We start from the raw sequence: 285,079 nt of genomic DNA on the forward strand, positions 1-285,079 counted from the left end.
AGCATGGGCCTCACACCCTAAGTGCCCCAGTACAAGCTTAGTGAGCCATGTCATCCCCCTCATTACTGGATGGCAACCGCATTCTTCCCCTCTGTGCTGGATACAGACTTCACCCAGGAACCCTTCTGTGGGAGGGAAGCCAGAGACTCCCTACAGAACTCAAGCTTGATGGTGGAATTAAATTTCTGCAAGGTCTTTGTTGTTGGTCTCCTTCAATCCTTCTCCTGGTGGGCTAATCCCTTTTGTAGCAGGTACGGTATGTGAGGTTGTCAGCCCTTTAATGTTGGCAAACCTTAACGAGTACATAAACAGCAGTGAGCACGTTATAAGGGCACGGAGTATTTAATCCATTGTTTCTATGCCTACAGGAGACTAAGATGACTAGTATTAGACATAAATTGTGCCTGTTACTTGCAACACTGAACTGTACCTTTGTGGATAGTTAGGATGGTAAACCAATAGTTTGTTGGTTTTCTAGCTGCAAAAGTAGAGCCTGAGTATGTGAACATACAGAATTTAACCACTTAAGCAGGTTTAATGTGTGGATACGAACAAATGTAGGTGAAGACCTACAAAGTGAATACAGAGTGAAAGAACGGGTGGAGGCAGGATGGAAAAACAGATATGACATTTTAAAAGATGTAGGAAGAAGACATATCCCTGTGTACATGATAGTCTGTGCCACAGGGCACATTCTGAATCAAGGGTTCTGTGTATTGTTTTCCTAGACCTGTGCTGTCCAGTTAACTACTAGCCACATGTAGCTAATTAAAATAAATTTGATTCCTCAGGTGCACTGATCATATTCCAAGAGCTGAGCCACATGTCGCTAGTGGCTTCCACTGCACAGCGTAGATACAGAACATACCCATCTCTGCACAAAGTTCCGTGGGACAATGTTACATTAAAAGAATAAATGCCAACTCAGAGTTAAGACATTTGTGGTATGGAAAGAAGCAGGGTCAGGGTTTCCTTATAGGAAATCTAAGTTTTGGTAACAGAATTGGTCACTGTTTTTGGTGAGTGCTGTGAATAGTTGACCTTTCTCATTAGAAAGCTAAGTTTAGGATATGTTTTCTTTTTACTCACTTGCCTAAAAGTCCTTAGTGTCTAAGGTCAATCCTGAAACTTCTGTCTCACTAACCCCCCTCCCCAAATTTTTGGTGGAGGGTGGGGATGGGAGAGAGTGTACAGTAGGAAAACATGTAAAGACAGATCTGGGGCACCTGGGTGGCACAGTCAGTTAAGTGTCTGCTTTCAGCTCAGGTCATGATACCAGGGTCCTGGGATCAAGCCCTTCATCAGGCTCCCTGCTTAGTGGAGAGCCTGCTTCTCCCTCTCCCTCTGCCTTTCCCTCCCCCATGCTCTCTCTCTCTCTCTCTCAAATAAATAAAATCTTAAAAAAAAAAACAACCAAATATTCAGATTTAAAAGGTTTTTAAGTAGGGGTGCCTGGGTGGCTCAGTTGGTTAGGTGGCCAACTCTAGATTTTGGCTCAGGTCATGGTTTCGGGGTCCTAGATTCCACCCCCCCCCAGTCAGGCTCTGCTTGGTGGCGGGGGAGTCTGTGTGAGGACTGATCTCTCCGTCTGCCTCTTCCTCTTGTTCACTCTCTGAAATAAATCTTAAAAGTTTTCAAGAAGTTTTCTTGCTCCCTTTAATTTTTACTAAACATACAATATCACATTCATACATCCTGTTCTCCCTGGCACCAGTGCCAAAGGAACACAGCAATCTTTACAACCATTATCAGAGCCAGGAAGCAGGGCAGTGGAGACAGCTATTAACTTAAAACCTCTCAGAGCTCAGGCAGATTCTACTTCCCTCTGTAATGGCCACCACTATCCCATTGGTGCTGCTATGAAGGACCCAGTGTAGCCCTTCTATGAAGGACCCAGTGTAGCCCTTCTAAGTTCCCTCTATCAAAAGAAACAGGCTTTTAGTGGAGGCACTGGCCTGGTGGTATGGAAAAGCTAAATCTTAGTGCTGAGGAAACAGGAGTTTCTCTTCCACTTAACTGGCTTTTAGCACAGGAAGAGAATGGGAAACCCCCCAGACCAGGAAGCTTCACTTTTATGGCACATTTTTCACCCCAGACTGTAGAGTCATTTTTGATTGAGGCAAAGGGGCCCTACTATTACTGAAAAAGACACACTCCTTTAGCACAAGTTTTCACTGGTAGGATGGTGCTGCTGGACATGCTTTTTCCTTTTGTGTTTAGCTAGAAAGCCCAGGGATGTTACCAGGGTGGCTGAAGCTGCAGTCAAAGCCCTCAGGGGACGTGACTGAACTTCACAGCTATCATAGGATCATCAGTCTGAATCCAGGTCATGGGGGCTGTCATAGCCAAACTCCTTCTGCACATCCAGAGGGTATTTGCTCCACATCTCTGGTCTGCTGTTGCCTCTTTCCTCTTCACTGAGGCTGTCGTATTCATCAGAGCCTAGAACGATAACAGGAATGGGCTATAACTGTTGGAGTTTCTAGGTGACCATGATAACCCTTTCCTATCTCAAAAAGGTTTGTTTTAAATTTTTTATTAATTTTTTTTTGTTCTTCCTTCTAAAATACTTGTTCAGTAAAGAGAACTGGGGGGGGAGCAATCCTGTTTCTACCACCTAAACCAAATCCTTCAACAACACTGGGAGTATTTTTTAATTTCTCTTGTAAGTACAGGATTTCTTTTTGTTATTATAGTTGTAGTCATACCGTAAACATAATTTCACGTCTGCCCCTATCCTTTAAACCATCACAGGTACTTCCCCAATAGAATATTCAGTTTAATTGTCCCTCCATTAACAGACTCCAAGAAATTCTTTTTGTTGGCACAAAGAACATAATCCCTGAAGAAACTGTGTCACCAGAATATCTTCTTCCTCCTTCCCCCAGGTACCATGTCTGTGCTGCATCTTTCTTAAAATGTTATAAACACAGCAACTTCTTGAGAACTTACACAACTGATTTGTCAAAATCCTAGCCCTGCCCTGACTGGCAAACCTCTCCAATACCTTCTGGACTGAAGCAGAAGAGACACTGAACTAAGATGTTTCCCTTAATCCCAACCACTGAAGTTAGTGCAATATTCTCTTACTTTCTGGGGAGAGGATGACGTTTGTTGAGGTGAAGTAACTTCCCCAAGACCTACAGATAGGCAATGACAAGAACTAAGGATTTGAACCTAGGTTTGACTAACATTAAAACCCCAGCAGGTCCCCTGGAAGCACTAGTTCTTGGGGCTCCTATAGCTCCAAAGGCTTGTGGTTGAGCTGCTGGGAGTTCAATGGCAGAGAAGGAAAACCAGTTAAGATGTACGTGTTACCGGTGCTCACGCCTCAGGCTTGGATCCCACTAGTCCCTTCCCATCCAAGGCTGCCACCCCTGTACCTCTGGACTCATCTCCATCAGTGTTCTCCTCCTCTGGATACTCATTGCGCCAGTTAGTCTCACTGTTCTCATCATCATCATCTTCATAAATATCTTCTGGTTGCTGGTCATCATTCACCTGCACATCTCAACACAAACATGAGTATAAGTCAAAACCTCTAAGGCTGTCCTGTGGGGGAAGCTATTAGACCAACTTGGAAAAATCACTTAAGAGCACTGTGTGGAAAAGAGGCAGCCTAGGTGGTCTGAGTCTGCTGCCCAAAAGGCTGTAGTAACCTCGGGCTACCAGAGTCTAGCTCAAGCCATCACATTCCTGGTGGGACAGGATGAACTCCAGAAGGGAACAGACCAGGGTGGGGAGAGACAGCTCAGAGCAGGTGTTGGCAGTGATCTTGAAACTTTTGAAGGACACCCAGGTAGGGGAGAGATCATATGGATTACAGGTGATGCAAAAAACCAGAACCAAAACCCAAGTGTGAGGGGCACAGGAAGAGGGGCTATGCAATGGTTAAAGGTGGGTGCCTGACTGTGAGACTATGGTTGTAATGCAGGTATGGCTAAGGTGCCTCTCCTCATTTTAGAATTTGTTTTAAGAATAATAATGTCAGGGGGTGCTTGGCTAGCTCACTCAATAGAGCTGCAACTCTTTTTTTTTTTTTAATATTTTTTTATTTATTTATGTGACAGACAGCCAGCAAGAGAGGGAACACAGCAGGGGGGTGGGAGAGGAAGAAGCAGGCTCATAGCGGAGGAGCCCGATGTGGGACTTGATCCCAGAACGCCGGGATCACGCCCTGAGCCGAAGGCAGGCGCTTAAGGACTGCGCTACCCAGGCGCCCCAGAGCTGCAACTCTTGATCTCAGGGTTGTGAGTTCAAGCCCCATACTGGGTTAGAGATTGCTTTAAAAAAAAAAAAAAAAAAAAGATGTCAGGATGTTAGCTTGCTTGCTTTTTCTCCTTCTTTTTTTTTATTTTATAATTTTTCCTTTTTTTCATTCTTCTTTCGTTCCTTCTCTCTCTCTCCCTCCCTTTCCTTTCCTTCCTTCCTTTCTCTTTCTATTTATTTATTTGACGAGAGAGAGAGAGCGCGAGTGCGCGTGCACGTGCGCACAGGCAGGGAGGCCGATGTGGGGCTCCATCCTAGGACCCTGGGATCATGACCTGAGCCGAAGGCAGAGGCTTACCCGACTGAGCCACCCAGGTCCCCCGAGGATGTCAGCTTTCTTAATCCAAGGTTTCCCCCCATTTAAGATCCAGTTTTTTTAAAAAAGCTTTTATTCCCATTCATGTTAGGAATTTCTGGTTCATTTTGTCTTTATTATAAGCCCCCATATGTTTTCCCCTGAAAGTGGGTGTTTAAAAAAATAATGTTGCAAACCCTGTAGGAGATACTATTAAGAGCAAAAATTATCAGTGTAGACTGTCATTCCCCAAATTCCTGCACTACACCCAGGTTCCTAGAAGGCATTTAGAACAAATTTTTCCATTTAAACAAGGACAAGAAGAGCTAAGAACAATCTTGAACCCACTGGAGACAATGTGAAACACAGGGAAGCAAAGCACCCAGATGAGAGAATTGCTTAGGCTACCTCATGCCCCTCATCCTCACTGGTCCCCTTACCAGCTCCCACTCCTGGCAATAGGGCTGCACAGAGAGGATGTTCTCAATCCATCCTGGAGTGGCCATCTCCAAGTAGTAAATGTCGTACACATAGTCATCCTTCTGTTCCTCCTGATGCCCGATTCTTGGCCCATCCTCAGATAGTGTCAACCGTTCACGGATCAACTCTACGGAATTGCAGAGGATCACATCTGAGTCAGATGTCTGTAAAGAAATCAAGAGATGATAGATACATGATTCAAAACATGGATGTTCCAAAAGGAGGAATCTAAGATGTGAGTGAAGGAAGTCTCTCTACAGTTGTCTATGTTAGATTCAAGATTCTTATCCCCATGTCCTACTAGTCTCTTAATTAGCTATGTAATTAAAAAATTAACTATTTCTAAAATAATTGTAGTTTTTCTTTTGATATAGACTTAAGATAGTTTTCTGCTCTTTTGTGCTTGACCAACATAAGACTAGCCTGAGAAGATCTCCCCTTAGGGATCTGCAGGCCCACAGCAGCACCTCTGTGGCTGATCCCCAAATGCGTCTCCATTGTGTGTGACCTCCCTATAGGGGTCTAAAGGCGAATCCTGGACTCTGATGACTACCACCACCTGGCTTGCCCACAATGATGTCCTTTTTTAAAAAAAATATTTATTTGAGGGGTGCCTGGGTGGCTCGGCCAGTTAGGAGGCTGCCTTTGGCTCAGATCATGAGCCCAGGGTCCTGGAATTGAGCCCCACAACTGGGCTTCTTGGTCAGAGGGGAGTCTGCTTCTCCCATTCCCTCTGCTGCTCCCCCTGCTTGTGTTTTCTCCCCCTCTCTCAAATAAATGAATAAGTTAAAAAAAATTTGAGTGCCAGCGAGTGCATGCCTGAGCAGGGGAGGGGTAGAGGGAGAGGAAGAGAATCTCAAGCAGACTCCCCTCCAAACATGGAGCCCAAGTTGTGGGGGGCGATCCCATGACCATGACCTGAACCAAAACCAAGAGTTGGACACTCAAACGACTGAGCCACCCAGGTGCTGGATGACGTCCTACTTTTAATGACACCAGGAGTGGACTCTCCTATAATCCTGCTAGGAAGAACAGGTCAAGACAGATTGCCCCAGAATAGAATTGGCCTAGGGAAGATGTACTCCAGTGCCACAGGCTGTGTCATCCGGAGAAGCACAGGTCAATTTGGAAACCCAGGGGACATACTGCAAATGACCCCTCTCCACAGGTTCATCAGAGTAGGCTGTGTGGCTCAAACCGGGATGGAGATGGGGTATTCCCATAGCCAAGGTATATAAAGGGAGACCAGATTTACAGGATGAAGGGAATTAATTTTTCTTGCTCCAAAGTCAAAAGGAACTAGAGATGTTAGTTTTTGTGCACTCTTGACTAACCTCAAAGCTGTTGACAAGCAAAGTTCTGACTCCAATTCACAAGTCTCCCATCCTTAGTCCAGCAAATTATGCAGCCATTAAAATACTTACAAAGACTAGCAAAGAGAAAAATGCCAGGCATAGAATTTGACTCTCAGAAGACAAGAAACCAATTTTATTCCAATTACCTTTGTGATAGGGGTGAAAGGGGTGATTTCCCCTTGTTACTTTCCTGTATTTTTTCAAATTTACTACAATGAACATATTTTTATAGAATAAAAAATTTTCTTTAGCCTATGTGTATGCCCACCTATACTTTCAAGTATACCACATACAGCATAGCATCAATATATATAATGTCTTGCCAGTCTTCATGATTATCACTTTAATGGTATAGGCAGTTGTATATGTAAATTTCTCAGACATAACTTTTAGCTTCCACATACAATGCTGCAATGAACGTGTTTATCTCCTGCATTTGAAAAATGGGGATAAAATACGTACCTCATAGGGTTTTTGTGAGCATTAAACGAGTTAAATTAAAAGAAAACATAACAAGTACCTAGCATAGTACTTAATGCATAGCAATTACTCAATAAACCAACAGTAGCTCTTAATACTATAACTGGTGCTGCTGCTTTTTTTTTTAGATTTTATTTATTTGAGAGAGTGAGTGCGTGTGCACAGCACAAGCAGGGGGAGCAGGAGGGAGAGGGAGAAGCAGGCTCCCCGCCAAGCAGGGAGTCTGATGTGGGGCTCGATCCCAGCATCCTGGGATCATAGCTTGACCAACTGAGCAACCCAGAAGCACCCACTGCTTTCTGCTTCTTCAGAATTATTTCCCTAGAATAAATCCAGGGGGTAAGATCACTAGATAAAATAAAACGAACTTTTTTCACTCAAGATTTCCTATAAAGTCTCCCTGCAGTTGTCTATGTTAGATGAAGGAGTCAAATTAATGAGAAATGTACTAGGTGATTGACACTGGGGAGGGTGTGTGTTGTAATGAGCACCGGGTATTATATAAGACTGATGAATCACAGACCTGTACCTCTGAAACAAATAATACATGTTAACTGAATTCAAATTAAAAAAAAAAAATAAAAAAATTAATGAGAAATGTAATGTGGCAAAAAATGCCGTCGCTATTTTAAAATTTCTTTAGCTGTTTGGATGGCTTTGGAATCCAAACAATAAAAATAAATGTAAGTAGTTTTAAAATAAGCCCCAAGCTATTTTTAAGATTGCTGATATGTAAAGCCATGCTGTTTTCCAATTGTGTACTATTTTAATCATGGCCTTGCCAGCAGCGCTATCAACAGCCTTTCCCCTGATAGTCTAGTAGGCATAAAACCCCAAATTTGCTTTCAGCTTAAATCCATTTTTTTAAAAAATAATTACTGAGGGCAAACATTTTTTAAAATCTGTGATTAATTTTACAGTTGTGTTTTTGAATAGCTGTTTAAAAGACAATCCTGAAAAAAAAAAAAAGGGCAGGAACTTTGTCTGGCTTAGTGAACAATTCACAAGCAAAGTTTGCAACTATATCCTGTCATGCTGAATTTTAAAAGCATCTGACCTTATAGATCATCTATAAAATGTGAGAAGTGTTAAGTATTCTTTATTTAACATTATACATAAACAACACTAAAATACCTTTCATTAGGCAAAAGGCAACATTTTAGATGCAGGGAATTTTAACTGAATTGGCATTGCTAAGACCAAAAAGATAAAATGGACACTGCTAGCTTATCTTCATCTCATGACTTTTTTTTTTTTTTTAAAGATTTTATTTATTTATTTGACAGAGATAGAGACAGCCAGCAAGAGAGGGAACACAAGCAGGGGGAGTAGGAGAGGAAGAAGCAGGCTCATAGCCGAGGAACCCGATGTGGGGCTCGATCCCGTAACGCCGGGATCACGCCCTGAGCCGAAGGCAGACGCTTAACCGCTGTGCCACCCAGGCACCCCTATCCCATGACTTTTAACAGGCTAACAAACACAACTTGAAACACAGCTGAATCTTGCTGTTCTATGAGACAGTGAAGGGATTTCCCTAGTATTTACATATATATTAACATAACCAGTTATATAAATCTAAATATAAAACCAATCTACAGGTTTAGAGATGGCATTTACCAACTCTGTGAAAAGCTGAATATTACTGGGGCACCTGGCTGGCTTAGTCAGTGGAGCATATGGCTCCTGACCTCTGCGTTGTGGGCGTGAGCCCCATATTCAGTGTAAAGATTACTTAAAAATAAAATCTTAAAAAAAAAAAAAAGCTGAATATTACTGATCAATTATAACCAAATGTCCGAAAGGGGAAAACGGTGACAGCACTTGCTGAACCAGAATTACTATCAAAGTTGAAAAAGCTGATCCCATTCATTTCACCACAAACCAATCTTATTTAAATCAGGGCTGTCCAAAGAAATATTCTTTTTTTTAAAAAAAAGATTTTATTTATTTATTTGACAGAGAGAGCGACAGCCAGCAAGAGAGGGAACACAAGCAGGGGGAGTGGGAGAGGAAGAAGCAGGCTCCCAGTGGAGGAGCCTGATGTGGGGCTCGATCCCAGAACGCCGAGATCATGCCCTGAGCCGAAGGCAGATGCTTAACGACTGAGCCACTCAGGCGCCCCTTAAATTTTATTTGAAAGAGAGAGAGAAAGCAGGGAGGAGGGCAGAGGGAGAGGAGAAGCAGGCTCCCCTCTGAGCAGGAAGCTCAATGCTTAGCTCCATCCCAGGACCCTGGGATCATGACCTGAGCTTAAGGCAGCAGCTTAACCCATTGAGCCACCCAGGCTCCCCAATAAGCAAACACTTTTTTATGTATTTACAGTTTGTATTGCATTGTTGGGAAAAATCGGTGTTCACATCCTTCATCAGTTTATATACTAGTATTTGTTACAAAACTGAATGATTAAATATGAGAAGACCTGGATTCTACACTTCAATATGCCTCAAACTTGATTCACTACCCAAAACTGGTCCTTTAACCTCCCTTTGATGAGTTTTTCCATCTGTTATATCTTTACCTTGATCAGAAACCTCCAGTAATTCCCCATCTCAGGGTGAAAGGCGGTATGTCCTTAAAAGTACTTTCAGGGTCTAGCAGGAATCCTCTCCCAAATTCCTTATTATTCTTCCTCAATTCACTGGGCTCCAGTTCCTCAGTTCACTGGGCTCCAGGAACAGCGCCCTTGAAAACACCAAACTGCCTTTTTTTCAGCTATCCACAGTGTCTTGCCATTCACCCCTCCAACTTCTCACTCTAATGTCATTTACTGAGACCTTCTCTGAAATGAACCACCCTTTCCCTGCCACCGCCCCCCCCACCCCCGTACAGCTCCTATCCCCGTCTGACATAATTTAACTTCTTAACTGTTTCTCTCCTCTACTTGAATATTAAGTCCTCAAAGCTATATCCGCAGAACCTAGGAACAATGCCTGGCACAGTGGCCACTCAGTAAACAGTTGTTGAAAGAATAACCTAACCTGTAAAACGAGGTTACCATGACTGACAGATCATTCACCAGTAAGGCGAAGCCTTGTGCCTCCTCTTAACTGTATGCTGACTTAACGCCCAAAATGCTTGCACTATCCGTCCGGGGAAGCCCAGCGCTCTCCTCCGGGTGGGTACTCACTTTGGGGGAGCCTGCGGTGGCAAGAGCCTCTGGGTCTCCTTCCTCGTGGACCAGGTCCAACAGCTGGAAGCCTGCGTCCTCGGCGGCTTCTGGGTTTCCTGGTGCGTCTTCGGACTCTAGGCCACTCGAGGGAATCCCCGAGGATCGGCGGCTAGAGATCACCCTGTAGCGGCCCTCCTGCCGGATCTCCCGAGCCGAAGCGCGGAGGTCGCGGCGGATACGCTGCTGGCTGCCCCGAGAAGGGCGCAGCGCGGCTCTAACAAGCGCCTGGACTGGCTCCTCCTGGAAGGTGGTAGAGGAGAGAAGCCAGCGTAAGCAGGAGGTTCGTCAAGGGGTCAGGGTTACAATTTCGTCCCGGGAGCGCCCTAAGATCCCCTTCAAACACCGGCTCCATCCCGCCCAATACCTGGGAGCGCACGGTGGCCACCAATTGGAAGACATTATTCTCCGGCCCTCTCTCCAGTTCCTCGGAGGGTGTCTTTTGGGCCGCCGATTCGACGGCGCCGCTTCGGAGGCGTTTACAAGAGAGGACAAGGGCTTCGGCAGGCTCTGCGCTGCGCTTCCGCTTCACGCGAAGCACTGCAGTCCCGCCGGCCTCCATAGCGGCTGTCGCGGAGCACCGTGGGAACGCGTGGGGTACGATGGGAGAGCCTTCAAGTTCCGCTTCCGGGCCTCCCTCCCGGCACGCTCGGCGGGCACTGGGAGGTCCCGCCCCCTTTCGCCCGCCGCGGGCAGGTGGAGGTGGCGGCGGAAGTGAACGGCACGGTGGTCGTGGCTGGTGAGGCCCTGGGCGGGTTGGAAAGGTGGGGTTGCAGTAGAGTTTCGGGTGCAGCCATCATCTGTTCTCAGCCCAAGGGCTGACGGACCTGGCGTGGGCGCTTTGGGCCGCCGGGGTACGCGTCTCTTCCGGACTCTCGAGGACCTTTCTAGAGTCCGTATGGGGCGACTCAGAGCCCCTGGGCTGGTAAGAGAACGGGGATGCGGTTCTGTCGGGTGACCTCCACGGGGACCTGGATTGTAGTACTTGGCGATTACACTCAGCGACAGACTCGAACCGCAGTCACACGGAGCTCCAACCATGGCACCCCTAGCTGGCCCACGTTTTTCTGATTGAGGGAACTGCTGATGGGCTCGCTTTTCCCAGTCACTGTGTTGAGTAGTTGGAAACCGGTCCGTTCACCACGCGCTAGCCAGAGCTGCCCAAAGCGTGCATCTGACGTGGACATTTTTGTGTTAAAACTCTTGAGTGGTTCCCAGTACATGTAGAAAAAAATCCAAACACCTTTCCGAAGCCAGTATGGCCCAGTGCCATTTGCAGAAGCCCACCGATACTCTATTATTACTTTTGCTCAAAGTGCTTCAGTCACTTAGGCTTTTGTCAGTTTTTGCTTATGCAGTTAGTTATTTTTTCCCCTTAGGGAAAATAGGGGTAGGGGAAAAGTAGGTGTAAGGTTTCCAGAAACATAAGCACTCCTCTGACTTTTAAGCAGGCTTATCTTGCATGTCTCAACTTAAATGCCTCCTCTCTCTTTTTCCATAGCCTTGTTATTCTCTTTAATAGCGTCCTGCATATTTCCTTTCTTGTACCCACAGTCTGTGATTGTTTATACTTAGTCTCTCCTTCAGTAAAATCTGATCTCTTGGAAGACAAAGATTCCTTTTTTTATTTATGGGAGTCCTCCAGCCCCTAATGTGGTGTTTGGCAGTGTCTGGCATTGTGTAAATTTTACTAAATTTTGAATGAATGAACCAAATACCTGCTCTGAAATCTGACTGGTAATCCACTTAGAGTTTGGCAGGGTGGTTTCCATTCCCTCCTTAAAAACCATCCTGTGAGTTCACGGATTTTGAAGAAGGGGGCGGGGCATCAAAATATCTCTTGAATCATTCAAAAAGGGAATTCCATAGATTAGAATACTACACTGTTAACCTTTAAATGACTTCAGAATTGATCCCGCATGGCCCACAGGATAAGGGTTTCAGGACTCTCCACAGTATGTACCCCACTGACATGATGTTTGACTCCTTGTTTAGTTTTACTTCAGCTAAACTGGTTTATTCACTGTGCATGTGCCTTTCTATTCTGCTGAAGTGCCCTCTCCCTCCGATGCCCGCCTAAATCCTAGCCATCTTTTGAATCTTCCCTGAACATTCAGCCAGATGGTACCGTTTCTATGGTAGCACTTTTGGGACATAGTTTTCTTTTTCTTTTTTTTTTTTAATTTATTTATTTGACAGAGAGACAGCCAGCGAGAGAGGGAACACAGGAGGAGTGGGAGAGGAAGAAGCAGGCTCATAGCAGAGGAGCCTGATGTGGGGCTCGATTCCGTAACGCCGGGATCACGCCCTGAGCCGAAGGCAGACGCTTAACCGCTGTGCCACCCAGGCGCCCCTGGGACATAGTTTTCTAAAGCACATTATGTATTCTGACAGTTGTACTCTTTTTTTTTTTTAATTGGCGTAGGAGATGATCACAGCTGATTCTAGCAAAGCTTTTTAACCTATAGGTTGCAACCCATGAACTATGAAATCAGTTCTAGTGGATCATGATTGATTGATTGATTAAAGGTTTTATTTATTTGAGAGAGCACAAGCAGGGCAGAGGGAGGGGAGAAGCAGGTTTTCCACTGAGCAGGGAGCCGGACACAGGGCTTGATGCATGACCTGAGCTGAAGGCAGATGCTTAATCAGCTGAGTCACCCAGGCTGCCCAGATCATGATCAATTTAAAAAGAAAAATGAAGTAGAGTAGAATATATCAGAGGGTCTTGCTGACAGGAAGGCTAAATACTGTTTAGTAAAAGTTTATGTGTGTATATTGTGTCTTCATGTAAAGTATATTTCTTAGACTGAGGTTGCCAGAAACTTGGAGAGCCACCAGATGAGAGGATGGATACACTGAGATTTTAGAAGTATAGTTTCACTTAAGGATAAATTGACTACTTTGAACCAGACTACTCACTGACTGCCTTAGTCTTTTCAGAAAAGATTTTTCCCCACCCTTGTTTGTAAGAGTTAAGTGTTTGGGGCGTCTGGGGGGTTCATTCGGTTTAAGTGTCAGACTCTTGATTTCAGCTCAGATCATGATCTCAGGGTTGTGAGATCTAGACGCCCTGTCAGACTCCGAGCTCAGCATCGGGTCTGCTTGAGATTCTCTCTCCTGCACCGCTCCCTCTTCCCCACACCTGCGCAGGGCTCTTTTTCTCTCTCTCTTAAGTAAATAAAATCTTAAAGAAAAAAAAAAAGAATTCAGTGTTTAGTTAGTCTAGATAACTTCAAAAGAAAGGCCACACACAATTCTGGCCTTTAATAAAGTGACTTAGGGACATTTTAGGGATCTACAGAGTAGACATTCTTTTAAGGTTTCCTGAAGATGGATCAGTGTTTAACAGGAAATGAAGGGAAGTGTGGAACACTTGATGTTTTCTGAAGGTAAAAGGCAGGGTGCTGGAAGAGCCCATACTTGCTGAGAGGTGCCTTCAGACGTTGAGCTGTGGTGTTTTTCTGTGAGAGATAGCTCTCTGTGGAAATAGGGCATACAAAACATGAATCTGGCAACATTCAGTTGAAGGATATTTTTTAGATGATTTTTTTTTTTTTTTTAATTTTCTTTAGGGGCGATGCCTTGGTGCCTCAGAGTCGGTTAAGCGGCTGCCTGCAGCTCAGGTCATGATCCCAGGGTGCTGGGATTAAGCCCTGCGTCCGGCTCCCTGCTGAGCAGGGAGTCTGTTTCTCCTTCTCCTTGAAAACAAAATTTTAAAATTTCTTTAATATCTATACCCATTGTGGGGCTCAAACTCATGATGCTGAGATCCAGAGTTGCACACTCTAAAGACTGAGCCAGGCAGGCACCCCTAGATGAAGAATTTTTTAAAATTACTTTTAAAATTAAATGTTGAGTAGGTAAGAAGTGATCATTAAAAAATGGTAAGGCATAAAGCATTACAGTATCATGAACATCTTTAATCCTACCACCCATTTCTAGAAGAAACTGCTATTTTGAAGTCCCCTGTGTGGCCCTCCTGATCTCAGCCTTTCCTCTTCCCTCTTAAGGATAACCAGTGTCCTCATTCCCTGCTATGCTTTTTAGTGTAATCCCTGAAGAATATATTGTTCTTGTTTAGCATAATTAGAAATTTATATAAATGTAATCATACTGTGTATATTCTGTGATTTGCTGATTTTTTGGCTGATTTTTTGATAACCAGTGTCCTCATTCCCTGCTATGCTTTTTAGTGTAATCCCTGAAGAATATATTGTTCTTGTTTAGCATAATTAGAAATTTATATAAATGTAATCATACTGTGTATATTCTGTGATTTGCTGATTTTTTGGCTGATTTTTTGATAACCAGTGTCCTCATTCCCTGCTATGCTTTTTAGTGTAATCCCTGAAGAATATATTGTTCTTGTTTAGCATAATTAGAAATTTATATAAATGTAATCATACTGTGTATATTCTGTGATTTGCTGATTTTTTGGCTGATTTTTTGATAACCAGTGTCCTCATTCCCTGCTATGCTTTTTAGTGTAATCCCTGAAGAATATATTGTTCTTGTTTAGCATAATTAGAAATTTATATAAATGTAATCATACTGTGTATATTCTGTGATTTGCTGATTTTTTGGCTGATTTTTTGATAACCAGTGTCCTCATTCCCTGCTATGCTTTTTAGTGTAATCCCTGAAGAATATATTGTTCTTGTTTAGCATAATTAGAAATTTATATAAATGTAATCATACTGTGTATATTCTGTGATTTGCTGATTTTTTGGCTTAATGTGTTTCTGGGATTATCTGTGTTTGCTTATAGCTCAGATTTATTTGTTTAGATGAAGGTTTTCCTAGTTTGTTTGAACTGCTCTTTGTATTTTTCCTTAAACTAAGTGTTTGCTATCCTGAGGCAGTATTGGCGGCACTCTTTTACCACCACCTCAGTCTCTTTGTTTCTTCTTTCCTGTTAGCCTCTTGTTCCCTTTGCTTTATTTCTCTTCTCACCTGCCTTTACTTTGAGGCTGCACTCAGATACACCTGTGAGGCTTATTTGACTCCTGTTGGAATCACTGAGGACTGCTGAAGTTTCCAGATAGCTTTATGAATTTATGTATTATAATTTTTGTTGTTATATGCTGAATGTAAAATCAGATAACTTGCTGGAAAGATTAAAATACTGATTAACAAATATTTTCAGTGGCTTTGACACTTTTGTCTGTTTCTTGATTTTTTTTCCTTTTTTTTTTTTTTCTCTGTCTTTAAAATTTTTTTCTCTACGTTTTGGACATTATGATGTGGATAGATCTCTGACGATTGGACCTGTCCAGTGAGCTGGCAAGGCTTCTTTTCTGTGCTAAAACTGAGGAGCTGACAGGCACCATGAAAGTCTTCTGCGGGCGGGCCAATCCGACTACGGGATCTGTGGAGTGGCTGGAGGAGGATGAGCACTATGATTACCACCAGGAGATTGCAAGGTAACAAGGGTGTGTTCACAGTTAGTTGCAGCTGGCTGGAGCACGTGATCTCAAAGCGGGAACCCTGGCATGCAGTCTGAATGTGGACTAGGCATTACCCAGTGCTTCTGAGCAGGGCAGATGTTGGTCACGAGCAGGTCTGCTTAGCCGGCTAGGTTTGGGAGTTAGACAAAGTCATTTCTGTGTGGAGAGTCAGGTATCCTGTAACAGCTTTGTCCGAGTCTTGGAGGATCTGTCTGTGGAGCAAAGAGGACCCAGGGTTCAGTAGTAGTAGTGGTGGTGGTGGCGGTGGCAGCAGTAATTGAAGAGTTTATGAAATTTGATCATTTACTTGTGCTACCGAAATGGTGACACATTTATCATATGGTTAAATTCTCTTGAATGGACAAAGTGAAAAAATGTGGGTATTTTTCATGGATGGAATCTTCAGAACTATGTAAGCGAGTTACTGTTTTTTAGCAGTCATTAAGCGCATACAGCATGCTGGCACTGTGCTAGGACTGTGAATACCAAAATGAAGAAGATAGGGTTCCCATCTTCAAGGGACATGCAGTTTTGTGTAAGAGACAGACATATGAAAAATGATGACAATGAGAGACCAGTGGATATGGGCACAAAAGTTCATGGAAGCACCAAGAAAGCTGGCTTGGGAAGTGATATTTGAGTGATTTCCCAAATCTAGAAGGAGGAAAATTGCTTTCTGCGCAGCAGGGATTACATGTAACCTTCCAGATGAGCTCTTCTGGGGGGGGGTTGCAGGCAGTTCGAAGGGGCTGGAATGGGGTACAAGAGCAGGGCTGTGGTGAGAAAGGATACTGAAAAGGTAGGCAAGGTTGTGTTGTGATGGGTGGTGGCAAAATGCAGAGTGGAGCATGAGAGTAAGTCTGGATTCTGCTACATCTCAAGTCTGACATCGGTCAAGCTGCTTAACTTCCTTGAGCCTCAGTATGGTAATATATGGGTCTATATATGTAACAATGTACATTTCCTCATATAATATCTTTAGGGTTGATAGGTGAGTGAAATGCAGTGTGTAGTGCAGAATAAGGGATCAAAAACATTACTTTCTTTCTAAAGATAATGGACATTATTTTCTGAGTGATTGAGGTGTTAAACAGGGAGCAAAAAGATTAGCTTGCATTTTGGAACATTTACTGAGGAAAGTATGGAAAGTGGGATGGAGGGAGTGGAAACCATTTGGGTGATATTGCAACCCCACAGGTGAGGCAGTAGAGGTGGGGAGAGGAGGGAGACAGTTTTGAGGGAGCTTGAGTTTGGTAACTCATCTGATGCAGTGAAGGGATGAGAGAGAATTCAAGAAGCACCCAAGATTTCTGGTTAGAATGACAAGGTGGATGGAGCTGTTATTCCTGAGGGAGAACACAGGAGGAATGGGTGTTGCTGGGAAGAGGAAAGGATGGAGATTAGGTATCTGGGTTTGGACGTCCAGGTAGAGATGCCAGTGGACACGTAAACATGGGTCTGGAACCAATTTGCAGTTGTTAGAATTGAAACTGGAAGAGATTGCCCGCTCTCAGAAAGGGTATGGTATGAGAAAGGTAGAGGGCTGAAGAAGGAATTCTGGAATAGAGGAGGCAGGAGAACCCTGAGGGAATGGCTGGAAAATGGAAAAGAGGAGGGTATGTCTGGAAGAGGGAGTGTCCAGCTGGGACAGAGAAATCCTGGGTGTTAGCAATGGAGTGGGCTGGTAGTGCTTTGGGAGAGTGATGGCTGTAGGTGGTGGGGAGAGTGCGTGATGAGGCTGGGAGGATGGGGACCAGAAATGCCTCTTGAAAGGCACAGAAAGGCAGAACTAGATTTCAACTGTGCATTCGTAGGTGGGTTCCCATGTAAAAGCCTTGGTGTGCCATTAAAAAAAACACTATTCTTTGAAAACAGTGCTCCTGAAAGTGCAGAGTATGAACTGCCTGTGTCACACTTGCCCGGAGCACCAGTTCAAGTGCATATTTCCAGATTCCAGCTCAGTTATCTGGATTAGGATCTATTTGCATGTATCATGAGAATCTGCATTTAAAATAAGCTCTCCAGGCTGTCTGGTTGGCTCAGTCAGTAGAGCATGTGACTCCTCATCTCAGGGTTGTGAGTTCAGGCTCCATGTTGGTTGGGGATGGCGCCTGCTTGGAAGAAAACAAAAACTCTTCAGTGATTCTGATGTTGACCTGAAGTGGGAGGTCCTCTGTTCAGTGAAAGAGCCTGTGCTCTTACCTGGAGCTCAGAAAGCATTTTTTGGGCTGGGACTGCTGAGTTCTGGAGGTGTATCCTGACCGTGCCAGAGATTTTGCAAGTTTGTGAATTATTGTGACAAAATACAGAAAAGCAACTCTCTTCCCTTAAACAGCCTGTAGTTTGGTGAACTCTTCGTTCTCTCTGATGACGTAAGGGAAAGTGTTGGGCATGACGCCCCTCACTTACATAGCAGGTGTATACTTTTCCTGATTCCTGTCTGCAGTGCTGCATCTGTGATTATCCCAACATGCAGATGTATGCAAGATTCTCTAAAGTATTAGACAAATTGAGTTTGAGTTCTGGAGGAAAACAAATGTGTGAGGTATAACGTGATCAGCGTGCTGGTGGCTGTGGAGTTACTGTGATGGGGTAACTACCAGAGCATTTTTAGGTCTGAGGTTCTTTGCTGAAAATAAACGTCTTTCTCTAAGATTTTTTTTTTCCTGCAGTACTGGAGAATGCCAGCTTATAACTCTATTAAAATAGTTTAAAACGGGGGGCACCTGGGTGGCACAGCGGTTAAGCGTCTGCCTTCGGCTCAGGGCGTGATCCCGGCGTTACGGGATCGAGCCCCACATCAGGCTTCTCCGCTATAAACCTGCTTCTTCCTCTCCCACTCCCCCTGCTTGTGTTCCCTCTCTCGCTGGCTGTCTCTATCTCTGTCCAATAAATAAATAAAATCTTTAAAAAAAAAAAAAAGTAAAACGGGCCTGGATTAGAGATGGAAAGTACAGCAGAGGAAATATAGTTAATAATATTGTAGTAATGTTACATGGTGACTACACTTAACTGTAGTGAGCATTGAGCGTAGGATTGTCAAATCACTGTGTTGTACACCTGAAACTGATGTAACATTGGGTGTCAGTTATTGTTCAGTAATAAATAAAAAATGAAAAGTAAAATGGGCTGGCCTGGATGTGTGTTCTGTCTGATTTAGGAATGCATTATATATGTGAATGCTGTCATAGGTTGATGGATATCATTATTAGTAGAGGTTTCTGACTCGTCTTTTTATTTTGATTGTATTTTAGATCATCCTATGCTGATATGCTCCACGACAAAGACAGAGTAAGTGTAAAAGGAAACCGTTATCTTGCTGTGGTGTTTGAAACCTGTAGTTACGATGTTAAAATTTCCCTCCAAAAAAAAATAAAATAAAATTCCCACCCTCCAGAGGCATGATGGTAGAATAATGTAGAAGGGCATTATGGCATCATGGTCAGGAAATCAGTCAGGAGGCTGGGTCCTCCTTCCATCTCCGCTGTTTACCTGAGTGTGACCTTGGAGAAGACGTGAGACCTCTGCAGATCTTGTCTATTAGGATTTAAAAGGAATGAGATATACTAGCTGATCCCCATGATCTCTTCTAGATAAAAATTCTCTAATTACACAGGTTTACCTTGTATAGTCTGTTTGTAATTTTAAAATCAGATCTCTAGAGGCCACTGCAGACTATTTTGTAGAGCTCATTTGGCTTCCATTGCAGTGACATTTCAGCTTTTTTTTTTTTTCTTTTTTCTTTTTTGTTTCATCTGAGTTTTCTTTTCCTGTTTGAATTATGTGATAGTTCTGGTCTTACGATGGCTAGCGACGCAGGCTTTTCTGGTCCACAAGAAAGCGTGCTTGACTAGTCATTTCCATCTGGATGGCTCAGAAATGGGGAGGCTTGAAGGCAAAGGATGCAGGGCCAGACTTAAGAACTGAGCTATGCAGGTGAGGAGAGGGATCAGGGCACATGGTAGGGTTGGTCGTGAGGCTGTGTTGGCGGTGGTGTCTACTTCATCCAGCCCTGGTTAACTGCTCAGCCTGCATAATTCTTGGCAACATCATGACCAAACCATCTCTTTAAGCATCATTAGTTTGTAAGCTACACCAAAGGGGGCTAGGTGCCTCCCTGATTTTCATCAACTGCCTTTGCTGGACTGTTGGGGAATTACAGAATGTGGAACAAACATTGTTCCTGGTTTTGACTAATTTTCTCTAGCTTAATGGTCTTGGCTTTTTTTTTTTTTTTTTTTTGAAGATTTTATTTATTTATTTGACAGAGAGACAGCCAGCAAGAGAGGGAACACAAGCAGGGGGAGTGGGAGAGGAAGAAGCAGGCTCCCAGCAGAGCAGGGAGCTCAATTTGGGGCTTGATCCCAGGACCCTGGGATCAGGTGCTGAGCTGAAGGCAGACACTTAACGAAGGCAGACACTTAACGACTAAGCAGGCACCCTGTGGTCTTGGCTTCTTAATGGATTCTTGGGTCTGTGAGCCTCTGATTTTACTGTCATCTGCAAAGTGGATCCTTTTTGCCTCAGCTTCCAGGGCATGTGGACAAAGGGCATTGCCATCCGTTCAGTCAGGCAGGCCTGAAAGATGGCACCCTTTTCCTCATCTGAACCGGCAGTCTATCATCAAATTCTATGGGTCTTTTAACCCCACTTGCGTAGACCTAGTGTTGGCCTCTCTTTTTCTTTCTCTACCTAGCAGCCCACAGGGTCTTTCTGAAATACCAGTCTATGTGATTCCTCTTCTTTAAACGCTGAGAAGCGTCTGTGTAGCATCATCCTTGGTGGCCTCTCACTGCTGTCAAGGTAAAATCCAAACTCCTTGGGGGAATGTTCCTGACTCTCTATTATTCACCCCTTGAATTTCTGCTCCCCCCACCCCAATTCTCCCTATCAGGAAATGGAGTCAGAATTTGCTGCTTAGGGGCGCCTGGGTGGCGCAGTTGTTAAGCGTCTGCCTTCGGCTCAGGGCGTGATCCCAGGGTCCTGGGATCGAGCCCCACAACAGGCTCCTCCGCTGGGAGCCTGCTTCTTCCTCTCCCACTCCCGATGCTTGTGTTCCCTCTCTCGCTGGCTGTCTCTCTCTGTCAAATAAATAAATAAAATCTTTAAAAAAAAAAAAAAAGAATTTGCTGCTTAGTACGGAGCCTAGGTAAACTAATTTCTCTGTACTTTTGCATGATGCCTTACATTTTGTTATTATTTTAGAACACTTCCATTATCCCATAAAATTATCTCATGCCTGTTTGCAGTCATTCCTGGTGCCCTCTCTCAGCCCTAGGCAACCACTGATCTGCTTTCTGTCACTGCCGTTTTGCCTTTGCCTTTTCTAGAAATTTCATATAAATGAAATTATATGAGAGATGGTCTTATGTGTCTATTTTCCTTCATCATGTTTTTGAGGTTCATTCATGTTGAATATGTATTAGTATTCATTTTTCCCTAAGTAAAACTCCATTATATAGATTTACCATGTTTTGTTTATCCATTTACCAGTTGATTGGCATTTGGATTGTTTTCAGTTTTGGCCGTCATAGTAATCCTATTTGTAAACATTCACATGCAAGTCTTTGTGTGGACACATTTTCATTTCTTTGGGGTATATATGTGTATGTGGAATTGCTGGGTCCATATGTTAAACATACATTTAACCCTTAAATCATGTGTTTAATTTTCATTTTTTCTAATAACTAATGGTGTCAAACATCTTTTCATGTGGTTACTTGTTGTCGGAATATCTTTTTTGGTGTAGTCTAGGGTTATGAACATAGGTGTGATTCCTTTTTCTTAAGATTTTGTTTGTGAGAGAGCATGCGTGCATACACCTGCACACAAGCAGGGGGAGGGGCAGAAGGAGAGGAAGAAGCAGACTCCCCACTGAGTGGGGAGCCCGATGCAGGGCTTGATCCCTGGACCCCAGGATCATGACCTGAGCTGAAGGCAGGTGCTTAACCAGTTGAGCCACCCAAGCACCCGCAAAGGTATGATTCTTGATAGACAGTGCCAAATTGCCTTTTAAGAGGGCTTCAGTTTCACTGTGGTAGTTTCAAAATTGGGTAATGAAAAAGTCATAGCTAGTTTAATGGGTGTCATTAATTGGAAGATATGCCGACCCGGGTTTACTGTTGAGGATGGTGCTAACCAGGGTTCTCAGGTGATCAGCTCATGACTGTACTGAAACTCCCAGGCCAGTTCCCAGTTCTACTGTCCTGTTACCCTACAGCCACACAGAGAAAACCACACCCCCCGCTTTGGGGGGATGTAATGTGTTTGGAAGGCAGCAGTGCTCCCCATTTTACCACCAACTTAATATATTTGTTCAGGGGGCGCCTGGGTGGCACAGCAGTTAAGCGTCTGCCTTCGGCTCAGGGCGTGATCCCGGCGTTCTGGGGATCGAGCCCCACATCAGGCTCCTCTGCTGTGAGCCTGCTTCTTCCTCTCCCACTCCCCCTGCTTGTGTTCCCTCTCTCGCTGGCTGTCTCTCTCTCTGTCGAATAAATAAAATCTTTAAAAAAAAAATATTTGTTCAGTTTCCTAGTTTGACAATTTCTAACAATTGCCATACTGATTTTCTTAAAATTTTTTTTATTGTGGTAAAAAGCACAGAACATAAAATACCATACTGATTTTATCCAAGACATAAATGCACTTTCTTTAAGAGTCAAATAGTTCTGTAAGGCTTATTGTGAAAAATAGCAGTCCCCTGGTGTGTATTTCCCTCAGACAAAACCTTTTTTTTTTTTTTAAGATTTTATTTATTTATTTGACAGAGATAGAAACAGCCAGCGAGAGAGGGAACACAAATAGGGGGAGTGGGAGAGCCTGATGTGGGGCGATCCCATAACGCCGGGATCACGCCCTGAGCTGAAGGCAGACGCTTAACCGCTGTGCCACCCAGGCGCCCCCTCAGACAAAACCTTTTAATGCTTAACCTCAGAGGCAGCCTCATTGTTTCTCTTTGAGCTGTTTGTTTTGTTTTTACTTCCATATATGAGTAGCTATTCTCTTGACTTCCCTGTGAGAGCTGAGAATTGGGTTTTCTTTCAGCCCCTCCGTCCAGCTCATTCCCCCTCCTCCCAGTGCAGTTTAATTTTTGCTGAATCAATATTCAGTGTTTCAGTAGGCAAGTCAAACTCTTTGTACCACTGTTTAGTATCTCCTTCAGAAAGGTGGTTATGAGGTAAGCACTTATGTAAATCTGTGTTAATTAAAATCATTTGTTTACTTTATTAGAACGGTGGAAACAGTATTCACAGGTGAGCTGTATGACATACTCGGATCACTTTGCCTTTCTTGCATAACTCTTTGCTAATAATGGTCTTCTTTTCGTTTGTTTGGTTTTTTTTTTTAAAGATTTTTATTTATCTGACAGAGAGACAGCCAGCGAGAGAGGAAACACAAGCAGGGGGAGTGGGAGAGGAAGAGGCAGGCTCCCAGCAGAGCAGGGAGCCTGATGCAGGGCTCGATCCCAGGACCCTGGGATCATGACCTGAGCTGAAGGCAGCTGCTTAACTGACTCAGCCGCCCAGGCCCCCCAACAATTGGCAGTTCTTTCATTTTTCTCTTCTTGAAGATTATCTCTGGGGTCGTTTTGACCTGCTTGAATCCAGACTGGGAGCTCTGCAGACTTGCTGTGTATCTGTCATCCTGGGATTCTTGTTTAATGTCCTGCAGATTTCCTTCACTTCTCTTTTTATATTGAGTCTTCTGTTTCCTGGCTCACCGGTGTTCCTCTGTGGTTCACTCTCTCTTTTTGGCGAAGCACATTCTTCATCTGTTTCTTGTGAGAAGGTGCATGGGAGGTGAGAGTTTTAAAACTTTGATAATCTGAAAACTGCTTTATTCTGTCCTTACACTTAAGACTTAGGCTGACCGTGGATTCTAGTTTGGATTCACTTCCCATCAGAATTTTGACATTATCCATTTTCTTTTATTTTTTACTTTTTATTTTTTTACAGATTTTATTTTTAAGTAATTTCTACACCTAACATGGGGCTTGAACTCACAACCCAGAGATCAAGAGTCGTATGCTCCACCGAATAAGCCAGCTAGGCATCCCTATCCGTTTTCTTTTAGAATTCAGTGCTGCTATTTTGAGATCTGGTACAATTCTTCCTCTTTAAAATAACTTTTTTATTGTGACAGACATACAGAAGAAAATAAAACATGTATGCACGGTTTAAAAAAGAATAATAAAATAAATGCTCATAGACTTACCACTCAGCTTAAGAAATAGAACATTACCATTACTTAGAATTCCCTTGTGTGCTCCTAGATTGTATTCCTTTCCTTCCCCCAGAAGTTTCCACCGTCTTGAATTTTCTGTCAATCACTCTCTTGCTTTTCTTTAGTTTTACCGCCTACTCTGTACTAAAAAGTAAATTCTTAGTTTTGCTTGTTTTTGAACTTTATGTAATGGAATCATACTGTGTTTATACTTGATTGACTTGCCTCTTTGCTCACCATTATTTTTGAGATTCATCCATTTTGCATGTAGCTGTAGTTGATTCATTTTCAGTGCTGTATAGATTCCGTTGTATAAATAAATCATTACTTACCTATTCTTCTGTTGGTAGACTCTGGGGTTGTTTCTAGCTTCTTGCTGTTTTAAGTAGTGCTGCTAGAACATTCCATGACCTGTACCTGGTGCATGTGCACAGTTTTCTCCACGTTGTGTATACCTAGGACTGGAGTTGCTGCCTGTTGAGTTTGTTCAGCTTTATAGGTAACATCAGATTCTTTCCCAAAGTGGTCGTGCCATTCTACGTTCTGATGCTTGTGAATGATAGTTCTTGTTCTTTCACATCCTTGCCAGTGTTTGGTATTAGCCAGTTTTTACATTCTTGTCAGTCTGGTAGGTATGAACCAGTCTGGCGGTGTGGTTGTAGTTGGCATTCGTCTGGCTACCACTGAGTTTGCGTTCTTTTTGTTAGTTCATTGGCTTTTCATGTTTCCTCTTTTATGACTTGGTAGTTTATAGGAGTTCATTATATATTTTGGGTGCTAATCATTTGTCAGTTAACATGTATTGTAGGTGTCTTTGTGGGTTGGTTTGTTTTTTAATTTTTTAATTAAGATTTTATTTATTTATTTGACAGAGAGGGAGACAGCCAGCGAGAGAGGGAACACAAGCAGGGGGAGCGGGAGAGGAAGAAGCAGGCTCCCAGGGGGAGCAGGGAGCCCGATGCAGGGCTGGATCCGGACCCTGGGATCACGCCCTGGGCAGAAGGCAGATGCTTAACCAGCTGAGCCACCCAGGCGCCCCTGTGGGTTGTTTTTTCATCTGATAAATGCAAATTCTTAAATTTAATGTCAGATTTATTTTATATGTCCTTTATTGGCTGGTACTTTTTGTCTCTTGTTTAAGAAATCCTTCCCTTTGCCAGGGTTTTAAAGGCTGTTGCTGATGCATAAAATTTCATTTGATTTTTATTTATTGATTTGAAATTATGTAATCTTCCTAAGTTTACTTAGACGTAGTAATTATTTGTAGGTATTTTGGGTTTTAACAGACATTCATGTGTGAATAGTAACAATTTTTTTCTAGATCTTATTTCGTTTTTTCTTGCTCTAGTGTGTTGGATAGAATTTCCAGTATGGAGTCCGCTTTGTCCAATTTTTAAAAAATTTATTTGCTTAAAGTTGTTCATAGTCTTTAATATCTCTAATATCTGCAGCATATTTACCAATATCATGCTCCACCTCCCCACTCCCCGCCTTATTCCCAGTTTTTGGTTCCTTCTTTTTCTCCCACCCCCCCCTTTTTTTTTTTTTAAACTTATCAGGGGTTCATCAATTTCAGTAGATTTTTGAAATAACTTTTATTTAAAAATCCTGTAAGATCTCTATATTCTCTAGTTCATTAATTTTTGTGTTTTATTTTTATTCATTTGCTGATTTGGCAGTTATGTTGCAGTCCTCTAATTTTTTGAGGTGGATGCTTACCTTTTCTAATATATTTCTCTCCAAACATTGCTTTTAGCTATTCCCTGAGTTTTGATATGTAATTTTTAAAAATTCAGTTCTAGATACTTTCTAACTTTCTGATTTAGTTTTTTACCTGTGTTTTTATAATTTCTCAGTGTTCAAAAATCTTTTTTTTTTTAATTATATTTTTGTCACTGAGTTTTCTAACTTGATTGCACTCAGGTCAGAGAGTATTGTCCTTTTGATACCAGTCTTCTGTCAGTTATGTGCTGTTGCATAACAAATTATCCCAACATTTAATGGCTGAAGGGAGTTATTATCTCACCATTTCCATGGGTTCAAAATCTGGGCTCAGCTTCGTTGCATCCCCTGGCTTTGGGTCGCTGGCAGGCTTGATCAAGGTGTCAGTCAGGCAGTCATCTTAAGGCTCGGTTGGGGGGAATCCACTTCCAGGTGTTTGGCCTCTTAATGTTTCTTACTAACTTGACCGCTCATTAGTGCATTTAAAAAGATTTGCAAGTATTTTCCCCATCATTATTAGTTACTTTCAACAGAAGGGTCAGGGTACCTATTGAGCCAAACTATTAGAGTTAGAACATGTATCTGTTTAAGCTACCAAATACCTGAACTAAAAACAAAGAAATGATTTCCGGAGGAGCGGATTATTTTGTAGACCAGGAACCTGTGTGAATTATAGTCCAGTGAGGAAACCCAAAGCGAGGTTACTCTTTCAATAGAGGGAATTGGTAACGCAGATAGGGGAGGCATGGGAAGCAAATGGGAGCACCAAGGTTACGTAGCGGTAGTAATTGCAGGAAGCAGCTCCCTTGCCTAGGGATGAGGAAACAGAAGAGTGGGATTCTTGAGCCCGGAAGCTGTGGAGAAGAGGTCCTGTGGAACTGGTGCCCAACTCTCTGAGAGGGACAGGTGCTGGAGTCCTGCTGCTGCCTGAGGGGCCTGAGGCGGCTGGTGAGGAGAGGGCGGAGAGGAGCTGGCGCTGCAGCCGGCTGCCCGTTCAGGGAGGACATTGATGAAAGGAGCAGTCATTTGGGAAGGAACAAGTTTTCTCCCCCCTGCCGGTTGCCCTCTAGTTTCCCTGTTGTCCATACCGAATAGCTGGCAAAGGAGAATGTGGTTGACAGACCCCCAGCCCCTCTAAGCAGAGTACAGAAGAGGAGTGGGTGTGGAGGGGAGGGACAGTCGCCAAATAAAGGACAAGAGGCTGACCCTGTGCTCTTGGAGTCTTGCAAGGCCTGCCCGACCCACCTAGCCTTTGCTTTTCCTTGAGAGGCCAGAAAGTCACGGGATCATGACTTACACTGTTGGTGCCAGCCATGAGTCCCAAACTTCACAAAATATCTTTCCATTTATTTATAGTAACTGGTATGAAATGACAGCTGTTTTCTCCCTTTCTCTTAGAATATAAAATATTACCAAGGTATCCGGGCTGCTGTGAGCAGGGTGAAGGACAGAGGACAGAAGGCCTTGGTTCTGGACATTGGCACTGGCACAGGACTCTTGTCAATGATGGCGGTCACGGCAGGAGCTGACTTCTGCTATGCCATTGAGGTGAGCTGCTCTCTTCAGGTGTGTGTCCTGTGTCTGGTGTGGGAAGTCCCTCATGCACCTTGCCTATCCGTTTGTTCACAGGCGTTCATGGAGTGTTCACTCTGTGCCAAGCACAGGGCCAGGTTCTAAGGATATGGAGATGAATCAGACATAATTCCTTCCTCTAGGGGCTCATCTTCTCCTCAGAAAACAGCGGTTCTCAGCCTTGGCTGCATGTCAGAATCACTAAATAGCTTCAAAAAATACTGATGCCTAACTGCCCCCTGCCCCCCAGTTTTAATTTAATTATTCTGGGATGGGGCCTGGGCGTTGGGAGTTTTGACTCTGCCCCAAGGTTGAGATCTGCTAGCTTAAATGTCCCTACAGAACCAACTATCTTATTATGTTTGTCAAAAATTGGGTGTTGGGGCGCCTGGGTGGCACAGCGGTTAAGCGTCTGCCTTCGGCTCAGGGCGTGATCCCGGCGTTGTGGGATCAAGCCCCACATCAGGCTCTTCCACTGTGAGCCTGCTTCTTCCTCTCCCACTCCCCCTGCTTGTGTTCCTTCTCTCTTGCTGTCTGTCTCTCTCTCTGTCGAATAAATAAAATCTTTAAAAAAAAAAAAATTGGGTGTTTAGGGGCACCTGGGTGGCTCAGTCAGTTAAGTGTCTGCCTTTGGCTTGAGTCATGGTCTCAGGGTCCTGGGATCAAGCCCCACATTGGGCTCCCTGCCCAGTGGGAAGTCTGCCTCTCCCTCTGCCCCTAACTCCACTTGTGCATACATGCTCTCTCTCTCTCAAATAAATGAATAAAGTCTTAAAAGAAAGAATTGGGTGTTTAATATAACATTAAACGTATATTGTTTTTCTGATGTCAATAATGCACCCCATTATAGGAAATATGATAAATATAAAATAAAAATAGTGTGTTAATTCAAAGTTAACTGTTGTTAAAATTTTGGTGTATGTTCTTCCCAGTTTTGGAGAAGGGGTGGCATGTATTTAAACACTTTTTCCTAATTTGGTTTGTGTGGTGATTGAGTTGCAAAGAACAAAGTCCCAAAATAACAATGGCTTAAACAAGAGAGAAGTTTTTTCTTTCTCACGTAAAGTCTGACGGTAGCACCTGGGGTATTCCACTGAGACTCTTTCCAGCTCCCCACCCACCATCCCTACAGTGTGGCTGTCGTGCCCACAGTCTAGAAAGGTGGGCATTATTTTAGGCTGAGGGAATACCACGTTTTGTCATTGTAGAAATCCAGAAAGGTAGATTGAAGCCAAACTATGAAGGACCTGAGTGCTACAGTAAAGACTTTAAACTACCATATCCTGAGTTAGTTCTTATTTGAAATAAGAATAGTGGGCTTCAGGTTTCCATGGAAGTCCTGAGAGCGGTGTGTGTGTATGACTCTGCATTTGTCTGAGGACTTCATAAAAAGATTAAGAGTCATTTCTTGGCCTTTTTGAGTGTCATCAAGATTTTTAAGCAAATGCAAAAAAAATCTATGTTCTAGGATGGTACCCTTAGTTGCCTTAAGTAGATTTTATTATCCTTACTTTACAAATGAAGAAACTAAGACCCAGAGAGGTTAAAGACTTAATCTCACAGTTAATAAATAGGAGAGCTTGACCTAGAGACTTGGTCTTTTGGTTCCTAATTATGATGCTCACTCTACAGTGGTAGCTTTGATGGGAGAGAGTGAGATTTCTAGCGTGGATATCTGGGGGGCAGTGAAGCCATTGACTGGTAAGAGGCGCTCAGAAGAAGATACTTGCTTTGTGGGAAAGATAATGCATTTCATATTGGATGTACAAAGTAGGAGAGAGGCAAATCCCAGGGCAGGAGCCAGTGTACATGTTAACTGCTAATTAAAGATATAGGGTGAGAAAATGTTTTTTTGACAGAATTGGTAGGACTGTGCTCTTGGGTTTTTCATATATTCCCATGTCAGTTACCTGGATTTCTAATTTCTCTCTTGCTGCTCTGATCTGTGACTCTCAGATCTTTTCTATTTGGCTCTTGACATTTTACGGTGGCCTCCCAGCTTTTACTTTAGTGACCACTTTTGAACCTGTGGTCATTCTGTCTGGACTGCCCTGTGGTTTTCAGCTCTGCCTGAGCTGCACACCAACAGGAAAGACAAGTCCAGAACAGTGGGTAAGAACCTGCTGGTCGCTAGAGCTGGACTTCTGACCTTTTAGAGAGTGGCATGTACAAGTGCATTTGCAACTCATTTGCTAAAGATGTGACAGGTGAAGCTGGCAGTGTAGGAAATTGTCCAGGGAGAGAGAGTAGAATGAGAAGAGCAAATCTGGGAACCCGTGCCTGTGAAGGAAAAGGAATGGCCAGTAAAGTCAAATTCAGACAGACACAGCGAGACCCTAGAGGGCAGAGGTGGAGGCCAAGAGGCAGCTGATTGCATGGGAATCATGGGAAAGAAGGAGTGGTCAGCAAGTATGGGTGTTCTAGAGCACCATTGTCCACTAGAACCTTCTGTGATGTGGAGTGTCTTCTACAGCTGTGCTGACCAATATAGTGATCCCTAGCCACATATGGCTGCTAAGCACTTGTGGGATGGGAAACTGTGAATTTTTAAATTTCATACAGTTTTAATCAACTTATATTTAAATGCATGTGGTCTCTGTATTAGACAGCGTGGGTATAGAAGTTGAGCAGGATGAGGACTGAGAGAAGGCTGTCGGGTTGGTAGCTAGGAGGTGACCTCCTTTAGGTGGTATTTTCAGGGGAGTAGGGTTGAGGAGTGGATGGAATACAAGAAATCATAGACAATGACTATAAACTTCTCTTTTAATACATTTGAAAAGTGAGGCATATTTTGGGAAGGTGTATTAGTTGCAGTGATTTCTGTGGCAAAGTCTTTGAAAATGAAGCATGGTCCTGCTTTCCTCACTTTTTTCTTTTTTTTTAAGAACAAGAACTTTCCCAGGAATCTCTGACAAATCTCTCGTTGGGTATTATTGGCCAGGTAATCAACTCTTTCAGGCCAGGTTAAGGAGCTAAGTTAAATAGGATTTAACCTTATTCTGCCACAGAAATCACTATATTGGTACAGGTTAAAGAGCTAAGTTAAATAGGATTTAACCTTATTCCACTTGGAAGAAGGTCAGTCCCCCAAACTGACTGGAGGGGCAGAGGAGTACACAGAATGATGTTGGGAAGTCAACTTCAGGGGCCATTCCAGAAAGAAGTGTTCTGGGTGAGGTCTTGAGTTCTTGGTGCCTGAGGAGGAGACTGTGAATGTCAGAGCCTGAAGGGTCCGCAGAGGAGATCAGTGATGACATTAAGAGGCAGGAGGGCTGAGGGGTGACATGAGCTTGTGATACTTTGGGGTGGAGGGAGGGTGATGGGTGAGAGCTGAGGGCATGAGTTCCTCAAACTACATCTAAAAACATCAAGCCAGATCTAGAAATAATTTGAAACAGATTGTGAAGATTTCTTTTTCTAGCTAAGCACATATGTATTCTTTACGGAAGAATATAGCATTTCCCCCTTGATTATAATAAAAGAACTATGTGTTCATGATAGGAAATACAGACGATGCAGAAAAGAACTTAGAAAAAGTGGAAATCTTGTCGTTGTGACCAGTTTATCACTTTTCTGTTTCCACTCTGTGGGTTGGTGTGGCTGCATGCACATCTGCATGTCTTATGCACTGTTGTGGCTGGAGCTTTGCAATTAAAATTGGGCAGGCTAGAAAGAGTTGGAGGGGCTTGTGTGTTCAGGGACATGTGAAAGGTTCAGGAAGACTCCCAGAGGAGAGGAGATATGTGATGCCCTGGGAAGTTGGGTTTGCTTTGGCAGGTGGGGGTAGGGCAGGGAAGGCTCAGGCTTGCTTAGCGCACAATGAAATCAGGGTGGCTGGGGCTTCAGTCTTGGGTGGGGGTAGGGTGGGAGGGGAGTAAGGCTGGGGAAGTAAGCTGGTTTGTATTATGGAGGGCCTAGAATACCATAAAATACAGGCTGTATTCTGCCAGCAGCGGGGATTTGGGGCAGTTTTGAACTGATGTCTGTACAGACTTAAGGACTAATACATTAACAGTCTCACTTTCCTCTGGAGAGGACAGCACTTGCCCTGCCCCAGGCCCCAGGTCATGGTTTTGTGAGGCAAGGCCCCCTACTGCCTTCCCATAGCTCGGCAGTGACACCTGCCATCCTTGCTGGGTAGTGCAACCTCCTTGGGAAGCGCTGCCTCCGCAGTGTGCCTGGCCCATAAGGTTTAGCTCTAAACCCAGCACAATGTTTTCCCTTTGTATTCATTTTCCTGGCACACATTTGGAGAACAAAATATTTAAATTCTAAAGATGAAGTCTCGTTTATTTAGATCAAATCAGCTCAAAGGAATATTTTGCCTGTATCATATGATAACAGAGGTACATTTTATATATTCCGGAGGAAATTCTGTCATGGAGACCTCTTTTACTTAAAATCTTAGAACCTGTGTCATGACATATCTTGCTGATCTTGGGTGTTAGGATGTTACTGCTCAATTTATTGCTCATTTTTCCTTGGGTTTTGGCTCTCTTTTCAAGGTTTTCAAGCCTATGGCTGATGCGGCTGTGAAGATTGTGGAGAAAAATGGCTTCGGTGATAAAATTAAGATTATCAACAAGCATTCCACTGAGGTGACCGTAGGGCCAGGTAAGATCAACACATACTGTTTTGAAAGTTTTACTTGTTCTTGAAGGAGAGAAGAAGAGGTTTATTCTGGTTACCTGGAATAAGTGTATTCAGGTATTCACAGAGAAATGGGGTCTCTCCATGTGGTCTGAAGATACGCACTTCGCTTCTCAGCTAGTTAAACAAATTAGTGAGTAAACCAGAGCTCATCTCGTGCGGCAGTGGTGATACAAATGAAACTTCCTTTTGCTTTAAGCAAGTTGGAATTCTTATGTGCTCAGCTCCCTGCGTTTCCTCAGACAGAAGTGAAACTAGGTAGATGGCAGAGAGAGGTTTGCTTCGTGCCGACATCCTGCTTCAGCGTCTGACATGAGCAATTTGCCTGTGTAGCACAGTCTCTCCAGGCTCTCAGAATAGTTTTTATAGTCCAGACATTTGAATCAGACTTCTCAAGTTTCACATGCCACCGATTCCTGGGAAGCACAGTGGAAAGATTTGCAAAAGAAGCTTCTGGAGTGAGGGTATGGATATCCTCACAGTTTTTTAAAATGCAGTAATTTAGAAAGATGCATCTGTATAAGGTCAACACATTTGTTCCATTTAATTAAAAAAATGTTCTTAATGGAGAACCTGAAACATGCGTAATAGAAGGGATTAGTGTCCCCTTTATTTTTGAAACATACATGTAAAAGAATATACAAATCGTGCCATTTTTTAACAGTGTTATTGAGGTAAATTTTTATAAAATGAGTGCATCTGTCTTAAGTACATAGTTTGAAGAATTTGGACAAATGCAAACACACTTGTAACCTCTTTTGCAATCAAAATAGTAGAGTGTCTTTATCACGCACAGAGATTCCTTGTGATGCTTTATAGCCGGTCACCTCCATATTACTGACCCTAGGCACCCACTGATCTGCTTTCTTCAATACAGGTTAGATCTCCTTTTTCTAGAATTTTGAGTAAGTGAAATTATCCATGTGTACTCTTTTGTGCCTGCTTTCTTTTCTGTAGCATGATGCTTTTGGGTTTTGTCCACATTCTGTGGATCAAAAGTTCATTCTTTTCTGTTGCTGAGTAGTACTTCGTGTGTGGACACCTTTGTTCATCCCTTCACCTACTGATGGACATGGCTAGTTTCCTGGTTAGGTCTTTAGATTTACTGATCTTCTTTTGTGGTGTCTAATGTAGGTGCATCTAGTGAACTTTTTATACTGTATTTCTAATCTCTAAATGTTTCCTAGAATCTTTTTTTTTTTTTTTTAAGATTTTATTTATTTATTTGACAGAGATAGAGACAGCCAGCGAGAGAGGGAACACAAGCAGGGGGAGTGGGAGAGGAAGAAGCAGGCTCCCAGCAGAGGAGCCTGACGTGGGGCTCAATCCCATAACGCTGGGATCACGCCCTGAGCCGAAGGCAGACGCCCAACCGCTGTGCCACCCAGGCGCCCCACTAGAATCTTTTTTATAATTTCCATTGTTCTTACATGTTTGTGTGTTCTTTTAAAATTTTTTTAAAGATTTTACTTACTTACTTACTTTATTTATTTATTTATTTATTTATTTATTTATTTATGGGAGTGCGAGAGTGAGAGAACACAAGAAAGGGGGGAAGCAGCAGAGAGAGAGAGGGAGAAGCAGGCTCCTTGTTGAGCAGGGAGCCCAACGCGGGGCTTGATCCCAGGACCCTGGGATCAGGACCTGAGCCGAAGGCAGACGCTTAAACAAGGGAGCCACCCAGGCGCCCCTGCATGTTCTTTTAACTAATTATCGTTATCTATATTAACTGTTTTTAACATATTTTTATATCTTCTGCTTCTACTGTTTCTGTCTTTTCTGGGTTTGTTCTGTTGACTAATCTTTATCCTGGCTCTGAATTAAATTTTTCTTCTTCACATCTCTAGTAATTTTTATTTGGATGCTGTGTATGTTGGGAGTTTTGTATTGCTGAGTACCAGAGTGGATTGTCTTCCTGTAAAAGCTGTGTCTGCCATGAAGTTGGGCTACTGGCAGATCAGTTTGATCCTTTCAGGGCTTGCTGGTTTTTTTGTTTGTTTTATGGGGGGAGGGTGTACAGAGGAAGAGAGAGAATCCCAAGCAGGCTCCACACCCAGCACAGAGCCTGATGGAAGGCTTGATCTCACAACCCTGAGATCATGACCTGAGCCCAAATCAGGAGTCAGATGTTTAACCAGCTGAGCCACCCAGGAGCTTCTTTCAGGACTTGTTTTTAAGCTTTGTTGGAGCAGGGTTAGAATAGCTTTACGTTGAGGCGTCAAGCTCTGTGGTACATGTGGACCCTGCTTGGGATTCTCTTGAGCTCTCTCTCTCCCACTGCCCCTCTGCCCCACTCTCAGAAAAGGAAGAGGTTTAAGTCAAGGTTTTGTTTCTTTTCTTTTTTTTCTTTTCTTTTCTCTTTTTTTAAAAAGATTTTATTTTTAAAGATTTTTATTTTATTCTCTACACCCATCCTGGGGCTTGAACTGACAACCCCAAGATCAAGAGTTGCAGGCTCTGCCGACTGAGCCAGCCAGGTGCCCCTAAGTCAGGGTTTCACAACAGTGACATTGTTGACATTTTAGGCCTAATAATTCCTTGTTGGGAGGAGCTGTCCTGTGTATTGCAGGATGTTTACCCCTGGCTTCTAACCAGTAGAAGCCTGGAGCACCTAGAAGACCCCCTTCACTCCTTCCCCTCCACCCGTCCTTTGTGCCAACCAAAAATGTCTCCAGAACTTGCCAAATGTCCTGGGGGTGGGGAAAAAATTGCCCCCTGTTGAAAACCATTGTTCCAAGACTACCTTGGTAACAGTACAGCATGGCTTTCCTGAGGTCTCTGGTGCTGGCTGATCAGAACTAGAATGTTTCCCAGTCGTCTGTGAGCTCTGGAAATTGTTCAGTTTCTAGCTCCATGGTATGGTCATCCTTCTCCTGGCTTTCTACAGTCTTGACTTCTCTGTGTGTGAGTATATTCAACAGGGGGCTTCAGGGGAGCCCTGTGCAGATTTCTGAAGCCCCTTTTCTATGTAACATCTCTCTGGTCCCCCCCCCCCCCCCCCCCCCCCCCCCCCCCCCCCCCCCCCCCCCCCCCCCCCCCCTCTCTCTCTCTGTCTCCTTACCTCAGCAAGACTGCCACATTTTGCCTGCCGTCTTGCTCCTTATAGCAGTCTGGAAGGTACCTGCCGGCAGAAAGCCAGAGCAGTTGTAGGGGTCATTTTGTTTCTCTTCTTGGCGAACAAATTGTGTTTCCTCTTGTTCAACATCTGAAAACACTTGTTTCATATATTTTGTCTGGTTTTCTGGTTGATTACAATGGGTGGGTAAGTCTGATCACAATTACTTCACAGCTGACTTGGGGAGAAGTATTTGTGTCCCATCTAGTCATGTGGCAGAGACCTAGGAGGCCCTGGGGTAGGAGGCACCCTCCTCAGGCTCCCACTGCACCCCCTGTGTTAGCACTCAACATGCTAGGTATCAGGCTCTCAAGAGTGTTTGTTGAGATTCAGTGGATCATAAAGCTTTGTTTATTTGAAGCAAACTGGACAATGAATCATTTTAAATTCCATAATTGGCTTAGAAAATTATTCAGGAGGTAGAATTGGCAGGGCTTGGGAACTGATTGGATGTAGGGTGACAGAGAGGGAAGAATCGAGAATTCAGCTAATACTTGCTGACTGTTCCTGGGTGCTGGACGTTGTTCTAGGCATTGGGGTAAAATGCCAAGCAGAGCAGGCAGGGCCCTTGGTCTCCGGGAGATGGTGCATAATGCCCAGGTTTCAGGACTGTGTGACTGGTGGTGCCATCCACTGAGGCAGCGGCGTCAGAGGGAGAAGCAGACGTGTAGGGGTAGGGCGCAGTTTGGGACAGCGTATTTCCGTTCAAGTTTGGCATGATATCAGAGAGGGTGGGCAGTGCCCCTTGGGAGCGTGGTCTCTGTGCCAGGAGACATTTGTTTCTTGTCAGCTTCCTTTCATGGCATTGAGCACAAGGGTGCTTTGTAGAAAGTGAACAGCTCTTACCTTTGCTGTCCTAACCACCACCACCTGGGGGAGATCTCATTACCCTTGTTTTACAGATGAGGCGACTGATGGTCAGCACTGAGGGTTCAGGGCTACAAAGCGGGATCTGGGTTCAGGTCTCCATGACTTAAGGTTCAGGCTATCTGTACTGCATCCTCCTGTGAGCCTCCTTAATGCTTCCCTTTCCTTGTGTTCTCCATGAGACTCGTCTTTGTGGGGAAGATGAGTGGGTTTTGTCAGATTGGAATCTGTGCACCATTAGGGATGTTTACAGTTAATTCTCTATGATGAATAGCCCCTTCCAAAGTTAATTTTGTCTCTTGCCTCATTAAAAATTGTAATTGTACAAGTAACATTACATTACAGAGGTTCAGGAATTGAGTCAGCCAAAAGACCTCCCCTACTCCTACTATCCTAAAAGAACTATTACTTGGGGGATCATTTGGTAGCAAGAAACTAACTTAATTAAGCGGAATTTAATGTAGGGAATTGTTGCTGAACCCTGGGTCTCATAGTATCACTGGAATTACGCATCCTCTCTAGCTTTGATTTTTTCCTCCCTCTGTGCAGTCTAGAAATATATGAAGTACTGATGTTCAGTTTTGCTTTTCAAATAAGTTTTGCTAATATGTTAATAGTTTAATTGTTACTTTGTATCCAGTTGCTAAGAAGAATGAAACATTTTCCATATGTTTGATTGATTAGTTTTGTTTTGAATTGTCTATTTGTGTTTTTGCCTGGTTTTCTTTTTGGGTGTTTATAGTTTTCTTATCAGTTCTGTGAGTCCTTTGCAATATTAATAAACATACAGAAAAATTGAAAAAGTGGTATACCAAATACTTACATTCTCTTAACCAAGGTTTACCAATTGCTAGTATTTTGATGTGTATATGTATATCAAAACAGGTTTTTGGTGAGCCATTAGAAAGTTTCATGACACTTCCAGTTACTTGAATATATGTGCTTTCAGTGTAATGATCTGTTAACTTTTTACCTTTCACGTATTTGCTGTAAATATTTTTTCTCATTGATCATTTGCTTCTGGCTCCATTTCCTTGTGTTTCTCAGATGGTGACATGCCATGCCGTGCCAATATCCTGATCACGGAGCTCTTTGACACAGAATTGATCGGAGAGGGAGCACTGCCCTCCTATGAGCATGCCCACAGACATCTTGTGCAGGTAGGGAACAGGGGCCTCCCTCAGGTACATTGCTGTGCTTTCAGCTGCTTCGCACAGGTCTCATTGATGCCCCATGGTCTACACAGCCCGAGCCCTCAGTACTTCTCTGTACCCCCTGGGATACCCTTGATTCCTGGGAGACTCTGGCTCTCCTTCATTATTAGGACTTCTGGGTCTCTTACCAAGTCTTCGTAGGCTAGAGCTGAAAGGCAAGAAACCGTCTTTGAATTCAGTTCAATTCAGCAAAGATTCTTTAAGTGTCATAATACATCCTTTCTGTTTCTAGGACCCACACTGGTCAGTGATGGTGCAGACTGGATGGGCCATTGGAGAGGCCAACAGAAGCACCAATAACATACTGTTTTAAGACTGGCAGATGAGGGCCGGGATCAGGAGATGAGGGCATATGTAGAGAGGCTGGAACTTGAAGAGGTCCTAAGGAGAGGGAGAGGTATCCCTTGTAGCGGGCCTGTTCGGTTGTCAGTGGGAATATCCCCCAGGCGGGCTTGTGAGCTGATGGTGGAAAGTGGGGGAAAGGGTAGAAGGCCTTGAATGCTAAGCCCTCTTGCCATTCTAGGCAAAAGAATTTGGGTAGTGATAATCTTTGGCAGTTTTTTTGGGAAGGGAGAGGCATTCTGACAGTCTCTGAGTTGTTGGTCCTGCTTTTTTATGAACATAAACGTCCCCAGAGGCAAAAGTCAGCTGGGGAGGCGTGAGTGTCTGCTTCTTTTGCTGCCACCTGTCCTGTGGGCACCATCTAGGCGAGCCTGCAGCTGTCCCAGTCTGGGGCCCTGTGTGGGGGTTTTTTGCGTGGCCAGAGTGAAGAGCTCATTGCGGGGCAGTTGGGGCCACAGGCCACAGGCCACATTACTCACACAATCAGCATGTGATGGTGACTGTTCTGTGGATCCTCACACTGTGTGAGATGTCTCCATGTCTCCGAAATGTAAGGTCTTTTTCTAGTAACTTTGGTAGTACTTATTTCTATTTCTCCACATTAAAACCATCAACTAGATGAATCCCTGAAACAGAGAACACAAGGATATTTAAAATTACATTGGTGTTGCTCAATTGGTCTTTCTCTAATTCATCTAATAATTAAGAAGGTGTGCAGGTCTCTGTCGACAGTTTCCTTTCTCAGCTGTCTGTGTAGCCAGGTGTCCGTTGTCTGTTCTAATCACTGTCCCCATCTGCCCACCTTGTGTCTGAGTGTGAAGGAGTTATGGCTTTACACAAAGGCTTCCATTGCCTGTCCCTTTTCCAGCCTTGTTGGAGGTCATGCGTCCAGGATGCTGGCATGTCTGACAGACAGTCCATGTGGTGGTGAGTGACCCAGTGATAGATCTGAGAAGGTAAATTTATTGAGCACCTTCATTTTGCCAGGCCCTTTTTTGACTGCCAGGAATATGAAGGTGTGTTCCCAGACAGGCAGGCAGGTGAGAAGTTTATCACAACACAGTTGGAGGGTATGCTCAGATGGTGGTCAGCAGGGTGAGATCCTGCCTGCTATGGTCAGGGAAGATGAGGATCATCAAGGAAAACAAAGCTTGAGCGGAGTCAGTCTTGAAGAGTAACCAAGTGTTAGCCTGGCAGATGGGGGTGTTCTCAGGAGAGGAGGTCAGCATGCACAAAGATGGGAAGGTGAGCTGGTGCGGTGTGAGTTGTTAGCATTATGGGTAGTGTGGGAGGTGGGGTTGGAGCCAAGGCTGGAGGGCTGGGCAGGACTAGACTGGGATGGACCACTGTGCTCCAGAAGGCAGTGTGGTGCCACGGGAGGGTTTTAAGCAGGGGATTGACATCAGATTCATGTAGGGGGGCATGTGGAGAGCATTTGGGGTGCAAGGTCAGGGGCAGGAAGACTGTTTAGAAGGTGGTTGGAGTCATCCAGGCTCGGGCTGAGGTGGGCTTCAGCTGAGACCAGAGGAATGGGCCTGGACAGGTAGCCTTGGGGAGGAGGAAGGTGGTCAAGGACTTCGTAATTACTTAGATGTGGAGGCATTGAGGCAGTGCCAAAGTTTGGGGCTTGGGAGGCTGGATTGGATGGTGGTGCTCCCTATTGAAAGGGAATATGGGAGGAGGACCAGGCTTAGGAAGGAGGGGGAGAGGTGAAGGTGATTTCTTTGGTTTAGACAGAGTTTGAGCTATCTGAGGGTCAGACAAATAGAGAGGACCAAGAGGCTTTTGGCTGTGTGGTATTTGGTAAATGAAGATGGACTGAATGACGTCCGTCAGGGGAGAGTGTATGGAGGGAGAGAAAGGTGGGCCAGACCAGGTCTCTGGGGAGTTCTCTCTGTGAAGGATGGGTAGGGGAAGCACAGCCTTGTGAAGCAGCCAGAGGGGGAGAACATGCCTGGAGACATTTTTGGTGTCACAGCTGAGCGGGGGATGCTATTGGCATCTTGTGTATAGAGGCCAGGGATGTTCGTGAACATCGTATGATGCACGAAACAGCCCCCACAGCAAAGGATCATCTGACCGAAGAGGTCTCTAGTACTGAAGCCCGGAAACCCCATGCCTGTTATTTCCCTGGAGTAGTAGCTGTGAGTGTCCTCTTCATGGTTGGGCCCCTCGTGCATGGTGCATAGAGGCTATTGGGTGAAAGAATGAGGTAGAAGGGAAACCAGATGAGGGACTACAGCCAAACCAAATGAGGGGAGTGGTTGGCAGTGCCTGGTGATGCCAGGAGGTCAGGTCATCTGACGATGGACACTTACCCATCGGGCTGTGCAATAAAAGGTTCTGGTGTCTGGGGCAAGCTGTGCCGAAGAGAAGCTCGGAGCCCAGTGCCAGTAGCGCTGTTAGCAAGATTTGGACTCTTTTTTCAAAGTTGGTGTGGGAGTTAATCAGCATGATGACAATTAAGGGTTATTTTTGAAGTATTTAAGAGTGTCATGTAGTTGGGAACTTCCCTGACATAAATTGTTTCAGGCATAATGTGTATTTTTGAAATCTGGTTCCTTTTTTCTCTTCCCCAAGGACATTAGGCCAAAAGGAGTTTACCGACCTCATAGTGGTAAGGCGTTAGACGCTACTCAACTGACCTGATATTAAGGAACAAGCCTCTTTTGATCAGTGAGAATTACTGTGGATTTATTTTATAGTATATATACCGGGTTTTTTTTTCTCTTCTTTTGTTTTTTTCATATAAACGTAGGAAAACTGTGAAGCGGTACCTCACAGAGCAACCGTCTATGCGCAGCTGGTGGAGTCCAGGAGGATGTGGTCGTGGACTAAACTCTTTCCTGTCCGCGTTCAGACTAGCCATGGCGAGCAGGTCATCGTCCCCCCCTTGGAACTGGAGAGGTGCCCTGGCGCCCCCTCTGTCTATGACATTCAGCTGAACCAGGTGTCTCCCACTGACTTCACTGCCCTCAGTGATGTGATGCCTATGTTCAGGTACCAAGGAGCCACCCAGCCAACGGTGCTTTGAGATATTTGGGGGAATTGGGATCTTTAGAAGTTTTTTATGAGTAAGAAGGAAATCTAGCTGATGTCACCTGCTTTTGAAGGCAGGAGTCCATTGCAAACAAGCCTCATTGCTGGTGATGTCACCATTAAAGCTTAAAAATGGAGTGTGTGAGCTTAAAATATGCTTAAGTTCCTGCATATTCTTCCACAGTGTGGACTTTAGCAAGCAAGTCAGTAGCTCAGCAGCCTGCCACAGCCGGCACTTTGAACCTCTGGCATCTGGCCGAGCTCAGGTGGTTCTCTCCTGGTGGGACATTGAAATGGACCCTGAGGGGAAGATCAAGTGCACCATGGCCCCCTTCTGGGCACACTCAGACCCAGAGGAGCTCCAGGTAAGAGGCAGGAGTTGAGCACGTTTTCATGTAAGTCAAGTCGGAAACTTGTTCACTTTTGGTTGTGGGAAAGTAGCATGTTGAATCTTAGATTCACAGGAATTTAGAGACAAAAGGACTATGTCAGGATTTTTTTTTATTAAAGATTTTGTTTATTTACATGACAGAGCGAGAGAGCGGGAGAGCGAGCATACCCAAGCATGGGGAGCGGCAGAGGGAGAGGGAGAAGCAGGCTTCCCGCTGAGCAGAGAGCTGGACACAGGGCTCGATCCCGGGACCCCAGGGATCATGACCTGAGTTGAAGGTAGATGCTTAACTGACTGAGCCACCCAGGAGCCCCAGGACTTTGTCAGGATTAATGTCAGAGAAGAGTTTTTTGTTTTTTTTTTAAGTTAATTATTTTGGAGAGAGATTGGGGAGAGGGTCAGAGGGAGGAGAGAAGCAGACTTCCTGAGTGTGGAGCCTGACACACGCAATCCCACAACCCTGAGATCATGACCTGAGCCGAAACCAAAAGCCTGCTGCTCAACTGACTGAGCTGCCTAGGTGCCCCTGTCAGAAGAGTTAAAAACAACAGCAACAACAACAAAGGCAAGGCTACCTATGGTAAGATAGAAAACAGACCTCTCCGCCGAATTCATGTGTGGCATCAGCAGACGCGGGGCCACGGGGAAGCTTTAGTGTGTTGGCTCCCCAGGTCCTAGCACAGCTGCTCCCAGAGCCCCCACCCCTTGCCCCCAAGTAATCCCAGGGGCCTCACCTCAGCTTGGAATGGAGAACTACAGTCTGTCTACAGCCTCATTTTCCATGGCCTCAAAATCTTCTCTAGCTTAATAGAAAGTGGGCAGAGGATGTGAACTACAGAAAAGGAAACGCAGATTACGGTTTTAACATGTGAAAAGCTGTTCAGCCTCACTCATAAGAGCAGTGCAGATATAAACTGCAGTGAGACATTATTTTCCACCTGTTAGTGATAAAGTTCAGAGTTTGGTGACGCGCTATGGGTGCAGCTGTGGGGAAAAGCAGGCCAATGAACGTCAGAGCTTCCATGGAGCGCGGGGAGACCCAGTCTGTCACCACAGGAAGGGATGCCACTTCTAGACATTTAGGCTCTGGGTAGAGTTGCATATATGTATAATGACATGTGCCAGGATACTCACTGCAGTCTAGAAGCTACCAGTCCTATATCCATTCAGAGGGTGAGGCAGGTCCCTTAGCACTGATGGAGAACAATCTCCAGGGTGATCATTAAGTAAAACAGAAATAGAGGTGTGGAACAGTGTGTGGCATGACAACATTCGTATTATTAAAGATGAGAATATATGTTTATGAGTTTATGTGTGTGGTGGGCGGGTGTAAGAATACCTTTGGAAGAATTGACAGAAATTGGTAAAAATGGTTGCTTCTGGGAAGGGAGCTAGAGGTTAGTGGTGAAGGAAACTTCATTCCATGATCCTTTTATGTTCTCTCATGTGCATGTGTTGTCTACACACACTCAAAAGGGAAAAAAGTGGGAAAGGTGCTTCAGGGCTGAGAAATCAAACCTTCCTTCTGATGAGAGAGCAGAAGGCAAACTCAAGACAAAGCACAAGCTGACACCCTGCAATCCCCATTCCCACCCCTAGCCGGCACTTCTGCTGCCCGAAAGCTAAGGGAAGGAAAAACAAATGGTTAACTAATAGAGACCACAGACAAGAGTCTCCTCAGTTTACAAAATGTCTTAGTGATTTACAAGAATAAACATTATCAATAAAAACACTCCTATCAATAACCTAAATTCCAGTGGGAAATGCCCAGCTGTCTTAATGTTAATGCTTTACTAGAGGGAACAACAACCTTACCTTCACAATGGCAGGCCTCCAGTATCTTGGAGGTCCTCTTTAGCATACGAAAATCCTTTTCAAACCTTTTGAAACCTCCCTTTTCCTTACCCACCCGCAGCTCCCAAGTATATAATCAGCCACCCCTCACAACCCTAGTGCAGCAGCTCTTTCTGCCCACGGGTCCTATTGCCGTGCTTTAATAAGCAGCATTTTTCACCAAAGACGTCCCAAGAATTCTTTCTTGGCCATTGGCTCCAGACCCCACCAACTTCACCAACATTTCTGAAAAAACCATCCCTTCTGTACCTGGGAGTCCCTGGGCACCATTCTCTCTCTATTCTCTTGTCCTGTTACCACTACATGGGCACTGGATTTATCTTGATTGCTGGCCTGCTGGTTCTAGGTGTACACAGGGTGATATCGGGGATGGCCTTAGCTGCTCCTCTGTTTCCTGAGTTACTCAGGCCAAAGGGTCATGACTGCTGCAGGATTGCAGTTGGTAACCCCTGACCCCTGGGCCTGTGAGGTCCCCATCTCCCTCCCCTCTACCCTCCAGTTGCCTGGGCTTGGGTGGGCGTGCCTCCAAGCAGTATGTGTGAACTCTTTGCACACCTGGTCTTCATGCTGAGCGAGTATTTGGGGGCGAGGGGGGTGGTCAGAATTTGCCTGCAGAATTGACGGGGACCCTGGGCTGCTTTCTTCCTCTCCAGGAGAGTGATGGATACAAAATTAGCGTAAGAATATATAATGCTAATACCTTCATTTGCATATCTTCACAGTGCTACTGATGTCGTTTTGGAATACGGTGAGGTTCAGTGGGGTGAGGTCTGGAGCTGACGACCAAGAATTCTTGAGACGTCTTTGGTGCACAAGGGTGCTTATTAAAGCACGGCGACAGGACCCGAGGGCAGAAAGAGCTGCTGCCCAGGGGTCTTGAGGAGTGGTGATTATATACTTGCGGGTTGGGGGAAGATACGGAAAAGGGAGGGTTTTAGAGACTTTGATATGATAAAGAGGACCCAAGGCTAAGATACCGGAGGCCTTGCCATTGTCAAGTTAAGGTTGACTTCCGCTCCAGCGAGGTATTAACATTAAGATAGTTGGGAGATTACTGGAAGAATGTCATAGGTCCCACCCAGAAGTGGGGGTTGGGGGAGATTGCAGGGTGTCCGCTTGTGCTTTGTCTTCAGCTAGCCTTCTGCTCCCTCATCACTGCTAGGTGTATTTTTCTCCTCAATCCTCATATGAGACACGCTGGGTAATCACATAATGCCCAAACTGAGACTGAGGACCGACCCAGTGATAGGAGCAGGGCCTTGGCTCTAGGCGGCAGTGGTGGGTGCTTGTCTCCTGACTGGAGTTTGTGTCCGTCCTTTACCAGCCGTGACATATGGACTGTTAGAAATTTGAAGAGCTGCTAATGGATCTCCCTCATGATTTCACTAAACTGCTCTTGTCTGAAATACATTCAGTCTGTCTCACCTTGGCCAGTGGGTTCAGTCAGCAGGCCTTTAGCGTTCGGACCGGGGAGGCTGGTGTGTGAGGGCGCGATGGTCCGGGAGCCCAGGAGGAGTTGGGGGAGGCTCTCTGTTCTTGGGTCAGTTTGCATAGTCAGGAATGAACAAAAGGTTTTAGAGAATCATTTTTTTCCTTCTTGTTACTGATGAGATTGTGGGATATCCGTGAGGTTCAGGGGGGTGGAATCCGGAGCCGACGACCAAGAAAGAATTCTTGAGACGTCTTTGGTGCAAAATGGTGGTTTATTAAAGCACGGGAACAGGACCCACGGGCAGAAAGAGCTGCTGCCCTGGGTTGTGAGGGGTGCCTGATTTATACTATGGGGTTGGGGGAGGTAAGGAAAAAGGGAGGTTTTCAAAAGGATTTTTGTATGTTAAAGAAGATTCACAGGATACCGGAGGCTTTGCCATTGTTGCGTTAAGTTGTTTTTTTTCCTCTTAGGTAGGCATTAACATGAGGATAGTTGGGAACTTCCTGGATTCCTGGAAGTATCTGTCTATGGCCTGCAGGTTATAAAGATGTTTTATTTATATTACCTCCTGGAAGCTACGTTACTGATAGCTTTGTTCTTGTAAACTGCTAAGACATTTGTAAACTGAGGGAGACTCAAGTCTTGCAGGATTGTGGTCTCTATAAGTTAACTATCTTTTTTTTCCCTTAAGGGCAGCCAGTAGTGCCTGAGGAATGTCGCCTACATCCTATGGGGGGGGAGAGGGGTTGCGGGGGTGTCAGTTTCTGCTTTGTCCTCAGCTTGCCTTCTGTTCCTTCACATTACTGTTTACTTATTCTATAGTGTGTCTAGTTACATTGTCATTTTCTAACACTTAGCTATTTTAGATACCTGGGAATGTCGTTCTCCTGCCTTTAGGTTAAATTCAAATCTGGTAGGGCAGAATGCATTCCTGAGAAGTGGGGCTGGTGTCAGCTTGGTTTGCATCTGCACTCAGTGGTGCCTGGGAGTCTCCCAGGGACCAAGTTTTTCTTAGTTCCTGCTGATGACAGAGAATGAGCACACACTTGTCTCATAAGAATTGAGCCAGGCATCCACTTTTTAGGACAGTTCTTTTTTAAAAAGAGGCTTAAAGATTACGAGAGTAATAAACCTTGTGTAAAACAAAAACGAGTCCAGTGTCACTTGGGGTCCTGTCACTGCAAAGAACTCCCCTTTTGATCTCTTGCCACATGCGTGAGTATTGTCGGTGCTGATTTCTGTGTTTTCATGCTGTACTAGTGTTCAGTCACCATCTTTAGTGTCTGCTGATACTGTCAATCTAGAAGGACTTGTAGATCCATTTCTGAGCTGCTGGACATTTGGGTCGGTGCCAGTTGTTGCTAGTCTAAATGTGAGGTAAGGGTGGTTATGTGAGTATAGCTTTTTCTCTTTGTTTTTTCTTAGCAAAGAATCCTGTATGCGGGGCTTGTAGTGTCAAAAAGGATGAACACAGCTTAATAAAAGTTGACTCTGGATCATCGTAAACCATGTTTCACAATTTAGAGTATTCGAGACCTGAGTTGAGATCAAGAGTTGGAGGCTTAACCAACTGAGCCACCCAGGCACCCCTAAAAACTATTTAATTCAGAAGAATAAACAGAACAAGACCTTTCTATACTATTTTCCCAACTTTTTATTTTGATAAATTCTAAATCCACAGAAAAAATGGAAATAAACTCTGATATGCCCTTTACTTAAATTTTCCCAAATTTCCCAGTTGTTAACATTTGCTATGTTTGCTTTCTCTCTCATCACCATCTTCCCTCTCTCCTTCCCTTCTTCATTGCCCGTACACACACACACACACACACACACACACACACACACACACACACACGAGGTGAGGTTGGAGGCAGGCACATGTACACATGCATGCACATGGTACAGAGGTCGGAGTCTCCTGTCCTGAACCCCTCTTGAAGACTGCTACCCTGGGCTGCATTGTACCCTCCGAAAGCCAGGAGCATTCCAGCAAGGTTTCCAGCCATTAGCCTCTCTGACTTGAGAATTTTCTTTATTTCTTTGGCAAGAGTAGGTAGGCATCTCTTAGATGTAGAGAGTAGTCCACAGCATGGTCTCCCTGCAGGTGGGTTTTGGGCTTGGATTTTGACTCCTGGATTAGAAACATTGCTCCTTTTGCAGCTTGGAGACAGCTGATTCTCTGTTCCCTGTTTCAGTGGCGGGACCACTGGATGCAGTGTGTGTACTTCCTGCCACAAGAAGAGCCTGTTGTCCAAGGCTTAAGCCTCTGCCTGGTAGCCCACCATGACGACTATTGTGTATGGTACAGCCTCCAGAGGACCAGGTATGCCCCGAGTCTTGGGGAGTGGGGGTGGGCCATGCCCTGGGCCAGTGACACTGCATTTATGTAAGTTCCCCTTATAAACCTTGTGGAGGCACAAGTGGGCAGGTTTGCGACAGAACAGAATAAAGTTAGAATAAAAGTTTTGTGACTGGATGTGCTAGCGCCCATTGTTGTACACTCAGAAGAGACTGCCCCAGTTGTGGGGCCCCCATTTGGAAGAGACCTAGATGAGAAGTCTTGAATTGGGCGGCCCTCTAACCTGTAATGCCTATTTACAAGCCTTTTCCTAGACTCATGCCCTCTAGTGGATGTGTGTGTGCCTAGCAGGTCATGCTCATCATGTGTGTGTCTCTGTTCATTTCCTGGCCTAGCCCTGAAAAGAATGGGAGAGTCTCCCCAGCACGCCCCGTGTGTGACTGCCAAGCTCACCTGCTCTGGAACCGGCCTCGGTTTGGAGAGATCAACGATCAGGGCAGAACTGATCAATACGTCCAGGCCCTGAGGACGGTCAGTGTCTAGCCCCTTCGGTGGTTGTAGGCAAGTTTGTCCCATGGGCCCCAGCTCATTGCTTGCTTATTGTTCGTTGGTTTTGATTTCTGTGCTCCGTGGTCTTCGAGTGGCTTCTGGGTGGGCCCTCAGGTGGTGAGTCAGGGAGCACGTTACTGGACTTTCTGAGGGCTGTTCTCTGCTCTCCTGTGAGAGCCTCTGTCTCTGCCTGGGAGCCTTACCCTGGCCCCTGCCTTAGTTCTTCTAAACATGTTGCCTTTGTGGTCACTAGCAGTCCCTGCGGGTGATCCCAGTGGATTCAGCCACCCCATCCTTCCTTTCATCTGCCTCCTTTCTAAAATTTTCTAAAATGTGAATCTGGTTATATAATTCTCCTGCCTAAAAACCTTTGCTCAGGGGTATCTCAGGCCAGGACCACACACAGGGGTGTCTCTTGGACCTCTTGGAGTTGTATGCAGAAATATGTGTGCACATATGCAAATGCATGCATTTTTGCAGAAGGGAAGATCCCAACTATCTTCAGTTTCTCTCACAGGGATCTGGGACCTGTAAAGTAATCCCTGCCTTTGGGGAGTCTCTGGACAGGCCCGCTGTCTGCGCTGTTACCCCAGAGGGAACAGTCTTGTCGTAGACTGGGAGGTGGGTTCCAGCAAGTGGGGCAGGTCTTCAGCTGGGCCTTCTAGGAGAGCTTGAGGAGTCTTTCCTGGCAGTGAGGTCTGGTGGGGGGAGGTGGGTGAGGCGGCTATGTTGGAGGGGGCGGGGACTGCGTGCTGCCTGGAAGGCCAGCGTGACTGTGGGGACACAAGAAGATCCAGCTGGGTGTTGAGGGTGTAGAATCAGATTGAAGGATCACAGAGTGAGTTGGTGGGGTCAGGAGAAGGGAGGTATTTCCATTAGTGTGCCAGCAAGAATTTCTTAATCTGCTGTAAGAAAGCCTGTGTTGAGGTGGCTCTTCTCCCGCAGGTGCTGAAGCCCGACAGTGTGTGCCTGTGCGTCAGTGACGGCAGTCTGCTCTCCTTGCTGGCCCATCACCTTGGGGCAGAGCAGGTACTGGACACGTGCCGTTCTGCCAGCTTCCTGAAGGCGGCTCTTGAGTTCGAATGTTACATGGTCTGGGAACACAATTATGTGACTCAAGCTCTTTGCAAGCACAGCTGCCATAGATGTGGGGGCTTTGGGGTTCGCCTCCGTGTGCAGGCAGGAGTCAGGCCGTAGCTATTCCCATAGAGCTGCAGCTCTGGTATCTGAGGCTGCACCTTGCTAGAGTCAGTGTAGAAAGAGGGGGTGCAGGGGCGCCTGGGTGGCTCAGTCAGGTAAATGTCTGTCTTTGGCTCCGGTCATGATCCCAGGGTTAGGAGATAGAGCCCTGTGTGGGGCTCCGTGCTCAGCATGGAGTCTGCTTCTCCCCCGCCCCACCCCAATAAATAAAGTCTTTGTGGGGGAGAAAAAAGAAAAGAGGTGCTGCTGTCCCTGTGGGTAATGAGCATGGGTAGACTTGGTTAGGTGGTACCTTCTGCCTTGGAATGATCTTGTTGGTGTTTAATCTTTAATTTCTTTTTCTGTCAAGTGAATCTCCTACAACTAAGGGCATGGTATTCTCTTTAGGTATTTACAGTAGAGAGCTCAGCAGCTTCGCACAGACTGATGAAAAAAGTAAGTGGTAATTGTTGTTACCGAAATAACGAGGGGACCGGCTGGGGGCCTGCCTTTCTGCGTCTGGGACTGATTGCTTTGATGCTGTGTTGGCACTAAGGGAGCTAGTGAGAGCCCCTCCATCTTGAGAGCTGGCTCAGAAATCTTCTTGGGCTGTCACTGGATAGCAGCAAACATTCAGACTCTGCTTTGTTTTTTATGGCTTTTCTCCTCACTTCACATAAAACTAACAAAACTAAAATTTTTGCAGTGATACAACTGAATTTATGATTTGTTTCTGCGACCCAGTGCCTAGGGAGTCACTGCTCATAAGCTGGCGTGACTGGTTGGTTCTGTGACAGTATTTCTCCCGCTGGCCAGTGATTGGTTTTGATTTCTTCCTCTCTGAAGGCAACTCCCAGAACTACAAGCCTATTGCTGAGTCCTGCTCATATACCTGCAAGAGAAATTTCTTTTGCTGTTATAGCATTTTGCTAGTGATCTCATCCTTGGTGCACAGGATGCCCCTGGAGGAGAGATTTTCACAAAGCAGATAAAAGTCGTCCTCCAGAATTATTTGGCCAGAAAACTGCAAACGGACAAGGCAACTTTAAGATGTCTTCTTTCCTGTACAGAAACAATACTTTCATTTTTTTCTCTTGTTTAGATTTTCAAGGCTAATCACTTGGAAGATAAAATTAATATAATAGAGAAACGGCCTGAATCGTTAACATCTGCAGACTTGGAGGGTAAAAAGGTGAGTGGTGAGGGCTCTGTGTGTCTGCATGGGCAGCATTGTGCCGGCCTGAGCGCCTGCTTCTCTCCTCGGGCTGCATGGTGGCTCCCACACCTGACGCAGCTGCCCTTTGGGCGAAGCGAGGCGGGGCAGAGAGGCCTGGCGTGCAGGTTCTTGCGCGGCTCTGAACTCTAGCTCATCTCGGCTCCTTCTGAGGGAGGTCCAAGTGGCTCTGTTGGGGATGTGTCCTCTCTGCATTCCCCTTCACAGCACTCCAGCTCTGTTTGCTCCTGTGCTTTGGTTCGCTTTTCTGCTTACTTCCTGCCACTGCTGCAGTTGATCTTCTAATCTTCTGTCCCCTATAGTTGGTCTTCTGACCACCCCCAGCCTGCCCCGTGGGCCTCTGAAATTACTCCCACCCTTTAGTGACCTGAGAAACTAAACACAGTCTTCCCACACATTTCCTCTCACCAGCCTCCTGGACCCTTATGACACAGAGGCCTTCTTTTTTTTTTTTTTTTTTTTAAAGTTTTTTTTTNGACAGAGATAGAGACAGCCAGCGAGAGAGGGAGCACAAGCAGGGGGAGTGGGAGAGGAAGAAGCAGGCTCATAGCAGAGGAGTGATGTGGGGCTCGATCCCATAACGCGGGATCACGCCCTGAGCCGAAGGCAGACGCTTAACCGCTGTGCCACCCAGGCGCCCCACACAGAGGCCTTCTTAACACATTTTGTTTTAGGTCCTTAAGAGACTGCTTTTTTTAGGGGCATCTGGGTGGCTGGTTTCGGCAAAGGTCGTGATCCTCAGGGTCATGGGGTCGAGTCCCGCCCTCTTGGAGAATCCTTAAGGTTCTGTCTCTCCTTCTGCCTCTCCTGCTGCTCATGCTCTCGCTCTCTCTCGCTCTCAAAATCTTTAAAGAAGGAGAGAGAGACTGCTTTTTCCAGGTTTTTATCTTTCTAGCTGCTCTTTCTCAGCTTCTCATGGGTTTCTGTTCCTTCACTCAGTCCTTCCCGTAGCAATGTTTCTTGATGCTTTCTCCTTGTCTGTTCTCTCCCCTCCCTCTGTGTCTCCTCTCTGGTGATCAAGTCCTTTCCCCATAAGGGAATCTTTGGCCGCCAAAGCTGGGTCAGCAAATCTCTTATGTCCAAGTGCCAACTGGGTAGCTTCCCTTACATATGGCACAGGCCCTTCAAGCTGGAATCGATCGTCTTTCTTTGCCAACTTTTTTTTTTTTTAACAGCTTTACTGAGAATTGACATACCATAAAATTAACCCATTTCAAATGTGCAATTCCATGATTTTTAGTAAATTTGAAAAGTTGTACAACTATCGCACATTCTTGTTTTTGAGCATTTCCATCACCTAGCCCCTAGCCTCAGGCAAGCACCGGTCTGGTTTCTGTCTTTAAATTTGTCTTTTCTGGGCATTTCATATAAGTGGAATAACACAATATGTGGTCTTTAGTGTTGGGCTTCTTTCACTCACTGGTCATGCCTTCGAGGTTCATCCGTGTTGTCGAATATGCTGGGACTTTGTTCCTTTTTAATGCTGAATAGTATGCCGTGCTGCGTTTTGTTTCTTCAGTCCCCTGTTGTGGATATTTTGGATTGTTTCAGAAACCATTTTTGGCCTTTAAAATAATGCTGCTGTGAACATTTCTTTTTCTTTTTTTTTTTAGTTTTAGGAGGGAAATGATGCAGCTAGATCTTTTAGTTTAAATGCTTTTAAAATTTTTATTTATTCAAGTAATCTCTGTGCCCAGCGTGGGGCTCCAAATCATGACGCCGAGATCAAGAGCCCCATGCCCTTCTGACCGAGCCAGCCAGGCGCCCCACTGCTGCTGTGAGCATTGATACATGTGTTTGTGAGGATGTATGTTTTTAATTCTCTTAGATGCGTAGGCTTGGAATTGCTGGGTACTGCCACACTGTTGTCCAAAGCAGCTGTGCCATTTTACATCCCCACTAGTAACATGTATGAAAGTTCCAGTTTTTCTGTATCTTTATCAATACTTTGTACTGTCATTTTTATTATGGTCATTTTAGTGGGTGTGTAGTGATGTCTCATAGTTTTGATTTGTATATGACTAATGATGTTGAACACCTTTCCATGTGCTCCTTAGCTGTTCTTTGTCTAGTCTGGTGACATAGCTATTCTTTTGTGCATTTTTCCCCTCGTGCCTTTTTTTTTTTTAGGAGTGTTTTTGAGATATAATTCACATATCGTACAATTCACCCACTTAAAATGTGAAATACAGTGGTTTAGTATATTCATAAGGTCATACAATCATCACTACAATTTGAGAACATTTTCATCACGTGAAATGAAACCCTGTGCGCATTAGCAGTCACTTCCCATTTGCCCCCATCCTCCCAGCCTCCAGGCAACACCCAGTCTACTTTTTGTCCAGGGATTTTTAGATTCTGGACATTTCACAAAAATGGAATTATATATGTATGGTCTATTTGTGACTGGCTACTTTCAAGGTTCATCCACGTTGTAGCGTAAATCAGTACTACATTTCTTTTTACTGCTGAAGAATATTCCATGCCGTGGATAGACCACGGACACTTGGGTTGTTTCTACTTTTTGGCTGCTATGAATGCCGCTGTCTGAACATTCAGTACAAGTTGTACTTTTTTTTGCCCTCTCATAGATGAGGGTTAAAAAAATACTCCGGTTCTGTAAACCACTGATAGTGGCACACTGGCGAGCCTCCAGGTCACTAGAGTGGTGACTAGAAGGGATGAGACTAGGCATTCTTGCCTTGTTCCAGTGTTGCAGGGCCAGCTCTTTCTTTCTTCAGTGTTTCCTTGTGCATCATCCTTACCTCAGCTGGATACCCAGATGGCACCTCAGACCGGCCCCTGCCTTGATGCCCATCTGCTGGGGCCCACCCCTGGGTGCCCTTTTTCCTCAGCATCTGCCACATCTCCCCGTCCTTCCTTCTGTGCAGTACCTGCTCCTTGCTTGGACCATTGCAGTACTCAGCCAAGTCCTCTCCTGTGCTCATGCTCCCTGTGGGTGGTATCTCCACATGCTTCATGATTGTCAGAGGGCTCTTTCTAAAACACATTCCTTCTCATTTTGAACCCCTGATGAAAGCACTTAGAGATCCCCTCTTACCTCCAGGAAAGAGTCCAGTCCCCTTGACCTGTCATCAGCTGCCTAGACTGCCTTGCTCCTCTCCATTTCTGTGGCTTCACCCTTTACCAGTTCTATCCTGTTTGCTCATGTAACAAGCTCCTGAAGGGCCTTGCTCTCACTCCGGTGCCTTTGCCCTTGCATCCCTCCGTTAGAATCCTCTGTCCTCTGCTTTTCTGACTCCTAGTCATGCGTTTGTTCATTTACTCAGCAAACATTTACTGACCATCTGCTCAGGGCCAGGTACTTTGCAGGGTGCTGGGGATACTGTGCTGCCAGTGTCCCCACTTCCGTGGTGCTGAAAACCTAGTGAGGAAACCTGCTAGAGGAGCACTGATAACAGTTTGTCATGATAAGCTATGAGTGGGGATCTACCTACAGGTAGATGCTGTTCCCTCTGGGGTCCCTCCACATATCCCTTCCTCACCTCTATTTGTCAGAGCTTACTGCGCTGTACAAGGATGGCCCCAGCCCTGTCTGTTCCCTCTTCCCCTCTGCGCTCCTGAGGGCAGGGCTCATGTCTGCTTCTCATCTTTGTGTCCTTCAGGGCAAGTGCAGACCTGGCATGCTTGTTGGTGACTGACTGAGTGAACGAGTGAGTGAATGCCGTTTTATTTCCATGCTTCCCACAAAACTTTGTAACCTGCCTTCGCTCTTTAGCTGGATCATTCTGACGCCTTGGTCCTGCCTCTTGCCCTGATTGCCAGGTCTCTCTCCTCCTGGGCGAGCCGTTCTTCGCCACCAGCCTGCTGCCGTGGCACAACCTGTACTTCTGGTACGTGCGGACCGCCGTGGACCAGCATCTGGGGCCTGGCGCTGTGGTGCTGCCTCAGGTTGCCTCGCTGCACGCTGTGGTCGTGGAGTTCAGGGTAGGCCACCCTGACATTGTTGCAGAAGGGGTGGGAGGCGGGGGGCCTTGTGTTCTTGCAGAGACCTTGGGTGCAGATGGAACAGTGTGAGTCCTGACGATAGGAGTCTGTGCGTTTCTGTATCAGCTCACTGCAGGGTTGAATGGAAAAGGCTTGCCTTTGTACAAGTGCGATAATCTGGCATACGAAATGGAAGTGGCTGTGTGTTGTCATTTTACAGTTATCCCTTATCAGAATAATTAAAAAATATAAATGAAGAGTTTCAGAAGACATGCTGTGTGGCTTGCTCTGCTCTTACTAAGAGCTGATGCTCCAGTTGTTAAAAGCATTTTGAGATGGAAAGTCAGCTTCTTTATGCAAGAAAAAATTGAAAAGCTTCATTTTAATGTTCTCATCAAAGCAGAACCAATCACAAAGTGGTTTTGGGAAAGACGTTTCTTCTGAAAGGATTTTGAAATGCTTTCAACCTGAGAAGTAGAGTGAACCTCCTTTGATATTTCTTTGATAAGAGCAGCAGCATCCATTGGCAGCTCAGTGGCTCTGTCACTTATTTTCTGGGCATTTCTTCCGTGTTGTTGATTTACCTGATGAGATTCCACAGGAGTCCTGGCTTTCATGGCCTGGGAGGGATTGTGGGAACGACTCTCATTCCCAGGCATATATCCTGGAAATGGGACACAGAATTGGTTGGCCTGCGTGCACTTCTGGTCCCTTCCATTGTCCTCGTTTTCTGTTCATAGATGCAGAGCCTCAGGAACTAGTTAATAGATTTCTTCCCAAAGAAACCCCATCCCAGCGGCTCTGGCTGATTGCCCCCTGTAGGAGTGGACTTGGGCTCATGTGAGACTTGGGCAGATTTGAATGACCACCCTGAATCCTTGATATTTCTGAGCCCCTTCAAGTTTGGAGTCTCTTCCAAGTGTGTGGGAGCAGCAAGGTGTGCCTCAGTTTGGGGCTGGGGCACCCCCAGCCCGGCTTCACTGATCCTTCTTGAGCACTTGTCACCATGCTTCCGTGTCTCTGGGTGGGTGTGGATGCCAGTGTGCTGTCCTACAGAACCTTTGATGTCCATCCCCAGCTGGGTGTCGACAAGGGCTGTGCCTTCCTCACAGGACCTGTGGCGGATCCGGAGTCCCTGTGGTGACTGCGAAGGCTTTGATGTGCACATCATGGATGACATGATTAAGGTAGTTGGGGCCACGGTTCCTCCCTGCAGTGTCCCACTCACCCACTCCGTGTGGCCACAGCATCCTGCCCCTCCCACTTTACACAGTGCAAGTGAACCTGTAGATCCTGAGTCTGGCCCAGTTTCTTACCCCACCCATCACCCCTGCCCCTTGGGCTGCACCTTGCGCCCCCTCACTGCTTGGCTTTATACATTCTCTTTGCCACCAACTCTTGGGTCACCTTCAGTCAGCAGCCTGGAGAACACCTGTGGGGAAGCTTCCCTGCCCAGCCCCGTTCTCAGCTGGAGGCTAGTGTCCCCAGGCACTGTGACTCTTGTCTCCCTCTAGACTGGTACCCTCATGTCTGGTGACCTGGCTGCTATAGTGCTCAGGAAGGGTCACTGAATGGGCAAGTGTCCAAGTGCCAGATGTTTGGTTTTTTTAAGTTTTCTTAACCAGTGCAGATATTTGGTCCTCAGAGTAGCTCATGTGACGGGGCACTGTCATCTCATTTTAATAGAGAGATAATGAGGCTTAGGTGAAGTGACTCACTGAGGAGACACTTTTGCACAGCAGCAGGGAATGGAGAAGGCAGCTGGTCTAATCCAGGTGCCTGTGGTCTTTCTGTGAGGACCCGCTGCCCCAGGAACCTACTGCAGCAGTTACTCTGAGGGACCTGGGCCAAGGAGGTGAAGGGCCACGGACCTAGACCATGGAGAGTGGACATGAGCCCCTTTTCCCTAGACTGTCAGCTCTGTGTCTATTTCTGCGCACACACACACACCCACACACACACACCCACACACACCCACCCCTTAACCTTCTCAGCGTGCCCTGGACTTCAGGGAGAGCAAGGAGGCCGAGCCCCACCCGCTGTGGGAGTACCCATGCCGACGCTTGTCTGAGCCCCAGCAGATCCTGACCTTTGATTTTCGGCACCCGGTCCCCCTGCACCCGCTCCGTGCTGAGGGCTCCATTGAGCTAAGGAGGTGAGAACAGCTTCCAGGGTGCAACAAGTGGGGGAAGAGAGGGTAGGGGCCTGCTTTCTCTCTAGTTATTGCCCAGGTGGATCAGCCCTTACTTTGGCTGCTTTCATGTGGGTGGGATCATCTCCTTGTCTGGGCCTTGCCCTTCCTGGTTCAAAGTGGCCCTGAGTCTGTAGCAGGTCCCCACAGCCCCTGGGTGTGTGCAGGTCGAGAGGGAGAACCAGCGTGGGCTTTGCACAGCCCCCCACATCTGCCGCTCCCTTTGAGCTCAGCGTCATGATGATCAGAGGTGTAGAGAAACGTGATTTTTTGGTTGCTATAGTTACTCATTGGGCCATTTTCCCTGAACTCTGCTGGGAATGAAAGGTTAAGAATTGGTAAGGGCTGCTCATTGTGAGGCACAGTTGGGCCATCCAGCTCCAGCTCCCTTCATTGCTTCCGTGAGGACACACCCTGGCCCCATGGTTCCTCTAAGTGATTGGCCAGGCTGCAGGGAGCAAGTGGGGCTCTGGGTTGTTCTTTTTGCTCAGCGTTTTACCAAGTGGCCTTTAGCCAGGTGGTATTAGCAGTCTCCGGACTGGGCAGGAAGGAAAGATCAGAGATTTCTGGAAGGCAGAGGGAAGCTATGGCTCTGCCTGCCTATCTCTTGCGTGGCTGTTTCTCTTTGGCCCAACATCCCCCCACCCCCAGGCCTGGGAGGAGCCACGGGGCCGTCCTGTGGATGGAATACCACCTGACCCCGGACAGCACTGTCAGCACCGGCCTCCTGAAGCCTGCAGAGGACAAGGTAGTGTTTTGTGTGTGAGTCCCAGAGCAGACCAGCCCCGAGAACTGGCACTGCTCTGGGTGTCCCTGGCACAGGCGGCCCCGGGTCACCTGGCCCTGAACAGCAGCTTTTTGCTGCGAGTCGCCCGGGCTGGAGCTGACCAGGAGGGGGTCTGGTGCCAGGAGCCCTCACTGCCTTCTTGTTGCTCCTATAGGGAGACTGCTGCTGGAACCCGCACTGCAAGCAGGCCGTGTACTTCTTCACCACCCCGGACTGCAGGACGCCACGGGGCAGCCCTCGGGCCGTCAGCTACACCGTGGAGTTCCACCCCCACACCGGAGATGTCACCATGGATTTCACGCTCTCAGACACTGTGGAGGACGGGTGTTGACCCTCACTTGTTGAGAAATAAAGTGGCCCGAGGGCTCTGGGCTCTAAATGGCGTGAAGGCCCTTCTCTTTTCAGGGCCCAGTTAGACCTCTGGGCTCAGAGGAGCCCTCTTCCCTGTTGCGTTTTTGCACCTCCCGTTCCTCGCTTCGGGTATGAGGGGCAGCACAAGCTGCTGACTGAATTTGGAGCCTTGGAGGGGCCAGGGACCCCCTGCTGTGGTTCTGAAGTGCTCAGAAAACTCTCACGTGGCAGTGTCTCTGTGCTGGGAGCTGGCCGGGCCGGGCGGGTTGTGTGCTCTCAGCTCTGCAGAGCTGGGGTGGATGTGCTGTCCCTGCAGGAGCTAGCCTGGCCTCTACTTGGGAACTCTGGGTCCCTCCTGTCTGGCTCCAGCTGGGAGGGGCTTCTAGAGGCAGAAATGCTGACTTGTGGCTAGGTCCTGGGCCTGAAGGACCTTGGCAGGGCCGTCCTCATGTGTTGGGTGACGTTACCCAGATATATCCATAAGTGTCTGGCCTTGGTGTGCCGCATCCGCAGGTGGCTGAGGCTTGACACCTGGACATCAGGCTGATGCTCAGAGGATAGGGAATAGGTGGTCTCAAAGCATTTCCTGAGATGTCGACCCAGGAAACCAGCCATCAGGAGGAGGAGCCAGGAGGTAAAGCCTTTTCCTGTGTGACCCCATTCTAGCAGAAGGACCTGCCGCCACCTTGGAGGCCTGGGGCAGATGGGCACGATTTTGCCACCCCACCCCAGCCTGGTCCTTGCTTTGCTGGGGAAGACCAGAGAGTCCTGAGGAGGACCCAGCCTTGCTTCTCCCCACTCAGGGTGCCTTTCGTTCCCAGAGGGAACAAGAAGATAGTAGGAGCCCAGGTGGCCTGGTTTTCTGGCAGTTTAGGGCAGACTTAGCCTGTTCCCATGCTGCGGAGGGGAGGCAGGAAAGGTGGGCCCCCCACAGCCTGGCCCCCGCTTGTCCCTCAAATAAGAGAACGCCAGCCTTGAGCCTCACAGTTTTATTTTCTTATTATCCATCCTTCCGTTCAGCACCAATAAAGGGAAAAAACACCTCTCTTTTCAAAATATTTTATCAAGTGTAAAGATTGTTTTTCTTCTAGGGAAGAATCGTCTGGATATATATTTGATAATATTTTTACCAAAACCTTAGGTGTGCTTACCATATAAAACCCCTAATGTCCCATGAGGATACAATACAGAAAAAAATACAGAAATTAAAAAATTGGTTTTTTTTCTTTTTTAAAACAGTATTTCTAAATCTCAGCAAGTTAATACAATAGTTAAAAAGCATCAAGGTTAATATTCATACTTAAAACTCAAGGTGGTTTGGACAAATGGAAATGACCATTTCCTTCCGAAGCTGACCCCTGCCTCCTGGCTTCTCTGGAGGAGGCTGGGCCTGGGGCAGGCATGGGGCCTTGGGTGGGGATTTGGATGACCCCTGTGTCCACCCCTCCTAGGCCTAGATGCCACAGAATCTGAGATCCTGATAGTATTTTCTTTTTTAAAAAATCAAATGGAAAAGTCTGGCTTGTGCATGGTCCTAGCAGTCCACAGCCTTGATGAAACGTGTGGTTGGGCAGTGGTGGCCTCAGTGCTGAGGCTGCGCCAGAGGGAAATGCGAGGGGAGGTGGGACGCAGGCTGTCCCGGCTCCAGGTGCCAGGGCCAGGCTGGGCAGAGGCGACCTTGTTAGGACAGGAAATGACCGAGGCACAGGGAGGTATGACTTGCCTAAGGCCGCCCTGTGAGTAGGGAGAGAAGCATGTGCCCCTGTGCCGTGGCTCCCATAGAGCTGCCCTGGGAGGGAGGTGGTTCCTTGGAGGGATGGAGGCTGGGCTGGAGTTTCTCTGCTTCAGGAACCCTGGCCTCTGTCTCTCCTGTTCTGGACATAGCTGACTTGAAGTCTGGGGGTCTTGGCTCAGTCCCAGCCATCCAGGTGTTGAGCGTGTTCAGTTGGGCCCTGCCTGTGTGAGCAGAGATTCCTGGCTGCTCCTGGGAGTGGGGAGCCCCCTGACCCCATGAAGCCTAGTCAGGGCCCTGAAGGCCAGGCCCTTGGAGGAGAGGCACAGCAGAGAGCCCAGGTGGGAGTGTGCAGTCAGTGGTGAGCAGCCCCTCCTCGCTGGGGGCTTGGTTAGGGAATGTTCTGGCAGCAAAGCTCTCAGCCCAGACACTGCCCTGGGACAAACCAGTGCCCCTGTGTTTTTGGTTCTCAGGAGTGTCCTCCTCCAGCACAGGGCCTGCCTCTGGCTGGCTGCTTGGCCCCCATCTTGGTCCCTCTTGTAGCTCAAGTGGGTGACAAGGCACACCGTCAGCACACCGGCACCAGAAGGCTTCTAGTATTCGAAGGGTCCTGGTGCACTCCCCAGCCTTGCTGGGCAGAGCTGGCTCTGAGCCAGGTGGGCACAAGGTCAGGGCTCTTTACGGAGGGGAGACCAGGGGGGTTTGTCAAGAACAGTCCTCCGAGTTGGAGGGTCCTTACACTGGGAAACAGGCACTGCCCTCCCATGCATGACTGTGGGGAACACCCCCAGGTGTGTTTAAAAAGGCAGGTGGGCAGAGGCAGTGCTGCCGTGGAGTGGGGAGCTGTGGATCTCACCTGCCAACTCTGCCATGTTCTGCCCAGGTACCCAAGGCTGGCCTTGGTCACACGGTGGCAGAGTGGGCATCTACGGGCCTGGATGCCAACTGGTACCACTCGCTGCCCCAGGCAAGCAGTGGCCCCTGGCCTTCACCCCCAGCCTGCACAACTGATGAGGGTGAGGGGATAGGCCAGTTTGCACCTTGGCTTCCTGCCCCTTCATCCAGGGCCCCTGGGTCGCTTTTCAAGGATGGGCCTGGGAGGACAGAGCTGCAGCCTCACCCAGAGACAGGCAGACAGTTCCTGAGCTCAGCCAGGGAAAGCTTGGTCCCAAACCAGAGAGGTGTCCAGAAGAGAAATGGGATCAGGCAGAAAGAAGAGGATGCATTGGTTTTGACAGAAGAGAAGCTATAAATCTATCATTTGGAAAACCTGAAGCCCCCCCCCCCGCCCCTTCTTCCTGTGAAAAAGTGATGTCTCTCCTCAGATTCCCTTTGCCCACTTTGAAGTCTCTTGGGGGAGCCTCTGGGGCACTGGTTGCCTGGGAGAGGGAGCCCGAGCAGTGTTCTCCCTCATGGTTTTCAGACCCTCTAAAGTGAAGAGTGGTTTTCTTAACTTTTTCTGTTTTTCTTTTTAAAATGTAATCGCCCTTGAATGCAAGACCCTGGGAAGAGCCTGGGCTTGCTGGTAAGTGGACACAGCCCTCACGGTCCTTGCTCGCTAGCCGTCCGGGCTGGAGGCAGGAGCTGGCGGCCCTGTGCCCAGGAATGCTTCTTTGGCTGGTTCTGATCGTGTTTGGAGTTTGGCCTTGGGTGAGGCCCGAGTGAGGGGTCTGTGTGGCTACGGCGTGGCACGTGACATGCGGGCAGCGTGCATGCGAGGGTGCAGGCATGCGAGACGACATGGCAGCAGACAAAATAATGAATCCTGGACGAAGCTTGAGAAGAGATACAAAGAGTACAGAAACCCGGTTCTCATACTAACCCCCGGGTTACAAACTAGGTTGTGCTGTAGATTTGTAGAAAATCATGTTTCGAAAGAATGGCACTGTTGGGCAGCTGCGGCTCCCAAGGCCAGCCTGACTCCTCTGTCCACGGTGAGTGCCCAGAGGTGCAGGGCGGCGCTGGTTGCAGCTCACCTGGGACTGACCGAGGCTCCCCCCAGGTCCCTGCCCTCCTCCTCCAGCACCAGGGGTGCTCGCTGGAGGGGACATGGCTAGAGAGTTGCTGCGGCTCAAAGGGCTGGCAGAGGCCCCACTGCTCGGAATGACGTGGCTGGTCTATGCCTCCTCCTCCCCTGTGGACACCATCAGCCGCATGGCCACAGGAAGGTGGTCGGTCAGGCCAGACAGCTGGGTGATAAAACTGAATTCTTCCACCTCCTGTTGGGGAGAAGCATCCCTATTAGATCCAGAGGGTATCCTGCAAAGGAGAGGCCTGGAGGGCAGGGGTGAGGCTGCAGGGGGCGGGGGCTGGAGCTGGCCGGGATCTTCCTGGAGACAGAGGAGTGGGAGCATCACAGGGGCCTCAGGGTCTCTGGGACAGACCGATCTTGTTTTCAGAGGACAGCACCGTGCTGAGGGGTGCAGGGCAAGGGTCGCCTATCTAGAGGCCTGGCCTGGCCACCCGGCCCGCCCCAGACTCACAGCCTTCCAGTCTGGACACAGCCCCTCCTCTGCATACAGCATGTAGTCGATGCGCCTGCCGTTGCCCTTCAGTAGGTCCTTGCGTCCCTTCTGGCCTGCCCCAGGGCTCTTGCTGGTGGGGAAGGCCAGGTACTCCCTGCGGCCTTCCTCGCTCTCCAAGACTCTGCTCGACACACAGGAAGGCACAGGAAGCATGGTGAGCCCCTTGTCCCCTTCCCCAGGCCCCAGATCCTGAGTGTGGAGCCAGTTCTCATCCCCAAGAGAGAGAGAAGCAGGTAAGACCAAACCCTGTGTTTAAAATCTGCCTTTCCTGTGGAGCCAGAAAGGGCCTGGGGTGGAGGGAAACTCAGTGTAGGCCTGTGAATTCCTGGCTGAGCCCTTGCCACTCCAGAGTCTGTCCAGGAATGTCCCACGTCCACCTTGGTCTTGGCTGTGGCTGAAGTTTGGACACAGCATCGCCCAGAACTGGGGCCGAGTTGGGGACAGAGGTGCAGAACAGGGCTTTGCTCGGAGCCAGTCGGGGGGGGGCCTGTTTCGGGAAACGGTCTTTGCAGGGAACCTCAGAGACTCTTCGCTCCTAGAAGTCCCCAGACTGTTGTTTCAAGGCAACGGGGCTGGGGGAGCCAGGAGAGCTCCCAGACCCTATCCCGGGACTGGACTCCTGGGTCTATCTCTGAGCGGCTGTGCCACCAAACCCAAGCTCTGGTCTAACACAAGGATGATCGCTGTGGGCCCCAGGACACTTTGGGGACCAGGCATGCTGAGAAAGGAACAGTGTTGGGGGGCGCCTGTAGGAAGAGCATGTGACTCTTGATCTTGAGTTCGTGAGTTCGGGCCCCACATCGGGTGTAGAGATTACTTAAATAAAACATGAAACAACAACAACATGGGATGTGTCTGCCATCCCATTTCTTGGAGGAAGGAAATTGATGTGGGTGCTTAAGTGCGGGTCAAGGATCACAGGGTGTGCAAGGTGCTCGGCGGGGGGGGGGGTGTTAACACCCTGAATCCAGGTCTGTTGACTTCCTGTCTGTTCTTCCCTTCCTGCCAGGTTTCCTCTGCAGCCTGAGCACCCGCTGTGGAGAGCATTCATCGGAGACCTGCAGAGGGCAGGCACCGCGGACAGACATGGCACAGGCCCGTCAGGCCAGCTAGTGCTTGGACACAGGGAAGGGGCGCCTGGACACGCACAGCCAGCAAACATGGGTTTCTACAAGGTCTTTATCAGCCCTGAGATAAATACACTAATGACATGCAGAACATCATCACGTCTCAGAAATATAATCCATTACTGTCCTTTGCCTTTGATAATTAATTCCAGCATCAATGATCTAAGAGTTACTGATAGTCATTTTTTAATCATCATCTCATAAAAAGATAATTTGCTCGGCATAGGATGATGTTTCAAATTTAGTCTATAATCTAATTAATTGGCTCAAATTAGCTGTGAGGAGCCACTGCCATGACTCTGTGCAGTCTCAGGCTGCAAGTTATAAATTGATTCTGCTGCTGGCCTCTCAAATGTGCCCTTTATGGAAGTCTCATCAGGTTCAAGTATGAAGTTCGGCTGGGATGGAACTGTCTCTACTTTGAAAACACTGGTTTGTGTTAGCTCTGCTCATATTTTAATTTGCCTCACTGGTGGCTACCAGCTGCCAAGATCCCTGCAACACATGCCATCCCCACGGCCCTTCCACAGGGGTCCCAGCAGCCCATGGCCTCGCCCAGGGAGATTCTGGGCCATTTCCCGTTCCCAGGAGAGCCTCGACAGGATGAGGCTCAGGGCAGGCCGAGCTCTTCCAAAGAGAGCCTGGACGCTGGTGCTGATGTAGGAAATGCCACTGTGAGCCCCTCGTCCTGGTGGGGGGCTTCTCCTTGGTCAGACCAGCCCCCTGGGGCATGAGGGTGGCCCAGTCTCCACCCACCCCAGCTTCAGTCCCTGAGGCCCTCACAGGCTTCCTTCCCATGGAACTGTGTTCTCTGCTCTGCCTGGCACAACCCAGTTCCCCACACCGGAGTCGGGGCTCAGGCTTATCCCAGCCCTGGGAACCACCCTCCCCTGCACGACCGTGGCAGCACGGCCGATGGCTGCTCACTTTTGCAGATTGTCAGGGGTGCACACTTCCTCATCGTAGAGGTTGTCTGTGTCCAGCAAGGTACCTGGGAACAAGGAGGCAAGAGTGGTCACTGTGGGCAGGGCCCGGCCAGCCTCTGGGAGGGCTGCCTCTCTGAGGCAGGAGGCCCGAGTGAGGGCTTCAGGCCTGGGCAGTTGAGTGCCCCTACCCCTTGGAGTGGGGTCTTGGGGGCAGGGCCTGAATTCTCCCTGGGAAGCCTGTGGGGAGCCCAGTCTTGGTGTAGAGTCAGGTCTCAGCATGGTGGGTTCAGGCCTCGGCAGTGCCCCTCCTTTGCCCCGGTCCCCCTTAATGCCCCCCACCCTCCACCCTGCCTCCAGCCCCAGCTCACCGATGACCCAGGACTTCTCCTCTCCGGGCCCCAGGCGGCAGGGGTCCTTGTAGTGTGTAAACAGGGAGTGCTGCTGCTCCAGCTTGTCATCTGTGCAAGGAGGGAGAGAGGGGATGCTGGGGGGCACAGGGTGTCTGTTCTCAAGGGTTGCCTGCCTCTGCTTCTCATCAGTTACTCTGACCAGATACCACCAAGTCCCTCAGGTAATGGCCTCTGGGTGGGCTCCGTGGTCCCAGATGAAACTGGTTCATTTGTCACCGGTTTTCTATGCCCTTGAGAGTGAAGCCGCCTCCCCCCCAACCCTGGGTTGAGCTATCCTGAGGACAGTGGTTGCTGTCCCTCTTGGCTCCCTCTGGGTGGTGCCCAGATCTGGTGGCAAACCCTGTAGGGGGCTGGCTGATGCTGCACTGACAGGCGCTACTGCCTTCACAGACCTGGGTGCTCAGGTTGAGAGTGACCATACAAGGCTCAGAAGGAGAGGTGACCTGCCCTGGATTCCAGTTTGTCCTGCCAACTCATGGAGCCAGACACCCCCTGGGAGGAAGGACAGGCACCACGTGGGGCCCAACCTGGTAGAACTCTCTCCGGCAGCCTCTTCCTTTGTGTGCCGCGTTCCCACACTGACTCAAGAAGATCCCAGGAGCACCCAGCATCTGGAGCTGGTACCAGGCATGAGACTCTGAGGGAACCGCGGGTTATGGTCGGGGGCTGTGCGTTTCATGGCAGACACTGTTCTCCCCACCCACCTTGGAATTGCCACCATTGTCAGGGGTTGATTTCCTGGTCATGAAACGATAGAAACAGCTGCCACCAGGTGAGGGCACCACCCTGTGCTCCAGGTAGGACCTTGAGGTCTCCTGCCTTCACTGAGGGCAAAAGCCTGAGCTCACAGACCCCATGTCACTCATGCATCTTTAGTTTCTCCTGGGGCTGGGACTGGTGTGGAAGGAGCCCAGGAGCCAGTGGGCGGACGGGGGGTGGGAGTGGGGTTTCCTCCCATCAGCTCCTTGGGCAGAGGGAAGCTCAGAGCTGCCCAAACTCCCAGGAGGTTCCTGGGATCAGCGAGATAACCAGATTAATTATTTAAGTCAATTATTTAAAAGTTTGCCCATGATCAGTTTTTAGTCTTTAAGCCTAACATTAGAGGCATAATTGCCAGGGTTCAAATCCCAGTCCAACCACTTCCTGTCTGTGTGACCTTGGACTAATTACTGGGCCTGTCTTGATCTCTCTGTCTCTGCTTCCTCTTCCACCCCTGTCACTGTGCTCACTTTCAAGGTTCTGAGATTGAAATGAAATAGCCGGCCCAGAAACAGCCATTAGAATCGTGCCTGGTGCAAAGCAAGAGAAGACTGAGGACTTGGTGGGAGTGTTAGCTGACTCGCCCATAGTCTGAGTTTCAGAGGCCCTGAGGCTTCTTTGTCAGAGGTTCATTTTTAGGGCATCTCTTTGTCTCCAGTAAGGAGGCCTCTGAGCTTTCTAGGCAGAGCGTGGGCTCTTCTCATTTTAGGATTTCTAGGGGGCAGAGAAATCACAGTCTTGCTAATATCTCACCCACATGCTCAACGAGGAGCAGGAAGTTCTTCAAGCTGCATTAACCCGAGCCCTTCCCGCTGTGCCTGGAGCCCATGCCCTCCCCAGCAGCCGACCCGATGGGGGAGGCCCACCACCTCACCTGAGGAGCAGTTGTCAAAGTTAAAATCTCCGCAGATGACGTCAAACGCCACCAGCTCCTCAGGGTTGGCTGTGCTGGACGAGGAGGTAGATTTTCGGAAATCAGCCAGCCAGTCCTGAAGCAGGTCCAGCTGCTCACACCGGATGGCACTGTCCTCTGTGGGGCAGAACCAGAGAGATCAGATGGTGGAGCTGCAGTCAGAACCCAGCCAGGCCCCGGCACCAACCCCAGCCCGCAGGGGGCGGATTGCCCACCCCCTGGAAAGCATGAGCCGCCAGACCCTACCTGGCAGGGCATGCAGGTGTGTGCAGGAGATGTACCCGACAATTCTTTGGTCCTGAGGTGTGCTTCCCACCTGCACCTGTTGGGGAGGAGGTGAGGTGTTGATGATGAAATCATCATTGCTCTGAGTACAAGCCCATCTCTGTCAGCTCCTGGCTCCACTTGGGCCCCGGTAAGAAACAGCACATGTCATGCTTCTAGGAGCTTCTGGTCCAGTGTGGGAGGCAGATGGATAAAGAAATACCAAACTCTGGCATGGTAAGTGCCACTAGTAATTCATGCAAGACTTTCTAAGAGGAAAAATGCAAAAATCCCCACTGATTTCCTCTCTGTAACCCTGCCATCTCCTGATGACCAGAGCATCCATGTGGATGACCCTCACGTGCCAGCCCCTCAGTTCCTTGTCCACTCCTGTCTGATGGCTCTTTCCCCTTCCCTCAGTCACAGCCTAGACCTGATCCCACCCTGGAGCCCATCCGAAGTCCAAGTCAGACTTCGCTGGGGGCAGCCCAGCTGCAGAGCCTGACACCTTCCAACACAGAGAGGACCCTGCCCCCGTGGCTTCATGAGAAGCCATTTCTGCTTTTTGGCAGTGGTTCCTGTTGGTTTCCCCATCTGGGATGACAGCTGAAGCCTGTCTCCATGGCACCTGTGTCATGGGCTGACCCCAGGTGCCCCATGGCCTCTATCCAGAGCCCAGTCCTCCTTCCTCCACAGCAGCCTCTGCAGGCCTTCATGCTGCACTCTCCCCAGACCTCAATTTTTGGCTCCTGCTCACCTCCTTCACTGGAGATAGAGCCCTCAAGGTGGGGGGTGGTGGTGATGGTGGAGTAGGGCTGGGGGCTCCTCTGAGGCTCCCTGCCCAAGTGCAGATGATCCTGGTGGGCTGTCTCCACAGGCTGGTGTTAACAACATCACAGACAACCCGAAACAGCCCTCAGTGGTGACCCTGTTGCAAGCCTGAGCCCTTGTCGGGGCTGTGGTCATGGAGGTAAGTGGTGCTGCCCAGCTGGCTGCTCTCCCAGGCCCTCTGGCCACAGCACAGCTGTTGGAGGCCACAATGGGAGATTCCCCTTCCCTTGCCAGGAATGCTCCCTTGGATCATCTGTGGGTGCCTTTCCCCAGAGGTCTCTTTCTCTCTGGGCTTTCCTCCCACCTGAACCTCAGCAGTCTTCCCCTAACTTCTTTATTCCATTCCAGAATGGGTTTTCTTTGATGATGAGATCATGGACCCTGGGAACTGTCCAGGGAAGGTGACTGTAGAGGCCAGTTCGTGGCTGAGGGATGTATATCTGTGGAACGTGACCCTGCCCATTCTCCAGCTAAGAGTGGCCCAGACTTGTCACCACTGCTGCATCATGGGCCCTCCGCTCTGAGAGCCTTGGGAGGCTTCCATCTTTCTTTTTGCTGCCAAAGACAGGTAGGCATTATTCTCCTCCATATTCGTTTTCACATCATTAAGCATTTTTAGCTTCCTGTAGCTCCTCATCTCCTTTTCCAGCCTGGATGGATGCACATCTCTCCTTTCCCAGTGCCCGGCGGGATGAACGTGTGGTTACTTGATAATGGGCAGTACAGCCCGGACTGGGGGCTGTTTATAAAGTCCCATGTTCACCATTCACTTCTTGCCCACAATCCAGACCCAAACCTCGGCCTTTCAGTACCGCCACCCCTGGAATGTCTCAGGAAATCACATACCATTGATGTGTTCTGTTGCAAAAACACAACACGGTTTTAAAACCACGGTGCCCCCCCAAAGGCCACACGATGGCGCTCTTGCCCCCTCTATTCCTTGGGCAATGCGTCTGTTCCCCTGAATATTATTACACTGTGAGCGCTAGTGCTTGGTGCTTCACGGACACCGCCTTGCTAGGGCCTTAGAGCAGGTCGGAGGGTTATACTAAAATTATACTAGAATTGGCTTGGGGTCACAAGGCTCTGCTGGCTGAGGCAGGTTCACATAAGATGTGTGCTGCCCCAAGCCCAGCTCCTCACCCTACTTCTCTGCTGCTTTCTTAACTGCTGGTGACTTTGCAGGCTTTTCATCCATTCCACGGTCTTAGTGTGTCAGCCCCTCACTCACTCGGCACTTGGTGTCACCTGCCTGTGCTGAGACCGGGGCAGGGACAGGGGAGGCACCACTCAGCCCTCCCCTCCCACTCCAGGATAAAGGAGCGGGAGGGAGGGAAGACACAGGGGCAAGGCCCCAGCTACCTGTCCCTCAGCACCTTCCAGCCAGTATCTCAGCCCCTCTCGCGACTTCTCTGCTCTCCATCAGCCCCTGAGTTGCCAGGATCCACTTCCCTACATGCTTGGACTGATTGATTCTGCCCTGGCTTGAGTCCTTGGGAGTTGCAGAGGGTTATGTTTCTCATGCAAAAACAATCACACTGAGAGGTTGTGCCTTTTAGTCTTGGTGGGCAAAGACTGGTGGGGACCAGAATCAGGCTCTCCCTGACGTGAGCAGCAGCGAGTCCAATCCCTTCCTTCTCAGGGTGCGACAGTAGCAGGAAAGCACATTTTCCTCAGGCACAGATGCACCACAGAATAGATGGTGGGGGGAGGAGGGATGCAGATGAAGGGAGCCCTGGCCTCCACCTGCAGCCAGGGCCTGGTGGAGGCTGCTGTCTTCCCAGCCCCCGGCCCCCGGCCTGTCTTCCAAATCCTCATTTATTTCACTCCTCCAGGCAGGAGAAACAGGCATGCTTTCACCAACAGATGAGCTGGGTCTGCTGTGTACGGAGCTCAAATGGCCCATTCTCCTTTCTGTCTGACTGGAGAGATAGGCAGGAAGACAGCTGGGGACCAGGGCTGAGGAAGCCACGGAGGGAACGCTGACTTGTGCTGGCTGTGCTGTGAGTGCTCCACAGAGGCCGTGTGGCCAAGCCAGGGCAGGACCAGGACAAGGGGAGCTGGGCACGGAGGCCCTTGGGGAGTGGGGGGCCAAAGCAGAGCCCAGGACAGGTGGAGGGGCCCAGCTAAAGGCTGGGCTTCTCCGTGAGGCAGCAAGAAGTGGGCAGCAGGAGTCAGACCTGGGATGGGAGGGGGATGGGGTTGGAAGGGAAAGGACAGCCCAAAACACAGGCAGATGTGGAGGAATGGCAGGCTGGGCCATAACTGTGGAGCTGGGGCTGGTGGGGTGGACCCAAATGTATTTGAAAAGTGAAATTAGGAGCCTGGATGCAGGAGAGGGGCTCAGGGCACAGGGACGAGTCAAGGCAGGCATGGTGGAACCTGGCTGATGGAGATGGGCAGATGATAAGTGAAAGGGGACTGTGTCCAGGAGGCAGCCAGACACAAAGTTGGGGGCTCCGGGGAGAGATGTGGGCTGGGACAAATGTGAGAGCCCTCAAGCAAGTGTGGAAATGGAGTCTGTGCAGTGACTTGCCCAGGCAGATGAGTGGGCCTGACCCTGGTGACCGCTTGGAAAGCAAGAGGCCTACCCAAGTGGGATCGGGTTGCCCTGCTGTGGGGGCTGCCAACCCTCCGCTCGGGATGAGAGCTGGGCAGCAGGCAGGAGGCCCACCAGGTGCTGTCAAATCTGCGAGGTGGGAGAGGAGTTGCAAACTGGGTTTTATGTGGAATATCTTGATTTTTACGTGTTGGCCAACACAGGAAACTTTTTAATGGTGGTGTGGACCAAATTAAATATATCTGCACACCAGTTTAAGGCTAAGGAGCAGAGGGAGCATCAGCAGTTAAAGTCTGGGCAGGACTGGGAGCCTGGAAGGAATGGCCAGAGAGGTGAGAAGAATGTCCACAGCAGAGAGACTGTCCCAAGAGACCGTTGTGACCTTGGTGGGCATGGTGGTCGGGGTGCCAGACCAAGGAGTGAGATGAGGGTGTGGGCTGGGGGCAGGGCCAAGGGGGTCCCCAGCTTCTGAACCATCTGTAGTAGAGCGGGTGGGAGGTAGAGGGTACGCTCTCCTCCTGAGCTTGACTACACATCCCCTCCTTCCCCCAGAAAGTCACTCCAGCTGCTGAGACAAAAATATATCCAAGGAATAGAACATTGATGAACCATATGCCAAAATGGGGAGGTAAGAGGAGTTCATTCAGTTTCAGCATCTGAGGCTGTGAGAAGAGAGTCACGGACCCCGAACTGTGGGCCTGCAGACCCGCATGAGAACTACTGAGCACTCTGGAGTGAGCTCTGGGTCCTTTATCAAATGGCCAAACATTGCTTCCCCAAACTCTGGAAACACCAAGAGTGGCTTCTGCGTAGGGAACAGAAAGTCAACACTCGGAGGGTGTCAGGCTCAGTAGAAGATAATGGGTAATAACCAAATTACCATGGTCTAAAAACTCCTGCAATTGCATCCAAATTAGCAGAAATAATTATGATTCACTTTAATTAGTGACTATGGAGGCGAAGCCTTGGGCTGGTCGGCAGAGTGCCTGGCATGGCAGCTGCGTGACAGCCAGGAGGGAGGGGGCATCCAGCCAGTGAGGCTGCAGGCCTCCGTGAACAGGCGTTTGCCCCTCCATGGACAGGGGCCCCCTGCGTCCTCCTCTTCCCTTTATCACTGCCAGCTTCACCACCAGCACCACAAAGACCCTCCAGGCCTCCAGCTCACTACCCACCCTATGAGTGGGCACTAGGTTGCCCCCACTTTACAATGAGGAGATAATGGCTCAGAGATCTGGGGAACTTGCCCAAGAGCACCTGGCTGGGCCTGTCTGAGCCTGGACCCTCCCTCCGCCTTTGTTCCCGAGCTGGGCGCCCACCAGCTCAGCTCCATGAAAGGGCTCACCTGCCCCCCAGCCCTCCGAGCACGTAAGGACCCCCTGGCTACAGCCCACCTCCCCCAGTGGCTCTGCCACAGGCTGACATGTGCCCTGGGGCGGGGCCATGGCCTCCTACCTTGAGAAACAGCGCTCCTTTCGAGGCCAGGCCGTCGGAACGCCGCCCGTTGGGGTAACAGTGATAGGCCACGTCCATGATGGGGTAGCGGCTGGCAAAGAAGAGGCCGCTGTTGAGACACTTGAAGCTGCAGCAGCCTTGGCAGCCGTAGACCCCGACGTCGTACAGAATGTACTCGAAGTAACCATGCAGCTGGTCTTTCAACTTGGCGGCTGCCCGCTTGTCAAACACCTCCTGCAGACACAGGAAGTCCAGGTTGGCGGGGAAGAAAGCAGACACCTCGTGGTCAAAGGCCTCGTCTGGGTGCCGCCTTTTGCGCGCGGCCACCTTCTTCACCCCGGAGGCCTTGTAGGGGAGCTTGCTGTTGGTGGCGCCCGGCTCCCCACTGCCGCCGCTGTCCGCCGCGGCCCGCACCTTCACCAGGGACTCCCTAGAGGCCGAGGGGCTGCCCAGGCTCCCTGAGTCCCCGTCCCGCTGACTGTGGTTGGGCGTCTGGCCCTGTGGGGCCCCGCCAGCCCCATTCCTGGCTTGGCCCCCAGCAGTGGCGTCATCAGCTTCGGGGGGCCGGCCCCCCTCGTCGCCTCCGATGCGCACGATGCAGGCATCCTCCAGGCTACCGCCCTCCGCCGGGTCCCCGGAGGCCAGGCCGTTGGCAGCCTCGTCACTGGGGTGACGCCCACCATCACCCTTGTATTCCACAGAGGCCGTCCTCTTAATGCTCCCAGGGACGGCCCGGGCCACGCCATCACTGCCCTGCGGTGACACCAGGCTGCTGAAGCTGGCCGCACTGATGGAGGTGTTGGTGGGTGAATCAATGTAGATTTTGATCTGGGGCCGACTGGCCCCGTTGCGAATTCTCTGCCCGATCTCTTTGGCCCGCGCTTGGGTGTTAAAAACATTGTTGAGCCTGGCCAGTGAGTCAGGGAGGAGGCAGAGGTTGGCAGTGGCGAAGCAGAAGCTTTTGCCGGGACCTGTACCCTTCCATTCACTGAGCAGGGCTGCCCCACCAGCCGGGCCCTTGTCCTCCAGCCGGGAGTAAATGTAGGGTCGGCGGGCAGACTGCAGTGGGGACCAGAGAAGGAACCCGACAAAGGCAAAGGGCAGCGAGGCAACCAGGAGGGCCAGGTAGACGGGTGTGAAGAGCAGGGTGCAGAGCAGCTGGAGGTAGCACGGGTCGTCCGCCCGCTGGCGCTTCTCGTAGGTGGTGGGGAGGAAGGAGGCCACGAGCCGGTCTGCCAGCCAGTAGCATGGGAAGAGGAGAGCCCAGGACACAGCGTGCAGGGCAGACAGACAGCTATTGGGAAAGGGGGCCGTGTACAAAACCATCGCAGCTCACTGGGCGCCGCGGCCGGCCCTACTACATGGTGTCCGTGGCGGTGCGGGCACTTTCCTGCGAGGGGTGGGCGAGTGGGGGGGGCAGGTGCAGGAGGGGTCACCTCCTGCTGAGATGCGTCTCTGGGCGGTCAGTGGTGAGTGTTGGCCAGCCAGTCATGGTTCACCTCAGTGGGCCATACTGGGCCACCAAGGCCTGCAGGGGAACCTGTAAGACAGAAAATAAGGGGGCTTTACTCATCCTTAGGGAAGCAGGTTAGATGCTGGGGCCACTCTCTCCCTTCACCCTGTTCCTGCTTCCTCCATCAGAAGCAGGAGTATTCTGTTTGCCTGTGTGTGTTTGGTTTTCTTGGAGTAAACAGCTTGGTGACATGAACACGTCTAGCTGTCCATCTTGATCTTGTAACCTAACCGCTCAAAAACGGACCCCAGATTTTGGAGGGGCCTCAGTTTGTGTGCATTTGGGAGGCAGGCTGGGGATCCTGGTGGATGCCTGGGCCTGACACTGGCCCATCAGGAGCCAGGAGTGTGCCTGGACGGGTCAGGGGTGACCCTGATTCTGAGGGGCCTCAGACATACCCGCCTGGCACTGAGTGTCCTTCAGGTCAGAACAGAGAGGGAGCAAACAGCAGAGAAATGGGGTCAGAGAGTCCTGGGGTGGAGGGCAGTGTGGCTGGCAGGAGGACCCCTGAGAGGAGGGCCCTACCCACAACCAGGCTTTCACTGTGCTGATCCTGCAGCATCAGCCCACCCCTGCTGACCCCCACCAGAAATCCCTGACCGGCCAGGATCCTGGCACTGCGTGGGCCTTACAACTTCCAGAATGATGGTCCCTGTGACTTTTGGAGAAGTGTCCTGGGGCTGTGAAGATCTGGCCCAAGCTGCTCCCCTCAGTCTGAGATGTAGCCCTGGGGCCCAGCTGAGGCCCATAGCTGGAGGAATGAGTCCACCCCAGGTCCCTGTCCCTGCCAGGGCATGAACCTCAGACCAGGCCCTAGGGCCCTGCTTAGCAGAGGCCTCCAGCTGCAGTTACTGCGCTGAATGTAGAATCAATAAAGACAAGAGTCTGGAGTGTTTGCCCAGCCTCCAGGGACCTGTGGGAGATCCTTCTGTGGTGAAGCTGGTATAAGCATCATTTCAAGTCTTCATTACCAGAAGACTCTTCCTGGGGGTTCACTTCTTGTTCACCACCTCACCAACCCAGTCCTGCCTCTGCCCTGGCACCATGGGGGTCTGTGCCCACGTTCCATCCATCCTGGCCCCACCGCCAGTCTTCCTCCTGTCTCCCTGGTCACTGCAGCCAGGACCTTGGTGCCATCCGGGTTCTGCCTCCCCCAGGCCCCACATCCCATCCATCCCTCCGACCCACTCAAGCTCTCCTGGAGCCCCTGTGCTGGTCCACGACCACATCACACTTCACCCACTTACTTGACTGCCTCTCCATCAGGCCATTTTCCACACAGTGGCTGGAGGGATTCTGTCTAGTCTCACTATCCCTCAGAGACCCCCAAACCCTCTGAAGCCTCTCTGGGCCCTTTCTGGGTGTCTTGTCTCCTAGCCAGGCCTGCCGTGTCTGCAGTCCCATCTCCCTTGTGCCCACTTCCTACTCGGTGGGATGTGGTTCCTTGTCCGTGCCCTGTCCCTCACTTAGCTCACCTCTTTTCTTCTAGACTCAGCTCAGAAATGACCACCTCAGAGAGGCCCTTTTGCCCCTTTTTGCCCCTCTTTGCCAGCTGGCGTAGGTATATCCACTGGGGGCTCCTGTCTGCATTGTGTATGGCCTGGTCTCTGCAGTTCAGGGTCATGAAAGCTCATGGGACATGGCCACGTCTCCAGCAGACTGAGAGCTTGGGTCCTGGAGTTGTACCAGCCAGAGCTTGGGAAAATAGGTGGGTGAATGGAGGTCAATCTACACTACCTGCAGGCCTGAGGTGCAGGGGGAAGGGGGGAATTTCTGGGATGCACCTGTCACCTGAGTGCTCTCCCAGGGCCACATCTCCAGGGCTGATTTAGTGGGGACGAGGTGCTTGTCCCAGACCAGAGCTTAATGTCTAAAGATGAACTTTTATCTGGTGTCTGTCTGGTTCTGGAGAATACATTTCACAAGGATTTTACTTTTTTCTGGGGAAATTGCTTTGAAGGAAACACTGGAAGGTTACATTTTGGGGAAGCAGGTGTGTCTCCTCAGATCACAGCCGTCTGGCCAGGAGCCATGGGAAACAGTTCCTTTGCAGACAGCTCTGCCCTGTGCCTCAGTTTCATCTGCCTGCGGGCACTAGGACCATGTGGTTTTGTCCAGTGCCGTAGTTGCAAGGCCTCTCACTCAGGTGTGGGCAATGAGGCTCACTGTCAAGGATGTTGGTGAGGCCAGAGGGCTAGTCCCTGCATCCCTCTCCCTTTCCCCTTGGGGTAGGGGGTGGGGAAGCTATTGCAGAGAATGGGAGATCCCTGACGTCCTGCCCTGGAGTCCCAGACCAGACAGTGGCCTTTACCACGTTTCCACAGCCAGCTCGAGTCCTGGTCTCTGAAGGCCAGGCTGTATGTGGGAGGTGTCCTAACCTTGATGGCTTTTACTTTGGGGTCTGCTGATTCAGGGGTCCTCTGAACTTAGGCCAGGCTACTGGTCTGGGGCCCTGAGACCAATTTTATAATGATGGTGGCTGAAACTGGAGGGTTTGTTGCAGGCTTGCTGACCCTCTGTGCACATGATTTTTATCCCCCCCAGCAGAGCCATGTCACCTCTGTGGCCCAGAGCTCATGGCTCAGTACTCAGAGGGGCTGGTGGCTGTCCAGAGGCCTCCCATGCCTGCCATCTGACAGACTTACTTATTCTTTCTTTAAAATCCCAGCAATTTCATTTGAGTGAAACCTGCAGTTGGGGCAGCAGCCCGCTGGCTCTCTCTGAGCTGCTGGGTCTGGCCGCTTTCAGCCCAGCGCACACGCACACGGCAGTGTTTGGAGCGGCCAGTCAGACTGGCCAGAGTGGAGGCTGTGGGAGACGGTGCAGAGCCACCTGCGCCAACTTGACCTAGAGGAGGAGGCAGCAGGTCCCGTCCCTGAAGGTGGGGAGGGGGGATGGCGTCTCCCAAGCCTCCAGCAGCCACTTCGGTTGGCATCAAGGTGCTAGGGGTAGGGGTCTAGGCCAGACTCTGGGTACACCCAGCTGCCACCCCCGAATGCATGGAGGGGGCCCACTCCCAGGTCGTCTTAGCTCTTTCCTCCTCTTCTCTGTGGCCCAAGGTCACCAGCCCAGCCAACACCATCTTCACCTGAGTGCCCGCCCCACCCAGTCACCGTCCCCTTGTCTTCTGTCTCAGGCCACAATGGGGCACGGAGGTCAGAAGAGCTTCCTGAACAATCTGATTACATCCTCGCTTTGGCGGCCCCATTGTCTTGGAGGAGAAGGTCCAGTCTCCCAGTCTGTATTTAAGGACCCTCTGTGCTCTGGCCCCTCTTTTCCTTCCCCAGCCCCACCCCAGAAGGGTCCCTAGCACCTCAGAGGTGGATGCAGCCTCACTTCATCGAAGGGCTCCTGAGAGAAATTCCCAAACCTTCTGTTCTCCCCTGTGGCTCATCCCTAACACTGGCAGGGCAGGGTGGAGATCCGCCACCAGCTGGGACCGCCTCTCTTAGTGGGGCCCGGCCCCCTCTTCAGCTGCCCTGTGTCCACCTCACCTCTGTTGTGGCCCCAGGGCAAGCTCCCCCCAGCCCTGCCTGCAGCAGCAGTGAGCAGCCAGGTCTGTTCTTTCGGCTTCCCCTGAGCTGCTCACAGCAATGTATTTGGTCTCCATTCAGGCGACAGGGGGTTTGAGGTGGCTGGTAGCCCAGGGGGCCACCACCGCATTCCTCCCAGATGTGGCAGCTCTGAGCCCCCAGCTCTTCATGGCTACCTGGGTCCCTGGTCCAGCCCGCTCACCTGCCCTCATCCCTCAGCGCCCCGGACAGAAGGAGCCTCCGGGGGCCGCCTGGCCACCTGCTCCGCACGCAGTCCCTGCATCTGTGCCCAGGAGCTGCTGACGCACTTGACACAAAAGGGATTGCTACCAATGGAGCCAGTTTCTAAAGCTCTGTGGTTAATTATTTTGTCGCAGTGAAATGAAAGGAGGGTAAACAAACAACAACACATTAATTAGTCTGATCTACACTTTCCCCATGAAAGGGGAGTGGGAGCTAAACACCGGAGGCTGGGATATTCTCAGCGAGCCTTAGAGTCCTGAGGGGTGCCCGAGCGGGATGTAGCACAGGCGCCCAGTCTGCACCCCTGGGCCTTTGTCTCGCCTGCAACCCCTCAGGGCCACAACATCGTGGGTGGCTTGGCCCAGGGTTGGCCTCCGGGGAGGAATGCCTTCCCCCTCTCTGTGCCCCGGTTCTCCGCTTCCCTGTCCTGGAGCTGGCATCTTTACCAAGCAAAGCCTGCCATGGGCATCTCTGATCAGAGTGACAAGTCCCTCAAAGGTCCCATGTGCTGAGCGGAAGCCACTCAAGCCCACAGGCTGGATTGCTCTTTCAGTTTCCTACTTTAAAGTAACAATCACTCCTGGGTTTCTCCCCATTATAAGTCCTGGCGTAGGGCTTCCTGGTTGCTCAGGATGCCCGCTCCTCCTCCCCTGCCCCAATGCCACGGTCTCCAGAGCTGAGCGTGGGTCCCAGACACCCTCAGATCCTCGTGGTCACTCCTGAGCCCCAGGATCAGTAGGGGGGCTACCCAGTGCCCCAAGGGAGGGTCCCTGGGAGTCAACCTCAGGCCTGCCCCCACTCCCAGCTGCACTGCTCACTGTTTAGCTTGGGTTTGGGGCTCAGGCTTGTTGAGCCTCTCTCATTATCTCTGACACGGGGGTAGCAATACCTGCCTCCCAGGGCTAATTGTGAGGCTTTATCCTTCCCTGCCACCCCACCTCTTCCTTGTAGGACCTCCCTGACCACGCCTCAGCTGAGGTTGGCTCCTGTGTGTCCTGGCTGCTCACACCCTGATCTGTGGATTTGGCGGATTTTGAAGAGGAGACAAGCTGCTTCTGTTGACTGTGCGGGGGGCAGCCAGAGCCCGTCCACCCACCCACCTTCTACGCTCCCGACTGACCCGCAGTACCTCCAGATCCTCAGAGACCCAACCACACTGTTTAGGCCGGAGCTGCCGGCCTTCACTACCATGTTCTTTCCCTACAGCGAGGACTGGACTGGGCCTGACTGTGACAAGGAGCCTGGGCCGCAGAGCCATGCAGACAGAGGGAGCAGATCGGTTCGCAGGCTCACCTGGCTGGCAGGGAACTTCCCTGGGAAGGTTTGGGGGCCAGACAGCCATAGTCCAGATGGGAGAGGAAGAGGTGGTCACAGGCTGGCACAGGAGGTCATAGGCCAGTGACTCCTGGGCAGGTATGGGGCATTGACAGAAGCTCCACACCAGAGTTGCTCCTGTGGGTTACTGGTATCTGTGGTGACCTGACCTGCAGCCATCACAGCACCGGAGGGGGAGACTTGTACCGCTCGGAGGCCCCAGCTAAGGCAAAGCCCCTCCTCATACACCTCCCTGAGGGCTGGGGGACCGGCTGATCTGCTGTTCCTTGGGGAGGGCGTTTCAGGCATAGGGCCTGGCCAGGCCTGTCCTATTTGGTGTTGAAGCTGGCTGGGAGGTCCCCAGCAGCCTCCTTGAGTAAGCTGCAGTGGACAGGCCCTCTGCTACTAGATACCAAATGATACTGGCGCCAGGACAGCCATCCCATGGCTGGGAAATGGAGACCTGGCAGGCACGCTGGTACACAAGACCTGCTGGACAGAGGATCAAAGGGTCCTGGGTGAATGCTGACATTGAATTTCTCCTGTAGTGGGAAAGTGAGCAAGCCAGCCCAGTTCTGCTGACCAAGGCAAGTGCTGGCCCCTCTAAGGAAGCCTGAACCATCTTGACGGATTTCTGAGCTTTGGAGAACTTTTGGGAAGTCGAGGAGGGTTGGGAGCTGCCCCAGGTTGGGGGCAGGATGGGATCTGTCCCTCATTCATAGCCCTTTCCCTCTCCTTCTCATGCCTGCTGATCCCCGTCTTCCCAGCAGCAGGGCTGGGAATCCTGGAGCCGAGGCACCTCCTACCATCCTCTTTGTGACCACAGGCTCCTGTCTAAACAGGCGCTGGTCCAAGCCCCAGGTTTCTGCAGGAAAGACGGAGAGGATTGCTCCAATCCAATTACCGGAATGTGCTCGCATCCGCCGGCGGCGCCAATATTGGGCCAGCCCATTTCTGCCTGGATGCCTGCTGCCCTGGGGGTTGGCATAGCAACGGGAGCTCTGAGCTGCAGAAACTTGGAGTCAACTCCTCACTGGGAGGACAGAAAGAAAGACTGAAGAGGATGCTTTTCTAAGTGATGCAGGTCACACAAACCCAGGCTAATCACTGAAAGTCACAGAAATGGGGGCTGGGGGCTGGCCTGAACAGGTGTGCCGTCGCAGCAACTCCCAGTGACCTAGGTGTGCCAGGTCAATGCCCACTGACCCTTCCAGATCCAAAGCACCTGCCCCCTTCTCTCTGAAGCCCTCCCCAACTTCCCCATCCTGCCCATCCCCTCCCTGCCCTGCATGCCCCCCAGCTGTCCCTCCAATCAGGTACCTGTTTGCACATCGGGCCCCTAACAGCAGCCTGGGAGCACCTGATGGCGTCTCCAGCACCAGCACAGGCCCAAGTCCTAGCCTGCTCTGCCCCATTGGCTGAGGTAGACCCACTTTTGTCTGCCCCACCCCAATCCAAGGCGAGGGCAGTGAGCCACACTAGCCCAACTGACACTACAGCCCCCTGACCCCAAGGTGAAAAACCCCCAGCTAGCTCTCACTGGTGCTCTTACTGGACCTCTCAGGAAAGAGGCCTGCATTTTCTCTGAGGTGGAAGCATTAAGAGCCTGAAGCTTCTGGAGCCTTCCTTGAGAGTGAATCTAATTCAGAGGAAAACAGACCTGAGGGCTAGAAGGAGAGACTGCTGGTGGCACTTTGAGCTCCAGTTTCCCTGTGCCTGAAGACAATACAACCCCCAGACTTTCTAATTCGTGAGTTGGCAAATTACCCTTTTCTTTGAAGCTGCATTTCTGTCACTTGCCATCAAAGGGATCCTATCTAATATATACCAGTGAACCGATCTTTCTAAAACTCCATTCTTAATAGTTTGTCTCCTGGGCAAATGTCCCCTCTGGCCTGCCCACTGGGCAAAGGAGCCTTTCTCCTGAGTCCTTGAAGGGCTTGTGAGATCCGGTGCCTGGGGTCTATGCCCAAAGGATTTGAGCATCCCTCAGGAGATAGCAGTGCCAATATTACAAGCACGAACGTGGTGTCAGACGTGCCAGGTCCAGGTCCTTCTGCTGGATAGCGGACAAGTTGTTTCACTGACACTCTGCGCTGTACTTTGCTCATCAGTTATGCACACACATCTCCGTCTCATACACATACACCATCTCAGGGTACAAATGACACTTAGCACAGCGCCTGCCACATCTCTAGTAATATCTTCGTTACTGTTACTACCGTTAATTTTCTTGCTGCAGAGGACCCTCAAGATACAGCTGGAGCCCTCAAAGTTTCCTCCTTGTGTGGTTGGTTGCTTGACAAAGAGGGTACCCTGCTCTCCCAAACAAGGGGTGAGGATGGTGCAGGGGAGGCAGGGGCCTCCATCTCCAGGACCGTCTGCAGGGGACTGCTTGTGTGAGCCCAAGTCACTGGCTTCTGCAGAAATCAGATGCAGGCAAAGGGGCCATAAAATTTTCAAAAAGACACTTTCCATGGGAGCTATTAATGCGTCATGTGGTTTCTGAGAATAGGAATAGGCTGTAAGCAGTTCTGTGGCACTCCTTCAATCAGCCAGCCTCGGCATTTCCATGTCAGAACTCAGAAAGCCCAGATGAAGCGGACTGTTGCATGACTGGAAAGCAAATCTCAAGCCACATTGGAGGTATATGTGCCAGGAATGCTTGAATCAATTTAATAGTTAAAATGGCAGTCCTCCTGGGCGTAAGACCTTGTGCTGCGATGACATGGGGCAGTTGTCCTGAGACCATGGGCTCCATCATGAGATGGGGCTGAGTTTGAAGATCTGGCCACCCTCCCCTCTCCCATCTGCCATTCCAGAATCATCTATTGGTGACCAGAAAGGGGGCCCCTGAGAACGCTGGATGGCGGCTGGCACCTAAATCCCTACCTGAGCCATCCTGAGCAGCACTGTCTCTCATTCCCAGGTGTCCTGTATGACACTCAAGAACCCGCCTGCGGCCATATCTGTTTGCCTAGGTCCACTGGAAGCTGAAGGCCACAGGGCTCCTGCCAGTCCTGTGCCCTCATGGAGGCTGAGCCCAGGGCTGGGGGAGGCTGGGAGGAGGGCTTCCTCCATGATGCAAATCAGGTCTGAGATCACTCTGTTCCAGGATCTCCTCCACACGGGCACTGACAGGGCAGCTCCAGGGCAGGCCTGGAGCAGACAGTCGCAACTACCAAAGAGGAGACTTTGACATCCTCAAGTGAGGTCCAAATCAGGAGGCCACGTGCCAGCCACTGAGCATCTAGACCGCATGGGCCTCCTGCCCCAAGTAGTCTGAGCCTGCCCACGTGCTGAGGTCTGTGCCCGAGCTTGTCCTCACACACGTGTGTGAGCCGGGGGTCCTGGCCCTCTGCAGCAGGTCACGTCACCTGCCTCAGGCGAGCTCTGTGGCGTCTGCCACGTGCCTGGCCAAGGGCCAGCATGCAGCATGCTTCCAGCTGGCCTGCCCCACCTCCACCCGCGGGAGAGGCCCTCCCCAGGGCTGTATACTAGGAGGGATCTCACTTTTCTCAGGCTCTGCTACGGAGGCTGCTGTCCCCACAAAGTCCCTGCTTCCCTGCTGATGTTAATGGTTCATGAGCTGAACAAGGCTTGGAACATCCTTTGCTTAAGAAGAAATGACAACATACTTTCTGTGGGAGTAGAACTTTAAATACAAGTCCACACAAATGGTAGGATTTCTGCAGACCCAGTGTTCGGCTGCATTTCAAGTACAGCATTTCCTCCTGGAATGGATTGGCCGACTGAGCGGTGTGTAGGCATTTCCAGGCATCAGAGAACACAGATGAAGACAACAAACCTTCCTAAAACAGAACAGACTTGCTAAAATTCTTCTGAAGGGAATCATTTCACATTCAGCCTGAAGTTTTCTGTGCAAAGAACATTTAACAAACTGAGTCCTAGAGGAGAATTTATGCAGAGATTAAAAAGCAAATTGGTGTGAATGAGTAAATAAGATCAGGTGTCAGCATCTCACCAAGCCTCCCGGCAGCCCTGGGCAGCGGGGCCTGAGGGTGGGGCTTTCTGGACAGGGGCTGGGTCTCATTCACCACTGAGCACTTAGGCCCTTGTCCTGGGCCCTCTCAGAGGCTATCCTCCGGTCCTCCCTCGCACACAGTAGCACTGGAGCCCTTGGAACCAGAAAGAACTCTCTCGCCCTGAGAGAGGAAACCCCACTCAGGCTAAACCAAGGACTGCTTGCTTCGGGAAGCCTATGACCTGCCTGTGGAATTTCAGAGCCTGCTCCAGAGTGTATAACTTTGGGGGTGGGGGGACTGGGAGCTGCTGGAGCCTGCTTCTCCTGGGAGTGAGATGTGGGGCTTCATTTATGTAAGACTGTGAATTAGTCATTTGTCCACAGCAAAGGCCAGTGGGGAAGAGTGCATGGGGTCTATAGTTCCCCAAGTTCCCTTCCATTGCTGCCACCAAACTTGCCTTCCAAGGGTCTTCTGCGGCTCTGGGTTCCCACTAACCCCTGTCCCTCCGGTAGTGGTAGCTGTCTCTACACCTGTTTGGCTTTGAATCCTGCACTTCTGAAAAGGGAAACAAGAACCCCTGGCTCTGGTCATGGAGGCTATCTGTCCCCAGATTGCTGGTACACCCACACTGGTATAGGCAGGGACTCGTCTCCATCCAGGAATGACTACTTAAAAGATAAGCATTCTTCATCCTTGAGAACATTTGGGTAGACGTTTCCCTTTTTGTCTCTACCTCTTCCTCCAAGCCTAGGATGGGACCCTTGCCTCGCTTCCTCTGGCCCCCCGAGGGGCTGGAGCCTGCTCTCCAGGCATGAGGCAGGATTGCACTCTCAGGTCCCCTTGTGGTTGGGGGGAATCATGTGATCAGCTCTGTCTGACCCACTAGCTGTGAGTGCAAGTTGTATGTGTCACTGCTGGGCCAGAGTACTTAACACAGGTGTGAGACCTTCCAGAGTTCTGTCCCTTTGGCACATCTACCTGTAGTGTTCATGATGGTGGCTGCTTCATCAGCCTGGGTACCATGGTGAGGATGCATGGAGCAGGGCCCAGCTAAACCACATGTCGTATGAGCGAGACAAAAAACGTTAAGCCATAGCATATCCCATCCCAGCCTGACTAATAGAGGAAGGCTTCTGATTTCTTTTTTTTTTAAAGATTTATTTATTTGGGAAAGAGAGCGAGAGTGCGCACATGAGTGGGAGGGGCAGAGGGAGAGGGAGAGAGAACCTTAAGAAGACGCCGAGATGAGCACAGAGCCCAATGCCAGGCTTGATCTCACAACTGTGAGATCAAAACCAAGAGTAGAATGCTTAACCGACTATGCCACCCAGGGACTCCCGGCTTCTGATTTCTTTAACCCACTTAACCAAAAACAAGCCTTACTGATCAACAGCCCTCTGTTTCCCAGGTATATAGCTAGATTGATGCCCCAGACCCGACTCTCTTCAAGAAAGATCTTCATTTTAAAGGGCAATAATGACGTTCCTCTGCCCAAATCCAGACCAGGGTGGGGGCTCACTCCTTTCCATTCCCTCGGTGTATGTACTGAACAGTTGATTCCCTTTCAGGACCATGAGGCATCAGGGGAGCTGAGCCTGAATCTTTTCTTTCTTTCTTTTTTTTTTTTTTTAATGTGGGTTTTTTTTTTAAGATTTTATTTATTTATTCGACAGAGATAGAGACAGCCAGCGAGAGAGGGAACACAAGCAGGGGGAGTGGGAGAGGAAGAAGCAGGCTCATAGTAGAGGAGCCATGTGGGGCTCGATCCCATAATGCCGGGATCACGCCCTGAGCCGAAGGCAGACGCTTAACTGCTGTGCCACCCAGGTGCCATTTTTAGTGAAAACCATTTCTGCTCAGAGAAGAGGCCACTGCTAGTGATGTAAGTAGCAAAGTAAATCCACAGACATGGGGAAGTGAGTGCACTGGAAACTTCAGCCAAGGATCGGTGTTTAGGGTTGGTTCCAGGAGCCAAGCAAGGCCCCACAGGGGACAAGGCAGAAGGGAGTGTCAAGAGTCCACTTAGGTGGTGCAGATCGAGATGGACGAAGTGGCCTATGCCTAATGGCTGGGGGTCCAACACTGGCAGGTTGTGCTGGCTGAGGGGTGCATGCCCAGGCTGCCGAGGGGGAGGGCTTGGAGGCTGGGGGCACTTGGCATACAGCTCCTATGAGTCAGATGCAGCACTGTGACTGCCTGGGGTATGTTATAGCAAGGTCCCAGGAATTTCTGGGGGCAGAGCCTTTGCTTTCTAGGTGTGCATATTTTAGTGTGGGGGTGTCCTCCTGGAGGGCATGGAGACAGGAAGGGGATAGATGGTGGGTGGAGCGAGCAGTGAGCAAGGGAGGGAGATAAAGCAGAGAGTCTGGGAGAGCTGAGAGCAGGCGTGTGGGAGGCAGAGCCACTCAGGAAGTCCTGCCTGGCCGGCCACGCCCTGACCACAATGACCCACCAGGTCCTAGGAGGCCGGCGAGGAGACGCCAGGGAGGAGCAGCTTCGGAAAATGGGCCTGAAAGGAGGATCCAACACATTCACTGACAGTTTGTCTTGAGCTGGGCTTGTTTAACTTAAATGCTTAGAATGTCTGAGTAGCTTCCCACCTACAGCACACAGATCAGCCTAGCCTGGAGTAATCCTTCCGCTCAGAGCAGGGGGGAGCTGAGCCCTGCTGGTCCAGCCCGTGTCCTGCACTCTGGGAGGGCTGAGTGACCCCCAGCTTGAGGCTTCCTGCACCCCCCTCACCACTAGACAGAAGGTGGACAAGGGGTCTCACCAGGCTTTCTGGTCAAGTTTTGGAGAGAAAATTGCCAGAATAGAAGTCAGCACCAATGAGAAACCAGTCTATGCAGTTTCAACCTGATTTTGCTTTTAAAAATAGGCCCAACAGGAGGCTTCAGCTGCGTGATCCTCATCTATCCTGCAGCCCTCTGCCCTTGGTCCTGGGGCCACCGTCCTTCTCATTCCCTTCCTGCCCCTGGCGCTGCTTCTTCTCCGACCCCTTCGTGGTCCCCTCCTCCCCTGCCTACCTTGAGGAGCTAGACCTTCCTCTGCTTCTTGTCTCTTCCCTTGGTTGATCCCTCAGGGTCACCTGTTCCCAGGTGTCTCTCCTGATAGCTGACTTCTTCGTCCACTGCCCGCCTCCCCAGCTCTGTCTCCTGAGTAGTCCCCGAGGCTCTGGACATCCACCATACCCTGCCTCTTCCCACCAGCCCCCGGTTCTGCCTCCCTAATGCCTCCTATCCATTCCCACGGTTATGGCCAGCTCAGGCCCTGCCCTGTCCCAGCTAGACACTGCGCAGACACCACCTGTCTCCCGGCAGCTGGCCTCCCCTCCTCTGGTCCACATGGCAGCTACTGGGATCTTTTTAAACTACACAGTAGACCACACTACTCCCCTGTTAAACTCTGCAGTGGCCCCTGCTGACCCCGGGAAGATGCCCAAGCACCTGGCAGGGAACAGCACGTTAGGCCCAGCATCCTGATCTCCAGGACCGCTCTGCATCACCTCCTACTTCTGAAGTCCCAGGGCCCCCCTGTGGTTCCCCACCACACCCTTCTAGTCCTCCCCACCTTTGTTGGGGCTGTTCCCTCGTAGCCTTCCTCTGTGTGCTGGGATGAGGCCTCCGCAGGGGGCTTGGGGTTCAAAAGTCACAATGACGGTCTCTTCACCAAGCCCCAGCCAGTGCCCTACTCTATGGCCCCAGAGATAACGAGGGGACTTTTGACCCGGCTTTAACAGGTCTCAACGGCGGGCAGTTTCTGTGCATTTATTGCCTATGTTTGCAGTCTGCACACCAGAAGGGGCACCAGCCCCACACATCTTCAGATTTACTAAGGTAGAAGCAGAACTGAGAGAGGTGGCTGAGTAATGATGACGAATTCCATTCCTCAAAGCAGAGGGAGGATGGGCCATAGGTGGCCTTATGGATTGTCTCTGCAGACCAGGGACCCTGCTCTTGTGGTTGATACCAGCAGCTGCGGAGCTGCTCGCTCCCACGCCCCCCTCCGCCGCCAGTCCCAGAGAATGCAGGTTGTGTGTTCTAACTCCGAGGCCCGAGTTCCCCTGCAACCACTCAGTATTTTATCCCATCGCCTGACTCTAGCTGTGTCGTTCGTGTAATAGGGAGATAATAGGAACTCCTGATGACTGCCAAGTGTCAGGACCCCCCCCCGCCCCCCGCCCAAATTGCATTACACCAGTTGTTTAATAGGGCTTGTTTCATAGCATTTTTACCAGCTCTGGGTTTTAAGCAATTAAAAAAAAATTTTTTTAATAGTTTAGTGGGTAATGGTATCTGGTTACATTTCTGAATATACTTAAATTGTATTCCTTCAGTTTTGTGAAGTGCTGCCTCAAGTCTTCCCTATGTATTGAAGGAGTTTGTATTTTCTCCATAGATTTGTGTGGGTGACACACACCCCCGCCCCTGGCGTTGCACTCCACTGGTGAGGGAGTTCCGGGAAGGACCAGACTGCCAGGCCCTGATGGCTTACCTCAGAGCTGTGTTTCCAAAACTATTTAACCAAACAGCAGAACCTTTTCTTAAACAATTTCACACATCCCCTCTTCATATAAAACATAAATAATTCGCCTATGATGGGAGGCCTGAAGCGGCACTCCCCCTCCAGAAGCCCCTGTCTTACCTGAGGAGGGGCTGCTGGGACCCTCTTGATCTTCGTCTGAAGAGGGGGTGCCACCGCAGTCAGGACCTGAAAGGAGATGAGCGGTTCACAGAGGTGTCCGAACTCAACCGACAGCCACCCAGCAGCCCAGAACAGGTGAGCCAAGTACAAAGACCAAGGGGCCCCACCTGCGCCAGAGGCAGCGCCACACCCTCCACGTCGCCAAGGAGAGGGTGTGGACCAGGCTGTCCCCGCGGACCCACGAAGTGCAGCCAGAGGGGGTGGGGGCGGAGGTTTGTGCGACAAACCTGCACAGGCTTGCGGGGCGGGGGGAGAGAACTCCGCCTGACGGGTGGGAGGGATGAGAGCTCCACGTGGACAGCTGGACCAGGGCCAGGCTAAGGATGTGTGAGGTGGTGGGCGGAGAGATGAGAATTCAGAGCTCCAGCCTCGGGGCCTGGGTTTGATCTGATAGGCGAAGCTAGAACAATCGGAGCTTTCCCCCAGGAGCTTTGTGTAATCTCAGCCTCGCCAAGATTCGTGGGGGTGGGACAGAGCTGAACCCAGGCGGTAGAAGATGGACCGTGGCCACCCGGACCGAGGTCGGGGAGGTGGGGAGGTGGGGAGGAGGAAGCCGCATTGCGAGAAAGTAATAGGGGATTTTCACAGCAGATAAGGGTAAAGGTAGGCTGGTCTAGGGGACGTCCCGCAGAGACACTTGGTGACCTCAGTGGGGTCTACTTAGGGGATGTAGGGAGGACACTCGTGTGAGCGGAGGCCTTGGACACGATGCCACCGGCTCCCTGCATCCCTTGCTCGCTCTGCCCGCACACCCGCAGCTCCAGACGCGCGCCCGGGTGGGGTTGGTAGGCTGGTCTCGCTCCCTGGCCCCGCCCTCCCCTTCCAGCCCCGCCCCTGGCCTCGGGCTTTGCCCCCTCCCGGGACACTCTGGCTCCGCCCCCTGGTCACAGGCCCCAAGCCGCTCTCTGACCTCGCCCTCTGGCTTCAGGCTCTCCTTCGGCTCTTTAGTCCCGCCTTCCAGCCCCAAGTCCCACTCTTGACTTTCCCGCCTTATCCTTGGCTCAAGGCTGGGCCTCCTGGCTTCAGGCCCTGGAAGTTCAACCCCCACCCCGCCGGGCTCCGTGAGGCGCTCCTTGGCCCTCTATCTTTTCAAGCCCGTCCTGCTGCCAGGACCCTCTTCACTACCGTCACATGTCGAGGCAACCCTTACTCCCCAGCGCTCCTCTGGACAAGCTCCCGTCATTTCTACACACTTATTTTGCAAATCACTCAAACTGTTTCAGAGGAATCTGAAATTTAAGTCTCAGTCCCTCGGTCCACAAGCCAAAGATGTTGCAGAAAGGCTGGCAGGAGTGTTTCTTCACTTGGCAAACAACTGGCTCACTCTTGCTCAGGAATCCCCATAGAGAAGCTCCAGGGAGACCCAGGTTCTAGGCCTGGGTCTGCTATCCATCTGAGCCTCAGGTGCCCCCCTCCCTGTCACGCAGGGGGTCACCCCAGCATCTTGGGCAGCCGTGACCAGGGCCAAATGAGCATGGGTACTTGATGTTGCCACATTAGGGTGGGAAGAAAGAAGCCACGGCCCCTAGGACCTGTGTTCCCCTAGGGGCCCTTTTTTCCATGTGGACACCCTAACTTGTTTCCTCTGAGTTAACCACCCACCTGGTATGCATCCCCCCGCCACCCTCCATAGCCTGGGGAGTCCAACCTGCCAAGAGGTCAGAGGGGTCTTGCTGTTCTGGCCTGCAGGCAAGCTCCTGTCCCCTGTACCTGGGATGTCTGCCACTTCACCCTCTGTAGGCTGATGACCTGCATGCACCTCTGTCCTTCACCCTCTTCGTGGGCCGGCCTAACCCTAGGCCACAGGCTGGCAAGCATCTAGAAGTGGACATGAAAGAGGCAGGCCTCTCCTGAGCCCATGAGACTCTCAGGCCGCACCACCCTGGAGTGGGGACCAGCTCACTCCTCATCTTTCAGAAGTTTCTCAAGGAGGCCCTTTGTCCTCAGACCTTCCCCAAACTGTTCCCCTCCAGCTACACAACCTCTCTCCCCCACCAAACTCTTCTAAAAAATTCTCTGCACATTTTTTCAAGATAGAATTAAATGACAGGAACTATTTAGGGAAGGGGTTCCCGAGGGGAAATGGGATCTCTACAACCTTGAAATTACAAGACTTTTTTTTTCCTCAAAAGAAAAGAAAAACACGTCAGATCATTGATATTCTCAGCCAGACCTCGTTTTGAAATATGCTCTCCTCTGTCCTTTCACAAACTACAGGCTTTCTTCCTCTTTGAAAATAAGATCACATCAAGTCAGGGATTAGAAATGGGAAAAATTCAATCAGAGCCTCCCTCGGGCCTGCTACACATCTCAATATACTCATAGGCCAGCCGAATCAGCTCCCACTACAACCCAACTCAGCATCATCATTCAAAACGCACCGGTAGGAAATGGTGAAACAGAAGGACCTTTCATCCCCGAGTGAGCGAGGCCTGCAGGGCTGCTCTCCTAGCTCCGGAAGCTGGCGGTGCCTGGGCTGAGTGGAGTCGGGGCCTCCTGCTTAAATAGGCAGTCAGGCAGGGCGGGCCTGTGGGGTGGGCATGGAAAGTGGGCTGTTTACCCAGCACAGCAAGGCAGTGTCTACGGATCCAGCAGTGGTCCTGAGTGCGCGCCTGCCTGCTTGTCCACCAGGAGCCTGAAGCCCGCAGGCCACTAGACCGCAGACCAGCACCTGGGGTGACCTCTGATGGACGTGCAGCTCCAAGTGAGACCATGTCCCTGGATGCTTGGTCCAGGTTCCTGGATGCCTCGACCTCCCCTGAGACACAGCCCAGTCAGCAGAACCAGCTGTAGAGCTGGATGGACCTGCTCCCTAGACCAGTAAGTAGTGGCCTCAGGCAGGGCATCTCTCCAAGCCTCAGTTTCTACTTTCTTTCTACAGTTTCTACTTTCTTTCTGACTTCATAGGTCCAGAAATAATGTGTGCAAAGGGCCTGGCACCTAGGAGGTTGATTTATTTGTCCACATGGTAATGCTGGGCCAGATGCTGTTGACAAGGTTCAAGTCCAGAGATGTTTAGAAACGTACATAAAGTCTCACAGCCCTCTAGCTGAGTGTCAGGGTCAGATGTCATGCAGACCTGAGACTAGGTTGGGTTGCTGGAAGCCCCTTGGGGTGAGGGTAAGAAGCAGTTGCTGGCCTTGGGGAAAGGTCTTGACTAAACTCTGGTGAAGGAGTTACCCCTAAACCTCTAATACCAAGGCAAGGGGAGAGGCATGGCTGGACAGGCATACTCAGAGGCCTGTCTGTACATTTGGTTGGGATCTTATTAGTGGGGTGCAGAAGTACCCCAGAGTCACTGCTAGGGATGGCTGGTGAGAGGAGCTGCCCCTCCACCAAATTCATATTTGTTACAGCCCTAACCCCCGATGCGGCTGTATTTGAGATGGGGCCTCTAAGGAAGTTATTAAGGTTAAATGAGGTCATAAGGGTGAGACTGTGATCCAATCGGATTGGTGCCCTTATAAAAAAGACATCTGAGGCTCCCATGGCCTCACACATGCATCGAGGAAAGGTCATGTGAGGACTGCAAAGCCAGGAAGAGAGCTCTCACCAGAGACCCGATCAGCCTGAACCTTGATCTTGGGCTTCTAGCCTCCAGAAGGGGAAAAAGTGCATTTCTGCTGTTGAAGCCACCCAGTTTGATCTTTTGTTATGGCAGGCCCAGCAGACTAACACAAGTGGGTGGGATTGAGCATGGGGGGCGTGAAAAAGGACCTCCAGTTCAGTCAACTGAATGGGTGCTGAAGTCGCTCGCTGGCCAAGGTTGGGGTGGGTCATAGGAGGGTTGTGGTGTTGAGGGACATTTGCATGGATGTGTCCAGGTGGCAGTGGGATAGTCAGACCCGCAACTCAGCAGAGAAGTCTCAGCTGGAGCAGGATTTGGCAATTATTAGAGTGTAGGTTAAATCTTAGGGGTGGCTAAATTTTGTCAGATCACTTCCTCTTTCTTTTTCAACTGGTCCATTCTAATTCCAGTGTCTTGTTATATCAGATTTTATCTATTTTTGTAAAAAGTCAGACATTCCCTCTCTCTTTTTAAGTATAATTGTGCACAACCCCCCCCCCCACTTTTTAATGAGTCTGTTTTCTTCTACTTACACAGAATGGGTCTTACTTAGGAGCACGAATGCCATGTGGTTAGGGCACTCGTGTGTGGTTTGAATGGCACGTTTCTTCCTGAGATTCATCTTGTCTTCGCTATTTGTGATGTCAGTCCTCTTGTCATTCTTACCCAATTTCAAAAGAACATATCTCCTTTCAGCTTGCTGGATCACTTATCATTCCAAATTGTAACTAGCAAATGCTGAGTTCTTTCTCTCAGAGTTAAACTTGAAAGTCACAGTGTGTATTCTTTATTTCTAGGCTGAGCTGTTTTTTCATCTTTGGAGACTTTTCTTATATTGTTTCTTTTCTGACGTTTCCCTCATCGTGTGCCTCACCCCGTTTATCTTTCTCTCACCTACTGTAGGGCTGTGACACCAATTCTCATTTCCAAGTGCGTTATTTGTACCTCTGATTGTCTTCTTTGTCTGCATTTCTGGTTTGATGTCTTACGTAGCCTCAATATCACTGCTTTCTTTGCTCTATTGTTTCAGTTATCCCGACTTCTACTTCTGGACGTGTTTCAATTCTTTTATAGTTTCCATCATGGAATTACAGCTTTTTGGGGGCGGGGGAGGGTTTCCTGATCTGTTCCTGTTAGTATGTTTTTTGGCACATTTCTTCACAGTAGTTATAACCCAGTTCATCTTATTTGTTCCTGGGGCCTTTCAGATTCCATCATTTAAAAAACAAACCAGTTGACATGTCTCGTGGGCCCACTGTGTGCAGACACTGTGTTCTGTGTTTGGCACTTGTAGGAGCCCGCTTCTCCCGTAGGTTTGGTACAGCAGAATTCTGCACTGAGAGCTGCTTTGAGGGAGGTTCTGTTTAACTAAGATTTATCCCATCTTGTTCCAAAAAAGTCTAAGGGAAAATAAAGGTGGAAAAAGCAAATAGCAGCCAAGCGGAGATACAGAGATAGCATGCAGGGGGTGAGGGTCTCTGTATTCTCACGGTGGCCTCAGTGGGCACAGAGAGGTCATGTCTTATAACCAAGGCTTCTCCTTTTGATTTCTGTTGGTGGCGTTGAAATGACCCTTTGTTTAAGTTCTTACTTGAAAGTCTGTAGCACAGAAGAGGGCCCCTTGGTGTGACTCACTCAGCAAGCCCCCTACGTGGGGAACACTTACTTAAAAATTTTTTCCCCAATAGGGGTGGAATTGGAAAGAGACAGAGAGAGGAGACACACGTGACAGCGCGGGCTGGCTGGATGTAAACAGTGGGGCAGCCGCCTCCTGCTCGTCTTTCAAAAGTTGGTATTGATTGAGCAACTAATCAGCTGTGTATTTCCTGTGCTCTGAATCAGATAGCTTCTCTGTTTTGGGGTGGCAAGTGTAATCTGGGAGTGGAAGGCTTCTCAGGGTCTCTCTGTTCCCACAGAACTCCAGAGTGGCCTCATTTCACACCTCTCAGGAAACAGTTTTCCGAGTGACAGATTGATTGGTGTATGGGTGGTTACCAAAAAAGAATCTATTTTATTAGCTATTTGTCTTGCAAAGTGGAATCATTTTTAAAAACTTTATCAAAATGTCATCGTCCTGGGGTTGTGCCCCTGGCTTGGAGAGAAGATCTGCAGACCCCACAGGTGAAGAGCTGCCATGTCTGGGTCTTTTCGAGTCCCTGGGTGATGAGCCTGGGATGTGCTGCCCAGCCTGAGGCTCTCTGGGGGGAGGGAAGGGGTGGAGGGCATGAGGGCAGCTGGGCACCAAAGGGGTGTTGCCAAATCTCATCCTGATGCCGGAAATGGCTTTTTTTTTTTTTAATATACCAAGAGAAAATGAGAATGGAGACATTCACACACATGAGAGACCATGTACAGGTAGCTCTGCTTTTCCATTTGAGAAGGAAATAGAAAACATTCCACGACTCATTTTTTTTAGATGAAAAACAAGGAACTGTATGAAACAATTAAAAAGTATTTGGTTTTCTATTGGTGGTAGTTAAAGAAGAGAGAAAGACAGAGGGGTACTGAAAGCAGTGGAGGGAAGCCAGAGGGTGGAGTTCGGTCCCCCAGTCCCCCAGAAGCCTCAGTGGGCCCAGCCGTTGGTCAGTGGGCAGAGGCTCTACTCCTGGCCCTTCCCTCTACCCTCAACCTGCCCCATCCGGAGTCAAGGCCAGTCACTTCCAGCTATGCAGTCCGTTTCCTGTCCCTGCTCCCCCTCTTCCCTCCCTCCTTGGGCCTCCTCACTTTTTGTCTGCCTGTGGGCTGTCCACCATGCTCGGGTCCCCAGCAAGAGCCGCTCTGAGTTCACTCTGCCCTTTCCTCTGTCCAGCACCTCCAGGTTTCCCTCTGTGCAAAGAACAAATCCCTCTACCTCGCCTGGTTTGGGGACCTGTGGTGATGGGGCCCAGCGTTCCTCTGCCTTATATCTACCTTTCCTTCCCTCCCACTGATTGGTTCTGACAGCCCCGACCTCTAGCTTTCATCTTTCCTGGAACACTCCATGCTCTTTCACGCCTGCATGCCTTTGTACATGCTGTCCCCAGTGTCCGGGACACCCCCCATTGGTCCACCTGGCACCCATCCTCTACGGCTCAACTCTGCAGCTGCCAGCCCCCATCCTTCAATCACACACCCACCGGGCATCAGACTGGTAACCTAGAACCCCCTGAGCACTGAGCACAGTGTCCAGTCCCTGAAAGGCACTCAGGGAGCCGAGGTTGGATTAATACAATGGTTTGTAGCCAGGCCAGAATGTCAGTCACCAAAACATTCAATTCACTCTGTATGTAGCAGGTGGCACAGCAGGAGCTTTGAGAAAATTTCCCAGTCGTTTGAACTAGTGCATCATTTAGGCTGCATTCTGTAAAGCGAGATTCTGGAATCACACAGCTAGAGTGGCAGAGCCTAGACTCTGAGTAAGACTTATCCATGGCCCCATCCTGGCGAGGTTTTTGACCCCACAGGGCTCCCTAATGCTCATAAGGCACCCACAGGCAGGGGAGGAACCCCGCAGAGGTCTGGGAAGGCTGGTAGCCACCACCCTCCCCTCTTTGCTGCCACCCTCCTGTGTCCCACAGGGGGATGGTGCCACTATTTGCCCTTAACACCTGAGTATGAATCAGTCTGTGGGTTGTTCTCTTGGACATCTGTCTGGGCAGAGAGCTGAGGGTGCTGGCAAGGGGTAAGCCAGCAGGAGCCAGACAGAGCCATTGTTGGGGGTCTCAGGTGTCAGGGGGACACCCTGGCCGAGCCCCATCATCTCTCATTCGGTACTTCAGCCTCGCCTCCATCATTCATTCCTACACAGAAGCCAGAGTCCTCTTTCCATTTGCAAACCCGAATACCCTCCCAGCTGAAAACACCCCCAGGATAAAACCCATGCCCTGGGTCCACCATCCTCTCATGCGTCACCCCTCACCCATCTTATCCTTCCGGCTTGTGTCTCCAGAGCTCTCCTTTCTCCTCCAGCGGTCCCTGGTCCCTTTCAAGGCAGGCCTTTCCTCACACTGTCCCCTCACGCTGGAACCCCCGCTTCCTGGCCGGCTGCTCCTCCCCATCAGGCCTGAGGGAAGCCTTCCCAGTCTCCCCTCATGTTTACTATTAGGGAATCCCACAGCGAGCACCCACCGCTCCCCTCCCTGCCTCTGAGGGGCTCGGACCAGGGTCACATGTCAGGCGGGCCAGCCACCAGCATACAGACAAGGCCTTGGGGAATGACAGCTGGGGGAGGAATATGCCCCAAATGCACCCCTCCAAAGGGAGATGTCAGATCTGGTTCTGGGAAGTTGGGGGCCTTTTAGGAGGAGGGGGACCATCCAAGAGGCAGGCAGTTGCTCGGACGTGCCTGAGCTTTGGCCACGTGGATGCCGTGCTGAAGCCACAGCTGTGGGTGAGGGCAGGGGGAGGACAAAAGGGGGTTAAGGACAGAACCATGGGACTCATCCCATTTTTGGCTTGGTGAGGAAAGAGGAGCCAACACGAACACTTGGGAGAAGGTGGAAGAATGCAGAAAAAGTGGCTAAGATATAGCACTGTTTTTTTTTTTTATTTAGTTCTCAGATAATCTTACCTTTTCTCTTTTTCACTTAGAATAGCTAGAAAAGGAGGGCCCTCTGTGGCAGTCGCTGGATGAGAAAACCATGTGTCAAAGCTGGTGCCGGATCCCTAACTCTATTTTTACCTTCCTGGCACTACCTCTTTGAGCCCCGAGGAGGGCTCCTGGCCTGAGGTGGCCTGAGCTGGCACCTCCAAGGCAGAGGTGGCCAGCCCTCACTTCGTTCTCCAGAAACCACCAAAAAGCCAGCCGTTCACTTCTCTTGACCAGAAATAAATGCATTAGACAAATGTTCTCAGGCAACCTTGAGGGATGTAAACACAAAATTATCCCATAAATTCCTTTTGTTTCCTTTCCTCAGTTCAAAGCTGGGTTTGTTTGGTTTTTGTTGTTGTTCACATTAGTACATTAAAGTTGGACAGTAATTAATGTTCTTAAAATAGAACGCCCATATTCCCAAGTTTAGAAAGAAAAACCACCTAGGAATGAAAGAATGTGGATGCATGTGAAATGCTACTTCTCTTAGCCACAGAATCTTTGATGAGCCTTGGTGGGGAGCGCCTAGCAAGTGGGATTTGTGGCAGAACACGCCATGGCCGACCGTGTCTGCGGTTGCTTTTCATTCTGTTCCCGTCTCCAGGTCAAGGAAGCTTTTGACATCGTGGCCAGGAGCTGTGGGGGTTCACCACCCTCTAATTACAGTTCTTTTTAAAAATATTGATGAACAGTCCCTCTGTTGATTCAATCGTTTTTAAACACGGACGCTGTGGTGGTTGGCTGTGCTCAAAGGGGCAGACTCTCCAGGCCTCCTTAGGCCACAGAGGAGGGCCTCTCCCCGCACCTTGAGGCTCTAGGACTCTCTTTCAAATGCTGAAGGAAGACAACTGCCCCTCTGGGTGGGGGTGGGAGAGGTCACTTCAGGATTCAAGCTCAGGCCCGGCTAAGCTACAGGGGGAGGCCTTGCTTTCCCCAGATGGGGGCTTTTGGCCTCTACTACTCCCACTGAGGGTTCAGGGTGGAGGTGCGGGGTTAGGCAGGAGGGGCCGCCATCCTACTCCCACTGCCCCCTGGCCTTATGCCCCACGGCACATCTGGTCACCCTGTCCCTGATGTGTCTGCTACCTGGGATGGAGGGGAGTGGGACTGGAGGGGATCACTTCTAGTGCCTTGGGTCCAGAAGAGCTAAGTGCCATCCATCCCATCTTGGGGACACCCACACGGAAGGACCTTACAGGCCTAGGCTCCCCCAGAGGCAATTGACTACAATGTGGGGATGGGTGGTGGTCCCCGTTCTCCTGGAGGACTTGGCTCCCAATCAGTGGCTTCTTGCTGCACTACCAGCTTTTCATCGCCTGACCTCATTGAGTGAGGACTCAGCCGGCAGCCAGGCATTGACACGGCTTCTGTGGTATCCTTGTCTAGAGAAAAGCACCTCTTTACAAATGGGGTATGTCAGCGACGCCCGTGATACCCCAAAGCTCCTGACTCTGTGGGGCTGAGGCCAAGGTCCTGACACCGTCACTCTTCCCCGTGCTATAGCATAGCAGAGTAGCTGTTGTTGTCACCATTTTACAGATGAGGTGACTGAGGCTCAGAGAGGTGACGCATGCTCCCCAAGATCACCGTGGAGGAGGTGGGATTTGAACCCAGCTCCATCTGACTCTGTAACCAGAGGTCTTCTCAGTCCACCCTTCCACAGAGGTTCCTGGTCCCACTTCCTGCCTTTGGCAAGTGGCCTGGAAAGGGCACCCTCAAATACGTGTGATGTACCCCTGGGGGAGGGTGGCATGAGCTCCACAGAGGGGCCAGCAGCTGTGGTGCTGCTTGTCAAATCCTGCCCCACTCAGCTGGGTGCCCCCTTAGTTGGGAGACCCTGTTGACATGACCCATTTGGACTACAATTTTAAGAGGTAATTATGGATCAGTTTGGTGACCATCAGGCCCTTCTGCTACATCCTAGGAAATGGACCTAACCCTGTTACAGGGAAAATCAGATAGAATCCACTCCTAATTCAATATGGTGACTCTAAAGTAACATTTATCAAGATACAGAAGCTGGTCCAGTGAGTTAGACAACAGTGGTGGTTGGATTAGACTCAGACAAGAGGAACCCATTTGCTGATAGTTTTAAAAAGATTCCGTGGGAGAGATAAACTTTCCCAGTATTGTCCATGATTAGGGACATACACTCAGTGTTCCAGACACAGACAAGGGCATCTTTCGGACTGGCCACATGCACACCTCAGCCTCATCCTGCCATGCTTCATCCTTCAAGTCCTGACAAAAACGCCTAGACACCTGGAACACCTTCCTGTTCAAAACAACCTGGGTGAAAAGCCCGTGCACAGGGCGGGCCATTCCTGCCCCTTCTGTGCCTGAGAATCCCAGAACTCTCAGCTACAGAGCTCAAGTACATGGCAAACTTCTGTCCAGCTCTGGGTGGGATAGAATCTTTCTTCTGACTCGTGGTTTGGGAGTCACATAGGCTAAAATAATAATCAGATTATTGGGTGATTGTGTCTGTTACTTTTGCATTCGATGAAATGTTATGTTCACGCCTCCTTTCCAAATGCCAGCCAAGTTGACCAACAGCAATCCCACGCCCACACCAGACACTTCTCCACAAACTTACGGAGGTATTGGCCACTAAGAGCCAACAATGTTCCATAAACTGCTCCCCAGCCTCCTTTAGCTATATGGGCCTGCCTTCTGGACGTCTGTGCAAACCTCAGCACCCCTTCACCCATACTAGGGCTGGCTAGTGACCTTCCTCTGATGCACCACATCCCCTCTTGGACTCTTGGTCCCCCAGCTCTTCTCACAATTGCTAAGATCTAACTCTTATAATAAATTCCTTATTCCATCACACAATGGTTCTGCCTCTTTGATGGAACCCTGTGTGATAAGGCACCCCACCTCTCTAGGTAGACCTCATTTCTCTCTCCTGGAAAATGGGGATGGTGTGAGACATACCGGTTCCAGGAAGGGGGCTGAATCCAGGTGCTAGGCCTGAGCCCGGGGTTGACTCTGGCAGTTACGTTTATCATAATCTGCAGACAAGCTTTAGGTCAGAATCATGACTCAGTTGGGCTTTTCATCTTGGCACCAGCTGTAGGAGCCCTGCAGAGAAGGGCCCTCATGAGGTCAGTGGACAGGTTTATGCTGGTGGCAGAAGATGTGGGGGGTCCTTCCAATGGTCTGATTGGTTATGTAGCACTGTAGGTGGCACGATGGAGTGTTTAAGGCAATGGCTGGTTAGAGCCTTTCCTGACTGGACACTGGTATCTCAGTCAGGAATGCAGCCCTAAATTGTAACATCATTCTTCTGGGAAGCCAGTGAGTGCTGAGTTAGGAGGCTTCCAAGAAGCTGCTGAGAAGGGCGAGAAGGGCTCTTCAGACAGAGATACGCTCTGCTGACTTGCTAGCGAGGAGGGTTGGCTCCCATGATGATGAGCTGGAGAGTGGATATGTAGATGCTGGACAGGGTGCCGCACACACAGTGCCTGCCTACCTCTGGCCCCAGGTCTTGGTTCCTACTGTCATATACCCTGCCTGGAATGTCCCCCTTCTTTACTGTCTTCAGGTCCCTGCTCAGATGCCACCCTCTCAGAAGAGACTTTGCCACCCTGTGCGAACTAATGCCCCCTTCCATCACCCTCTATGCCCTTACCCTGCTCCACGTTTCTTTCCAAAATATCACCACCTAACCCATGATACATTTCCATGTTGTCTTTCTTCCTCCACTAGATGGTAAAGCTCCATGAAGGCAGTGCTCGTGTCTGTTTCGTTCACTATTGGATCCGAGACACCCAGAACAGCACCTGGCTCAGAGTAGACACCATTGCAAATTTGCTGCAGCTCAGAACTGATCTCTGTGTAAAGAAGAGTGTCCTGATCTCACCTCTACCTCTGTCTTCATCTGTGCTTGAAAACATCGAAGACTGCACCCCCAGCCCGGGGGAAAGCTGCTTCTTGGCGTCAGAAGGCCGGTTTGATCAGTTAAGTACCAAACATGAGTTCTCAACACCAGGGGCTTAGTCTTTTCTTCTGATCATTACTGTTGATCTTAGGATCTGTACCCATTTTGGAAGTGAAAGATTTGGTGTGATTAAATTCTTTTCTAACTTAATCCTTTGTGGAAAACAAAAGTTTTAAATGGAGCATATTAGAATGGATTTGCAGATGTCTGATCACTTGTATGATAATTCACCCTGGCTCATTTCAAAACCGGGGCTGGGCATTCCGCCGTGAAGAATACTCCACCAGATCTTCCTGTAACGGAGGAGAGAAGACCCCTGTCCTTAGACTAAAAGAGTTGCACAGGAGTCAGAGGGGCCCAGCCTTTGAGGAGCAGAGCAGCTGGAAAGTCCATGCACTTGATTTTGCAGGGAGCACCAGTCCTGGCTGGCGGGGCTGCAGCATAGCTGGGATGGCAGGCAGCGTTACAACCCCTGGCCTGGTTTCTCTGTTTTCTCTTGGAATCCTCATGACCACAGCTTGGGAAACCCAAGGATGAGCATGCAGGGGGTGCTGCACCAGGAGGGTCTGGCAAAGAGCTTTTGGTAGCAGGACTACAGGGTCAAGTCAGGGTCTCTCGAGGAGGAGGGGAGGCCCCTGTGTCCCTGGCCCACCTGCCACTGAGGCACGAGCTCCTGGATGCTGGTGTGTTTGCAGCTCAGCCCAGTATACAATCTGGGGGTATTATGACAGCAAGAAACAATGTTTCTAAGAATATAACATAGAAAAGAAAGCTGTCCACCTAAATTGGAAACAAAGAGGCGCTGGTACTTGATTGGGATCACTCTTGTGACCTGGAACCTTGTGGGAGACCCTGTTCTTGGCAACACTAGAAGCCGGGAAGCTGTGAGTTCCCTCTCTGTAACCACAGTCATACGTGTGCAGACTTGCCGGGCACTGTGGGCCAAGATGGGGTAGAACCTGGCTTTTAGCCAGATATTTGGTAACTTTCGAAAATGGGATTTCCCTCTTCTGCTGATTTGATTTTTAACTTTGGGGATTTATCATTTATTTAATCTCTAGCTTTTGGGTGCAGACAGCAGGGTTTCTTCTCCCAAGACAGCCTCCTCCAGTCCAGCATGATGGGCTGGGAGGGTTTGGGGTCACAACCTTGGGACTCACGGCCGCCCTGCATCTTCTGGCCTGCTGGTCTGGCCGGCACGGTTCCCACGCCTCTGCCAGCTGCCTGGCCCCGGCTGCCTGGCCAGGCTTCATTAAAGGAGATGCAGAGAATCATTCTGTCTGGGAGTCTTATGGTCTGTTCCCATCATGAACCAAGCTACACTCAGATGAACATGGCGGCTTGCGTTACAACGCTGTGCCAGATGCAGTGCCATGAGGCTGTCTCACTCAGTCCTCAACCCAGTCCTAGTCTGAGAAGTTCTCAGAGGTCACGGCTTTTGCCCTTGGTCAGGAGCAAGGCTGGGATCTGCAGCCCCATGGGTGTGTCGCTAGAGCCTATGCTCTCAGCCAGCCTGTCATTCTTCCCATGGGGCTCGTTTGATGATTCATTTCTTATTCTATACCCAGAGACAATGAGGCGGAAACCAGAAGAAAAGGGGGCTATTATGATAGCACTATTTGCCGTTTACCTAAATTAGATAATAAATCATGGAGCTACTTGAAAAATATACATGTCAACCTCCGGAACATCTGGTTATCACTTAGTGCTATTTGATGGTACCTATGGTATAATTAACATTTTCATATAGAAAATTAGATATTTTCTGTGAAATGGGAAAGTGAATGAGAAAGTGAATTTAACCTGGCCCTCCTCTTCCTTGGGGACAGGGCAACAGAGCTGTGGTGGTGGGCGGCCAGGGTGCTTGGGCTGGCAGTGGATGTGTAAGCATTCCCAGCCCCCACCAGACCGGCATGGTGAGCTGGGAGGGGAAAGCCTGTCGCCTAAGTAGCAGCGGGCCCAGCTGAGTGATGCTGCTGCGCCCCAAATAACTCCGTGCCCATTCATCAGCCTCAGCATAATTGGGCATCTGCCACTGGCATCTCCAGATGTTTGCCTTGATCAGACGTCGATGCGGTTCAGTGTTTTCATTGAGAGCGTCATAAAAAGCTCTAGCTGGTTGGGGATGCTTATTGTTCATTTTATTTGAGTTCCTCATCATGTGCAAAATGTTCCAGGCACCATTAGGAGACACAAAAGACTCAGAAAACAGTTTCGGAGGGGGGGCGGAAGCTCACCCTAGCGTGTAGGAGACAGGGCCACTGAAATTTACAAACATTTGCTGAACACAATCAGCCGGTGGGAATGAAAGTCGCTCGCAGCAGCACATCAGGGCAGGGGAATAGGGTGGCAGAGACTTAGGATTTAATGCTTGCCTGAGGGAATCTTCTAAAATCAGATGGGTGTTCTAGGCTGTTTGCTCATTAATGTGGTCTTCAAATTATTTCTCAGTGAAATTGGAGTGTGCCCCCCACCCCGCCCCGACCTGGGGCAGAAGCTCGATCAGGAGATCAAAGGGGGACATAGATCCTGCTTGAGGTGAAATGTTTGAGGTGCAGGTCCAGGCACATTATAATTATTGCTTAACCATAAATGTATCTTGGCAAGATACATTGATTTGCATATAGGTTGCTAAGGGCCTTTAAGGGAAAACAGACCATAGGCAATGAGAACTGTCCCCATCAATTTACCAAATTCATGTCTGAGCATCGTGGAAGTGCGGAGAACCCTGCTCATAGGCGTAAATTAAGGCTATCTTCCTTGGAAAAGGATAATTTAAATGATCAATAACCTCTTTTGCAAGAGTATTCCTTTTTAAAAATTGACTTCATTTATTCTTTCCTCTTATCAAAAGAGGATTTGTAGAGGTTTATAACAAAAGATATGACAGCAAGGTTATTAAAATTGAAACAGAAAATCAGAACCCTGTCAGAAAAGAGAATACAAGTTTTCTAACTGTAATGGCTATCCTTATTTCTGTGGCTAAGGTCTACATTTAGCGCTGAGCTTCCTGGAGGCCAAGGTGAGAAGGGCAACATAATCAATCACTTAGGTTCAACTACTGAAACGGACCAACTACGTCCGTTCTATGACTCATTATTCATGAATTTATAACAAAGCAAGAGAAGCAGAGGAAATTTTGGGGGAGATGGGAGGATATTTTTTAAATATTTAGAAGGGAAAAAAGATGGATTTTGACATTTTCTTGTGAAAGGCAAAGCTTGGGCAACAGTGACAGACATGCCCACTACGATCTGGGTGAACCTGGAGTGAGCTCTGATTCGATCACTTCATTTGCTGAGTGAATCACTTTGGACCAGGACTCAGACACTCAGTGTGTCCGGCCTGTGCTCAGGAAGAGGCTGTGTTTGATTTCTCTGCTCTGCCTAGACAGTGCCTGGTACATTTTGCACATAAAGAACTCAAACGTGGCTTTTTCTCCCCTGGGGTGAGAAATCTGGGTGGGCAAGGACCCATTCCCAGGACCCCCTGGGTACCTGCCTGCTACTAGTAGCCGCTCAGCTTTGGATGATAACAGCTCACAAACTAAAAATGGGAAACGTATTCATAAAACGACCAATGCCTTTTGCAACCTAAAAGGAGCATTTTCGCAACTCTCAGTGACAACAATCGAACCTTCTAGTTCTCCGCTTTTGCGCTGAAGAACTTCTGGATGGACCTGGCCAGAGGCAGAGGGGCAGTTAAGAAGCATTAGAGGAGTTGGTACAGTTGTGTCATTGGACTTCATCTTGGAAGGTTCTGCTGTGGCCCCTGTGATGGGGTGCTCACAGAAGGGCTCTGCTTAGGCAGACTTGTGTCAGGTCTCACACACCCCCTCCCATAGGTAGGTGGTGGGAGGGGGTTGGGGGGAGGGGCCCCCAGTAACAGTGCTGACTGGTCTGTAGCCGTCCTCCCAGCAGGCTTTAGGGTGGGATTCCAGCAGGCACTGCATTTTACTGTTGGTGTGCAGTCGCCTTTCATCCTCAATTACTCAGTGTGGATTCCTGTGCTGCTCTGAAGATCCTTTGTGTTTCACCATTTTGTTTGAAAAAATCCCTAGAGGGCTCATTTTGGTCCCAGGGGGAATGCCTTTCCTGAGAAATGAAGTCCTGGCCTCAGGCAGGCTGGGTCTCTGGAGGCTCAGGAGGTCTGAGATACCAGCAGAGGGGAAGGGTGCAAAGCCGCGGCCTGGACATCAAGCCCTCAGGAGGAAGGGATGCATCTGCAAGCAAGACATTGCTTGCGGCAAACGCAGGGTGTTTGTGTCCCTCCTGTCCCACTCATACTGGGTCTGTGCTGGGTCTGTGCTGGGTCTGTTCAGTAGCGTCTAAGTGTGGAGCTCTGAGCAGGGGCGCCCCCTCCAGGCCCAGCAGCAGGTTTCCGCCTAGCTGGGAGGCTGCGGGTAAGTCAGGTTTCCCCCCTGGGCCTTGCTTTTCTTCCTCTCGGAAGTGGAGATTTGAATAGTATGTCAGTCACACCAGATCGAGGTGTCCTGAGGGTAAAACGCAACACGAAGTCCTGTCGCAGCGTCTGGTCAGAACCTCTGCTTGGTGTGGCTGTGGTTATGTGCTTCTTATCCTGTCCTGGCCGCTGAAGGACCCCCCCACCCAAGTCTCGTGTCCTTGCCATAGGTCTTACACCCACGGGAGAGGAAGCTGAGCTTAGTCCCCACTCAAGCGAGTCTCATGGCCTTCCTGACCCTAAGTGCTAAGTGGGGCATCCAGACGAGTCCTGCCTGTCCCCTGAGTGCTGTGGGAGTCAAGCACCGTGAAGACCCTGGAGAGGCAGTCCCCTGCCCGCCAACGCCAGCTCCTAAGGATTGAAGACAGCACTCAGAAGATCCACGGCCCAGTGCCCGGCGCACACAAATGCCCAGTGAGTGCTGGTGGGGGGATTATAAACTGCCGACTCTGTGGGTATTATTTGGGAAGCAAGGGCTGGGGGAGAGGGGAACGGGGAGAACTGGGGGGGTGGGTCCTGTAGTCCACAGACCTGGGACCGCCCCACCAACCTGAATATGGTTGGTGTTGTCACTCCAGACGCCATTCTGAGTTTCAGGCACAGACGACAATGCACGAATTCCCCTTCCCGCCTCACCACTGCCACCCCCAGCCTCAGGGGTAGGATTGTCCTATATTTTTATATACTAAACCTGGCACCTCTAAGGAAAGGGGTTAAGAATAAACAGTGGAGAAACTACTGGATTTTAATCAGCCTGTCTTTGGACACTTGAGACCCACGGAAAGCTGTGAGCACCCGAGCGTTCTAGCTATAAATCCTCACTTTGCTGCAGGGTTCGACGGAGAGTCATTTTACCTATTTCTCTACCGCCATCGATAGCTACACTGGAGTAGATCTTGGCTTTTTTGTTTTTTAATTCAGAAGTTTCCCAGGCCTGGAGAAGGACTTGTAACGTAAGCCAGAGGAAGGCTCCANACTGGATTTTAATCAGCCTGTCTTTGGACACTTGAGACCCACGGAAAGCTGTGAGCACCCGAGCGTTCTAGCTATAAATCCTCACTTTGCTGCAGGGTTCGACGGAGAGTCATTTTACCTATTTCTCTACCGCCATCGATAGCTACACTGGAGTAGATCTTGGCTTTTTTGTTTTTTAATTCAGAAGTTTCCCAGGCCTGGAGAAGGACTTGTAACGTAAGCCAGAGGAAGGCTCCAAATCTCCTGTTGCAAAGCAGTCGAAGTAAAATAGAGCAATAGAGGTGCCGGCCACACCATGGGCCTGGCCTGTCATCCGTGGAGAGTCGAGGCAGAGCGAAGACTGCTGAGGGCAGGAGCATAGCACCTGAAATGTCAGGTAAGGAGCTGCTCGGACTCGGCTGCAGATGCCAGCAGGTTCTGTCCCAGTGGGGCATTGGCTGGCATCGCTGACTGCCCCTGTGGCAGAGTGGGAGGTGGCTGCTGTTGGGCCTGAAGGTGTGACATTTGAGAAGCCAGCAGGACTGGACCATGTGGCTGGACCACTCGGAGGCCAGAAGGCCCCTGCAGCCATGGAGGAGGGCAGCGTACAGGCAGAGCAGGCCTGCATGCCATCCCTCGGGTAGTCAGACCCACAGGGAGGGTCAGCCCGGTCCCCCTATGCCCGGGCCCAGCCCTGTCCTCCTGCCTGCACCACCTCAGTCCAGTGATCAGGGACGGGCACAAAGCGCTGTGTTCAGGCACTGCTGCAGGGTTGGAGTGGGGAGCTCCGGTTATGGGGGTCACACTGCCTGGCCAGATAGGGGCTCAGAGCTGGGCCTGACACCCTCCACCATTCCCTGCCAAAGTGACTACTACAGTTCAGGCTGGAAGCCTGGGTCTGTGGGACCCAGACCGACCCTTGTCCTGATTTTCTGCTTGGGGTCCCTCCTCACTCATCAGCAGGCATGAATGGAGGAATGGGGAGTAAGGGGTGGAAATGGGGGACGTGGGGAGTGGGGAAGGGATGGGAGCCGCAGTGAGGCTGGGCTGCCCCCAGTATTGAGGTTGGGCAGGTAGAAATGATGATGGATAATGAGCAAAGAAAATGGGGCCCACACTCAGCAATGGAGGAACACGCAGCCAACATGTGCTGCATTCCCCTAAAACTCACTGGGCCCTAAAGCAAGCCCCATGCTTTATCTTGGTTTTTGACTCTGTGAAACAGAATTCCTAATACCCTCCCAGGGGAAGTGGCTGTGAGGCCCTGGGGATCCCAGCCAGTGAGGCAGCCATCAGGAAGTGCTGAGGGTGGGAGTTGGGGGCTAGGAATGGAAATCAGGAATCCGGATCATCAGGTTTGAAGACTGGGTAGCTGGGAGGCCAATGTGCCTTGCACAGAAATGAGGGTGTGGGGGAAGTAAGGTGTTTGGGGACATGATGAGTTTGAGAAGGTGACAAGCAGCTGGGAACGTGGGCCTGGACCAGGGGGAGCCACAGAGGCAGAAGGTGGGTAACGGTCAATTGCCACAGGAAGTTTGTGAGCAGCCAAGGGGCATTTGCTGAGAAGAGAAACCAAAGAGAGACTGGCAGGAGGGCTGGCACCTAGAACCAGCAAGGAGACAAAAAGGAGGATGCTGGGAAAATGCAGTGCATGGAGGCTACAGAGGCAGAGGCAGGTGCCACAGGGCAGAGCTGTGACTCGGGGGAGAGATGCACACCTTCCTGGAACACAATAGGAATCGGGGTCCCGAAGTACAAATTATGAAGAATGAGTAGATGGCGAGGATGTGGCAGATTTTATTGACTGTCAAGTTACCCCCCAGCAGCCTGCTAAGAACCGTGAATGCCTGCTGGCCCAATGCCCAGTACCCAGATACACTGCCATTCCTGGCTGCCAGACACAGAGAGCGGTGGGGGGGGACAGGGGGGCACAGCCAGCAGGACAGCCCTCTTGTCCCACAAGAGATCAAACATCTTTGCACCAAATATATATAAAAGGTCAAGATCAGGAAATTCAACGGATTTCCAGCCACATCTACCTCCCAAAACATAGCTGTGAATCCAGAAGAAAACAGAAAACATTTTCTGCACAAAATGGCCGCCACAGCACCTCCAATACTAGCGTGTTCTGGTTTGTAAGGAGACACCCTGAAGCCCTCACTCAGAGCCAACCTGCTTTTATTTAACACACAGTTCTGATAAACATTGTCACCTGGTTTCAACTGAAACAGAAAGAAATCAAGAGAAAAGGTACAACGTAAGTGGCTCAGAAAATCTCAACTGTGTGAGATCATCAGGGTGAGGGATCAGCCTGGGCAGGCTCCCAATTCCCACTCAAGGCTGAGATTCTGTATTCTCATATTTTTGTGAAGGGGATCCCCAGGTTATGAAGACATGGTGAAATCATGTTCCATCTCCATTGCTTAAGAAGGCAGGGCAGTGAATGTTATATGCCAGGAAGTTGTTCTTGGAAAAAATTTTAGCTCTTGAAGAGGAAATGGAGCCAATTTTTTTGAGTATCTACTATGTACTCACCAGCTTAAATCCGTTAACTTCCTAACAATCCTACAAGTAACTAAGATCTTTACCATTTGATGGAAAAGAAAATAGACTTAGAAGGCTGAAGTGTTCGCCCCAGCTCACAACGTGAATGCTTTTCTCACTGCCCTCCACTTCCCTCCAGTTCTGGGCAGAGTGCCCGTGGGGACCACCTGCTCTCTGGCAACAGGTGGCCTATTGGGCCTGAGCTGGGGGGATGCCCTCGAGGGGGGTGGGGATGCTCTCTGTCCGATCAGCCCACCTTGGGGCCCAGTGTTCCTGCACCTGGCCTCCATAGCTTTGGCTACTCCGGGGGTTGCAGGTAGGGGCCCAACCCTGTTCCTGCCCCTGAATCCAGGACAAAGCTCCCCTCTCCTTGGGCGTAGACCACGAGTGGTGAAGTCCTTGCGACTGGAAGATAAACACATGGCTGCGAGAGCCCCATCACGAGGGGGTAGTTTTGTGAGCCCCGTCCTCCAGGGGAAATTACTCCTGAAGGACTTTGATGGTGACAGGCCATGTTTTTCATTCTGTAATCATTCAGAAAAATACATCCATTTCAGTTTATTCAAAACAGCGGAAAATCATTGAGGTTTTTCCTGTGTAAAGGTCAAACTATAAAAAGATAAGTGGACTCAGAGAAATCCAGGCTAGTCATGAAAACGTGGCAGTGTATTAAAATGGATCCAAAAAAGGATTTAATCCTCCTTTGGAAACAGCTCATAATAATCCCCCTTTACTCCTCCCTATGTGTGTTAAATTCCTGTTTTCAGGTTCAAGGACACAAAGTAAGTGACTTTCAATGGGTAGAACATGGACGGTACAGATTGGGGTCCGGGATCAGAATCCCTGACCTGCTACTACATGCCAAATGTGAAAGCTGGAGCAGGAGCCCTCATCTCCCTGGGCCTCCGTTCCCTCGCCTGCAAAATTGGGAAGATTTCCCCATTTCCACATTCTCCTAGAGGCTTTGTGTGCTGCCTAGCAAGGTCCAGGCCAGTGGACATTGAGAATCTTCCATCATCCTGTCCATGACTTCCCCCTGAGGGGACAGATGCGGTCTGGCTTGGCCTGCTGGCAATGGGGACCCTGAGGGGGGTGCTGCCGGACCATGGCCTGGGGACAGACCCCCTGAGCTGGCCTCCTCCCCCCCGCCCCCCACCGGTCACTGGCTTCGATGCATAGGGACCCGGGAAGTCCTTGCAGCTGGAAGCTAAACAAGTTATCTACGAGATCCCCATCAAGAAGACGTTTTTAAAGGGGTGCTTGGTAATTCAACTGCTCCTGTGAAGCTGAGCGAGCACCTGGAGAATGATAGAGAATGATAGTTTTGAAAACACAGCCTGGACAGTAAAATCCTCACTTTCCTCTTTACTAATTCAGAACTTTGAGAAGGTCTTTATGAATGCCTTTGGGAAGATAGGGAACAGCTGTGTCTCCTCTTCTTGATCAAAACCACGCTCCATCTATGCTCAATTGTGTGTGGCGCTGCCTGGAGGGCAGGCCCAGCCGGGTCTCTCCTGCATCAGCCCACCCACTGGAGAGAGGAGGGGATTTGGGAGATGGAGTCAGGTTTCCTGATGGCAGTCCCTGGGCCTGGGAGGACTCCAAGCCCCACAAATGAGAGCTGGCTTCTGTTTCTTGGTTTGTGTCCAAGTAGAACAGAAGGCTCAGCACGGGCAAAAACCTGCAGGGGGAGGCGCCGGCTCTTGGGTCTGGCCAGCAGGGGCGTGGCAGGAGGCGAAGGAGGCTGGCAACGGCCAGATCCTGCAGACATCAGATCCAGTGAGTGACGGGTCTCATTTGTGTTCTACAAAGGTCATGCTGGCTGCGGGAGGGGGAGGGCTCAGAGGCAGCACAGGCGGGCAGGGGTTGGCCTTGGCCACCCAGGGACGTGATGGTGGGATACAGGAGCTGCTGTATCTGGAGGAGGACGGACTGCTGTGCCACGGCAGGGGTGGGGGGGTGGGGGAGGGGCTGAGGGGAGAGGGGATCCTGGGAAGACATCTCTCTGGCCTGGGCTCTTGGGTGGATGGTGATGCCTCAGGAGGAGTTGAGATGGGGGAGGAGTGGCATGGATTTGGGCAGGTAGCCACTGAGCTGATGGAGGGACATCCGGGTGGCCCTGTCCATTGGAGCATGGGACACGAAAGTGCAGTTAGGAAGAGAGTCGAGCCAGAGATAGGAAAGTGGATGAGGCCAGCATACTGGTAGCTGAAGCCAAAAAGTGGATGAGATCCCACCAGACAAGTACAGAGTGAGACCCGAAGGCCAGGAAGAGAAGTTCCAGGAATCACTGGCATTTGAGTTCGAGGAAACAGACTCTGTGGAGAAACATAGGGAGTGGTCAGAGAGGTGTCTGGGAGACATGGACTCAGGGGGACCCCAGGAGTCTGCAGTGTGTGTGTGTGTTGGGGGGGGAAAGGGGAGGGTTGCTTTTGAGCTCAGGCTCACGGCTGTGTTAACCTGTGCACGCTGGAGACGATCTGGCCTGATGAGCAACGCCAAGGTTCTGCTGTGAATTCAGCCAGCACGGCAGGTTTGCAGACAGTTTGTGTTTTCCTGGATAGAAGGTTCAGAGCAGGCTTCTTGGGGGTTTCCAAGAGATCCATCAGTGGAAACTTTATCCCAATCTTAAATTTTCTCCCTGCTAGGACCTTTTAACTGTAGGTAACCTGAAAAGTGTGACCACGGCTACTGTGTATATATTATTTTAATCCCAACTTGAAGAAATATTTATAGCTGACACTTGTTTTAAACGTCCTGAAGAGGTTCTATTTTATGATCCTTTATACCCTTCAAATGAAGAGCTTCCTTTGAAAAGATCTACAGATTACCTATACAAATCTTGGAGAATCTACCTCTTTAGCTTTTTTTCTTTTTTAGGTCACAAGAGACCTGTCTTAGACCATTAGGGATTTAATGGGACATGTTCTGCTTTGCAAAGTGAAAAAGAAAGGGCAGTTTTTGGCTCAGATACAGTAGTTGTGCCCCCAAATGTGTCCAAAGGCCTGATTTAGTATTAAAGCTCTGAGATAATTGATCACCCATTAGGGCGGCTATTTAAAGGGTTCATCGCATCAGATTCAAACTGACAACAGCCCAGCCGCGCTGCCAGGGCAGCTAGGCGGGGCCAGGCGGAACCGAATGGAGTCTGAATGGAGCCCAGGATTCTGCCTTCTGTGAGGTTCTGAGACCAGGCCTCCATTAAGAAAAGTGACAGGTTGCTGTCACCACTGTGCCTAGCGAGCAGGCCCCAGCCAGCTGCTTCCTGCTGTGCCCAGGTCAGGGAATGAAAATTCTCATGGGGCTGCTCTATCCTTGGCCCCTTCCCCCCACCATCGCCTGCCAGCTTCTCCCCATCCTGCACTCCCTGGGCCTCAGAGCCCCAGCTGTTCCAGGCCTGCACTCCCGGTCCCACGCTCCCCTCCTCAAGCCCTTGCAACCTCCCCAGCAGGGTGTGCTTCTGGTCCCTCCTGACCCTCTCCTCCAGCATGTCACTGGCAAACTGCAAAGTCTGGGTCTAAGGCCACGGCCATTTTCTCCTTAACCTGGCAGTTTCCTCTTAAAGGCACCAGCCAACTCGTTCCCTCATTCTGCCTCCTCCTTGTACGCTTAGCAAACAGTTTACCTTGGCAGGCTCACCAGGAAGCAATAGTACTGCTAAAGCCAGGTGCTTGATGGACCTTGTATTTCAGAAGTTGTGTGTGTGGGTAGGTGTGCCTTAGGTGGCTGTTGAAGTTTCCAGGCCGAAGTTACCACTGCCCATGCTAACAGGAGCAGCCTCTGGGGCTCCAGCCCTGTCTACCTCGTGTGTCAGAGCACAGCCAAGGCTATATTCCAAGGCCATCTTGGCTGGTCCTAGTGCCTGCCTTGTCCAAGCCCGGGTGGGAGGCCTGTGTCCTTGGAGGACGCCTACAAGAGCTCTGGGGCTGCAGGGGCGCCTGTGTGGCTCTCAGTTGAGCATCTGACTCGTGATTTTTGGCTCAGGTCACGATCTCATGTGTTGTGAGATGGAGCCCAGGTCAGGCTCCAAGCTCATCGGGAATTGTGCCCGAGATTCTCTCCCTCTGCCCCTCCCCCACTTGTGCACGTTGTACACACACACACACACACTCTCTCTCTCTCTCTTTCATTCTCAAAAAAAAAAGCTCTGTGGCTGGAAAGCACCCCACGGACTGCTAGGACTCTCGGTCACAAGCACTGCACCTAAAGGCTCTTCGTAGTGGCTGCTGTGGTTTCTGCCTAGACCCCATTTTCAGGGCTGACGCATCCATCCCCCAGATGTTCTCACAGCTTGGTCCCTCCCTGGGAGTTGCCCTCTGCCGAGGGGAGCTGCCGCACTCAGGTTTAAGGCCCCTTCTGGAGGCTGGCCTGTGGTCAAAGATTGGTTGATGGAGAGGAGGCACTGAGGCTGGGCCCCTTGGCCTCCATCTGGGGCATCCCTGAGGGGCCATCTCAGCTCCTGGGTTCCTTGTAGAAATACCAAGGCCTCATACAACCATTTTCTCTGGCTCACTTTCTTTCTCTGCTTGATCCTTCCTTCTTCCTTTCCTTGAACTGACCATCATATCTGCACACAACTTGGGTTCCGCAGTCTAAGAAAGCTGCCATGACTTAGCAGAGAGAGAGGCTGAGTTGGCCCATGGCCCCTCACCTCCAGTGCCACCCTGGGCACCTGGGCTGCTGGGATGCCTCACTTGTTCTATTGCTACCTTCCTTTGTTATACTCAAGAGGTCACTTGGGAGGCATTTGTTTGTTTTTGGACTTGAACTTAGGAAAAGTTGGGCCTTTGGTCTGTGTTTGATTTGTGTTTATGCTACCAACACCAGTAACTAGGGAAGAGATTGGCCTTTCTTTGCTTTGGCTGCTAGGAAACTCAGAGCCCCATTTGAGGTTCCTGTGTTACATGACACCCTGTTGCCTTCTGAGTCCCCTTAAAGTACCTTTCTCACCATTGTTATTTGTGTTGTTTGCTGTATCACCCAGCTCTCTCTGAGCTGCCTCAGAGTGTTTGGGACGAGGTGGGCTACGAATGAGTAAACACAGGCAGCCAGCCATAGGGGTGTGTTGTCAGAGAGACCCGGCTGCCAGTTACCAGCTCTGGGACATTTGCCAAGTCACAACTTCTCTAAACCATAGTTTTTTCAGCCAGGGAGTGGGCCTGATGCCTGCGTCACAGAATTATTTCGAAGATGCACAGAGTAAGCATGTGGTTGGTGCATATCAAGTGCTCAATAAATGGTAGACATTAATAATGTTTTTACAAAATCCTGTTGCTCTCCTGGATCTGCCCTACCACGTGGTGGGTCGGAACTTCTTCCTTCCTGGCACGTGCTGGCTGTCAGCCAAGATGCATTTCTGGCCTGTTGGGTTTTACTTTCTTAGGGGAGGAAGGTGCCCACTCAGGCCCCCGCACCTCACAGCAGGCCGTATGGGCCAGCAGAGGAACCAGTGGAGATGTTTGCTGATTGTTAATCCAGGCAGGTGGAGACACAATTAACATGCCCGTGACATAAATGAGCACATACTTGGCTGGACAAAAACTCAAACTCAAACTCTATGCAAACCAAGCCTTCGGAAAATGTGAAAAGGGTTGTAGACGAGAGATGGGTGATGAGTAATTTAACCAAGACGATGTAAATCTAGGCCTTTGGCTACTTTAAATATAACCATATGATATAAAAAGAATTGCACTAAATTTTTTAAAGCTGAGATCTTGCCTAGGGTGAGAGACTCACTTTCCCGATAGGGCCACGTTCCCCAAAGGCAAGCGGGGAAGGCACGGAACAGCATCCCTGTTAGCATCGCACCCCCTCCAGGCAGCTTAGCAGGTTTTCATGCATTTCCGTGTACGCTAGCACCCCATATGCCGCCCGTTACCTTGCAAACCAGTATAGAGCCCCTATTGGGACAGAAAAGCCCATTTCAAAGGGCAGGTGGCTTGGAAAAGCCTTTCTTTTGTCCATTTCTAAAGTCAACCTGTCCCTGGCTCTCTCCCCTCATCAGTGCCGCCTGGGCTTGAACTGTAGTTTTGAGCTCATCCAAAGATGGGTGTACAATGGGAGTTCCTGGTCTTTCTGGGGGATGAAGAGAGTCTGGAGCGGGGAGCCATCCCTGTGCCCGCTCTAGAACTGGCCTCCGGAGTGCAGCATCTTTGCGGGGAGCAGGGGGTGATACCATGAAGGCAGCATGGAGGGAGGGTGGCACGGGGCAAAGCTGGGCACAGAGCAGGCCCTGGTATGATTGGTAGGGGTGGGCCTCAGGAAAGGGAGAGAGGAGCAAAGAGGTGAAGGGAGGTTAGGGGGCAGAGCAAGTGTCTGGCTGGGCTGTTCAGTCCAGGAGGGGCGAGGGCTTCTGGGCCACACCTTTGGGCAGAAGCTTCCTTGGAGCTGTCGTGGCCACTGAGGCAAGGAGAGGCTCACAGATGGCCGCCCTTGAGCCCCTTGCAGTGATTTGCTGAGCACATTAATCAGCTGCAGGGGCCTGCCTTTGGGGGATCAGCCTGTGTAAGAGGGACAGTCAGTGCCCGGGGGACCAGAGACCTCCTGCTTTGTCACGCACAGGCAGCCCCTGTCTGTCGCATGTGGGGACAATGACCCCCCAGTGCCTAACCTCAGGAAGGGGGTGGGAGCCTGCATTTTTCATGCTTCCCTCAGCATCTATTGACTATTGGCCCTACAAATTTGGGGCCTGCACATGATGATGATGCTGATGATGGCAATTATAACGAAGCACACAGCCTTGTTCCGAAAAGGAGTATAATGGCTATACTGGTGAAGGCAGCATCTGAGAGGGCAGGACAGAACAGACTTTGGGCCAGACTGCCTGGGCCCATCTCCTGGCTCCATTTTCCACTAGCTATAGGAGACTGGAGGTCACTGGACTTCTTTGTGCAGCTTCTCCCTTGTAACACGGGGCTCAGAGTAGCTCATTAGGAGAACACCTGCCATGTAGTAGTGTCTTACCAGCTATTGCTCTTATTATGACTTTTCTTCCCCTTGATTTCATTACTGTAGGCACAGGGCCTTTTCCCGCACTGTGTCATTTGAATCTGACAATCCTATAAAGCAGAGGGTGTGATGATTATTATCCTGCTACGCAGATGAGGAAACTGAGGCTCAGAGAGGTTGAGGGACTTGCCCCGAGGCACTCTGCCTGCTAGAGAGTCCCCACGCTCCTCCACCTGACTCACCTGGGCAACAGCCTAGGCACCCGGGATTAAAAAAGACACTTCGCTGTTACCTGACAGTTGTCCCATAATCCCTGCTCAGCGGGGTGGGAGTTTTATCGCCTCTCCTTAATGCATGGAGCTCACAGCCAGGTGGGTTAAGTGGCTCCTGCACAGGCCTGCCTTCTCCAGCTAAGCTGCTTTGGAGCTGATCAGGACCGCTCTTCAAAATCACAATTGAACTGCTCGGCTGCATCCATTGTTCCGTGCGCGGAGGCAGCGCCTGCAGGCCACCCCACTTGGCGCTGTGGCAGTGATTAATAAGGATAGTCTGCGCTCATGTGAGGCCTCTCAGCTGAGGCCTCAGTGCACTGTGCAAGCATTAATTAAGCCTCATGGTGGTGGCTCAGGTGTGTGTGTGGGGTGGCCCTGAATCCACTTTACAAGTCTATAGCTGATGCAGACAGAGACTAAAGCACTCCCCCCCCACAAGCCATGGCCTTTGGCTCTGCTAGGCCCCAGTGGGCATTCCTCATCCCGGCAGTTTGGCCAAAATCATTTGCAGGGAAAAGATTTCCTCACTTGTCTTTCCAGACCTCAAAATAATAACTGGCCCTCAGAAGCCATTTCTCATTCAAGTTAGGACCAGGCCAAGAGCTCCGTGGCTGGGCCCTGCCTAGTGGCCAACCACTGGTCCACGTAAGCTAACTAGGAGCTAATGTAGCTCAGGCCTGCGCCCGTCAGCATATCAGAGCCTACTGCACCTGTACATGGGGCCTGTTGGATCAGGCCCTCCATGCCATCCCATCTGCACAGCACTCCCCAGCCCCTATCACTTACCTGCTTCCCTCCCATGCCCAGCTCTGCCCGCACACATCTGCCACCTGCTTGCTAGGGTTCTGACATCCTGGAGCTTGTGGGGCATTGGGAAGAGACTGCATAACTGGGGGTAAAGAGCTTGGACATGGGAAGACATGGTCAGATTTGTGTTTTGCGGTAAAAATTCAGGGAGATATGTATGTACATACATATGTGAGGTGAGGGAGCGGGAGGCAGGAGCCTGTGGGGCCACTGACTATGGCAATGAGCCAGGGGAGTATGGCTGGAGCTCCACTTGTCCATGGTGCTGGGGTGGAGAGAAGGGGCTTGAGGGGCATTTAGAAAGGAGATTGACAGGGCTGGGTGACTACCCGGTGGTGAAGATGAGGGAGAAGGAGGAGACCTAGATGAAACTCCTGGCCATCAGATCCATGCCACTGGGCATTTGTGCCCTCTGTCGTAGTAAACTTGTGACCTACTTGGCGATGTTAGTGCAAGCCAGCTGCCCCAGAGACACCATGTCAGGTAGAACAGCCGAGCCCCAGCCCTACTTACTTTACTATAATTTCTCAGGCACCATCCTTTCGATCTTGGCCAGGGAGTGAGGCCTCACACTCAGAGCTCAGCCTCCATTCCTGGGCCATGGACATTCCAAGACACCACTGAGTCTGACCCACACAAGAGTCTGGGGGTAGGGTGGGCATTTGTTCCCCGCTTGGCTGATGACACCAAGGCTTTGGGGTTAAGGGACCTGCCAGCAGTGGGCCCAATAGTGGCTCCTGACAAAGGTCCAGGCCCTAGTCCCTAGAACGTGGGGGAAAAGGAACTCTGCAGATGTGATAAAGTTAAGGGTTCTGAACTGGGGAGCTTATTTTGGATTATCCAGGGGGGCCCAGTCCTTATAAGAGGGAGGCAAGAATGTCAAAGGTGGAAGGTGGGGGTTGCAGGAGAAGCAGAAGTGATATGCTTTGAAGATGGAAGAAAGCATCACAAGCCAAGGAATTCAGACAACCCCTAGAGGTTAGAAAAAGCAAGGAAATGGAGTCTCCCCCAGAGCTTCCAGAGAAACACCAACCTGGAGACACTTCAGTTTTAGCTCAGTGAAATTGATCTTGGACTTCCAACATCCAAAATTGTCAGGTACTGGAGGTAAGTAACCAAGCTGATCCGAGCGTCCTGCAACCACAGCAGATGTCCTCAGCGGGAGGTTCAGTTTCTTCCAGGCAGAGGAAGAGGTTTATTTTGATTGTGCAGAGAGGTCCTCACAGTTTCAGGATCAACCTCTTTCCTTGCCCCAGACTGGAGAAGCCGTGGGCCCTGGGCCTGGTGGTCATTGAAGCTGGGACCAGGGTTAGGTGCTCGGGCAAGACAGAGGGAGAGCCCCCCTGAAAGGGGCTGGGAGGCTGTGGGAGGCGGAGGACAGGCAAGTGCTCCAAGGAGGAAAAGCAGCATTTTGCTGTTGTCACTAAAGTGTGAGCCCCAGCTGGCTAGGGGTCTGTGGTGAGGGGCCAGCAGAGGTGAGGCATTCCACCTCCTACTGAAGGTTTCTGTTGTAGTTTGCTGTCGCTGAGGATTTGGGGAGAAAGGGAAGGGAACTTTCTCCTTAGCCAAAGAGCTGAGGTGACTGCAAATTGCCCCTTGTGCGGTCTCAGTTTAACCTACAGGGAACAGAGGGTGAAGATCTGTCTCCTCTGGGCAGATCTGCCACAGAAAGGGGGTGTGGAGCCGGGAGGGGCAGGGCTGCATGGGATCCTCATGACAGTGAGACCCCTTTCAGCTTAAAATGTTGAGTTCTTCTTGAAAAGGAACAGTTTCTTTAACCATTGTACATATCTACAGTCCTGCCCTGGTTTATAGGATTTTAGTTAAGATTGTTAACAGTAACCCAGTCCTCAGGGGCCTTCGGGGTCATTTTCACCCCGATTTGTGGATCTTCACAACAACCTCTGAGGTGGATACTGGTATCATCCCATTTTGCATTTGAGGAAATAGGCTCAGAGAGATGACATGTCACGTTAGTTGTCAGCCAGGATTTTGACCCAGCTTTTCCTGCCTCCTCCTGGCCTTCCTTATGACCCAGAAGGGAGCTCAGAGATCACCCGGTTCACCCCTATTCTGTGATCTTGCTCTGTGAGGCCGAGGGCTTTTCCTGGCGTACCACAGGGAGTCCACCAGCAAACTCGGTTGGGTCTTTCTTTTCTGGGGTCTTTTTCCTGTGCCCCAGAACTCTGCTTCAGGCCTGGACATGGGGCCTTGGCCCACCCCATTGCTCACCCACTAGTCAGTATTTCCTAAGCTTGGTGCTCTTCCAGGCTCTGTGGGCAGCTCTGAGTATGGAAGAACAGACTGACACAGAAAGAGCACGTCAGGGGCGCCTGGGTGGCACAGTGGTTAAGCGTCTGCCTTCGGCTCAGGGCGTGATCCCGGCATTGTAGGATCGAGCCCCACATCAGGCTCCTCCGCTAGGAGCTTGCTTCTTCCTCTCCCACTCCCCCTGCTTGTGTTCCCTCTCTCGCTGGCTGTATCTCTCTCTGTCAAATAAATAAAATTAAAAAAATCTTAAAAAAAAAAAAAAAAAGAAAGAAAGAGCACGTCATCTAGGCTGAGGTGGTTGGCTCTGGAGCCCAGCAGTGCCTCTGGGGCTGCTGCAGGAGCCACTGGGGTAAGGCCATCCAGCAGTGCTGTACTGAGACAGGGAGCATCTAGAAGCCTCAGTAGGGGGTGTGGGAAGCCCACTCTGAGGGTGGACACGGCCCAAAGTGAGGCGGTAGAGGTCGAGTTGACCGAGGACCAAGGCTGGAACTGTTGCGGGAGGACCTCTCCTATTCCAAAGAAGTAGGTTGTTTGGGGTAGAGGAAGCCTGGGCAGGAGCCCTGTAAGTCAAGAAAGTCTCCTCCAGCCAGAAGATTAGAAGATTCCATATGAAGAGTCAGTGGCTGGGTTTACCCCAGGGGAAAGGGAAGAGACCCAGCCTCCTTGACTCTCCAAGAGTGTCTTTGGCTCCTGAAGCAAATGGCATGAGTTGGGGGCAAACTCCACTGGATGATGTGGGAAGCAGGAGGTCCCTAGGGAGGACCCAGAGTGGCTCTGCTGGCGGCTGGAGCAGATCTGGGATGGGAAGAAAGGAGGACAGAGGCAGAAAGATGGAGGCTCCACAGGAAGCATCCAATCCTAAGCTCTTCAGATTGTTGTTTGAGCTGCAAGAGGATGAGGATGGGTGAACCTAGAGACTGGGAGGCTGGTGGATACTCAGTGTCTGGCCAAGGCCCAGCCCAGGCTCGTGCTGGGTCGTGGGGATCTGGCAAACAAGCAGCTACGCTGAGAGAGAGGAAGCAGTACACCACCCAGGAGGGAGGCACCTGGGTTTGCCCGTCGTCCTCTCCTGTGCTATGCTGCAGGGAAGCCAACCACACATGTCTCCCTGAGGACGATGACATATGCTTAGCAGAGCCTGGCAGGTGAAGGGTGCTCAGAGGGGTGCTGAGTGAGTGAGTTGTACCAAAAAGGCAACAGGGGCCCCTGGTTTTGACCAAGGGCCAGGTTTTCCTCAAGGAAAATAAACTTCAGAGAGTAGAACAAAGGTGAAAACAGAGTAGAGGTTCTATTCTAGCCTATCTTATCTCTTGCACTATTAATAATCCTGCCCCAGTTTTGCAAACTGCGTAGCATAGTTCTAAATAGGATCTTTATATGATCAGCCATCCGGTCAACATGTTTGCTGAGCGTCTACTAAGGTTTCAGGCAGAACCAGGCCCCGTGAGTGCCAGACACAGGTGCACCCACAAGGAAATGAATGTTGATTCAATAACCTCATTTGATCTTTGACAACCCCATTCATTATGTCATTATGGGGATGGGGCCCTGGAAGAAGAGGAAACAAAGGGTGGTAAGCCGGCTGGCCAAGGTCCTGCTAATAACCAGTTCGTGACCGTACAAAGCAGTTCCTCTGGGTCTCCCGATGTGACCTCAAGCTGACCCCGGTTGGCCTAGCAGCTCCCCACTACTGTTTGGCTCTTCTAGAAGTGACTCAGTGACAGGGGTTTCCAGTGGCAGTTACTAAATATCTGAGAGAGAGACATGTTTCATAAAACTGTGAAGCAATGAAAAGCCCTTAACAATTGATTTAAAATCCATTTGGCAAGGCACTAGTGCCAAAAATAGAAATATCCCCAAGAGGCCAAGGGGCCAATCTCCACTCCTCACTGCTATTTCTGTCACTGTACTCATTTTCCAATCCTGACCACGTGCGTGCATTTAATCTCTCACACGGACCCAGGCCTCAAGCCTGTGCTGTTTGGCGGTTTATCAATAACAAGACCAGTAACTACATTTGTGGGCTGCTGCTCTGCCAGGAAATTTACATTTGCCCACTGAATCTTGCCATCAGTTTACTTAGGTCGATAGGATTATTTCCATTTTACAGATGGGCAAGCTAGAGCATCCTAGGGTGCTCAGCTCCTAGGTTTCAATCAGAGATTTAAGTTCAGGTCTGTTGGATCTAAACAAAGATGGTCTTCTTACTTCTCTGTGGTCATCAAACTTGTAGGTGACAGAGAAGAGCCTGGAAAAACAGTAAACGCATTCAGTGAAGGAATCAGGACCCTGAAATATCTCGAGGCCCTGGGCAGCACTGTTCATTAGAACTCTCTGCAATGATGGAAATGTTCTGTATCTGTGTCCAATATGGTAGCCACTAGCCACACATGACTATAGAGAACTTGAAATGTGGCTAGTGTGACTGAGAAACTAGATTTTAAATTTTATTTAACTTAAATTACTTAGCCACATGTAGCTGGTGGTTACTATACTGGACCATACCAGACCTAGTGCTATGTGCAGAAACCTGATCTGGGTCAGGATGTACAACTCTTGCCTTAGAATCATAGGAATAGGACGGGGAGCCCAAAACAACTGGGGGACCCTGACACACTGTGTGCTCAGGCCTCAGTGCGTGAACTCTCTGCAGCCCCCTCTAAATGTGGGAACTGAGACATGAAATCAGACGAAGGAAGGAAGGAGTGGGTAGGGTGGAGGGGAGAGTGGGGACAGCTATAAGAGGGGTTCACCTGAGGACCCTGTCCCTAGTTCCCTGTGCTACAGCCCCAGAAATGCAAAGGAAAGAGGTCTTCAGAAAAGGCCTTGATGCCAGTTAATGGATCTGCCCCAAAGGGAAGCACCTTCCTGTCCCTCTGCTGGATGCCCTCGAGTTCCTGTGAGCTTGTGACCACTTTAGTCTGCTTTCTACCTCTTGTTTGCCTTGGAGCATCCAAGCAGCCTATGCTTCATCCTAGAAGTAGGGAAACAAACATCACTGTAGAGACAAAATCACTTGACTCCACTTATAGCGGCTAACGGCCCATGATTTTCCAGCCTGAAGGCCCTTTTGCTTCTGCGAGGTTTGCCTGAGAAGATCTGGCCATGGAAGAAGATATTAGGAAGCTGAGAGCAATAAACTGTGATCAGAAAGACTAAGGACAGATCACTGACGGGGGCATTGGAGGCCACAGTTCGAATAGTACAGCCACACAGCCTGCCTCAAACAGCTACTCTCCCTGTGTTTGCACATTGAAAGCACACTTCAGCCCCCACCCTGCAGATTTGGGGAAGCAGGTGCAGCAGCAGATGGGCCTGGACAACTTGCTCCAGAGTAGGCTTCTTGCCTTGGGCTTTCAATGGAGAGGGTGGTTTTACCCTCTTGTCTTGAGTCTAGACTTCAAAGGGCAGGAGGTGGATAGCAGAACTGGTCACAGGAAGAAAAAGGCCTTTTCAGGAAGTCATGCTGTGAAGTGGAATATCTAATCCCTTCTTTTCCGTTCTGATTACAGAAGGAGAGGGAAGAGTAAGCTTGGGAGGTTTGCAAGAGGCAGTTCCTGTGGTCCCTGTATTACAGAGCCCTCCATCTGCACCTGAGCCTGGACTTGGGAAAAGAAGGGGTCAGACTTGGTCCCTGCCTGGAAGGGAAAGGCATCCATGGCCACAGATGGCCACTGTGTGGTATGTGCAGAGAGCCCAGAGGAGGCCATGATCCATCAGCTTCTTGATTCTGGAAACTACTGTACATCAAAAGTCCCAGCACACAGTGGTGGCTATGGCCAGGGCAGGCCAACTGACTGAGCCAGGGAGGAGTCTGAGTGGTATAACCAAACTTGACTGCCCTGTGGGAGATGACCCCTCTCTGAAGGCTGCACATTAGGTGAGGCAGACATGGGTGAGGGTCTAGGTCATTGCTGCATTATGAATCTGGAGTTGGTCCTGGCCCACCAGGTACTCTGAGGTAGGGTGCCTAGAAACCCTAAGGCTGGATTACTGATAACCTGGATTCAAATGTGGACAAAGTCAAGGTCTATCTGGTTTCCTGTCAGACACAGTGGGCTCAGCCCAGGCAATCTGCCTGCCGGCCCCTGTACTCGAAGTAAGGCTCATTGTAATCAGGGCTTCCAGAGCCAGGCACTGGTCAGAGCTGTATGAGGGCTGGTTAATGCTCTGTGCTCGAGGGTGTTGTTCTGAAAATCAAGGACGCCTTGGTAGCTGGTGATCAGGGAGATTTGACTCCTCTGACAACATTGGTGTAGGGCTGGATTTCCTGAGAAGGACCTGGATAGGTTGGAGGATACTGGGCCTCAAGGCTATCACATCGATTCTAGGAGAACAGTGGTTTCTGCTCTCAACAAGAGCTTGAGGCAAGAGAAAGGAACTTGAGGTACATGTGATGGGCACCACGGGCGCTTCTTCCCTGGCCTGCAAAGTAGCACAATCAGTTACAGCCTTGTTGGGGAGGAGCCCAGGGCTGCTACTGGCCTGGCCTGGTTATCCTTGTCAGCAGTGCATCTCCATGAGCCTTCTGGAACATGCTGTTCCCTGTTCTTTTCCAAATGAAGGACTTGAGGACCAATGTGGGGAAACTGTTCTCTGGACCAAGCAGTGGGACCTGTCTTAGGAGAAGGGAGTGATGTCCTGGTCTGCAGTGAGGAAAGGAACCTAAAGTGGGGCTAGACTTCCAGTTTGAGTTTAGAGGAAGTGACCTTCGAGGTCAACTTTGACTTGAGAGCAGTGGAAGCTGCCTTGCTCTTCCTTCCCCCCTGTCCCTCTCCCTTTCCACTTTCTCGTTCTTCCCAGAGAATGCCTGAGAACATTTTCCAGAGAGAACACCTACGTCTCAGCAGAGCCCACCACGGGGCCCTCTGTGAATATTTGGTACAGATGCTTTCTACTGCTTCCCCAGTCATGCTTTTTATCAACTGCAATGCCAGGGCCACGGATTGTGATTCTGTGGCGAGAACTGATTTCATAGATGTCAATAAACTAAGAAGAGGATTAATTCAGACTCTGAGGCTGAGCATGACAGCTCTTTTCGGTTAAGTCCACGTTTTGTTCCTGAATGGACTCTGGCTTCCCCATCCTTTCCTCAGTCAGCTTCTCAGCCTTCATTTTGAGTTCAGCGTGCTGAGTTTGGCCATGTGCCTATGAGGAAGCCCGGACTCATTGTCAATCTTGGGGGCCTTTCCCTGCCATCTCCTGCTGTTCATTGTAAAAACCAAGCCACACAGAAGAGAATTTAGAAACATATCAGGCAGAATCCCGCCCCTCTCATAACAATAAATTCTCTTTGGCCTTCCCCTTCAATCTGGGTCCATGTGTGTGATGGCTAGACAAGGCCACTTGCTTTATGGTCTATTTATTCAGTTAATGTTAGCTGTGTCTCCGTGTGGCCTTTGAGTCTTTGAGCACATCATTTCCAGTGGCTGCAAAATGTCGTGTCAAGTGGATAGACATGCATTATTTAATCATTTGCCTTCTGTGCACATTATTGCTGGAAGCCGGGTCACCTGACCTGATTTTGGCTCATAATGCACGTTTGCTAGTCCCAGTGCAGGGAGGCACAAAAGTAAGGCCAGAATTCAGACCTATTTATTTATGAAACATTTATTAACCGTCCGCTAAAGGCAAGGAACTGTATCATAGAGAGGGTGACATTTGGTGAGGGGTGGGGGGTAGTAAGAAATAGTGGCCCTAGATACCCAATAGCTTGAGAATCTGACTGGGGCCAGGAGACAGGCTTCCAGGTTTCACAGGATGAGGGGGGATGTTAGGGTTCATGAATCCCAGGGAAGTTACCATATGTCTGGTTCTGAGAAACTGGGTTCCTAATCGTTGGCACTTGTCTTTTGGACATTGATGCGTTCCCATTTATTTGTCACTGATGATAAAGTAGTCAAGTTTGGGACTCATTTACCTTAAAAAACAAGCAAAGGTTCTAGGGGCTTTTCCTATTATGACTTCAATTTTAGTCATGCGCCTTCGGATATTTCTTGAGTGGGAGGAGAAAGGAGGTGGAAGTAGAGCTGTGTGGCTGGGAACTGTGGGAAACACAGGAGTTTTCCCCAGAATGACTCGCGTCCGTCATGCACAGGAGGGGGGGTCACAGAAGCTAAAAACCACTACTTGATAGGAGAACAACTACTAGGTTTACTGTACTAGGCACGTTATGGAGGGAGGTGTGATTTTCTCTACAACAGTATTTAAGGTTGGTATGATTCTCTTCGTTTTATTCATGGAGTTTGTAAATTAGGAGAGTTAAGTGACTTGCTAGAGGCAACTTAGCCCTACCTCTTCTCTAGAGCCAGGTGGCTGCACAGTATCTCATGAAACCCTGTTTCCAAAGAGTGGGCTCATGCATGTTTGCCTTGTAAAACAAAATGGTAACTGGATAGCAACCCAGACCTAGGAATGCAAGACAAATTATATGTAATAATTTTAGAAAGCTCTCTTAAAGTAATTTACTTCCCATCGAGGATATGTACTTAGAGCTGAGATTGATAAGAATATATGTTTAGGGTTAGTAGTTAAGTTTATTTTTGTCATTTTCAAAAGAAATCGTACCTTAAAATTAACATACCACGTCAGTGGGCTAAGAAACTGATCTCATCCTCACTCTTTTTGCTGGTAGATTAAAGACTTTAGGGTTTTTACAGACTTTCTGCTCTGCCCCAAAAAGTCAGGAGGCCAGACCAGAAACTACTGCCCACCAAATTTCAGTGGTGGAGCCGGGTCGTCCGCTGAGCCGGTAGCTGGATGTGTGGGTGGGCAGAAGGGAATTTGAGGGATCCCGCATGAGCATTCCAAGGGCCAAGGCAGTCTGGGCCTGGTTTTTAAATTTGACTTTGTTGTTTTTCCTGATTACTGCCACAACCCTAATTCATTGTCCCATACATCAGAGCTGCAGGCTCTGCTTTCAAATGGCCTAAGGAGAGCTATGGGCAAGGCGCTGATTTATCTAATTCTACTCATGAGTAGGTAAGGTCATCAGGGGCATGGGCAGAGGGAAAAAGCAGGGAGACCAGGGTCTGTCTTGGGGGAAACCACAGTTGAGCTGTCAATGGGGGTTGGAAGGATCATAAAGGCACAGTAGAAGAGATGGGAGCAGAATTGGGAAAACACATGTGTCCCAGGGTTTTGAGGAGGGAGTGACCAGGTGGGTCTATAGGGGCCAAGAGCCCTAGGCTGTGTGGGGTCTGCTGGGATTCCCATCTGCTGTTCTTGTTAATTTTATCCAAATCTTAAAAATCATAAATCCTGTGCAATGGGGATGAGTCTAAAACTTTTTTTTTCAGTTCATTTTTTTAAAACTCATAGACTATTACATGATCATTAAAGAACATTTGGGAGAAAAAGTGGAAAGAAATTTTAAATACCTAAATTCGAACCTTTCTAAACACACCAAATGTCAACCTTTTGGTATATATTTTTTCAGTGGCTTAGGGTTTTAAAGCTGTGATTATAATTATACTGTATATATAAATCTGTACTGAATTTAACATTTATATCCCAAGTATCAGTCTGTGATGGTCTTTTTAAAACATGGCAGACATCATTTGCGCTGGTAAAAAGTTCAGCACTCGCCTTCAGTCTTCTTCAGAATATCACTCCTTTCTGCTGTTATACATGTTTTGGCTACTAGATGTCAGGTACTGAAAGTAGTACATAAAATTATGCCCACAACTGTCTTCATCTTGTATTTCCAACAGCAATGGGTTTTGCCTCAAGTGTCCTGATGCTAAAATCCCAAGTGTACAAACGTTCAGAACAGTTATGCTTTCACAATTGCGCCTATGAATATAAAATTGCCCTTTTTATCCTGCCTGATGCTACTTACTGCCTTAAATTGTGCTTTGTCTGATACAGCCACTCACGCTTTTGCTTTTGTTTGCATTTACCTGGTACAGCTTTGCTTACCCTGGCGTTGTTTTATTTTACGTGAGTCTCTTGTATTTATTTAATATGGGAGCCTTTGTCTTGTAACAAGGGAATGTTAAATACTTAGATTTATTGTCAGAACCATTTTGGGTAGCCTCCTGTCATCTTGTTTTATGTTTTCTGCATTTCCTTTCTTTTCTGACTTTTGCGCCATAGCAGATGATTTCTTTTATCTTCTGCAGTGATTTGGACGGGAGACATCTTGTTTCTCACTCCACTGATCTGCATTCTATTGCCTCCAACGAATGTTTTGATTTGTCTCTGTGTTCGGTTTCTAAGCAGCTCTGCTTATCTCAGCCTGGCCCCTTCTCATCTCCTTTGGTGGAGGCGACATCCTCTGCAGAATGGTTTTAAAGGCCCTCTGTAGTTTTTTCTTTGTTTGCTCACTCTGGGAAGGGAGTCCTGCCTAGGTGCCCAGTGGTGCTTCCTGCGAGATGAAGGGACCATCTAGTTCCCAGCCAGGCGGCAGGTGTGTTCAGGGATGGTGAGGGGGCGAGGCAGGAAGTGTCCTCACCATTGCCTGCGGAAGCCCCAGGCCCTTAGCTGGGAAAAGCAGCCTGAGCAGACATGGTCCCAGCTGGCAGGGATGAGCTCTCTGCAGAGAGAGGGTCCCAGGGCTAAAGGACCAGAGTGAGAGTGGATGGGGACTGGAGCTGGCTGGGTCTTGGCTCTGGCCTACAGAGGCAGTTCAGAGCCTATCAGTCTTATGCATGAAATTTCCTGGGCACATGAATTATTGGACAATAGGCTTTTTAAGACTTATTAAAGGGATTTCAGTGAGGGCTCTTTCAGTGCTTGCATTTGTCTACTCTCTTAACCAGGTATTGCTCTAATGTATTGTATATTAAAACTTTCTCTATGGGGCAATTAAAAGCTTTAAATGAGTTGGTTAAATTAAACACTCTGGCATTTTTTTCATTTATGCAAGATAGTTGCTCCTCTGTATCCCCAACCCAGAGGGGCCAGTTCTGGGGAGGACATTGCTAAAGCCACAGACAGGGGAGGGGTGGGGCCTGGGAAAGGCAGGGTGGGGCTGGCTGGGGAGGACTGTCTGCCGGGGCCGAAGGTCTCCAGAGGGAGACACAGGCCAAGCAAAGCTTTTCTTTTCTTTCTTTTTTCCACCCAGCTTTATTTAGATATTATTGACATATAACATGCAAGTTGAAGGTGTAAAACGTGATGATTTGATATGTGAGTATGTTGTGAAATGATTAACACAGGGTTTTGTCTTCTGAAGGGCCTGGAGACAGGGGTAGGGCTGGCCTGCCACCACGGATCCTGCATCTAATCAGGCCAAGGCTTTCCAAACAGTGGCCTCAGAGCTGCTGGTGAAAAAGGGGCAGGGCGGGGTGCCTGAGTGGTGCAGTCGTTAAGCGTCTGCCTTTGGCTCAGGGCGTGATCCCAGCGTTTTGGGATCAAGCCCCACATCAGGCTCCTCCACTAGGAGCTTGCTTCTTCCTCTCACACTCCCCCTGCTGTGTTCCCTCTCTCACTGGCTCTCTCTGTCAAATAAATAAATAAAATCTTTTAAAAAGGGGGGGGCAGGGCAGCGCATACAGGGGTGAGGGTGGGGGCAGCCTGGCTTCTGGGGATGGATGGGAAGCCAAATAGTGACTTAGGAGAGCTAGACCATTTCCGCGAGACACTAAAGGCTGACCCTCACAAACAGCAAGTTACTCTAGGACCAGCATCTCAGCTGATCCTCTGGACCCCTTGGAACATTTCAGCCAGTATCAAGAGGGTCCAGGGAAGGAGGTTCCCAGGAGGCCTTGGGGCTGAGAAGTCCAGGCCTTGGCCACTGAGATCAAGGTCATCACTGTAATCTCCATGGCACTCCAGGCCCACACAGGATGGCCACTTCCAAGCTCTTAGAGGACTAAATGGGGAAACCGAGCTCCAGAGGTGTAGATGATGCATCCAAGGTCACTCTATAGGCCAATCCCAATTCTCTTCAGTGTCCCAAAATATCCACACTTCTATGTGTGTTGGTGTAAACCCTCTGATTCAGGTGTTAACCTCTGGGTCAAACACACACACACACACACACACACACACACACACACACACACACACACTCTGCCTCTCTAGGCCAGAGCTGTGTGTGTGTGTGTGTGTGTGTTAACACCCCCCCCCGCCCCTGTCAGTTAGTACCCCCTCCTCTATGCCTCTAGTACTCTCTGCTCATCCCTCCATTATACCACTTACTTTGCTGCACTGCAGTTATCTGTCTGTGTTTGCCCTCCGTGCAGGAGGCAGTACCTAAGGGTGGGGACTTTGTGCTGCTCTTTGTATACAGTAGACAGACATGAATTTTGTTAAATGAATGTTGATGAATTCCTAATTTCACTCACTATACATAGCTTACAGTGGTTTGGTCCAATTAAATGTGCACTCCTTTTCTGATCCATTAATGTAAAATGATGTCCTTCTGAGGGTTAGCAACTGAAAAACTATTTTGCTCAGCATATCATGTCCGTGGGGAGCCCGGCTGCTTGGACCACACTCCTTCATGAATGCTCCTTGTGGCCACGTGCTCCAATTGCAGGCAAAGGGTCTCAAGAGTGGGTCTTTCAAATGAAGCATGTAAAGGAAAAATATTTTCACTGAGTGTATACCCAACAAGTTTCTGCAATATACCAGCCTCTGCCTCCTTGTCCTTCATGCCGCTACCGTGACGCCACAGCTGGACCTGCTCAGACTTGATGTGAGATAAGGTTGGCAGTTTAAGATCCCAGTTTGGCTTACCTGCTGAGCTACCTTATTCCAAAGGTCAGAGGAAGCACCTAGAAGGGAATCATGAGGTGACCATGTTCATTTGCACATTTCCTACAGTGCACTCCTTGTTCTGTTTTAGAGTTTACCTAAGGATGGGTATGATGCCTCATTCACTGCCATCTCTCTAGTGTCTGGCACAAGGCTTAGCACACAGTAGTATTAACTGTGTGACCAAGCTGTGAACACTTGGTGAGCACCTACTGTGTGCTAGACCCTGAGCTGGGGGCTGATCAGAGGAACATCTAAAAATTGACCCCTGGGGTCAGAATGATCAGGTAAAAGGGACCTGGCTGGTAGAGGTATTCTGAAGTAACCACAGCTGTACTTTTTGATGCCCAACCACTTAAAACATCTGTACATTTATGATGATGATGATGATGATGATGATGATGATGATGATAATGATTTCCCAGTTTGATTTATCCTGTAGAAGTCACCATTCCACCCTGTTGTGTTCAGTGTTCGAAGCACTTTAACCGTTACTGGGGTCAGTGGCCATGGAGCCTTTAACATTCTATTACTAAGTGGTTGTCATTTTTCATTAATGATATGTTTAAAATCCCTAGGCACTTGCTCCTGGATTAACTTGTCAAAATCTCTATGGCCTTGCTGACCTGTTTATTTATCCTTCCAGAACTATGGAGGGCATCTGGAACCCTAGCATGACTTTCTACAGAAAACAGAGTGCGGCACCACGATCTCTTTCATTTTCTATCACCTTGCACATCAAACCTCCTTTGCTCATCAAGGGACTCTCTCATGGCTGTGAAAGTTCCCTCTCCATTGCCTCACACCCTTCGCAGAACTGCAGGGGCCTCTTGGAAGAAGCGCTGCATCTGTGTCCCTCCCCCTTCCTGCCTGTATTTTCCATTGTTATGAGAAGCGTAGCCATGGAGAGAAATCTGGTGGTCAGCAGCGATGGCAGCCATTAGAAAAGATAGATTTTTCTTCTAACTCCCACCCTCAGGAGAATGGGGTTTGGTTTCTAGTCCCTGAACTTTGCAGAGAAACAAGCACAATGAATTCATGATGGCAAATTCAGAAAATTTTCATTTTGTGAAATGAGCTCTCTGCAAGGGAGGGGGCCACTGGCTGACAGGTGCTGTGTCCAAAAAGGACTATGGGATTTGCAATGACCCTGACTCAGGCCCTCAGAGCAGATACCACGGGAGGCAGCTACTCAGGCAGGGGTGTCACTGGGAAATCATGGACCAAAGGATAACACTGCCGGTTTCCCAGAACACAGAGAAAAGGACTTAGCCCAGTGGGCAAGGCTTCTGCCTCCTCCCCCACAGAAAAAGTCCTTCTAAGCCTTTTGCCTGAGTTTGAGCACTGCAGCTGTGCTTGGCATCTGTGTTCCTGGCAGCCCATGCTGCCTACCACTTGACACAGGCAGCAATGCCGATAGCAGACCTCCCACCCTTCTACTGCCTAGGGCTTTTGTGAAGACCAAATGAAAGAAAAGGCTATGCACATTGTTTGGAAAGCAGAGAGCAATGGTAGGCATGCTGGATTGCGGTGCTGTCTGGCCATGGTCTCCACAAACTCTGGAGTTGGGCATGCTTGGTCACCCGCTCCACACTGCAACCGTATGCCCAAATACAGTGAGCTGCCTCAAATTGGGGCTTTCAGATTTCACATCCCCTCTTTTGCCTATGAACTTTTTTGGTTTTCTAACACTTGCTAGCCTGATATCCAAGGCTTTCCAAGTCCTTCTTTCTAAACATCTGTTTCCTACTGTAAGCCTCTTCTCCATTTCAGGGCCCCCAGAACACATCACTGGCATTCCCAGCCCTGTTTATTTGCTCACAGCTTCTCGCTGCCTTCCCTCTTCACCATACTCACCCTCCGAGCCTCTCCATATTGTACCCACTCTTGAAGACCAAGTGGAAGACTTCTACACAAGCTAACCAATGAATCATCTTGCCTTCATTCAAAATAAGTGATTGGGTTCCTGCTGACCTTGAACCAGGGAGGCATTGATCACAGTGATTAAGAGAAGGTTTTGCAATCAAATTGCCAGGGTTGGGGTCCTGGTCCCACTTCTTACACCTTGTGTGACCTTGGGCAAGTTAAAGTACCTGAGCATTGTTCACCTCAGCTATAAAATAGGGATAATAATGGTATCTCTTTTATGCATGTCAAGCGCTGAGCACAATGCCTGATGCACTGTAAGCATCTAATGAAGGAAGGTTAGTATTACTCTAAGAATTTTCTTGTATGTTTCATGTAATGGCCATAACAGCCCAGGGAAAGCGGGTTTTATTGCCCCAGATGAGAAAAATGAGGCTCAGAAAGGTTAAAGCACTTGCCCAAGGCCACACATTGTGGTGAAGCTGAGATTCAGATTCAGGTCTGTCTGGCTGGGATCCATAGCTTCAGCCAACTGCATAGCCAACCTGCCTTAATCAGGCCTCTTGTGCTTACTTCAGCCCTTGTTCCTTGGTTCACTCTGTTCATTGGCATCTCTCTTCTTCTCATCCAGACCCTGGGCTCTTCCAGAGCAGGTTTTTCAAAATGCATCATTCCATATTTGTTGAGTGAACAAGAAGGAATGGATGGGAAAAATGCATTTTAAGATCAGAATTTATCCCAAGAGAACTTAGTACTGGCATTTAGGTCCCTGGAAGTCATGGGTCTCTCAACAGAACCATGGGTGAGCCTGCCTCCAGGATCTTCCCCACCTGAATCCCCCCACCACACTTTGACCCCGGACAACTGACTATGTTGCTCTCCTGCGAAAATATTTCCAGGGATCCCCACACTTGCTGTGTAACTGGTCTGAGTGTTTTCTCTAGAGTCTGACATGCTTTGTTAACATAAGTCTTTACTGACTGTAACATACATTTCTTTGGTCCAGAAAGCAAATTTTTGGAAGAGGAGTAGATATTCAAGGACAGCAGCAATGTGCTCCCTCCAAGCTGGGCAGTGAGTGGACCCATAGCCTGCTCTAAGAACCAGGAGAATATGGTTCTCCTGGGGTCATGGTTTCTAGATTTATGTCCTTTTATTTTTAAAGCAAAGCTGCATGTAAAGTGCTCTAAACACTAAAGTCAGAATGTCAGAACTTCAGGATAAATATGATGGAGAACAATGCCCATTTTGCTTCTTGCTTTCCCATCCCAGGAAAGAAACCTCACATGTGTTAATGGGACAGAGAGAAGAACATGAAAGATCGTGTAGGATGCCCAAGGTTATTGAGATCCTACATTTTGGTGTAGATACAATCAAATGAAACTGTCCTTTCAACCTCCTCAGGAACCAAGCAAGAGAGGAAATGTGGTAGTGAAAATGTAGAAAAGATCATGGAAATTCTCAACAGAAAATTCTAACAGAAAATATTAACCAAAAGTTCCCTTCTAAAGAACATCTGAAATCCCATTTCATGAAAGCTACCATTTTTTGAGCACCTACTGTGTATGAGGTGTTTTATTTGCATTATCTAATATAGTCCTCATCACAACCTGCAAGAGAGGTTGTGCTAGCTCCATTTTATAGAGGAGAAAACTGACAGTCTTTTTCTTTTTCTTTAAGATTTTATTTTTAAGTAATCTCTACACCCAACATGGGGCTTGAACCCACAGCCCCAAGATCAAGAGTCACACACTCTACCGACTGAGCCAACCAGGTGCCACGACAGTGTCTTGATCAAGGTCAATGGATGGTAGAGTGGCTTTGACCTCACATACACCTGACTCCTGACCAGGATCTTTCTCCTAGAGCATAAGGCTTATATTTCCCTGAGGACTCTTGGAGTCAGAGACTTAGAGCTCTCGGGTCATCTGTTTTAAGTATACTTTGATCATCTTCTTCCTCAACTCATTTAGCAGGGGTCAAGACCTGTGCATAATGCAGCTAGCTAATTTGTTTATCCATTGTATGCTTATGTAAATGGCTTGAAATCTTTCCTCAGTATCATTATCTGCGAGAAAATTGGGGCCACATCAAGGTAGTTTATGAGCTTATACTGAGCAAATATTTTCAATTATATTTTAACTAGTAGTAAATCTTTTCCTTCATTTATCTGAAAATTATCTGCTTGTTCTTCCTGTTGCCCGTCTTCTAAGATTCTATAAGCGCCTTCTGATAACAATAGCTAATATTAATTGAGCACTCACTATGTACCAGCCACTCTTCTAAGTGATTTGACTCAATCAAGGAGGTGAGGAAATGGGAGCACAGAGAGATTCATCAACTTGTCCAAGGTCACACAGCCCAAGTGGTAGAGCTAGTATTCATTTCAAGCTGATTATAGAACCTACTTTGCGAAATGCCTTAGTTTGTAAAGAACGTTTCCTCCTAAATGGAAGCACTCTAGAAGAGCATTATTCAGTAGAAATATGAGCTATAAATGCAAGCCACATATATAATTATAAATTTTCTAGTAGACACATTAAAAAAGTAAAAAGAAACAAGTGAAATTAATTTTAATATATTTTATTTAACCCAATATATCCAAAATATTATTTCAACCTATAATCATCACATTATCAATGAGCTTTTATATTCTTTTTTCATACTAATTTTTCAAAATCAGGTGTATATTTTATACTTATAGTGCATCTCAATTTGGACTAGCCACATTTCAAGTGCTCAATAGCCACATGTGGCTGGACAACATGGATATAAGTGGGCATTCTTCTTTTCATATTTCATCTATGATTTGTTTCTATTTCAACATTAAGTTTTGCATTAAGATTAGATCAAGGAAGCCGATGTTAATGAAAACGTGCCCTTTGGATAATTTGGTGAGCAGAGTAGGAGTTTAGTACAGTGGAGAGAAGAATCTTTAGGAATTACTAAAACCTGGGTTCTAATCCTCATCTTTGCCACTACCGGGCCTATGTGTGGCCAGTGGCAACCCTCAATTTCCCTCAGCCTCTCTCCTTATGTTATAACAGAGAAGATGGTTTGTGATTATTAAGATTCTTTCCATTTCTAAACACTCTTTCTGCTTGTCAGGGGTTCTGCATCTGTTTCTACTTTCCATTCAAGATTATTATATGACAGAGCTTATCCCAAGTTGGACTATGTTTGCTATGCCCAGCTCTGTGCCTGGCACATTGCAGACACAAGAATATTTGTTGAATGAATGAAAATCCTGTTCTTCTTTGAGGGACCACTGAGTTTCCCAGTTTTTGCCAGAATAACTATAGTAGTCTTAGCAATTAATTTCACTTTTATTTCCTTTCTCATATGGGCATAAAATCTTATTTTATATAAAGTTTTCTGAAGAGTCATAGCCAGAATTAAAAAACATTTCCTGATCCTGTTAGCAAAGGAGATGGTGCTCAGCTGTAGGCATGGCTTCCTAGAGACCCCCACAAATAGCTTTCCTCCTAATACATGCTGTTCCAGTGTTGAGGACAGTTAATTAATGACTCTAAATAAGAAAACAATCAAATCTGTCTGCGGTCATATGAGTCAGAGCAGACCCAGATGGGGAGCCAGGTCCTTTGCCTCCAAGCGGCCTCGGGAAAAGCAATAGCAGCCTGGTTCCATGCCTCAGAGTCCTACAAAGCCCCAGCCTAGAAGGGGAAGGAATTGCTCAAAATGGATTGGAGACCCGGCCTGATGTGAGGCGTTTTCTTAAAAGGCAAGGCCCCCTATCTGTGCGTTGTGCAGACTGAGATTGAGAGAGGAGAAAAGCAAAAGTCTATTCCTCTCTCCTCTCTTTAGACACCTAAACAATAGCTACTGAATGGGAGAGTTCTCTGGCACAGGCCTCTTGTGTGTGTGGCAAGACTGGGACAGTTGGCACTGCCACCCTGGCAGGACCAGAGGACATGTGGCCTGAAGCATATCAAGCCCCAAACCTGCCTACCTTCAGGAGTCCCAAAGCCACATCTGAAGGTAGAACCGTGGTTATGATGACATGAGGGCAGGAATGTGATGCTTCCCTGAGATTAGCTGAGGCTAACAACAATGAAAACTTTCATTTTGGTGTTAGAGACTTTGCTGTAAAAACGTGAGAGTGGGAATGGGGGAAGGAGCCTCTTAACAATATCCAAGTGTCCTCAGCATTGGAACAGGACCATAGCAAATAAATATAAGCCCTATTTCTTTGGCTCTACGTGTACTCTGTGAAATATCAGCCTCCTCATTGTTCCCCCATTTTTGCAGATTATTAAAAATACATTTTGATGCCATTCAGGCTTGGCTTCTTGTGAAATTGTTCCACTGGCCGTGAGGGTCATTATATTCCCCTTTCTCCTCCTTGGTAATCCAGTACAGGTATCCTTTTGTCAGGATAATATGTATTTAGGTAATATCCTTGATGCATTTGAAAGGACTCTTTATGGCTTATGTCTGAATCTTTGTTGGTCCCCAATCCATTCCTCTAAAATTTGGTTAGAATCTCAGATAGGACAGTTCAAAACTTCAGTTTTGCTTCTACAGTAGCACTTGGAAAAAAATAGTGGTAAGAGGAGGCTCTGGAGTTTAAGAGATCCAGGTTGGAATCTAAACGCTGTTCTTTCTGATCTGTGTAATCACGGGCAAACCCCTTTCCTCTCAAAGCTTCATTTCCTCATCTTGAAAGTGGAAACACCACCACCACCTACCTCATAGGACTGTGAGGATCAAATACATTCTCACATGTGAAAAGCCTGACTCAGAAATGTTTCCTCTTATTATTAGCTTGTAATTCTTTAAATAGGGTTTGCCAATGGGTTCAGTTGAAGCGATGCAAGAAAAACCTCTATAGCTCTGTTTCTTTCTGTGATGAGCTTTGGGGAAATCCTCACAGAGGCCGTGATCTTCAGAGCTTGCTTCTACTCCATGCCCTAAATCCTGCCTTCCCGCTAGTGGGGTTGAAGGCAGTGCTCCAGAACCTTGGACAGCTCCTCTCCTTTGTGACTGCAGGCAGCCTAAAGGAACAGGAGGGATTTGGGGGATTTTCCCAGAAAGGCTGCATTAGTGCTTGGATTTAGGAATCCCAAGGGCTTCATTCTCACTCCCAGCATGCCTACTGTTTGCTTGCATCCTCTGATTTTTCAACACGACCAGCTCTCCTGGAAAAATTCTGAGGAGCATCTCCTCAGAAACCCGTTAACTACACCCATAAGATTTACTAAATCTTCACCCCCTTTCCTTCTCTCCTGTGAACTCCAAGGATTTTTTTAAGCCCAAGAACAGAAACACCGCCCACATCTTCCTGTATCTGCTGATATTTAATTTGTTTGGCTTCTGTGCAAGGATTAAACATTCTTGATTAACTTCAAGTGAAAGTAATAATGTATGAGCATGAAGAAAGGTTTTACAAGACAAAGAGATTCAGGTATGAATTAAAAGAAACATAAAATAATGTTATTGCCTGTAGGTGATGTTAAGCACCATTCTCTAATCAGAATAAGCAGGTGGCTCAATTTATGAGATAATTTAGCTTTCCACTCTCTAGTGCAGAACACAACACACACATGCAGTCACCTTCTTAACAGGCAAGGAAGAGATTAAGTCCTATTTTTACTTTATGATACTGAGTCACATAGTTCAATGCAAATCACATGGATGCCAAAGTAAGAACAATACCAGGTATTTAAATACCTCCTCTCCTTTGAGGAGCTCTAAAGATTTTGTGGCTGTGTGAAATCCCTTCAGAGCAATTCTGGGAGAAGAGACACATGTCACCAGATGAGGATTTAAGACAGATCATGTTTCATCCATCTCCCCGACTCCCATCATTAGGTCTGGAAGAGCCAGTGTTTGCCAGTTCTTTGCACTTAGTAATAGCCTCCTGAGTTCTGCATTTTCTGGGCCATATTGTCAACTAGTAAAAGAAGGCTTACCTTTGAAAATATGTTATTGACTAATAAGGAAGAGAGGACGATAAAGTGGAATAAGAATGGGGGGGTGGGAATCATAGTGAGAGAGGAAGAGATAAGAAAGACGCTTAAAACACCCTGAGCTTGTTAAGTATTTTCCACACATTTTCCTTATAAACAGATTTGATGTCCGCCCCTGGACAGAAACTTGGACAAAGGCATTTTGGCTCTCTTTAAATACTTCTTCCCCTCCTTTGAAAAAAAAAAAGATTCTATTTATTTATTTGACAGAGAGAGTGAGGGAGCACAAGCAAGGGAAGCGGGAGAGGGAGAAGCAGGCTCCCTGCTTAGGGAGCCCGATGTGGGGTTCGATCCTAGGACCCTGGGATCATGACCTGAGCTGAAGGTAGATGCTTAAGTGACTGAGACACCCAGGTGTCCCTTTAAATATTTCTATATGGGCAAGGACAGTGGCAGTTCCACTGTTTGAACTAGTTTGAAGGAACTGTCATCAAGAACGTCAACCTAGGATTCCAAGGGCAGATAGGGAGCCCCCAAATAAAAGCGTTTGTGATTTTTACCTAACAGTGCCCACACCCATCCTGAACCTCCACACTATGGGGGAGTGTTAGTTGCAAAATTACTACTTTTCCCGGTAGAGGTCGCTGTGGGTACCGGCAGTGGATATTGTAGTGGAGACGAACAGGCAGGGCTGGGCTGGATGGTGGCTCTACTGTCCGGTAACTGCTCTTCCGTGGTTCCACTGACAATGGCCTAGCCCCTCATCCTATGGGAAAGGGGTCTCTGGTGGGGATTATCTCAAAGTCACACAAAACCTTTGCTGTAAAAGTACTATGAAATTGAGGTCACTTGCTGGGAATGGGCATGTCTGGGAGGGCTGTCCTTATCCTCTAGGGGTGCCCAATCATAGTGGTATCTCTGTGTCTCACTCATGCCCTCTCTGTGAGTATACCTGGTATTACTGAGAGGCTACCTGCCAACGACCAGCAACCCCAGACCTATGGCCCTTCCAGACATGAAGGCCAAAGTGACAAAATTTGCCTTGCCACAAAATCTGCACCCACATCATAAAGGACTGTGCTGATGAGCGCCCCAAGCCCCACTTGGAAGCCCATGTGGAGAGGTGGTGTGGAATTCTGGGCCCAGGGCAGCCCATTAGAACAGGATAAGGTTTCTGAGGGATGGGAAGGGCTGGGCAATGGTAACGGATGTTAGGGTCCGACCTGAGACCGGGGAAAGGCGGAAGAGGGCTCCACATACTTGTGAGGTCCTATCTTCTGGGCCACACCCAGGCATGCAGGCTAGGTCCAAGGCAGCCTGAAGCTACCTTCACCCTGAGGGCACCCACTGGGACCTTAGTTTATTACCCTGGGTTTAGAGTGGAAGGGGTTACCACCCTGCCCCCACACCCAACATCTATGGTCAGCAGTAAGTGATTGCTCTTCTCACAGGCACACACAGCCAGATTCACAAGCTCACCATGACACACACATGAACAGTGGAGCACACACGGGCACATTTACCCAGTCATACACGTTCACACACTCTGACCCACATCATTACCCATGCAAACACACAGTGACACACACACACACTCAAACCCGGGAATCAAACTTGACCTAACATGGTTGATGGGGCGACAGGGCGTCATCCAGTCAGGATGCCCCTCCAGACCCTGGCCCACTTAGGTCTCCTGAATCCTGAGACCCTCCCCTCCAGGCGGAACCCCCCCGCCTGTCCCTGTCCTCGCGGTCACAGGTCTTGAATGTCCCCCAGAAGGGACCCGATTACCATCGCACACATGGCATCCTGGGGTGCCAGGCCGGCGTAGGGGGTGGTGTGCCGGAAAGAAGGGTGCGGGGCATAGTACCAAGGCAGGGCGCAGCCGCCTCCTCCCTCGGGATTTTCCATCCCGGTTCGCGCAGGCCCGAGAGGAGCGAGCGCGCTTTGTCTCCCGCCTGGCTCCTGGCATGTTTCCGCGGAAGCTCTCTGCGCCGCGCCCGGAGCCCCCCCTTCCCTGGCCGCGCCCCCCGCCCAGCGGGTGGCGCAGGCCCGCCAGTGCAGCGACCGCCGCTTTGTCCTACCGAGGATGCTTGGGCCGAGCGCAAAACCCCGGTTCCCGAAGCGGCAGCCGTGCGCCCTGGAAGCGGGTTTCGGTAGCCAGATCTGAGGCGCGCCCCGCGTGAAGCCTAGCAGCCCCAAAGATCTGGAGGCGCAAGGGTCATCTGCCCCGAGCTTCGGAGTGCTAGGGAAGGGACCCACCCCGTCCAGCCCGCACGTGCCCATCGCGTCTGGCATTCTGCCGCGGTGCGGGAGCCGGGTCGCCGGGCGGGACGGGGCGGGGCTGGGCAGGGAGGGTCGTCTCGACTTTTGGTCCCTGGCCTGGATCCAGGTAGAGAGGGTCTAGGAGGTAAGGCTCGTGTAGGGAGAGGTCGGGAGGATTCCCTCCACCCCTCTTACTTTCCCCCACCGCACATCCACACCCAGGTCACTCGCACCTTAGGCGAGGGGCCCTGAGCATGGAGAAGAACCCCGAGAATCCATCAGTGCCTTCCTGGGCCGGCGATTTCGAGCACGGTGGGGAGGGGTTTCCCGGCCTTCGCTCCTCGCATCCCAACCCCCACCCCCCAATAACCTAGGCGGGTCCAAGTGGGAGGGGGAAGAGTCCCCTGTCTCCATCCCCATCCCGTTTCCCCTCTTCACAAAAACGTAGGCTTTAGGAAAGGGGTAGGCACGGAAAGGATCTTTCTGACATCCCAAACAGCCCCTCCTCAATAAGCCCAGGAGGGTCTGAGCGGAGGAGGAGGAGTCCCCCATCTCATCCATTACACCCAGACTCCCTTTGTAACCTCAAGCAGTACAGGTATTATGGGGAAGGGTCTCCCTTTCTCTGAACCTTTCATCCCATAACACTCCCTCCCATCCTCAGTAATCCAAGCAGCCTCGTTCTCAGGCACGGGGGTGGGGGAAGGCTCCAAGCTCCCCAACGCCCTCTCAGTAGAGATGGGGGGTCCCCCCAGCCTTTGCCCCTCACACTCTCACACTACCCCTCCACCATAAAACAAAAACTATCCCAAGCTGCTCTGACTTCAGACGCCGGGCCACAGGGAGGCCCTCGAGGAGTCAGTCAGCAGCTCTCCGGGACAGATGGTCCTGAGGGCGGTGAGGAGAGGTCCCATTAACTCCCCAGGCCCCCTCAAATATCAGTTCATTCCCCCCGCCCCCCATAAAACAAAAGCGAACCCAGCAGCACCGACCTCAAAGAGGAAGGAGGTCTGTCAGCGCTTGGCAGCGCAACCAGCTCCTCCGGGGTCCTCACTGCCCCGGCTTTCCCGCGGTGGCTCTCGCGGTGGCGGCGGCAGCGGCGGCAGCAGCGGCGGCGGCGGAGACCGCAGCTCTCGCGTCCGGAGCCTCCCTCGGACTCAGCACCTGGAGCGGCGAACAGCTCCGCGCCTCATTCCGCTGACTCCGCCTCCCCTGCGCCTCAGTAGCCAATGGTGATCCTGGCCACGCCCAGGAGGCCGCCCATTGGGGGGGTGCCTCCTCCGCTCTCTTCCGCCCAGCCCTCAGGTTTCTCCGGCTCTCCGTCAGGACAGCATCCCCCAGAGACTGCCGGAGTTTTTCTACAGCCTTCTGGAACTCGTAGTCCTTTAAGAACTCGGAGAGGGCTTATGCCGCGGGCGGGTAACCGAAGGTGGACTGCATTTCCCAGTATGCATGAAGAAACCTGGGCGCTGAGGAGGGCGGGAGGACTGTTTCCATAGCAAAGGCGGCTGGTTGGGGATGGCTGACGGAGAAATGGGGCCGACCGCGGGACCCTCGGATTGTGCGTGACTTCGGGCAGCCTCTTGGGAGGGCGTTTCGATTTTTTTCTCCTCGATACCCACCATAGGACTCTGGGCCTCAGTTTTCCTATCTGAGAAGAAGGGCGTGGATCCGTCCCCCTGCCCACAGTCCGCGGTGTGGGGCAAACTGAGGTCGAGCCGCTTTGGTTTGCCCAGCAAAGGTGAGAGGACGGAGGAAACCTGTGGCTTCAGAGTGTGGCCTTCTGAACTTTATCCCTTTATATTTGTCTCGATTTATCATAGAGGAGCGTTTTACTTTTGGTCATATCCCTTGAACCGTCAAGGAGGCCTTCTCAACCAGTCTTCCCCTCCCGGAGTCTTGGCCTCTTTACGCCATCCCTGTTACCGCAACATTTCTCGCAGAGTAGCCAGAGGGCGCTACACATGCTTCCCGTTGCCTGTGGAATTAAGCCCACACTCCTCTCAACATTGCTCTAAAAGCCCTTCTAAATCTGGTGACCACCTTGTTCTTGCAACACTCTGAACTTCTTTGGGAGCTGGGAAGCCTTAACCACCCGTTTTCTCTCGCTCTGGTGGTTCTTTCCACCCTTGCACTCGACTAACCCTTCGCACTCTTCAAGCCCCAGCCTAGATGTTGCCTCATCCGTGAAGCCTTCCTAGATGCCTGGCTCCATTATTAGGTACCCCACCTTGTGTGTGAGTCGCGCCCTCTACTTCCCCTTTTCTACTTGCCTGTTTATGTATCCATCTTTTGCATTAGATTTTAAGATCCACAGAACAGGGGCCATGTCTATATTATTAATACTTACAGTCCCGGGGCGCCTGGGTGGCACAGCGGTTAAGCGTCTGCCTTCGGCTCAGGGCGTGATCCCGGCGTTGTGGGATCGAGCCCCCATCAGGCTCTTCTGCTATGAGCCTGCTTCTTCCTTTCCCACTCCCCCTGCTTGTGTTCTCTCTCTCGCTGGCTGTCTGTCTCTGTCGAATAAATAAATAAAATCTTTAAAAAAAAATACTTACAGTCCCATGCCTATAGTGTCTGGCACATAGTAGGTATTTCCTAGATATTTGTTGAGTTGAAAAGGGATTGAAAAGGAATTGAACATTAATTGAATTTTACTCACACTCCATGCCTTAATTTCCTAAGGTTGCACATTTCCCATTGCTGAAAGCGTTCAACTAGAGGGATGCCACACTGTGAGGAAATATTCGTGTCATTCATACAGTGGATTGGAATTTTGCCTGATACTTTGGGAGCCCTTACAATCCTATGACGCTAGGGATTGATAGATTCATGCCAATCATTACTTGGAAGTCTTGTCAATTCTCCCCTAAATGTCATCAGTTCTTCATGTTCCTCTATTTCTAGCTGTTTGCCCTTCTCCTTTCTGTGCCTAAATTCCCTACCTCCCACTCCCTTTCTGGGAAAGATCTTCTGCCCCTGTCAGTTATGAAGTAATGACAGTCTGAGATCCCTGCCCTTCTTTCAGTTCTCTGCTCAGCATCATAGGGCCCTGGTGGTGATGTCCCGCCTTGTTAGTTAATATTTTTTGTTTTTGTTTTTCTGGATCTTTTTCCACTCAGGGGTCTGGTGTTGGCCAGATGGTCCAATTAATCCCACACATGCTTCATATGTCACCCCATCCAGACTTTTGGGTGTATTTCAGCTAAAGCGTTCTTGGGAGAATTCCGTAATATATGGGTATAATCAATTCATGGGCAAAGAAATAACCAGGGGGACTATTACCCTGAACCTTATTCAAACCAAAAAGACAGATCCTGAGGAAAAGAAACCCTGTCATCCTTGAGTTGACGACATCCATGGAGGGAAGACTAGGATGGAGGAATGAGTAAAATGGATTGCATTTGGGGAAGAACTAACAGGAACTCTAAGAGGCATGGCAAAGAGGCTTTGATCCAGGCTAAATCATGAGGGAAGGCCACTAGAGCTGGGTAAACAGATGAGGCCTCATTACTGGAGATGAGAAAACTATAAGGAGGCAGGGGGAAATGGGATTTGTGCTGCAGAGTGTCGAATTATGTGGATGCAATGAGAGTAAAGGTTGTTGGAAAACAGGTGGGGGAAGACTAGACCACAGGGTGGGCGTCAACAGAACATTGGCAGAATATCAACAGAAGGCTGGTAAAGAAGACTGCCTGGAGCCACAACTGAAACTCTGAAGGTCAGCTTAGCACTTAAGGAGTAATGCTAGTTTTCAGGAAATTGTTTCTAATAGTGAAAAAGCCAGGGTTCCATGATCCTTCCAGAAAGCAGGAACTAAAATAGCATTGGTCCAGCCAAGTAGAGTAAGAAAAGCTGGGTTCTAATTCTGACTTTGCCTGTGATGAGATGTGTGACCCTGGACTGGACCTGATTCTTCAGTTGTAAAATGCTATTTATTGGTGTTAGGGAGCAGCTAATAAGATAGAGGTGGGGGAATCCAAACCCATATACTAGCTGTGTGACCTTGCACAAACTACATTATCAGATCTGAAGTTTGCTTATTTGACAATGTTGTAATAGATAAGTGAAGTGCGTTATGTAAAGCACTTCACAAATATTAAGCACTTTAACAAATGTTCTTCATCTTGGATTATCAGAAACTGGTTTGATTGTGAATAAACAGGCATAAGGTAATGTCCTGGGTAATCTGGGCTCAAATTTCCACTCTCTCTCTTATTAGTTGTATGATTTTAGTCAGGCATATGCTCAATATATTTGTTTTGTCATTTTTTAAAGGGTGGTTTTAGAGCAGAGAAGCCTAAGAGAATGGAATTCTAGCTGCCTGGAAGCTAGAGTTATAAAGGATTCCAGGGGAACATTGAGCTAGTCTCCTACCTTGTTAAAGAGGAAAGAAAGGTCTCAGTGAAATTCCATAGGTCTTCTAATTAAGTAATGAGGGGATTAACCAGAATGTTGAATCTCAGACGTGGGATTGGAATGATTAACCAGGGCTAGGTGTTGAAGAGCCTAGTATATTACGCTAGTGTACTATAGCTTTATTCTAAAGATAATGAAGGTTTTTAACGAGACATGCATTTTGAAAAGGTCTAGGGCCCGGGTGGAGAATGGACAGAAGATGAGGCTGGGATGTAGGTCAGAAGCTGCTGCAGTGACCCAGCACAGTAGCTATGAAGATAGAAAAGAGAGGGCAGGTCTCAAATGTATTAAGGAGGTAAATATTGAAAGAACTTGTGAGTGATGAGCTGAGGGCACAGAGGAGAGTGGCGAGTCAAGGGTGATGCCCAGGTGTCTGTCTTGGGAAACTTGGTGGATGGATGGTGGTATTTTCCTCTGAGGTGAGGAATAATTAAGCAGCAGGTGGGTTTGAGGTGAGCAGGAGACATCCGGGTGAGATGTCCAGTAGGTGATTTGGAAGTTGGCTTGGGAGGATGCCTTAATATTTGGAAATTCATGGCCAAAGAAGAAATAACCAGAGGGACTATTGCTTTAAAACTAATTAAGACCCAAAAGACAGATCCTGAGAGCCTGCCATCCTTGAGAGGTGTGATCCAGAAAAAGAATCTTAAGTTATCAAGTTATGAGCATACACATCATAATTGAAACCATGGGAATGGATGAAATTCTTCACTAGAGAGGGTCAAAGAGAAAACCAAGGTCCCTTGGGAAATACCAGTGTAGCTAACTCTTGGGAATGGTTTTGAAGGGGAGGAGGGAGAAAACCAGAAAGGATGTAGAGTTGAGAGACAATTTTGTTTTAAGTTGGGAGAGATTAAGGACATTCAAAAATGCTGATGGGAAAAAGCCAGTAGAGGGACAGTTGAAAATAAAGGAAAGGGAAGGGTTGAAGGGTAGAGTGAGGTCAGCAAGACGGTGGGAGGTGGTGGGGTTCAGAGTCAGTCTCAGGCAGGAGAAGGGCCCACTTTTCCTTTAATATGGGAAGGGAAAAAGGAAGGAGGAGTTGGAGATGTAGGTAAGTTGGTAGGTCAGTAGGTAGATAGTTGGGAGGTAGATTCAAGAAATGGAGGCAGTTCAAACTGGCCATTACTTCTCATGTGATGTCAGAGACAAGGGTATCTGCTCAGCGTGAGGAAATGGGATGAAAAGGAAAGCTTGGAAAAAAGAGTGAAAATGTTCAAGATAGCTGCTGTGGAAAAGAGGAGGGAAAGCTAATAGCAACCCACAGAGCCTGCAGAGCAGTGGTGAGGTCCTGATGAGGCTGGAGGCAATGGGTTTGTGGGGACAAGTAATTTGCAGGGTTGTAGGCTTTCTTCAGCATTCTGTCAGCCCTAAGATGCGCATGGAGAAGGCTACTGGTGAGGTTGATCCAGGTCTTGGCTTTGCTGGAAAGCAAGAAAGCAAGGAAGTTGGAGATACTGACAAGAGAGATAGAAGTGCTCATTCACCAAGAGGAAGGAGGTGAAGCCAGGATAGAATGGGCAGCTGAGGGGGTTGGAGTTCTCAGTGTAGTGAGAGGATAGATGTGATGGGTAGGAGGGAAGAGCAGGGAGGGCAGGCAGTGCTGACTAAAGGTAGAGGAACTCTGGCCAAGGACAGTGGCAGGGTGGCTGGAGTGGACAGAGGATTGTCATGGGAAAGCACTGAAAGGCAATTTTGTATGTCATCAGCAGGTCTCCCAGAAAGATAGATGCTTTGAAGGAGAGAGGAACCCAAGTAGCCTTTTGTCAAACTGTATAGTGAGTGGGAAGTTAACAGATGGTAAGGAAGAGGGATAGGGTGCAGAGACCTCTGACATGAGTGTCTCAGAAATCAAGATGTTGGGGAGCTAAGAAGAAGCCCTCTTAACCTCATAAGAGCCATGAGCTTTCTTGGGGCGCCTGGGTGGCACAGCGGTTAAGCGTCTGCCTTCGGCTCAGGGCGTGATCCTGGCGTTATGGGATCGAGCCCCACATCAGGCTCCTCTGCTATGAGCCTGCTTCTTCCTCTCCCACTCCGCCTGCTTGTGTTCCCTCTCTCGCTGGCTGTCTCTATCTCTGCCGAATAAATAAATAAAATCTTTAAAAAAAATAAAAAATTAAAAAAAAGAGCCATGAGCTTTCTTATACATATTTGTAGAAGTATCATCTCAACATCATCTACACACGATCAGTTTTATACATACCTATAACGCAGAATGTCTACGAATAAACTTAACAAAACCAAAAAACAATTCTAGATTTCGTGGTGAAATTGTATCAACCAAGTTCAATGTAGTGATTCCTGCAATTTGTATTTTGGTGTAGTTTGTAGATTTGAGTATGTGCATATCAACTAGAAAATGTGTTTAAGAATTTTGCAAATTTCATTTCTTAGCAACGATTTGTTTTCTCAGTTTAGAACATAAATTAGAGAACTTGTGTTGATTTTTTTTTCAAATGTAGAGCTTAGAGCTTAATTCATGCCTTTGAAATGCCATGAATTTGAAATGCAGCCATTTTCCTTTCTGCATCCTTGAAAAGGATTACAAAGATTTTATTAGTTTTTTAGATAATCTTGCCAGCACATACAGACTTTCCACAAGAGTCTCCTATCAGTAATGTCGGTTTCTGAGTGATGCTTTAGGAGTGTTGTACGTGAGCTATGTAAGACAAGTCAAATAAGCAGCCAACTTTAGGATTTCCAAACAGCAGCTCAGTTTACAATTACAGGAGTTGGTATAGAATATAAAATGTGCACCTAAATGTTAATTGAGAACAATGATCTTCATAATTTTTAAAGAAAAAATGACAAAATCAGTTAATTGCATTGAGCAATCTTTGTCTTAAAAAAAAAAATGTTGGGACACTGGGTGGATCAGTTGCTTAAGTGTCTGCCTTCGGCTCAGGTCATGATCCCAGATTCCTGGGATCGAGTCCCACATCAGGTTCCTTGCTTGGTGGGAGTCTACTTCTCCCTCTGCCTGACGCTCCCCCTGCTTGTGCTCTCTCTCTCTCTCTCTCTGACAAATAAATAAATCTTAAAAAAGAAAAAAGAATAATACATCATCCCTAGTATATAATATAATCTTAACATCTTTTTATTTTTCCACATTGCAGTCTACACGTAGGATACACACACACATATTTTTATACATATATTTATTTATTTATTTATATAGTCTTTCATATCTTTTATATTCTGGAAATCATGGTTTTAGATGTAACTTTGAGTTCTGCTTTTTTTTTTTTTAAGATTTTATTTATTTATTTGACAGAGAGAGAGACAGCCAGTGAGAGAGGGAACAAGCAGGGGGAGTGGGAGAGGAAGAAGCAGGCTCCCAGCGGAGGAACCTGATGTGGGGCTCGATCCCATAACGCCCTGAGCCGAAGGCAGACGCTTAACGACTGCGCCACCTAGGCGCCCGAGTTCTGCTTTTTTAAACATAACATGTAATAAGCATTTTCTCTTGCTAAGATTGAATTCATTTTTCAGTTGTTCATTCATGCATTCATTCAACAAATATCTAATGAGCTGTTTTTGTGTTCCAGACAGAGCTGGGTCTATAGTGGTAAACAGGATGCAGGACTTGCCCTCAAGGGGCAAAGATTCTTTATAAACACCATCTGTAATGATTGCCTAATATTCCATCAAAACCATACTATACTTAATCTCTTCCCTGTTTAAGGCTTATGTTTATTACTAATAATGATATAATGAATATTTCCAAGTTAATAGCAGTTTTCCTTTAAATTATTCCTTAAGGTAAATTCCTAAGTGAACAGTTATTGAATTGAAGAATTAAAAATAATTTTGGTGTTTTGATACTATTTGCCACATTGATTTCCAAAAAAAGTGATACCCATTTTACCCAGTCAGCAGCAAGAATGTTCCAGCTTTATACAGCCTCTCCAGCAGTAGACATTTCTTTCTGTTTTGCCTAATGTAATGTATAAAATGATTCTTCTTTTTATTTTTGCATGTAATTGATATCTAGTAAAAGTGCCCATTTTCCTTTTTCTTTTCTTTCCTTTTTCTTTCTTTCCTTTTTCTTTCTTTCTTTCTTTCTTTCTTTCTTTCTTTCTTTCTTTCTTTCTTTCTTTCTTTTCTTGTCATTGGTTAATTCACTGTGTCCCTAGGAGGCTCTTGGAGGGCCATTGTCCTATCTTGTCGATCATGCCTGATGTTTAGCACACATTGGAGGCTTATAGCATCTTAGAGTTGCAAGGGATTGCATTCATCATCTAGTTCAACTAAGATTTTTGGTAGATGGCTCTCCAGCCTCTGTTTGCATATCCCTGGCAATGGAGACTTTACAACCTCATGGGGAAATCTGTCTTGTTTTTGGCAGGCTCTACAGATGTCGAGGTGGAAGTGGGTCCCAGTGGCTCCCACGTGACCCCAGTTATGTCCATGAAGCAGCAGAGCCCACATGCCACACTACCTTGGCTGCCCATCTCTGCAAATATGTGGCCGGACTAGAATGTTCAATCCCAGGTAAGTCTGGCAGGCCCAGAGGCCAAGGCACTGTCCCGCCCATAAGTCATCAATGTTGAATTGGAAGCAAAGGAGTAGGGTCTGCTCTGCAACCTTTTCAGTGATTTGATGGGTACAATCTCAGTTTCCAGTGACGGCAGTTTTCCTGCAGCACCCAGTATGAGGGTGTCTGTGGTATAGGAGGCAGGGATGGAATTCCAGATTCAGTGGTCACAATGATGTCTTCTTAGACTACTGTTGAATTGGGGTTTAGGGCATTGTTTCTGACTGTGTGCTTCTAAGCCTGATTTTCTACCCTCTTGGAGATTTTGTGAGCTACTCACTGTCTTTTAATTTATGTCCTTTACTGTGCACATCAGTTAAAGTTAGTAACTTTTGCTTGCAACTAAAAATCCTAACCAGTACATTCAGAATATGAAAAGTGTATTGGAAAGTGCTAAGCACCACACACATACAAGATATTTTTGTTTGGGATTTTGATTCTTAAGTAGTGGGTGTGAGGGCAGTGGGGGGTGGTAGGCCTGAACTCTGTACCTTCTGAGAGTTCAGACAGGTCTAGGCATGCCTGGAGATTTGGCTGGTGGGCGGGTATGATGGCAGGAACCTGTGGGCTGGACCCTGGCTCAACGGTTAAAGGCTGACTGCTGACCCTAAGGCAGTTGTTATGGAGATGGAAGCTGCCAGAGGGCCTGCCTGCTGGACACACATAAGTAGGTGTGCTGCTTGCTCTCTCCTACCCTTGGACCATTCCCAACAGCCAGGGCCAGGAGGTGGGGTTAGGCTGTGAAGCAGGTCTCTTGGGGCTGTGCAGCTGTCCTTGGGGTGTCCTCATTGGGGTGGAAGAAGAAACCTGCCTGGATATGCTCCCCACCACTGGCATCACAAGAGGGATTCGAGTAGGTTGGTATTCCATCCTGTGCTACCTTTCGGCTGCCCTTCATCCCACTGAACTATAGCTTGGCTCTCCAGCCCAGCCTGGCTGTGCCTTCAGAGTCCTGCCTTGCCTGCTGCCATCTGAGTTTATCAGTCCTGGGGTACCCAGGTGGGGCTGAGGCTGGCGCTACTGCTGTGGTCAGTAACAGACCCTTGGGAGCTTTGTGACATTGAGATTAGCCTCCCCGGGACTTTCTGTCTTAAACTCCAGATGACCCCCAAATCAGCCCTTTTGGGTATGTGCATGGGGGGGGGGTGCTCCTGCCTGAGGGCATTCCTTGATCCGGGTGTACAGTGAACACTGGTGCTGGCCTGATCTCTGCCTTTGCCCAGTATGCTGGTGCACTTCCAGGGAGCACTAAGATCATGATGTGTTAAAATCAGTCAGGGGTCATGTATTGGGCCCGGGCTATGGTCATATCTGAAATGTGGTAGCATTGAGCATTGTTCAGAGGAATCCTCATCGGGAGCTATAGGTTCTATCCTTGCTATAGCTACTGATTTTGTGATGTTAAAATTACAACTACCGATTTTAATCCTCTTGCCAAGTATGACTATATATATAACATTATTTTGATATCAAAACAAATAAAATAAAACCCACTATAAAAACAAAATAGAAGTTCTTAAACTTTAGCATCTGATCTAGATAGGCTTTCAATGCCTGAATTACTCTGTGTCAGGTGTTACTCTGGCACTTTACATGCTTTCTCTTACTAATCTTCACCATAATCCCATGAGCTGGTTACCATTTTTAATTCCCATTTTACAGACAAGGAAACTGAGGCCCATAGAGGTTATAGGACTAGCCCAAGGTCACACAGCCAGAAAGTGGGAAAGCTGGGCTAGCCATCTCCTGTCAGAACCCGAGAACTGCCCTTCCCTCAGTTGATTCCACTGTGGAACATCTCCGGATATTGAAACATTTTCCCTTACATGCAGCTAAAAATCTGCTTCTCCCTAAGTTAGTACCGTTTCTGTTTCTGCTTATGCCAGTAGCCCACCATGGCAGCCCCTGGTGTGCCAATCTTTTAGCTCAGTTCTCTACTCTAGTCATAACTGAGGGCACTTCACCTTCTTCCTCAGGGAACATCTGAACCATTTCGTATCAGCTAACTCCTTAAGACAGTCACTGTAGGAAGGTTATGGCTGGGAAGCTCTCCAATTTTCTAGTTACTTTGACTCCAAAGACACTGGCATGCAGTCTTTCTCACTCCTGGCAAGGTCATGGCAAGAAATAATGAACCTAGCCACAAGCCTTAGGAAGGACTTGGTAGAAAGTTCTTCTGTGAGAAAAATGGCAGTAAAACAGTCAAAACAGTAGAAACAGTATCAGTACTGTGCTAAGGATCATATTGCTGCAGAAGAGTCTTCTGTCCACCTGACTGGAAGGCAGGCTTCATGAGGTTGGGAATTTTTGCTAGTTTTGTTTCCTGTTGTACCCCCAGTGCCTCGAACTGTGAACTGGAGCATAGTAAATATTCATATATCTGTTAAATGAATTACTAGGACAGTTCTGCCTCTGGTGTCACTTCCTCAGGTTACTAAGTTGTTTTGGAGAATAATGTGATCTCCCAAGCCCATGGCTTTGAATTTCTTTTTCCATTTTGTCACCAGCAATTTTTCTAGTGTTGTTGTGATTTTGATTCATAAGAGGATAACTTTAGCCATATGTAAAGTACAGTGGATAAATAAACCTGCTTCAAAAACAATTTCATTTGTTCTTGTAAACCTAGGTGTAAACTGGAAATTGGTTCAGCTTGGTAAAGGGCAATATGCAGGAATTATTGGATTTCTAGTCTCCCATCTTTTGGAAAAACATTCTGCCTTGAATGTTGAGCTTGAATTCAGAATGTGAAATCATTAAGAAGGAGCTAAATGAGAGGATTGTCAGTCCTTACGTTTTTCTCATTGTTTACACACAAATAATACATGCTCATTGTTAAAAATGAAAATGTATGGGTAAGCAAAATGATGAAAGCACTTATAGTTCTATCACTCAGAGGTGATCACTGTTACCATTCCTCTGTTTATATCAAATACTGAAATTAGTTAATATGGCTTTATGGTTAATATGGTTCAGGGAAGGAGCTACATTTTTCTGACTAGGAGATCTGGTTCCCAGCCCAGGTCTGCCTGTGCTAAGAGCAGCAACAGACTGAGTCCAGCCAGACACAGCTCACCCCTAGCTCACATCCTAGAATCTGACCTTAGAAGGTGACCCAAGAAGTAGCAGAAGGCTAGAATAGGAGGGAGTAAGGAAAACAACTTTGCCCTGGCTGAACATCCCAGATGTGACAAATTTCCCAACGTTTTCCTAGAAATGGGAGTGTCTTTTCCTGAGAATTGAAGCTGATCTTGGGAGAGTTTGCCCTGGGATGACTCGAAAGTCAGAAACACAGACTGTGCAAGCAAGGCTCTGGGGACAGTGAGGGTGGTGAGCATGAGGACTCACTGTGTAATCGTTTAGTTTGTCTTCTGGACCAGTTTTCTTCTATACCGATTTCCTAGGAAGGGGCCATGTCACTTCTGGTTTGTGACTCACAGCAGGAAAAGGTGGATATGAGTGTGAATCGGACCTGAGGTCATGTCCTTGGGCATCTTAGCATCTTCAAGCTGCCCTTGGGATCCCTGGGGGGTCTGGGGCATGGGCCTAATGACATATGTTTTTCTTTAAAATTTTATACAAATTTTGCTATGTCTTCCATAATATTTGTCTTAGTATTAAAATAATATTTTAAAAATCTTTAAATGAAGTTGATGTTCCAGGGTGTTAGATATACAGGCACATTGTGTAAATGTTGGTTGAATGAATGACTTTTGTTCATCTTGATATCCAGAATGCTCTTGCTTAGATCGTGGCAAATCTGAAAAGACATGATAGGACTACTGGGCTGAGAGGTAAAGAAATTAATACTCTATTGGGCACCACCTATATGCCAGGTAAGGTACCAGGTGTTTTACATATATAGTCTTAGTTTAATCCTCATGACCTTCCAAGAATCCCTAAATTACAGCCAAATAATTGGAGAATCAGAGAAATTAGATAACTTTCTCAAGGTCTGGAATGGGGCAGAACCAAGATGAAAATCCTGGTGTGTCTGGGCCTCTGCTCTCTCCACATGCCATGTAGCCCCCTGAGGCCAGGTTGCCCATCAGTTTCTTAGAGATTTCATGGGGAATATGGCCCACTTCTCTGTCCTGGGAGCATGAAAGAAACTCCCCATGTTCTGTCTTCCTGTACTGAAGTCTGAAAGAGCAGGGGTCCCAGGGCTTGACTGTGGGCAGAAGGCTGCAGCACCTCTGGGAGTCTGGAGCACATCTCCTCATTCCTGAACAGGCCAAGTGGGAGTACACTGGGATGCTCCATGAGGAGAAGGGCTCACTTGCTATGTTATTTCAGGATAACAACCATTCAGGGTGGTGGTTGGCATTTTTAGCTCGTTTAATCTTTTGAACTTTGTTCCTACTTTGTTATGGCTCAGGTTCAAGTTTCACTGTCTCCACTCAGCCATGAGTTGAGTGTCCGTGGTTGAGGGACCCACCATGGCTTTGTGGAACTCTCCAAAAGCACAAATTACAAGGTTCCAGATTATTCACAGATGTCCAGGGGTGGTTGTTAACATGATTATTCAGTGAGGGCATTGTGGTCCCTGAAGCAGATGTGGCTATTTCACCTTCCAGGGAGAGCCCATGGTGTCTTTCTTCTCTTTTGGTTAAGCTCATGGCACCCTCTACTCTTTCTTCCAAAACTCCTTCCCTAAGGCACAGGGCAGGCAGGTATGTGTCAGGTGGATAGGGCACTTGAGCCTTGAGAACTGGATTCCTTAAGACAATTATAGGTGTTTGAAAGAAAGTAAATACAGTGTGAACCCACTGTGTACAGATTAGAGAAGGAGCTGGAAGACATGTTCTTGCATATTAAGTAGCCTCCAGGTCTCCTTTTACCTCTCTGTAGTTTTAAATTTTTCTGACATGAATGTGCATTGTTTTTTTTATAAGAAAAAAGGGAACTAGAAACAAATCCTATTGTTGGATATTTAAGTAAGTCTGACTTTTTTTTAGTATAAATAGTGCAGAGCAGGAATAACTAGCTGAAAATGAGTTAAAATTTATAAAGCACAGAAAGTAGATCCTATCTTTAAATTCTGAAAAATGGATAACATTGCTTACAGATGTTTGAGGGTGATAAAACTGCTGCAGTGTTCAGTAGCATGGTTTCTATTCAAAAAGCAATGACTAGACATAATAGTGTCCATCCCATTTATCCAATAATAGTTTATCAAGTTGACCAAATTACTGCATTTTAGAAACTTGTAAACTTATCTTTCTAAGCACCTTTGACACCAGTCACCTGCACAGGGGTGGGAAGTAAAGATAAGAATCTCATCCCAATATTACCTCTGAGTTTGTGGGGTGGTCATAAGGCCAAAAGATGTGGGCTGGCAAGGTCATGTGCCCTTAGAGGCATTTGACTCTGGTCACTGATGCAGAAGCAAGGTGCGGTGTGGGTTGGTACTTCAATGTTGAAAACATCAACTCCAGTCGTTTGAATGGCTCTTCTGTTTACTATCTTTTAAGTTAGAACAGGCTATTGTCTTTTCCATAAAAGAAAACTGGAGGGCTGCCTGGCTGGCTCAGTCGGTAAAGCATGCAACTCTTGATCTTGGGGTTGTGAGTTTGAGCCTCACATTGGGTGTAGAGCATACTTAAGAATAAAGTCTTTAAAAAAAAATAAAAGAAAGAAAGAAAACTGGAAAAGTCTGTTTTGTCTGCCAACCCCAGCTATTCCCAGAGCTGCTCTCATCTACCCAGCACTCCGTGGCCTTAAGCCGCATGTCCAGCTGTGCCCTCTCTGCCTACCCCAGCCTGTAATAATTTAGTCTCCCATCTTGTCTGCAGGACTTCAGAGCTGTTAAGCTCTACTGGAACAAAAGAAAATTAGCACCACCACAGAGATATGGTTTCCAACTCAGCTAGCTCTTTGCCACTCCTTTTATTCACACCTGGCCAGATACTAGCCCATGGTGGCTGTTCCCTGCTTGTCCAACTCTCCTCAAATTGTCCACGCCACCACTGTCTTTATCACCAATGACCTCCTACTTCTGCTCCAGGACAGTGAAGCCTATCAGGTTCTCAGTTCCTCTCTTCCTTGCTTCTAAAAGGATCCACGTGGCATTTCCAAGATAATCCTCCTAGGCGCCCCCCTCCCACCCTCTCTTGCCTCTTCCAGGATCCAGTACAATACATTACCTTCTTTCTCTGACTCTCTAATCCTTCATCTGTGTCTGCTTCTTTTCCTTCACCCTGCAAGCCTAATTCTTTCCCATTCCAGACGCAGGCCCTTACCCTCACTTTCTCTTCTCTGGCAATTTCCACCCCTCCCTTTATAAACTTCTTGAAGGTAGCCTACATTTTATGCCTCCATTTCCTCAGCTTCTTTCATTCCCCACCAAGTCTGGGTTCTACCCCCATCATTCTACCAAAATTGCCCTTGCAATTTTTTGCAAAATTGTCACTAGCAGCTTTTTAATCGTCAGATTATTAAATGACATCTTTTCACCAGAACTGACCTACCTCTATGATATGTGATCAGTTTCTATAAGTCCCCCTTAAAACTCTTGTTTCTTTGGCATTTTTTTTCCCCTGATGCTTTCTACCTGCTTCCTCTGACCTCTCTTCATCTAACCAATCCTTTAATACTGCTGTGCCCTGAAATTCTGTCCTTGACCCAGCTTCTCAGCCTTTCTACTTCGGCTTCCTCCCATGAGCTTTTTAGTGGCAAGGGATTTGGGCTGTGGCCAGTGGCTGCCCAGCAGAGTTCTTAGAGCCGGAAACATCAGGTCTCTTTGATCTCTAACACAGCACATAGCCTTGACACCAAGGAGTAAATTTCTAATAATGGAAATTCGCCATTGGACCCTTGGTGGATTGGATGAGGTAGGTCTTAGAGGTAACTGATATTCAACCATGGGAGGCCATCCCCTTCCCTGCTCCAGGATTTAGCCAACATGGAGGACGTAGAGCTGACACACATGAAAGGTCTAGGCCCACAGGGCTGCTTCATGTTACAGTCCATGTAGCTCTAATTCATTTGTCTTCATTGCTCTATAGTATTCCACCATGTGGGTATACTACCACATCTATTCTCCTGATAAATATTAAACTTATTCCTAGGGGTTTTTTTTCCCCATATTTCCCACAATGTTCTGTAACACTCTCACACTGGTCCCCTGTGCATATGTGCAGAATTTCTCTAGGGTGTGTGTGCATCTTGGGTTTTACTAGTGGATGCGAAGCTGCTTCCCAAAGGTTGTACCAATGTGCACTCCCACTGGCTTGCATAATAGTTCCCAACATTTTAAACCAAATGTAAAGATGAAAACTCCACCTGCCCCAGTCAAGCCAGTGACTTTTCTTTGCTCCCAGGCAGCTATCTGCTGCTGGAACACCCCACATGTCTATGCGAATACCATACCAGACCCCATGTCTGCTTTCCAGCCTTGCCTGGCCCCTCAGCGCTGTTTGGCAGTCTTCTGGCTAAGCCCTGTTGGGAGAAGTCCCCATGCTCCACACTGAAGCTATTTCCACCTTTTCCAGAATTGGAACTTTCTCCTATAAGTGCCTGTTGCCAGAGCTAGTTACATAATTTGTAGGAAGTGGGGCCCCTTGTTCAAAGAGCAGAAAAAGCTTTTTTTAGTTCTGCGGTTTCCCTCTCTTGACCTGTAGTAGTGTTTTTAATTCATTTTTTAGTGTTGCACTTCCTCAGGCATAAGGGTTGCTCCCAGTTCCATGTGCAGACCCTTACCATCCCTGGGGCCCTGCGGTGTGGCGCGGCACACACAGCCAACCATGACCCTCCCTTCCAGGGCTGGTGCGGCTACTGGATAAGGGTGGTGGGCAGACAGCAGAGAACCTGTCCCAGGGAAGGTGGCCCTGGGGGAATCAAGGTACCCAACCCTTGGTGCATGCTCTGTTGTCCCATCAGACTTCGTTTGTAAGACATCAGCTCAAAGATAAAATTATTAAGGACTTTGTGGTGGCCACGATAGAGCATTAAATCCTGAGTTCAGGGCCCAGGACAACTGTGCTGGTTGCTTGTCCCTGAAGACAGCCCCATAGGCCACACCCCTCACACCCAGGTGCCGAGATCCCCTCTCCAGCCATATTCTGGATTAGCTGGAGAGAACCCACTGTGAGTGTGTTGAGTTTAATTGGCACAGGTGTCATGTTTTTGCAAAGAGATCCCCAAATTGTTAAGTTTGGGTCTGTTTGGAGCTTTCATTCTTTCTTTTGTTCACAGTGGCTTTAGCCACTTAACCTAATTCTTCTCTTGGTTCTCTTTGTTTTAATAATGTAAGAGTATTTTTATTCACTATGGTTAAGTCTTCAGGTACCAAAATAATATTTAAAACTATTTGATGGCAAAGGATGGAAACTCCCTCTAGAGACTAAGCCAGCTACAGCTCTATCTGGCTAATCCAGTGTGTGGCTCTTGTCCAATCTTGTGAGATACAAAATCACCGTGATAATCACCGGTGAAAATAAGGCAATTTTGACTAACAGAAATATAGTCCAACAAAAAAAATAATAAGGCGTGATAAGAAACAGTGTAAAAGCTAGCTTTGAAATATTTCTGAACAAATTTGATTTTAAAATTGCAAGACTATTTTTTCAACAAATATTGAGAATAGAAAATTAATTTCATATTCTGTTCAATATGAGTAGAAGGCACTCTCAATGTGAACTAAAATTGGATTTGGGTCAGAATGGAAAATTTGAAGAGTTCTAGGATTTCCTGAGATTGCATAGCTAAAGACTTTGTAGGAAAAATCCTGTGTGTGTGTGACTATTCTTGCTGTTTTAAAATATTGGCCCCCAAAAAAGACATTTCTAAAAATAAATTTGGTGTCAGTTTTGTTTCTTCTTTTTCTTCTCCTCCTTCTCCCTCCTCCTCCTCCTCCCCTCCCTTTCCCCCTCCTCCTCTTCTTCTTCTCCTTTTCCTTCTCCTCCTCCTCCTTCTTCTTCCTCTTTTAAAAGATTTTATTTAGGGGTGCCTGGGTGGCTCAGATGGTTAAGCATCTGCCTTCAGCTCAGGTCGTGATCCCGGGGTCCTGGGATCGAGCCCCACATTGGGCTCCCAGCTCAGCAGGGAGTCTGCTTCTTCCTCTCCCTCTGCCTCTCATCCTGCTTGTGCTCTCTCTGTCTCTCTCTCTCAAATAAATAAGTAGAGTCTTTAAGAGAGAGTGTGTGAGCAGGCAACACGCAAATGGGGAGGGGAGTAGGAGAGGGAGAGAGAACTTCAAGCAGCCTCTGTGTTGAGCACCAAGGAGCCCAGCGCAGGGCTTGATCTCAAGACCCTGAGATCACGGTCCGCATCTGGCTCCCTGCTCAGCAGGGAGCCTGCTTCTCCCTCTTCTTCTGCTCCACTGCTCCTGCTCTCTTGCTTGCTCTATCTCAAATAAATAAATAAATAAAACCTTAAAACAAAACAAAACAAAAGACCCTGAGATCACTATCTGAGCTGAAATCAAGAGTTGGACACTTAACTGACTAAGCCACACAGGAGCCCCTCTTCTTCTTTTGAAAAGTAGTTTGGGCTAACATAGTTTTTTGCTATTCCTATACACTGAAATTTTCCAGAATACTGGGATCTGTACATCTATTAGTAAAGTTTGCTAAAAAGTAAAGGAAGCAACAAGGAACAGCCACATTTTTGTTTATTCATAATGTAGCTGCACATTTTTGTAGTCATCTATTAACTGACTCACCCAGAGCCTGGGGGGCAGATTCTGAATCTGTCTTATGATAAACGAAGAGCAACAGAGCAGCTTGCTTGCCCTGCCTGAGAGAAGGTGGTGGTGTGGTTGCAAGGAAAGCAAGTTATATTTCTGGGGTGTTTGTGTTGTGACACTTGTTTAACACATATCCTTAGTTAAGCCTCACAACTGAGCCACTTGCAGGTGGGGAAACGGAGGCACAGAGCAGGGTAGTCTCTTGGCCAAGGCCACAGAGTGGAGAAGCCACAGAGGCTGTCCAGTTCGAACTCCTCTCTCCCTCTCAAGAACAGCAGGGAGTCTGGTGGTGCTGAGCCCTTGTGGTCTGGGGGAAGAAACTGAGTGTTCTCTGAGGGCACACATGCCTCTGGTCTGGTTCTCCTTTCTCTGTTCTCCTCTTCAGCTAGCTGTCCTTGGTCACTCAGGGCACATGGTTAGAATTGGCTGCTTTTAGAGGAAGGCCTCTGAGTACTCTGAGTCTTCCACGAGCCACAGAGGTTTAGAGGAAATTCAGTTTCTCTGATGGGGGAAGATGAATGGCCCAGAGTTCAGCCCATGCAGAAAGAGCCATGCTCCATGAGCAGGACTCCCCTAGGTAGCCTGACACAGGGCAGAAGGTTTTTGCAGATCCGGAACTGAGACCAGGAGAGAAGTGGTCTGCCTAGGATCCTGTAGGAGACTGTGGCAGAGCCTGGCTCAGTGCCGGGCTGCCACTGCCTTCGCCCTGGTTAGCATGTGCCGTGCAGCTGCACATGGCCAAAGACAGCGCTTGTGGGACTGGTGGGCGTTGGCATTGTGGCGCCATTCTCATTCATTAGGAGCCTTAGAGCCACATTCTTCTTGGGAGTTGATGACATGTTTCTGAAACCGAATTAACTCTAATGTTTGAGATCCTGGGATCCAGAATTGATATATGCGTCTCATGTCTTATCCCAACTCTGTTCCAGATTTTGGATGATGAACAGATGGAAGCAGTTAACCTGAAATTCCCCAGGGCCAGATTGACTAACTGTATCTTTGTGGTCTGCAGGAAGTAAGAAAACCTTCTGAAGTGCTATATGCATGGAGTGCCATGCCCTGGGGAGAATTTAGCTCAGGCTGCAAGGTGAGTGAGCTAGTGCACTCTTCAGAGCACCCAACAGGCTGCTTCTTTACTCCAAGGGTGGAGCTGTCTTGGTCATTGTGGCTTTTCTTTCTGCTGGCCTGTCCCATCTATCTGGCTTGCTTTGTCTGACCCATCAGTATCTCTGAGATGCCTTGGGACAAGAACACGTAAACCCAGACGAGAAAGATGCCTAATTTGATAGTTGTCCTCAGCTGAGTTCCCCACAGTATCTCAGATTTCTGGCCTTAAGCTTCTCTTAGTGACTCTGGATACCTCTCAGCTCAGCTTCTGGGGTCTCCAGGAGGCTTCCCACATTCAGTCATGACTGCCCCCTCAACCCTGTCTCTTGAATCTTGAGCTGTACGTGCCTCCAGCTCATGCCTGGCCAGGTGTCCTTAGTCCCCCCCATCCAGCTGATGAGTGACCTCTAATTTCTTACCAAAAATCCCCGTACTTTGCTCTCTTCCCGAGAGCCACACTCTCCTTAATCTGTCTGGGCCAGCCCCCATCATATGGGTCTGGGAAAGCCCTGTGGCATATGACCAGCTAATCTGATAGTTTGGCAGGTGGGTGTGGAGTCGGTGTCAGAGTAGCATCAGATGGGAGCTGTAACAGCTGGAGGATGGGGAGGGCATCTGAATGTGGGGCTACCCAGGAGTCAGGCCAAGGAGGTCTGCTGGAAGAACTAAGGGTTTCTGCCTCTCATGCATCTCAGCTGAAAATGTGTGGGAGATGGAGCCATGGTCTCCGGTCCTGACGACAGTGTGCTGCTTATATTGTTGACTCACAATGTGGCCCTGTCCTTTATTGTCACTCTGCTTTTTTTTTTTTTTTTTGAGATTTTATTTATTCATTTGAAAGAGATAACGAGCAGTGGGGAGGGGTAGAGGGAGAGGGAAAGGAGAAGCAGACTCCCTGCTGAGCAGGGAGCCCAATGTGGGGCTCGATCCCAGGATCTGGAGATCATGACCTGATCCGAAGGCAGACACTTAACCAACTGAGCCACCCAGGCATCCCTACTGTCCCTCTGCTAACTTGGGCTGCTCCTCTCCTTCCACCTCTTAGGTCCACTTTCTGAACTTATCTGCTCACTTGTTTATTCCTTACTATTTCCCTGAAAGCCTAGCCTTTGCTCCCAGCCACGTTGCTGGACTTTGGGCCCAAGGCTGGTGCAGGAGCTGTCCTGCTAAGACCAAGAGCAGTACATCAAGCCTTCAGGAGGGGCCTGTGACTTTCTTTAGACCTTCTTGGCACTCAGCCAGCCCTGGCCACTCACTGAACCTGGCTAGGATTCACACACACACACACCCACACACACATACAAACACACACACACATACATACAAACACACACACACACCCCCACAGATATCACACACACATATACCCCCCTCCACACATCCATTTGCTTTTGGTTGAGGTGTTGGCTGCTTCTTCCTTTGTCTGGCCCTACCCTATTCTGTCCTAAGTTCTTTCTCTCTTCACTCAGGGAGGGAGTTGTAGAGTTTTGGAGTTCTGCCTAAACTGTGTCTGGCGTCCAACCTGGTCAGCCCTGTTCTTGCTTCATGACCTCTCAGGGCTAATGCTACAGGGCTGAGGCTGTGAGAACCTTGAGGGCAGGGGCCTCATCCATCTGAATGAGGCTGAATCCACAGGACCAACATATAATAAGTGCCCACTAAATATTCAAACAGGGGCTGAGTTCCTAATAAGAAGGTAGGTGGCCTCAGGGTCAGGGCCCGGGTGCCCCCTCCACCCTGTGCTGCATAGACATACATCTCTGTGTGGTACACGTTAAACACCACGTATTGGGGCACTGAGATCAATAGCAAAACCCGTGTCATTCTCCACAGGACTCTGCAGTGGCTTTAGTGCCTTCTTGTTCACACCCTATTTCCCTGTATGCCAGCAGGGACAAAAGCTCTCCTGGGAAGACCATATTCTATTATAACACAAGTGGGAAACGTGCTGTGCCAATGTGAGCCCTGTGCAAGTGCTTGGTAAGGGGAGAGGTCTTCCAATTTTGGCCTTGCCTACTGGGGTGGCCATTCTGGGCACTTGATTTCAACTAAAATTCGTCAGGAAGATTTGCTTGGTTACCCGACCTGGTGGCAAGTTGTTATCTGGTGTCTCCTGGGTGAGAGATCTAGAAAGCAAGCTTTTCCCACTATTTGGGCAGCTGAACTCAGTCAAGAATGTCTGGGAGGATGAGGAGTGCTCCTCAGTTCTGAGCCTATAGAGACACTGGGCTGAGGGGGGAACGAGGATATGGGTCAGAGCCGAACACAGAACAAGGCCTGTGGTATTCGCAAAGGTCAGTGGGGCATTGGTAGTGACCCAGAAAGAAAGCTCAGACTGTCTGCCATGCACAACCCCTTGCCCCTGTGGCCTGGCCCTTCTCAGAATCAAGGTGAACTTCCTGAGGAAATAGAGCCACAAAAGAACCCAGAGGAGAGAATGACTCTCAGTAGAAGAATCGCCCTGCTTCTCAGGCATGCCTGAAAATCCATCTGCAGACAGTTTCTGCAAACCAGATCACTTTGTGGATGCCTGTGAGAGACTATGTGACTTAAAGGAACACCCGGAACACCTGTCCATCAGGTGTCTGATTCCTTTGTCATTGTAATGTTGTGATATAATAAGAAATACAAAAAAAAAAAAAAAAGAAAGAAAAGAAGTACATACTTGGTCTTTGTCACTGGTTCTTAGCACAGAGCTTCTAAAATCCTTGCAGCTTCCTGAGTGATAGAGCTGAGAGGGGTATTTTTTTCTTATTCATATAAGGCCCTTGCAACCAAATCTGAATTTATGCTGATGAGGGGATTTGGGGTAGGGAGGATGGGGGTTGGGTTCCAGAGGAACCAGCATGTGATTAGAGCCTTGGAACTTTCAGTCCCCTCTCTAGCCCCCACCCCCAATCTCTGGGGAGGGGAAAGGAGTTGGAGATTGATTTAAACATCAATGACCAATGGTTTAATCAATTGTGCCTGTGTGAAGGAGCCTCCATAAAATCTGTAAATGAAAGGGTTAAGAGAGCTTCTGGGTTGGTGGACACATTGAGGTGCTAGGAGAGTGGTGCACCCAGAGAGGGCATGAGAGCTCTGCACTTCTTCCCCATACTTTGCTCTCTGCATTTCTTCCATTTGGTTATTCCCAAGTTGTACCCTTTATAATATACTAGAAACAGAATAAAGTGTTTCCCTGAGTTCTGAGAGCCATATAGCAAATTATTGAACTTGAAAAGGAGCTTATGGAAACCCTTGATTTGCAGCCAAGTTGGACAGAAGTGTGGGTAACTGGGGTACCCACTACTTTCAGCTGGTATCTGAAGTGGGGGCAGTCTTGTGGCCCTGAGCCCTTAACCTCTGGTGTCTGCACTACGTCTGGGTAGTTAGTGTCAGAATTGTCTAATGTGAAGGGAAAACCCACACTTCAGTGTCAGAAGTGTTGTGAGGAGAGGAAACAGTTTTTCCTTTAGTCATATGAATAGTAACCCCAACACATATGTCCATTTTGTGGCTGGACTTTTTTGAATCCAGCTTTCCTTAAGTGAGGCTCATGCTATCAAGGAAAACCCACAGGGGGTGAGGGCAGATCACACATGTTGGCAGGTCTGACCACAGGGTGGAGGATTGCATTCTTAGCCTAGTTGAATGCCACAGAACTTAACTCCTTTGTGTAGAGTCAAGTGTTTGGCCCTCAGGAGTCAGGACCTCAAGAGACTTCAATCAGGCCAGCGTGGTAAAGATTGGAATCTGGGTTTAGCCAATTGCTGGAGGAGCACCTTGCACATAGCTTTGGCTTCCTGGCTCCAGAATTTCACAAGTCACTGTAGGTTATGTAATGACCATCTTGTCTGACAGCCCCGACCTGAATGGTGAGCCCTGAGAGTTCACTTCCTTCAAGAGCCAAGTGTGGCTCAGCATCTCATCTCTGCCTTACCCAGCTCTGCAGCAGTGTGAGGAGTGTTCCTGGAGTGAGTTGTTGCACATTCCACAAACAAGGCAGGAATGACAGTACCCCACACGTTCCATGGTTGGGTGGATTCCTCCAGGAGCCCAGTGTGATCACCACTGGCCTTGTGCTGCTGTCCAAAGAGGCGGCTCCATCATTGTCATCCTCTTCCTCAATAGGAGACTTGACACAGCTCTGTCCCTTGAGAAACCTAGAACAAGTGAGGGACCTGGATGGCAGACGAGACATAGATTTCGTAGACAAACTCCACACCCCACCAGGAGAGCAGAGGAGTGATTGGTTTCCACCAAGGGGCCCAGGGCTGATACCTTCTTCCGTCTCTTTTGAACACCTTTATTGAAGTATAACTGATATAAACTGCATATATTTAAAGCATACAGTTTGATGAGTTTGACATATGTGAAACCAACGCCACAACCAAGACAAGGAATGTATTCGTCAATCATTTCCCTGTGCCCCTTTGAAATCCTTCCTCCCTGCCTTTCCTGCCCCACTTAGCCAGCCACTGATCTGCTGTCAGCCACTGTAGATTAGTTTACGTCTTCTAGAATTGTATATATGTGGAATCATATGGTATGTGCACTTTTTTTGTCTGCCTTCTTTCATAACCTCATCGTTTTAGGGTTCATGCATGTCACTGCATGTATGAATGGTTTGTTCCTATTTATTGCTGAATAGTATTCCATTGTGTGGTTATACCACAGTTTGTTTATCCATATCCATTCATATGTTGATGGACAATTGAGTTGTTTCTAGTTTGGGGCTACTATACACATAGCTTCTGTGAATGTTCCATGTACAAGTATTTGAATGAGTATATGTTTTTTATTTCTCTTGGGTAATTACCTAGGAGTGGAATGGCTGGCTCATATGGTAGATGTATATTTTAACTTTAAAAAACTGCCAAACTATTTTCCAAAGTGGTTAAATCATTTTACATTCCTACCAGAAATTTCTGAGAGTTGTAGTTACTCCATATCCTTGACAATATTTGGTATGATCATTCTTTCTAATTTCAGCCATTCTAGTGGGTGTGTAGTGGTATCTCATTATGGTATAAATTTACACATCCCTAATAACTAATGATGTTGAGCATTTTTCCATGTATTTACTTGCCATTTCTATATTCCTGGGTAAAGTTTTTCTCCAAACATTTTTACCTTCCTCTAAATTTGGGTTGTTCATATTAATATAACATATAAAATAATTTAATTCATATGTTGTGACACATTAAAATAGTATATGTTGTATATTATATTCCATATTATGTAAAACTTATATATTATATATAGATATTTATAAGCTATTTATCCACCAAAAGGCTTGTATTTCAAATATGTTATATTCCCCCTTGGCATTTATTGACAAGTTCTGTGATGAATTGGCACAGGGTAACAGCTATGTTGAAATATCGAGGAAGAGACTAAAGTTTCTAAAGTTTGCTTATTGCAAATTCTTTTCCTAGTCTGTGGCTTACCTTTTCATTTTTGTAGCAGTGTATTTTGAAGTACCAAAGTTTAAAATCTTGATGAAGATTTTTAGATCAATATATTGATTTTTATCCTTTGGAGCCTGTACTTTTGTGTACTATGTAGGAAGTCTTTGCCAAATCTGAGGCCACAAAGAATTTCTCCTATATTTTCTTCTAGTCATTTTGTAGTTTTAGTTCTTACAGGTAAGTCAGTGATCCATCTTAATGTTTGTATCTGATGTGAGGTAAGAGTCTAGGTTCATTTTCTTTCAAGATTTGTGGTGCTGTGGGTCAGTATTCTGTCTTCTCCCCACCACACCTCCATCTCCACCTCTTCATGAATTCACCATCCTGTTCTAGTCTCTGATATATCATAAGCTATTCAGCCTCTGACTACCCGCTGTCTGCTCAAGTATTTGGTGCAGACAGTGCTCTGGATGCCCCGGAGTTTCCATCTGGCATTGATCATGGAGGCAATGACCAGACAGCCTCCTTTTGAGGCCATTCGACTCTTGATGGTTGTTTAATTCTGGTGACAGTTTGCCTTCCCTGACATCTGTCTCCTGCAGTGACAGCCCAAGGGTCTGGAACTCTCCAGTGGGAGAAACAACCACTCTTAGGGTTCTAAAAACCAACTGTAATCTCAACTAGCCTGACATCCTTGTTGGCACTTGCAGCAACCCTTGTGTGTGGAAGGGAGGCAGCCTTCCTGAGTGGAGCCAGCTGTTGCTGTTATCTTCATACCACGAGTGAGCAAAGTGAGGTTTCATAAGATTCAGTGACCTGCCTACGGTCACCCAACTGGCTTACCCCAGAGTGCCTTAACTCCTGGGTCCAGAAAGGACCCAGGCTTTCAGGCCAGCAGTTTCCACTCTATAAAATGCTGCAAGTTGCATGTGGAATTTTCCTGCCAAGAAGACAAACTGCAGCCCCATGTTCTTTTATGGTTTCAAAGAAAAGCAACTTCAATGAATAAAAGGTTTCAAAGGGCATATTTAAGGTCTTGGGTGCAAGTCAAAGAACTAGGTGTGGGAGAGGCTGGTTTTCCCTTTGTCAGATGGATCTGGGCTTTATTTTTTCTTCTACCTTTTGTTGGGTCCAGAAAGAAAGTGCTCCTGTGGGGTTCAGGACTCAGTTCACAGCACTGAGACTGTGGAGGAAAGAAGAGAGGGGCTGCCTGATATACATTTCCTTCAGTCCTGCACGCAGCACGCCCTCCACAGTGCCTCATCAAGACCCAAGTTTCTCAGCCTGGTTTCCTCAGCCTGGCTCACTTCCAGCCTCAGCCTCTTTTACCTAGCCCTTTCATCTGGCCTCTATCCACCCAGCCAGGCTGGTGGCCTCAGGGACATCCACACCCTTTACCTAGCGTCCACTCTTCTCCTTGTCCCTCAGTTTTGTACACGAGAACCTCTGCACTTGTTCCCCCAAGAACCAGCTTGCATTTCAGTTTCTGGCAGCTGGATGGGCCTGCTCTGGCCCTGGCACCCTCTCATGTACTCAGCCTGTCTCCAGGGCTCAGTCTTGGAGACCCACTTCCCCTATGGCCTGAAACTGGTAATTAGGCCTCATCCCACTTCCCTCTGCATAGCTTTCCTGTGTGACATACTTAACTCCCTGCCTAGATTGTAAGCTCCTTTCGGACATGGACAGGCAGGTCTGAACCTTCCTCATTCCATCGTGTCTCCTTGGCACTTGGCATCATCCACCAGCACCAAATCCATACAGATTGCTTTAATTTGGTTTCCCTGGGTCTGATTCTTGGCAGGAAGGTGGGAGGTGTGTCAGCTGCAGTTTATAGTTTTCCTTTGAATTCTGGAAAGGAATGGTGGCACAGAGATGCGTACCTCTGTCAAGGCCGGAGGCCTGGCCTTAATAGAAGCTGGTGTTCACCTCTGAAGGTGAGAGGAATGAGAGGGTCCACAGAAGAGAAGTCCTCATCTCAGAACCAGCCCTTACACTACCCAGGAGTGCCCCTGCCCACAGAAACTTCTGTGTTTCCCACACAGAGAGGGCATGTGGCTGGGATAATTACATAGCACAGGTATGAATGCTCTACATGACAAGCTCCAGGAGAATGTGCCCTGTCCTCCGAGGCTGCTGCTTGGGACAGGATCTGCTTGTGTGCAACTTCTACCTGTCTGCTTGAGCTGAATTTTAAAAATTCAGAAAACATGCCCATCATGCACCATAGAGGGTACTTCTGGGGATGAGCAGGCATGGTCCCGGCTCCCAGTAAACTCACTGCCTGGCAGGCCGGTGACACATGAACACACTCAGCATGATGCAAGTCCCCAACAATCACTAAAGGCAGGAGATCTTTATTGAGGAGGAGACATTCGGATGAAATTTCGAAAAGGCTAGGATTGGAGAAGGAAATTTCAGGAGGAGGGACTGGTGTGATCAAAAGCAGAGTTAGGATCATGCAAAGCATGCAGACGACAGAACAGTGAGCATTGCCAGAGTAGAGGCTGAGATGGGAATTTGGGACCAATCTGTATAAATCCTTGAAAACCAAGAGACAGAAAATAGAATGGCAGTTGCAAGGGACTTGGGGGAGGGGCAGTTGTCATTTATGAGTACAGAATTTCAGCTTTGTAAGATGAAAAAGATTTTGGAGATGAATGGTGGTAATGGTTATACAACAGTGTGAATGTACTTTAATGTCATGGAACTGGACACTTAAAAATGGCTAAGATGGTAAATTTTGTTATGTGTATTTTACCACAATTGGGGAAGAAAAAAAAGAAACCTTGAAAGCCAGCTTAATGCTTAAGGGCATGGGACCTCTGAGACAAGCAAACACAGGTTTGTTGCTTTATAGTTGGGCAAACTTGGGCAAGTTAGTTCATTTGTCAAAGCCTGTTTCCTCATCAATAAAACTGGGATGATGTTAAGACCAGCTTGTGGAGTAGCTGTGAGGAGTAAGTGGAGGTATCGCTGTGCCGTGCAGTTATGAATACAGTTTCTGAGTCTCCTGCCTCAGGGAGCCCAGCATCGCCGTGGTTGCGGGGGAGGCCGCCGGCAGGGCAGGCGGTGAGGCCTGCTAGTGTTCAGACATCTAAAGTGGAAAAGTAGTGTGGGGGCTGTGTCTGGAGGTAGTGGGGGTGCCCTGGGGATGGATAGTGACTTTCCATAGTCATGAGGAGCAGAAAACAAGACCCAGCTTCATCACATACACGCACACGCACACACGCACAGGTGCACGCACAATATGATATTGAATCCTATTTTGTGCTTTCTCTTCTCATCTTTTTCGTTTTGCTCTTTTGGACTGAATTTTTTTTTTTTTACTATTGTCTTTTTTCTCCTCTACTAATTAGAAGTTATACACCGTGTTTCTTTTTCTTTTTCCTTTTAGTGGTTACCTAGAAATTACCATATGCATACTTATCAAGGTCTAAAGTTAGTTACTTTACTTTCCTCTTTGGTAGTGCAGAATCTTAAAACATCTTAACTGTTTTCCCCCTCATTATTGTTTTGTACTTTAATTCTGTCTTGTTTTGCTATAACCTCGCAAGACCTTATTATTATAGTATAAGCCAACATTTGTTTAGCTTTATGCACATATTTACCACTCTTTTTTGGCTCTTCATGTGTTCTTATAGCTCAGATCTTCCATCTGGGATCATTTTCTTTCTGCCCAACATACATTCTTTACAACATCCTTTAATGAGAGTTCCCCGGTTACACATTCTCTGTTTTTGTTTGTCTGAAAACGTGTTTGCTTTGTGCTCATTCATGGAAGATGTTTTTACTGGATGAAGAATTCTGGGTTGTCAGGTCCCTTCCACCCCCAGTGTCTACTGTTGCCATTAATAAATGAGCTGTTAGTGTAAGGTATACTACTTTTCTTTGCCTCTCTGTCTTTCTCACTCCACCTATCTCTGTCCCTTTCTCTTCTTAGGTGTGTGTTTTGCCATTTGCTTTATGTGTTTAAATGTGTGTTCTTTATTTTCCTTTTCCTTTTTAAATTCCTGCTTGAAATTCTTTGAGATTCTTAACATCTCTGAATGGCATCTCTTATCAATTCTGGAAAATTCTCAGCCAGTATCTCTTCAAGAATTCCCTCTTTCCATTCTCTCTCTTTCTTCTCCTCCTAGAATGCCTACTAATCATAGGCCACTCTTTTCCATGTCTCTAAACCCTTCCCCCATATTTTCTATCTTTTTAAAAATACAAATGTTTATAGTAGCATCTTTCTTTCTTTTTTAAAGATTTTATTTATTTGAGAGAGAGAGTGCGTGCACAAGTAGGGGGAGGGGCAGAGGGAGAAGGAGAAGCAGACTCCCTGCTCAGTGGGGAGCTGGACCTGGGGCTCAGTCCCAGGACCCTGAGATCATTACCTGAGCCAAAGGCAGATGCTTAATGGACTGAGCCACCCAGGCACACTTGCAGCATGTTTCTTAATAGTCAGAAAAGTGGAAACAATCCAAATGTCCATCAACAGGGGAATGGACATATAAAAGTAGCATATCCGCACAATGCAACATTACCCAGCCGGTGTAGGAGTAAAGCACTGACACATGTTCCAACACGGATCAACTCTGAAAACTTTTATGCCAAGTGAAAGAAACCAGTCACAAAAGACCACAGATTGTATGGTTCCATTTATATGAAACATCCAGAATAGGCAAATCCGTAGCGAAAGTAATCAGTGGTTGCTGGGGTCTGGGGGTGGGAGAGAATGGAGAGTGACTACTAATAGGTGTGGAGTTTCTTTTTGAGGTAATGATCATGTTCTAAAGTTAGGTAGTGGTGACAGTTGCACAGCTCTGTTAATAAACTAAAACCTACTAAATTGTACACTTTCAAAGGATGACTTTTGCAATATGTGAATTCCATATTCTCAATCCTTTGATCTCTCTCTGCTCATTTTTCTTGCCGTCTTTTAATCCATCTGCCAGTTCGCAAATGGTCCCTTTAGCTAAGTTTAATCTTCCACTGTGTTTTAAAATTCCATTTATGGTCTTTTTCATTTTTGGGAGTTCTGTTTGCTGCTTTCTCAGATCTGTTGGGCCATTCTTTATAGTTTCCTATTTTTTGCAGATATTTGCAAGGTTGTCTTCTATTTCATTAAACATGGTAAGTATGGTTGTTTTATAATCTGTCCTCGGCAATTCTGTTATCTGAAGCTGTAGGTTTGTGCCTGCTATTTGTTGTCTCTTCTGGTTCTTATTCATTGTTTCCTTGTGTGCTTGGTTATTTCTGGGTTGTGTACCACTCAGTATACCAGAGAGTTATTAATGGGTATTTGTTGAGGCCTGGGATGAAGATGCCTTCCCCCAGGGAAGATTTATACATCCTTCTGCAGGGTGCTTCAGAGTATTAGCAGTGCAGAAGTACTTTGCACTAAGTTCATGACTTAGTTGAACCACACCAATGATGTGAGTTAGCTTGTGGCCTAACTTCTCAGGGAGAGCCCCTCCTCCCCTTCTTTTGCATTCCCTGGGTGTGAGGCCTTTTAGGGTACAAGCTTAATCTGGGAGGGTCTTCTGATAGATTCCTGACTTGAAACAGGTCCTGAGTTTTGACATTTGTCCACATTGCCCCTCAAGGCCATTAAAACAGAGATGCAGATGTGCCTGTATCAGCAAACATTTACAGAACCGGAAGGACTTCGGCATTCTTTACTTCTCTAGGTTTTTGCCTTCCTTCCATTTTGACCTTATTCCTTTCTCCCTTGTCAGTTCTTCAGTGTTCTCAAGAAGGCATTTTTCATGTTTTATATAGCATTTTTGGTTGTTTTCAGCAACTATATTCCCTAAAACAGAAGTTGGCAGATCTTCTTATGCTATTTGACCTTGAATAGGTCACTTTCCTTCTCAGGAGAGGTGCCTGAGCACCAGCTCCAGTGCTGGGGAGCATGAAGGGCCTCTCGGGGAGTCTGGACTATGGCTTCAGGAGTATCTCTGGAAGTGCCACCATCAGGCCTTTGAGGGTGGTAAACTGCAGATTGTTTGGGGTGACTTGGCTTATAAGCTGAACCTCTGAGAAAAATACTCCCTGTGGGTCTAAAAGGCCACTGGTGAGTGTCCATTCCCAGAGGAGCTGGCTTCCTGGGACCAGGAGGCCAGGAGCGTCCATCTCTTTCTGGGAAGCTGGAATAAAGGATTCCCCTGGGGCCTATTCGGGCTCTTCCTAAAGTCAATGCTGACCTTTCTTCCCTACTCCATTGCAATCCCCCGACCTGGCCACCCTTGCCAGCCCAGGCCATAACAGTTCTCCCTAATACCAGAGGGTTTGAATGTGTTTTCAAGGTCATAGACATTGTTTTCCGTGGATAATGTTTTCTCCTTAATAAGGACTCCCAAAACTCAGATGACACTGCAGTATCCTGTCCCCTAAGCCCTTTTGGTGTTGGTTAGGGAACCTCCTGTTCTTTCCTGAGCTTAACCTCAGTCATTCGTATCCTTATGGCCCTTATACCAATTCCCTGGGAGGTGAGGTCTGGCCCAGCGGCTGGACATGTCCACTCTGACAGTGTACATTACATGGTCCCTGTCCAGAGAGACCTTTCTACATTTCAGTCAGTTGGGGTGGGCAACAGGTTGGAAATCATTGCACTGGTTATGGATCAGTCCAGGTCTGGAAGAAAGAGAAGTTCTATGATCCTAAATCATTATAGACTACATTATAGAATGCAACCACTTTCTTATCAAATGCAGCACTTTTTGCTATTTTGCCCATATACTTGTATACAATAGACAGCTCTTTAAATAAGCTCAAACAGCTTAAAAAATGCCCTTACAAAATGCAAAATGAGATTCAAATGCAGATAAAATGTATCAATTAAGGAGCCTCAGTCAGTCCCTGGGCTGCCACAGTTTATACCTTTAGAGAAAACAACCATTCTCCAAAGGTTTGGCTACATCCTAATTATCCAGTGGGGAATTGGTGTGTCTTTGGAGGAAAATATTACTAAGGGCTTTTAGCATGAGCTATCTCCAAGAAATTCCCTGCAGAGGCAGAGGGAGGAGAATTAGGCCAGTGCCAAACTCAGGCACACATTCTTGTATCAAGAGGCAAACATCACTGCATCTTTTTTTTTTTTTTTTTTGTAATCTGAGAATTTCTCTGGAATTCTTTGAATAACAAAGTTTGTACTTCTTTCAAGACACTTCTTATCTCATATCATAAAATATTTCTCTGAGATTTGCTCATGTTATTTTCTTGGCCTGGGCTGCCCTTTCTCCTTTTATCTGCCTGGCAAACCTATGTTTATTACTCAGAGACTCTTCAAGCAGCCCCTCCCCACAAAGCCTTCCCTGACCCCTGACACTCTTATAGAAAGACCAGCTCATCTAATTCTGCTGGAGAGTGAGATATGAATGAGAATGACATAAACCAGGTGCTATTCCCACTTTGCTCCCGGTACACCTGTTCTGGAACATTCTTTGATCAGTTTATAGAGTACTCTGAACTGTGTTTCACGGCATCTTTGCTGTGTGACCTTTACCCTCACCCTCACTTTCCACATCCCTAAGCACCCTCATTGGACCTGGCTCTCAGGCTGTAAGGGTCAGTGAGTGTCTGAAAGCTGGCTGTAAGCCTCCATCTGGTAAGGTATTCTTCCTTAGATATCTAGTACAGGGCCCCACATGCAGCAGGCACCCTTAATAATATTTGTGAAATGAACGAAAGGAAGTGAATTACAGACCCTTTACAATGGAAGATACTGAGGTGCCAAGAGTCTTAGCAACTTTTTTAAGCTGAAGTGTGGGGGTTTTTTTTTTTTTTTTTAGATTAATACTCCCATTTTATCATTACAGTTAGCTAAAAAATTGCCAGGCAGCCCACAAAACAAGGTTTGCTTTAAGACCAACCCACAGAATTAGTTGGAGACCAGTGGTGCTGGGACCTGCTGGGCCGGGCCACAGTATTGTTCAGCTAAGTGTCTAGAGCATTAAAAGGAAAGTCTGGGCTGAAGAATTGAGGCGTGCAGCACCAGCTGTGGAACCTCCATGATGTGACCACACAGCTCTGTCCTCAAACACTTGCAGGGTGATCACCGCTGAGAGTGTGCATAGCTGTAGATGGGCGTTCCCTGGGCCCCAATACGTGGGCATAGTGACTGCGTGGGGGCAACAGGAATTAGGGAGTGGACGGTCAGCAGGGTACCTGTCGACATGGCCATAGTAGTCCCAGCCACCATGCCCACGGTGACACCATTGTTTCCAGGTGGCGGGATGGGAGGAGCATACACCGTCACCTGCATGCAGTTGGGCTTCAGCCCCCTGGTGTGGTGGATGACATGAGCAGGTGGGACATGCAGGGGCTCTAATGGGGGTAGGCACTTCGCATGGGGGCTGCAGCAGTCTGGTCAGGGTTGGGGGAGGAGGAGTATGGTGGCACTGCCCTGCTGGTGGGGAACAGGACACTTTGTAAGGTATGCCAAAAGTGTAACCTGTTTGGGAACTGCAGCTGCATACCCTGTGGGGAAACCAGTTGGATAACCACTTCCTTTGGCATTTGCATAGGGAATCCCAGAAGAACCAGGGCTATAAACAGGATTCACGATTTCAAGAACTGCCCACATGCTCCATTCCGCACCCAGCTCCACCTCCCTCAGGCCTCCAGTGGCCAGACAAAGCACAGCCAGGGTTCCTCCTGCGGGCACTGCCAGGCCATACCCCTGCCCAGGCGCCAAGCAACTCTGAGCTGCAGGGCTGACCTTGATGTCACCCCTGGAGTGTGTGGGCCTAAGAATGAGTTTGTAGGATTTCACTTTGGAATGCCAGCTTGAGAAATATTCAAGCGATGTGACATTAGAAGGCCCATCTCCAAGAGAGGTGCCACGGGAAAACTTCTAGGAGAAGCTGACCTTTAATAAGCCCTTCAGTGGGAAACCAGTCACTAAACCAGCCTGGAGGGGACCCGAGAGCAACTGGCTCATGGCTGGTTCTGCCCCAGAGTAAATAATGGGATCAGCCCCGGTGGTGGCATTTGCATTTTGAAAGAAGTGTTTTATTTATGATCATCTGCCTGTGGCGTCAGAAAATAGTTTGATGGTCATTGGACAAATGATGCATTTCTGCCTTGGACCCAGGCTTGTTACCCTGGGCAGTGCCTCTGGCTCTTGGCTGTCCTTCCTCACCAGTATGCTCCAGTGGTACAGGGACTTTCAGCCTCTGCCACACACATGTGTCTTTAGTTACCAACCTAGAAGCTCATGGAGCATCATTTCTGGGTATTTATCCTCCCAGATTTGATCCCTGAAGAATGATCTCCCCTGGGCCTTCTGTACTTGGCCTTGGCACTGTTCCCTGATTGATCAGGCAGAGTGGGAGCCCTCTTTCTGCCTGAGTGGCCCAGCTCCCGACATAAACACCAGTTCATCTTAGGCTACGGTTGAAGGGGAATGCCAAGAGGCAGGGCTACGTGGAGAAAGGGTCACCCCTACACAGTCATCCAGCCAGGGGTCTGCTTAGGACCTGTGAATCCGTGGAGGAGGAAGAGGCCAGGACTGCTGGGCAGTTACCCAAGGCATCAGGAGCTCATGGGGTTCCCTTTGCAGTGGTTCTCTCTCCTGTGTCCAGAAATCACTGCAGGGTCTGCTGTCCATTCCACCTCTCCCAGCTGCTAACTGCAGGTGTTGTCTCTGAGACCATTTTTCACCAGATGTGGGGAATGCAGACAAATAGATGTTGGAATTTCCTGATGAGTGTTGGAGCAGAGGTCTCAGCAGCCCTGTGCCAAAGCTCCTTACGTGGGGAAGCAGGGGGCTCACCTTACCAAGCCTCACCCACCTGAGGATCTAGCTGAATCCTGATTGGTGCAGTCTCTTCTGTTCCCAGGGGAGCAGCCTGCCTCTCCTTGAAGGGTGCGCCTTCTGCCCTTCCTGGCTTTTCCCACCTCTTAGCTCCTGTTCTTCTGAACCCCTCATACTCCATCCTATGCTGACCCACCCCACCTTCTTGGACATATTGAATTCACTGAATAAAGCTTCACGGAGGCCCATGGGCCTGACACAGACAAGACAGGAATGGATATGACACCAACCCTAGCCTCAAGGAGCTCACAGTCTGCTGGGACAAATAGATGCTAACAGCAAATTGCGCACTTGGCTGTAGAGTACAGAGGAAGGACTTGTTCACAGGGACCTGCTAGGGTTGGGAAGCTTCTGTGGAGAGGGCATGACTGAGCATGGCCTTGACAATGGAGTAGGAGTTCTCTGGGTGGTTGAGGAAGGAGACAGCCCGCTGGTGGAGGAGACAGCATGCACAAGTGTAGAATAACATGGCACATTCAGGAAGCCACACTGAAGGATTGCCACACAAGGGAGATACAAGAGATGAGGCTGGAGAGGGTGACCAGGCTGCTAGAAAGGCCTTGCAGACCGAGCTGGGTGCTCACTGTATCCTGAGGGCAACAGAAGACTGCAGTGAGAGTACAAGGAGACTTTGCCCTTTCTTCTTCTTTCTTTTAGAAATAGCTTTATTAAGTTATAATTAATATATTTAAACTTCCTAAGTTGTGTATAATATTTATTAAATTCTATATAATATATATATAAACTGAGTGTGCTTAAAGTGTACGATGTGGTGAGTTTTAACATGTATACACCTGTGATACCATCACCACAATCCAGATAACGAATATATCCATCACTCCCAAAGTTCCCTCATGTCCCTTGGTCATCCCTCTCTCCCAACCCCACTATCTCTAGGCAACCCCCCCGTCTGCTGTTCTGTCACTTAGTTTACATTGTCTGGATTTTACATAAATGAACTCATTCAGGATGTAACATTTTGGTTTTTTTTCTTATCACTCGGTGTAATTGTTTTTAAGATTCATCCATGTTGTATATATTAACAGGTAATTCCTTTTCATGGCTGAGTATTATTCTTCTGTGTGGATAGACAATTTGTCTATCCTCAGCTATTGATGGACATTTGGGTTGTTTCCAGTTTCGGCCTACTACGCATTAAGCTGCCGTGGATATTTTTGTGAGAGTGTGTGGATATGTGCTTTTATTTCTCTCGGGTAAGTATCTAGGAATGAACCGGTCATGTCATATGACAGATGTATGTTTAACTTTTAAAGAAATTGCCACACTGTTTCCTAAGTGGCTGTTTCATTTTGCAGTCCTATTGCCAGACATACCTTCTTCTGACTGGCTACAAACTGCAGGATGAACCTTCAGAACTGAGTCTCCATTTGGGTTTGCCCAGCTAGTGACTACAGCTGAAGCCCTGAGATATGTACTCCTTGGGATCAGGAAAGAGAAGGAGGGTATCCTGGGATTCTTTCCCAAAGATGATATCAGAGACTTGGCATCATTTCGAGAGGCTTGTTTGTCATCGTTACTGCCTCAGGAGCTGGGGAATTGAGCAGCACCGAAGGATAATGAAGTAAGGGCGCCTCTAGCTCAGAACTTGAGAAAATCCCTTTGGACCTAATGAGGCCACAGTCCCATAGATTAAAGCCTGAATTCCACAGAAATGAATTTTTGTGTAAATAAATGATTTCAGCCTATGTGGGGGCCCCAGCCAGCTGTGGAAATGGCTGTGGTCTCTGCCTCAGAGCCCTCTTCCAGAGACGTGGCATCCCAGCCAGATGGTCAGGAGGAGCCGTAGAAGCATGGGCTCCAGAGCCCCGGCTACCTGCCAGGTGAGGGTTGCTAATCTAGATACACTCCCCACAGATGGGAGCGATGGAGCAGCATCCAGGACCAGAGGGCAAGACCAATATCCATGTCCTTCTGGCCACTGCTGGGGCCTGGCCTTTCTGGATGCTGGTATCTGTAGGGTGTGAGCCCCGCCAGAGTTTTGAGTGTGCTGTTCATTCACATTCATTAGTGCCCTTTGGAACCAGAGATGACTCAGGCAAACTGGGGCCAGGCTGTGAAATCCTCCAGTGTCTGCCAGGTCTTTGGGTGGATTTTATGGAAGGGGCACAAAATGGTGATAAGATCAAGCTTGTGTTTTAGAAAGGGACCCCAGCAGCCAGTGTGGAGGATAGACTCAAGTGTGGATAGTCGTGAACAGGGAGGTAATGAGGAAGAGGTGAGGGAAGATCTGAGCAGGCAGCAGCAGTTTGGAAGACGAAGGACTTGGGACAGATGTGTGGTTGAGAAAGAGAAGAGTCAGCACCATCCCATGGCTGCTAGCTCTCTTCTCTCATGGCTTTAGTGACATTGCTATCTCCCAGTTCCCACCAACCACTGACTGCGTAAATAATAAATACATGGAGGGCTGTTTGGAGGGATAGAAAGATAGCTGTGTGGCTCCACCCACGCTTCCATCACCTGCCTGAGCAGGCATCCTTCACTGAGATGAAGACGGGGGCTGCAGGTGTCCTCCTGGTTCAACGGGATGTCACTGACTCATGTCTGACAGTTCTCAGTGTGGACTGACTTGGGGAGGCTCTGTTAGTCAGCTGGGAAACAAGGGCACTGTTGTCCCTTCTTGCCTCAGATTCCTAAAGCAGTGAAAGACTCCCAAAACTTTAAACCTTTAGGAAGAAAAGGCCTCTATTTCTCATGAAGACCTCCTCCTCGGGGCAGGAAGGGAGGGGAAGAGAAGCCAGAGCCTGGTAGGGAGGTCAAAGGTCTTAGCCTGATCGCTGTTAAGGAATTGGGTCTCAACTGTGATCATTGAGTGTTGATATCATGTGACCTTTGTCTGGTTAAGCATGGTGAGTATAGCACTGTTCAGGTACATTTCTGTGGTTTTTACTGACCTGCTGAAAGCTCCATCCACAGGGGACCTCAGAATAGTGCTCACCATAACTAGAGTTCACCCTCAAAATAGTGTTCAGGGGCAGAGGAGGAGGGATGGAGGGGTTCTGGGCAGTGGCCACTGGATTTGCATGATATGGAGGAGGAGTGCTGGTGACATGTGGGAAAAGCCTAGAGTCCTGGGTTCCAGTCCCCTGTGCCACCTCCCCTGGGCAACCTCAAGGGAGAATCACTTCACCTGTCTGAGCCGATCTGGACTCTGATCACAGGGGCTGCAAGTCGGCATCTAGTGTCTGTGTTCCCTTGTCTTCAGTCTGGGCCCCAAGAGGGTCAAAGCACTGGGCATAGACCCTCTGAACTGGGTTTGAAAAGATAGATCAAAGATGTTCACTTTGAACGGCTCAGGCTGCGACTTGTTGGCAGTTGATGCCAAGTGTTGAAAGTGAGTGAAGGGGTAAAGCTCGAAATCTGGGGCTCAGCCCTTAGCTGGCAGCCCAGATTCCACAGAATTTGACAGACCACAGAGGTGTGATTTGGTCATGAGGAACATGATTGTGTGTGGTCATTGCTCCTGGCCTAGGGGCTGCTCACAAGTCTTTTGAATCTCCTGGAGTTTCAGTCTTGTATTTCAGAGCTGGAGGAGCACTGAATGACTTCCTTGCAACCCTTTGTTTGATGTGAGAGAAACCAGAGGCCCAGAAGGGCGGAGGAGCAGCTGAGGCCCTGGCCAGAAATGACCAAGCTTGTCCACATGGGCTCTGAGAGCTCCTGGGGGACCTCAGTGCGTGGTGTTCTGGGCTGCTATACAGGAGGCATCCAGTGGTCACCGACTCAGAACAGCCTTGGCCCTGTTCCCTGCCCCGTGGCACCAGCAGCAGGGCCCTCCTGCCCTTCTCCGTTGAACCTTTTAGAGAAGAGAGCCTGCCTGGTCGTGCCTAGTTGGTGAATGGCCTTCCTGTGCGCCAGGCTATCTCAACAATAGCAGCAGCAGGAGCAGGGAAAGTGGTTCAGGCATAGACAATGGAGGTGAGGAACCCAAGGGTGGGGAGGGGACAGCAGAGGTCCAGTGCTAGAAGATAAGGTTTATGATGAGCTGGGTGGTGCCTGACACACAGAGAGAGCCTGGTTGTTGTTATTCTCAGTCCAGGGTACTTCCCTGGATTTGATGATAAAAGCCAGAGCCAGGCCCCAAGTGGTGGTGCCAGCCTGAGAAATCCTGGGAAGGAGGCCTGGCGATGAGGTGTTTGGCCCCAGGCCAGATGGTACAGGCTGGGCATCCCTAGACCCAGGGCATGAATTTCGGCCAATGACTCAGGAACTTCAGAGCAGAGGGCACCCTGTAAATCTCCACAGCTCTGCCAGGAGTCCTGCCTGGGGTGATAGCCTCAGGTGAGTGAGGAGGAATGCGGAAGATCTGGGTAGGGCATGGCTCTAGGAGGGAGGCTGTGATCTTTGTGCCGTATTTGTGCAGTAAACCCTCCCCCAGACCTCTGGTGCCACCTGGGAGCTGCAGATGTGGGGTGTACAGTCCAGAGTGTCATGAGTCACCTACACAAAGCTTTGGGGATTTTCTCTGTATCCTCCATGCCCTGCATTCTCAAGGGTGAAGAGATGCCTCTGGCTGTTTACTGCATGAGTGATGGAAAGGGAGGAGCAAACGGCCACACAGAGGGGCCCTCAGTTCCCAGGCCTTCCTCCCACAAGGATGAGAGGGAAGGTGACCTGGAGCTCTTGCATGTCTGGGTTGGGGGATGGTGGGGGAAACCAGCAGGCTAGATGAGCCTCTGACCCTGGCTTCCTGATGGTCACCGAGCCCTTCCAGAGTTAAACCTCAGATCCTTCAGATGTGGACAGACACTACCCCCTCCCTCTTCCCTCATGCCCTAATATCCCCAGCAATGCCCTTACACCTGGCTCTTTGACCTTCTTTTCCTCCCTCTTCCAAACCTTCCCTGCTCCCTGTCCCCGCTCAGTCCTCTGCCTCCTGCCAAAAGCCTTCCCCGGTGTACCAGGCCTTGCAGACCACCTGCCTTTATCTGTTCCCGTCTCTATACCATTCTCAGGGAGGGATCTTATGTAGGAGGCATCCATATAAGGAAGGTAGAAGGACAGCAAGACCCAGCCAGCTTATCTACAACTGAGCAGGGGCCTGAAGTAGAGAACTCCTGAGAAAGAAGGCCTGAGGAGGTGGTCATCTGTCTGGAATCTGTACCAGCAGGGGCTGGGAACAGGGATAGACAAACAATGGAAGCCCTGGTCAGAGGGCCAGGCTGATAGGGACAGGCAGTGTTTCACTGGGGGTACTAATTGGGGCTGTGATCAGTGGAAGAGATAGCAAAGTAGAGGAAAGGCCAAAGACCTGGGTCTGGGCCTCTCTGGATGGTGAGGCAAAGGCTGAGGCCCTACTGCATTCAGCCTCCCTTAGGACTCTTGGTAGCAGGAACAGGGCGGGCAGTAGGCAGGGTGACAAGGTCTGATCATGAGTCACTGGAGAGGCCATTTTGGGTGCAGAAGCAGAGCCCCCCCCCCCTTTGTGGAGCTCTACTTATTAAACGGGGCAGTACCTCTTTCTGGCAGTTTTGGAGTGGTGCTCACTGGAGGCAACCATAGGGCCTTCAGCATAGGCAGCTCCGCCCCATCCTTTACTCCCACTCCTGGTACCACAAGTACATCTATGCCTGAGAAGGGCCACTGTGGGTAGCTGGATGTATTCTCAGCGCCAGTTGTCACAGCCTGGCCCAAGTCATTACCCAGCAACCAGCCCATCACAGATGAGGAACTCAGTGTGATGGGACAGCAGGCACCCACTCATTTTGAGCAAAATAGGGTTCTCAGCACAGCCCCGAGCATGCCTTCTGCCCCTGAAAAGGCCTCATGGTTTCCTGGGTTCTCCTAGCACTTTAGGGGAGCAGTGTCTGGACCTGAAGTCCTGGCCAGCCACAGACCTCAAGCCATAGGACTGACTAGCAATAAATACATTGATTTAAAATCATAAGAGAATTGCAGATTAAGGCCACAAGGAGATACCACACACACCTATTAGAATGGTCAAAAGAAGAAAAAAAAGCTAATAATATCAAGTCCTGGTCAGGATGCAAAGCAGCTGGAACTCTTAGACGTGGTTGGAGGGGATGCAATTGTTGCAGCCACTTTGGAAAACAGGTTGGCATCTTCTTGTAAAGTTAAGCATTCACTTACCATATGACCCAGAAATCCCAATCCTATATATTTACCCAAGAGGAATGAACTTATCTTTACATGAAAGACCTGTATGCAGCCAGTTATAGTGCCTTATTCATAATTGCCCCAAACTGGAGATAACCCAAATGTCCTTCAACTGGCAAATGGATAAACAAACTGTCATCTCTCCATACAGTGGGATATTCCTTGGCAATGAAAAGGAAATCAAACTCTCAAATGTATGATATGATATGAACAAAAATAGGGATCAGTCCCAAATGTGTTAGGCTAAGTGAAGGAAGCCAGACTCAAGAGGCTCCATGATGTTATTCCAGTTACATTTCGGAAAAAGCAAACCTATAGGGACAGAAGAGAGGTCAGGGGTTGCCAGGGTCTGGGTGGGAGGGTTGGGGTGGAGGTGGAGGGGTTCGACTACAAAGGAACACAAGGGAAACTTTTGAGTGATGGAACTACTTTATATGTGGATTGTGGTGATGATTACACCACTGTGCATTTATCAAAACTCATAGAACTGTATACTAAAAGGTGGATTTTACTGTCTGTAAATAATACTACATTCAACCTAACTTAAAACATACACGCACGCATTAATCACAGCCACTGTTTCTGAGCACCTACTAGGCCCGGTGCCAGGGGCTCTGAGTGTTTTCTCATCCATCCACTCATTTGCTCGCTCACTCAGCAAGCATTTATTGATGCCTCTACCAGGTGCACAATGCTAGTTACTTCTCCCTAACACCTCCAAGCCACTAAGTTGTATAGGGAAATTAGCAGGAAGGTGTGACCAGAGCCCAACCCTGGGGACCTACAGGTGAGTTTGAAGGTTCTCTGTGGGTACATTTCCGTGGGGAGAGGAATTCCAAGTTTTGTCACCCTCTCAAGGGATTCTGCAACTCAGAAAGAGAGACCAAGGTGAGGAACAAATCATAAGGACCTGGGAAGGGTTTGTACCCTTTCTGAGGTGATGGTCTTGCACCAGCTGGCCAGGCCATGCCCCTCACAGCTCTGAACATGGAGCCTGAATGGGGATGGAGCACGGGGGCTCCAAGCCCGGTCAGGTACACAGGTTTTTTGCAGGGTGGCTGGTTCTCTGCTTGGGAGCTATCTGTGTCTGCCCGGCTCAGATGGGAGTAATCCTGGCTTCTCTGGTAAGAATCCTAATGTGGGAACCCTCTAGATAAACCCAGCCTGTGGGGTATACGGTCACAGGAACACCGTACAGCAGTAAAAACAAGCAAACCAGAGCTGCATATATCAGCAAGGATCAATCTCAAAAATATAGTGTGGCGTGGAGAACAAATGACAAGGTAGACAATATATGACACCATTTAAGTATTGTTTAAGAGTTGAACACCTTGTATTTATATATGCAGATTCTTCAAAGAGATCAAATTACATATAAAAATGCTTTTTAACTTTTTTCAGTTTTATTGAGATAATTGACATACAGCTCTATATAAGTCCTTGTAATGAGAAGTTTTATGACCAACTCTCTTAGAAACTTTCAAATATACGATGTGCCAGTGTTAACTATAGTCATCATGTAGGTTAAATACATTTTATTTTATTTTATTTTTTTTTTTTAAGATTTTTTTTATTTTTTATTTATTCAACAGAGATAGAGACAGCCAGCGAGAGAGGGAACACAAGCAGGGGGAGTGGGAGAGGAAGAAGCAGGCTCCCAGCCAAGGAGCCTGATGTGGGGCGATCCCGTAACGCCGGGATCACGCCCTGAGCCGAAGGCAGACGCTTAACCGCTGTGCCACCCAGGCGCCCCAGGTTAAATACATTTTAAAGACACAAAGTAGTACCATATATTATTAAGGTTATAAACTTAAAAATATAAAAACATGAACAAGAAAGATGCATAATAACTTCAGACTTGGATTGGCTCTGGGGAAGACATTACAAAAACGAAAAAAAAAAAAAGAAAAAGTACACAGCAAATATGGCAAATGGCTAACAGATTTAACAAATCTAAGATGTATGACTTAAGGTGACGTGTTGCATATTGTTTTCTGTACTTTCAGTTGAAGTGTTTCATAATTAAAAAACAAGCCAGAATGAACCTTGAAAACATTACACTAAGTGGAGTAGGTCAGACACAAAAGAACATATGTTGTATGGTTGCACTTACATGAGGTGTCTAGAGTAGAAATTCACAGAGAGAAAGTAGAATAGTGGTTACCAGGGGCTAGAGGAAAGAAGGATGGGGAGTTATTGTCTAATGAGTGTAGAGTTTCAGTTTGGAAAGACAAAACATCTCTGGAGATAGATGGTCGTAATGGTTGCACCCCAGCATGAACATACTGAATGCCACTGAATGGACACCTAAAAATGTGACAATGGTAAATTTTATGTTACATATATTTTATCACAATAAAAATAAATAAAAACAAGCCAGAATAGGCAAATCTATAGAGACAGAAAGTAGATTAGTGGTTGCCTAGGGCTGGGGAGGATGCCAGGAAGATGGGGGTCATTGATAAGGAAATGTGATAATGAAATGTTCTGAAATTGATTGTGGTCATGGATGCACAACTCTGTGAATATACTAGAAGCCATTAAATTGAATGCTTTCAGTGGGTGAAGTCTGTGTATCTCAATTAATCTGCTTTAAAAAAAAAAAAAGGTCAAGGGGCACCTGGGTGGCTCAGCCAGTTAAGTGTCCGACTCTTGATTTCAGCTCAGGTCATGATCGCAGGGTGGTGGGATCAAGCCCTGCATCAGGCTCCGTGCTCAGTAGGGAGTCTGCTTGGGATTCTCTCTCTCTCTCTCTCTCCCTCTGCCCCTCCCCTGCTGTGCATGCACACCCTCTCTCCCTCTATCTCAAATAAATAAATCTTAAAAAAAAAATCCAAAAGAAGGGAAATCCTTTCTGTGTCAGCCACTCTAGTAGAAGCCGAGGTCTGTCTGGTCTGAACCTGGCTCTGACATGAGTTTCTTGGAGTCATCGGGAGCCTCCAAACCTCCCCCACCCCTGTGACATAAGGAGGGAACCCTGTTAACCCGGCTACCAGGGCTGGAGCCATTGCACATCCATGGGGTTCTAAGAAGAAAGCAGAGTCATAGCCTCCGCAGAATGAGGTTAATGAGAATCCGCTCCAGACTCCAGGGGTTTTGAGCCTTAATTAATACTTGTGAGGCCCTCGGTGATTGTGAAATCAGAGGTTCTATAAATCTGTATGGCAGTACCAGCACATTATTCAAGAGAAAGAAGAAAGCCTTCGTATCACTGACTTAGCTCCCTGGAAAGGCTGGGTCTGGGGTGTCCGGGCCAAGCTGAAGCTGTGTCTCCTGCCCCTGCCCCCGTCTTGCTTTCTGGGCCACTCCTGGGGTCCAAGTGGTCTGGACCAGTCTGGGGCTTCAGGGCCCCCCTCCCCATCCCGAGCTCTGTGGCCAGGCTCCTGATGGACAAAGACCTCTGCTTGGGGGTTTGAGAAGGGAAACCAGGCAGATTCCCCCACAGCAGTCTCAGTGATTTTCGCTCCAGGCCTAAAGAAGGTGGAGCATTTCCTTTTCTATAAATCTGAGGACTCCGATGAGAGCGCCTGACACCTTCCCAGGTGGCCATCCTTTCTGTATTGCTGTGCTTCCTAGGATTGAGCACAGCCATGCTCTGTGGGTCCCTGAGGGGAGGACTGGCTCTGCCTTCTACCCACAGCAGTCTGGGGGCATGGAACCTTCCATTTTGCCTTAGCTTGGGTCTTTTCTGCCTGATGGCTCCTTCCTGGTCCCCTCAAACACTCTCCCCCAGCAGGATTCTGTGGCACTGTCCCCCAGGGTAGATCCTCAGACCATATCATTCTTCAGGCTACCCACTCAGGAGCACTCACACCAGACTCAGGGGCCCCTATTTATGCTAGACTTCTTGCTGCCATGCAGAACCATCCCCACCTGGCAGAGCTTTGCTGCCCTTGGACTCTGTGGACTCATTTGTAACCACTGGGATGATTCTCTGGCCAAAGAGGTGGTAGTAGATGGGGGCACAGGCTGGGAGCCAGGATCTATGGCCCCAGGTGCCCTCAGCTCTGAGGCTGGTGACCCTTGACTTTAGGGGCCCTGGAGGTCTATGAACTTGAGGATCTGCAGCCCAGATTACCTCCCTCATTCCAGGGGACCTCTAGCCCCCAGTGCCTGCTGACCCTGGCGCTATGATCCTGGGCCAGCCTCTGGTATGTGGGGCTCTCTAACCAACCCCTTTGATGAGCACCTGTTAAGACCTGGCGCATGGGGCGCCTGGCTGGCTCAGTTGGTGGAGCTTGCTGATCTTGATCATGGGGTCATGAGTTTAAGCCCCACGATGGGCATAGAGTTTAATTTTTAAAAAATTAAAAATGAATAAATAAATAAAAATAAGCTTATTAACAACAACAGCAAAAGACCTGGCACAGCTTTCCCCCACATTCGATCTTGTTTCTGGGGACCAATCCCTGCTCTCCACATTTCCCCTAGGTATGTTACACCATGATGGATGCAACTTGTCACTCCTGCTGGGTAGCTCTGAGGATCTCGAACATCATCCTCCATGTCAGCAGCCCCTCCCTTCCACTCTTCCTCCTGGCTTCCTGGCATACTCAGACATCGCCAGGCCTTATCCAGGGCCTGTCAAACCAGATGGGACTGAAGCCAGAGACACCCTCAGGGCTGATAGAGGTCTCTTCCACAGCCTTCTCAGGCGAACAGTGTAGTATCATGGTTAGACCTATAGGCACTGGAGATGGCTTCCTGGGTTCAAACCCTGTTTCTACCTTTCACCTGCTGTGTGACCCTGGGAAAGTTGCTTAACCTCTCTGTGCACCATTTGTAAAATAAGGACAATCATAATACTACTGCACAGGATTGTTGGGAGAATTATATGAGATCATTTATGGGCGGCGCTGGGCCTGGCATACAGTAAATACCCAAGGAAGATCAGCTGTCAAAGGTGCTAAACTTGCTGCTTCTGAATCTCCTTGAACATCCATGGTCTTTGTTTAGGAATATGTACTGGGGGGAAAAAAGAATGTGTACTGGGAGGGCACGAGGCATTTTGCCCAAGCCAAGGTGACCTCTGTCCACAACCTGCCCCTAGCCTCCACCCCAGGTGAGAGAGCACTACCCACAATAGATGGGTGCTGAAACTCCCTCCCCAAAAGCTTGTCTATGCAGCACGCCTAGTAAGTGCCTCCCCAACCCTGCTGACCACCTCACACCCCACCCAGCTGCCTCTGAGGGTCCAAGGTAGGACAGTGAGGCTGCTTAATGAGAGGGTACAGGCCTCTGCCTAATCAGACCATCCCGGGCAGCTTGGAGAGGCCAGCTTTCTTCTATTTATAGTTAAACTTTTCTGCCATAATGGTGCATCTCTAGTTTGGGAGCTCTTTTATTATGTTTTCTTTATGCCTTCTTCATGTGGGTGAGTGGAAAAATAAATGAAAGGGAAAATCTCAGTTTTGTGGTCAGGAAAAACTGCCAGGGGGAATGGCAGGCTTTATGTTCACTGCCTTGGTGGCATGTCTAGAGTGTCCTGGGGCGTCAGAATAAGACACGACCTTTCCTGGGCGTGGTTATGGGGTGCTTATGAGGCAGGGTGCCCTTGGCTATAGGAACAGACTGGAGCTTGAATCCTGGCTTTGCCATTTGCTCCCTGGCTGCCCTTGGGTAGGTCCTACCTCTCCAGACCTCACCCCCCTTACCTTTAAAATGGGATAATAGCCTGGCTCACCTTCCTTGTGGACTGGAATACACAGTCCCCTTGGAGATGACAAAGGGCAACTTAGCAGCAAGAGCAAGAAGGGCTGAGGCCCAATTCTGGCCTGCCTGAGGTGCCCAAGATTCCTGTCCCCATGCCTTTTGGGATCCACAGAACTGCTACCCTTTCCCACTTTTCTGCTGTGACCACTCCCCTGGGAGGCAGGGGAGCCCAGAGTGACCAGGCCAGGATGAGAAGAGCAGTCCTGTCTGGAATAGGGACTGTCCTGCAGCCCCCTATGGGGAGGCAGGAGTTAATATGGTCATAGTTGCAGTTAATATGGCCACCAAGTTGCAGTCACAGATCTCCCTGGCACATGAGTCCATTTTAGGAGGGTGGCCTGGCGCTTCTCACTATGGAGCAAGTCCTGACTTATTTTAAGCTGGGTGGAACAAAGGGCTCGGTGTCTTTGTGGTTTGTGGTCTGTACACATGGCAAGGCTGTGGTGGGAGGGACACCAGGAGGCCCAGCTCTCAGCCCTCATCTGAACTACTGTGGCCAGCATGCCTGCCGGGATGCCCGTTCTTCACCCCAAAAGCCCGCCTGGACTCCCCTCAGGCTAAGTGGATAGGGAAGGTCCATCCATAGGCTCCTGCCTGAGGCACTTGAGCCGGGCAGGGCAGATGCTAGGGCTTAGCTGGATAGCCAAGGTCATGTCCAGAGGCTGTGGCTGGGTCAAGGTCGCTCAGCCATGGTCCGTACAGATCTTCAGGTGGGGGGAGTAGGATGATTTTGTGAGGTGGGAAAGTTGGGGCAGGGAGCGGGCAGGGGAGGGCAGAGGAGGGGCAGGTGGGAGGAGTGGGTGGGTGTAGCACGCAGCTGTTATACTTGAGCCAGACCACCTGGGTTTAAGCCCGGGTTTGGCCAATTACCAGATATCGTATGACCTTGGGAAGTTACCGGACCTCTTTGTTCCTCCATTTACCCGTTTATAAAATGGGGGTAATGACAGTAACTTACACCAAGGGCCACTGAGAGGGTTAAATGAGTTCAGTGTAAATCACTTAGAAACAGGCCTGGCATTTGGCCAGTCCTCTGTGGCCCAGGCCTGCCCTGCCCCTGCTCTGTCCTTTTGTGAGTAGATGACCCTCTCCTCTCATAAGGGGCAGGAAAGGAAGGACCCTGGCTTTCAGGCTGACAGTGAGGTCGGGGCAGGCTTTCCCCATAACTTCTTGGCGCACGTTCTGCTGCTCAGGAAGGGACCTCGGCCACATTCTCAGCTTTCCTCCACATCCCTTGTCTTCATTGTTCTTGTCAGTGTGTACTACGTCTGGTACCCGGCCGTGTCGATCAGGGCCCTCAGGGACTCTCAATGACCCCAGTGAGGGTGTGTGCCTGGCTGCCCATGTTAACACATGGGCATGTGAGGTGCTGCCCCAGCCGTGAGCAGGTAAGTCTGTCCGCAGACTCAGGACTGCGTGGCCTAGTGCTTGTGGCCCAGAACAGACTTGGATTCCAGTCCGGGCTGCTGCACTAGCTGGATGTGTGGCCTCCAACAAATCCCTGAGCTTCTCTGAGCTAGTCTTCTCACTGACCATGTAGGGATGATGATTTCTACCTCAAGGGTCATTTGAGGATTGGGTGAGAGAACAAAGGGCAACACCCACCTGGGGCCTCTCTTTCGGGAGCTGCTCAGCTCCTCCCACAGACCTCAGTGACTCACTGGGGAGCAGGGGATCCTCGGACCAATAGAGCTTGCTCTGCCAGTTTCATTTCCTTCATTTCTCTCCAGTCTTCTCCCCATCTGCCAGCCCCACCACCTTTGTCCTTGTTCAGGCCTCTTCAGACTTCTGTTCTGACCCCTCAGTCCATTCTCCACACTCAGAATGAACTTTAAAACACATGAATCAGATCTTGGTACTCCCTGCCTACAACCATCTATGGCTTCCCACTGTCGTCAGAGTAATGTTCAGGTTACTTAACCAGACCCATTAGCCCAATGTGATCTGTCTCTGCCAGCCACTCACCACTTCTCCCGCAGCTGCCCCCAGCATATTCCATATTCCACAAGTTGCACGGAGTGACTTATCCCCTGGATGTGCCTTGCACTTTACATCTCCAGCTTTTGTGTTGGCAGTTTATGGAATGAGCTGGATTTGGCTTCTGCAAACCCCCTCTCCCTCAACTCTCTCTATCGGAAAAACTCAGGTAGTCGCCATTGCATAATCAGATAAATATCCTATTCGGACCTCTCCCTACCTCACCATGGGAAGCCTCCGGGGGGGACAGCAGGTTGCAGTGTGCCTGTTTTCTTTCTCGTTCCAGCTCATCCTCCATTTCCCAGCCACTCTGTTGTCCCTGTCTTTGAGGATGGACTAAGGTGGGGGAGTGAGGTGGAGAGAGAGGCAAGAGGCCCCAGAAGGGTTTCATTTCCGGGATCTAGAATCTGACATTCTGGCTTTCCCTGTGGCACATAGATAACTTCTGGATCTTTCCCAACTGGGCACTTTCATGGTTTCCTCACAGATCCTTCTCCCCGCTTCCCACCAGGAGCCCCCAAACACAGTTCTTTGGCATGGGGTTCCTCCCCCACCAAGTGGCTGCTTGCGGCCCACCCGAGCCTCCTTCACTGCCTCCTCATCTGGAAGGAATGCTTTCTTGGGCAGGATTCCTTTATGATAACCCCAGGCCAGGTCCTGTCTGTTGGTGGTTTGTGGGTGAAGGTGGAGCCCAGGGATCTGTAAGCTGCTATGAGAAGACTGGATGTTAACATTCCAAAAATGTGGAGGATCCCCCGGAGGGACTGTGAAGCAGGGGAGTGACATGATTGGTGTCTACTGTGACAATCCAGGCAGAAGACTCTGGTGTTTTCCCTGGGATGGGAGCTGCGGGAGCCAGGGGAGCTGGCTGGAATGGTGGCGGAGCTGACGGACTGGCTGCTGGTTTAGATGTGAGGAGCAATGAAAGGAGAAGAGTAGTGTTTTTGGATTGAGTAGCTGGGTAAACAGAGGTGCCAGTCATTGAGAGGGGTAAGTCTAGGATGGAGCAGGCTGAGGGGACCAGAAATCAAGGGTTCAGACTTGGTCATGCAGTGTTTGAGATGCTTGTGACCTATCAAGTAGAGCTGTCCAGGGGGCAGATAGATAAATGTAAGGCTTCCACTAATCCATAAGGTGCCTTTGTGCAGGTGAGAGAAGGATGTCCTTTCCTTCAGGCAAAGGTAGCCTCCTACCAGGGCACATGGTTTGGTGAGCAGAGCACAGCTGGACCTCAGCCCCGTGAGTCCCCTTGGCCGTGCACCCTTTGCCCCAAACAAACTATACAACTCTTCATGGTTGTATAGTCTGGAGACTCAGGGATGTAGCAGGGACTGGGGAAGAGCCATTTGCTTGTAGGAGGCTTATTTGGATGCTGTGTGGGTTAGTGGCCAAAGTAGGAAGGAAGGACCAGGGATGTGCCCAGGTAGGCTAAGAGCCCTTCCTTTCCAGGGCCAGAGTTTTCCTTCACCTCCTGCAGATGAAACCCCCCTGCTTCCCTGCAGGGCTGAGTAGCTGTGAGTCCCTCAGTTTTGCCTTCTCTGGGTTCATCCTGAGGAGCGACACAAAGGTGGGGCGTGAGGAGGCTTTATTCTCTCTTTCCTCTCACTTTCCATCCTTAATGCAGGCATGTTAACCTCTGTCACTATGCTGATGGTTGTAGTGCCCCCAGATGGGCACCAAAGACAGGGTAAGCACCAAGTTGGGGGGCGGGTGACATTCAGACTGCTCCTTGGAATCCCACAGGAGAGGAGCAGGAGTAGTCGACCAGGCCACAGAGACTGTAATGGCTGAAGAAGCAAGCAGCCAAGTGTTCGATAGAGGGCTGATTGGCTCAGACTGCCTGGGTTCAAAACCCAGGGCCAATTCTTATCACCTGGGTGACCTGAGCTATAATAAAGCATCTATCTCATAGGGCTGTGGTGAGAAATGAATGAGTTCTCTCACATAAGGCACTTAGCCCAGTACTTCAAATCGTGAGCACCCAGTGAGTATTAGCTTATAGGGTGTGTATGAGGAAAGCCCTTCCCGGTGGAGTCCCAAACCCCCTGCTAGTTGCTGACCAAAGCAGGCGGCAGAGGAAGTGGCTTTGCTGAGTTGGTAAAGCTTGGAGCTGCTTTCTGCCTTCTCAAATTGGGATCCTCAAGGGGTCACATCCTCAGAGCCTTATGGAGGTCAAGCTTGAGTCACAGCAGCTGAACAGGGACTCTCCCCCGTGCAAACACTTTCAGGGAACGTGATTTCACAACTCCTCAGGACCGGGTCCAGCACTGGTGAGCTCCCACCCTCTGTATGTTTTCCTGGGGTTGTGTCCGAGTCCTGATCTCATGGTTGAGCACTTTTTAATCTTCAGAGTAAGAGAGAAGTAAACTCTTCCCTCCTTTTGTTGCACCACCCTACACCTTCTCTTCAGCTGGTATGGGGTCCTGATGAGTGCCTTAGACTCTCTGTCCAGAGAATATGGCTCCCAAATACAAAAGCCAAAATTTGCAAGATTCTTCATCTTTTAGGAAAGATCCCTGTTGGCGCCTGGGTGGCTTAGTCAGTAAAGCATCTGCCTTTGGCTCAGGTCATGATCCTGGGGTCCTGGGATCAAGTCCCGCATTGGGCTGCCTGCTACGCGGGGAGTCTGCTTCTCCCTCTGCCCTTCACCCTGCTTGTGCTCTCTCTCGCTTGCTCTCTCTCCAATAAATAAATAAAATCTTTAAAAAAAAAAAGGTAATATCCCTGTTATAATTTGGTGGTTAAGCTGGTCGGCTCTGGAGTTGAATTTCCTGTCTCAGTGCTCCTTCTGCTACTTACTGACTGTGAGGCCCTAAGTTACATAGAGTCTCTAAACCTCAGTGTTCCGATCTTCAAAATAGAAGCAGCAATGGTGGCTCTCTCAGAAGGTTTTGAGAGGATTAAATGTAGGGGTAACCAACTCGTCCCTCTTTGGGACTCTCCCATTTTCACACCGAAAGTGCTGTTTCCAGAGAAACCTCTCAGTGGTTGACAAACTAGGACAATTGGGCACCCCAGTAAATGACATAATGCCCAGAAAGCAATTAGCTCAGCGCAGGCAGTTCACCCAGGTTCCGTTCCTGTCAGCGGATACTCTTGGCCTTTTCCCTAATTAATCGATCTGATAGGAATGTTGCCTGGGGGATCCAGAGTCCAAGACTCTGTTCATTCTTCTGTCCCCCTCCTGCTCTAAAGGCTTCCTGGGCACCCCTCCATCCTCCCTGGGGCCTCAGTTTGTTCACCCATCAAATAAAGGAGATGAACTTGAGAGTCGCTGGGGTTTCTTCCCACTAAAGCCTATGAGATTTATTCAGGGACGCCCTCCCAGTGCCGGGGAAGGCAGCCTTGAATACAGATGGTACTAGGTATGCATTTGTCTGCTTGACATGTCATTGAGCAAAGCCCACGCACATTCTAGCTACACAGTCAGCCTCAGGAGGAGTCTGAATTGGAAGTTTCATTTGCACCTTGATGGTGACGTTTTACCTACAGCTAGGGATGATTTGGCTCTTGGAAATCTTGACCTACGTGTTGGGGGAAGTGACAAGATAATCGATGTTCTTGTGCTTTCATGAGTTAGCAGTCAGCCCCAGGAATGAGTGTGCCATCAAGAAATGGAGATTTTCCCCAGGAAAGCCTTTTTCCTTGAGGGGATGCAAAGGGTTGCTTCTTCTCCTGGGGCAGGTGGAATCTAGGTTTTAACCCCTCTTTGTGGACCCACCCCAATATCCAGATTTCAAGTCAAGCCAAATGTCCCAGTAGGAAATAACTGGGATCCCCCAAGATCTGGGGTTTGTGAGTCCTTGAGGGCATAAGTCCTAGGTTGTCAACCTCCCCTGTCAGTAATAGATCTGCCTTACTTTGTCATTCCCAGGCACGTCACTGTCTGGGGCCTCTGCGCTCATCCTGCCGAGTTACCTGCAACATGCTCAGTTGATAAGAAGGGCTGTTTTGTTTTAGTTCTAATGAGGAGGATAATGCCCAGGTTGGACAGAGCTCCCCAGACTTCGGGATGTGTACCCCTCTCGGATTATTGGATGATTGTCTAGTTGGGTCCTGGGGGATAAGGGGCAGTTGCCCCTGAAGAGAATAATTGACTTAGTTAACTATCCTGGAAATGATTAATTTTGAGGCCAGAAATGAAGCTAGTCTTAGTACTGAAGGAGGGAGAGACTTGTTTTTTCTCTGGGGCTGCTTGAGAGGCCTCCGGATTCTGAGATACAGAGATGGGGGTTAACATCCTGGTTTGTCTGGGACTGTCCAAGTTTTAACACTGAAAGTCCTGCATCCCAGGAAACTCCTCAGTCCCAGGCCAAGTGGGACAGTTGGTCACCGTACACGGAGATGTCTGGGTGGTTCCAGCATGAGGACCAAGTGCCCACACTGAGGTAGGAAAGAGCAAGGAAGCAGATATTGAGGCCCTACCAGTCAACTGCTGTTGGCTGGGGGTGGGTTGGTGGAGGGCTAACAGGTGATCACAGTGGAGGCCATAGCAGTGGCCAAAGACAAGCCATATCTGAGGCAAATGACTTTAAAGAGACCTAACGTCTGGCAAAGAGGCTTGTCAGGACTGATCTTTTGGCTTCAAAAGCCAGAGCGGGGCCTTGGGGTGGCTGGGGAGGCCAGCGGTGCTCAGCTGAGTGGCCATCTCATGGTCACTGGCAGCAGAGGCAGCCTCATAGCCAAAAAGCTGGCATATGTGTGTGGAGCACAAGTAAGTCTCAGATTTTCCTGGGGGTTCACTTGGATAGGGTGCTAAACCCAGCCAGATGCTGGCAGGAGCTCATGCTCTGACATGAGGCATGAGAGAAGATTCACCCTAACTTTGTTCTGGGCTGGTACAGTAGTCTGAATAATGGCTTTCCCCCTTCTCTCCAAAGATTCCCATCTTAATCCCCAGAATCTGAGAATGTTAGCTTATATGGATGGCAAAGGAGATTTTGAAAACGTGATTAAGGATCTTGAGATGGGGAGGGGCACCTAGGTGGCTCAGTCGTTAAGCGTCTGCCTTCGGCTCAGAGCTGGTTCCCAGGGTCCTGGGATCGAGCCCCACATCAGGCTCCTCCGCTAGGAGCCTGCTTCTTCCTCTCCCACTCCTCCTGCTTGTGGTTCCCTCTCTCGCTGGCTGTCTCTCTCTGTCAAATAAATAAGTAAAATCTTTAAAAAAAAAAAAGGATCTTGAGATGGGGAGATTATCCTGGGTTATCTGGGTGGGCCCTTAAAGTAATCACAGGTGTCTTTAGAAGAGGGAGGGAAGGTCACAGAAGGAAGCTGGAAAGGTGATGTGATGAGAGAAGCGGAGGTGGAGTGATGTACTTTGAAGCCGAGGAAGGGGCCACAAGCCAGGGAACACAGGTGGCCACCGGAAGCCAGGAAGGCAAGGATTCTTCCCTCAGGGCCTCCAAAAGAAACCAGCCCTGTGCACACCTTGACTCGAACCCAGTGAAACTGATTTTGGACTTCTGAACTCTAGACCCATAAGAGAATATATTTGTTTTCACCATGAAGTTTGTGTTGATTTGTTATAGCAGCAATGCGAAGCTAGGACTGCTGACGAGTTGGGAGTCACAGCTTGGCCATGTCCTACTTCTCACTTTTGTCTTCACAGCACATCTCACAGGGCCAAGAAAAGATCCTTTTCGGTGTAACTTTCCTGAGGAATAGGCTGCCCAGAGTTTTAGACCAGCACCTAGAACAGAACTTGAAACATGGAAGTTGCCGGAAAAAAAAAAAATTTACAAAGCGAATGAATACTTTTAGTCTGGTGATTGAATTGGAATAGCTCCTGAAAGGAGAAGAAATGCCCTCTAGGCATGACCAGCATAGACTCTCATTGAAAATCCTGGGTCCCCACCCCAGTAGTTCCCCTCTTTAGACCCAAGGGCTTCAGGGGATCTCGCTGGATGAGTCAGCTGGGGAAGAATTGGCAGATAGTTTAACCAAAACTTTGAACACATTCAAAAATTTCTCAACGTAGACACACTATACAACATGAGAAGATTATTAAAATTCCCTGTTGTGTCTCATATTTTACATGGTGCCATGTGACTTTATTTATTTTTATTTTTTAAGTTTATTTATTTTTTTAGTAATCTCTACACCCAATGTGGGGCTCAAACTCATGACCCAAAGGTCAAGAGTTGCATACTCTTCCAACTGAGCCAACCCAGCACACCTGTTTCCGGGAAATGGGAACTGGCTTTAGGAAGCCACAGGATCCCTTCTTGCTGCCCAGACACCTGACCTGGGACATCTGCGGGCTCTTGACATTGAACACACATCCACTGTGGAATTGGGCATAGAGATTAAAATCGTTTTAAAAAAACTTAGAGTAACAGATTATTTTGTTAAAAAAAATTATTCCTCTTACTAAGAATAGTTTTCAGGGAAACAACGTTGTGTCCAAGGTACCAACTTCTTCCTAAGGAAAATTAGAGAGGCACTCTTTCCTCTAAGCCTTAGCAACTAAGGTAGAAACATGAAAGTTTGGATTGATTCATCACAAATCTATAAGAGGAGTGTCCAGAATACCCAGCAGCTATGTGAGGGCACCTAGGTGCTCATTCTGGCTGTTGAGAGAGAGGTCTGAGGTGATGCAGAGGGGGCAGTGAGGGGGCTCCTCCGACCTCTGGTGATGGAGTTCCCACTGTTTTTGTCCTGGGTTGGTTGTGACCCATATCCACCAGGCTGGACCCCCACAGGGCACAGACTAGCTGTGCCTTGTCCACTTGTGAGCTCTGCAGTGCCCATTCCTGGACTTGGCATAAGTAGATGTTCCATAAATGCTTCCAGAATTTCCTTGAATTATCCCTGCAGCTTGGGTAGTGGATACTTACATGACAGGCCACATAGTTCTGTTGGCAAAAGTTCTTCCTTCTCCTGGCCTTCTCAGAAGTGAAGTCTGTGGAGGAGAGCATGTGCCACTCTGGGCCCTGGGTCCCAACCGGCCAGCACCATTGATCCCAGGGATGTTTAGTCCATCAACTCACCCAGCGCCCCAGTCACCTGCACCAAGCAAATGGGAAGTTGGCTTTCCTGTTTCTTCCTATCTTTGATCCCTTCCTTCCACGCTTACTGGTGGAGCACTGGGTTGACCAGTCAGTGTTCTAGGTGCTGGGGATACAAGACAGGTAAGGGCCTTGCTTGCAGTGCACAGAGAAAGAGATCGATCTTTGGTTCCCAAAGAGATAAGCTAAGGGGACTTTATTACAAATTACGCAGAGAAGTGGATGTTCACCATTGTGGGCCTTCTGGCATCCATTTCCTCTTCCCTTTGGTGATATACTCCACATTTTATTTGAATGTCCGTCCTTCCCCTATGCAGCCCCTGGACTTCCCAGCCTTCCCAGCTGCACAGGCAGGCCTTGATAGAGTGAAGCCAGTCAGCATGTTCCATCCACCTGGTCCTTGCGATTGGCTAATGGTTGGACACCAAACCCAATCTGGATCACCTGGACCAGAGGGACTTTTGATGGGTCTCTGGGAAGATGTTTTTTGATCATGTGGAGAAAGACCCACTGACTCTTCTGGACAGTCAGTGTAGACATGGGTTTGGAATAGCTTTGACCTCTTTATGGCCTTAGGTGTGGCTAGGCTGGGGATGAAGCCCATAGCCAGAGGCAGTCAGGCCTGAGGGAATCCCAGAGCAGTGGAGTCATTGCCCTGCCTAAATCTTGACTGGAGCCTCAGCCACCTTTGGACTCTGAGGTTATGTGAGCCAGGCCACTCCTTTATTGTTTGGATTATTTTGGGTTGGGTTTTCTGTGTCCTGCTGCTGACAGCATACTAGCTGATCTTACTAAAGAGGAATTTCAAATCTGGTTGCAAGGTCAAGACTGAGGCTGTTTGAGTTTAGGGGAAAGAGGACCAGCCACTGGATAGTGACCGATTCCAAGCCCAACAGCCTTGTACCCCCAGCTCAGAAGAAGTGGGAAGAAGACCTGAATATGGACAAAGGAGCCTAGGCAGGTGGGGTGAGGAGAGGGCTAGTGCCGAGTCCCTCGCCACAGCCTTGGCTGGCAACTCCTTTATTTTAACTCCACCTGACTAGTAAATGCAGAGTGCAGTCCACTTAAAGAAATCAGAGCAGCTGCCACTTCAAAGCAGGAAAGATGTGTGTAGGTGGGTGGGGAGGAGGCGGATAATTATGCAGGGAAAATAGTTTTCTTGATATTCTTCTGGAAATGTGCATGAAGCGCAGGGAGCAGCAGGAGAGATGTCAGGAAAGGGAAAATACATTAGTAGAGCATGTGCACTGTGCCCTCCAAAGGGCCACAGGATGGAGTGTGCAGCACATCTCATGCTTATCTGACCACACCACCCTTTTCCGGGGAGCATCTTGAGACTACATGGGAAACCCCCAGATACGGAACTTCATCCATGAGTGACTAAAGGATTTGCTGGGAAGGATTGAGTCCTCCTTGTGTGTGTGTGTATGTGTGTGTGTGTGTGTGTGTTTGTACAACACACTGACTCTTCCTCATGACCAATGGGGCTGGGTGCCATTTGCATTTCACACCTGGACTTTTCGTGCTCTGGGGAAGAAGAAGGGAACTCGTGCCTAGCAAGAGAGGAAGCTGCAGTGTGCTAGGGAGAGCTAAGAGCCCTGGGTGCCAACTCTTTGCCCCCTTAGGGGTCTGCCCACAGATTCCATATACCCTGCATGCTTTGAGCGGCAGAGGGACACCACCAAACTTTGAGAAGCAGTTCTGAGTCTGTGAACGTTGGATGCCAATAATTATCCAGCTGTGAGTAAGCTGAACATTTCTTAGGGCTATTTCTGTGTAATTATAAATATTTGAGGATATTAAACTCCCAGGTTACACATTGAGGGTATTATTTGAGCAATGGCTGGCTGCAGAGCTGAAAATGCAAACATCCTTTCATTCCTCCCTCCTGGAGCACTTAGAATATTTTATGGGATTCAAGAGAAAAAAAGTTTCAGTTGAGAAAAAAAAACAAAACAAAACCTGGAAGCAAAGTCAGTTGCTAATATTTCTAAATAGCTCTAAATCAAACAAGAGGAATGTGACCACTTTACTTAATTGTGGTGGGTTTGTGATGCATTTTCTCTATGGGTTAGGAAAGCAATTACCATCAAACAACCTACTTGTGCCTCCATTGTGATAAAATGTTCCCTCTAATGGGGCTGACATGCCAAGCAGAAGGCCTTTTAAAGCACTTAATGCTTCCAGAAGTGTTCCGCACGTGTGGGGCTCCTTGGTGTGCACTGAGAGCCCATGATGGCTCCCTCCATCCAAGAACATGGCATGGTGCAGGGGGTTCTATTCAGAACCTATCTCCTAGGTTCTATTCAGAACCTATTCAGGAGATAGTCCTTTGAAAGCAGCAGCTGAGGTCTGGGGCACGAGCAAGGTCTCTGCTGCCCTGGATCTGTCCAGTGGCCCCCATGAAGCCTTGGGACCTGTCCAGCATCCTACCTTCATACCCTTGGTCACCCTATCCTGTCCGTCCATCCCCTGAAGTCTCATATCTCCTCACCTGCTCCCCATCTGTGTTCCTCCCACTCTGGAAAACAGGGGCCATCTCCCATGGACCTATGCACAACCTGTCCTTCCATCTTCTGCTTTGAACATATCCCCTCCTGCCGCAGCTTCCCCACAGTCCCTGGGGGTTGCCACTTATTCTCCAGACCCGCAGTACTCCGGGAGACCATAGCTCCTGTGCTCTTGAACACCAGCCCCCCCCCCAGCTTTTGAGGCTCCTACATGCTGTTCCCCCCCTTCTCAGCCCTTGTTCTGGGCCCTGGCTTGCCCTTCCTTACCTCAAAGAACTGCCTTCATCTTGGGTAACTTTAACAGTGTGTCAATGGTCCATCGCAGGGGCCAGGTCACAAACTTTCCTGATACCCTTCCACTTCCAGACCTGACAGTCTTGGCCACACTGAGTACCCTATGTCTCCCTCACCCTCTGCTCCTGCAGAGGCCTCTCTGGTCCCCAGCCCTGAGGATTTTCTGGCCTCATTTCTGGCTGGGACCCTGTGGTCATCCCTCTGCCTCCCTCTCAAGCCTCCCAACCCCATCATCTCCATCCCTCAGCCCTGGTGCTGCCATCTAAGGCCGCTTAGCCAGTCCCACATTGAATCCTGACCCCGCAGCCTCCCTCGCCTCTACCTCACCCTGGCTTCTGTCCCCAGTTCCTAAGGTCACAGCGAGGCGCCCATGAAGACGTGTTAATGTTGAAAGTTCTTTAGAGTAAAATAACCAGGACTCTACTCCCCCATCCCCCACCCCGTAGATGCGGCCTGCCGGCAGGGTACGTCTTCTGAGACACTAGGGCAGCATCCCCGCTTGCTTCCCAGGGGCGCGGTGGGCGCGGCGAGAGGAGAAACAATCCAACATCGGTTTGAAAGCTCGAGGCCCTCACACAACGGTGGGGTTGGATTAAGCGGGACAGATCCTCGCATTCCCCAGACCACGCTCCAGCCGCCCGCACCGGGCCGCCTTCCAGCTCACCATTCTTGGAGGGGGAGCGAGAAGAGGATTCGGGACGAGGGGGGCAAACCCAGGTGGACCCAGGTCGCGGTTGCGGCCAGAGTTCTCTGCACAGATACTCGCGGGGCCGCCTCGTTCCCTCAGCGCGGGCCCCGGGCGCCCCCTGGAGGCTGTGAGCTCAGCCCAGACCCGGGAGGGTTGCTCTCGCGAAGAACTTACTGCCCATCAACTAGAAAAATTACCCCCATAAAAGCAGACAAAGGACAGTAACATAAACATTTGAAATGAAATACATATGCCCAATAAAATGTTAATCTGACGTTTACATAGGCAGGATCTGTTGCAAGCCATTACATGCTTCGACTCCTTTAAATTTCTCGGCAACACTGCTAGGGAGAGAGAGAGTACTACCATTCTGTGGGTAAGTAAAGGGAGGCACAGAACTTGCTAAAGCCCACATATAAGGGACAGGGCTAGGATCTGACCCAGCAGCCTGACACCAGAGACTATGGCCTTACTCACTACATTAGACTGATTCTCAACATATGAAAAATATACACTCGGGCTGAAAAAACAGTCTAAATTAAAACAATTCATTCAATATATTTACAAGTATTTACTGGATGACTGCTATGAGCCAGGTCCTCCCTATACTGGGTGCTGGGGAATGGATACCAAAACACACAAAACGTTAAACTTACATTTCAGTGGGGAGAGAGACAACAAATAAACATGAATAGTCTATGGCAAGTAGGGTAAAGTGCTTGGGAAAAAATAGCAGGGTAAGGCGGGAAAGGAGGGCTATTTAAATCAGATGATCAGATCCTTATTTTTGAGATGGTGACACTTGAGAAGAGACCTAAAGAAAGTGAGGGAGAGAGCCTTGTGGTTGTCTGTGGAGAAAGTATTCCAGGGAGAGCAAGGTCCCCAAGGCCGGTGCTGAAGACACTGTCTGCATAGTCAGCAGGAGGTGGTGGGCTCCTGTCTAACTACTGGGGTCCATTGCCTGTGCCTAAAGCTGTGCTAGGTATTTGGGAAGGAAGTCTTGCTCGCTAATCATTCAGTGGGGGTGATGCTTGTCTCTGCCCTGGGTATTCACTCACTTGCCTGCAACTGGCCCCATGTGACGGTTGTCCCTCATGAGTCTCAGCAGAAGGTGGGATGACCTGGGGAAGTGGAAAGAAAAGCCCCCACTAATATTTGGGTGAGGATAACTGACTCAGATTCCAGGTCTCTGGGCTGGGACAGCGGCAAAATTTAGCCCTTTAAATGTGTTAAGAGAGCTCAGTCGGTTAAGCACCTGCCTTTGGCTCAGGTCATGATCCCAGGATCCAGGGATCGAGCCCCAAGTTGGGCTCTCTGCTCAGTGAGGAGCCTGCTTCTCCCTCTCCCTCTGCCTACTGCTCTGCCTGCTTGTACTCACTCGCTCTCTCTCTGTCGAATAAATAAATAAAATCTTTTAAAAAGAATAATAGGGGCGCCTGGGTGGCACAGCAGTTAAGCGTCTGCCTTCGGCTCAGGGCGTGATCCCGGCGTTATGGGATTGAGCCCCCACATCAGGCTTTTCTGCTATAAACCTGCTTCTTCCTCTCACTTCCCCTGCTTGTGTTCCCTCTCTCGCTGGCTGTCTCTATCTCTGTCGAATAAATAAATAAAATCTTAAAAAAAAAGAAAAAAGAAAAAAGAATAATAAATGTTTGGAGAGAGGTTTCATTACTGGGGGGACCATCTAAACCTTATCCCAGACTCTGAGAGGGCAGCTTGCACAGAGGCCTGAGGAATCTGGATGAGTACATCTGCACCTTCCAATGGGCCCAGCAGGATCCAGATGCTCTTGCTTCTGTGTTCCTTTCCCAGGTCTCTGTGGTCTTTCTTCCTGACGAGATCTTGGAGACACCTGGAATTTTCAGTGAATGTCCCTTCAGTAAGCTCCTGGTCTGTTGGCCCAGGGTAGGAGGGCCAGGCCGTGACTGTAGTTTTCATGGCCTCCTTTCCTCCAGAGACAGAAGCCCAAGAGTGAGGTCAGAGGGAGACCAGGTAGTCCCAGAAAAGGCAAACCCAATTCTTTCCCCGTGCCTGCCACCTCTTCCGTGCTGTGGTCAAAAGGTCATGCTTTTCCCTACTAGTTTGGTCTGATTTCATCCATTTGAGATTAGATGAATCATTGTCTAAAAATTGCTTATAGGGGTGCCGGGGTGGCACAGTCAGTTGAGCACCTGACTCTTGGTTTCAGCTCAGGTCATGATCTCAGGGTTGTGAGATCCAGCCCCACATTGGGCTTCAAGCTTGACACAGAGTCTGCTTGAGATTCTCTCTTTCCCTCTCCCTCTACCCTGCCCCCGGTGCACACATGCTCTCTCTCTCTGTCTCTAAAAATAAATAAATCTTTTTTAAAAACCTATAAAAATTGCTTATGTTTTATATGGTGAACTGCCCTGTGGTTCACTATTGAAAAACTTCTGTTGATTCTTATGTCCACCTGGGCTCTTCTGAGTCCTGCTTGAACCACCTTAAGAAGGTGTGAGCTTGTTTTCAACATGAGCACAAACTGGAGCAGAACCTGGAACAGAGGCAGCTGGGAGTAAGGGCTGCTGTGGGAGCCAGCTGGTATCTCCATCTCTCTCCCAGGATCACACAGTCTCTCTCTGAGCTTGCTCTCCTCTCTTCTCAACCAACAGCATCTTTGCCCCCCTCCCCCCACTCTGAGTTTCCTTTCCCTGTTTCCTAATTTCTGTTTCCTGAGTTTCTGCTTTCTCATATCTGAACACGCCACTGGGCTGAACATTTCCTGACCTCTCTGTCTCCTCCTTCCAGCATCTGCACCAGCTACTAACCACCTCCTTCCTGGAGTTCTTCATTCATGTTCCCAAGCCAGCTCATCTGTTTTATGCCAGGGCACCTCATCTATCTCTGGACGGTCTGTCCGGGTTCAATCACTGGGGCCGAAAAAGGAGGGCATCTAGGTAGGCAACACGAGGCTGTCCCTTCTACCAGTGCCCAGGCTGATGTAGACACCACTCTTAGACTGCTACAGTCCCAGTTGCGTTTTTTTATTGTTTACCCATGCTTGCGTTTCAATTTTTGACCTTTGTTATTGTTGTCTAGAGGTCTTTTAAAGGTCCTTAAAAATTCCTCAGGCAACCAGCCTGCTTCACTGCAGAGGCTTCTACCCAGATGCCCTGCAGCCTGGCAGGAGAGGGTCACTCATAGTTAAACAGGAAGTCCCTTCTTCCTCCTACTTTAGTCTCACCTTTCATCAAAAAAGGGAGGGGAGACCCTATTTAATAAACACCATCCATTAGATTAGATCGACGGTCTCCAAATATTGCATTTCTTCCAGAAACAGTATCTCTTGCCCTCACAGAAGAGCATGTGGTCAAGAGGAAATTGAATAAAGTCCTTTAATCAGCCGCAGTAGTATTTGAATCATTTAATTTAGGATCTGACAACCACAAATTACTTTATTTTCCAGGCCAATTTTAGCCGACCGGGAGAGCTGGCCTAGTCAGACTCATGCTTAATAAATCACTCCCTTGCCTGAACGTGGGAAGTTTGAGGAAGAGATTTTTCTGGGGCTTTTCAAACATAATCAAAAACAATCTCCCATGCTGTGTGTGCCTGACATGAGTCCGGCCATGCTCCTTTGCATGGCTTCATGGCTGTCGAGTGCGCCCTCCAGCTGAGAGCCAGGGCCATGAAGCAGGCAGCTGTCACCTCTGCAGCCTGCTCTTTACTCCTGGGTCCAAGTTCTCCTGGCTAGGAAAACAAGGCAAATCAAATTAGATGCCAGACACAGGCTGCTGATTGCAGCTCACCCTCTGCTGCCTCAGATTTTTCAACACCTGCCGAAACCCCTTCCCTGGAAAAAAATGGAAGAGGAGCTTCTGACTTCAGATAACACCAGTGGGACACCCCAGATGTGGCCTCTTCTGGAGTCATGTTAAAACACCTGTGGGGGCGCCTGGGTGGCACAGCGGTTAAGCGTCTGCCTTCGGCTCAGGGCGTGATCCCGGCGTTATGGGATTTAGCCCCACATCCAGGCTCTTCCGCTATGACTGCTTCTTCCTCTCCCACTCCGCCTGCTTGTGTTCCCTCTCTCACTGGCTGTCTCTATCTCTGTTGAATAAATAAATAAAAAATCTTAAAAAAAAAAAAAAACACCTGTGAAGTCCCAGTGAAGGGCAAAGGGCAAGATTTCTCCTTCAGAACTAGTCTAGATGTCAGTGTGTCCGAGCCCCTGGCAGACACCTCCCCTGGCCACCAGCAGACGGAGCTGGGCTGAGAAAAACCCATGGGACTTCATTCTGTCCCTACTGCAAGCTACAGCCATGTATCTATATGAAGGGCTTGCTTTTAGGCCACTCTGCTTACCATGCTCATTTTTCTCCATTGATTCCAAGGAAACAAAGTGGCAAGGAGGTTGGGGGGACAAGACAGGATGCATGGCGTTCTTGGAGGCATGTTGCATTCCTGGAGATATAGTACTGGTAATTAAGTGGTATTAAGAGAGGAAGAATCTCGTGTGGGTCAGTGCATGCAGGGAATTGTAAATTTTATTTTATTTATTTGTTTATTTTAATTCTTTTTTTTTTAAAGATTTTTTTATTTGACAGAGAGAGAGAGTGCCCCGTGCACCCTTGTCAAAGTCCTGGGCAGCTGGAGGGCCACTGTGCTATATAGGTGTTTGTCAGGAACCCCCACCTGAAACTTGTCTAAATAGCAGCTGCCCATACTTAGGAGGGGGGGTTGGGGCGCCTGGGTGGCTCAGTGGTTAAGTGTCTGCCTTTGGCTCAGGTCATGATCTCAGGGCCCTGGGATCGAGCCTGGCATCAGGATCCCTGCTCAGCAGGGAGTCTGCTTCTCCCTGTGCCCCTCTCCCCTGCTTGTGCACTCTCTCTCACTATCTCTCTCTCAAATAAATAAAATCTTAAAAAAAAAAAAAAAAGAATGCGAAGATGGAGCTTTGGGGGAGGGCTGCCGAAGCCCCTAATCCCTCACATTGTCACCACCACTGCCTGAACTCCCACCATAACCCCGGGCCTGAGTTATCTAATTAAACCTTGACTCTGCCATTCACCCTTGTGTAACTTGGAGCCCCTTTCTTGATTTCTGATGCTCAAAAGTGGAACAGGGATAAGAAGAGCACTTTCCTTCCAGGGTTGCTATGAAAATTAAATGAGATAAGAGTTCAGAAGCATAAACTATTTGGGAAATAATAAAGATAATTGATCTTTTTGACCTAGATGCAACTGGAGATCATAGAAAATGTAGATCAGTGTAGACTAGAGATATGATCTTCTTCTAGAAAAATGATTATGTTTTGAATTGACACAAGAGTGAAATACATTTCACTGAAGAAGAAAATTAATTTATGTGTAGACCCATACACATGACTCATAAAATAGAAAATATTTCATCTTGCCCTTGGATGAAATTTAGGCTAAATCTCTGCATGACCCCTTTTTTTACCCCTTGGCCTGGTAGTAATTTTCAGCTCTTTCTTCCACCCAGAGGCTTTCTTGATCAAGCTCTAAAAAGACCCCAATGCTGGTTCACTCATGTTAGCAGCCACCTCTGGTCCACCGGAAACATTCACTCATCTTTTGCCCTCATGATCTCTGGGCTTGCAGGCAGATCCCGATGTGGCTACTCTCCTAGCTGCACTGTGAAGACATCCCGCCAGCCTGCCTCCTGCCATTAAGATTTCTCTGACATAAATCGCCCTGGTTCACTGTATCCCTGAAGCTCCAAAGGACATGTATTGAGCCTTCTGAGTGATCCCACAGAAGCCCCTTTCCCAAAGCTTGAGGTAAGGAACAAGCATCCTTCACTGTCACCCTGGATTCATGGCCCCAACTCCCCAAATGTGTCTGCAGAGCCCATCACACTGCAAATGCTCAGATAATGGTAGCCATTCCAGCCTTCTGATCCTGCCTCCCAGGGCCCTGCCTCTCAGTTGCCACCTGGACTTGACTGCCCCTTTCCTGAGAAATTCTAAGCCCTAAGTCCCAAGGGTAATCCCAGTCCTTAAGTGGCACAGTTATTGAGAGGCCAGACTGGGATTCCACTCCAAGCCAAAATATTCCTTTCTAGTGTTTGCCAATTGCCTCCAGGGGGAACAATCTCTCTACCCCTACGTGATGAGTATGAATGGGCAGGTGAGAAAGAGGAAGGTGTCCAGCCAGTCACAGAAATGTGGTGGGTGTGGCAGTGTCCCAGGAAAGCACCAAATAGCCCCCACATTGGCTGCTGGATATTTTGTCCCATTAAGAACTTACTCAGGGAACTCATGAGAGAAGAATTACAAGGGCCCTTGCTCAGTGTGACCAAAGGGACCTCAAGAAGTACCAGGCCTTGAGGCAAGATGAAAACCATGCCCCAGGAAACAGAAGAGGAGGAGGCTGGAGAGAGGAAGATAATGAGGATGGGGAGAAAAAGAGGACCCTGAAGTCAGAGATGCCTTGGGGAAAAACCTTGGGTCCGAGGATCAGCCCAGAAGCCCTGTTGGAGGCATCCGTGCCCTGTTCTCAGAGTGGCCCAGGAGGAGACAGATGGTCTAGAAGGCCAGGCGGTGCCCCAGGAACATCCACACCAGCAAGCCTATCTCAGATGATTAAAAATGGCAGCAGATAAATTTAACTAAACATGAGTAATGGGGACACAAAGGGGAAGTGAAGAGAAATAGAATATTTTAGCAACATAAGGAAATGAGAAGAAAATGACTTTGCAATGAAATGTCAAACTTCTGTGCCTGGAGGAGATGTAATCTGGTCATTGCAGGCTCAGGGGAGCGGGGGAGTCTGTGGTTATTTCAAGCAAATTTTAATTCACTTTAATTTAATAACATATGGCCAAATTCCTTTGTGGCAGTGTCAGGGGATAGAAACGGGAGTCAGAGAGTTACCTGGGGTGTTTATTTTTGTTGTTTTACAAGGAGCTCTGTGTGTATTCATCCGTCCATCCTTCTATCCATCCACCCACCCAGCCCATCCATTCATACAGAGAGTAAATGTTAAAGCCTGAGGATTAGAAAAACAAAAGACAGTCTTGCCAGCTCCCACCCCCAGGATATCCTGGTCACTTGGAGAGACAGACCAGTGAACAGAAAGTTATAGTATGGGGCCACATTCTGGGTCTAACACGTGGTATTCATTAGAAATTTGTGAATTGAATGCATGATTGATTGAAAGGATGGTTCTGGGAAGCACCAGAAAGGAGTGAACATCAAGCTGGGTTCTGAAGAATGAGTAAGAGTTCACCAGGTGGACAAGTAAGTTGTGGGCAGCCCAGGAAGAAGGAACCACGTGTAGCAAAGGAGTGCTGCTTATAGTCATGGAGCTGGAGGAGATTGCCCAGGGAAAGGGGACAGGATAACAAGTGGAAAAGGACAAGGAGGAGACATAGGATCAGTGGACTTCAGTTGGGGAATAACACTCTCAGAAAGGCAGGACCTACAGCCTACCCTCACTGAAATCTCTACTCCAGCCTACATGCCTATTCATCCTTCAAACCTCCCCCAAGAAACATTTCTTTCCGATTCAGGTTGGGGTGAGTCCCCCTTCCCCAGGCACACTCTGTGCCACCAACCCTGTCACTGCTGATCCCACCCCCATGTTGGGTTAGCTTGTCTGTATGCCTGCCCATCTCCCATCTGAGGCTGTGATGCCCAGTTCTGGTGATGCCCCCGCCCCAACACTGGTGCCTGCCTGGATTCTAGCCAGACTGTCCTGTCCATCCCATTCCAAGGATTGTACCTCCAGAGAATTGGCCCCAGAAGCTGAGGGGTGCTGGGAGGTGTGGCTCAGAGAAGGGTGTTTTAATTCATATCACACTGGACTTTTCTCCTCTTCTAGAGGGACTCTGGAGTGTCCCGGGTAAGAAACCTTTTTAAGCCCCAGGACCCTGGCTGGAAGGGGTGGGTGGTTAGTACTACTGGGCCTGGGAGACAAAACCATTGAAGCCTGGCCCCAGGGCAGAGAAGCTGGAATGGCTGAAGAGGTCAGGTTAGGGCCTAGCAGTAGAGGGACCCGTAGCGAGCCACCTCCCTCCCTAAGCAGAGCTGCCCCCAATTCCTTGCCAGAGGGAAACGACAGAGCTGTAGGTGCCCTGGATGTCCTGGTTGCTAGGCGGCAATGGAGGCTACGCCAGCCGCCAGGTCGCCATGGTAACCGCAGAGCCTGAGGCGCTGTTACCCCCTAGACCACGGTACGGGGGTGCAAGAAAGGCCCAAGGTGTGGCATCCCGGACGCTAGTGGATGGGTGGCAGTCAGCTCCAGGCAAAGGCGCAGGCTGGGATGAAAGACCCAACTGACTTTCGCTTCCATGTTTTCTCACCCCCCTCAGGTCACACCTTCGCAGTTTGAGCCAGGCGTTAACAGTTGTAGGAGAAAAATAAAATGGGGCTTTGGATCAGCCAAACGAGATCTTTCATTTTACAGATGAAATAGAACCCACAGAGGGAAAGACACTTGGTGACCACACAACTGCAGTCCTGCAAATAGAGCTGAAGAGAAAATGGAAAAGAAAATGATGCAAATGACTAAAGACCTCATCTAGAATGTGTTCTGTTGTTTATCATCTTAAAATTTAAATTGTTTTAAACCCCAGCATTCACCTGATGAGTTTTAAAAAAACACCACAATGCCACATGTAACTTACAAATCTCCTTCAGTTGATCATATGCATTTTTTTCTTCCTGTACCATTTTCTTTCTTCTCCAGCTACAATCTTTCCCTCTCTGGGCTTCTATTTCATCCTTTAAATGAAGGAGCTGGCCTAGCTGATCTCAAAGCCTTTACTCTTTATAATAAAGCCTTCATTTCATAAACTCAGGTTAACTGGGCACACATTTACTGGGCATAAAAGTGGGTAAGATCCTCTTGAGGCTACAGTCCACTTGGCAGTCAGATGTCTCTAGAACCGGGCCCCTGGTAGGCTCTAAGAACAGCCTAGCCTCGGTCCCTTGGATTCATGTATCTGGTTGTAATGTTAGAGAACATTAGCCATGAATAAAAATTACCTTGTTGAGAATAATTGCAAATTAATTAACTGGCAAGTTTATTTTAAAAACAACAACTCAGAGTGGTGCCTGGGTGGCTCAGTTGGTTAAATGTCCAACTCTTGATTTCAGCTCAGGTCATGATCTCAGGGTCGTGAGATTGAGCCCAGCAACCGGCTCCACGCTGGGCCTGGAGCCTGCTTAAGATTCTTTCTCTCTGTCTCCATCTGCCCCTCCCTGTACCTCAGCCCCACCTCTAAAAAAAACTCCAAACTCAGAGACACAGTTAATCAAAAAGTATGATGTGAGAATAATCTTATTTTAATTTCTAGTCCCTCATCCTTTCTCTGCCCTCCTTCTATATCCTATCTTTGGCTCATTTTGTCCACTTCTTGGTTTCTAAGCAGAGCCTCCCGTGTTTGGCTGGAAAAGTCCTCAGATGCCATTCACATCTTGGAGCACCTGGTAGGATCAGTCTTCCCACATAGCTAACCACATCCCAGTCACTGAACACCGTTGTCTCAGATAACAGAGGTATACCGGGAAAAACTTCCTTGAATAGACATTTTTCATGACTCCAAGCCCATGAGGAGAGAGTGGGGCCAGGCCACAGTGCCAGGGCAAAGATGGGATGCTAGGATGTACCTGGGGCTCCACTGACAAATGAGACTTGATAAACAAGGGGGCAAGTGACTGGCAGAGCAAGGTGGCTGAGCCAGAAGCCAAAGTGAGGTCTTCTTGATGCCTGGCCCTTGTGACCCTTGCAGGGACTACATTGCCCTTGAGGTGACACCACTTGGGTCTAGCCTGAGTCGCCACAGCTGGGATGGAGCAAAAGTCTATAGGTCCCTTCAGTTCAGTCCAGGGTAGCAGGAGACCACCAGACAGGTTTTGTGAGGAAATCCAGGGCAGCAGGAGCTCAGAAAACATGGGTTCAGAAAACAGAGGTGTTAGGTGAAATTTTGTTGAACTGAAAAACATTTTCTGGAGCTTATAGAGGCTTCAAGCTTGACTTGAGGGTAGTTGGCAGGGTCAGAAATGGTCCGGAAACTGCCAAATTAATGTTTGCCTTATTGTTATGCAGATGACTTGCAGGAGTAGTAGGTCCTAGTGGCCAGCAGGTGACGCTAGAGCCCAGCGCTCCGCAGACTGACCCCTGGAAGTTCTAAACTGTAGCAGGTGTTGGTCTGATGTGCGGGAGAGGATCCGGGCTCTGAGAAATTGCTTTCCCTCGTGTCCCACTCGAAGCTCGGCCTCAGATCTAGCAGTGGATGACTGAAGCTACTCATCCTCCACTCAGCGCCTCAGTCGTGTCCTCCTGGCCTGAGAGTGCATGGAAGACAGTCAGGGGATTCGAGTTCCCTGTTGGTCCAGTAATCGGTGCTTCTCTGACTGAACAGAGTCGGATCTGGGCAAGCTACCTGCGTCAGGTCCCATTTTTTTCTCACGAATTCTCGTGGAAACTGTGGGGTGGAACATTTTTATGAACGTTTTAAGAGCCTGGAATTTGGATATTCCTGTGTAAGCCAGAAGGCTTGGACCAACGGTGGGCCAAGTGAGGAATTGGTCAAATCCAGGTGGATGTTAAAGATAGAGCAGATAAAGGGAAGGCGTTTGGCATTAATGACGGTCTTTTCGCCTCTGTGCATCATCCGTTTCCCCAGCAGAGGGGCGGCCTCCTACCCACCCTGTCGCGGGGTGTGAAGAGGCTTTGGAGCACTACTCGGGCACCTGGTGGTCCCCGCCGATCCTCCTGGGCCAGGACCTCAACAGGACTTGTGAGGTGGTCTTTTCCGCGGCAGTACTCCCAAGTCCGGAGCAGACGCCGAGGTAGTTGTCATGGAGACAGGAGCGCGGAGAAGAATGTGGCTCTTGATTGGCTGGGAGGCTAGTTAGCGTCACGCCCCACGCCCGTGGCGTAGCGGTCAACCCCCAGGTGTGGACTGGTCTCGGAGAAACTGGACTTTCAGCGCTCTTCGCCCTGTGGCCGGCCGGACGACATAGGCCGACCAGGAGACTGTCGCTCCCCTCTCGGTCCCCTCGGCCGGGAGGGCCGGCCGGAACGCGGCCCCTGAACTTCGGAAAGAAGGGGACCATGAAAAACAAAACTCAACTTGGCTTCATTTAGGGAAGGTCTTCCAGGTGAAAGCTGACTTTCAGTGCTCCACCTAACACTCTTAAGCTGTCATTTCTGCTTCGTTTTTGCCCTCTGTGTATTCCTTACCAATTTTCCAGTGCATCAGTGCATTTTAAAAGGTTTTAAAACGATTCCATCCAGCATTAAAGTTGCTTTGCCACAGCGGCAGAAACTAAGTGCATTTGTGAATTCCTTAGAGGAAACCCACCGATACCTGACTTGGAGATCTGGCTTCACTTCAACCTCTTCTAACCTCCTCAGCTCCTTCTCACACCCAGTAAGTTCCACAGCCTCGTAATGTTGTGAGCTGCACCCCTCACCCACCGGGCGCTAAAGCCCAGCTGTTTTCCGGCTTATCCACACAATGAGAATTCAGGCTGCTCTCCTTATACAAGCCTGTTCTCTAATTCCCTTTCCCTTTCTCTGGAAAGCATTGGGAGTAATTTATGTAACCTCCCCCTTCCCTGGGTGTTCTCAGTGTTTGAGAGCTTTTCTTTCTCACATTCATCTTTGGGAGTGGGGGTGGAACACTGCAACTCCCCTCTAAGCGGAGGGCTTGCCATTGTGAGGAATTATTTTCTTTCCCATTCTAGTGTCCTTATAGAGCCTGAGAAACAGGAGTGGTGTCGAGGCAACGGTTAATAGCAACAGGGCAATTTCAGCACCTAACTCCCCTTTTGTAAGACCTAAGAGTGTCTAGCCCCAAATGCTTTGTCTTTCTTTAGAATGTGAAAGAACTAAATCCTCAGCTCAGTCCCGGTTACCAATTGTGAGACAACAAGAAAAGATCCTCTTATTCCCTTGGAGTAATAAGTGACTCAAGTATCTTAGTCGTAGTAGGTGTTGTCTGGGGAAGCAGTGTCCAAACCTTTGGTAGTGACCCATGGGTGAACATGGCATAGGAGAGGCAACGGAAATAGTATCTTGTGATGAAGATGCGACGTTGCCGCATTCCCTTCACTGTCCTATTCCTGTAGCTGAAGTCAGGACCTGAAACATATTTTGTTGATATGTTTATGTTTTTATTGTTGGCCTCTTCCACAGCAGTGCACATCCCCGAATGTAGGGTCTTTCCTTTCCCATCTGCCGCTGAATCCCGCCCCTAGCAACATGCCCGTAGCACAGAAGTGGTGCTTAGTGCCTATTATTGGAATAAATGGACGCACGAGTATTCAAGCCACACTGCGGACCCCACCGCAGCTCCCCGAAGGTGGCGCAGCCACCTTCCAGGCCGCCTCTACGGGACCCACACGCAGGGGCCTCTGGGAAGTGTAGTCAGCCACGGCGCCGGAGTTGCGGGACCAAGGCTCCGCGTGCGCACGCGCACTTCCGGCTCTGCCCTGCCGCTGCGGCCATTGTCCGGCCCCAGTGCGGCTAAGGCCGCTTTGGGCCGTCCCTTCGCCCATCAGAACTGGAGAGGACTGAACCTGCAGCGCGCGCAGGAGGAGCTGGCCCGAGCCCTGGGTGGGCCGGAGATCGCGAAATCCGGAATCCCCAGGAGGCGGTAATTCCGAGTGCGTGGGTCGAGGCGGCACCTCCCACGGGTTTGGCTTGTATCCACCCGGCCGCGCCCACCATCCTGCGGGTGGGACTGGGCGTGGTCAGAGGACGGTGTCCAGGATGCTGAGAGCCTTTAATTTGGGGCCGGGGGAACAGCAGGCCTAGGCGCGGTCCGTGCAGCTCCCTAACCTTCTCCCGGAGAAGTGGCTGAGGGGCGGAGGCGGGCCCGGCGCGGCGGGGAGGGGTCGGCGGTTGCAGCCGGGTGAGTGGGCCTTGTCCTCTCTCCCCAGCCCCAGTCTGGCAGCCGGCCCGGGCGAGGCAGGAATGGCCCCGAGGCCTCCGACGGCCGCGCCCCAGGTGAGCAGCGCGTTCCTCACTACCCCGGGGCATCCCATCCAGCCAGGCCCCCGGGGCGTGTTTAGAGCCGTCATTGTTCTTCCTCTGTGCAACTGCCTTTCCTAGCTTGGTCATCCCCTCAGAGCCTCCCAGCTGTGCGAATGAAACCCAGGATGTTCAGAGCTGGGGGGATTGGGCATCTCAAAAGGGGGGCCGCACTGTGGGGAGGAGGAGACCAGGGCGGTGAGGTTCTGCGGGAAGAGTTAAGAGTGAATGTGTCGGGAAGTGTCACTTTTGAGAGTCCTGAGTGCCAGGCCAATTCCTTGAACTCTGTCAAGGAATGAAGAGGGTAGGGTGACAGGGTAGAAAACTACAGAGGAGGAAGTAACTTAGTGAGGGAAGGAGAGAGCAGCCCCAGCCTCTGACCCAGGGGCCATAAGAGACCCTAGGAGCCGAAGAAGCTTGGTCAGGATTTGCCTTGGAAGAGGCTGGAGATGGGCTTTCTTGGGGCAGCGTGGTGGGCGGGAACCATACAAAACAGGGAGGACCTGTCCCATAGCTTTTCGTGTGTTTTTGTTTTTGTTTTTTGCCTTAACAAAGGTATAATAGTGTACACCCCCAGATGTTCATTCTTCAGCTTCGTTAATTTGAGGTTGATTTTTTAACTCATTTATTCTTGTGAGAGAGGAGGCATTTTCTAGAAGCATCACAACTCTGAGTTTATGCATTGATTTACATAGAGTATATCGGTGAAAATATAGCAAGGTTTAGATGGTATTTTAATCCACACTCTCATTAGAATTAAGGAAAACTCACAGACTTTCGTTGCTAAGTGTGTGAGACTATCAAAATCAGTCCAGGGGCGCCTGCCTGGCACAGTTAGTTGAGCATGTGACTCTTGAACTTGGGGTTGAGAGTTGGAGCCCCACCTTGGGTATAGAGATTACTTAAAAGTAAAATCTAAAAAAACAAATAAACAAAAAAACCAGATAAAAATACTGACTAGTAATGTCATAGAAAAGCAGTTTGCCATAAATTAGGGGCACCTGGTGGCTCAGGTGGTTAAGCTTGGGACTTTTGGTTTCGGCTCAGGTCATGATCTCAGGGTCGTGAGGTCCGGCTACATGCTCAGTGGGGAGACTGCTTGAGATTCTCCTCTTTTCCCTCTGCCCCTCCCCGCCACTCCCGTTTGCATGCGTGCTCTCTCTCTAAAATAAATGAATCTTTAAAAAAAAATTTTTATAGTAAATTAAACATATAATGCCTTTATATCTTTTACTTCTTTTATGTTTTTGTTTTATAAGGGTGAGTAAAACAAGTAACAATACTAGAACAAGATAGTTGTTTGGTTTGACATGTGCCAGAGCAAATTACTGGTCATCAGTGTGGTTCCATATAAAGTGCTTCCTCAGCAGGGTGTGAGAATTAGGATCGCTTAATACACTTAACATCTCATGGGGGTGATGATCCTTTCTGTAGGGGTTGCTTTTTTTTTTTTTTTTTTTGAGATTTTATTTATTTATTTGACAGAGAGAGCACAAGCAGGGGAGCGGCAGGGAGAGAGAGAAGCAGGCTCCCTGCTGAGTAGGGAGCCTGATGCGGGGCTGGATCCTAGGACCCTGGGATCATGACCTGAGCCGAAGGCAAATGGTTAACTGACTGAGCCACCCAGGCACCCCAGGGGTTGCCTTTTTAATGGTGAAAGTAGATTTGTGTTCTGGGCAGTGAATGTTAGGGACTGCTTTCAACTTTGAAAGCTTTGTTGCCCAAGTACTCTAGTTCAGTTATATTTTCTCGGAATGGCCTCACAGTCCCCTTGGGTTAACCTAACTCAGGCTGCAGGTAACGACCCTGGAGGAAGGACGACCCTGGAGGAAGGACGGAACAACTGAATCTACAAAGGGGGGTTTTTTTTGCAGAAATTTACCTTTGTCGGAGGTTCCTTTTCTCTGAGCTTGGCCCTCCAGGGAATGCAAGAGATGAGTAATTGAGTCATGTGACTGCTTATCCTGGAGGTTAACTGAGTGGGGGAAGCCTCCTGAAGAAGTGTATGGCACAGGAAAGGTGGTGTCAGGTGTTGTTTCTGAGGTCCAGAGGCTGCTAGGCTGCTGTGCGTACAGAGAGGGGAGAGGAAATTCTGCCTGTGAGAAAGAGTCAGTGGAGATGTCACTTTTGAATGGGAGGAGAGGCCAGCAAGTGGAAATGAAGGGGGTGGAGATTGAGCTGATGGACTTTGTGGGTCACGGACGTTAGGAGGCAAGAAGATGAGGGGCATGTTCATGAAACCGTTCTCCTGTGTGACAGTGGGTGTGGGCTGCAGGCAGTGGGTAGATGAGAATAGAAGGGAGTTTGGACGTTTTTCTTTGTGGCCCTGGTAACCCATTCATTCATTTATCTATTCATTCAGCCGATAGCCATTGAACCCCTGTGATGTGCTAAGACACTTTCCTAAGCGATTGCGAAACATTAGTGAACAACATTTATAATGATCTTTGTTTTTGTGGGGCTTACGTACTAGAAGGAGGAGACAGAAAAATGCAGTAAGTAACTTTTATAATATACTAGAAGCTGACAGTACCAGAGGGGGAAGAAGGTAGAGAAAAGTAAGGGGGATTGAGTGGGGAAGAGAGCGGCTTGTGGTAAGGGTTCACCTTAAATAGCGTAGTCAAGGTAAGCCTTATTCTTACTGAGATGGGGACATCTGGACAGACTGGAAGGAGGCGAGGGAGTTAGTGACCCACAGGTCTGGAGTAGAGTGCTCTCAGCAGCAGGATGTGTGTGTCTGGTGTGTTCAGGGAGCTGCAAGTGGTTGGTGTAGCTTGAGTCACTGTTGAGCAGGAAACTAAGATGATTACCTCTTAGTTTTCAAGAATGCTGTGAACGATGAAATGTAGAAGCAAGAGTTTGAAAGTTGGAGCTCCCATGAAGAGGTGTTTGGGGGCTGGGACCTTCTTCTAGCGTTTGGCTAACAAATACCTGAAGTGGCTCCAAAATGGAGGGGAACAGGAGCAGAGGGGGGATACCCCAAAAATCCTTAGGATCTGAAGGATCATTAGTAGCTGAATCTATGTAAACATTAGGTATCTTTTTCTTCATTATATGCCCTGCATTCTTCGTTAGGAATAAAAAAAAAGGTGAAACCACCAGAACAGTAAGAAATGGGGAAAGTTTTATAAGAAAATGTTGCATATGGAGACCAGGATTACCTTGAAGGGGAGGAAGTAGAGAGGGACCAGGACCTGGTCCTCAGATCCCAAGAGCTCTGTGGTTAGGCCATCAGGATGAACAGGCTCATCCAAAGCCGGCTCAGGTCATCCTGACTCAAACAAGATGCTTCTGGACCCCCAGGGGCAGCCAAGCCACTTGCTGAACCAGGTCAGTATGTTTGCAGTCAGGAATGTTCGAGCTCCCTGTGTCCAGAGGTCCCCTTTCTTCGCCTCCTCCTGAGCTGGCTGGAGTTGGGCTTTAAGCCTTAGCCCAGCCACTCTTTCCTCTGGGTAAGGTCAGGTGCCCCTCTTGTGCATTCCCACAGCATCTGGGCACAGCAGTCATAGTACTGTTTTTATGTCATATGGAGTTGTGTGTTTCCCCATCCGTCTCCATACTAAGCTTTCAGCTAGCTCCTTTAGGGCAGGGCCATTTGTCTGCTTTCATTCCTTTCTCCAGAGTACACACTCTGTAAGTGGGTGTCACAGTAGCAAACACTCATAACCATTTAATCCCAAGCAGTAATTTTGTACTTTCTGCATTTTCTACTAACATAGCAAAAACTAGTTTTCCAGTTACAGTGACCCTAATTTTCTGATGAAATAATTGTGTGAAACAGTGTAACTTTCACTGAACACTTCTAAGAAATTTTGTCCTTTTAAAATTTTTTATTTTTTAAAAGATTTTATTTATTTATTTGAGAGACGGAGTGCAAGAAAGAGTGAGAGAGCACAAGCAGGGTGGACAGCAGAGGGAGAGGGAGAAGCAGGCCCGCCATTGAACAGGGAGCCCCACATGGACTCAGTCTCAGGACCCTGAGCTTATGACCTGAGCTGAAGGCAGATGCTTAACTGCCTGAGCCACCCAGGCACCCCTTTTTCTTTTCTTTTTACAGATTTTATTTATTTAGAGAGAGATTGCAAGCGGGTGAGGGGCAGAGGGAGAGCGACTGTCAAGCGGACTCCACGCTGAGAGCAGAGCCTGACGGTGGAGCTGGATCTCACAACCTAGAGATTGTGACCTGAGCTGAAATCAAGAGTCGGAGACTTAACTGATTGAGCCACCCAGGTTCTCCAAGAAATTTTGTCTTTAAGACAATGTTAAGACAGGTCAAAACCTGTTCTTCTAAGACCTATTTAAAAAAAAATATGATTGTTTTCCTCTTTTCTATGTCTTATACTACATTTATTAAAATATATCTTATCAGGAGTACTTGTGTGGCTCATTTGATTAAGCGTCTGACTCTTGATTTTGGCTCAGGTCATGATCTCAGGGTCATGAGATAGAGCCCCATGCATTGGGCTCTTCATTAAGGTGAAGTCTGCTTGAGATTCTCTCTCTCTCTCTCCCCCCCGCCCCTCCTCCTGCTGTCTCTCTCTCTCAAATAAATAAATAAAATCTCTAAAAAATATATGTATATCTTATCAAAGCATGTGAACGTATGTATAGTACATATTTTTTTAATAGAAAAAAGTCATTTGTGATCCCTTTTTAGCACCTCTGTATTTGTTGTGATGAATTTTCTTTTCTCCCTATGCGTGTTTTTCCCTTAAACATTTTATTTTATTTATTTATTTTTTTAAAGATTATTTATTTATTTATTTAACAGAGAGAGACAGCCAGTGAGAGAGGGAACACAAGCAGGGGGAGTGGGAGAGAAAGAAGCAGGCTCCCAGTGGGAGAGCCTGACATGGGGCCCGATCCCAGAACTCCAGGATCATGCCCTGAGCCGAAGGCAGACGCCCAAAGGCTGAGCCACTCAGGCGCCCCTCCCTTAAACATTTTAAATTCCGTATAAGTTTTATATGGATTTTTCTTTTGTTTTGTTTTTTTTTTTCTAAAGATTTTATTCAGGTCGCCTGGGTGGCTCAGTTGTTGAGCGTCTGCCTTCAGCTCGGGTCGTGATCCCAGGATCCAGGGATCGAGCCCCATGTGGGGCTCCCTGCTCAGTGGGAGCCTGCTTCTCCCTCTCCCACTCCCCCTGCTGTGTTCCCTTTCTCACTGTCTCTCTGTCAAATAAATAAATAAACTCTTAAAACAAAAAAGATTTTATTCATTTATTTGAGACAGAGCATGAGCTGGGGGAGAGACAGAGGGAGAAGGAGAAGCAGACTCCCCACTGAGCTGGGAGCCCAACTCAGGGCTCAATCCTAGGACTCAGAGATCATGACCTGAGCCGAAGGCAGACGCTTAACCAACTGAGCCACCCAGGCGCCCCTAAGAAACACCTTTAATGGCTGTTTTGTATTGCTTTGCATGAACATACCAAAATTTATTTAACCATTTCTCATAGGACATTAGGTTGTTTCTAAAATATTCATGATTACAAATAATACTGGGATAAAATTCTCTTGGTTACAGTTGGTAAATTTTTTTTTGAAAAATACAATTTAAAAATATTTGTATCTGGGGTGCCTGGGTGGCACAGCGGTTAAGCGTCTGCCTTTGGCTCAGGGCGTGATCCTGTCGTTATGGGATCGAGCCCCACATCAGGCTCCTCTGCTGTGAGCCTGCTTCTTCCTCTCCCACTCCCCCTGCTTGTGTTCCCTCTCTCGCTGGCTGTCTCTATCTCTGTCAAATAAATAAATAAAATCTTTAAAAAAAAATAAATAAAATAAAAATAAAAATATTTGTATCTGCCTTCTTAAGTGAAATAGCCCTTAGAGTGAGAAAAGAAGATCTTTCAGTGGTTTGGTGGTGTGTTTATCCTCAAGTTGTAGAAACATTCTTATTGCTTTTCATCTCTTTCTGCCTTTTGAAAGAATTTATCTAGAAAACATTTAGATCTTTTATCAAGAGGATGATTGGGTATTAACAGTTTAAGTAAACTTTTTTTGCGTCAAGATTGGTGATTTAAAATATAAAAATTACCCATGTCATTAAGATTTTTCATACTTCTTAACACCTGCTGTGTATTTTACTGGTTTTGTTTATTCCCTTTAAAGTCATTTGTTTTGTTTTTGTTGTTTCTTTTTTTTTAAGATTTTATTTTAAGTAATCTCTACAAGCTCCAACTCAGAACCCCAAGATCAGGAGCCACACACTGCACTGACTGGGCCAGCCAGGCGCCCCAGTTGTTTCTTTTATATACTAGATGTGCCAAAGGTTTTTCTGTTTGGCTGATATTTAAGAGAAGCCAGCTTTTGAATTCGGCTCTTAGCACCACCATTTTTCTGTTTTTCCCTGCTATTTTCCAAAAATTTAATTCACTTAATTTTTTTTTTTTAAATCAAAATGACTCCTTGTTTTCCTTCAGTAAGAATGACCTAGAATGGGTGCGGGTGGCTCAGTTGGTTAAGTGTCTGCCTTTAGTTCAAGTCATGATCCCAGGGTCCTGGGATTGAGCCCCTCATCATGCTACGTGCTTCTCTGGGAGCCTGCTTCTTCCTCTCCCTCTGCCTGCTACTCTCCCTGCTTGTGCTCCATCTCTGTCAAATAAATAAAATCTTAAAAAAAAAAGAGTGACCCAGACTCTGTATTCATTCACTCAGCAGACATTTTTGGAATACCTTCTCTGTGCCAGGCAGTGGTTCTTAACTAGGGTCACACTTCGTAAGTAGTCAGGGGAAGGTACTTGTTTCCTTTGGGACATCAGTAGGGCTTCAATGAGGAAACAGTGAGAGCGTGCACATAAATGACCGAGCTCAGTGCCTAGCCTGTGGTGAGTGTTCACTGGATGTTAGCTGTTGCTCTTTTATAATGAATCACCTGAGAAGTTTTTAAAAGTTGTTTGTCGGGGCCCTCTATGCATGCATGGCAAGTTTTCTAAGTTGCTCCGATGATTCTGGACAATTCTAACATGCTTGGTTTTGGAGATACTGAAATGAAAAAGAGTTTGAGAAAATGTTGAGGGAAAAAAACATGAATAAAAAGCTACAGTTCTAGGGGTGCCTGGGTGGCTCAACTGCCTTTGGTTGAGCAACTGCCTTTTGCTCAGGTCATGATCTAATGGGGAGCCTGCTTCTCCCTCTCCCTCTGCCTGCAGCTCCCCCTGCTTGTGCTCTCTTTCTCTCTGCGTCAAATAAAATCTTTAAAAAAAAAAAAAGCTACAGTTCTAGGCGCCTGGCTGGCTCAGTTGGTAGAACATGCAAGTCTTGATTTTAGAGTCGTGAGTTCAAGCCCAGGTTGGGGGTAAGAGTACTTAAAAACAAAACAGAAAAACAACACTAAACATCTACTGTTCTGAAATGGAGATGTGGACCAAATGCTGAGGGGGAGACAGGGAGATGAGGCATCTGGAAAAGCTTCAGAAGAAGCTTCAGACCATTGAAGTGGTTCTAGAAAGGTGAGTAGGAATTTTTCCCACAGACCTGAGGGAAGAATGTATACATAGTGGTCAGATAAGATGTACACAGACAAAGAGCCTTGAAAGAGAATGATGTAATTAGGGCAAGGAGTCCATTGGGTAGAAGCATAGGGTGTATGGCAGGAGGCAAAATTGGAGAGAAAGATGTAAGCCTGTATCACTATAAACTTCCCTTTAGAACCGTTTTTGCTGTATCCCAAAGATTTTGGACTGTGGTGTTTTCATTTGTCTCCATGTATTTTTTTTTATTTCCTCTTTGATTTCTTGGTTGACCCATTCACTGTTCAGTAGCATGTTATTTAACCTCCACATGTTTGTGTTTCTTCCAGATTTTTTCTTGTGGTTGATTTCTAGTTTCATAGCATTGTGGTTGAAAAAGATGCATGGTATGCCTTCATTCTTCTTTAATTTCTTCAGACTTGTTTTGTGGCCTAACATATGACCTGTTCTGAAGAATGTTTCATATGCACTTGAAAAGAATGTGTATTCTGCTATTTTAGGATGGAATGTTCTGAATGTATCTGTTAGATCCATCTGGTCCAATGTGTTATTCAAAGCCACTGTTTCCTAGTAGATTTTCTGTTTGGATGATCTATTCATTGATGTAAGTGGAGTGTTAAAGTCCTCTACTATTATGTATTACTCTTGATTACTTCCTTTATGTTTTTTATGAGCTGCTGTTTATATTTGGGTGCTCCCATGTTGGGTGCGTGCATATTTACAGTTGTTGTATCTTCTTGTTGAATTATCTCCTTTATGATTATATAGTGTCCATCTTTGTCTCTTGTTACAGTCTTTGTTTTGTTTTTCATTTTTTAAAAAGATTTTTATTTATTCGACACACAGAGAGAGTGCGCACAAGCAGGGGGAATGGCAGAGGCAGAGGGAGCAGACTCCCTGCAGAGCAGGGAGCCGGATCCCAGGCCCCAGGTATCAGGACCTGAGCCAAAGGCGGACGCTTAATCGACTGAGCCATCCAGGCGCCCCCTACAGTCTTCGTTTTAAAGTCTGTTTTGTCCAATATAAGTAATGCTACCCCAGCTTTCTTTTCACTTCCATTTGCCTGATAAATGCTTTCCTATCCTTCCACTTTAAGTCTGCATGTCTTTACGTCTGGAATGAGTCTCTAGGAGGCAGCATAAAGATGGATCTTGCTTTTTTTCTCCACTTTTATCACCCTGTGTCTTTGGACTGGAGCGTTTTGTCCATTTACATTCAAAGTAATTATTGATAGGTTTGTACTTAACTGCCATTTTGTTACTTGTTTTATGGTTGCTTTTGCAGTGCTTTTCTGTTCCTTCCTTCTCTTACTCTCTTCTTTCATAGTTTGCTGGCTTTCTTTAGTGATATACTTGGATTCCTTTCCCTCTCTTTTTTTGGCATATCTGTTACTGGTTTTGGTTTGTAGTTACCATTAGGTTTGTATATATAGAATCTGACGCATATAGCAGTTTGTGTTGATAGTCTCCAGAGTTTGAACCCATCCTTTATTCCTCTCCCCTCACATTTTATGTATATGGTGTATCCTTTTATTTTGTGACTCTCTTGACTGATTTTTTTTTATACATGTACTAATTTCTTTTTACATACTGCCAGACTTGTGGCACTGCTTTGGTTGAAATCCGGCCAAGGGTATATTGGAGGGGGCAGGTCTACAGGAGAACTTGAGGGTTGGGCAGACGATGCCAGTCAGTTCCCTGCTGGTCTGCTGTGGGAGGGGCCTGCAGCCTCCTGGGAAAACTCCTACTCAGGCTGGGTTATAGGGTGAGTCCACGGAAGAGCACTGGGGCAGGGTGTACTGTCAGCAAGCTAGGTGGAGTGTTCACACTGCAGTGGTTTCCACAGGTGTCCATGTATTCAGGGTGAGGAGTGGGGGAGGGAAATGGCACCTGCCAGCTCTTTTGTTCTTGGAGAAGTCTCTCAAAGATCCCTGCCCCTCTAGCACACTCTCTGAGATTAGTAAATAAATCTCCTACCTCTATATCCCAGGTGATTTTCAAACTGCTCCTTCTATGGTGTTATCTCCCTGGGGCTATTTGTTGTGCTGTCTCTTTAAGGGCAGGAACTCAGTTTCCTGTCTCCCTGTCTGGCTCTTCTAGAGCTGAATCCACTGATTTTTTTTAAAGTTGCATGGAGCACCTGGGTGGCTCAGTCTGTTGGGCGTCTGCCTTCTGCTCAGGTCATGGTCTCAGGGTCCAGGGATTGGGCTCTGTGGCAGGCTCCCTGCTCAGCGGGGAGTCGTCTTCTCCATATCCCCTTGCCCCTCCCCCCCCATCATGCTCTGTCTCTTGCTCTACTCGCAGACACTCTCTTTCTCTCTCAAATAAATAAAATCATTAAAAAACTTTATTAAAGTTCCATGTGTTAAGCCCCACTTACTGTAGGAACTTTCAAAGTTAGGCTCCTCTGATTTTTCAAAGCTGAATGTTACAGGGATTCATCTTCCCAGTGCAGGTCCCATGTGCCTGGGGTGCCTGGGGTGCCTGGTGTGGGTGGGGGTCTGCTTCTCTTCAGTCTCTGCGCGCACATTGTTCCTCCCCCCTGCATACAGCCCCACAGATCAGTCTTCACCAGTTTTCACCCTTGCTACTCTCTTCATTGTGGCCTCTTCTCTACATTTCACTGTGGAGGGTCTGTTCTGCCAGCCTTCAGGTCATTTCCTGGGTTACTTGCACTGATGTGGGTGCTATCTAGGTGTATCCACAGGATGAGGTGGAGATCTAGGACAGTGTAGAGCAACACTGTCCAAAAACATGTAAACTACATATATAATTTAAAATTTTCTAGTAGCACAATATAGAAATAAATAGGTGAAATTAATTTTAGTAATACATATTATTTAACCCAATGTAACTGAAATATTTCTGCACGACTATTTTAAAATTATTAATGAGCTATTTTATTTATTTCTTTATTTTGGTGTTGTCTTTGAAATCCAGGTGTATTTTACACTTGCCACACATCCCAGTTTGAATTAGCCACATTACAAGTACTCAGTAGTGATGTTTCTGGTGGCTACCATATTAGTTTGGATTTAGAAAGTTATTGCTTGGCTTAATGGTAACATTGTTGGGAGGATTTGAGCAGGATTTGAGAGATGAAGGGGAGGGACTATATGTAGTAGATGTTTTTTGAGGCTCTTGGTGATTTAAGGGCATAAAGGAAAAATGAAGAGGCAAGGATGAGGTCCAGGTTTCCAGGCAGGATGCTATGGATGATAATGCCCTTAGCCTAAGTAGGGCATCTGTGTGTGTGTGTGTGTGTGTGTGTGTGTGTGTGTGTTTGTGTTTGTGTGTGTGTGTGTAAAGGCTAGCAGTCATAGTGTCTTCTCTCCGTATTCAATCATTATATAACCCCTTAACCCAGTTTACCAAGCTATTATTGGTCTGGTATCAGAGAGCACGCAGTACTTGAGTCAAAACCCCACACTGTGTCTTAGCAAATGTAATGTGTTCTAATTGGGCAAACTAATTTTGGTCTTAGAGGGAGTAGTTTGTATAAATATGGTTGTTTTTACTTACTAGCTACCATTCTCTGGTTTTCAGCTTGCAAAGTTTCTAAGTTACAAAGTTTCCTGAGCTAGAATTGGAGCAGATTTCTCTGCCAGAGTTGGCACATGTGAGAGTTGGAGGGGCTATCTCTTTATATTTGCAAATGTTGTTCTTCAGAGCTGGAAGTGCCCTTTGACCCTTCTGCTCTTAAAACTCCTGGTTTTCAGTTCAGGGAACCCAGATACAGATGTTAGAGATGAGAAGATTGGGCCAGGAGGTCTGTGATTCACCCAAGGGATATTGCATGTTATTGGTGTGCCGCTTTTTATGGCCCAGGAAATTGAGTCTTTTCAGCTTAGTATATGCTGTTTCTAGTTCTTTGGACCTTTTATGTAACATGACGAAGGCAAAATACTTGATACTTCGTGATAACCTTGTTAATTTTTAAAAGGGGTTGATAATGAGGTCCAGTTGTATCTGGAAGGTGGGTGAATGGCGTCGTGTTGAGCTCACTCAGAGTGGCTCACTCACACCGGGGGTCTCAGTACATTTTACCTATTTAATCTTACAAGCTCTTGATTGTCGTTTATGTACCAAACTGGTTCTGACTTCTGGAGTTTCAAAGGTGCCTGAGACAAGATCTTGACCCTTTGAGAGCACAGTGAATCCTAGGTAACAGACACTATAACGTAGTGTCTGTGAGCATGCCTGAGAGGGGCCTAGGGAGGAGGAGCGTCTTGGGAGGTGGGAGGCGCTTGGCTCAGACCTGGGGGTGGGAGAGAGCCCCAGAGGAGAGAACTTTACAGAGTCTTGGTGAAAGAATAAATGTTACCTAGGGCAGAGGAGGGAGGCCAAGCATTTTTACAGAGGCAAAAGAGAGTGTTTAGTTTCAAGTTGTAACTCTTCCACAGGCTGAATTATGGTGTCGGAGGGAGGGAGAAGCCAGAGCTGAGGCTGTGGAAGTAAGGTGCGGACCAGGTGATGAAGGACTCTGAAGGTCGCACGGAGGAATCTAATTTTTAATCTCAAGAAAAACATTTATTGGGTGCCTGGCTGGCTCAGTCCGTTAAGCGTCTGCCTTCAGCTCAGAGCATGATCCCGGGGTCCTGGGCTCGAGTCCCGATCCGGGCTCCCTGCTCAGTGGGGAGTCTGCATCTCCCTCTGCCTCTCCCCCTGCTCATGCTCGCTTTCACGCTCCCTCTGTCTGTCTCTCTCTCATGTGCATGCTAAAAATAAATAGAAAATCTTTTTAAAAAGCCATTTATTGGGGCTCCTGGATGGCTCAGTCGTTAAGCATCTGCCTTTGGCTCAAGGCGTGATCCCAGTGTCCTGGGATCGAGCCCTGTGTCAGGCTCCGTGCTCCCCTGGGAGCCTGCTTCTTCCTCTCCCACTCCTCCTGCTTGTGTTCCCTCTCTTGCTGGCTGTCTCTCTTTGTGTCAAATAAATAAATAAAATCTTTTAAAAATAAATAAATAAATAAATTTAAAAATCCATTTATTAAATATTTCTAGAACACCTACTATGTGCCAGGCCTGTTCTAGGCAACGGAAAGTCGGACATGAAAATAGATAATAGCCCGGCTCTCCCGGAGTTTACATTGTGCTCTGCTATACATACTGTAAACAAATGAAATATATGTCAGATGGTAAGCACTATGAAAGGGAGAGGAAACCAGAGTGACAGGGCAGGGTGGGGGTGCTGTTTTAGGCAGGGTGGTCAGGGACGTTTGCTCCGATGAGGTGACATTTGAACAAAGAGCTGGAGCAAGTGAGTGGGAGCCACGTGCACATCTGTAGGAAGAGGCTTCCAGGTCAACGGAACAGTCAAAGCAAAGGCTCCAGAGCAGAAACATGCTTAGTGTGTCCAGGAATCTGAAGGGGACAGGGTAAGCGAAGGGGGGAGAGCAGTGGGTCAGGGATGAGGCTCAAGATGAAGTCAAGGAGATAGCGGGGGTGGGAGGGCAGACTGTGGGGGGCCGTGTAGGCCTCTGTAAGGACTTTGGCTTTTACTTGGAGTGAATTGAGATCCTGTTGGAGATTTTTAAGCAAAGAAACAACTTAATCTGACTATGGAAGATAGACCTGGGAGCAGGGCAGGAGTGTTTCGAAAAGGAGAGAGACAAGTTAGGAGGCTGCAGCAGTGGTCCAGGTAAGAGGTGATGGTGTCCTGGTTTGCATGATCAGAGGTTTGCTGACTTATAGTGGGTAGAAAAGAGAGTCTTTGTGACCAAGAGTAGAACAGAAGCCAGTAGTTGTCCTGTTGAGGCAAGAAATGACATTTGTTGAACTTGGACTAGACATTTGTTTACTGGTCCACACATTCTTTACCATGAGTGCAGTCTGTTTGGGGAAGCAGAAGAAAATCAGTAGGCTGTGTATTAGATATGGGGAAACCAGGGGTGCCTGGCTGGCTCAGTGAGAAGAGCCTGGGTGGCACAGCGGTTAAGCGTCTGCCTTCGGCTCAGGGCGTGATCCCGGCGTTGTGGGATCGAGCCCCACATCAGGCTTCTCTGCTATGAGCCTGCTTCTTCCTCTCCCACTCCCCTTGCTTGTGTTCCCTTTCTTGCTGGCTGTCTCTATCTCTGTAAAATAAATAAATAAAATCTTTAAAAAAAAAAAAAAAAAAGAAGAGCATATGACTCTTGATCTCAGGGTCATGAGTTTGAGCCCCACGTTAGGTGTGGAGATTACTTAATTAATTAAAAAAATAATAGGGGTGCCTGGCTGGCTCAGTCGGAGGAGTATGTGACTCTTGATCTCAGGTTTGTGAGTTCAAGCCCCATGTTGGGTTTAGAGATTATTTACATAAATAAATATTTTAAAATAATAATAATAAATAGATAAGGGGGACCAGTTAGGCAAAGGAATCCAGGTTGGCTGACAACCAAAGGGGCTGTATGTTTACAGGACAGAGTAGGCAATGGGGAGAAAGTGTTACTTCTTACAACCTGACTTAAAATGCCTGCGTCGATCCAACCCCTTTTTCCCTTTTGGCCAGGCCCATCCGAAGCCCAGCCTCCTTTTGCAGGGTTGGTAATTCCTGGATTGAATTCCCACTTTCTTCTTCCATTCAAATGGTATTTACGTCTTCAGGCCCAGCGCATAGCCTGCCTTAAGCTTCTCTCCCTTCCCTCATTTTCCCTCCTCTGAAGGCCTGTGGTACCTCGCTTTACTATGGATCATCTCATATTGTGCTGTAATGAATAAGACATTTCTTTTTAAAGATTTTATTTATTTATTTGACAGAGATAGAGACAGCCAGCGAGAGAGGGAACACAAGCAGGGGGAGTGGGAGAGGAAGAGGCAGGCTCATAGCAGAGGAGCCTGATGTGGGGCTCGATCCCACAACGCCGGGATCACGCCCTGAGCCGAAGGCAGACGCTTAACCGCTGTGCCACCCAGGCGCCCCTGAATAAGACATTTTAAAATAAACTGGAACCTACTCAAGGACTGCAGTGTTTTTCATTTGCATTTTTCTTTCTGCTGCAGTGTGTCTGGTAAAGACAGGCACCTAGTAAATATCTAGTGTCATCTGACCTGGCACAGTCAGATCCCCGATCTCTGAAAAATCTCCCATGTTCCAGCACTTCCTTGTTCCTGCAGGGACACAGCCACAGTGCTGAGCACGAATAGGATACAGAGGAGCCAGTGTTGTGTGTGGATGTGGTCATGTTCCTCACTCAGGAGGAGAAGGGGCCACTCCTGTCTTCTCTAAAATTCAAATCTCTGTCAGGAAACCAGTGTTCGGTGTGAATCACACACTTGCTGGACACTGGTGTTTTCAAGTTAAAGAAAAGTGTAGTCTCTGTCCTCATAATGCTCATCATCTAACTAGGAAAGCAAGTATGAAATAGATAATTAGATTTATTTGAATAATCATAGGTGTACAAAATGGCTTAAAGCACATAATACAGGGATTGACCCTCCAGTGGGGGATCAGAACACTTCACTGAAGATCTGTTAACCAACACCTGAAGTATGAAATGGAATTAGCAACGGAAAGACCGGTGGGAAGGTGGGAAGAGAATGACACCCTCCAGGAAATTGAAGTAACTCCAGTTGAGCTATAGCTAAGCCCACCGGGAGAAGGACACAAAATAAGGCTGATACTTGCATGTAACCTTCCCTCACTGCTCCAGTGAACTGAGCTCTGCTTTCAGTGTCTTTTCATACTAATTGTCTTTACCATATTTTTTGGTGTACATTTTTGAGATTGAAATCTGACCAGGACCAAAGGAAATATTTCTGGTAAGGCATGGTGACAGGTGTTTCATAGGTTAACAAGGCCTAGTAAGATAAGACAAAAATCAGTCCATGAACATCAGAACTGATGGAGAGGCTTGGGGGATCTTAGCCTGCCTAGGTTCAGTGGGCTGGTGAGGAAGAAGTGATTGGAGGGGTAAGAAGCGGGAAAAGACCTTGACCTCGCAATTCCAATTCTAACTAGCTATGTTTACACAAAGGAGTTATTGCAGTAATGTTTGTAGGAGCCAAATACGGAAAGTAATCCAATTGTCTACTAACAGGGACTGGTCTATTTATTCATTCACCAAGCATTTTTTTTTTTTTAAGATTTTATTAGAGAGAGAGAGAGAGACAGCAATAGAGCTTGAGCGGGTTGGAGGGGCAGAGGGAGAGGGAGCTTGACGTGGGGCTCGATCCCAGGACCCCAGGATCATGATATGAGCTGAAGGCAGCCGCTTAACTGACTGAGCCCCCCAGGCTCAGCCAAGCCCCCTCACCAAGCATTTTTTAAGCATCCACTCCGTGCTGGGCATATAACTGATCAAGATAGATAAAGTCCCCATTCTCGTGGAGCTCATGGTGGGGGGGGGGACAGAGAAGTTAAGCTAATCTCAGATTATTGTTAGAAGTACAGATGTCCTTTTTATCTGGATATGTTTGATTCCTGAGTTCAAGTGGCAGGGATTTGAGCAGTGAGAGATACCTGTGTTTGGAGGAATATTAACGTGGTAATGTGATGGAGAATAAATTGGAGGGAGGTGCTAAGACAACTTTCCTGAGGGTATGTGCTTGACATGAGACCTGGATAACTAGAAACTAGTTTTCAACATGTGGAGATCCTAGAGGAAGAGGGAGTAACAAGTATAAAGGTCCCAGGGTAGGAACAAGCCAGATGTATTCAGCAAGGGCAGCCTGGCTAGAGTCCAGATGGTAGGGATGTCTGAATCTTATCCTTAGTACAATGGAGTGCTGTTGGTTTTATGCAATGAATCTGTTATGATACAGCTGTCTGTGGAGTACTGTGAAGCAACTCAAAGGATAAGGTGAAATTATTTGTACCCCTCAGGGAAGATCTCCAATAGTTAAATGCAAAAAGCAAGTTGTAGAGCAATATGTAAGGTATTTCACAAAACAAGACTCTGTGTATGTGTGAATGAAACATGGATTAGGGACTCTTGCATGTATGTACCAAACTGTTAATAGTGTTTATTTCTAGGGAGCACAGTGGGATTGGTGAAGGAGGTGAAGGAGGGCTATTGTTTTTACTCCCCACTATATTTGGATTTTCTAACAAAGGAAGTGCATGAGCAGTGAGGAATTAATTGGTAATTGTGTGACAAGGCTTGGCTTTCTAGGAAAACACAATAGCTAAGTAGGGATATGGGATTGCAGAGCGTATTGCCCCTCATGACTTTCCTGTCTGCCATACTGGATTCTTCGCAAAATGATGTAAGCAACTAGTATATTTAACCCAACATTCCCCCCTCAGGGTATCAAATGTGCGATCACTGTTTCTGATGAGCCTACAGTATGTTCGCAGTATTGCCATGGGAACATTTTTGATGTTGATCCCTAGTTGAACAGGAATGTGATCCTACAGGAATCAGTGACATTCAAAGATGTGGCTGTGGACTTCACCCAGGAAGAATGGCACCACGTGGACCCTGCTCAGAGGCGCTTGTACAGGGATGTGATGCTGGAGAACTATAGCCACCTGGTTTCTCTTGGTAAGGACCAAGTCAGTGTCTTGCCTCCTGGCAGGTTTTTCCTTTCTCAGGTGCTAAGGTTATGGGGCTCATAGATTAGGTGGCAGTGAGCAGGGTGTTCACAGTTAGACCTTGTTCTTCTCTTTGGGACTCAGCTTTACTGTTTTCTGAGCCTGCTTTTTAGGTAAAGTTCTTTCTTTTGCAGAACTGGAAACAGGTCATTTGATTGCATGACTCCTCAAGTTGCCCCTTTTTTTTTCCCTTCAGAGTTCCTGAAGATCAAGGACTAGTACTGACTTGTAGTAAGGGTCTTTGTCCACTTGCACAAACAACCAAATCTTGTGTATTTACCCATGAGCAGGATATCAAGTTTCCAAGCCAGAGGTGATCTTCAAATTGGAGCAAGGAGAAGAGCCATGGATATCAGAGGGAGAAATCCAAAGACCTTTCTGTCCAGGTAAATGAGGGGGAGTCAGGCATGCAGGAATCAGTGCAGACAGTGGCACACCTGGGGGGGGGGCGGTGGGCTGGGGAGCACCTTCATATGGGTGCCTTGGTTGCTTCTAGACCTGCAGAGGAGGCTGAGCCATCTCCTGGGTGACTCCTCTGTTTCCCTTCTCCAATAGGGGTTCCTGCTGCTGGCAGGTCTTAGAGGAATATTTACCCCTTTGTCCTACACTGAATACCGAATACCATTTTTCCCTACACTGTGACCCTATTGCTGGATTTTCTCCTCTGGTGTCCTCAATCTCCCATCATGATTAGCATTCCCTTTTCTTACTCATTCAGACATGAATTGAACTCCCCCGTATCTTCTTGTTTTGTCTTGCTGCTTTTATGGTTGGTAGCCCCAGACTTGTGGGAAGTACTCATGGCTTTGATTCCTTGTCTTTTCATAACTTGCCTTCAGACTTCTTTTCCTGACCACACTCATACAACACCTCTCTGGGGAGGAGTACCATCTTCCTTCCACTCTGTTTTCATGCCAGTTTGCTTCATTGCCTCTCCATGGTTCCTGGACTATCATCCTCTCCTGGTCTCCTGGCTTACTAAGTACTTCTTGGCTTTAGGTCTTTGACTTTGCTTGGTTTTCCCCCTAAGCGAATCTGCCTAAGGAGTCTGCTCTTCAGTTTCCTCCCCTTTCTTTCTGTATTACCACCATACAAGGGTGGTAGTTACAGCTCTTTATTCTATGCTTTGGACTCAGAAATCATCCTTACTTGTACCCTGGTCACTTTTTTTCCTTCTCACAGGACCCCTCCTTGTGGAAGTCCCATGCAGTTAAATACCTAAAATCCAAATTAAACATCTTTCATCCCCAGCCAGTGCATTTTGCTACCTTGCCCATGATCCATTTCTCCCCTTGCCCATTAGAAACCACTGGATCTCTAATCCCTCAGTTCAAACACCCCAGTCAGTTTAGACTGTTTGTTGCAATTCAGGTTATTTTCCTCCTAAACTAGGCCCCACATGGAGATTACTATAATTCCCAGTTGAAATTGCTCACTCTGTCTTTTTATAACCCATATTGGATTTTTAAAATCATAGCTTTTTTGAGATATAATTTACATACCATAAAATTCGCCTTTCTAAACTGTACAATGTAGTGGTTTTTCAGGTATTTTCTGAGTTGTGCAACCATCACCAGTATCTAACTACAGAACGTTACAACACCCAAAAAGAAACCCCATACCCAGTAGCAGTCACTCTCCATTCCCAGCTACCCCTACACCCATTAATCTTTTTATCTCAATGGGTTACCATTTCTGGGTATTTTATGTAAATGGAATCATATAATATGTAGTCTTTTGTGACTGGCTTCTTTCACTTAGCATAATATTTTCAGGGTTCGTTCATGTTGTAGCATGTATTAGTACCTCCTTATTTTTTATTGGTGAGTTATACTCCATTGTATGGACATAGCACATTTTGTTTATCTACTCATCACTTGGTGGAGTATATTGGATTTTAATGTTTTATCTTCATAAACCACCTACCTCTGACAAAACTGTGCTGTTACTCCCTGTACCTTATTATAGGAAACAAAAACTCCCGCTTGATTTAAGGGTCCTCTATTATATCTTCCAGTATTCTCTTTCTGTTCTCACTAAAACAAATTGCACTTGGGTTGAACTTCTTTTTAATGCTTTCTGTAAGTAGTGTACACTTTCCCTAGTTAGATAATACTTTCTACCTATTCAGAGCTATCTATTCCTTAAGTTCAAGGTGTCTATTTAATCCATGAACATAATATGTTTTTATGTATTTATTTCTTCTTCCCTGATTTAAATATATATACCATCTGATGGTTTAAAAATATACCATCTGATGGTTTTCATTTTTTATCAAAAGATTGAGTCTTATTTCCAAGTCTTCAAGGTCTTGGAGAAAGAGTCTATTTTATATCTATGTATTTTGTCTGTGTTATAGAGCACATAGAAAGAAGTCAGGAATTACTTGATTGTTTTTGAATGTGATTCATTCATTCATATCAACACACATTTCTTGACTATCCCTCTGAGAAGTATTCTAAAAGAAATACAAAGCGTTTTCTGTCATTGGGAAATTAGAATTGAGCCTTGTTCCAGGGTAAGGAATTTTGAGGTTTAGAGTTCTTTGGTTGTTCGTTTTTTTCTCTCCTGACATTTTATTATGAATATTTTCAAATGTATGGAAAGTTGAAAAAATTACACAGTGAACACCATATACGTACCACCAAGATTCTGTAGTTGTTAAAATTTTATTATGTTTGCTTTATCACATATTTTTCATCTGTCCCATCTATCAATCTTTTTTTAAAAATCTGTCTTTTTGATGTATTTCCAACTAAGTTGCCAACACAAGTACATTTCACCCCTACATACTTCAGCATGCATATCATTAACCAGAGTTCCATATTTATGGTTTTTTCAAGAAAAAAATGTGCATACAGTAAGATATACAGCTCTTCTAAGTACTATCCAACTGATTTTCACAAATGCATTCACCCATCTAAACTAAGTTGATTTCAGTATGGAACATTTCCATCACCCCAGAGCCCTCCTTCCCCTTAGTTTTTAAAAGTTACCATTTTTAGAACTTAGAGACTAATTAATTGTCTGCTATTAGTATTCTGAGGTTACATATGGGTTTAGAGATCAATTTATTAGGCTGAGTAAAATCCTTTTTGGTCAAGAGAGGTGTTTATTGTAGAACCAGAACTCAAATAGGCTAAAGCCTTAGCCCTAATTGTAAAGGCAATGATGATTTGCCTCCTGAAATATTACTTTATCTCAGTTTTTAAAGTATAGCCATTGGTCTCCAAGTATGTCAAAGAATGATTTCAATTACGTCAGTGGCTGTGGATTTTCTCCGTAGGATTTGAAGATTTGGAAACTTAGAGGCGACTTGAAAGAAATTGTGAAATAGCTGTAGTAGGAAGATAGATTTTGGGATGATTTGTAAAATGGACAGGAAGCATGGAAAGCAGATAGGCTCTTGCAAGACAGACCATGATTTTATTCCATTTGTGTCTGTGCCTAACATTCTCAGTCTCACTTATTCCCTTACTTCCTAACTGGCCCTCCTGGATGGGCTGCCTCATTCTAGACTTGTCATACACTCTGGTTCTGCAGCCTGCACTGTCACTTCTCTTCACTCTTCCCTTCCTTCATCTTGGGTCTTCTCTCCAAATTATAGGACCAATTTCAAAACAATCACATATGGTTTATATTTCTTTCATTTCCTTGTTCCTACTGTAGCAGTTTGTTTCAACAGGAGGGAATAGGGGACTTTTGCACTTTGGGTTTTTTTCAGACTGGAAGACCAGGCCTGAAGCCAAATCATCACATCTGCAACAGAGTGTATCTGCAGGATCCCGTAGCACAGATGGCCTTTCACATGCCACATTGGAAAGCACTTGGGTTGTTAGTAGCCAGTTAGAGAGGCACCAGGAAAACTGGAAAAGATACCTGGGGCCAGATGCATCCAACCAGAAGAAAATAATCACAGCAGAGGAAAATTTTCAGCAAAATAAATTTGGTGAACACTCTAGATTGAACACAGTCCTGGTAACACAACTGAACATTCCTTCACGGCCTAGTGAATGTGATACACTTGGAAGCAATTTGGGACATAATTCAGATATGATTAATCAGAATAATATCCTTGCAAAGAAGAAACCTTATAAATGTGACAAATGTAGAAAAGCCTTTATTCATAGATCATCACTTACTAAACATGAGAAAACTCATAAAGGAGAGGGAGCTTTCCCCAATGGTACAGATCAGGGAATTTATCCTGGAAAGAAACACCATGAATGTACTGACTGCGGGAAAACCTTCCTCTGGAAGACACAACTTACTGAGCATCAGAGAATTCACACTGGGGAGAAGCCCTTTGAATGTAATGTGTGTGGAAAGGCCTTCAGGCATAGCTCATCCCTTGGTCAGCATGAGAATGCCCACACAGGAGAGAAACCTTACCAGTGCAGTCTCTGTGGGAAAGCCTTCCAGCGCAGCTCCTCCCTTGTTCAACACCAGAGAATTCACACTGGCGAGAAACCCTATCGATGTAATTTATGTGGGAGATCTTTTAGGCATGGCACATCCCTCACTCAGCATGAGGTCACACATAGTGGAGAGAAACCCTTCCAGTGTAAGGAATGTGGGAAAGCCTTTAGTCGATGTTCTTCCCTTGTCCAGCATGAAAGGACTCATACAGGAGAGAAACCTTTTGAATGTAGCATATGTGGGAGGGCTTTTGGTCAGAGTCCATCCCTTTATAAACATATGAGGATTCATAAGAGAGGCAAACCTTACCAAAGCAATAACTACAGCATAGATTTCAAGCACAGCTCATCTCTTACTCAACTTGAAAGCACTGTCACTGAAGTGAAATCCTATCATTGTAATGACTGTGGGCAAGACTTCAGTCACATTACTGACTTTACTGATCATCAGAGGATCCATACCGGACAGAACCCCTATGAATGTGAGCAGAACTTTAGTCAGCAACCTATTTCTCATCCTGGAGAGAAACCCTATCAGTGTAATGTATGTGGAAAAGCTTTCAAAAGGAGTACAAGCTTCATAGAGCATCACAGAATTCATACTGGAGAAAAACCCTATGAATGTAATGAATGTGGAGAAGCCTTCAGTCGACGCTCATCACTTACTCAGCATGAGAGAACCCACACTGGAGAGAAACCCTATGAATGTATTGACTGTGGGAAAGCCTTCAGTCAAAGTTCATCCCTCATTCAGCATGAGAGAACTCATACTGGAGAAAAACCCTATGAATGTAATGAATGTGGGCGAGCCTTTCGAAAGAAAACCAATTTGCATGATCATCAGAGAATTCATACTGGAGAAAAACCCTATGCTTGTAAGGAATGTGGGAAAAACTTCAGTAGAAGTTCAGCCCTAACTAAACACCAGAGAATTCATGCACGAAATAAACTGTAGAAGCCCTGAAATTAAGGAATGTACAGAAAACTTTAGTTAAAATATTGTTCTTATTCAGTATCAGAGGATTCTTACTAGAGAGGAAGCTTGAGAATGTGATGGTACGTGTGTGTGTGTGTGTGTGTGTGTGTGTGTGTGAGAGAGAGACAGAGAGAGAGAGAAGCTCTGTGCTAGTAATGTTTTTTTTTTAAATAAATAGTAGCCACATTCTCAAATTTAATTACAGACTTTTGTAAAAACAACTACAAACATCATATATAACCAGTTGGAAATGATATGCCTATGTATTGGACTTTATAAAGCTTTTGAATATGTGTATGCGGGAGATCATCAACTTTGAACAGTTTGACTTGTAACTCTGTGTTTACAGCCTTTTTAAATAAAACTCCTGCAGTAATGACCAAAACTTTTAAAATTGCCTGACAACCACATTCAACCACAGCTCTTACATTAAATTCACCATGGAAACCAGTTCCACCTCCTAGAATCCACCACTCAAAGATCAGCTGGTCCAACCACTTCATTGTACAGATGAAGAAACCAAAAGCCAAAGATGTGAAGTGGTTTGCACAGTGTGATACAGCTTATAATGGCAAAGCTGGGTGAAGAAAGCAGGACTCCTGGATCTTTGGCCCTGTGGTCTAGCCACTGAAAAGGTACTTTGGAATTCAGAGGGCTTTAAAGTAAATTTTAAAATAAATGCACAAACTAATGAGCACTCAAGTTGGATACTCTGGGAATTCATAAAAGCATAAGAGGTGACAATACAGAGGCAGATTTGTCATAGACTTATTCAAAACAATTTGTTAACACCAAAACATTAACAAAAACTTGAATAGTTCAACTACTGGTGACTTCTTTCCTTTTCCAAGTGTAATAGTTATACTTTCAACTAACATATGTCAGTTTCATAGACATGTTAAAGTCTTCTTATTGTGCTTTTTATGACACTCCCATAAGAAGTCACTGCCCTAAGCTTCCTATATTGGATCAATGGGAAAACAGCACAAAATTAAACAGGAAAAATTTTCCCTGTTAATTTTATTGTTGAGAAGTATAAATGTAATTACCCATTGTCATAAAATCTGCCTTTAAATCAGTTTAGAGAACCATGTAATGACCCATTTTGTGTGCCAAGGAAATACTTCATCATAAAAAAAATTTAACTTTTTTAGTTATATGCTTCTCTTCCATCAGTAAAGCATGAGATAAGCATCAGTAGCCCACTCCAATGCCCAATGTTCTCTCATGCCTCCCACAGGCTATCCTAAAAGAACCCCAAAAGTGCCAGCAGTGGTGATAAATTTGGAAGCAACTGTGGACCTTGACCCCTTTAACACAAGAGCCTCTCCTCTCTTAAAATAAGTAAATTTTCCCACCTTGATGAATCATGGAGAGGAATGATATGGGTGATGTTGATGGTACACCTTTCCTACTGCTGCCTTTGCATGCCAAGTAGCAGGATCCATTATCCTTCTGTCATCCTGGACAACAGGAGGTAGCTCCCAAATATTCTTCATAATTCTTTGCAGGAAAAACGTGCATGGGGGCTGAAATGTGTGCTGTCTAGCCCAGTGAGTCCATCACAAGTGGAATAAGATGAGAATCTGCCCTTCCAAGACTTTAAGCATTCAAAAATACCTTGTTTGTGATGTTCCATACTTAGCATACACTGCCAAACCATGTGTTGTCTGATACATAGTTTGACAATGGGTAATTCTATAAAGACACCCCCCCCCACTGAATGGCTATCATGCTTATCAGGAACTTGCTGCTGATTATTTGGGGATCCCCATAGTGGACTATTTGCAAGAATGACATAATTGGAACCAGTTGAGTGCTATCTTACTTTAATGGAATTTTGTAAAGACTTAGTTCCAGAAGACTTAACCAATCTCTGAATCTCAGCACATGTACTTCGACAGAGAAGGAACCCAGAATGTCTGTGGTATGTGCGGTTGATTAAGCAGAGGATTCTCTAGTTCCAGTAACCAGGCACCATGCACTTATGAACGCCCAGCTTTCTAGGCCACATGAAATGCATCCTTGTAACATCATTGTATTATTTCAATAAATAGTCTTCTTAGTTGAATGGGAGTCAGTTTGTCTTTTTCAGTTTTCACAACTTGGCTAAGATTAAAGTATGGTGCATCCAGGAGGAGGGATTAACTCATCATGGTCAGGTGAGTTAATAATAGCTACCGTTTATTCAATGCTTACTACTAGAAAGAAATCGTGTGAGGATATTTCATAGACATCATTTCATTTAATCCTTACAATTCCTTGTTCTAGGTCTCATGGTAGCTCTTGTCTCTGCCCATCTTTTTTCTCCCTCTTTTTCTTGTAACATCTTTGCTGTACTAACCACAGGAACACAAGTCAACATCACTGGAGCTTAGTTGTAGTTTAGGGGCAAGCATGTGACGTAGTTGAGCCAGAGTCCTTTGCCAGAAAATGTTCAAAATAGATTTGGCAGGGACACTTAAATTTTGTGTTGCTAGGCTGGAAAGGTGAAGGCCTAGAACTGCCTAGAGCCCAGTTCCTTACCAGAAAAGGGAGGTTTGTTATAGGAGGGGATGCAGCTGACATGATGGTATTCTCATTGCTAATCCTGAGGTCCTTGGACCTGGCTCAGTTTCTGAAACCCTTACTGGGATTCAGCAGGCTCCCCACTGTCAGTCCAATTTACTCCTTTTTGATTAACTGAATTTGTCAGATTTCTGTTGTTTGCATTAAAGAAGCCTAATACAAGTATCCCTGTTTTCTAATAGGGGTAGGGTGGCCAGAGAAGTAAAGTAATTCCCTTGAGGTAGTATTTCACATGGCAGATTCAGGCTTTGTACCTAGGACTGTCTGGCTACAAAGGCATAGCTTTTTACCTCTAACTCTGTTGTCTCCAGAGCGTTGTTTATGTTCATGGAGCTGCATATAAGGCAGTATTGTTTTGGGAGGAGTGGATGAAGGGATATAGTGATAGCTTAGGTTGGAGACCAAGCAAAGACAAAATGGTAAAGGGCTTCAGAATACTTTTCCTGACTACTTTAGTAAATTAAATTACCTAAATTCACCCATAACCCTCATACCTTAATATAGCAAGTTATTATTTATATTTGCCCATATTATGGGTAAATCTTGTACTTTACAAAAACCCACCATTTCTCGTAAATATTTTCCATGTTACTATGCAGTCTCAAGATCTCCTTAAGTCCCTTACTGCTGGGACACACTTAGATTGGTTTTGGTATTGGTTTTTATAATAATGACATTGAATACTTTTATCTTTGGAAGCACTCCTCCTTTTTTTTTTCTATAGAATTTTTTCTTAAAATAGCCAGAATGAAGTAAAATATCTAAAGTGGGTTTTCTGGGTCAGCATGTATAGGTTAATATAATCAGATGGTGTGAGACTCCTACAGGAATAAACTGGATACAATAGCGCAGAAGTAATAGTCTCAACATTATGAAAGGGAGCCAGGAGAAAACCAGGCCCCCATTCCTGGGCCTGGGTGCGTCTGGGGAAGGGCCCCAGGGCAGGCATTACGTCTGCCATGGCATCTCTCACACCACTGCCACGGCCTGGGAGGGTAAGAAAACACAGTATGCCCAAAGACGGGTTGCCTAGTTCTTCATAGGTGGTGGACTAGTTAGTTCTTACTCACCTGTTAAAATGCAAGTGTCACTTCAGGGAAGGTTCTGTTGCCCTATCTCAACCAAACTGATCACCCTCTTTTAATTTTTCATAGATTACTGTTAATGTGCTTTATGTTACCACAGTTTGTATTTTTGATTATTCGGTTTTCTACCCACCCCTACCTCACACTAGATTGTGAGTTCCAGGAGAGCAGGGTCTGTGTCTCTTTGGTAACTTTTTTGTTCCCCTGCTTATCACAATGCCAGTCACATGATAGGTACTTAATATAATCTTGCTAAGTGAGTGATGGAGTGGAGATCTGTTGTTAGACAAAGACTGGCTTCTAAATGAAAAGGTGCTCAATCTTGAAACCAGAATTTTGCAAACGAAGGCAATAGGATACTATTTCATACCCATTAGGCTGGCAAAAATTTAGAAGTCTGGCAGGCGAGAAATGAGAACTTGTGTACACTGCTGGCAAGAGGATAAATTGGTATAATCATTTTGAGGAGTAATTTGGCAATATTCAGTAAGAGTGAAGCTAAGCATACCTCATGGCCCAGGCATTCAACTTCTAGATATATACCCTGGACTAGAAATTCTCCTGTGTGGACACAGAGACATGTGCAAGGATGCTTATTGCTGCAGTGTCTGAAATAGTAGATATGGACAGCATAAATGTCTGTCAGTAAGTGAATGGGCTAATAAATTGTGGCATATTCTTATAATTTAATGCAATACAGTATTTACATGAAGGAACCAGAGCATCTCACCAAAAAAAGAAAAACATTCTAGTTCTGCCTGTATGACTCCTGTTCCCATGCAGCTGGATGTGGATGCGGAAAAACAGAGCCACAGTGACTGGTCCCACTTTAAATCCTGAGTGCTAACGTCAAACATTTGTTTCCCTAGTCCATTCATTGTCGCAGTCTCCTAAGGTCCCAGCCTCTTGAACTACAGTTTTATAGCTTCTCTGTTCTCAACCTCCAGCATTTCATCCAGTCCTCACTCAGCTGGTGACCTGGTTTCCTAGTTAACTGAGAAAAATAAAAGCAGTCAGAAGGTAACTACTGTCACCTGTGTGCGTCTTGTCTACACATTCTCCTTTCCTTCCTGTGACTATGGGTGAAACTTGGTTCTGTTATCTAAGGCCAACTTCACTTCTCTTGTATTAGATCCTGTCCTTAAACTAGGACATCATCCCTACAGTGTCCTCTTCTCTGCATCTTTTTTTTCTTGTCTACTGAATCTTTCCCATTAGCATAAAAATGTGTAGTTTTTCTCATCTTAAATATACGTATTTGTAAATATGTGTACTGCATCCCCCTCTACCTGCCACTCCATTTCTTGCTTCACTTAAGAGGAATATTCCAGTGCTCATTATCTTCACTTCCTCTCCATCCGTTCTCTCTTGCACCCCTCCTAATCAGGTCTTTGTTTCTGTTCTTGCTGAAGGGCACTGGGGGACTCCATGTGGCTAAAAGCACTTTTTTCCCCAGTCCTTTTACCTTATTTCTTTACTCTAGACATGAGTGTTCTTCCAAGGTTCAATCTTTAGACTTCTCTTTTTCTATATTCAACCCTCATTGTGACTGTCACCCTGTCTCATGGCTTTAAATATCTACTTGCTGGCAACTTCAAAGTTTGTATCTCTAGCCCGGGATTCCAGACTCATGTAATCGACTGCATATATGACATCTCTGCTCTGCTTGGATGTCTAACATATCTTGAATTGAATGTGTTCAAAGATGAACTAATTCATGATCTCTCCCTCCCAGCCCTGTCATAATCATGTTCTTCCCTCCTTCTTTCCTTCTGGGAAAAGAATCCCATTTTTCCAGTCGCTCAGACCACAGACTTGGGAACCATTCTTGATTCTTTTGAACCTCACATCCAAACTTTAGTAAGTCCTGTCTGCTAACTCTCAGGATGGGTGCAGATGACCATTTCTTGTCCATCTGCCACCCTAGCCCAAGTCCCCATCATCAGTCATCTCTGGCCCAGATATTTGCAACAGCCTCCTAATTGGTTTCTCTCCTTCCATCCCTGCCTCCCTCTGGTTGCAGTTGAGCAGCTAGAGTGATGCTATCATAATCTAAGATCGTGTCATTCATCTGCTCAAAGTCCTCAAATAGCTTTCCGTTTCACTGAATAAAAGCTAAAGTAAAAGCCCTACATAGTATTGCTACCACCTTCCATCCTGTATTATCTCTCTGACTCCCCAAGTCTTCTCACCGCTCTGGGCCCACTGACCTCCCTGCAGTAACTTACAGAGCAAGCTTCCACCTCGGAGCCTGTACTTTTGCTGTTCCCTTTTCTGGAGTCCATTTGCCCTACGTGTCACATAGTCTAGTCCCTCATCTCCTGCAAATCTTTGCCCACGATTTTCTTAACACAGAGCCCTTTTTTGACTACTGTATCAAAATAGCGTGCCTCTTGCATGGCACACCCTTCTCCCTTCTCAGCTTCATTTTCTCTGTAATACTTAACAACACCTAAATATTTTACTTGTTTATTATATGTCCTTCTCTAGAAGGTAAGCTGCATGGGAGTAGGGATTTGGGGGGAGGAGGGGAGGTCAACTTGACTGAAGCATAACATTCAGTAAAGTACACAAATAGCAAGCAAACAGCTTGGTGATACAGGGCAGCAATGTTTGTATCACTGTTGTGTCCTCAGCCCAGGAGATACTCAAATACGTAATAAATGGTTGCACTGGCTGTATGTTGAAAATAAAGTTGAAGGATACATAAAGTGTAATGTTACAACTCTTGAAAAATCTATAAATACCTATTTTTAATAAACTCATGAAGTAAAAATAGGAAAGTATTAAAATACAGCTTCAGAGTGGTGGTTTCCTCTGGAGCTACAGGGGAGACAGGAAGGAATAAAAGAAAGCTTAAACTCATTTTTTATCTTTTTTAAAAGCAAACATGGCAAAACAACATTTGTTAAAAGAGGATGTTGCATAGATGTTTGTCCTGTGTGCGTCTCTGAATGTTCACTCTTTTACAGTTAAACTCTGCCTCCTTGCTCTTATCGGATCTCCCCGCCCACAAAGCCACCTGTGGTTCCCCTCAGGGCAGGAGCCTGTTTGACCTGTACATCCAGCATGCCCAAAGGATTTAGGAGAAGGAAAATAGGCGTTCATTTTCTCAAGGGTGAGAAGCTGATCTAAGCCTAAGAACGAAGAAAAGGGTCTTGGCACTGTCAAGATCAAGCAAAGTCATTGGCACTTGCTATAAATGTTTCTTTAGGTACCAATTAAAAAGAAGGGGGGAAGGGCAAGGGAGCAGAGCAGAAGACTTCCTATGGTAGATACAGAACCCAAGCGATTATTTGCAGGAGTTGGTGGAGGGAGATTACTGATTTTTGCTAATAAATTTCAGTAAAAACCCTGTAATTTTGGACACATTTTTGACAAACATTTTAATGGATAAAGAAACCGAGAAATTTGGACCTAAGATATACATGGTATTTTATTCTACGAACAGATAAGTATTAATTGTAATAATTAATGGGGTTTTTGTTTTACTGCGTGCATTAAGAAACTAGCAATTAGTAATTTTTCTTGAATTTTAATGCTTGTTTTCAGAACAGTTATCAGAGGATTCTGACAGGAACTTTTCTGTTGGCTTGGAGTTGCAGATAAAACCCCAAAAGCAAAATCTCACGTTCTCCTGCATTTTAAAGGGTACCACAAGTCCTGGACACCCTGTTCTACAGGAGTCTCTAGGCAATGTAAGATTCACGGAACCTCTTGCTTTTGGGCCTCCACTGACATGTTAGCATATAACATGTTCAGATCCAGAGGAGAGGGGCCTTATGGTCCTGGGGTGAGGCCTCTGCCCTCTCCACAGGACTAGGGGACTTAGGTACCAAGAGAATAACTGGAGATATTGGGAGCATCTGAAATCACTGGAGCTTGGTGTGTCCACTCCAGCAAAACCACAGGCCTCCTTCTTCGTGGGAGAGCTTGCCGTGTACCCCTGAAGAGTGTATATGCGGTGGTAAGGGGGTAGGGGGGAAACAAACACAGGCAGGGCCTGAAACTGGAGATTTCTGAAGGAGAGGCCGCTGCTGCTAGAGTAGCCCCTATCAGGAGAGCATGAAGCCCTCCAAGGGTCCAAGTTCGTGTTGTGCCTGGGAAGCAAGGGATAGGACCACTCCATCTGTTTTCTTTGCTGCCAAAAATAACAAGACAGGATTCCAGTAGATCCTGAAGAGCATGACCATGTAAGTGATGGTCGAAACCAAGACCCTTGAGAATGAATGGGGAGCTAACCAAACGAGAAGCTGGAGCGGTGCTCAAAAACCGGGACAAACCTCTTCTCTGTGCGTGGGGGTCCCAGAAAAAGGAAGGAAGATAGGGTGGCAAGAGCCAGGGGCTGTGTCGCACTGACTGCTAGGTGATGACCCATGTGGAGAGGGGTTAAAGGCGACAACTGCACGTGGCCAGAGAAAGGGCACTGCCCCGCTGTGAATGAACGCTTGGGACTGCGGTGAAGTTGAACGCCCCCGCCGGACAGCCACGCATCTCCCAGTGAGGAGACTCCTGTCGGGCAAGCCACCGGCCCCTGAACAGGACCATCCTGGAGGACCCCCACCTTATTTCCCCTTCATTCTCTCATGACCCACGCGTGGAGAAGCGGCCCGGGCACTCGGGCATCTGAGAATAAGGTATGAGTTTGGAGTTTTAAAGTGGCCTAGACTAAGTTTCAATATGCGTAAGTAAGCGCAAGTTTGCTTGCCCTCAGGTTAAGGGGTCCTAATGTGGAATCTGAGAGCGTCGCGGGGTGAGAAGGCCTCCTTGTGGCGACACCACACCGGTTAGAAGGGTTTGTACCACCAGATTTCGCATTAATAACAGGAAGAGCTGGGTGAGCCCTTTAAAGAGGTGTGAAAGGAAGCCCACTTGCATCCCCCCACGTTTCATGAGCGCTCGGTGGGAAGCGCGGTCCGCACACGCGCGAACACCCGGCCTCCGAGTCCCTGGGTTGCGCGGCGCGGCCGGAGACTACATTCCCCGAAAGCCTTGGCGGCGGCGCACTTCCAACTGCGTAGCTGACGTCTTCCGCCACTAACGCCGGCGCTCGAGGGAGGAGTGAGGCTGTGACACTGGCGCGCTTAGTTCAGTTTGTGTGTGCTTGTGCACAGCTAGCGTCCGGCTCCCGGGGCCAAGCCACACTCCTCCAGTGGACGCCATTAGCCACCGGTGTCCCATGGCCAGAACATCCCAGGCCGGGCCCCACCCCTCTTCTCCCGCGTTTTGCCCAGTGCCTGGGCACTGCCACCTCCTATCATGTGACCTACCCGACAAAATGGGGATAAGTTGAATCACATGAGATTGTTAAGGTAAGTGGAGAAACTCCAGGTAATCCTATCTTATCTCTCTGAAAAAGTGTGGCTTTTCCTGAGGAAGTGTAGAAACAAGGTCCTAAAAACAGAGACACCATCTCCTCTTCCTCCCTCCTCCTTTCTGCTCCCTTTGTCTGGAAAGGAACTGTGCAGGTAGGCTGGAGTGAAAATGATGAAGCCTTAAGTGAAGGGCCACACTCCCAATAATGGTGGTCTAGGTAATTAGGGCCGACTCCTCCATAGAATATAATCTAAGCTGGTTGGAATGTTGAGAAATGACAGCGTTCCAGAGAGCTAACAAGAGAGTGAAGAATTAGGACTCAGACTCTAGAAGAAGCAAGAGACTTGAGTTCATAAACCCATCACTTAAGCTGCTTTTGCCTGAAGGCATGTGCTGATGGAAAGACACACCTGAGAATCCCAGCTGTAAGGTTGGTGGACTTACAGTATAAAGGGTACAAGTATAGGGGCACCTGGGTGGTTCAGTTGGTTAAGCACCCGACTGTTAATTTTGTCTCAGGTCATGATCTCGGTGTGAGATCAAGGCCCACATCAGGCTCTGTGCTGGGCACGGAGACTGCTTAAGATTCTGTCTCTCATTTTCCCTCTGCCCCTCTCCCTCTCTCTGTCTCAACAAAAGTATACAAATGCTGAAAGCTGGGAGTCTGAATAATCACTCCACATTTGAACAGGGTCCCCACAAATGAAGGTACCCCAAGAAAATGTTGAACTGGAGATAAGCCCTGGCATAGACATGTATCCCAAATTCAGGTTATCTTTGAGGTGTAAGGAACCTGAGCCTTCATTATGGACCAGATTAGTGGTGTGGCCAGGTGTTGACAGAAGCAAATGAAAATACAATACCTTATAGAAATTCCTCAGGGAAAGGTATTGTCATCTCAGACATCAGAGTGTTCACACACACCCCTTTTCTTAGTAACTTTCAACCCATTCTTAAAGATGACCAGATAAACAAGGAAGTAAGACGTCATGAAGAAACATGCAGAAATAACAAAAAACAAATACACAAAAATTCCTGATTCTAGATTTATCAGAAAGAGTCTAAAATAGCAATTTTTCATATTTTTAAAGAGAGAAAAAACAAGCTAGAAAATATCTACAAAACCAAGAAAGCTTAAGAAATTGACATCAGATTTGGAAAAGTGACCAAACAACATTAAAAAATAGCTAATTAAAAACAAGAAAACCGTGTTCAATAGCAAATTACACAAAAGAATTAATCAGCTGGAATATAGGTAAGAAGAAATTGTCCAGAAACTGGTGGGCAGAGACAGTGAGATGAAGAGACAGAGAAAGAAGAGGCAGAAACAAGACTAAGTAAAACACATGAACTCATTGGGCGGGAAAGTCCAACATAAGTTTAACCAGATTCCCAGAGGAAAATTTTCAAAAACTATAAGAAATATTTGAAAAGTTAATGACTTAAGAGTTTTCCAGGACTGATGAAAGACATACCAAGCTACAGATTCAAGAAGCCCAGTGAAACTCAAAGAGGATAAATAAATCTAACTCCATACCTATATACATCGTGAAACAATAGACTATAGAGGGTAAGTAAAATCTTAAAAGCAATTAGACAAAAAGATAATTAACTTCAGAGAAGTAACATCTGACTTCCCAATAGCATTAATAGAAGCCATATGAATGAGGAATGATGCATCCATTGTACTTAAAAGAAAATACGTGCCTACCTAGAGCTTTGTATAGCAAAAATCTTTCAGGAATGGAGGCACAAGTCCCTTTTATACAGCTAAAAACCGGAATTTCATCATGACTAGACCCTAACTAAGGAAAGGAGATTCTAAATGCTGTATTTCATACAAAAGGAAAATAATCCCAGATGGATGGGCAGAGACACAAGAAAGAATAAAGCCCAAAGAAAGTGGTCAAATGTGAATAAACTAAATGATTAACTGTATAAAACAACAATATTATGTATAAGGCTTTAAACATACAGAATTAAATCCAAGACAGTGATGTTTCCATTGCTTGCTATAACAGAATAGCTTGTCATAAGCTAACATTTCTACTAGAAATAGCTAGAAGAGCTGGATAAAATACAAATATATATATATATATATGTGTATATATATATATATTTCATATATATATTTCATATATATATTTCACATATATATATATATGAAAGCATTGGAGAGCTCCCAAAGCAGCCAGGAATTGAGGATCCAAGATAACAAAAAGAAGGGAAACTCACTGAGATAAGCCCAACATTCTCCATGCCTCCTCTCCCAAAGGGACAGTTGACAATACCTAGTTGCATCGTTTTAAAAACGGTTGAAAAACAAAAGACCAGAAAACATTAAAAGCAGCAAAAGAAAAAAAAAGACATTTAGACATTTTATGTTTGCAGAGAAAATACTGGAAGAATGGTCAAAACAAAATGCCACAGATAATCTAACAAGCTGATGGATAGAACAAAATAAAAAAATAGTAATTCAGAAGGTGAGAACAAACTTGTCAAGAGCCTCTTGAACACCCACAAATGCAGCAAATCCAGCTGAGGAGTCACAATGGGCAATCTGACTCTTGCTTAAGGGGTCAGTGGAGAGATGAAGTTTCATCTTTGACCTGGGCTTGAACCAGAGGCTAATGGGCTGGATGCCAACTCTAGCCCAGAGAAATCCCAGGATGCCACAGACACCCTGCCTTACCATCTCCAACCTAACCTAGAAGCAGTTCTACAGCTTCTGGAAAGGGGTGGCTTTCACCTACCACACTTCTGCCCAAAAATCGTCACTGTGTCCACCAGAGTGGGTGCAAAGGGACAGGAGTCCAGCAAGGAAACTGAGCCAAAGGCAGGGAGAGAAAAGCACTCCTTTGCCTCCCCTTTTAGTGTGTGACATTCCCCAGAGGTTGCCAGGTCAGTGGCATTTCCTGGTTCAGGGATCCAATTCAGAGGTGGGGGTGACTTCATTGACCCAAAGACCCAGCAACCGACTAGAACAGCAGTGGTATGTCTGCCAAGAAGGTTGTGGCCTTGGGGCCCTTCCATGGGACATAAACTTTATGAACCACTGGCAGGCCCTGCGGGATTCTGCACATCCTCCTCCACCTGCATGGTCTGTCCTCTGCCACTGGCGTCCTTGAAGGGACATGTAGGGCTCAAAAGAAGGTGATGACCTCTGTGCTGATGTGTCAGCAACTGGAGACCCAGGAGCTTATGTGGGGGGTGGGGTGCAGGGAAAGGTGGGGAGTAAAAAGCTGGGGCTGGAGAAAAAGGGCCCTGGGGGGTCAAAAGGAGAGCAGAAAGAGATGGGGAGAGGAGGACAAGGAACAGAGGGGTGGGAGCCAGAAAAACACCCCCAGGGAATCCTTCCTGGGGGCTCCAGCATGCTCAGTTAAGGGGGATCTCGAGCAAGCTACAGGAACCCTTTCCTCCATGCCCACCCACTCCTAGCTTTAGCCAGGCCAAATCAGCTGCCAGGAAGGACATTTTTGGTTCTTTTCTCCTTTCAATTTATTTTCCAGTTTCACAACACAAACACTTTGGGGGGTGGGGATTAAAGAACCACATCCCCGACATTGCCCAACCTGTCTGGATGCCTCTAATTCACACTACCTGTTGCTTCAAGGAGAGATGGTGGGTGGGAAAACTGTCCCCACACCAGGCTCCTCTTTCTGCTATGCCCCAACTACAAGTGAATGTTGTTATGACTAGGGAAATACAAATGCCACTGAGTTCACAGGAGATTTGTTCGTTGTGTAGTACATGGTTTTCAAATTCGAACGTACATGAGAATCTCTTGGAGCACTGGTTGAAACATTTCTGGGCCCCAGCCTGCTATTTTCTTATTCAGCAGGTCTGTTCTGGAGCATTTGCAGTTCTAAAAAGTTCCCAGGTGATGCTGACACGGCTGGCCCAGGGACCACACTTTGAGTACTGCTAATCTAGGTTATCAAAAATACAGCTCATTTTAGGGATGCTCTGTTTGTTTTACAAGCACTCTCCTAGTTTATTCAAACTCTTAGCCAGTTTTTCTAGCCTTATCCCTTCTTTAGATATGTCCAAACAACATTTTGTGGAGGATATTGACCAAAATAATAACAAGAATAGCAAGAATAAAAATGATACTCCAGACCCTTAAATATAGAGAACAAACTGGTGGTTGCCAGAGGGGAGGTAGTGGGGGCGATGGGCAAAATAGAGAAAGAGGATTAAGAGGCACAAACTTACAGTTAAAAATAAGTTAGGGAGGGGCACCTGGGTGGCTCAGTTGGTTAATTGTCTGCCTTTGGTTCAGATCATGTCTCTGGGTCCTGGAATTGAGCCCTGTGTTGGGCTCCCTGCTCAGTAAGGAGTCACTTCTGCCTCTCCCTTTGCCCCCTCCCTGCTCATGCTCTCTCTCTCACTCTCTCAAATAAATAAAATCTTAAAAAAGTAAGTCAGGGAAATGAAAAGTACAGCGTGAGGAATATAGTCTATAATATTATAATAATGTTATAGGTGACTACACTAATGGAGGTTAGCTCTGAATCAATATGCTGTGCACCTGAAATTAATAAAACACTGTAACATTGTATGTCAATTATATTTGAATAAAAAAATGATACTCAAACTCAACATGTTGTATACATTATGTACAGCTTAAGTAATATTTCAGTAATACCTTAATAAAGTTTTTTTTAAATGAAAATAAAACCTTGTGCTCATCATTTTTATACAGAATTTCTACAAGTATCTTATTTGACTGCTTAAGCTGAAAAGAAATACGAGTGTGTTGACAGGGAGGGGTGGTGCTGGCCCGGTCCTGAGAGTGTGCTCCAGTCCCAGCAGCAGCAACAGTGACAGTGTAGTGCGGGCGCCCTCATGGTGGGCTCTAGACCCAGCTTCTTGAGATGGCCTCTTCGCCTTGGGTAAGAGGTGTATCTCTGACTGACGAGGGGCCAGGAGGCCCAAGTCTGGAGCCTTCCTAACAAGTCCTGTGCAGCAGCAGGCTTAGGACGCCACACTGGAAGGAGGGAGAGTTTAGATGGGCAGGCAAGAGCACAGCAGACTTTCCTAGAACTGGAGAGGGGATCTGGGAGCCCCACACGGCAGCTGCTCTGCGCAGGCCCCAGGCTTGGCTGCGAGCAGTTGGTTGCAGGTGGTGGTCAAATGGCATTCTCTGAAAGACTGAGTCACCAGATTCTGTTTATTAGGAATACAAATTTTAATTCATGTCAAAAATACTACTCCTGGGGCATCTTGGTGGCTCAGTTGGTTAAGCAGCCGACTCTTGATTTCAGCTCAGGTCATGATCTCAGGGTCATGAGATCAGCCCCAAGTTGGGCTCCGCTCTGGTGGTGGAGCCTCCTTTAGATTGTCTCTCTCCCTCTCCCTTTGCCCCTCTCCTGCTCTATAAACAAACAAACCAAAAAGAAAAAAGAAGAGGGGCGCCTGGGTGGCCCAGTTGGTTAAGTGTCTGACTCTTGGTTTTGGCTTGGGCCATGATTGCAGGGTTGTGAGATCAAGCCCCGTATGGGCCTCTGTGCTGAACACGGAGTTGGCTTGAGATTCTCTCCCTCTGCCCCTTCCCCTCCCCCTGCTAAAAAAATTAAATAAGTGTTTTTAAAAAAAAAAAGATAAAATGCTACTCCTTTTCTGAATTTCTGAGGAGAATGGCAGTGGCCTCTTTTACTTTTCTTCAAAGCAAATGTTCAGCCAAGCCTTAAATTAGGACTTACCAGTGTGTTACCTCTGCTGGCAGGTTGCAGTGACAATGTTTGTATGTGCTTAAACTTTCTTCTTCTCCCCCAGAAGTGGTCAGTTGTTCAAGTTTTTTTTTTTTCCCCTGACCTTAAACCATTTTTCTTGTTGAGGATCTCATTTTCAGTAATACATTTCTTGTAAATACATTTGTTCTTTGCAGTTTTTTTCATGTTTTGTCCTCCTCTGTGCTGTACATGCAGGTCTTAGCTCAGGGTCCTGCACCTAGAAGGTGCTCAAAAGATACATGAACAGAGCTAATGGACAATTCCAAGTCTCCGCAATGCCTTCCCAGTCAATACTCTTTGCTCTCTTGAGTGACCTGGGACAAATTTCTTAATGCCCTCTGTACCTCAATTTCCTCAACTGTAAAATGGGCACATTACTCGAACCTACCCCCTGGGATGGTTGTGGACTAAATGAGTTAACATGTTGCACAGTGTGTGGCTCATAGCACTATAGATGTGTCTTGCCACTATTTTGTTGTAATTATCATCACATCATCATCATTGGAAGCAACTGGGCTGTAATGGGCACAGCACTGGACCTGAGTTAGAAATTGTGACACTAGGGGTGCCTGGGTGGCTCAGTCATTAAGCATCTGCCTCTGGCTCAGGTCATGATCCTGGGGTCTTGGGATCGAGCCCTGCATAGGGCTCCCTTCTCAGTGGGCAGCCTGCATCTCCTTTTCCCTCTGCCCTACTGCTGCTTATGCTCTCTCTCTCTGTGTCAAATAAATTTTTTAAAAAGAGAAAGAAAATGTGACTAGTAGTACAGGCTTTTGTGCACTTCGCCTCCCCTCCCTGCTTCTCAGTCCTTAAAATGGGGCCTGCCACAGCCCCACCTGTAAGCAAGGGCTAGTGCTGTGAAGATTAACTGAGTTAACATCTGTAAAGCACTTTGCACCATGCTGGCCTCTTTCACTTGTGAGGCCTCTTTCACTTCACCCCCCAGGTGGTGCAGTTAGTTGAGTTTCCCACTCTTGGTTTTGGATCAGGTCATGATCTCAGGATTGTGAGATCCAGCCCCACATGGGGCTCTGAGCTCACAGAGGTGTCTGCTAGTTTCTCTCTCCCTCTTCTACTCCCCCTCCCCGCGCGCGCTCTCTCTCTCTCTAAAGTGAATATTTTTTTCAAATGTTTGGTACCAGGACGAACAGGCTGGGATTGTTTGGGCGCTAGCCCTCAGTGGGGGGAGCTCTCCCCAGGAATGCCCTGGTAGGAGCCCACGCCCTGCCCACCTCCTGGAGGGGGTCTCCGCCTGTATCCGGGCGGCCGCTAGGGGGCGGTGCCAGACTGCAGAGGGCGCCAGGGACGAGGCAGAGCCTGGATGGAGTGAGCCTGTTGCCGGCCTTCCTCTCCTTTTCCTTCTCCAGTGTTTGGAATTTCACAGCATTGAACGAGGTACGGGGCTCTTGAGGCCTCTAACCAAGGCTCTTACAACTGGGGTGGGAGTACTCGGCAAGAAGGGAGATTGGCGTCAATGTCAGCTATGGTAAGACCCGTCAATCCAAGGTGACCCTGTTGTAAGGGTGTTTTTGTTGTTTTTTCCTCACAACTTATTTTAAAAATTTTCAAACCAATAGAAATGTTTTTAAAATCGTACAATGAAAAAACATCCTTTCACTTTTCATCTGTAGTCATCAATTGTCAATACACTTCACAACATTATTTATACACACCCATACATTTTATTTTTGGCTGTATTATGTAAGAGTTACTTGCAGACATTCTGACACTTTACCCCTAAATACTTAAGCCTGCATCTCCTAAAAACAAGGATATTCTCCCATGCAGCCACAATGCTATTATCACACCTGAGAAACTCCATATTGATATATCTATGTATCTATATCTATCCATCTATTTATATACAGTTCCATATTTAAATTTCCCCAATTGGTCTAGTTATATCCTATATAGCTGTAGTTTTGTTTGTGACCCAGGATCCTGTCACTGTTCATCTCATTTTTTCTTTCATGACATTTTTGAGGAGTCCAGGCAAGTTGTAGAAAATTCCACAATCTGGGGCACCTGGGTGGCTCAGTTGTTAAGCATCTGCCTTCAGCTCAGGCCATGATCCCAGCGTTCTGGAATTGAGCCCCGCATCGGGCTCCCTGCTCAGCAGGAAGCCTGCTTCTCCCTCTCCCACTCCCCCTGCTTGTGTTCCCTCTCTCGCTGCCTCTCTCTCTGCCAAATAAATAAATTAAAAAAAAAATCCACAATCTGAACTTGTCCTATTCATTCTTCATGGTTAGATTCCGGTACATCCCTTTTGGTAAAACATTGCATAGGCCTTGTTATCTCTTTCCCATTACATCATTATCAGGAAGCCTGTCTTGTAGACTTGTACCATATTGGTGACACTAAGTTTGGTCACTGGGTTACATGTGAATTTCCTATCCTTCCTTTTATCTCCCCACCAAAAAACTGAATCAGATCAAGACACTATTAGAAGCAACCAGCTAAAACCAGGATGTAAGACAAGTATCACAGTTTCTCTAACAATCTATGTTATGAGTGGGGAGGAGAAGAAAATGTTTTAGAATAAAAGATTTAAGAGACATATGGCCACGAACATTGAATGGGTCTTGTTTGAATCCTGATTTGAATGAACTAATTGTAAAAAGACATCTTTGAGATAATTGGGGAAATTTTTTTTTTAAAGATTTTATTTATTTGAGAGAGAGAATGAGAGAGAGAGAGCACGAGAGGGGGGAGGGTCAGAGGGAGGAGCAGACGCCCCGCTGAGCAGGGAGCCCAACGTGGGGCTCAATCCCAGAACACTGGGGTCATGACCTGAGCTGAAGGCAGTCACTTAACCAACTGAGCCACCGAGGCACCCTATAATTGGGGAAATTTTAATGTGGATGGGTATAGATAATATTTAAAAATAACTGATAATTTTGTTGTATGTGATAATACCATGGTTCTAATATAAAAACATTTTAAATTGTAATATATTCATGTGATGGAATATTATATAGCAGCAAAAAAGAATGAAAAAAGATTTAGCATGCTGGATAAGTCTCAGAAAAACATGTTGAGTGAAAAAAAGTAAATTATAGAGTGATACCAATGATATCATTATATACATAGAATATGATGTATATGGTATATTAGATTTGCTTTTTTTCTCTTTTTTATTGCGTTAAAATACACATAACATAAAATTTGCCATCTTAACAGTTTTTAAGCATGTAGTTCAGTGGTATTAAATACATCCCCATCTTTATGTAGCCATTAACACCATTCACCCCCATCCTTCCAACCATCTATCCCCACCCATCTCCCATTACCCCATCCATCTGCATAATTCTTTTCATCTTGTAAATCTGAAACTCAATACCTATTAATGAATAACTTCCTGTCCTCCCCTCTCCCCAGCTCCTGGCAACCACCATTATACTTTCTTTATAATTTTGACTACTATAAATACCTCGTATAAGTGAAATTATTCAGTATTTCTCTTTTTGTGACTGGCTTATTTCACTTAGCATAATGCTAAGGTTCATCCATGCTGTAGCATATTACAGAATCTCCTTCATTTTTAAGGCCAAATACTATTCCATGGAATGTATGTACCGCATTTTGGTAATTCATTCATTGGTTGATGGACACTTGGGTTGCTTCCATGTTTTAGCTATTTTAAATAATGCTGCTATGACACGGGTGTACAAATATCTCTTCAAGACCCTGCTTGCACTTCTTTTGGGTATATACCCAGAAGAAGAGTTGCGGGGTCATATGTTAATTCTATTTTTCAATTTTTTGAGGAAGCTCTATACTGTTTTTCACCATTTAACCTTCCCACCAACAGTGCACAAGTGTTCCAAGTTCTCCATATCCTTGCCAACACCTTTTGTTGTTTTTTTAAAAGATTTATTTATTTTAGAGAGAGAGAGTGGGGGGGGAGGGGCAGAATGAAGGGGGAGGGAGAGGGAGAGAATCCTCAGGCAGACTCCCCAATGAGTGTGGAGCCCGATCCCAGGGTCCTAAGATCATGACCTGAGCCGAAATCAAGAGTCAGCCACTTAACTGATTGAGCCACCTGGGTGCCCCAAATCCTGCTGTTTTTTGTTTTTTAATAGTAATAGTAGCTATCCTAATGGATGTGAGGTCGTGTCTCTTTGTACTTTTGATTTGAATTTCCCTAATGGTTAGTGATGTTGGCATCTTCTCATGTGCTTATTGGCCATTCATGTATCTTCTGTGGGGAAATGTCTTTTCAAGCCCTTTGCAGGTTTTGAGGCTGTTTGGTTTTTTATTGTTGACTTTTAGGAGTTCTCTATCTATTCTGGATATTCATCCCCTCTCAGATTTATTTATTTATTTCCTGAGAAACAGTGCTAGAGATTGTTTACGGCTACATGCATGTGGAGTAAAAATATAAAGCCATGTATAGGAGTGATCAACACCATTCAGGGGTGATGTTTGGGGCAGAGGATTAGGATAGGGAAAGGCACATAGGAGGCTTCCCTCATAGCTGTTGAGTTTTATTTCTTAGAGCGGGTCATAGTTATGGGTGCCCATTATGTTATTATCTTTCCTTTTTTGTGTTCTCCTGAGAGTATTTCACACATTTAGAGAAATAAGGTATACCAGGCACTTGGCTGGCTCAGTTGGTAGAGCATGCAACTCTTGATCTCAGTGTTGTGAGTTCGAGCACCGCTTTGGGTGCAAAGATTACTTTAGAAAATAAATAAATAAAATGTAGCTTCTTAAAGAAAAAAAAAGGCCTTAATTTATTAAGCAACAACTAGGTTCAAAAAATGTAACATATATAATTGACTTTAATCATCACCTTGTTTCTCTCATCATCTGCCTCCACTCTGCCCTTTGCACGCTTCAATCAGACTGGCCTCCCTCCTGCCTTTTTTAAGAGCGTGGCATTGTCCTACCACAGATCTTTGTGCTTGCTGTTTCCTTCACCTGGAATACTCTTCCCCATGAAGCGTATGGTTTCCTCCCTCACCTCCTTCAGGTCTTTTCTCAAAGAGCACCTCTCCAGCAAAGCTTTCCTTGACTAACCTATCTCCCTTACCCTGCTCTGCTTTTTCCTCATAGCAATTGTCACCTTCTGACAGATCCTATAATTTACTGGCTTACTATGTTTTACTGTCCATCTCCCCTCAATAGTATGTAAATTCCATAAGAGCAGGGATTTTTCTCTGCTTTATTCACTGTTGTATGCCCAGCACCTCAAACAACTTGGCACATAGTATAGCACCTAATACATATATGCTGAATCAGCAAATGAATGGATTTATATCTATTACTGCATTACGAATTACCCCCCAAATTTAGCAGGTTCAACCATAAACATTCTCTCACATGGTTTCTGCGGGTCATGCATCTAGGAGCTGCTTAGCTGGGTGGTTCAAGCTCAAGGTTCCCCATGAGACTGCAGTCAAGCTGTTAGCCAGAACCATAGCAGTGGCAAGGCCTGGCTGGGGCTGTTGAACCCACTTCCAAGCTCACAAACGTGAGGTTGGCAAACCTCGTTCCTCACTGGCTGTTGGCCAGGAGTTTCGGTTCCTAGCCACAGGGCTGCCTCATGTCATGGCAGCTGGCTTCCCCCAAAGTTATGAGAGCGGGAAAAGAGAGAAAGGGGGAAGGGAGAGAGAGAGTGGAAATGAGGCAGGGAAGAGAGAAAAAGAGAAAAGAGGGAAGGAGGGGACAAAAGCACTTGGGACAAAAGCACTTGAGACAAAAGATACAGTCTTTTATTACCTAATCACAAAAGTGACATGACATCTGTGGCAGACAAAATATCGGTCCCCAAAGATGTCCAAGTCTTAGTCTCTGGAACCTGTGAATATGTTACCTGAGGTGGTGAAGGGATTTAGCAGATTAAGTTAAGGATTTCCTTAAAGTAGGAGAGATTAGTCTGCATTGGCCGCATAGGTCCTTATCAGCGAAGGAGGCAGGCGGACAGTTGATGACAAAAAAACGGAGGTGGCCGTGGGAGCAGAGGTTGGAGGGATGTGCCGTGAAAATGGCGAAGGGGCCATGAGCTGAAGAACTCAGACATCCCCTACAGGCTGGAAGAGACAAGGAAATGGATTCCCCCTGGAAACTTCCAGAAGGAACACAGACCTGTCGACAACTTCATTTTAGCCCAGTTAGGACCCATGTCGATGTCTGACCTCCAGAATTGCAAAGTCGTAGTTTTGTGCTGTTTTAAGCCACGAAGTTTGCAGTGATTTTTTTCCAGCAGGAAGAGGAAATGATTACACCATCGCTCCGGCCGTATTGTACTGGTTAAAAGTGAATCAGCCCGCATTCACAGGGTGTGAACACCAGTACTCATGATTGTTGTGGGGCACGTTAGAGGCTGCCTACGATAACGAGTGCATTATTATTAACCCTATTTTATAGATAGGTAAACTGAGACTTAGAGAAGTGAAGTAACTTGCCTAGGTCATATAACTAATGATGGTGGAGTAGGTCCCATCTGACGCTCAGAATAAATTTCAGACTTGGGGCACCTGGGTGGCGCAGTCGTTAAGCATCTGCCTTTGGCTCAGGGCGTGATCCCAGCGTTCTGGGATTGAGCCCCACATCAGGCTCCTCTGCTAGGAGCCTGCTTCTTCCTTTCCCACTCCCCCTGCTTGTGTTCCCTCTCTCGCTGGCTGTCTCTATCAAATAAATAAAATAAAAGTCTTAAAAAAAAAAAATTCCAGACTCTTGACAAATAGCTAGGGGGGCCTATATGATCTGGGCCCTGCCTGCCTCCTTCATCCGCACAAACACAGCCCATAGATTCCCACCAGAGGGCTGTCACACCTGCTGTTTCTTCTTTACGGTTTCTTTTTAGTGATTTGGCTCTTTCTCACCTTCTGGTCTCAGTTCAAATACAAGTCTTTCCTGATAACAAGATAACTTTTCTTCAGCCCTTTTTACTTGATCTTTACTTGTTTTGTTTGTTTGTTTACTGTCTAATGTCTGTTCCCATTACTCTGAATCCTCATGAGGACAGGAGTTTTGCCCACTTTGTCCATTGCTGTATCCCCAGCACTGGCACGTTAGTAGGTCCTCAGTAAGTCTTTGTTGAATGGATGAATGAGTGACTTCACAGGGAGGTAAAACAATCTATTCAACTCACTTCTCTAGCCATCTTGAAATAACAGTTCTTACCTGGCCAGCTTACAAAGATTAACAGAAAAAAAGAAAAGAAGTCACAGGGCCTAGAGTCACAGGATATATATATATTTTTAAATGAGAGTTTCAGTTCTCTGACAACCAACAGGCTAGACTTGGGGGTGTTCATGGGCTTTGGGCTGTGAGAGTCCTTTGTCTCCAGAGAAGGCAGAACCCTGGCAGGAGGGGTGAACAATCCACCAGCACCACTATTTGGGTAATAACTAAGCCTTTTCTTCCCAGGCTTGTTCTGCTGGTCCCCACACCCCTTCCTGCAGGCAAAAATCTTCCCTACTTAGCCAGGAACTGGAGCTCTCTGAAGACTCTGCAGGTCAGCCCTGAATTGAATGAGGGTTGTTGGAGGAAGACAGACTTGGTTAGGGAGGCTGAGTTCTTATGATCTTGGACAAAGAACCTGTTTTCTCAATCTCCCCCCTCTTTGGGGGGAGGGGTCAGGAAGGACTTGAGTAAAGAGCGTTGAATTATCTCAGTTCACTCTCATAGTTGGTTTGTGTAAGACTCCCCTCCTCCCCAATTCTGTTTAATAAATATCTCTTTTTTTTAAGATTTTATTTATTTATTTGAGAGAGAGAGAGAATAAGAGGGGAGGGAGAGGGAGAAGCAGGCTCCCCACGTGGGACTCGATCCCCACACTCCAGGATCATAACCTGAGCTGAAGGCAGATGCTTAACTGACTGAGCCACCCAGGCACCCCTGAATTTCATACAATTTTTAGGTGTCATAAAATATTCTTTTGATTTTTTCCCCCACCATTTAAAAATGTAATAATCATTCTTAGCTCACGAGCCAAGCTGCACAAAAGCGGTGACAAGTCAGACTTGGCCCATAGGCCTTTGTGCGTTGACCCCTGGTCTATTTCATTGTTTTGAACTGCTGCATAATTATTCAATAGTTCCAAAATATTCCATACTTTACATATCTGTTCCCATCGAGGGGCATTTGTTTATCTCCTACTCCCAGCTACCACAAACAACAGCTGCAGGGAACACCTTGGTTATGTGGGAAGATCTGCCCGGAATTGCTGGGTTTCAGGGTATTGGTCTACACTCCGCCGTAGTGCATGGGAGCCCCATTTCCTCCACATCTCCTGACACATGGTGTTTTCCAACTTTCTAATGTTTGCCGATCCGAATTGGTATCTCCTCCTTGTTTTGGCTTGGATTTCCCCAACAGCTAACAGATGTGAACATCTCTTTGTACACTAGCATCCATTTAAGTTACCTCTCTAAATTATCTATTCATGTTCTTCGCCCATTTTTCCATTAGATGTTTCTGACTGTTTCTTATTGGGAAGACTTCCCTTCCTGGGCCATTTTTCCCCTCTGCACCACAGTTACCTACAGGGCTTTCCTGAAATGCTCTTTCTGAAACAGGCTCTTCATCCCTGTTTCTGAAATCTCAATGTTTCAAGTAATGAGAATTGGGCGTTGGGTTGGGTTTTTAGGTATATCATCTCATTTTAGAAATCTAATACTCAGGGACTATAACGGAGACTCCTGGTTCTGGGAGGTTGATTACCAGCCCAGGACCACCCACAGGGATTGTGGGGTTGAGCAGATACTGAAGCTGAGCACCATTAAGAAGAGCTTGGGCTGCAAATCAGAGTAAGACAGCAAATGGCACTTCTGGGTCAAATTGGAAATGCGTCTAAATGGTAGGAGGCAAGACACTGGAGAAGACGGGGCTGCCTTTTTCCAGCTGATGCAAGTGAAACTAGTTCTAAACCCTTTCTAAATGGCAGTTTGACCATTTTGTGCCCAAAGCCTTCAACACCTGCACACCCTTTGACTCAGCAAATTTTCTAGGAATTTGTCCTGAAGCAGTAATTGATGAAAGGCAAGGAGAAAAGTGTTTGGTGGTTGGGGGAAAAAATCACCCCTAAATATCCCACTTTAGGAGATGGAATACTACATATGCTATCTTTTTTTTTTTAAGATTTTATTTATTTATTGACAGAGCCAGTGAGGGAGGGAACACAAGCAGGGAGAGTGGGAGAGGAAGAAGCAGGCTCCTAGCAGAGGAGCCTGACATGGGGCTTGATCCCAGGACCCCGGGATCACGCCCTGAACCGAAGGCAGACGCCTAACGACTGAGCCACTCAGGCGCCCCTACATATGCTATCTTAAGAAAGATATTCTATAGGATTTCTAATGCTATGGAAAAATTTTATTAATTCACTTAAGATGGGGGGAGAGATCCACGTTATAAAATAGCGGATACAGAATGACCTCCTTTTTGTAAGGAAAATGTATATGTGAGTAGAAAACGCTGGGAAAATGCATTAATGTTTTGCTATGGGCCATGTACTGTTTTTAGTGCTTTACAAATTCACTTAATTCTCACACAACAATTTGGGTGGGTGCTGTTGTTATTCCTATTTTACAGGTGAAGAAACTGAGGTCAAGAGATGAAATGAACTGCCCAGGATCACACAGATGGTAAGTGACAAACCCAGAATTTGAACCCAGGAGGCTAGCTGCAGAGCCACCAGAAAGTATTCCCCAGTCTGCACTTTTATTCCGGGGGAGTGAGACCAAGGTGATCCTTATTTACTTTGTCTTTATTTCCTGATTTTCCTCAATTTTTTTAAGAGGATTCTCTACCCTCACCCTCTTGTAGTGGTTGAGGCCTTTGGAAAATAAAGTCAGGAGATGTTGGAGAAGGGAGTATTGTGGGGAAAAGAATCAGGAATAGGATGGAGCTTTGCTTACCTCAGATCCTACCCCAGCCCCAAACCCTCTGTGTTTTCATTCATGTCAAGGAAATCAAGGTCAGATATCAGCTATACAACGTTGGACCCATTCCTTACCCCGACTGGGCCCTTTTCCAGATATGTCATACAGACCGAATTTCTGGAGAAGCCCTCCTCTTATCCCTCCCTTCCCAGCACGCTGAGTGAGGCGTAAGAAGGAAAGCCTTGGTCAGTAGTGCTGGGAAGGAAAGGAGGGAGAGGGGGTGATGCAGAGAAGTGAGAACAGGGAGTGACAGGTCTAGGGAGGGGTCTGCTCCTGTCATCTCCTCTTCCCCGAGGTTTGGAGGAGTGACTACCTCGTCTCTGAATGTAACTGTGGGAAGGTCTGTGCTGCTGTCAGCTCTGGGGGTTCTGCTCACACCTCACCGTTGCTTACCTATGTTCTAGAACAAGTCAGTCCCTTCTTGAGCCTTAGCTTTCTGCAAGGTTGAAGGGATTCATGCCTGGCTGTTTGTGAAAGACTAAACAAGTACAGGCCACCTCAGGGGTCAGCAAACGACAGTGCCCCTCCTGTCATGCCTTTTTCACGGCTTTACTGAGATCTAATTCACTTACCACACGTTTCACCCATTTAAAGCACATGCTTCAGTGGATTTTAGTATATTCACAGAGCTGGGCTACCATCACCACAATCAGTTTTAGAACACTTTATCACCCCAAAGGAAACCTCATGTGCTTCAGCCGTCACCTGCAGGCCCCTCACTGCCCACCCCAGCCCCAGGCAACAACCCGTATGCTTTCTGTCGCTGTAGACATTTCTTCTCCATGTAATCCTACAATATGCCCTTTGTCCTTCACTGAGCATGTTTTCAAGGCTCATCCATGTTGTAGCATGTATAAAACTCATTCCTCTTTGCAGCTGAATAATATTCCATTGTATGGCTATACCATATTTTGTTTCTCTGTTCATGAGTTGATGGACGTGTGTGTGTCTTCTGCTTTTTGGCTGTTGCGAGTAGTGTGTCTATAAATTTTGATGTACACATTTTGTATGGACGTATGTTTTCATTTCTTTTGGAAAAGGAGTGGAATTGCTGGATCAAATAGTGATTATATGTCACATTTTGAGGCAACACCTGTTTTATACGTCCAAGAATGAAGAATGTTTTTTAATGTTTTTAAATGGTTAGGGAAAATCAAAAGGAGAAAAATATTTTGCAGCACGTGAAAATTACATAGACGTCAAATTTCAGTGGCCACTAATAAGTTTCACTGAACAGCTGCATCATTCTTTCAGGTGTGTTTGAGCTACCATGGTAGAATTGAGTAATGTGACAGGCCTGCAAAGCCTAAAATATTTACCATCTGATCTTTTGTAGAAAATGTTTGCCAACTCCTGAACTATGGGTTGGTGTTGTTGTTATTAATTATTTATTGTTCGGTGGAGGCAGCTCGGGTATGTACTGCCTTGATGGGAACAGGACTCAGGTCACCAGCCCCTCTCTGCCAGGTCCTGGCCGAGGAGCATAAAGGAATGAGAGCTTACAGCCCCATGTTGTGGACTGAGAAACTGAGTCCTGCAGGAGGTCTCAGGCTCATGCAAGATGACGAGGAAGTGAGGGCAGGTATCTGGTTCTTCTTCTTCTGGGCAGCCTTCTCCCCTCCAGCTAAGAAGACCAGCTGTGAATAATTCATGGTTGGCGTTTGCAGAGCACTCCATCTTTTCAGGGCAGTTTGATCATCATTAATTAGTCAGAACCTGGCTCCAGCTGTCGCCTATTAAAACACAAACAGAAGTGGCTTTGATGGCTCCATTCCGAAAACTGGAAGCTTCCATCTCCATTCCAAGGCTTTGCACCAGAGTCCTTCTCTCTGTCCATCACCCATCATCTCCTAAAGAACTAGAACCCACTGAACTTGCCCCCAAATCAGGTTTCTAGGAGGCAAAAGGGCAGTGCCAGGGTTGGAGCCCAACCCTCATAGCTGGTGTCTTCTGAGAAGTCACCTACCCTCTCTGCCCCGGTATCTTCATCAGGAAGATACAAGTAAGGATGCCTATCCTATCTCTCGGCTTGTTGTGGGGATTAACCAAGTTTGTACTCATAAAAGTGTTCTGAAAAGAACCCTCAGACACTGTCGGCAGAAAGATAAAATGGCAAAGCCACTTTGGAAAATATCCTGAGGGTTCCTCAAATGATTAAAAATAGAGTCACCGTATGACCCAGCAATTCCACTCCTAGGTATGTACACGAAGCTCATAGCAGCATTAATCAGAATAGCCAAGGAGTAGAAAGGGCCCAAACGTCCATCAACTGAAGACAAATAAAACGTGGTCTGTCCGTCCAGTGGAGTATTACTCAGCCATAAAAAGTAATGAAGTTCGGCAACAGATATGTGCCTTAACAGAGACAAACCTGAAAACCTGATGTTCAGTGGAAGAAGCCACACACAAAAAGGCCATATATCGTATGACTGCATTTATATGAAATGTCCAGAGTAGGCAAATCATGGAGACAGAAAATAGATTAGTGGTTGCCAGGAGCTGGGGAGAGAATGAGAGTAACTGTATATGGACACAAGGTTTCTGTTTGGGGATGGAAATTTTCTAAAATTGATCATGGTAATGGTCACCCAACTCAGCGACTATATTAAGAACCAGCGAATTGAATGCTTCACATGGACAAATTTTATATGTCAATGATACCTTAATAAAGCTGTTTTTTTTTTTTAAAGAAACTATAAAGCCATGAGCACAGTGATATTCACCTGCATTGCAGGTGATCTAGCCTAATGGATGGAGCTGAGTGTTCTGACCAGTCAGTTTAGGGTAGTTCTTAAGACTAGAAATCAGAGACACTTGGATATCTTGCTATCTGTGACCTCGGGCAAATCATTTAACTATCTGTTCCTCAGGTTGCCTATCAGTAAAGCTGTGACAGTAATCTCTGTCTCAGGGCACCTGGGTGGCTCAGTCAATTAAGTGTCTGACTCTTGATTTCAACTCAGGTCCTGAGTTCAAACCCCACATTGGGCTCCATCCTGAGCGTGGAGCCTACTTAAAAAAAAAAAAAAAAGAATAATCTTGTCTCTTAGGACTGTTGTAACAGTATTGTAGGAACATGCTGAGCTTGGTACAGGACCCCTAGTCAGTGCTTGGTAATTGACGATTTCCACGTGGAGTTACCCGACCCTCCCAGCTGCTGTCAGCTGCTCCAGTCCCCTCAGAACCTACTGTTTCCAAAAATGGCCTGATCATAAAAATTATCTGGAGCACCTGTTAAAAATACAGATTCCAGCACCCCACTTCAGATCCATTGATCAGAATCTATAATTTTACAAACTCTCCAAGGTGAGTCCTGTAATCAGGCAAGTTTGGGAAACAGGGCTGGTCCAACTTGACATTGTTTTGCTTATCTATACCCTTCCCTGCAAACTTTTGACCTTTCGTGGTTTGCTATTTCACTCTGACTTGCCACTCTGTCCCTATTTAAGAGCTCATGCTCTTGACTTCCGTAACACTCGAAGGTTTATAATTTCTTCATACTTTAATCCAGGGCTAGAATTGGTAACATTAATAATGGCAGCCATAGTGAACCCACATGTGTCTGGCCCTCGGCAAGGCTTTCCCGGGCACCTTTATATCCTCTCAGCAACCTTGTGAGTGGGTTTAAGTAAGTTAGATAACTTACCCAAGTGTTTTAGGATAGTAAGTGGCAGAGTAAGAATTGAAACTCAGTTCTGCATGACCCCAAAGCCAGCCTAATTAACCTTACACTATAGAGTAGTTATCTCAGTTCTGGAAATAGAACTCAGAGGCATCAAAGGACTTTTCAAAGATCACACAGCAGCTCCTTCACTAGCAAGCCAAGACTGGGGCCCAGACTTCTGTGCCCTTCAGTCTGGGCCTTTCTCACTTCATCATATTGTGACATGAATCCCACTCAGTGACTTTACCAACAAATGTCCTAGAGAAAGAAAAATACTAAATGCCTTTTAGGGTCAACTAAATATTTGGTTTTTGTTTGTTTTTTTTTTTTTTACTTTTAGGAAATCTTCCCAATGACTCATAAGAGTGGCTAACACTTGCTGAGCATTTTCTTAGTGCCAAGCATTGTTTTAATCACTATATTTCTATTATCACACTTAGATCCTTACAATAAAAGATGACATGGGTGCCATTATGATTATCATCACCCCCATTTTATATATGGAGGAACTGAGGCACCAAGCCATGAAGCAGATTGCCTGAAGTCACAGAGCAAGTGTTAGATTCAGGATTCATTTCCAGGCAGGGTAGCTTTGAGGCCTATGCTGCTTCTCGCTTGGGAGGATGTTCACGCAGTATGATTTATAATACGGAAATATGGGAAACAAGCTACATGCCCAACCACAGGGTGCTGACCAGGTAAATTATGGTGTACTTTTTGAAGGAAATACTCTGAAATCATTAAATATGGTTCTAGGGCAGAACTTTCAATGATATAGAAAAAGCATTCACAACTTTTTTAAGTGAAAAAGCCAGGTTCAAAAATAGTATTACTCACTGTACAAGTCCATTTATATAAAGCACAAAATTAGGCAAAACTAATCTTTGTTTTAAAAGTCAAGTTAGTGGTTACCCTTGGGTTGGGGGGTGGTTAGGGACTGGCAGAGGGCACAGGCTGCTTCTGGGACAGGTCATGTTTTGTCCTTTCTTCCGGGTGTTGGTAACGCATGTGTTCAGTGTCACTTCTGATCTCTTCACTTTTCTGTATTTGTGTTAAACGTCAATGAAAAGTTAAAAACATAACACTACTATATGATACTAATTTTTAAAGTATGTATAGAAGGAACCTAAATTGAGGAACATTTTGTAAAAATAACTGGACTGCATTATAAAAAACGTCCAGGTCAGGAAAGAAAAAGGCTGAGACACTATTCCTATTTAAAGGAGGTCAAAACGATATGATGACTACATGCAAAGCAAGATCCCAGTTTAGATACTGGCCTGGGAAAAAGTTATATATATATATATGGAGAGAGAGCTGATTGATTGATTTAAATATGGACTGTAGATTAGTACTGTTAATAATAGTACTGTTGCAATATTAAATGCCCTGAGTTTGCTAATTGGTCTGTGGTTATGGATGGAAATCTCTTAGGAAATTCACAGTGAAGTATTTGGGGGTTAAAGGTCATGATGTCTCCAATTTAATCTCAGATTGTTCAGAAAAATGCACATGTGTGTATAAATATTTATATGGATAGAGAAAATGATAATGCAAATGGTAAACAACTGGGAGTTTATTGTACTATTCTTGCAACTTTTTATTTGAAATTTTATCAAAATTATAAATTACTGAAGAAGGCAGGGAAGGGAAGATAGGCACATAAACTAACACTTCTGGGAATAGTACTAAAAAATAAAATAGGAGAAAGACAAGCTTTTTCTTTTCTTTTTTTTTTTTTAAGATTTTATTTATTTATTTGACAGAGAGAGAGACAGCGAGAGAGGGAACACAAGCAGGGGGAGTGGGAGAGGAAGAAGCAGGCTTCCTTGCTGAGCAGGGAGCCCGATGCAGGGCTCGATCCCAGGACCCTGGAATCGTAACCTGAGCCAAAGGCAGACGCTTAATGACTGAGCCACCCAGGCACCCCCAAGATAAGCTTTTTCAAATAGCCTTTTAAAAGTAATAAATAGGGGCGCCTGGGTGGCTCAGAAGGTTGGGTCTGCCTTCTGCTCGGGTCATGATCTCCAGATCCGGGGATCTAGCTCCGTGTCTGGCTCCCGGCTCAAAGGGGAGACTGCTTCTCCCTCTGCCTGCCATTCCCCCTGCTTGTGCTCTGTCTGTCTCTCTCACTCAAATGAATAAATAAAATCTTTAAAAATAAATAAATAAAGGTAATAAAATAGTGGTACTCTCTCCGGAAAGTGAAAGAAATGGAGGACAGTGTACCAAGGATCACCTGCATCCAGGTGGTACTGTGACCCAGCGGTGACATGCAAAGTCTCTGGCCCTAGGTAGCTTGGATTGAATCCACACTCTGCTATTTAGTAGATATGACACCCTGGGTGAGTTACTTACATTCCCTGTGTCTCCTGTGCAGTGCAGAGACCAATGCCTGCTCATGGGGGAGTCACGTGAGTCACTGGAGTTTAAAGCATTTGTGACTGTGTGAGTTCATGGACCTGAGGCTCATGTCAATATCAGCCATTATATGTCTTATTGGTGGGATTATGGGTGAAATAGTTGATGTATGTTTTATTGAGATACAATTGACATGTAACATTATATTAGTTTCAGGTGTACAACAGAATGATTCAGCATTTGTACATTCTGTGCAGTGGTCACCAAAACAAGCCCAGTTGACATTCATCACCACACGTAGTTACACATTTTTTTTCTTGTGATGAGAACTTTTAAGATGTACTCCCTTAGCAACTTTCAAATATACCATACAGTATTTTTTTTTAAGGTTTTATTTATTCTTTTGAGAGAGAGAGACAGACAGAGCACAAGCAGGGCAGACAGGCAGAGGGAGAGAGAGAGGAGCAGACTCCCCGCTGAGCTGGGAGCCAGATCCCAGGACCTGGGATCATGACCAGAGCTGAAGGCAGACGCTTAACCATCTGAGCCACCCAGGCGCCCCTACAATACAGTATTAACTATAGTTATCATGCTGTACATTACAGCCCCAAGACTTATTTACCTTACAACTGAAAGTGTGTACCTTTTGACCGTCTTCACCCGTTTTGCCTACCCCACCTCTGACAACCGCCTGTGTTCTCTGTGTCTATGAGTTCAGTTTTGATTTTGTTTTTAGATTCCACGTATACGTGAGATCATATGGTATTTGTCATTCTCTGACTTATTTGACTTAGCATACTGCACTCAGTGTATTTTGTAAAACTCCTTAAAGCGACCACACGCTAGTTTTGTAGCAGAGCAGCAAAACATGAAAGAAAAATATCATGAATATTTTTTTAGAGGATGAGGGGAGATGCCTTTCCAATGGCTCAGCCTTTCCTTTTCAGACCTCCCTCTCCCCTCCGCTTGCCCCTCCCCCAGTCCCTTTCCCTCTCCCCACCAGATTGCATTCCTCACTTTTTCCCCCCAAAGAACTATAATTAAGCTCTTACACTGTAATTGTCATTTCATGGTTCCCCATCTGAAATCACAGTCCTGCTTAGCCTGGTTTCCATCTCCTCAGCCTTGAGAAGCAGAGGTAGGATTCAGCACAGCCCAGGATGGGCCTGTGCTCTAAGACTGATATGACCTCTCCTTGTTGAATTTTTGCTCTGTGTGTGCTGGGCACCCTGCGTGTGCTCAGCCCCTTCCCTGCATAACCTTCTTTAATCCCCACAACGACCTATGAGGAAACAGAATATCAGGGATGTAGAGTATGTCACCCAAAGACATCACAGGTAGTTGGTGGAGCTGGCATTTAACTCCAGTTTGATCTGGCCTCACAACTGGGAGGTGATACTCCTGTTACCTCAAGTGACATGTCTATTCTGAATTCCCCACATGAGACACCAATGCCGTAGTGGTAGTTTGATATCAGAACTGGCCGTCCTGACCCCGCCCTGTGTCCTCATCCTTCATAGTATGACTTTGCAGTTCCTCCATCGTAAAGGGAGAGTCTATTTCTGCAGCCCTTGAATCCAGACCAGACTCTGAGTGCAGGGGTAGTGTTGGTGTACTACACCTAGGCCCCAGGAAACATTGCCTACTTCTGCTCTTTCTCTCCGCACACTGCCTCTGCCATGAAAACGGGCCCAGGCTAGAAGGCTGGAGTATCACGGCCCAGTCACCCCCGCTGCCGCCCAAAAGCCAGACGTGTGGATGAGGCCATTCTAGACCCACCAGCCACTGGCAGCCTGCTGGCTGCCTGTAGATACGTGAATGAGCCCGGTAGAGATTAGGCGAGCCTGCTCAGGTCAGCAGAATTGCCCAGCTGGCCCACAAATTCACGAGCAATTGTTTCGAGCTACTGCGTTTGGGGATGGCTTATTGTACAGTAATAGCTACCCAATACAGACCTTTAGAGAGGGGACAGGGTGAGAGGCAGTTGGGATGACCCCAGCGTTTCAGAGGAAAGAACACACTTAGCAAACATCTATTTAATGCTTCCTATGTGATGAGTATTTTAATTCAATCCTCACAACAACCTTAATGGGGTAGTTTCTTCTATTTTACCCATTCTGTATAATGTATTTTTATTTTGTTCTATTTTAAGTAAGCTCCATGCTCAACGTGGGGCTTGAACTCATCACCCTGAGATTAAAAATTGCATGCTTTACCAACTGAGCCAACTAGGTGCCCCTATTTTTATTTAGGTGCCCTTATTGTCCCCGTTCTACAAATGGGGAGACAGAGGCAGAGAGGTAAATAATTTTCTCAGGATCTCACAGCTAGTAAGTGGCAGACACTTAGTCAGTTAGCAAGATGTAGAAAGTAGAGTCCAGAAAGCTACCTTGTGAATCTGCTGGAGACAGAAGCTGGACATTAGGCTCCATGCTGGAACTGAACACTTGAAAGAAAGAATGAGAGAGAGAGAAAAGAAAGGAAGGGAGGGAGGGAGGGAAGAGAGGGAGGGAGGGAGGGAGAAAGGAACCTGATGATGGAGGTACTTCCCCACTGAGCAGTCAGTCAGAGGATAGTACTTTGGGGAAGTGGGTTCTTTAAAGAGAGAATAAGAATTCAATTTATAAGTATTGTGTATTTAAAAAAAATCATGTATTTATTAAACCTTATTTATATTTATTAAATAAATAAGAATCTCCTTGGAGGGCAGTGAACAAGGAGCAGATGAGGGAGTGTAGAGTTAGATACTGTATTACTCGAGGTTCTTCAGAGAAATTGAACCAATAGGATGTGAATACACATAGAAAAAGATTTCTCTTTCTGGCTCACACAGTAGCAAAGGCTTGGTGAGTCCAAAGTCTGTTGGGGGAACCAGTTGGCTGGAGACACAGGAAAGATTTGCAGTTCAAGTCCAAAGGCAGTCTGCTGGCAAACCAGGAAGAGCTAGTGTTGTGCATGAAATCCGAAGGCAGTCCGATGGCAGAATTTCCTCTTGCTCAGGGGAGGTCAGCCATTTGTTTTCTTCAAGCCTTTAACTGATGGGATGAGGGCCACCTAAATTTTGGAGAGCAATCTGCTTTACTCAAAGTCCCCTGTATCCTGACTTCTAACACCATAGATTAGTTTCACCTATACTTAGATTTATGTAAATGGAATCATAATGCTGCGTATCCTTCCGTGTCTGGATTCTGTCACTCAACATTCAGTCTGCAAGAGTCATCCATGTCACTGCACGTCCTTGTAGCCCATTCCTTTCATTGCCGCACAGCGTTCCACCGAGTGACTGTATCAGTTGATTCATCCGTTCTGCTGTTGTTGCTCTCGAAGAGATGCAGCCTTGGCAGTGGCCCAACAAAGGGACGGAATAATGTGCAGTAGGTGTTACTATCTGAGTCACCAGACCCTACCCACCTAAGGGCATAGATAGAGTGGCCAGGGTGTGTGGAATACAGAATAGGGAGGATTTGGGTGAGAGGGGATGAGGACATGACCAGAAAGGTGGACGCTTCCTCAAGATCCTGTAGGTCCCTGAGGTGACCTTTATCCTATTGTTCACCGTGTATTACAGAAAATGTCTGTTCATCTGTCTGACTCCCCATTAGATGGTGGAGGAGACTAAGGTCTTATTCATCGCTGAATCCCCATCCCTGAGCTGAGGCTGAGGCTGGCGCACAGTGGGCACTAGGGAAATGCCCGCTGGACTGGCTAGGTTTGCGCCAGTTTAGGAGAGCCTTTGTTGCCAGGAGTTGGGGCTCATTGCTCAAAGGCATCGGGAGCCGTAGAAGGTTTTGGAGCATGAAGAGGTCATAATCTGAAGAGTATTTTATTAAAATTAACCTGAGCAGCGGCTGTGAGGAGGAGGATGTTTTGGAGAGAGGAAAACGGCAAGTGGGGTGGAAGGCAGGGGAGCCGGTTAAGAAGTTAAGAAGCTGTCACAGAAATGAATAAGGACCTGAATTAGGGTTGTGGAGGAGGGAACAGAAAGAAAAAGGACCAGCTTGGGCCACATTGCTTTTTTTCAGAATATGGAATATGATCTCCTTTTTATAAAACCATGTATTGTTTGTGTGTGTGTTTTAAAATATATATACAAAGAATCTTATAAATCTCTAAACTTGACAGTAGTCAGTCAAAGCAGCTTCTGGGGAAATGGTGTTGTGTGTGGGCGTGTGTTTTTTTAAATAACCATGTATTATTTTTATCTTTACAAAAGACTCTGTGAGAGAGGATGCTGTCAGCTTCACTTTACAGGTGAAGAAACTAAGGTTCAGAGAGAGTTTGAATTACTTGCTCAAGGTCACACAACCAGTACTCTTGCCACTCCAGTAGGCCTTTCCCAGAGAGACTCTGAAGGAATAATCAAGGAGCCTTCATGATTAATTGGATGAGGAGGGGGAGGAAGGAAAGAAGAGAGGAAGGGATTAAAAATGTCTAAGACACTCTGAGCCTAACCAAGTGAAAAATAATCAGTAAGTCAGGAGGGGGTACTAGGTTACTGGGGGGAGGTTTAAGCCAAAGGAATGAATATCTAATGATGGAATTTGGTTTTTTTTTTAAAAAGGTGGAATTTAGTGCATCAGATTACAACTTAGAGGAAAGCCTTAAGTATACTTCTTACTAGCTGGCCCAACCACTGAGCACCTGAGGCCCCCTAGGAACTGGGCATTTTCAAGAGAAAAAAAAAAAATTCAACCCCACACTTCCAGGCAAGTGGTATGTTCCTCTGAGTACTTGGGTCCTTCTGCATCAGCAGCTTGTACTTTCTGTGGCTCTATGTGGCCTGATTGATTGACCAGGTTTAAAAGGCCTGCCGTTGAATTTGAGATCTCAGGCTTCTAGCCTCTATAGTTCATCAGCAAAGACCTAAAGGCCTGGCATGAACACGAGGTTATTATTCACCCGAGAAGACATTATAAACCACAAGGACACAAGCCCAGCAGGCAGGAATGGCCGCCCAGCTCACTGGGCACACTGCGTCCTCATCTGTCCATCCAGCATGATTCATAATTAAATCTGCAGCAGGCAGGATGCAAACTAGAATTTTGCGTAAACTGGTGCTGGGGAAGCACTTGACTACAATTTAACTTCAAAGTTCTAGAGCTCCACAACTTGAAATGCTTGTGGCATTCCGATTTGAGGCTATTCCTCCCTACCCTTCCCTGGGACCATCCCTTTTTGTGGGGGAGATGACCCAAAGGGGAAAAAAGGTTTTGGGGTCCCTGGGTGTATTAGTCAGAGTTCTCTAGAGAAACATAACCGGTAGAACAAGGTTTCTTTTTTTAGAAGTAGGCTCCATGCTGTGAATGGAGCCCAATGCAGGGCTTGAACTCACGACCCTAAGATCAAGACCTGAGCCAAGCTCAAGAGTCAGATGCTTAATTGACTGAGACACCCAAGTGCCCCTAGAACAAGATTTATTATGAGGGATTGGCTCATGCATTTATGGAGGCTGAGAAGTCCCACGGTCTGCTGTCCACACACTGGGGCTCAGGAAAGCTGGTGATATGGTTCTAGTTTGAAACCAAAGGTCTGAGAAGTGGGGAGGGGCAGTAGTGTAAGTTCCAGTTTGAGTCCAGAGGTCTGAGAACCAGGAGGGCAGATATCTGAAGGCAGGAGAAGATGAAAGTCTTCAGCTCAAGCAGAAAGCAAATTCACCTTTTCTCTGCATTTTGTTCTATTCAGGCCCTCAGTGAATTCAATGAGGCCCACCAGCACTGGTGAGGACAATCTTCATGACTCAGTCTACTGATTCAAATGCTAATCTCTTCCAGAAACACCCTCAGAGACAAGTCTAGAAGTAATATTTTACCAGCTATGTGGGCATCCCTTCTCCATGTCAAGTTGACAGAAAATTAACCAGCACACTAGGTAAGGTTTAGGTTAGGAAAACTGGTACTGAGATGCCGCATGCTCAGGCCCCATGTGTTTCCAGCTAAATATATCATGAAAAAAGGAAGCCAGCATGTGGGCCAAGTACATGAAGAATTCACAAAAGGAAATTCAAACGGTATGTAACCGTACTACACAACTGCAGGGGGCAGCATTCACACTGAATTCTATTCACAGAGATGCACATTGTGATGGTCTATCAGAGAGGACGCTCAGCCTCTCCCATGAGAGAAATGCCGATTAAAACAATAAGCTACATGTTAGATTGGTAAAGCTCGAAGAGTTGGGAAGCTCTGTGTTGCTGGGAGTATAATATGGTATCACCTCTCCAGATTGGCACTCTCCAAATCACTCATTCCACTCTCTTCTAGTTGGAGATGCACGAAAGCTAAACCCCACACTTCCCAAACTCTCACAGTTAAGGGTTCCACCTGTGTGAATGAGACTTCCTCCTGTGGCGCTAAGTCCTTGTCAGCATTTGGTGTTATCAGCATTCTGCCTGCGGGCCATTCTGATAGGTGTCTAGTGTTATCTCATTTTAATTTGCTTTTCCAGGGCACCTGGGTGGCTTAGTCTGTTAAGCATCTGCCTTCAGGTCATGTCATGATCTCAGGACCCCTGCTAAGCTCTGCTGGAAGTCTGCTTCTCCCTCTCCCTCTGCTCCTCCCACCTACTTGTGCTTTCTCTCTCTCTCTTTCTCTCTCTCTCAAATAAATAAATAAAATCTTTAAGAAAAAAATGTGCATTTCCCTGACAACAGGATGCGAAGCAACTTTTTATATGCTTATATCCTAGCTGTCTATCTTCTTTTCAGGTCTTTTCTTATTGAATTTTAAGAGCTTTTGTATATTTTGGATAACAGTTCTTCGTCAGCTATGTCTTTTACAAATACAGTCTGTGACTTGTGTTTCCATTTCCTTCAAGGAGTCTTTCACAGAGCAGAACTCTTTAATTTTAATGAAGTCTAGCTTATAAATTCTTTCTTTCATGGATCATGGCTTTGGTGTTGTATCTAAAAAGTCATTGCCAAACCCAAGGTCATCCAGATTTTCTCCTATGTTATCTTCTATGAGGGTTTTACAATGTCACGTTACCCCTAGGTCTGTGATACATTTTCAGTTAAGGAAAGAGTGAGTCTCGTCTTTCTTCTGGATCTGGGGTTTTTATTGAGGATTGGGGTCCAGTGATGTGTCTTCTCAGCATCCAGGACCTGGTTAAAACAAAGTGTTTAGGTGTCCTCCATAAGCCACTTATGTCCTGGAGCCAGGGATCTTGTGAGTCTGTGGTGCTGGAAGAGGTACATTATGACCTCACTGGTCACTCCTTAGATGTTATCTCTTGTGCTGGAAGACTCCAAAGAAATCATTAACTCCTTGACCTTTACAATGAGGATATATCTATACCATAAGACATGTGTAGAACAGGGCTGTAGGTCCTAGCAAGAATAGAGGCAGCAAAAAAGCAGTCTTTCATGGGGTCCCTTCAGTTTCCCTCTCTCATTTTGCTTCTCCATATAAACTTTAGAATCAGTTTGTCAGTATCCACAAGTATAACTTGCTGGGATTTTTACCAGGATTGCATTGAATCTATAGATCAAGCTGGGAAAAGCTGACACCTTTAACAATATTGAGTTTTCCTATCCAAGAGCATGGAATGTCTCTTCATTTATTTAGTTCTTTGATTTCTTTTATCAGAATTTTGTAGTCTTCCTCATACAGGTCTTGTACATATTTTGTTAGATTTGTATCTAAGTATTTTATTTTTGGGGAGTGCTAACTTAAATAGTATTATGTTTTAAATTTCAAATTCCACACGTTCATTGCTGATAACATAGGAAAGCAAATGGACACACACACACACACACACACACACACACATACACACATATGCCTTATATCCTGCAGCTTTGCTATTAATCATGTAGTTCCCAGATGGTTTTTGTTGATTCTTTGTGATTTTCTCATAGATAATCATGTCCTCTGTGAACACAGTTTTATTTCTCTCTTCCCAATCTGTACCCTTTTTATTTCCTTTTCTCATCTTATTGCATTAGTTAGAAATTCCAGTAAAATGTTGAAAAGCCGTAGTAGGAGGGGACGTCTTGTCTTGTACCTGATCTTAGTGGTGAAGCTTTAAGTTTCTTACCACTAACTATGATGTTAGCTGCAGGTGTTTTGTAGATACTATTTATCCAGTTGAGGGAGTTTCCTCCTATTCCTAGTTTACTGAGAATTTTTATCATTAATGTGTGTTGAATTTTTAAAAAAGATTTTATTTATTTATTTGAGAGAGAGAGCACGCAAGAGAGAGAGCAGGAGCAGGGGAAGTGGCAGAGGGAGAAGCCGACTCCCCACTGGGCAGGGAGCCCAATGAGGGACTTGATCCCAGGATCCTGGGATCACGACCTGAGCCAAAGGCAGATGCTTAACCGAGTGAGCCACTCAGGTGCAATGGGAGTTGAATTTTGTCAAATGCTTTTTCTGCATTTATTGATGTGACTATGTAATTTTTCTTCTTCACCCTGTTGATATGATGGATTGCATCAATTGATTCTTGAATGTTGGGTTTTTTCTTTTAAAGATTTTATTTGTCAGAGAGAAAGAGAGAGAGAGACAGCACAAGCAGGGGGAGCAGCAGGCAGAGGGAGAAGCAGGCTCTCGCTGAGCAGGGAGCCTGATTCAGAACTCAATCCCAGGACCCTGGGATCATGACATGAGCTGAAGGCAGACGCTTAACCGACTGAGCCACCCAGGTGTCCCAATTCTTAAATGTTGAACCAGCTTTGCATACCTGGGATAAATCCCAATTGCTCATGATGTATATTCTAATACATTGTTGGATTTGGCTTCCACATGTTTTGTTGAGGATTTTTGCATCTATGTCCATGAGAGATACTTGTGTTTAGTTTTCTTTTCTTGTATATCTTTGTCTGGTTTTGGTATTAATGTTGGCTTCATAGAATGAGTTAGGAAGTATTCTCTCTGCTTCTATCTTCCTCTGGAAAAGATTGTGGTGAAATGGTGCAATTTCTTCCTTAAATGTTGGATAGAATTCACCAGTGAACCCATCTGGATCTGATGCTTAATGTTTTGGAAGGTTATTAATTATTGATTCAATTTTCAAAATTGATATAGGCCTATTCAGAGTGTCTATTTCTTCTTGTGTGAGTTTTAGCAGGTTGTGTCTTTTGGGAATTGATTCATTTCATCTGGGTTATCATATTTGTGGGTATTGGCTTGTTCACAGTATTTCTTTTTTTTTTTTAAGATTTTATTTATTTATTTGACAGAGATAGAGACAGCCAGCGAGAGAGGGAACACAAGCAGGGGGAGTGGGAGAGGAAGAAGCAGGCTTCAAGCGGAGGAGCCTGATGTGGGGCTCGATCCCATAACACCGAGATCACGCCCTGAGCCAAAGGCAGATGACTAACGACTGAGCCACCCAGGCGCCCCTCAGGTACCCCTTTAAATTAGATTCTATGATTATCTCCAACTTATGAGAAAACTGAAACACAAAGAGGTTACTTGCCCAAAGTCACACAGTTAGGAAGTAATGGAGTCTGTCCCCAGATTCTGTAGTCTTAATTAATTTATTAATATAGCTCATGCATAAAAGCATGGATTCTTTTCTTAAAATATTTAACATTTCTTGGGGCGCCTGGGTGGCACAGCGGTTAAGCGTCTGCCTTCGGCTCAGGGCGTGATCCCGGCGTTCCGGGATTGAGCCCCACGTCAGGCTCCTCTGCTGGGAGCCTGCTTCTTCCTCTCCCACTCCCCCTGCTTGTGTTCCCTCTCTCACTGACTGTCTCTATCTCTGTCAAATAAATCAATAAAATCTTTAAAAAAAAAATAAAAAAATAAAATATTTAACATTTCTTGCAGTTCAGGTTTACTAGTGATGAATTCTTTCAACTTTTGTATGCCTGAAAATATTTTTATTTTGCCTTCATTTTTTCCCAGGTATATTCACTAGGTATAGAATTCTAGAATGCCAGCTTTTTTGTTTGTTTGTTTTCTCTGGTACTTTTCTTTTCTTTTTTTTTTTTTTTCAGTTTTAGTATTTCTTTTCCTTCCAAGATTTTGTTTAAATTCAGTTAGTTAACACATAGTATAGTATTGGTTTTAGGAGTAGAATTTAGTGATCAAGGGCACCAGGGTGGCTCAGTCAGTTGGGCATCCAGCTCTTAATTTTGGCTCAGGTTATGATCTTGGGGTTGTGGGATCGAGCCCTGCATTGGGCTTCACACTCAGCACGGAGTCTGCTAGAGATTCTCCCTCTCCCTTTGCCCTCCCCTTGCTCAGGCTCATGTGTACTCTCTAAATACATACATACATACATACATACATAAATACATAAATAAAATCTTAAAAAAAAATAATTTAGTGATTCATCACTTACATAGAACTCTTAGTGCTCATCACAACACATACTATCCTTAATGCCCATCACCCATTTAGCCCACCCCCCCAACCACCTCCCCTCCAGCAACCCTCAGTTTGTTCTCTATAGTTAAGAGTCTCTTATGGTTTGCCTCCCTCTCTGTTTTTATCTTATTTTATTTTTCTTTCTTTTCCCCTATGCATCTGTTTTGTTTCTTAAATTCCACATGTGAGTGAAATCATATGGTATTGGTCTTTCTCTGACTGACTTATATCACTTAGCATAATACACTCTCGTTCCATTCACATCATTGCAAATGGCAAGATTTCATTCTTTTGATGGCTGAGTAATATCCCGCTGTATATATATACCACATCTTTATCCATTCATCCATTGATGGACATTTGGGCTTTTTCCATAGTTTGGCTATTGTTGATAGTGCTGCTATAAACATCGGGGTGCATGTGCGCCTTTGAATCAGTATTTTTTGTATCCTTTCGATAAATACCTAGTAGTGCAATTGCTGGGTTGTAAGGTAGTTCTACTTTTAACTTTTTGAGAACCTCCATATTGTTTTCCAGAGTGGTTGCAGCACCCCCTGAGCACTTTTTTTGTTCTGAAGTCTAGTCTGTCTAAAGTTAATATAGCTACTCCTGCTTTCTTTTGATTAGTGTTAGCATGGTATATAGTTCTCCATCCATTTACTTTTAATCTATATGTCTTTATATTTAAAGAGGGGGGTTCTCATAGATGACATATAGTTGGGTCTTGTTTTTTGATCCTCTCTGACAATGTCGTTTAATTAGTGCATTTAGACCATTGATGTTCAAGGTAATTATTGGTATAGTTGGAATAATATCTGACATATTTGCTACTGTTTTATATTTGCTCTCCTTGTTCTTTGTTCTTTTTTTTGTCTTCCACTCTTTTTCTGCCTTTGTGAGTTTTATTGGACATTTTATATAATTCCATTTTCTCTCCTTTCTTAGCATATTAGTTTACTTTTTTTTAACAGTTTTTTTTTTTTAGATTTTATTTATTTATGTGGCAGAGAGAGACACAGCCACTGAGAGAGGGAATACAAGCAGGAGGAGTGGGAGAGGAAGAAGCAGGCTCCCAGCACAGCAGGGAGCCCAATGTGGGGCTCGATTCCAGGACCCTAGAATCACGCCATGGCCAAAGGCAGGAGCTTAACGACTGAGCCACACAGCAGCCCCTTTTTTTAACCTTTTTTAGTAGTTGTCCTTGAGTTTGGAATACACATTTATACCTAATCCAAGTATATGTTCAGATAACACCATACTGCTTTACAGGATGTACCTTATAATAATAATAATAATCTTTTTAAAAAATCACTAGTCTTTTATTTTTTTTACTTAAAATCTAGGTAGTTAATACACAGTGCAATATTGGTTTCTAGAGGAGAATGTAGTGATTCATCACTTACATACAACACCCAGGGCTCTAACAAGTGCCCTCCTTGATACCCATCACCCATCTAGCCCATCCCCCATAACAAAATAATCTTAATTATCCCTCTTGTTCGTTGTGTCACTGATATCATTTATCTGACATATACATAAGCATACATGATCAAATACATTGCTGCTATTTATTATTATTATTTTTTAAAAATTTTATTTATTTATTTGACAGAGATAGAGACAGCCAGTGAGAGAGGGAACACAAGCAGGGGGAGTGGGAGAGGAAGAAGCAGGCTCACAGCAGAGGATCCTGATGTGGGGCTTGATCCCACAACGCCGGGATCATGCCCCGAGCCGAAGGCAGACGCTTAACTGCTGTGCCACCCAGGCGCCCCTATTTATTATTTTGAACAAACTCTTATCTGTAGATCAATTAAGAATAAGAAAAAGAAAAGGTTTTATTTTACCTTCACTTATTCTTTCTTTGATGCTCTTTCTTTCTTTACATAGATCTAGGCTTCTGACCTATATAATTTTCCTTCCTTATTTAAAATATTTTTTATAGGGGCGCCTGGGTAGTGCAGTCGTTAAGCGTCTGCCTTCGGCTCAGGGTGTGATCCCGGCATTCCGGGATCGAGTCCCACATTGGGCTTCTCCGCTGGGAGCCTGCTTCTTCCTCTCCCACTCCCCTGCTGTGTTCTCTCTCTCGCTGGCTGTCTCTCTCTGTCAAATAAATAAATAAAATCTTTTAAAAAATATTTTTTATAGATTTTATTTATTTGAGAGAGTGTGTGCATGAGTGCAAGTGAGGAGAGGGTAGGAAGGTGAGGGAGAGGTAGAGAGGGAACCCCAAGCAGACTCCGTGCTGAGCGCAGAGCCCGACACGGGGCTCTATCTCAAGACCCCAAGATCATGACCCAATCCAAAACCAAGAGTCTGACATTTAACTGACTGAGCCACCCAGGCACCCCTATAATATTACCTCTCTCTAAAGAAACTCTTTTAAAGAGTTTTATTTATTTGACTGAGAGAGAGAGAGAGAGAGCGCAAGTGCACAAGCAGGGGGAGTGGCAGGCAGAGGGAGAAGCAGACTCCCCAGTGAGCAAGGAGCCCCATGTGGGGATCAATCCCAGGATCCTGGGTTCATGACCTGAGCTGAAGGCAGATGCTTAACCAAGTGAGCTACCCAGGCATCCCTAAAGAAACTCTTTTAACATTTCTTGCAAGGCAGGTCTACTGGCAGCAAATTCTCAATTTTTGCTTGTCAGAGAAAAACCTTGTTTTTCCTTTACTTTTGAAGGATAATTTTACAGGGTACAGAAGTCTAAGTTGGAGTTTTTCTCTCAACACTATAAATTTTTCACTACTCTCTTCTTGTTTGGTTCTGAGAAGTCGAATTTATTTCTTAACTTTGATCCTGTATAAATAAGGTATTTTTTTTTATTCTGTGTGCTCTCCTATTAAGAATATACTCAGCAATCATTACATAGTAGATCATTTGCAAAGATGTTCACAATAATTCTTCCCATCACTGCACAAATCCCTTTTGCAATATGACATTGTTGCTCTTCCCATCAAGCAGTGGAGTCTGTCCCCACCTCTTGAATGTGGGCTGGCTTTGTGATTTGCTTTGACTAATAGAATGTGGGAGAAGGAAAGCAGGAGTTCCAAGCCCAGACCTCAGGGAGCCATGCAACTTCTGCTCTTGGCCTTTCCTATATAAAGACGCTCTTCCGGGGCGCCTGGGTGGCACAGTTGGTTAAGCACCCGGCTCTTGGTTTCGGCTCAGGTTGTGAGATCAAGCCCCACATCTGGCTCCATGCTCACTGGGGAGTCTGCTTAGGATTCTCCCTCCCTCTCCCTCTCCCTCTGCCCCTCTGGAGGCTCATGCTCTCACTCTCAAAGATATAAATTAATTAAAAAAAAAAAAAGAAGTTCTTCCATTGCTATATAAAGAATCCCAGGCCAGCCTTCCTGAAAATTAGAGACCTGTTGGAGAGAGGGTCCCAACCAAGAGCTAGCACCAACCACCAGACATGTGAATGAGGCCACCTTAGGCTATACAGCCCCATTCCAGCCGCAAGATAACTATACCTGCATGACCGATCCCAGGTGATACTGGCAGAAGAATCACCCAGCTGATCCCAGCCTGAATTGCTGACCCACAGAATCATAACTGAGTAAAATGACTGTTGTTTTGAGAACTGAATTTTGGGGGTGCCTGGGTAGCTCAGATGGTTGGGTCTGCCTTTGGCTCAGGTCATGATCCCAGGCTCCTGGGATCTAGCCTTGCGTTGGGCTTCTTGCTCAATGGGAGCCTGCTTCTCCCTTTCCTCCCAGCTTGTGCTGTCTCTTGCTATCTCTGTCATTATCTGTCTTTCCCTCTCAAATAAATAAATAAAAATAAAATCTTTTTTAAAAAAAAAAACTGAATTTTGGGGGTGCCTTATTGGCTCAGCTGGTTAAATATCTGACTCTTGAATCTGGCTCAGGTCATGATCTGAAGGTCATGGGATCAAGCCCCGTATGGGACTCCATGCTCAGTGGGGAGTCTGCTTGAGAGTCTCTCTCTCTCCCTCTCCCTCTGCCCCATCACCCCCCCACACTCTCTTCAAATCAATCAATCAATCAATCTTTTTAAAAAACCCTTAATTTGGGGGTGGTTTGTTATACAATGATAATTAACTGATACACAGCATATACATACAAATGTACTATACATTTCTCTTTTTTATAAGAATCTGGTGAAGTAAAATTTATCAGAATTCTTGTGTTTAAATCTCTTGCTATTTGACACAACAGGCAGGCATTGATGAAAATAACCTAAAACTTGAAACATGCCATTACTATCAGGACATCAGTGTCCAACTGGTTAATGAGTGTCATCATTTGAAAGATTAGTGACTACACAAGCAAAATGCAATATAATAAAAATGAACTTATTAAAAATGAGTGGGAAACTTTCCTAAACTGTTAATGATAATTAACAATTTTTGATCAACCATGCTAGAAAAAGACTAAATTATCTTTCTGTTCTCTCAATAGAGAATATTACAAAATCACCATCCTATGAAGAGGTGAATGAAGAGTTTGCAGCCAAAAACTGCATGAAAAAAGGTGAGAGAAGGGTGTCAACACCATTTAAATTTTTTTTTTGAAGATTTTATTTATTTATTTGACAGAGATAGAGACAGCCAGCGAGAGAGGGAACACAAGCAGGGGGAGCGGGAAAGGAAGAAGCAGGCTCATAGCAGAGGAGCCTGATGTGGGGCTCGATCCCATAACGCCGGGATCACGCCCTGAGCCAAAGGCAGACGCTTAACCGCTGTGCCACCCAGGCACCCCAATACCATTTAAATTAATAAAAATCACATTTTTCCAAAATGTTGTGATGTTTATGGTATAAGTTTTTCTAAATTTGTGGTTTGTATTGATTTATTTTCTCATTCTGAATAAATACAAAGTTAGGTACCTAATTTTGTACTTGTAGTTTGGGGGGGGTTTAAAGAGGGGCTCCCCAGTTGTACGTTCTTCAGGCTCTTAAAACCCAGATCTGTGAAGGAATGAATGAACCCAAGCTTTTTGTTTATAGAAACGTCTTCGGGAAGAACCCCAAGGCCCCTTCCTCAGAAGGTGGCTTGGGGGGTGATGGTTTTATTCTCTCCTGTGCACCTGGCTCACCCAGAGGGCAGGCAGATGATAAGCACAAATGTGAGGCTTTTTGTATGAAAATGTTAACTGGAAGTACAGCTTGAAAGGAGGTTTCAGGCACTACCCCCAGGTGGGACATTAGCTGGTCTGAGAGCAGAGAGCTGAAAGCAAGGAACCTCAGAGTGGCCTTAAGACATGTTTGCATCAGAAGAGAGAAAAGGGGGAAAGAGAGAAACTTGGGATGGGCTGATCCCACCAAAGGACTTGGTCATTCATTCAGCAAGTATCTATTACATCGAACAGTGCCAGGCCTGTTCCATAGGAATATGACTTGAAAATAAAAAGAAATAAGAAAGTGCTGGTATATGTTACAACATGGATAAGCCTTCAAACATTATTTAAAGTGAAAGAAGCCGGTCAGTAAAGGCCATATATTGTATGATTCCATTTAGATGAAATATCTGGAAAAGGCAAATCCATATAGACAGAAAGCAGATTGCTTCCCTGCTGGTGAGGAGTTTGGGAGGAAATGGGGACTATTAATGGTTACAGAGCTTCTGGATGTATTTTGTGGGGGGCGGTGATGAAACTATTCTAAAATTGATTATGGCCATGGTTGTTCAAGTCTGTGAATATACAGAAAATCCTGAATTGTGCACTTTAAATTGGGCAATTATATGGTAGATTAATTACATCACAAATAAAGCCGTTATTTCTTAAAAGCTTAAAAAGAAAAGCACACACCACAGTTTCCCTAAGGGAGCTGTTACTGCAGAACACCTCATGTGAGCAAGTGTCACGGCCTGACACCGAGACCAATCAGACCACAAGTGACTCCAGCCAGTCGCGCTTGGCAATGCTCGGTCACGCTCTGGTCACATGGAGCTGGCGGTACTTAATACTGATCATGGGAGTTTGGGCTGACAAAGCTAATTGTGCATAGCACGTATAGCAGCGGCTAAGGGCATAGGATCTGTAATGAGACAAACCTGATTTTGAACCTTGGCTCTGTCTTAACGACCACTGGCAAGTTAGCCTCTCTCAGCCTCAGTCTCCTTTTCTGCAAACTAGAGATGATAATACCTCCCCATAGGGCGGGTAAGGGGATTAAATGAAATAAGGGGATTAGCACAGTGCCTATACTGGTTAAGGATCAGTAAATGGTAGCTAGCATCATTATTAATCATGTATATAAATCACGGAGCACAGTACCTGGCTTATAGGAAGTGCTCAGAACATGAAATGAGAAAAGTTATACTTTTCACCAGAAAAATGTTTATGAGACAGAATAAACTTTGCAGATAAGGACAGAGAATTTGAATTCTGCTGTTTAAAGACCAAAGTAGGTAACTTTGGAAGGCTGCTTCTTGCTCCGCCCCTGACTTTCATCTGGCTTCTCTGTGGCAAATACACAGCCTAAAGCACTGGGCTCTGCCCTGGAGCCTCTTGGCCACCCCCACATCGCTAATGAGCAAATCCAAGCTTCCGGAACCTTCTAAGAGAACATTTCAACTAAAAAACTGGAGTTTTTGATGAGTACCCAGAACAGGAAACGACATTGACCCTCCAAAGCATGATCTGAGACAGGGAGCTAGAAAAGGAACTCAGAATAGAAAATAATTGCAATTAGTTGTCCCAGGAATGCAGAGGCATTTCAACAGAAAATCTATTAATGTAATATACCACATGGTATGGTTAAAGGAGAAAAATGTGATCATCTCAATAACTGCAGGAAAAAGTAGGTGAATTCAATAGTCATTTATGATTAAACATTAGTAAACCCAAATTAAAGAGAAATTCCTGTTCCTGATAATACATATATCAAACAGCATACATAACAGTGAAATAATAGAATTATTCTCAAACTAGGAACAAGGCAAGGATTCTGGCTGTTATTCTTACTATTTCATATTGTAATGGTACCCAACTGATTTTCAACAATGATCACAAGACTACCCAATAGGGAAAGAACAGTCTTTTCAGCAAATGGTATTTGGATATCCAAAGAAATGAGGCTGGACCCTTACCTCACACCATATTTAAGAATGAACTAAAATTGGATCAAAGACCTACATGTAAGAGCTAAAACTGGAAAACCTTTAAAAGAAAACATAGGTGTAAATTTTCATAACCTGGGATTAGGTAATGATTTCTTGGATATGACACTAAAAGGTCGAAGAGTCAAAGAAAAAATGGATAAATTGGACTTCATCAAAATACAAACTTGTGTATTTTAAAGGACATTATTGAGAAAGTGAAAAGACAACCCACAGAATGGGAAAAAAATATTTACAAATCATATATTTGACTAAGGTCTACCATCTAGAATATATAAAGAACTTTTACTGGGGTGCCTAGGTGGCTCAGTCGGTTAAGTGTCTGCCTTCAGCTCAGGTCATGATCCCAGGGTCCTGGGATCAAGTCCCACATTGGGCTTCTTGCTCAGTGGGGAGTCTGCTTCTCCCTCTCCCTCTGCCTGCCACTTCCCCTGCTCATGCTCTCTCTCTCTCTGTCAAGTAAATAAATAAAATATTTAAAAAAAGAAAAAGAACTCTTAAAATTCAACAATAAAAAGACAACCCATTTTAAAAGTGGATAAAGGATTTCAGTAAACATTTCTCCAAGAAAGACCTGCAAATGACCAAAAGCACATGAAAAAGTGCTTGACATCATTATTCATTAGAGAAATGCAAATCAAAATCACAGCAAAATAGCACTTTACACCTACTAGAATGGCTATAATTTTTTTTAAATGGAAAATAACAAATGTTGGCAAAGATTTGGAGAAGTCGGAAACCTCATGAATTGTTGGTAGAAATGTAAAATGGGTTCAGCCATTGTGGAAACTAGTTTGGCACTTCCTCAAAAAGTTAAACATAGAATTACCATATGTCCCAGCAATTCTACTCTAAGGTATATCTCAGAGAAGAGAAAATGTGTGTTTGTACAAAAATTTGTGCGTGAATGTTCATAGCAGTATTATTCATAGTAGCCAAAAAGTAGAAACAACGTAAATGTCCATCAGCTAGTGAATGGATAAACAAATTGTGGTTAATCAGTACAGCGGAATATTATTCAGCCATAAAAAGGAACGAAGTACTGCTACGTGCCACAATGTGGATGAACCTTGAAAACATGCCAAGTTTGAGAACCCAGATACAAAACACCACATATTGTCTGATTCCATTTATATGAAATGTGCAAGATAGTTAAATTTATAGGTGTTTGCCAGGGCTAAGGAGGAGGGAAGTGGAGACTGACTATTAATGAGTTAGGGGGTTCTTTTTGGGTGAATAAAAATGTTCTGGAATTAGATAATAGTGATGGTTGCACAACCTAAAAACTCTTGATTTTCACCCTTTTAAAATGGTGAATGTTTTGGTATGTGAATTATATTGCAATAAAAAAAATCTTTGAGTAATTAGAAAACCCAAGTTGGAAAATCCAGTTCCGGCAATTCTACTTCTTGGTACTCACTTTAAAGATACACACACTCCCTATACTATAAGGGAATATATAAGAATGGTTATTTTAGTAGATTACAGATGGCCATAAATTCTTTGCATTCCCTCTCATCAAAGATGGGGTCTGTTTTCCCACCCTTTGAATCAGAGCAGGTCTTATGATTTTTCTTTAACAGAAAGAATGCAGCAGAAATGGCTGCTGCCAAGACCTTACAGCTTCTGCTCTCACTCTCTTGGAACATTTCCACCATTTTCTGAAGAAGTCCAGCTGGAAAGAGAAGGCCAGAAATCCCAGCTAAGGCTCCAGACATGTGAATGAGACCATCATAGGCCAACTAGCCAAGCTGCCAGCTGACCACAGCTACTGAGTCAGGTAAGATCAGAAGACCCATCTTGTCAGCCCACAGAATCATGAGAAATAGCAAACCGTTATTGTTTCAAGCCACTACTTTTGGTGATGGCTTGTTCCCCAGCAATAGCTAATTGATACAATACTTGCCTGAAAGATCAAAACTTGGGAAGCAACCCAAGGGCAGGCTGGATAGTGCAGTGGGTAAAAGCCTGAACTTTGGCCTCAGAATTGGGCCCCAAATCATACCCTGTCACTTACCAGCTGTGTAACGATGAGAAATTTGATTTATCCCTACGTCCTCCTAGGTGAAGAATTCAAGGGGTTGATGTACAGAGAGGACTTGGGTCATTTCTGGTAAAGAGGAATGCTATTAAGTTTTGGCTATTCGTATTACATGGCCACCAACAAAATGTGGTCTATGCATGTGCTGGAGGTGATAAAAGAGTAAATTCATGTATATCAAATTGGACAATTCTTAAAAATAAGATTGTATGGAAAAAGCAAGTTGTCAGGCTATTACAATTATGTAAAAGTATTTTTAAATATAGGGAGGAGCACATAAACCACCTCAGAGTGTTTGCCTCTTTGAAGGTAAAGATGGGAATGGGTTTCTAAGTAGAAATCAAGTATTCTTGTTTTAGTCACAATATTCTTATTTCTTTTTTTTTTTAATTTTTTCTATTTTTTTTAAAGATTTTATTTATTTATTTGACAGAGACAGCCAGTGAGAGAGAGAACACAAGCAGGGGGAGTGGGAGAGGAAGAAGCAGGCTAATAGCGGAGGAGCCTGATGTGGGGCTCGATCCCATAACGCTGGGATCACGCCCCGAGCCGAAGGCAGACACTTAACCGCTGTGCCACCGAGGCGCCCCTCTTATTTCTTATCATACAAAAAGGACACTGGTTGCATCATTTTGGGAGCAAACTAAAGCTAAAACTCTGACATTGGTTAATTTGTTTTCGTGGGAATGTTTTCTTCTTTCTTGTCCTTTACTTCCACCCCCCCCAAATTCCTGTAATTAATTTAATTACAATGGTTCCAAATTCTTCCTTCCTGCATGAAGCTTGGGGACCTGGCCTTCTCTAGCCAGCCCTGACACCTGTCTTGTCGCAGGCAGGCTCAGCCAGGTGTGCACAGCCCCTGGTACTGCTCTCCAGGGCCTCTCAACTTGGGCCCACCCATGCCCACAGGTGGCTGTATTCTCGCCAAAGTTTCAGATCTCCAGCTTTGATCCTCAACGTGCTTGAAGAGTATCAACTCATTAGTTTCACTCGTCTGAACAGAAGGGGTTTCCCCATCCTCCAACTCCTCCCGCAAGGGGCCCTGACACCCTCTCCTACAAGCAGCTGAGGGGAGGGGTGTTTGTACAGAAGGTGTCTGGAAAAGGGGAACACAACAGAGGCACATGCCAGAGGCGATTTCCTTCTGTGGCAGATGCCAAATGGAGGACTTTATCAGACTCTTTAAATTTTTAAAGACTTATGGGTGATGTTTTGTCTTGCTGTCCCTGTTTCAGTGAATTGGTTCTGGTGTCCTTAACTATTGTGTATGAGGGTGTGAGAACAAAGACCTACAAAATACAGATTAGTAGGTAGGGGCTTGGAGTCAGGAGAGCTGCTCCTGAATACTTCTGTTTGGACGCTTCTTTCTTCTCAGTCCAGGGTTTTACATCCAAAGGGAGATCCTGATGTTGTTCTTTCTGGTTTTCATTGATAAGTTCTGGATTAGACACTCTGGAAAACTGGAGTTCAGATAAGACTGGTTTTTTTAAAAAGATTTTATTTTTAAGTAATCTCTATATCCAATGTGGGGTTCAAATTCACAACCCCGAGATCAAGAGTCTCATGCTCTACCAACTGAGCCAGTCAGGTGCCCTGGGTAGGACTGGTTTTTAACTCACAAATAACATATGTTCTTTGTAGAAAACTAATAGAAAAAAATAAATATAAATAAACCAAAAAAGAAGAAAGAGAGAGAACACCTATTATATACTAGCACCGTGCTAGGCACTAGGAATATTATGAGGAGCAAACTGTTAATTCCATGAGGACACAAACTTTGTTATGTTTGAAGGCTGACCCTGGGCCTCCTTGCTAGAAAATTCTTGAGTTTGGGAAACCTGGGTGGCTCAGTGGGTTGAGCCTCTGCCTTCAGCTCAGGTCATGATCCCAGGGTCCTGGGATTGAGCCCCACAGTGGGCTCCTTGCTAGGCGGGGAGCCTGCTTCTCCCTTCCCCTGTTGGTGCGTGCTTTCACTCTCTCTCTCTCTCTCTGTCAAATAAATAAATAAAAATCCAGATTTTTATTTGACAGAGAGAGAGAGAGAGTAAGGGGGAGTGGAAGGCAGAGGACGAGGGAGAAGCAGGCTTCCCACTGAACAAGGAGCCCCATGCAGGGCTTGATCCCAGGACCCCGGGATCATGACCTGAGCAGAAGGCAGATGCTTAACGACTTAGCCACTCAGGCTCCCCAGTAAATAAAATCTTTTTAAAAAAAAAAAAAGAAAAGAAAAGAAAACTCTTGAGCTTGGACTGCGTGATGGTTACACTGGTATATACATATGCAAAAATTATTCAAGCTCTAAATTTAAGATTTGCTCACTCAACTAAGCATAAGTTATTTCTCAATAAAAAAAAAGAAATGTTCTAAGAAGTATTTCTCAGAGTATAGTGCTGGTATTAGATGGTTTTAAATCACATGGACCATAACAACAACAACAAGAACAACAACAAATTTCCTTGAAATTCCGACTGAGCCATCCAGACACCCCTAATAGTGAGTTAATTTTAAGTCTAATTTTAAGTATAGAGTATCTGTGGCATAAGGATGGGGCAGAAACAAAGATGATTCTTCAATGACTGAAGTTTGGAGAACATGGTTCTAGTAAATTCTGTCTAAAAAACAACATACCCTCACTTGGCTCCACATACACCTGCAGCTACACCCCTGTTGAAGGAAAACTTGAAAAGAATTGTCTGTACATGCTTCCTCACCTCTAATTTACTGTTCTATCTAAGCCAGGCTGGTTTCTGGGTTGATTCTCCCGTGAAACTGTGCTCCCAATGACCTCAAGCAGCAAAATTCAATGGACATATCCCTGACCACAGCTTTCATGGCCTCCCAACAGCTTTGACCCAGCTGATCACCTCCTCTTTTCTGAAACCCTTTCATTTATGGACTTCGATCTTCTGGTTTTCCTTTCACCTCTCTTAGTCCCTCCTCTGCCCAGTCTTCAAATGTCAAAGCGCATCAGGGCTAATCCAGTGTGTTTAATTATCATCTGTTTGGAGATACCCATCCACGGTCCATGGTGAGCTCAACATCTGCGTCCAACTAGCTCCAACTTCACAATCCAGATGGAACTCTTGATTCCTCCTGCACCTGATTCTTTCTCTATACATAGCACCATCTCCTCCTTTCCTTCATCCTCAAAATCAATTGATTGTCAAGTCTTGTCAGTTTCACCCCAAAGCTCTATCAGAAATCTGACCACTCTACTCCATCTTCTCCTACAGTCCCAAGCAAGTTTGTCGTCTCTTTTCTGGGCCCAGCACCAGCCTCCACTCTTGTCCCTTACTTTCATTCCTCCTGCCTCCAATTCATTTTTACACAGAAGCCAGAAGGATTGTTACAAAATATAAATCAGGCCATATTCCTCTGCTTAAAATTCTTCAGTAGCTTTCTTTCATTCTGCTTCAGCCACACCGACTTCTTTGTTCCTGGTTTCTGGAAGTTGCTTACCTCAGGACCTTTGCACCTGCTGTTCCTTCTGCCTGGAATACTTTCTCCCAACTTTTCCATGACTGGCTCCTTTCCAACCTTCAGGTCTTACCTTCAGTGTTGTCTTCTCAGAACATCTGTCCTGACCATTCTATTAAAAATGGGGGCTTCCCCAGAGATTATCTTGTTACTTTATTTCCATCTTAGTACTTTCTTTCTTTCTTTTAAAGGATTTTATTTATTTATTTGAAAGATAGAGAGAGAGTAGCAGAGGGAGAGAGAGAAGCAGACTCCCTATGGAGCAGGGAGCCCAATGCAGGACTCAATCCCAGGACCCTAGGATCATGACCTGAGCTGAAGGCAGACACTTAACCGACTGAGCCACCCAGGCGTCCCTATTTTAGCACTTTCAATAGTCTGTAATTATCTTGGTTGTTTACTTATCTACTTTTTAAATTATAAACTCCATGAAAGCAAGGGCTTTGTCTGATTTACTGCTGCATCCCCAATGTGCAAAATAGAATCTGACACGTGGTTGGCCCTCAGTTAATATTTCTTCAGTGTAATGAATGGGGAGGTAAGTGGGGACTAGACCAGGCAGAACCTTGACAGAG

At 47.2% G+C, this 285,079-nt stretch overlaps 5 protein-coding genes and 2 long non-coding RNA genes across 16 annotated transcripts in view; 5 read left to right on the forward strand and 2 right to left on the reverse strand.

The window, feature by feature from the left end:
• The window catches only part of SLC7A6 (solute carrier family 7 member 6), a 35,857-nt gene extending 35,663 nt beyond the window's left edge, over positions 1-194 (forward strand). The window contains exon 11 of the mRNA XM_034672640.1: positions 1-194. This exon is cut by the window's left edge and continues 2,201 nt beyond it. The gene's annotated coding sequence lies outside the window, so the exon portion shown is untranslated.
• Positions 195-1,631: 1,437 nt separating this feature from the next.
• Positions 1,632-10,643, reverse strand: SLC7A6OS (solute carrier family 7 member 6 opposite strand). The gene is made up of 5 exons (XM_002923211.4): positions 10,413-10,643; positions 10,007-10,288; positions 5,005-5,208; positions 3,384-3,501; positions 1,632-2,442 (listed from the first exon to the last, which is right to left on the reverse strand). Exons 1-5 carry the CDS (start codon positions 10,605-10,607, stop codon positions 2,312-2,314), a joined length of 930 nt encoding a protein of 309 aa, XP_002923257.1. The 5' UTR covers positions 10,608-10,643; the 3' UTR covers positions 1,632-2,311.
• A 20-nt stretch (positions 10,644-10,663) lies between these two features.
• Positions 10,664-56,488, forward strand: PRMT7 (protein arginine methyltransferase 7). 5 transcript variants are annotated; one of them, XM_002923210.4, is made up of 18 exons: positions 10,664-10,784; positions 15,300-15,471; positions 18,750-18,786; positions 26,839-26,988; positions 31,518-31,626; positions 36,692-36,804; positions 39,959-40,200; positions 40,424-40,604; positions 46,115-46,242; positions 46,614-46,749; positions 47,713-47,796; positions 48,355-48,402; positions 49,049-49,138; positions 52,967-53,128; positions 54,241-54,315; positions 55,123-55,283; positions 55,971-56,067; positions 56,261-56,488. In XM_002923210.4, the coding sequence occupies exons 2-18, from the start codon at positions 15,377-15,379 to the stop codon at positions 56,435-56,437; spliced, it is 2,085 nt and encodes a 694-aa protein (XP_002923256.2). In that variant the 5' UTR covers positions 10,664-10,784; positions 15,300-15,376; the 3' UTR covers positions 56,438-56,488. The 5 variants fall into 5 exon arrangements, with proteins under 5 accessions (XP_002923256.2, XP_034495456.1, XP_034495455.1 ...); XM_034639564.1 differs by lacking the exon at positions 10,664-10,784 and adding an exon at positions 10,785-10,809; XM_019803775.2 differs by lacking the exon at positions 10,664-10,784 and adding an exon at positions 10,791-10,970.
• Positions 56,489-60,068: 3,580 nt separating this feature from the next.
• SMPD3 (sphingomyelin phosphodiesterase 3) lies at positions 60,069-137,508 on the reverse strand. The gene is made up of 9 exons (XM_002923209.4): positions 137,345-137,508; positions 85,190-85,255; positions 69,957-71,496; positions 65,096-65,171; positions 64,811-64,966; positions 63,136-63,225; positions 62,769-62,832; positions 60,673-60,835; positions 60,069-60,408 (listed from the first exon to the last, which is right to left on the reverse strand). The coding sequence occupies exons 3-9, from the start codon at positions 71,280-71,282 to the stop codon at positions 60,307-60,309; spliced, it is 1,977 nt and encodes a 658-aa protein (XP_002923255.1). The 5' UTR covers positions 71,283-71,496; positions 85,190-85,255; positions 137,345-137,508; the 3' UTR covers positions 60,069-60,306.
• On the forward strand, positions 65,192-69,950 carry LOC117795296. 2 transcript variants are annotated; one of them, XR_004619254.1, is made up of 4 exons: positions 65,192-65,350; positions 65,991-66,083; positions 66,293-66,512; positions 69,057-69,950. It is a non-coding gene; the product is annotated as an uncharacterized LOC117795296 (long non-coding RNA). The 2 variants fall into 2 exon arrangements; XR_004619253.1 differs by having other exon boundaries at positions 65,192-66,083.
• A 176-nt stretch (positions 137,509-137,684) lies between the features above and the next one.
• Positions 137,685-206,960, forward strand: LOC105239323. Of its 2 annotated transcripts, none has more exons than XR_004619252.1 (4): positions 137,685-138,093; positions 145,120-145,265; positions 201,207-201,385; positions 205,659-206,960. It is a non-coding gene; the product is annotated as an uncharacterized LOC105239323 (long non-coding RNA). The 2 variants fall into 2 exon arrangements; XR_858168.3 differs by lacking the exon at positions 205,659-206,960 and adding an exon at positions 203,920-204,557.
• Positions 206,961-207,979: 1,019 nt separating this feature from the next.
• On the forward strand, positions 207,980-233,037 carry ZFP90 (ZFP90 zinc finger protein). Of its 4 annotated transcripts, none has more exons than XM_034672510.1 (5): positions 207,980-208,215; positions 208,502-208,568; positions 225,372-225,522; positions 225,863-225,958; positions 229,297-233,037. In XM_034672510.1, exons 2-5 carry the CDS (start codon positions 208,536-208,538, stop codon positions 230,943-230,945), a joined length of 1,929 nt encoding a protein of 642 aa, XP_034528401.1. In that variant the 5' UTR covers positions 207,980-208,215; positions 208,502-208,535; the 3' UTR covers positions 230,946-233,037. The 4 variants fall into 4 exon arrangements, with proteins under 4 accessions (XP_034528401.1, XP_034528402.1, XP_019659333.1 ...); XM_034672511.1 differs by having other exon boundaries at positions 225,396-225,522; XM_019803774.2 differs by having other exon boundaries at positions 208,011-208,225.
• Positions 233,038-285,079: the final 52,042 nt, after the last annotated feature.

Source organism: Ailuropoda melanoleuca, chromosome 12, assembly GCF_002007445.2.
Source record: "Ailuropoda melanoleuca isolate Jingjing chromosome 12, ASM200744v2, whole genome shotgun sequence".
NCBI lineage: Eukaryota > Metazoa > Chordata > Mammalia > Carnivora > Ursidae > Ailuropoda > Ailuropoda melanoleuca.

Excerpts from the sequence above, each read along its gene's own strand:
- SMPD3 (XM_002923209.4), bottom strand. The coding sequence starts at position 71,282 with ATGGTTTTGTACACGGCCCCCTTTCCCAATAGCTGTCTGTCTGCCCTG. Across the intron at positions 64,967-65,095 it reads ACACCTGCATGCCCTGCCAG|AGGACAGTGCCATCCGGTGT; the intron begins GTAGGGTCTGGC and ends TCTGCCCCACAG. Across the intron at positions 63,226-64,810 it reads CTTTGACAACTGCTCCTCAG|ATGACAAGCTGGAGCAGCAG; the intron begins GTGAGGTGGTGG and ends CTCCTTGCACAG.
- PRMT7 (XM_002923210.4), top strand. The coding sequence starts at position 15,377 with ATGAAAGTCTTCTGCGGGCGGGCCAATCCGACTACGGGATCTGTGGAG. Across the intron at positions 26,989-31,517 it reads ACTTCTGCTATGCCATTGAG|GTTTTCAAGCCTATGGCTGA; the intron begins GTGAGCTGCTCT and ends TCTCTTTTCAAG. Across the intron at positions 54,316-55,122 it reads TCATGGATGACATGATTAAG|CGTGCCCTGGACTTCAGGGA; the intron begins GTAGTTGGGGCC and ends TAACCTTCTCAG.
- ZFP90 (XM_034672510.1), top strand. The coding sequence starts at position 208,536 with ATGGCCCCGAGGCCTCCGACGGCCGCGCCCCAG. Across the intron at positions 208,569-225,371 it reads CTCCGACGGCCGCGCCCCAG|TTGAACAGGAATGTGATCCT; the intron begins GTGAGCAGCGCG and ends GTTGATCCCTAG. Across the intron at positions 225,523-225,862 it reads TAGCCACCTGGTTTCTCTTG|GATATCAAGTTTCCAAGCCA; the intron begins GTAAGGACCAAG and ends ACCCATGAGCAG.
- SLC7A6OS (XM_002923211.4), bottom strand. The coding sequence starts at position 10,607 with ATGGAGGCCGGCGGGACTGCAGTGCTTCGCGTGAAGCGGAAGCGCAGC. Across the intron at positions 10,289-10,412 it reads TGGCCACCGTGCGCTCCCAG|GAGGAGCCAGTCCAGGCGCT; the intron begins GTATTGGGCGGG and ends ACCACCTTCCAG. Across the intron at positions 2,443-3,383 it reads TGATGGAGATGAGTCCAGAG|GCTCTGATGAATACGACAGC; the intron begins GTACAGGGGTGG and ends TTATCGTTCTAG.